This window comes from Haliotis rubra, unplaced genomic scaffold, assembly GCF_003918875.1.
Source record: "Haliotis rubra isolate DU_JTF1 unplaced genomic scaffold, ASM391887v1 Scf947, whole genome shotgun sequence".
Lineage (NCBI taxonomy): Eukaryota > Metazoa > Mollusca > Gastropoda > Lepetellida > Haliotidae > Haliotis > Haliotis rubra.
Genome location: NW_025767687.1, coordinates 74,850 through 337,340, shown reverse-complemented (window position 1 = coordinate 337,340; position 262,491 = coordinate 74,850). Strand labels below are relative to the sequence as shown.

At 40.5% G+C, this 262,491-nt stretch overlaps 9 protein-coding genes and 2 long non-coding RNA genes across 11 annotated transcripts; 7 read left to right on the top strand and 4 right to left on the bottom strand.

The window, feature by feature from the left end:
- Positions 1-4,320: 4,320 nt before the first annotated feature.
- Positions 4,321-9,753, top strand: LOC124264829 (high affinity copper uptake protein 1-like). Its single transcript, XM_046699613.1, has 4 exons — positions 4,321-4,418; positions 6,569-6,635; positions 7,209-7,383; positions 8,438-9,753. Exons 1-4 carry the CDS (start codon positions 4,374-4,376, stop codon positions 8,637-8,639), a joined length of 489 nt encoding a protein of 162 aa, XP_046555569.1. The 5' UTR covers positions 4,321-4,373; the 3' UTR covers positions 8,640-9,753.
- A 15,372-nt stretch (positions 9,754-25,125) lies between these two features.
- On the top strand, positions 25,126-38,068 carry LOC124264844. The gene is made up of 7 exons (XM_046699625.1): positions 25,126-25,229; positions 26,975-27,012; positions 33,535-33,572; positions 34,849-34,956; positions 35,925-36,048; positions 36,275-36,440; positions 37,734-38,068. Exons 1-7 carry the CDS (start codon positions 25,166-25,168, stop codon positions 37,832-37,834), a joined length of 639 nt encoding a protein of 212 aa, XP_046555581.1. The 5' UTR covers positions 25,126-25,165; the 3' UTR covers positions 37,835-38,068.
- Positions 38,069-40,441: 2,373 nt separating this feature from the next.
- On the bottom strand, positions 40,442-51,295 carry LOC124264837 (MOXD1 homolog 1-like; the record flags this gene model as incomplete). Its single annotated transcript, XM_046699621.1, is given in 12 exon segments — positions 40,442-40,868; positions 41,294-41,579; positions 42,163-42,259; positions 44,024-44,266; positions 44,590-44,596; positions 45,062-45,112; positions 45,115-45,219; positions 47,682-47,728; positions 48,708-48,887; positions 50,080-50,178; positions 50,737-50,866; positions 51,215-51,295. Coding segments are annotated over 12 exon segments (1,623 nt in total), but the record flags the coding sequence as incomplete, so codon positions are not given.
- A 4,309-nt stretch (positions 51,296-55,604) lies between these two features.
- On the top strand, positions 55,605-71,665 carry LOC124264836 (mucin-5AC-like). Its single transcript, XM_046699620.1, has 11 exons — positions 55,605-55,629; positions 58,134-58,190; positions 60,902-61,099; positions 62,885-63,079; positions 63,594-63,785; positions 65,196-65,339; positions 65,768-66,361; positions 67,438-67,590; positions 69,658-69,704; positions 70,048-70,087; positions 71,598-71,665. The coding sequence occupies exons 1-10, from the start codon at positions 55,614-55,616 to the stop codon at positions 70,078-70,080; spliced, it is 1,629 nt and encodes a 542-aa protein (XP_046555576.1). The 5' UTR covers positions 55,605-55,613; the 3' UTR covers positions 70,081-70,087; positions 71,598-71,665.
- A 5,327-nt stretch (positions 71,666-76,992) lies between these two features.
- LOC124264835 (sec1 family domain-containing protein 2-like) lies at positions 76,993-93,668 on the bottom strand. Its single transcript, XM_046699619.1, has 15 exons — positions 93,495-93,668; positions 91,992-92,228; positions 89,480-89,632; positions 89,171-89,248; positions 86,446-86,577; positions 85,642-85,814; positions 84,765-84,861; positions 84,011-84,066; positions 82,767-82,982; positions 82,139-82,229; positions 80,535-80,598; positions 79,655-79,757; positions 78,610-78,765; positions 77,532-77,664; positions 76,993-77,151 (listed from the first exon to the last, which is right to left on the bottom strand). Exons 1-15 carry the CDS (start codon positions 93,666-93,668, stop codon positions 77,059-77,061), a joined length of 1,956 nt encoding a protein of 651 aa, XP_046555575.1. The 3' UTR covers positions 76,993-77,058.
- An 8,594-nt stretch (positions 93,669-102,262) lies between these two features.
- Positions 102,263-105,166, top strand: LOC124264831. The gene is made up of 2 exons (XM_046699615.1): positions 102,263-102,360; positions 104,060-105,166. Exon 2 carries the CDS (start codon positions 104,060-104,062, stop codon positions 105,161-105,163), a length of 1,104 nt encoding a protein of 367 aa, XP_046555571.1. The 5' UTR covers positions 102,263-102,360; the 3' UTR covers positions 105,164-105,166.
- A 3,986-nt stretch (positions 105,167-109,152) lies between these two features.
- Positions 109,153-124,410, bottom strand: LOC124264840 (putative methyltransferase C9orf114). Its single transcript, XM_046699624.1, is given in 12 exon segments — positions 109,153-111,413; positions 111,914-112,061; positions 112,665-112,866; positions 113,845-113,914; positions 117,313-117,336; positions 117,339-117,445; positions 118,798-118,937; positions 120,301-120,371; positions 120,946-121,034; positions 122,865-123,008; positions 123,806-123,836; positions 124,326-124,410. Coding segments are annotated over 12 exon segments (1,164 nt in total). The 5' UTR covers positions 124,389-124,410; the 3' UTR covers positions 109,153-111,338.
- A 12,020-nt stretch (positions 124,411-136,430) lies between these two features.
- On the top strand, positions 136,431-150,302 carry LOC124264834 (mucin-5AC-like). Its single transcript, XM_046699618.1, has 7 exons — positions 136,431-136,716; positions 137,809-138,045; positions 140,639-140,836; positions 143,016-143,669; positions 143,702-144,224; positions 149,353-149,448; positions 150,242-150,302. The coding sequence occupies exons 1-7, from the start codon at positions 136,431-136,433 to the stop codon at positions 150,300-150,302; spliced, it is 2,055 nt and encodes a 684-aa protein (XP_046555574.1).
- A 39,067-nt stretch (positions 150,303-189,369) lies between these two features.
- Positions 189,370-212,389, bottom strand: LOC124264841. Its single transcript, XR_006895269.1, has 4 exons — positions 212,379-212,389; positions 201,463-201,472; positions 200,848-200,854; positions 189,370-189,529 (listed from the first exon to the last, which is right to left on the bottom strand). It is a non-coding gene; the product is annotated as an uncharacterized LOC124264841 (long non-coding RNA).
- Positions 212,390-213,303: 914 nt separating this feature from the next.
- On the top strand, positions 213,304-214,306 carry LOC124264833 (putative uncharacterized protein DDB_G0283705; the record flags this gene model as incomplete). Its single annotated transcript, XM_046699617.1, has 3 exons — positions 213,304-213,371; positions 213,582-213,658; positions 214,290-214,306. Coding segments are annotated over 3 exons (162 nt in total), but the record flags the coding sequence as incomplete, so codon positions are not given.
- A 136-nt stretch (positions 214,307-214,442) lies between these two features.
- LOC124264842 lies at positions 214,443-220,060 on the top strand. Its single transcript, XR_006895270.1, has 3 exons — positions 214,443-214,453; positions 214,916-214,921; positions 219,980-220,060. It is a non-coding gene; the product is annotated as an uncharacterized LOC124264842 (long non-coding RNA).
- The last annotated feature ends 42,431 nt before the right edge of the window (positions 220,061-262,491 follow it).

The following is a 262,491-nucleotide window of genomic DNA, read 5'->3' as shown; positions in this document are numbered from 1 at the left end:
TTATTTAGTTCAATATAGATGTAACATCATGAATATATTTGGTGATATGTTTTGTGTGAAATTTGATCCCATATTGTCGAAAATGTCCCAAGCATTCATGATCCTATCTTATTCAGTTCAGTATAGATCTATCATCATGAATATATTTGGTGATATATTTTATGTGAAATCTGAGCTCAGATTGTCAAACATTTCCCACAACATCCATGATCCTAACAACAAGTTGTAGCGATGCACCAACACTTCATAAATCTTTTAAACCCACATGCTTGAAATTCTTTAGGGTTAAAGAGAAACTGTGTCAGGGGAATACATTGCGATACCAGTTGAAAGAAAGAATCTGTTGTACAGGGGCAGGTATAATCAGATACCTGTATGACTGGAGTGGAGGTCAGCCACACTGATAGTCTCAAAGGAGAAGGTTGTTTGTGTGGTGTAGACTGACCTGCCCTTCCTGGCTAATATTTTCGAGGTGTTCTGCCTTCATTAACACTGATAAGGTTATATGTGAAGGATCAAAACCCGACTCGAGGTTTTGTTTAAAAAAAATAAGCCAGCTGCGAGAGGGTAATTGCAGAGGGCCGACAGGCCAAAACCGAGGAGGAGGTTTTGATCAAACTTAACAACCGACCAAAGATAGACTTTTGATATAATTTTTATATTTGGTATTTACTGTTGAAATCAACTGGGATGCGACTAGCAGCCGATACCTTGTTTTGCACACGCAGTCACATGTTTTGCATGTGCTACCCGTGTCCTGCATGCGTTGCCTGCACTACCCGTCTTGTGAGGAACACATGGTTCATACTGACAATCTCATACTTCACAGCGATCCTTCAGTAGCCTAGTGGATAAAACCACCAAGCTAGAGAGCGAAGGGTTCTAGCGGGTTTGAAACCGGGGAATCAGCACAATATATTAGAAGTTTTCAATAATGTGATATTTCACGATCGTATTCATTCATAGCAAGACAAAGTTTATAATAATCAATCCTCAAAACAAGTAAAATAATTCCAAGTCAGTATCTTGAAATAGCCACTAGCCCGCTAGCCCGTGGCTAATAAAATTCCAGTCGGGAAAGTAAATCTCCAGTCCCTGGCCCAACTGGCTAGTGAATTTTCATGGAGTCGTTTTGTAAATATATCACTCCCTCAAACTTGTTAATTAAAAACACACTTTTAAATCATGAAAGATGATGGCCTGATAAAACTGTTCATCATATTAGCAGCTAATTGATGAAACCCATGTCCACATTCAAATTTCGGGCAAGCGAATTATTTTGTGGGCTAGCAACTTTCAGGCATAGCTAGCCCGACTGGCTAGCAAAATTTGGAAATTATTTCGCACACTGTTCCAAGTCAAGGGTTATTCTTCAGAAAATCCCCGAGCTGTAGGCAATTCTATAGAAAATCCCCAGAATTTTTATAGAATGTCCGCGAAACTGCCTGTAGAGGTTTACTTACTCAGGTAAAAAGGTGAACCTGGTGAGACAATAGAGTGATGTCACTGCAGGTTTATAAGCTTGGTTCTCTCTTGGTCAAGGGGACTTGGGGACTGGGGCCCTGTTTTTAGCAAGTATATGATCATAAATTACAACAGTCGTAGTGGTGTGATGTAATTGCTTTGTGGGATGAGACCCCAAAAAGTGAGTGAGTGAGTTAGTATGGTTTAACAATATCATGGCAGGCGGATTGTAACCATTGGGTTGCACACATTTAAAGTGCCAGTGTGGGGAATCGTACCTGGGTAGACATGATCAGTGACCACAAGGCTCACCATGATAACCCCTATGATCTCGTTACTAGTTGTAGTCGAAAATGTGAATACAGAATGCCATCGAGAAAATGGTCAAATGTAACATGTTTGCAGATTCTAGTACTTTTGGGGGACTGACTCTGGGATGCTATCTAAATATATATGTTGACCAGAAAAATACATGACAAAAATGTCAAGATAGGAAATTGCCTTCTACAAATATTACTGGTACATTGTGGCAAGTTGTTTTTAATATATTTTGGCTTAAGCTAAAAGTTTTGATTAAAATAATATCCAGTATTCACCTGTAACCATGCTTACTGGCGAGCTGATTATAAATCAATTCATCCATTCTCCATATAATTTCCTACTCTCGAATGCACACGATTTTCCAGTTGGCACAGTCCCTAATTGATCACAAGAATCATCACTGTTAATGACTGTAACCATTGGTGGGGAAACCACTATTGCGATAGCAATAGTCTATTGCAACCAACTATTGCAATTGGGTTTTTTCTCCTTAAATTGTCTGACATTTGAAGTCATTTCTACAAGCAACATGTTTCCTTTCCACAATCCCAGTTTCTTTGAGCTTCAAAAACCCAAAATGTCTCCACACTATGGATCTTCCAGCATTGTTATTCACAATTTCAAACTCAAATTTCAATTGCTGCCATGTTTGTTTAAGAAGGAACAGGGGTGGATAACTCTAAATCAAAGTGAACGAATCTGGTACTTCCTGTATTTTGCACTGCACATTTATCAACAGAGGTCAAATACTAAACTATCGATAGTCACACATACTATCGATGCATTGATAGTTTTTTGTTTCTACCATCGATTAATTGCTATTGGAGACTCAACAATTGCAATCCATCGATAGTTCGATGCATCGTTACAGCCCTAGTAACTAGGAATGTCACATTCAATACGTAAGTTTCATGAATCAATACATTATCCGCGATACCCATGTCACGATTCAATACGTATCACGATACCTATTTTCGCGGCATTATTGTGTAAATAGAGAATACAACACGAGGTCTCATTACATACAAATTATACGAAACGAGTGTCCTTCCTATGGTATCTGACTGAGTGAAAGCGAGGTCAGATACCATAGGAAGGTCACAAGTTTCGTAAAATTCGTATGTTATGAGACCGAGTGTGTCATTTTATTTATTACCCACGTCTTACATGCATTAAATTGATAAAATAGCGTTTTTGTTATTTTTATGGTTTCAAACCCGAAACCGGTTTCATAAAGAGGAGGTTAGCGGAAGAGTTTTGTACTGTAGTACAATATTTGCATGGCGTCACACTGTAATGGCGTCACTGCCTTGGTAACCGGCGTCCACGATGCATGTCAGTTGCCATCGCCTCATTACAGCCTCCTACAGTAAACTACTACGTAGCACCCGTTTCTTGGTTTGCAGTTGCTTCATTAGGCTAAGATCACTGATGGAAAACGTTATGTTTTTCGACAGATATAATGTCTCAGACTCACAATTAAACAGCGACGACAAAGCGTTAAGCAATGTTTACATTCCACAATGCATTTAAGTTGTAGAATGAATGTGAATTCGCGTGTTTGTTATGAATGAAAAATAGTTACGTCAGAATTTGACCTATTTGAGAGGTCAATCGGTTATCAATCAAATCGTTAGAATCTCAGGTCAAGTCGTTCACGACACAGGTCAGCAGCGATCACGACACTCATGTGACGTCACGAGATTAGTATACTGTAAAGCGTGCATGAAAAATAATCTTATTTTGGCGTGGTGCAATTTGTAAGCGGAATTGACAGTTTAGACTACATCGCGCGGTCAATTATTGGCGCAATCAGTAATTGCGGAACTGCCAGCTGTCTCTTTGGCGCCACTAATAGCAGTGAAAACAAACAGAGTGGCTTAACCTGTCAGGTGGCGTTTATTGCTTACTCACAGGAAATCCCTATCTGTGCGATATACTGAGTACACAGTAATCCGTTTACTCCACGGAAGAGATGAAAAACACATCAGTCTTATGTTCGAATTCTGGCGATCTGGCGAATTAACTTCTACTGTATATGAAGCTTCTTGTGATTTCAAACAAGCGGGTTGTTGTGAATGAGATGATTGAGTGTTAAGTGACTATTAAGCTTCATGATGTACTGGTAAATAAAATCTTAATGAATAAATAAAATACTGCTGTATTATTTCTTTCGAGTCGTTTCATGGTAATCTGTTTTGTATCAAACCATCTGTCATGTGACCAATTTCCATGGCGGCCACAACACACATTGCTGTTTTAAGCTAATTCGGTGATGGGATTTGGCTCATTATTTAATTATGTTTTGGGAAATCCATTACAGCGACAGTTAAGTATGATTCTTTATGCTACTATCAGTCGTCATTTTAAGATTCCGTAGATTTCTGTCTTCAAACTTGATGTGTTATGGTAACAACTCAGAGGCGTGGCTAGACTGAATGAATGACAGGTTTATTAAAGCGGTGTATAAATTAAACCTGCTAAAATGTTTTTCAGTATTGATACAGTTTTGAATGAAAATAAAATATCGTCTAAGAAATATAACCACAACCATATGACCACCATGAAACCAGGCATGATGGGCTGACATGATGAACATGAACGACACCGACTGCTCCATGCCAGGCATGATGGTAAGTCCTGATGGATCTTGACCGCCTCCGTGGTGTAGTGGTAAGAGCGTCCGCCCGGAGTGCGGAAGGTTGCGGGTTCGATCCCCGACTGCATCATACCAAAAGACGTTAAAATATGGTACTTGTTGGTCCCTGCCTGGCGCTCGGCATTAATGGGTGCATCAAGGACTGGCCGGCTCGGAGTCAGTATAATGTGTCTGAGTGGGGTATTCATGCTTCACTGCGGCATGGTATCTCAGTGGGCTAGCACTATAAAACCAGCTTCAGTCTGGTCTAGTACAAGCAGCTGCACATACACATACACACGCATGCACATCGTCATATGAGCGAAATATTCACAAGAACGACGTTAAACCCCATTTCACCTCACCTCACCTCACAGACACTTAGTATTTCTGTTGTTAACACTATATTCAGCAAATTCCAGCTTTATGATGTCAGTCTGTTAATGGAGTTTGGACCACACAATCTTGTGACTGACATGAGAATCAGTAATACAATTGTTTCGTGATAGGTATTCAGTAATATTTCAGCTTTATAACGGCAGGACCTGGGTTTGAGTCCACACATGGGTACAATGTGTCAAGCCCTTTTTGGTGTCCCCTGCCATGATATTGCTGGAATATTGCTAAAAGTGGCGTAAAATTAAACTCACTAACTCACTGCAGTCGACAAACTCTTATATACTCAACAACATCTTGACTCTCCACCCTGTTGCAAACAACCTAACCTTCCATCGGTTTTATCATCCATGTAACTAGCAAACAACAGCATCTGACAAAGTGAATATGTTTGTTTGTTGTTCAACCCTTCATTCAGCAATATTCCAACTATATGGCAGGGGTCTGTAAATAATCAAGTCTGGACCAAACAATCCAGTGACATCAAGTGTGAACCAAACAATCCAGTGACATCGTTCATGTCAGTCATGTCCACTGGATTGTTTGGTCCAGACTCAATTATTTTTTAAACCAACCATATAACAAACATCAGTTTGGCAGGATATGTGCTTTAAAACAAACTCAATTTGTTTCATATGTTCTATGAGTTTAAGATGTTTTATGAATATGCAAACATACTGCTGTCAACACAATTTAGATAACAGCTTGGTTGATTATCATGGCCAACAGCACTGAGTCATGTACTCGTTAGCTGCCTGTCATTTAGTTAGAGAATGCCTGGTATGCTTGTGGCGGTAGGCAAGGTATTCAGGATGAGGTGCAGGATACTACTGGCTGAACATGCACTTCAGGTAATATACACTGCAGTTTGACCATGGTTCGCCTTGGGTGAAGTATTGGTTTTGTGGGTCTACACTTGATCTTGGGACAGCGGTGGTTGGCTGTTCAGCGCCAGTTGCTGCAATGCCATTGCTGTAATACCAGAAAGGTATTTATAGGATCTGAAATAAAGTGTTGTGGACCCACTAATGGACCCCTTTGTCCTAATTTAATAAGTGATTCGGTATGGTTTTGTGTCACTTTTAGCAATATTCCATCAAAATGATGTAGTGGTCCACAAATGGGCTTCACAGATTGCATGCATGTGGGAATCGAACCTGGGTCTTAGGCGTGATGAGTGAATACTTTTACAACTAGGTTACCCCACTGCCTTCTGAATCTAATAAGCCAGGGTTACATTCATGGGAAATTAGGGTACCCACCAGACTACCTGGCTCTGTGGTAATATGGGCGGTGAGATAGCCCAGTGGCTAAAGCTTTTGCTCTTCTCGTCAAAGACCTGGGTTTCATTCCCCACATGGGTACAGCAGGAGCGGATCCAGAGGGAGGGTGCAACTCCCGCACACACACACACACCCTTCGCTTCTCCCCTGATAAATTTTCCCCAGAGTAGCATTTCCCCCTGGCTGTTGGGTTTCATGATTTATCTGGGCTGTTGGGTATCATGATTTATCTGGGCTGATGAGTTTCATGATTTATCTGGGCTGTTGGGTATCATGATTTATCTGGGCTGTTGGGTTTCATGATTTATCTGGGCTGATGAGTTTCATGATTTATCTGGGCTGATGAGTTTCATGATTTATCTGGGCTTTTGGGTTTCATGATTTATCTGGGTGGACAGTGTGAAAAGCCTGGTCCACAGGTTGGGATAGATAAAAGATATATATTTTTCTTTCTCTTCTATTTCAGATGTATTTCCACACAGGAACATGTGAATATGTGTTGTTTGAGAAGATTATTATAAGCAATGCTGGACGTAAGTATAACCAAGAGATATGAGGGAAAAGGGAAAGAAAAGAACATGGCCGAGTTGTCTGAAACACTACAGTGCTCATGCTGTTGATCACTGGATTGTCTGGTCCAGACTCGATTATTTACAGACCGCCGGTATATAGCTGGAATATTGCTGAGTGCGGCGTAAAACAACAAGCCAATCAACCAAGACTTGTGAGAATGTAACTCCCTGTTGTAATTGTTGCCCCAACTATCTGTGTATTGTGTGTAGTGTATCAGGACAGGTATGATATGTAAGGAATATCATAAACAAAGCAACACTATAAACACACCTGCTTCAGCCAAATATTGACCTTCAATTGTCTCTTCATGTCCGCATTGTCTGTCCGACACCACAGCATATCAATACATTAGGCTTTAACATGGTACAGGGAGTCAGTTGGTAATCCACTGTTAACATACAACACTTATAAACATTGTATTTACTCTCCCAGTTCTGTTTTGTGAGGGACAGTACAGGGAGTCAGTTGGGACTGCATTGTTAACATACAACACTGATACACATTGTATTTAATCTCCGATTCTGTTTTGTCAGAGATGGGCGGAGCTTGTGTTGTGATATTTTTCCTGGCCATGCTGTACGAGGGGCTGAAGTGTCTCCGAGAGTACCTCATCCAGAAAAACCATGTCGGGACCAAGTACTACAACACAACTCTCCCAGCTGGATCATCGAAAGAAAACATGGTCATGGAATCGAAGGAAACGGTCCAGTAAGTACCAACTGTAACTGTCTTATGGGTATCGATATAAACATGAAGTACCAACAGTGGAGGGAGATGTATGGGAGTTACCGTCACCACAGGAGGCCCTGGTGCACAGGACTCTCGGGAGATGTGAACTTTACTGACAGAAATTAACAGTAATATCCTGTTACCATGGTTATGACAATGGTAACAGAATATTGCTGTTAGTAACCATGGTAACAATAATGATGACAGTGTTATCCCTAACTATACAAAGACAAAGTAAATGGAAATGGTGATGTTTGGGAGCTATCCCCAGCAACCTCTGCTGGTCAGATGGTCAGAGATGCCCTCAAATGAATTGGTTTGTCGGGCTCACTGACTGGATGGATCACATGTCATCAGATCCCCAGCAACCTCTGATCATCAGATATGCCACCAAATGAATCGGTTGGTCGGGCTCACTGACTGGATGGATCACATGTCATCAGATCCCGAGCAACCTCTGCTGGTCAGATATGCCACCAAATGAATCGGTTGGTCGGGCTCACTGACTGGATGGATCACATGTCATCAGATCCCCAGCAACCTCTGATCATCAGATATGCCACCAAATGAATCGGTTGGTCAGGCTCACTGACTGGATAGATCACATGTCATCAGATCCCCAGCAACCTCTGCTGGTCAGATATGCCCTCAAATGAATCTGTTCATCGTGTTGACTGACTGGGTGGATCACATGTCATCAGATCCCCAGCAACCCCTGCTGGTCAGATATGCCCTCAAATGAATCTGTTCATCGTGTTGACTGACTGGGTGGATCACATGTCATCAGATCCCCGGCAACCTCTGATCGTCAGATATGCCACCAAATGAATCGTTTCGTCAGGCTCACTGACTCGATGGATCACATGATTCCCACAATAGCAATCACTGGATTGTTTGGTCCAGAATAATGTCCGGTAGCAGGAATGTAGCTCAAAGGTTCTTTTAGACAACAAACAAACAGAGAAACAAAACAAACAAACACACAAAGAACCTATCCCTATGAAAAATGAGTAATATCTCCTCTTTATTCCAGTGGGAAGATGCTGAGTGGCAGCCACTTCCTCCAGACGATCCTCCACATGGTGCAAGTGTTTGTAAGCTACTGTCTCATGCTTGTCTTCATGACGTACAACGTTTGGCTGGGGCTTGCCGTCATTCTTGGAGCGGGGGCTGGATATTTCTTCTTCGGCTGGAAAAGAGCAGTTGTTGTGGACATTAATGAACATTGTCATTAAAACTTAAACACCAAGTAGAGTATTCCAGAACTTAATTTTGTATATTTTGTCAAAAAACCCAAACTTATACATCTTTGTGATAAAATCGAAAGCTTGTATCAAAACTGAATACAAGAGAGTTGCAAGAGTTGTACACGTTGTACTAATGTGATTAGGTATTTTAAGTGTGTATCTTCCAAGGAACTGTCTATTTGGGCAACATTATATTGTAATGATGTTCAGATGTTTTTGGAAGGGTTTGCCTGGTTGGTTTGTAGTCAGATTCAGTTTCATATATTTTGTAAGTTTATAGAGATTTAATTTTGATAATTGTCTCACATAATGCTGTTAAATTCTGAACAAGAACACTACATTTTCTTAAATGGTACTTTAGTAGTAACAAGTGGGATAAAGGCATGAAACAATACTCCCGCAATGTTTGAATTGGAACAGTTGCAAAAAATGTATGTACAAAATCAAATTTTGATATTAAAACATCAGGGTTTTGTCTTTTTTCATAAAAAACAGGAGAACGACTCTAAATATTAAAACTTTAAGACCACACACACACACACATACACGCAATACAATCTATTTTTTGGACATTACACATTCAGTTGTTCTTTTAACATGAAGGTCCTTGACGAAAGTCTTCGAAGCAATGATGTCATTTATTGTATTGTATGTAATATATGTGAATGAACTAATGATCTGTCAACTCAAATGTGGCGTTTTATAACAAACAAGCAAACGTGTGACTTGTGTCTTTCAGGGGTTTCTACCAAACAGAACAGGATATGACATAACCCATAGATTAATGCAATTGACCCAGTTGTCAAAATTACATCCCTTGAAATTACCTAAATTTCATCTGTATGTGCATACACAATGCCATGTAGAAAGTGGTCAAATGTAACACATTATATTTGGGATTACACTTACAGAAACTTACGGGCGACGTTGGCCAAGTGCTTAAAGCGTTCGCTCGTAACACCGAAGACCCGGGTTTGATTCCCCACATGGGTACGAAGCCCATTTATGGTGTCCCCCGCCATGATATTGCTGGAATATTGCTTAAAGCGGCTTAAAACAATACTCACTCACGACAGAAGGTTACATCTGTGTGACTGTGGGTTTAAATCCCAGTTTCAGAGTATTAGGTTTCTTGGTTTATACCACCCACTGGTTTCACCCAGTTGGTAAAGGTGTGAGACCTGCGTTACTCTGTACCGGTTGACCCGGGTTCGATTCCCAACAGGGGCACAATGTGTGAAGCCCGTTTCTGGTTTCCCCCGCGGTGATATTGCTGGAAAGTGGCGTAAAACTAAACTCACTCACTCATCAATCTAAACACATACAGTTGCTGCCATAGCAACCGTTTTGTACCGGTTGTTCATAATAAGGACCAGTAATGATATTTATGGTATCTCAAATAGCACAATATATTCACCAACTGCTTTTGAATACTTTAAGAGTGTACATTGAAAATTTTGTTGTTGTGATAGAAATGTTAACCTATATATATATATGTATATAAATGCAAGGTTGTTTGAGCAATGTATGAATCTGCTGTAAGGGAACAACTGTTTGATTTTTATGGGCAAGATTCAAAAGGATACAGTTTCTTTCAATATTTATATTTATAAATATTATTCAAGCAACTATTTTAGTTTTAAAATTAATAGAGCATGACATTCAAAAAGAAATATGCTGATCTCAAATCAAATCCCTCTCCTACCACATCCCCTCGATAAAAATGAAATAGTTGGTCCCTGATGAAAATGAAATACAGGCAAATCCCGATGAGTCGAATGCCGGTGTGTCGAATATTATGCATAACTCGAAGTAGCTGTCGGTCCCGATCATTCCCTGTTATAGTTGTCATCATTTGAATACCGGTTACACGAATTCGTCTCATAAATACACACGATGACTCGAGAAGGAAATTTGGTCCCATGAGATTCAAACAACTGCAATCTTGTATACATAAGCCCAAGTCAGTCAATGAGAAGTTGATTGGTGTAGCAAACTGATCCAATTAACAAACCAGCGCGGCTCACACCTTTCCGCCATTGACGGTTGAGTTCAAAAGGCAGATTAGTGATTTTACGGAAATGACTGTCTGTGCTAATCAGACTGGAACTGATAAGGTGCCCCTATTAGTGATATGGAAATCATTAGATAAACAAATGCTTAGGCGGAGGAATTAGGACTGGATCATCTTTTTTCTACCCTCATGGACATACCTATGTCTCGAATACATCGATAAGTCGAATTTATTACTTGGTCCCCAGTGATTCGACTCATCGGGATTTGACTGTAGTTGGTCCCTGATGAAAATTAATACATTTTGACCATACATAATATTCAGAAACCATGGAAAGCAGGTTACTGACAACTCCCTACTGTGTGATGTGGCCTACAACAATGTGTTGAGTTTAACTCACAACTGACTGTTGTTTTCAGATAAATATGCCTGTCACAACTCCAAATACGATTCACCCAGCTGAAATGTCTTTTTTGCCTGTTTGAATTTGTATTTTTATTCAGCTATCATGTTATTTTTTCAGTCAGACAACATGAAAGAATTTGGACATTTTTCTGTTAGTTTCAATCTTAAACCAATCCGATTAAACAAATAAACAAACGTACCTCTGGGGAACAGGAAGTCAGTCATAAAATATTTCCCTTTTCTGTGATGTCATTCCCAAAGACATACATAAAATATATTTGGGGTTGAAGGAACTTTTCAGTGTTCTTACAATGGCCAGTCACACTGGTGGGAGCAGTAATACTGGAGGGTGCGCCACCTGCTGGGATGAAGCTTACCATGGGAGGTAACTCCAGCTATATATAGGGAGAGAACTCTAGACATTCAGTAATTGCAGATGAGAAGGTTTTAAATGAGTAACATCAGACTGACACTAATAAACATCATAATAAACATGATAATACATGTATAATAAAATACCTGTAACCAGAGAATATGTAACCTTAGTCAAGGTAAACCTGTCATAATAATCCTCAGTATAATCATAAATTTAGTTCAACATAATTCTTGGTGTAGTTAAACTTCTGTTCATTTTTTATGAATCACAGAACTAACATGAAAAGACAACGACAATTAAATAACTCCATGTATATATGTGTACACATTGTGCTAGGTGACTTCTTATTTAAGCTAGAGTAGTGATGTATAGGAGCGCACAACTTGCTTCAAAAGATTAACACTTGTAGTGTACATGTGTCAGTGTGTTTCCATAGCATATTATGAGCATTGATATATTTTGTAGGCCATAATATTACGTAGTTCTAGTAGATCGAAACTTTACAACCCAAGACATTATTTTCTGGAAAAGTATTAAAAGGAAAAACCTAAGGTTCAATTCATCATTCTCATTTAGTTCATTATATGGTACCATATTTCTTGTATCCCTTGTGGAGAAAGTGTTAAAATATTGCTTGGAAAACAGGGTTTGGGCGGTTGGGGTAGCCAAGTGGTTAAAGTGTTTGTTGTTACGACCCAGGATTAATCACGAGTACAATGTGTGAAGCCCTTTTCTTGTTTCCCCTACCATGATATTGCTTAAATATTGTAAAAAGCTGCATAAAACCATTTTCCTTCTAAATGAAATGTGATCACATGACAATCTGTTATGGCCAAAACCCAACTGCATAAATGCTCATGTCAATCACTGGATTGTCTGGTTCACATGCGATTATGTACAGACTGCTGTATAGCGTGAATAGTGCTTCCAGCTTTCATTCACAAATTCTGTAGGACTAAATTGTATAATCTCTATCAAGTCTCACTATATTGAATAATTTACAAAATAAGTGCATTATTCAATCTTGGTTGTTTATATATATATATTACAAATGAATAGAGACTAACAAGTTGAATAATAAAGGAAATATAATCGATTAAAACAGAAAATTTAGACCTTTTTAGAAACAGCAAGTTTTTTCTGCAGAATAGTGTTAGGTTTTATGCTTGAAGGGTGGTGGGGTAGCCTAGTGGATAAGGTGTATGTTTTCATGCAGCAGACCAGGGTTTGATTCCAAGTGCATAGAGATTGTATAAAAATTCCAGTGCAGCATATAACAATAGTCACACTCCTTCCTTTCTTTGTCAGAATCGGGCACAAATATTAATGCAAGTCACTATGAAGTCATGAATATATTTGCATAAAATTGTGTTCATAATATAGTCTTTCATGTTGATGTTTTTTTCTGATGTAACATTTATATTTTAACCAATTTCTGTTAATCGTGTGAATCAATTTTTCTTTGAAATGGCACATGGAGTCAACCAAAGGATATTGATTTTATGAAACAAAATAGTTTTGTGCATAAGGTAAATTTTTTATGTTTTGCATTAGATAAGTTTTAAGACATTTCTGTAAAGCGCACAGCCACGTTTTAGTTTTACGGTTTCATCAGTTCATGTGTACAGGGCTGTAGGGTAGCCAAGTGATTATTGCGTTCGCTGGTCACACTCAAGGCCTGGGTTGGAACCCATTCATTGCGGAAATATTGCCGAAAGGCTGTATAAATACCAACTTGATCACGCAGTAAATTCGGAATAAAGTCATCTTAAAATTTTGTTTCCAGTACAATCTAGAAAAGATACAGAGTTGGTGTAAATGATTTGCTAAAGTACAGAACTTGCTTGTGAAAAGAGCAAATTATTATCCACAAGAACATACCGGACAATTTTCGTTTATCTTTAGTTTAGCTGGTTTCTTTCAATTTCGCACATCATGTGGTCACCAAAAGGGTCCAAACTGTCCTTTATGGATCTGCTTTAGTGAAGACATCTTAAGATAGTTGAAATATTGTTTATGCATATGTGTCCATGTGAAAACTTCAGCTTCACATTTAATTTTTCTTGAGAAGAAAAGTATGAAAATATTTGTCAAATGTAGCAATGTATATACAATGTATTTTGTTTCTTTACAAAATTATAGGTAATGTTTTTCAAACTCTGGGGAGAATTCTGGACTTCTATGCTAAGATTACACAATGCCATTCTATGCTAAGCCTTCATCTTTATATTTTGTTGGTTTCTTGGCATTTTGTGAAAAATTATGTCAGAGGACATTCTGTCTACTTTTCAGATACTGGGTGGTGGAGTAGCCTAGAGGCTAGGCATTAGCTCACTCTGAAGCCCTTGTTTGATGTTTGACATGGGTACAATGTGTGAAGCCTTATCTTGCAGTTGCTGTAATATTGGGATAAGTGCCATGACCACTCTCACTCAGTGAGAAAAGAAGAAACGACAGGGAGAGTGAGCAAGTCTTTTGGACAATAAAATATGTTTAAGCCATCACTCAGTCAGTTTAAGGAATGCCATTGTTTCATGAAGGATAATGTCGACCTACAGACCATATTGATGTCATTTGGGAGGTTTTCTGCAGGTTCTAAAGATATTTTATGTTCGATGTAAAATAATTTGTTTATGGAAGTCATGACATAATATGTATTCATGTTGATAATTCATACAATGTGATTATGAGTGAATGGTAATCAAATCAAAGATATTTTCAATAAAAGAAATATTTATCTATTACTGTGCTTTTGTTTTACATTCTCAAACAGACAGTGAAACTGGTCCTCGACCAAACTGAATACACCAGTGAAGATCACCCATGCAAAGCGTTGTACGAGGCGACTAACGGGATAGGGTGGTCAGGCTCGCTGACTTGGTTGACAATCAGACATGTTATCGTATGCCAATTGCGTCGACCGATGCTCATGCTGTTGATCACAAGATTGTCTGGTCCAGACTTGATTATTTACTGACTGCTGTCATATAGCTGGAATATTGCAGAGTGCGATGGTAAACAACCAACAAAACTTTGATGGTGTGGACATATTTAATGTGAAGTACAGTTGGATGAACAATATTTTACCCAAAAAGATTTTTAAATAACAAAGTAGTCATTTCATAAAAAAATGTACTAATTCATGGCCAGCACAAACATGCACAAAAACATTTCAATGACACAACAAAGCTGGGCCCTGTTCCTCAAAGCGATCGTAACGCTACGGCAGTCACGTATGTCTATGATAAAGAATGTTCTTACACACCCGTGGGTGAGAAACCCATGTGAGAAAACTGGTATCACACATATGTGTGAGATCGATTTCTAATCCCGTGATTGGCTACTCCATGGTGATGACCTAAGGTCAGGTTATGACGGACTACTTTCCTGATTAAAAATCATTGATAAGTTACTTGGGCTTCAATCGAACAGAAACCTGTTACCCCTTTACACCTACCTGTTATTTTCACGATTGTAACATTAACAGGTATGTATACAATGAAACACAATTAGAATAAATATAACACGAATCTATTTTTTTTCTAATTCCTTTTATAAACACTTTAGATTTCCAGTCATGAATTCAAAATGGCTCGAACAATCAGTGATACCTGTGTAAACAATTATGTGAAAATCGCCGTTAGAAATTAAGACCGGGATTCCCTTCGAATATTCAAAATGTACAACATTGGTACTTTTACTGGAGAGATGCGACAAGTGTCATGTATCGTCTTGCAAAAATACCTGACACGATAACGTCAGTGCCTGTCCATTGTGAGATCGATTTGCCTCGTTGTTTCTTTGATGCATTGATGAAGATGACATTTTTCACTGATACAGTATGATGAAGACCCACTTCCAACTTCGAGCTAATATGTGATTCCAATGTTATCAAATTCCCTCAAATTCACCCATGACAATCAGAACAAAAACACACTTGTTGAAACAATGTATCAACGTGGAACGTTTTGCTAGGCTTCATGAGTGCAAATGGCGGCACACGTCCTTTCTATTCAATCGAACATGTACAGGAACGGTTGATCTACATATAAGTCATTGCTCAAGATATTCCTCCGACGCATGATAATGCAAAGTTTATGTCTTGATAACATACAGGATGTAATCAACTCACATTTCATACTGACAACTCCGTAAATTCCGTTACATTCCAAGTGGCAGTTTCTGGCTAGGGAAAACGAGAAGGCTGTGGCGAAGAAGAGAGAGTAGTCCCCCATTGATAGTGAACGTAACCTCAGCAATGTCATATTCAAGCACACGGGTTACACCTAATGACACACACTCAATAGTTTTGGCTCCGATTCGATGGGAGAACATTGAACGTAAACTGGTATACAAGTACAGATCCCAATGTGCAGAGATATCCGAAACAATCTTCTGATGACAACCACCAAGCGATAACGATGACGTCACACGCTCAAATATTTTTAGCTTGCAAGAATTAAAATCATTCACATTTGCACGGTAACATCATCGTTTTAGAGTGTTTAATTAATTTTCCTTGATGTTATCTTGTTTTCATGATCACTATTGCCTTTATATGATGCGAAGAGGTGGCAGAAACTTTTTTGTGGAGGGTCACCATGGGGATGAGTAGTGATTAGGAAGCCAAGTGACGTCACTCATTCATAAACGTTGTGATGTGTATTATTGCGCAGCTACGATGAGAAAATATGAAATTTGAATCTATTCGACCATAAAATGGTGCGATTTTATGGTGTGTAAGAAACAGATTACTGTACTCGGGTCTGTCAGATACCATTTATCTTACAACTCGTTGTTTCGAAACGTATTTAACTCGCTTTCGCTCGTTAAATACGTTTTGAAACAACTCGTAAGATAAATGGTATCTGACAGACACTCGTTTAGTAATCTCTATGGAGTTAACGGCTGTTGTAGTGATACGGGCCCTGGAAGGTAAAACATCATTTAAGTGAATAATTTCATCCAGTACCGTGGGCTAAACACCACATAGCAACAGGTTCAGACGCAGGGTCTGAGTAAATTTACAATCAGTTTTCTTGTTTGCAATGGTACAAATCGCTAAAAGACCAAAACATGGTCAAAGTGAGACAACTCTTACACACCTTGTATACGGTCGGTGACGTATCGCGAAAGATTTTCTTGCGAGCAAAAGGCAGTTTGTCATGGAACAGTCACTGAAAGAGACCGCGAGCAAATAGAGGCGACTACGCTCAACTTTGTGGCATTCAAAGACAAATCTCAACGTGTTACAAATCCTTAGAAATACGGTCAAAGAGAGACAACTCTTATTTTTTTGTTATCAAAGAGAAACGACTCTTACAGATTAAGCCCTCATTCGTTTGGCCTCTTATTGGTCCACGTCGCCCTAAAACTATAAAACCAACCAAAGCCCTCATTCGTGTCCAACTCGTGTTATTCCGGGACAAGCCGAATAGCGCCTGTGTCCCTCTGGAAGGATTTCATATTGGCGCATGAACATCAGAACAACTTTAAACAAGAACGATAACTCTATCCCTGTTTGATTCCAGTGTTTCTAATATCACCAAAGTACCATTGTATTGCTATTTTGTTTTAAACAATAGAACCTCTTTGTTACAACTAAAAGAAAGAGAAAACATATCTAATGTAATTATTACCAGCTGTTCATCTTATATTTCCAATTATGTTTCTAAATAGGTTGTAATAATCACAAATATTTATTGAATATACAAATAAAATCATCTTTTTTCAGCTACATTAAATCCCAAAGCAGATACTAAAAAATTACTTTAAAATATTTCTCAAACTGAACATACGTGTAACCATACTGTCATACCCCAAGTGGAATTTTAGATGAATTTGATGAAAAATATATGAATGACCCAAAAAAGGTCAGACTCAAATATTCCCAGATAAGTGAAATATATGCCCAATGTTAAAGTTTAACCCTTGTCCTGCTACCCTTTTTGTCTGCTTATACCTGTTACCCTGGGCCTAGGAAGCCCAGTCACACCCTAATTCTTTTACCCCCTAAGCATTCTTTGCACAAGGCCCTATGTACAACAGTTGCTAGTTCACAGAGAGAGGCCCTATGTACAGTAATTATTAGTTCACAGAGACTCAGAGAAGAAACAATGCAGACACTGCAACCAACAATTAGAGCTCAACTGTTTTATTGATAAATTATGTTTTCTATTTTTCTAAAAAAAATATCAATTTCTTATATCGTATTTATGAAATTTCTATTTGCAATATTGTTACCAATTTCAGGTTGTACCGTCGCAAAGAACATTCAAACATTTTCCATATGTCACGGACTGCTGCAAATGTATCCTTCTGTTTTCGGACTGATTTTGTTTCCTTGTTATCAAATCACAATAAATCCATTAGTTCCATTAGGTGATGTCCAGATTGCATTTGGGGCAGGGCATGTGGAAGGTGTTCGAGACAGAGTTTTTGCCTCGCATAGGAGGTCCATGTCTCGCCGCTGTACAGGAGAGTGCTGAGGACGCAGGCCTGATAGACACGCATCTTGACTGGTCGTGACAAATTCTGTGCAGGCATGAGCGAACCTGTCCATGAGTCTGTGCAGGGCGTCTTCAATGTGTGAGGAGATACAGAAGGGCTCTGAGCAAGACCCGTCGTACATATGCGCTCTTCATGTCCTTGTTGGAGGAAAGCACATGCTGCACAGCTGAGGAAAACAGCCGATCTTGTCCAGGAGACGGAAAATGCCCTTTCTGCTGACAAGGTCGAGAGCCTTTATTAGATTGATGAATTCCAGATACAGTGGCTTGTCCTGCTCTGTGCACTTCTCCTAAAGCTGGCGCAGAGAGAAAATACCGGCCTGAGCTGAAGCCGCACTGGGACTCTGGGTACACTTGAGCAGTCAGTGTCTTGAGCCTGGTGAGGAGGATGCGGCGAATACCTTCACGACTATGCCCAGGGGGGAGATCCCTCTGTCCTCCACTACTATGCCCAGGAGGGAGATCCCTCTGTCCTCGACTATGCCCAGGAGGGAGATCCCTCTGTAGCAGTCACTGCGGTCGCCTTTGTTCTTGCAGAGAGTCGCAACGGAGGCATCACGCACGTCTTGGGGGACTGCGCCTTCCCTCCAGCACAGGCAAAGCAGGTCGTACAGGGACTGCAGCATCGCTGACTTCCCAGCTCTGAGTAGTGTTTGACCAATCGCTTCATCTGTTGATCACGGTCGGTGATTGTCTCGCCTGTTACAGACTTCAGAGAAGTAGTTTTCTTCACTTCTGGTCCAACTGCCTTCTTGATCCAGTCGAACATATCACGAACATTTCTGCAGTCAGCTGAACGCTAGATGTCCTCGCACAGCTGCAGACAGTAGTCATTGGCACATCGTCATGCAACCCTCTGTGCGTTGGTCGGTGCAGTTCTTAATGCTGCGAGCGTTTTCTCACTGGGGGATTTCTTGTATGCCAGAAGAGCGTTACGTTACACATGCGTCAGACGAAATTGCACAGGACAAGACTCCAGGAAGACTGCCATCATAGACAGGACATAGCTTACAGGACTCAACGTGAGCATTGTGACCCTCTAAAGAACCAGGCTACCCTCTAGTGGCTCTCTCAGGGAAGGAAACTACACGTTGTTTCAGGAAAGGGAAAGAACCCAATGAACCACGAATACATGGAGTTGGCTTTGCAGTAGAGAATAGTCTTCTACATGTAGCTTCAGTGGAACCCCCAACAGGTGGCACAGAACGTATCCTGTCAATCCGCTTGGCTACTGTTGCAGGATTTGTCAATATCCTCAGTATCTGTGCTCCTACTCTTAGTAGTCCAGAAGACATCAAGGACCTGTTGGCAGGGTACGGAAATTGGAGCCGCTGTTCCATCTTGGCGACTTCAACGCACAGGTTGGATCTGATCACCAGTCGTGGCATCGGTCACCACGGCGTCGGAAAGATGGACGACAATGGACAGAAGTTTCTGGAGCTCTGCTCATACCACTGCCTTTGCGTCCAGTCCAAGCCCCAACACAAAGTGTCCTGGAAACACCCAAGGTCTCATCGCTGGCACTAACTGGATCTCGTGGTCACGAGACGCTCAACTCTGAACACTGTCCTGGAACCGAGAAGCTACCACAGCGCCGACTGCAACATTGATCACGTCCTCGTGTGCAGCAAAGCGATAATACAGCCATGCAAGCTGTACCGCTCCAAAGCAAAAGGTCATCCCCGCATTAACTTTGCAAGAACAGAAGAACCCGATCGCAGACAGGAATTTGTAGCTGCCATCAGAGAGACACTCCAAGACTTGCCAGAACAGGATTCCACAAGCCTTTGGCAAGAGGGAAAGGAAGAACAAGAACTGGTTTGATGCCAACCTTTCTGAAATGGAGCCGGTCATTAAAGCCAAGGCTAACGCTCTTCTGGCCACATGTGATAAGAATCCCTAATATGGCATAAATTTCATCAACATCTGTAACTTTCCATGCAGTTTCTGGCTTTCCTTTATCTCTAGCACTTTTCTTTCCTTCAGCGTTTGTAAATGTAACAATGCCGTTTACGATTTCCCCTGAAATATACAGCTGTAACACATCCACTTCAATTGTCACATGATCTACGTTGACAACTTTCTGCAGTGGCCCTTACAAAATGTTTGTCTGTGCAACACGTCCATGTGGTGGTGGATTTAAAGACTAGATGCTGCCATCTTTGCTTGTTAAAAAGGCTTCTTGATCCAAAGTTTTTTCATCAGACACAGAATCTTCACTGTCAGAAGACGTTGATTCAAGACCAGAATACACAGTAACTAATGGAACGACTGTCTATAGAAATTTGCATATGAGCATCATCCTCTTGTAGATGTGCTAAAAACAAGCAAAAGTACCGCTTTTCCTCGCCTGACGCTTCACAGTGACTGCCTTAGAGTATATGTTGTCATACCCACATGGACACGTTTATAGCTAAATTGATATGCGGATGGGGTATGATTGGGCCTTTGAGGCCCATGGTAACAGTTAGTGAATGTAGATTTCAAATTAATAATTTGTATTTATTTTTTATAAAGCTGAGGTTTGACACGTAAAAACAGGGATAGAGACGTTTTTGAGAAAAAAGCTCTGGAACCGTGTATGTTACCTGCTCTACTGGAGGGTTTACAGTAGCAGACACTCATTATACATTGTCACAGAATACATCAACAATTAAATGTACACATACACGCGATGCGTGTTAAGTATTATACACAAATGTTTAAAACAGTCTTCAATTGAATAATAGAAAAATTCAATTTAATAAATAAACTTGAAATTTAACGATCAAATACAGCATACAATAGTGAAAATGGTTAATTTCTCCGAAAGATACTATTACTTCAGCCAAAATCATCTGTATACATGCATCATAATAGCTCATCACTCTTGCGAATATATAATTACTTGTTTTTTTCCATCTATATTGCATTTTATTTTTCTGAGAGACTAATCATTAGCATAGTTCATATCCTGAACTGTATGCTCTCATTAATCTGTCTGTGGCGAAAACATTGAAGAACAAGCTACTAGACAGAATAAATTTGGTGGCTATATTTCACCTCTGCAAACTAACTGTTTCTAACTGGTTTAATCACTAACAATACGTGCAATTATAGAAAAAAATTTGCCTATCATTCATAATTAAGATGAATGTTCATTTTCCCATAAAAGTAGGCGGATGAGTGTTTTACGCCAGAGTAAGCCAAAGACAATGTACGTTTTGATGAACTCATGACTGTACTATTTGTTAAACATACCAGAGAGACGTGTGTCAACCAAGTCAGCGAGCCTGACCACCCGACCCCGTTAGTCCCCTCTCACAACAAGCATGGGTTGATGAAGACCAATTATAACCCGGATGTATACGGGTTTTGACGTTGTGACACTGCTGGGGTTTAAAGCAATTTTTAACAGAAGTAGCAAAGCAGAGAGTGAATATTCAGGATTGACATATTGTGGGTCACTTTGAACGGACATGATGTGATAAATGCCTATGACCTACATCACTTTAGGCTTTCGGTCGTACCCTTTCAAGGACTAAAGCCAAGCATACCAAACCCCTCATTCGGGAAATCAAGTGTAATTAAGGACAGAAATAGAAAAATTACAGGTTATATCACTGACAATTGACAGAACAAATGATTAAGAACGAGTCTAATTTCTTTACAACCACACTAATTTAGGGAAATCAAAGGTTATTACTGACAGCTATTAGAAGAATTACAAGTTTTATTACAGAAAATGGACAAGGAACGAATGATTAAGAACGATTATAATTTCTTTATCAACACCAAAATCATATTCAGCCAAGAGACGTATATCGTTCAATGAACACTAGTGAAAGGCGAATATCATGTGAGTTCTAACCAATGGCTGAATGCAAAAACTTGTTCAGTCGAAACAGAGAGTTCACATTAACATTCAGAGAGCTCACATTAACATATATAAGGACGTATGGACTATATATAACAACCTACCTTAGCAGCAGGAGCGTAGCAAGCACAGAGATTGGGAAGGTAGGTACTTGGGTCCTTAGCAGTAGGAGCGTAGCAAGCACAGAGACTGGGAAGGTAGGTACTTGGGTCCTTAGCAGTAGGAGAGTAGCAGAAAGCACAAGGATTGGACAGGTACATACCTTGGTTTGTACTTGGTTCGTTAACAGTGGGAACGTAGCAAGCACAAGGGTTGGACAGGTACATAGCTTGGTTTGTACTTGGTTCGTTAACAGTGGGAACGTAGCGAGCACAAGGGTTGGGCAGGTACATACCTTGGTTTGTACTTGGTTCGTTTACAGTGGGAGAGTAGCAGAAAGCACAAGGATTGGACAGGTACATAGCTTGGTTTGTACTTGGTTCGTTAACAGTGGGAGAGTAGCAGAAAGCACAAGGATTGGACAGGTACATAGCTTGGTTTGTACTTGGTTCGTTAACAGTGGGAGAGTAGCAGAAAGCACAAGGATTGGACAGGTACATAGCTTGGTTTGTACTTGGTTCGTTAACAGTGGGAGAGTAGCAGAAAGCACAAGGATTGGACAGGTACATAGCTTGGTTTGTACTTGGTTCGTTAACAGTGGGAGAGTAGCAGAAAGCACAAGGATTGGACAGGTACATAGCTTGGTTTGTACTTGGTTCGTTAACAGTGGGAGAGTAGCAGAAAGCACAAGGATTGGACAGGTACATAGCTTGGTTTGTACTTGGTTCGTTAACAGTGGGAACGTAGCAAGCACAAGGGTTGGACAGGTACATAGCTTGGTTTGTACTTGGTTCGTTAACAGTGGGAGAGTAGCAGAAAGCACAAGGATTGGACAGGTACATAGCTTGGTTTGTACTTGGTTCGTTTACAGTGGGAACGTAGCAAGCACAAGGGTTGTGCAGGTGTGTATTTGGTCCGTTAACAGTAGGACCGTAGAAAGCACAAGGATTGGGCAGGGTCGTAACTGGTTCGTTAGCAGTAGGACCGTAGAAAGCACAAGGATTGGGCAGGGTTGTACCTGGTTCGTTAGCAGTAGGACCGTAGAAAGCACAAGGATTGGGCATGGTTGTACCTGGTTCGTTAGCAGGAGGACCGTAGAAAGCACAAGGATTGGGAAGGGTTGTAACTGGTTCGTTAGGAGTAGGAGCGTAGAAAGCACAAGGATTGGGAAGGGCAGTAAGTGGTTCGTTAGCAGGAGGACAGTAGAAAGCACACGTATTAGGCAGGGTTGTAACTGGTTCGTTAGGAGTATGACCGTAGAAAGCACGAGGATTGGGCAGGGTTGTAACTGGTTCGTTAGCAGGAGGACCGTACAAAGTTCAAAGATTGGGCAGGTGTATATTTGGTTCGTTAGCAGTGGCGCCGTATCAGCAAGGACAAGGATTGGGTAGGTATGTACTTGGTTCGTTAGCAGTAGGACCGTACAAAGTTCAAAGATTGGGCAGGTGTATATTTGGTTCGTTAGCAGTGGCGCCGTATCAGCAAGGACAAGGATTGGGCAGGTATGTACTTGGTTCGTTAGCAGTAGGACCGTAGAAAGCACAAGGATTGAGCAGGGTTGTACCTGGTTCGTTAGCAGTGGGAGCGTAGAAAGCACGAGGATTCGGCAGGTAGGTACTTGGTTCGTTACGAGTAGGACCGTAGAAAGCACAGAGATTGGACAGGTATGTACTTGGTTCGTTATTAGTAGGAGCGTAGAAAGCACAATGATCGGGCACGTATGTACTTGGTTGACTAACAGTAGGACTGTAGAAAGTTCAAAGATTGAGCAGGTGTGTATTTGGTTGGAGAGTTCAAAGCACACGGATTGGGCAGGTATGTACTTGGTTCGTTAGCAGTGGGAACGTAGCAGCAAGCACAAGGATCGGGCAGGTATGTACTACTACTACTACTACTACTACTACTACTACTACTACTACTACTACAGTTACATCTCACCAGATTGCCTGGAAAGAGATATAAAGAAGTCCAAAACTTATGCTACCGTCTTCGCCATGCCCGTGGCTTTGACTCCGAAGTCCATCCATAGTACGACCTTGAACATGTCCAGGGCGCCATGGAAAATGATGCTGTCAAACTTATGTGCAATAGGCCTATATACAGCCTCAGAAGATTTCTAGCCAACAAACCTGATCTTATCCTTTTTCATAAAGCCAATGAATTTATTTATATCATTGAATTTTCTGTCCCTTTTCACGGCAACGTGACTGGCAAGATTCAGGAAAAGCATGCTAAATATGTTGACATCGCCTTTGAAATGTCTCACTTGCATCCACAGTACACTGTCGTCAGACTCCCCATTGTTCTCGGTGCCCCTGGTTTGGTACCTCCTGATCTCTTGGCGCAGATCAGGAGAGTGCCCGGGTTCTCCACCGGGAGCACAGCCCTTCTGACACTTTGGGTAATGCAGAAGTCCCATTCGCTGTCTGGGCTGCGAGTAGAGGGGGCAAGGGCCCTGAGCTGATTATTGGCCTTACCAGCCTGACTGTGCCAGGGTCACCCGGACCCTCTCTGCTGCATTTTTCATCTTAGTCTGTGAAACATAATGATAATAATAATGGCCCTGAACCCCACACCGCACATAACTCTAAGCGCAAACAAAAACGAGATGAACAATTGTCAGTGATTATTAGACAAATGGGTCTTAGGTCACATTTAAAAGTAGTCAAGGAAGGGTCACATCTAAGGTGAAGGGGAAGAGAGTTCCATAGAACAGCAGGAGAATGTTTGAAGGATCTGGCACCAACTGTCTTCAACTTGTAGGAATTTATCAGCTGAACGAAGGTTTCTGGAAGGTTGATACACTACAGTAAGAGTTAGAAGATATGGAAGGCAGATCTTAGAGGCTGATTGGTAGGCAAGACATATGACTTCAAATTGTATTCTTTCATGGACTTGTAGCCAATGAAGTGATTTCAGTACAATAATAAAACAGCATTTCAACATGCAATGTGCAAGTTATGTATTTTTATTATGAATGCAAAATTTATTAATTTCTTTGAGAATACCTAGGATAACGAGTGAAAAGAAACATCACGTGATTCAAATGAAATAAATAAACACAGCGTGTCATTTACAGCGAAAAGATTTTGTCTTGGGAACTGTCAACACCTCAGGGTCTTGTAACGCTAAGAACTAGCATTATGCTCATATTGTCCATGGCGGGGTATAAGCACTATAGCCCCACGGTTAACACTTCGTGTATGTCGTTGTGTTGCAATAGTTGTGTATATCTGCATTTCAGTTACAGACACAATGCTGGTTAGCCTGTTCTCCACCGTCGTCCTGATTTGCCTTCCTGTCATCACATACGGAAACAGTGAGTGTTTTCACTCCTCTAACTGTCTGATACTTCCTATTATGTTGTTTGCTGTTGTTGTTTAACGAAGCACTTAGCAATATTCATGCTGTAATCGAGTCTGGACCAGACAATACGGTGAACAACAGCATGAGAATAGATCTATGTAACTGTGATGCGATGACGTGTCAGCCAAGTCAGCGAGCCTGACACCCGGTCGCCCTTTACGACAAGCATGGGTTACTGAAGACCAATTCTAACCCAGATCTTCATGGGTCAGTTCCATACATTAGATCATTGTCTTGAGTGAGTGAGTGAGTTGTACCAAAGTGATGATGAAATCAACCATCATCAAAAATTCTCCAAGTGACCAAGAATCTGCATCTAAATCATGTGACCAATAAAATTATGATGTGTCACAGCACAAGAGGAATAAAATCTAAGGAGTGTATATCTTTGCTAAAACTGCAATATACATTGTGTGAACAAGACCACCAAATGTAGGCAACTTGTCAATGAAAGTTGATCCACCTGTCCTCTTCAATTTTATGTCAGGGAGTTAATTTTTGGATAATATTTGCCTTGAGACAGTTGACAATAGTCTTTTCCTTTGCACAATATGTTTTTCCTTGTTTCTCAAAAACAAAATTTATTGCGCGAACACAATGCCCTAGGAATGACAATATGGCATTTGGCACATTCGGCAAAGGTACAAAAATCGTTATACTTTGGACATTAAACCTAATATCGTGTTTACCTTTTATGCATTCTTAGCCAGTCACTCTGAGAAAACGAAAAATGATAGGACAAAAATACTTTGACGTGGTGTCATTTGCGTTTGTAACAATAATCATGACCCGTGATGATCCGGGTTAGAATTGGTCTTCAGCAACTCGTGCTTGTGAAAGGCGACTAACGGAATCAGGGTCCCGTTCCTCAAAGCTATCGAAGAGCTACGATGATCGTAACTCCCAAACTTTAACATAGACTTACGACTGTCGTAGCGCTACGATCGCTTTGAGGAACGGGGCCCATGGCCTAGATTTTCGAAGCTCTCTTAGCGCTAAGATAGTCGTAAGTGGAATACATTAACATTAACTTACGACTATCTTAGCGCTAAGAGAGCTTCGAAAATCTAGGCCCTGGTGGCCAGGCTCACTGCTAGGGTTGATGCATGCCATTGTATCCCATTTCCGTAGATCGATGGGGGCTCGCAGATACGTATGTGGATACGCTGGTTACGATATGCAACGTATCTCGATACGCCAAAATTCCAAAATAAAGGCCAAACACTGAAACACAAAAGCTTACGCAAACACGAATGTAAAATATCTTAAACCTATCCCAAACAAAAAGTTTCTGGTGTCCCCCGCTATGATATTGCTGCAATATTGCTTAAAGCGGCGTAAAACCCAACTCACTCACTCTTACTTTAACGGGATAATAAACTGACGCACAAAAGAAAGAACACGCCTGGCTAGCTATTCTATTATAGCCCTACGAACGTCGTAAGCCAATTCTTAACACATTGCCTGCGATCAAAGTTAAGAATTCTTAGACGAACGTTTCGAAAATAAGGGCCCAAGTGTTTGGCTTTTTTCGCAATACGTACTCAAAGTTTGGGAATTGAAGTCACAAAACCCTTTTCAAACTATTTACGTTGTATGAGGAAACTATTTCCAAAACTCCAGATGTGTAGTTTCTTTTGTACGTCAGTTTATTATCCCTTGTAAGACCAACGCTTCTATTGACGAATTTCGTTCCAGGATCTTCACAAGCGGGTGCCGCGGGTACTGATGGAGAGGTGAGTGAAAACGTGTTTACACCTGAATGCTATTCCGATCAAAGTAATGTCTTTTTGTGAGCACCAGTAAAGGTTTAAAATGTCATTGATGGCATGATCTGCTGGATTGGACCTTATCATATGGCAAAGGTGAAGATCCGGGTTTGAATCGGTCTTCAGCAAGGCTGTGTATTGGCAAATAAATTGTATTGCGATATATTGCGAATCAGGTACCCGTATTGCGATATATTGTGAACGTAAGTGGTTGACAGTGAGTGGCACTAAGTGTGTACATCAATCCTATCTTCTACACTATAAGTTCCTTAACATATATGTTATGGTTCTGACAACAGCAATCTCAATATTAGGTTCCAGTCATGGATTCTAGTTTCTTTTTTAAAGAATTTATTTAGGAGATAAACCTAGTGTGTTTGAAAATCAGAGACATGCTTTACTGAATTGATGGCGACTAAATTTCAATTGGAACCGAACGCGTAGCGTGAGGTTTCAATTGAAATTTAATCGCCATCAATTCAGTAAAGCATGTCTGTGTTTGAAAATCAGAGACATGCTTTACTGAAATATTTAGTCGCCATCAATTCAGTAAAGCATGTCTCTGATTTTCAAACAAACTAGGGTTATCTCCATTCTACCATGACCCATTTAAAATCGAACTTCCTCGCTCTGCGGAAGACACTGCGTAATCCGGCATGGGACGAGAGGCGAATTGAACTCGTCTGTGAAGGGAGCGGTAGATGCTGTTCGTATTTTTTTAACATTACAACATAACAATATTCTGTCCAAAGAAATCAAACTACTGTTTATTCAATGCAATTAGGTAATACCCGAGCAATACCAACTCCACACGACTAAAACCAGCCTATTGTTTTGTGTGCCGTGAAACTGTACCCCCCTGGCCACACTATAATGGAATCGTCTGACCTACTTATTTTCTTGGCAGTAGACAGTTACGTAACAGTTTGAAATGGCGGACGAGCCAGTGTTGTTTACATTTTGCGAAAGGTTGAAATTTGAAGTGACAGTGGACAAATACTTGACTGACTGTTGAATCTGAACCCTGCAGAATCGAAGAATAGATCCTTTCTTGATCAACCTACGACCTGTAACTCATCAAAGACTGTTGATTTTTATGACCGGCCGATCATGATTTCACGTACCGCCTCCACCCTGGCATGCGACAAAAAGTGACAGTACTGCTGCTAAGCCCCGCCCACTTCGTTTTGACGTTAGGGGGACAACCACTGGCAAGTCACAATGGCGTCACTGCCTGCGAAACGTTACGTGATTGCGAACGTTGTTGATGAATTCTGCTTGTGATACTTTGGTATCCGCCGTTTGTGAATGTTATTTAAAGAGGCAAGTTATACGTATGTGATTTTTGATATATTTTAGCTGGCAGATTACAACTGGCGAGTGAAAATGAGTTACATGCCCGATGAAAAAGCGTCTCGACTAGCTGCTGAGACTGTAGGAAGCGTAATTTCTTTCGAATCAATTAATCTATCTGGCAATTCACCTCCGTCACAGATATTAGCAGGGGAAGGATAACTGAATTTTGTTGTTTGGGTTTATAATTTTTTAAAACTCGTGAACACAACCACATGTTCATGTTGCAGATCTTTCGGTATCTATAAATGGATTATCAACACTGCGCGTGGCGCTGTTCAAATTTAGTTCAATAATCTGAAGGCATGGGTTTCTATCTTTTAATGAATTAAGAGAATGGTAAATAAAAAGCAGAAAATATTTCCCGTCTACTACTTCATGCACCTTATTTGTCTGTACAATTAATGTAAACAAATCAATCACAGCATAACCTATTTGATCTAATTTGGAAATCTGGAAAAGGTAATTGGGCTTGTAAACAATATGTTTCCATGGAGGTATCTGGACATACCCAGAAGCAAATATTCAACAGCTGATCTGCAGCAACTCTCAGTAAAGTTTCTCTCTTCAAAATCTGTACACCATGATAAAATGACACTGAATATAAGGAAATCATTTTTTTAATCATCATTTCCATTTAATTTTTCTATATGTACTTTGTTGTGGAATCCTAACTTACATACAAACTTCCACAATACTTGACTTCATGAACTGCCAGCGTTTATGTGCAGGTATGTCACAGCACCAGAACACAAACAAGATCCAAGATACAGTCTGCACCTGTACACTAGCTGACCCATCTTCCAGAAATAGGAAACATGTGATGCAAAATTTTGGAACAGAGAATCCACAGTTATCCGAACAATTAACTAGCATTGAAATAGAATGGTACACAAAATACAAATGTAGATCTATTGTTTTCATCAGAGATGTTTAACTGCTAACTACTAGTGTAAATAAGGTTGCAAAGAATATATCCTATGTTCAAAGCCTTCTGTCAATACAATTACATATTGACATTATTTGCTTCTTAATTAAACAATGATAATCTTTGATTTATTAGATCCGAGATTATATCCCTAGAGGACATAACACTGATTTTGATCTATTTCCTTTTCTGAGATACTTACTGGTGTCATAAAAATTATAGTAAAGTTGATTCAAAATTTGGTAAAAGTCATAACAAAGGTTTAGGAAAACAGACATGAAAATGTCCTGAAGCGTTCACCTCCTACAAACCAGTGTGCAATTTAATATGAAGCTCATTTTGCAAATAATCATCGACAAACCTTGAACAATTTGTCCAAATCCACCATCTTAATAAACACTAGCTTTGGCTCAGTCTTCAAATATTAGTAACCTCCTAAAAAACTTATGATTTATCAGAAGAATTACATCAAATATGGGTTATATATATGTTTCAATCTTTATTCCGTTACATGAAAAGCCACCTGAGATTTTTGTAAATTATTCTGTTCCAGGACTGGATAATGACTGACCAGGGTTTGATCAAAACGTAGCCTTTGCTTTTTCAAATTTTCTGGATGTTGAAATAACTTTAATGAGTTATGATACTAGCAATCACTTTCAGAATTATCTTATTAGTAAATGTAGTATTTAAAAAAAACATCTAAAAGCAGGAGCCAAGTAAATACTAAGTGATTGTCCTGCCATGATATGTATGGTGTTTGTTTGCCTAGTTCTGCCTTAAAATCTAAAAAAATCTGATATGTCAATCAATTAAATAATTATTGATTATTGATTATTGATTAGATTATTATTAATTTTATTACCCGTCCACGTTTACAAAAAAAGCAAGATTCTTAAAACATACCTTGATATCATTTCCAGTGAATTAATCAAAATTACAGTTGTAATATTACTCCTAAAATGTACCATTATATGTGAATAATTTATGTGGCAACAAAACTTCAAATACTGCAGTAATGTACTCATAATTAAGATATACACTTTATTTCACTCCGTCCAATACTCCAGAAAGTCACTATTCTTCTCACATAGTTTTCGTATTCAATCAACATGGAGGAAGGTAATTCAGTTCAAAGTCCCATGCAACTCTTTATAAAAATCTGAAATATTTAAAGCATGGTTTATAGGCACTCATATGAGCTAATTTTGATACTTGGATATTGCATGATAGGCAACTGCTGACACTGACAATATTTCCGTTTGAATAAAAAAATATTACTCCTCGAATATTTTGCTCTGTTAACAAAGATACTGTAGGCCTTCAGATTGTGCTCATGAAACTTAAAACATCCTAAAATGTGTGACAAATTTAAGAATATCTAAGAGCGAAGGGGACAATATCCGCCACATGGTTCTTTCCATGTAACAAGTTTTGCTATTTCGGTTTGACCCTAACCGAAATAAAGATTTGTTTACATTGTGTTGTCGGCTTTCTCGCCTGTCTCATTTGAGGTTTATGGCGTAGAACCAACTCAATGCCTAGTAGTGACTAAAAAACGTTAAGTAAAACAATTTTGTAGTTACAAAGAATTGTCCGTGTTTATAACACTTGCAAAGTCTTAAAGCTGCTATTTGTTGTCATCAATTGGTAATGATTTTTGCACATGTGCAAAAAGTGTGAAATTCGTGCAAATTCTCATCAGCAGGCAGACGTAGGTTTCCTGAACGATGGTGCAGACATTTAACTGATCGTTAGGCCTATTGCGTTTCTTGATCCGCCTCCATTTTTGTTGTCTTGACCGTAATGGTTTTGTTAAGGTACACATCAAATCGCAGCAATATGTAATAAATATAGCGAGTGTAAGTGGCATAATTCGAAGCACATCGCTTCGGAGGCATCGTTTGACCCCGGAAATAAGTCTGACAAATCCACACTGCACGCCCGGCCTGCTGATTGGCCAAAATTGACGCATGCGCCAGTTTTGATTGACAGATTGGATCGGTCTATTGTACATGCGACTATAGCTTGTGATTCCTTGGAACTTTGTTTTCATCGTTTGGGACTGGGCTGTGTCCAAGCGTTTTTCAAAGTAGATGAACATAACAGTGACAACCTTGCGGGGAAACTGGCAGAGAGCAGAATTATTTTGTGAACGATGCAACGGGATATGATGGAGTATGACTATGAGTGGCATAAATGTGGTGTTTCGCCAGACCGTTAGATCTATCTTGCAAATTTCCCATTCTAAACGGAATTAAATATACCATTTACCAGGTAGGTAAATGTTTACTAATGTTTTGCTGCATATTTTGTATAAATAGGGATGTATTTTTACAAGGCTTTCTGATTTATATGTTAGATATTGTTTTGTTTATGTTTGGGGCTGTGTATTGTAATTGAGTTTGAATATTTTTATAATAGAAGGTAATATGATAGTGAGGTTCCCTCATAATTTTTTGGGGGAAATCATATAACTGTATTTTTCGAGTTTAAATAAATGTTTTATCAGCATTTCCATCACGTCTGTTGTGTTGATATTAGTCATGTTGGTGGTCAAGCTGAAGTAGTGCGGCAGTGTTCTATACGTGCGCAGTGAAGCGCAATGAAATCAAACGCATTTTTAATCCACAAATTTCCAATTGCCTGTGTGGAAAATTCGAAAGTCAGCGTCAAAATCCATGGAGTTGTTGTTATGATCCGCCATCATTGTGGTCAAACGGAAGTAGTTCTCACAATAAGATTTGTTAATGCGCGGTGAAGCGGCCTTACAATCAGATGAGCGTCAATCCACAATTGATGCCTTCTGATTTTTCTGAACAACCAATCAGAATCTAGTATTTTCTTGATTCATGGTAGAATGTATTACAGTATACCGTTTTGTTATTGAATAACGAAGGAAAATATTTGTTGTGAATGACAGTAAGTGTAGATTTTAATTCAAACCATAAGATAATAACAAAAACTTCATATACGTTCTTTACCCAATATACCGGTTCTTAGAAAAAAATATTGCTATACCTATCGTTTGAAAGCGTATGGCGATATACCGGTAAACCGGTAATACCGCGCAGTCCTAGTATTCAGCAACCCATGCTGTCGTATCTCAGTTGCGTTGATCAATCACTGGATTGTCTGGTCCAGATTAGATCATTTACAGACCGCCGCCACATAGCTGGAAAATTGCTGAATGTGGCGTTTGGAGTGAGTGAGTTTAGTTTTACGCCGCACTCAGCAATATTCCAGCTATATGGTGGCGGTCTGTAAATAATCGAGTCTGGACCAGACAATCCAGTGATCAACAGCATGAGCATCGACCTGCGCAATTGGGAACCGATGACATGTGTCAACCAAGTCAGCGAAACTGACCACCCGATCCAGTCTTACGACAAGCATAGTCGCCTTTTATGGCAAGCACATGGGTTGCTGAAGACCTATTCTATCCCGGATCTTCACGGGTCTGTGGCGTTTGGAAACACGAAAAAGAAAGACAATCACGGACAGCCAAATAATCCTAGAAGTTATCAAGTGTTCTCACCATGAGCCTCATTCCCTATCTCATCTATATTCAAAATAATATTATTGTAATTTTGACAATAATGAATAGAAAATTGTTGCAATAAATATATATTTGTAAGCTATGTACCAGTAAGTGGGACAGACCCAAACAAGCTTATTTTGTGTTCACTGCTATTACTTTATATTCTACACATTTATAAATACGTCTCTGTACATTTTTTGTATAAGTATCTGCACAGTTCTAAATTGATCCATTAATTTTGCAGTAAACGACATCTTATATATTCATAATAACATGTATTCTATTAGCCATGTCATCTGTATCTATTGACCACCACATGTATTGCGTCGTCATAGCATTGTGACGTCACGGCCAGAGTTAACAGTTACTGTTCAGTTTTACCTGCTGATGGGGCCAGAACAAGCCCTGAAACGTTGTACTCAAGAATAAAAAGAAGATGTAACCCAGAAAAAATCTCTATGTTAAGCTTATTTTGGATAATCCTGTCCCCCCGTGTCGTAGAATATTTTAATTTCAAAACACCCTCCCATGTCCCATGCGTTGCACTTAGATTTCCATAACTATTCGAATTTACCCATTCATGTTTTATGATAGGAATAAGAGGACGAATATCATGTCAAGTTCGTTAACGAGCCTGCTTATTTTTTTCTTTTCCATTTGTTTTCAGGCCCAAACCGAACATGGTGGTCGCACATCTGAAAATCAGTACGTATGATGTGACAAAGGACATATACTATTCCCAAAAAGAAACGCATAACCCAGAAATCTGTTGCGAAAATGTTGTATTTTTAAACATGTATAACTCGTCCACAAATAGAGTTTAGTACATGAATTTTTATATCGGTTTAGAAGAAGATAATCTCCATTCTTTCAATGGCGATGTTCCGTGTCGCAGCGTCAAGACGTGGCGTAGTGATTTGACCTTGAAACGTCTTCATAACGAATGTCGATTTCCGAAAGTAATCTGGAGTTTTATAGCCAGACAGTGCATGCTCTTTGCTGCACAATTTCAACTGGAAGATGCTTTCTGTTGCGTTGTGGCGATGCCTTTTTAATCCTTGTAAGAAATCTCATCAAAATCAACATTATCAGGTAAAGTCGATTTTTAACTTGTACAATTCTGTAAAATCATGTTATCAATACTTTTGTTACATATTTTCACGATTGTTTAAACACAATAGGCAATTAATAGATTTTAAAAAATACAAAATGCCAATGCGATTCTGTTTTGGGATAGTATATTACGATTAGGTGGATACTAAAATTTCAGTTTAGAATATGCTATCGAAGCATCAGTATTTTGTACACTGAACGTGTTGTCAGAACGACTGACTACTGACAACCATTATCTGAATGAACACACACATATATATATATCTATATGTTAATTCTATAGCGCCAATATACAGCTCCTCAAAGGCGCTTTGATTTTCCCTCGATCATTACATGTCAATCCCAAACGGCACATGGTATCATCAATCTCAGCTCCCTGGGAATTATACAGCCATTTAGGCCAACCAAGTTAATGTGGCGTTCCCATCATTACGAGGTACCCATTCACAGCTGGTTTTACTGCACACTGCTGTACCCGCATCTACGTGTTTGCACGTATTCATGTGGCCACCATCTGGTCATATACCAACGGATTCGTGGGTTCTTTTAAGTGACAACACACATAAAGTTGACTCCAAGGTTTTTACATCCGGTCACAGGTGGGCTCGATCCCGACACCTTACGATCGCTGGATGACTAGCCTGGCGCCTTAGCCAGCTCGCCCTCGATGCCCCCCACAAATATATACTAGGTTTAATTTGATTGTTTATTGTTTAACTCCGCACTCAGCAATGCTCCATGTAAAAATGGATTTTCCTGGTGTTGAGGTATTATATTGAAAAAACAAAAATATATTTTAATGTTACACAACAAATATTTACCATTAACTAAATGAAATATGTATCGTAATGTGCACATCGCATTTCAGGTCTGTACAATTGCTAGTGGAACGGCTGGGTCTGCAGCCCCACCCTGAGGGCGGATTCTTCTCAGAGAACTGGCGCAGCGAGAGAAATGTCACGGTGTCCGAACCAGAGTAAGTGAGTGAGGGAGTTTGTTTGCTGTTTGTTGTTAACGTCGCGCTCTATAATCCAGCTTTACGCGGGGGTTACATCCGAGGTCTCAAGGGATGGCTGCCAAGGGAGCTAACTATCATGTCCTACCTACGATCAAAGCCATTCATCACCACTCACCCCTTTCCGTAATGGTCTAGAAGCCCTGTTAAGGCGCAACATGTCATTTATGGTAATATTTTAACCGATAACGTTATGGTTTAATTCAATAACTCTGGTTTGGATTGGCCGATTTTCATCAAAATAGCAGTTTTGGAATGCTCAGATCATGATTAAAAATTGTGCACAACAATGTATCATTTGTCGCCTCACCAACGACTACGTCGACGATGAAAAATCGACGTCCGGCTTCTGAATGTGTGTAAGTGATAGAGCGGGTCTCCAAACGGGAACATTGGCCGCTCGGTCCCGAGTTGCGTTCTGTCACCTGATTACCATTTTATGTACCATTTCGGCTATTATTTGCCAACCATAATAAAACATGGCTGCCGCCTTCTTCAATTCTACCGCTGACTTTTGTCTTCAGTCTCTTGTACACCATTTTGAACTACCATCCGAGAGCTTCCCCAACTCGTCTGCCACCGTTTATACCAACTTCTGTGCGTGTATGGAATAGCTGATAGTGAATATATGTAACTTGACAATTCCCTCTGTGAGGTACGACTTATGTAATGATCAGTTGATATTTGCGACATACAATGTGTTGTCTATAATAGCATTTGGAATGATCTAATACTATTCATTCATTAACCATTCTGACAGGTATTCCTTAACCATTCTCACAGGTTCACAAATTTGTTGGACCCGTAAAAATCATCATCATCATCATCATCGTCGTCGTCATCATCATCATCATCGTCATCGTAAATATTTCCTCGAATTAGTACTCGTGCAAGAATGGTTTCATCTTGTTTACCTGCTCCGCCTTCAGTTTCAGAGTGGTCCGGTCAGCGAGGACTAATATATACTACCTCCTTGAGGAGCATGACTTCAGTGCCTGGCATAGGCTGAAGGAAGAAGAGATCTTCTACTGGCATGCAGGAGGGAAAGCTCAGGTGAACATGACGATAAAATTCAATTTTTGAATTTAATCAAATATGTATATGTTAGCATCTGCTCATCTGACAGTGTTTGAGGGCTCGCGTTCTCTTATTCCAGAAAATAACCGGAAACCAAATACCACATGACAAAAATGATTTTGTTGTTGAAAACTATTTCATCATTGGTCTTCTAATCTCGGATATTCAATTCTATAGGCAGCTGAACTATGTTCTGTTGTAGGTCCATACCATCGACAAGAGCGGTACTCTGACCACGGTCTACCTGTGTGATGTCTTTCAAGATGATGACTGTGTATATGAAGCAATAATGCCAGACTCAACCTGGATGGCTGTCGAGCCAGTAAAAGGGTCCGGATTTGTACTTATCGGAGATGCTGCTTTTCCAGGTAAACCAGTTTGTTGGATGTCTGTCGCCACATTCCACAGTATTGCAGGTATACGTTGTGGCCTGTAAATATCGTTTGTGGACTAGATAGTACACTGATTTACCATGCAGATCGACCTGTGCAATTGTGATTTGATGACATGTGTCAACCAAGTCAGCGAGCCTGACCACCCGATCCCATTAGTCGCCTCTTACGACAAGCATGGGTTGCTGAAGATCAGTTCTAACACGGATCTCCCTGTGCACACAAAAACGAATATACTAATAAAGCCTAATTGTTATATTTACGGATTGATGGTAACAAAATGTTCCGAATGTGGACAATCGGCTAGGTATAAATAAATTTTTGGAAAAGTAGTTTTGAATAAGGGTTATTTCCACCTCTCCTAAATCAGTCATCCGTCCCTCGGTCGTGCATCCTTTGTTCCTAATTAGTCATCATCAGTTAGTCCTCTTTATCAGTCACAATCACCATTTTCATCAATCATCAATTGTTGATGCAGTGCCTTGTCTTTCAGGCTTGATTATTGCAATGCTCTCTGTGTAAATGTTACAAATCTTCTAAATCAGTCATCCGTCCTTCGGTCGTGCATCCTTTGTTCCTAATTAGTCATCATCAGTTAGTCCTCTTTATCAGTCACAATCACCATTTTCATCAATCATCAGTTGTTGATGCAGTGCCTTGTCTTTCAGACTTGAGTATTGCAATGCTCTCTATGTAACTGTTACAAAAATAGCCATAGCCAAGTCACAGAGAATTCAGAACTAGCTTGATGCATCGCAAATATTCCTAGAACTGAACACATCACTCCTTCCCTTGAAACCATGCACTCATCGTCTGGCTTCCCATCTCTCGAATTATCTTCAAGATCTGTATTATCATCCACGACTGCCTCAAGAATGGTCACTATCCTTCATACCTTAAGGACTTGATCTCCCTGTATTCCCCTAAACGTGCACTTCAATCTGCCAGTGGGGCACTACTTCATCAGCCTCTGTCTACTTCTACGATGTCTGACCCTGCCTTCACAGTTTGCAGTCCCCAGTTAAGGAACTTTGTGACATCTGAACTAAGAAACATCAAATCCAAAGACCTTTTCAAGTCTCTCCTTCAAACCCACCTCATACACTCAGCATTCCACTAGACTTTCAGGATTGTGTGAATATATGTGCATGAATTTGGTTTTACCTTTGTCATAGCGCCATTGAGCACCTGTCAATGGATACTAGGCTCTTTACAAATCAATTGTTATTGTTATCATTATTATTAATCACCATCTTATATTTTTTCTAGGGTTTGACTTCAGGGACTGGGAACTGGGCCGAGCGAGTGACTTGATACGGGACTTCCCTGCACATCGTAATATCATCAAGCGGCTTACCAGGCAGGAATAAGACCACCCATAGATTATGTCTGAAACTAATTAAAAAGTAAAACCTGGTAATTGATTGGTTGATATTTAAGAGATAGACAAGACCAACGCCTTCACAATTTCATAATAAAGTCCAATGCTACATTTGGTGATACAGTTTAGACGTAATGCTACGGCTGGTAACATACTGCTACATTTGGTGACACAGTTTGTTACTTAATGCTACATCTCGTAATAAAATTTAGTCCAAATGCTACATTTGGTGAAGCAGTTTAAATTTAATGCTACATCTTTTAAAACGTTTAGACCAAATGCTTCACCTGCTGACACAGTTTAGTCCAAATGCTTCATCTGGTGACACAGTTTAGTCCAAATGCTACATCTGTTGACACAGTTTAGTCCAAATGCTACATCTGTTGACACAGTTTAGTCCAAATGCTTCATCTGGTGACACAGCTTAGTCCAAATGCTTCATCTGGTGACACAGTTGAGTCCAAATGCTGCATCTGGTGACACAGCTTAGTCCAATTGCTACATCTGGTGACACAGCTTAGTCCAAATGCTGCATCTGGTGACACAGTTTAGTCCAAATGCTACATCTGTTGACACAGTTTAGTCCAAATGCTACATCTGTTGACACAGTTTAGTCCAAATGCTACATCTGTTGACACAGTTTAGTCCAAATGCTTCATCTGGTGACACAGTTTAGTCCAAATGCTTCATCTGGTGACACAGTTTAGTCCAAATGCTTCAAATGCTGCATCTGGTGACACAGTTTAGTCCAAATGCTGCATCTGGTGACACAGTTTAGTCCAAATGCTGCATCTGTTGACACAGTTTAGTCCAAATGCTACATCTGGTGATGCTACAGTTTAGTCATCTGACGACACAGTTTAGTCCAAATGCTGCATCTGGTGACACAGTTTAGTCCAAATGTTGCATCTGCTGACACAGTTTAGTCCAAATACTGCATCTGGTGACACAGTTTAGTCGAAATGCTACATCTGGTGACACAGTTTAGTCCAAATGCTGCATCGTGTGACACAGTTTAGTCCAAATGCTGCATCTGGTGACACAGTTTAGTCCAAATGCTTCATCTGTTGACACAGTTTAGTCCAAATGCTGCATCTGGTGACACAGTTTAGTCCAAATGCTGCATCTGGTGACACAGTTTAGTCCAAATGCTACATCTGGTGACACAGTTTAGTCCAAATGCTGCATCTGGTGACACAGTGTAGTCCAAATGCTGCATCTGGTGACACAGTTTAGTCCAAATGCTTCATCTGTTGACACAGTTTAGTCCAAATGCTTCATCTGTTGACACAGTACTGTCGACGTCCTCGGAAATATAAACCTTAACACGTCTCGCTTAATCTTTAGAAACATCAAAACATGCGTATTCTTAACCACGGAACTGTAACCACGCGTCTGTTTTTTGCTTTGTCAAGTTTGTGTTTGAAATCTCATATGCATGATTTATCTACACTGGCCCGAATGGCGAAACCTCAAGAGAGTATCGTTTCAGGTAAAAAGCCCCTTTAGAAGTTAAAACTGTAAAAGTTATTAAAAATCCTGAAAAATTCACTTGACACGTCAAAAAGGCCTCATTATACCATAGCCACCAACACACGCACACAACATACACAGGCAGATTGGCAGGCACCATGTGTCATCTGCAGTTTGTACTTCCGGTTTGGGTAGAACAGGGAAGTGTCACCTGCCCTTGGTTAACAGACCTAGGAACATTCGTCACCCCTTTCCATAACCTCCGAGAAGAGTCGCTATTCGGCTTGTCCCGGAATAACAGGAGTGGGTCACGGGATGAGTGAGTGAGTGAGTGAGTGAGTGAGTGAGTGAGTGACTTTAATTTTACGCCGCACGCAGTAATATTACAGCTATATGGCGGCGGTCTATAAATAATCGAGTCTGGACCAGACAACCCAGGAATCAACAGCATGAACATCGATCTATACAAATGGGAACCGATGACATGTGCCAACCCAGCTGCAGTCAGAGAGCCTGACCACCAGATCCCATTAGTCACCTCTTACGACAAGCATGGGTTACTGAAGATCAATTCTAGCCCGGACTTCACGGGTGGGTCACGAATGACCTAGGGACACCACACGCCATTACTCCCACTAACATATTCTCTCGAGTCACAGGAATAATAATATTGTACATTTTTTACGCTTAATCTTGACTTGATTAGTGGCGGTCCGATTAATTGAAATAATCGAAGATTGGTCGTAGTGACTAAACGACCAAGCAATCGATCATAATTTCTCATAATAGAACACAAACAATTTTCGAACACTTGTTTTCATTAACAATATTTTCCACATGGTTGGTTTTGTCTGTTACATTTTGTAAGCACTACAAGCTCGTTTCAAGTCACGATTGAATTTATCTTAAAGGCTCCAAGAAATTTATGTTCCAAACATACTAGTCATCCTTTACAGATGTGAAATTTTGCCAAAAAGCCCCAGAACTACATGTTTTTTTCCTTATTTATATGTGCATTAACAAATTTCATAAATGACGCTAATCAATTAATTTCGATGATTGATCGGTTGTAAAGAACCAATCATCAATTATGAGATTTTAACCAATTCCCAACACTATACGTGATGGAATAATTTTTTTATATAGGAATTTCGAACTTCGAATATCGCAAACTGCTCTAAGAGTTCCTTAAAGTTTGTTGTTTCCAAAGTTGACTGTAGTATATTCATTGTCAACAAGGCTTCTGTTCACTGTTATGCAAAACAGTTCCAAACTAACAAAACGAGAGTAATATATGATTCCGTGAGCCGAAGTCCACTAGATGACGTCATATCCTGCATGCCCACGTGGCGTTCGGACAATCGGGGACAATCACAGGAACGGAGCGCAGTCACAAACCTCATGCCCCTCGCACTGCCGTCTTCAGTAAACTCCTGCAACATTTTGTCACCTAGGTCTCCTTGCAAACATGGATGCTTCCTTACTTCCGTGACAACATCCGGGCACTCTGGTAGACATTCGCCATGTTTGAAGTCACAGTGTTTCAGTATCTGTGGACAAAACGAGATAGGGAGTGAATAGGTTAACACTCAGTTTTGAATGGTATTTACTTTATTTCAAATGTTCCTGAGAGGCGTGTTGAAACAAGTGATCAACATCATGAGCATCGATCTTGGCAATTGGGATACGATGACATGTGTCAACCAAGTCAGCGAACCTGACCACCCAATCTCGTTAGTCGCCTCTTAGGACAAACATGCGTTACTGAAGATCAATTCTATCCCGGATCTTTACGAGTCTTCACGGGATAGCAGAGACACTGCAATATCACTACGCCACTGGTCCCCGAGGAAATGAGAAAAGCCCACACGTTTTCTGAGAGCCCGGTTTCAATTTGTGGATGAAATACAAAAAAAAGTATAATTATTTTTTATAAATATACGTCTGTACATAAGCGGTCATAAGCATAAATAACCTTGTGGAAAATCTTCTGTGTTGCTGGATGTGTTAGATTCTTGAAACTTTGAACATGACAGCCACGGTAAAATCCGTCGTCGTCCACCATGCAAGAGTTGTAGTCGCCCCAGCCGTCGCAGTAGATGTTAGAGACGGCAGATTTTGGATAGAACATTAGCAAGGAGTAACACATTTCGTCATTCGTCCCCTCGCCCCAAACCGTCGTGACCCGACGGGAGACGGTGCGATACACGCAGGTGGTCTTGAAGACGTCCCCCGGTCGAACCTCCAGAGGAGGATCAAAACTACAACAGACACAAAATTATTGAATAGTTATATACCTAGACGCCATAGTATTCTGTCCATCCAATCTTATGCTTGTCTACATTCATCACTTGCACAGAGGAAAATGTTTCGACATGTTGTTAGAATTTGAGGGGCAGCGCTTTCGGGACTGTCGCCATCTCATGCGTGACCCACTCGTGTTATTCCGGGACAAGGTGTTAAGTAACCCATGCTGGTCGTAAGAGGCGACTGACGGGATGGGGTAGTCAGACTCGCTGACGTGGTAGACACATGTCATCGTACCCCAATTGTGTAGATCGATGTTCGGGATGTCAATCACTGGATTGTCTGGTCCAGATTCGATTATTTACAGACCGCCACCATATTGCTGGAATATTGCTGAGTGTGGCGTTAAGCAACAACGAAAGAAAGATGATCTGCGCTGAACCTGTGGACTGTGAATGTTTAAGGCAGGCGCATTGTCTCGTTTGGCGAACTCTCGTTATGACGCCTAAAATTGTCATTTTGATGCAAGTCTTTCTTTTCAAAAAAGTAGTATTTATCACTGTTTTGTTCACGGTTTCCTACAGATCATGGACTCACGTGTTAATTACGGGGTTGTCGTAGGTGTAGTAGGCTTCATTTGTCAGGTACTGTAATCTCTTCCCCTCCCGCAGGTGTTCAACGCTCTCAGAGATTCCTGAAATTTGTTATATTGTTATAGGATATTTATATAGCGCACATATCCAGGCAACTAGTGCATGATCAAGGCGCTGGTATTTTTTCCCTCGATCATTGGATGTCAATCTCAACGGCCCATCGCATTATCAATCTCAACTCCCCTGGGGAGTATACAACTCTTGCAGCCACTAGGCGCACCGAGTTATTGTGGCTTTCTCATCCTAACGAGGTACCCATTCACAGCTGGGTGGACTGGGACACATAGTCACAGTACTTTGTCCATGTTCACTGCACGTTGCTGTACCCGCAACTAGGTGTTTGCACGTATTCATGAGGCCACCATCTGGTCATATACCAACGGATTCGTGGTACTTTTAAGTGCACAGGGTTGTGTACTGTACACTAGGGGTTGTGACAACACTGAAAGAGTCTGCACACAAAGTTGACTACGAGGTTTTTACACCTGGTCACAGGTGGGCTCGATATCCCGACACCTCGACCTCGCTGGATCACTAGCCTGGCGCCTTAGCCAGCTCGCCCACCGGGTGAGTATAGAGTCATGCCCTGACGATGCAAGATGTGAGTATAGAGTCAATTATGACCTGACAGTGGACCATGTGAGTTTAGAGTCAATTATGACCTGATATAATTGGAAACAACAGGCGCATCGTTACATATTTCCTGAGGGACGGCGTGGTAGCCTTGTGGGTAACAGTCTCCTTCGGCTAGTGCCTTTCAGGGCTAAATGAAAGACTCACTGAAGGTGTGTCCTTCTACAAGAACATGCGTCTGTCGTTTCCATGACTACATTACAGGACTGGCTTTGAACTCAGTAGACATCTTCCTATTTCATAATAAAAAATAGGGCTTCGGGGTAGCCGCCCCACACATGGGTAAATATGTGGAGCCCATTCCTGGGGCCGGATTCACAAAATTTCTTAGAATTTTCTTAAGCCTTAAGAATTCTTAAGTCTGGTAAGAATTCTTAGTTTCCAAGAAACTTAAGCATAGAAACTAAGAAAATTCTTAGAAGTTTAGTGAATCCGGTCCCTGGTGTCCACGCGGTAATATTACTGGAATATTGCTAAAAGGGGCGTAAAACGTAACTCACTCACTCACTTACTATAACGGCCTTGCGTGACACTCGCATATTGTCGGCAAATTTCATCAAAGTACATGTCATAGTTGCTTGCGAAAATATAGTACCTAAATGCAAGATAATATGTTGTATTTGATAATGCTGATCAACGTAGGGAATTGAACCCGGAATTTGGAGTGCCGATGGAACGCTTTAACCACTATGCTACCCAACCGCCCCTCAGGATAAACAAACCTAATGATGCGCACGTAGTGATGTGGACAGTTGTTACCAACAGTGTCCCAGGGATAGGGATAGAGAGAATGTGTCTACAAAACTCCTCGCCACCACAATTATACGCCTATTTAACAAATATTTCACCAAAAATAGGCTTTACCCACATGGGAAATCGAACACGGGCGAGCGAACGTTTTAACCAGGACACTACCCAACATGATTGGGTTTAAACCTTTGAAACCATGTTGGAAGTCGAACCGGCGTAACAAGCTAACACTTCACTAACTAAGCTAACCGCAAAACCTAAGGGATGGTGGGATAGCCTTGTGGTTAAAGCGTTCGCTCATCAGGATGAAAACCCCGGTTCGATTCCCGTCATGGATACAATGTGTGTGTATCCCCGTCGTGGAATATTGCTAAAGCGGAGTAAAACTAAACTCACTCACTCACTCACTCATTGATACATACCCATGTAATGCATATGGTTGAGAGAGTTAGTGATGTATATAGGCCTGGAAAAACGGCGTTTTGTACACTCAGACGGGCAAGTTGACTGAACAACTATTTTCGACTGCCCTGGTGGTAACATCAGACGTTCCTGACCCGTCCACAGAATTCCTGCATCGTATTGGCGTAGTCGTGGTGTGTAGAAGATCTTTAACCCCGACGCGTCATGGTAGTCGTCGCGCATCTCGGGTTGTTCCAGTGCAGCTAAAACATATGAAGGTGATAATGTTAGATAATAAAAAAGTACAAGATATTAGTGAGTGAGAGTGAGTTTAGTTTTACGCCGCAGTCAGCAATATGGCGACGGTCTGTAAATAATCGAGTTTGGACCAGACAATCCAGTGATCAACATCATGAGCATCGATCTACGCAATTGGGATGCGATGACATGTGTCAAGCAAGTCAGCGAGCCTTACCACCCGATCCTGTACAGAATATTAGATACATCACGTTGTATTTAACGTCGGCTATTTTGTGCAACAACACAACACTGCCACTTAGAAAAATGTAAGCGCTATTATTCCGACTAACAGACTGGAGAGAAAAACACAGGCAGGTGACATGATATAGGTGAAACCTGAAGTTCTCAGTATTTTGGTGACGAGTGTCTGTGAGATAGTAGTAAAAATGTAAAATAATTCACTCGTATTGGCTGATTGCACCTTCGACACCTAACGGGTTCGAGATGGATACAGTTAGAATAATATCATCGATATTCGTATGGACGCATCAGGGTAAATGTCGCATTGATCATACATGGATACCTTGAATAAACATATGATTATCACCATAAAATTTCTAAAACGATCGAAGAGTATGTAAATATACATTCGTATCGACCTTGGTCGGTGGGGTAGCCGAGTGGTTAAAGCGTTCGTTCGTCACGTCGAAGACTCGGTTTCGATTCCCCATATGGGTACAGTGTGTGAAGCCCATTTCTGGTGTCCCTTTCGTGATATTGTTGGGATATTGCTAACAGCGGCTTAAAACCCAACTCACCTCCAGTAGCACCTTCTTGTAGCCGGAAGTACCGAGCCTGAAACCAGCCTCTCCTTGTACAGGCACTGACCAGCCAGGCCCACTGTCCACAAAACCAATGACGTCATTGTAACCCCGCTCCGCCATATAGCATTGGCGAGGATGGTGGATCTTAGGCACTGAGTTGAAATGACAAATACTTTATTTTTGTTAAAAAAAAAAAAGAACACACATAAACGAATTCCTGTAAAATATCTTATCTGGTTCAGACAATCCCATATCATAAGCAACGTCCCACATCCTCGGGGTACAAGGGGTTATTTTATTGAAATATAAAACGTCAATGCTAGAGAATGCTAGACACGACAAATCCCAATGCTCGTAAAAGCGATAAAGAATTACTGAAAATAATTGACACCAGATGTTAGCGATAGAAACGTTTGACAGTGACGACAGCGTAACAAGGATCAAGAAGAATACATACTATCACAGTAGACTACGTTTATAACGAATACGGTTATAACGAACTGACGGATATAACAAACTGACTTCTGGTCCCGGCCACTTGCCTTACATTTCAGTCGATATGCGTATAACGAGCTAAATTTACGATCCCATTGAGTTCGTTACATATGGAAGCGCTGAAGGGACCTGATGAAAAAAAATTTATCTTGAGCGCACAAGTTAGTATCTTGAGCGCTCAACTTCGTGTTTAACACCTAAAGGCATTAATGGAACGCACGTTTCCTTGACTGGTGGCTAAAATGTACAAACTTATATCCTTTTTGGAAGATTTCAAACGATGCAAAGTCGGTGTTTATGATGAGACTATGCAAAAGTATGCAAATGTATCATGAATATTGATAATGTTTATGTAAATGTTCATCGTCTATATTCTTGTCAATACTATTCTTTGTAACTGATTTTACTACTTTTTTGCTTTATTACATAAAGCAGGCCCAGGTATGTGTAATGTAATGATAAGAATTAAAACATAAACATGAGTAGGAGTTTATTGCAGGGATGAATAGTGGTTTTACTGCCTTCTAATATTGGTACAAAGTATTATGAACACTATAGCGTAAAGCTTGGATACGGCTTTATTATGTACATGTATATATAGTATTACATGACCATGAAACATGTAAAACTCATGTCTGATGTACTGAGTTTAATTCTGTACAATAGGTGTCGTGCCGGGAAGGCTTAAATTTATTTTTCAGATGTCCCGGGAAGGCTAAAATGTATATTTCGGATTTCCTGGGAGAGCTAATTTCCAAGGGAGTAGGGGAGTACCGCCAAAGCTAAAGATACGGAGCCGGAAAGCATAATCCATGTCGGGAGTAGAGAGATTTCTTTCCAAAACATTGTTATAGTAGAGTGTTTATCTTCTTCGCTTGTTTAGAACTTGAAGATGAAAGTAATTACAGGGGAATCACCATAAACAGTTGCTTTTCAAAACTCTTTACTTCGGTATTAACAGCGAGACTTGTCTCATGGTGTGAAATATACAACATCATCTCTGATGCTCACTATGCTTTCAAATCTGGTGGGCATCAGAGGTAGACTATGTAAATTTATCGTGTCTAATATGACACTGTGAAATCATGTGTTAAACACAATGGTGAGTTATCTGGCTTCTGTCTATGCTCCCTGGGTATTAAACAAGGGGGGTGTAATGTTACCGATTCTTTTCTCCCTATATCTTGAAGATATTGAAGTAGCACTACAGAAAAGTATCGACGCGGGATTGCTGCTTGACTATATTAACCATTTTATACTACTATTTACGGACGATATGGTGCGCATATCCGAATCACCTGGAGGTTTACAGCTATCACTTTATACGCTTTCCAATTATTGCACAGACTGAAGCCTTAACGTTAATGTAGACAAAAGAAAAAAAAGAAGGTTTTTCGTAAAGGAGGGAAGATTCGACCGGAGGAAATATAGTGTTGTCTTACACAGGCTCCTTTACACCAGCTTATAGAACTTTAGCAGACAAAGGTCGTAGAGCTATGAATGCTTTTCAGTTGTTAAAACTTTTCATTGAAAACCTTGTGTAACTATTCGACACTTTTGTTACCTCTACTATGATGTATGGTGAAGTATGGGGGTATTGTGAAATGTTCTGAATTTGGAATAATTCACAATTTCGTAGGCGTATTTTGCAGATCAGTGCCAAATCATCTACAGTTGCTGTATACGGCGAACTTGGGAGGTACCCTTTATATATAAAAAGGTATATCCGTGTGTTACGTTATTGGTTTAAGTTATTACACAGTGAAGCGTCACGATTTTAGTCTTCCCGGCCACGAACCGTACAATATCATATAACACTTCCTATTTATTTGATCCATTAGTATGTGCACGTATAGCACATATACCGACTTTATTTCTTACTAAAATACCATGTTCCCCGTTTTACTTCCTCCGTTTCAATCCCTTATGTATACGTATGTGTGTTGTAGTTTAATTAACATGTTTTAACAACAGAGGAAGTTGAAGAATAAACACGTCGATGAAGACGGTGTCTTGAGCGAAATTCAACGCCATCCGTGTCCAACACTATTAGCAACGAACGTACACTATCCTGTTTCACGATTAAACCGCATTGGATACATTTTTTTATGCATCCAACGAAAACCATGTCTTTGTCCAGATCGTCGAAGTTGTCCGCAATAAAGTCTGTAACATCAACGGGGGCTCGGTATATTACCCTCGTGGTAAAAGCATCCGCTCGTCACGCCGTCAACATATTCGAACCCCATGGGTACAACATGAAGTCCATTTCTGGTGTCCCCTCAAGATATTGCTGGAACTTGTGCGCTCAACATACCAACTTGGCGTAAAACATACCAACTTTATGCGCTCAATATATTAACTCATTCACTAACATACATCACGCCAATCATGGTATCTGGTTCGAAAGAGGGACATGCAACTCAGAATGCGCTTCAAGTGGCGTACTATACTATACCATGATTTTACAAGAAGATGTGTTATCTTTGTTTTGGAACCAAAGACTGAAATAATGAGTCAGCTCGCGTTTTCCGCTCCTGTGCTTCCTCATGAACTGCCTATGGACTTGTGCGCTCAACATATTAACTTGTGCGCTCAACATTTTAACTTATGCGCTCAATATATTAACTTGTGCACTCAACATACTAACTCGTGCGCTCAAACATACTAACTTGTGCGCTCAAGATGTTAACTTGTGCGCTCAAACATACTAACTTGTGCTCTCAACATACTTACTAGTGCGCTCAACATACTAACTTGTGCGCTCAACATACTAACTCGTGCGCTCAACATACTAACTTGTGCGCTCAAGATGTTAACTTGTGCGCTCAACATACTAACTCGTGCGCTCAACATACTAACTTGTGCGCTCAACATACTAACTTGTGCGCTCAATATATTAACTTGTGCACTCAACATACTAACTCGTGCGCTCAAGATCAATTTTATTTCATCAGGTCCCTTCAGTGCTTCCGTAGTTATAACCGTAGTGTACATACATTTTGTTTTATTTGTATATTTTACAACAGATAAACAGACAAGCGCAGTTCCTCTCTCCCACACTGACATACATTCCGGGCATATCCCGACGCGGCAAGGTCACAACGATTAACTGTTATGTGACATTTACTGTCAGGCCACCTACCCTCATCCCTACAGCCCATCAGTCGGATGTGGTGCATCACATGGATGTTGTCGATTACAGGCTCAGTCGCTATGAGATGATAATCTCGGTCAGCCGGTAGGTCAAAGGTCTGGCAGAAATAGTTCGTCTCCGTACTGGGAACCTTCATTCGAGGGAATCTTAATGTTCTCATTTGAACTTCTGCAATCGATCAAATTTGAAAATACAGCAAAACATGCTTAATCAGAATGATTAATATACAGGGCAAAAGATTTTTCATTTTCATAAAAATATCTTTTCATTCAAGTTCAAAATCTCTCTTGTTTTATTATGGAAATATAATTGCCCAAATGAAAACAGTGGGAAAAGTGTCACTATAATCTCCTCTGTACGAGCATGACTGTACCTTTAAACATTTCTTTATGAGCGAGTGAGTGAGTGAATTCAGTTTTATGCCACACTCAGCAATATTCCAGCTATATGGCGGCGGTCTGTAAATAATCGAGTCTGGACTAGACAATCCAGTGATCAACATCATGAGCATCGATCTACGCAAATGGGATGCAATGACATGTGTCAACCAAGTCAGCGAGCCTGACCACCCGATCCTGTTAGTCGCCTCTAACGACAATCATGGGTTACTAAAGATCAATATTCTAACCCGGATCTTCACGGTTTCTATGTTTATGAATCACTGTCAAGCACAATTGACACCAGGTGTTCCTGAGAAAGTGAATGTGGCGTCCGTCACAAACTCATAGAAAACAAGACTACTATTCACCTGAACAAATCTCAAAATAGAAAATTGCATAAAACATCAAATTTCGCTAACTTTGGAAATATCCTTATATCTAAATTTATATATATACTGTAATATTTACTATAAAACATTTTAAAAGTTTTACCGGCTTTGAACTTTGTAGTCCTGATCAGACGGGTTTGCGGCAGGAGTGGTATGACCTCGTAAACTGGCGGGCATTAACACATTTCCGTACTAGTAAAATCCAGTTAATATCCCTAAGGACCGCCACTACAGGGTTAAAGTACTGACTGACTGAGTTTGGTTTTACGCCGCTTTTAGCAATATTCCAGCATCATCACGGCGGGGACACCAGAAATCGATGTACCCATGTGGGGATTCGAACCCGGATCTTCGGCGTGACGAGCCAACGCTTTAACCATTAGGCTACCCCACCGCCCCCCCAGGGTTAAAGTACATGCGACAGTAATTTTAATCCGATATTACAATGTCTCTCGGAAAAAAGCACAATTGAGGAAGAAGAAAATATGATTAATGAGGTCAAGTTTAGTTAGAGGTGCTTTTACTTTCGTGTGAATGCGTGTGCGTGCGTGCGTGCGTGTATGTGAATGCGGTTCACTATTTTCTATTCACCTGGCTCTGAAGTTGCACTGCAGTTGAATTCCTCAGTCTCACACGACACCCAGCCATTGTCTGCACTACATTCTTGGCCTCCCCAAGGATCGCATATTCCTGGGCGAAAACTAACCTTTGTTCATGTCGTGACAATGCGGTTTCGGATCATGAGAGTAATTTCGGTGAATAACAAGTTACTTTCCTCGAGTGTAAACAAAAGCCCTTAATTGTTTACTCATTTTATTATCATTTCTCATCACAGACTTTTCTAAGGGATGATATGACATATACACAGCTCTGAAATTTCCTTTATATGTTTAAGCAACAGTCGCGTCTGGAATTAGATCAGTAAAATGTGTCTTGCTAATCTTTGTTTTGCTTTGACTCACTGACATGTCAACAGACATGTTTAATTTCAACATATAAAATATTTTTTTCCAAAAGCACCTACATTCTTTGAACAAAAATAATCACGTGTATGGATACATCTGATTTTTGTTATTCCATCATTTGCGAGTTACAACTGAAGTTGATCAATAAAATATGCAAAGAGTTCGTAATGATTAGTAAGGGGTGTTCGAAAATTACATTTGTCAATATCCTATCTATGATCCATACAAAGTATCATTTTCCCCACGTTTCATAAATATTACGAAAAAACTTGCAGAAGACAACCTGGGTGTGTTATCCCGGAAGTGACGTCGGGTATGTCTCCTTCCTTCCACACACATCCGGGATCTCCGAGTTCCTCGCCGTTTGTCCTTCCGTCATCATCGGAATCCATCTCACAGAAGGTTCGAGTCCACTGACAGGAAGAAGGTAGACGTTTAATGGTCACACTCTAATTATCTCGTACAAAATTCATATAGATGTCGGTTAACTTAAATAACGATACACTCGTATATACTCTCAAAATAGCGTTCTCGTTGATGACAATGAAGGGTACGTGGGTGAAAGGTCTTTTTCCATGCGATGGAAAATGAAAAAGAATAAACAACTTACGCTTTGAGCGGCAGCTAAAATGTCTAATCTAAACTGACAAAAGCGATACAGTTGTTAATAAACGCAAAAATGGCGTTTTCTTTAATGACAATGCAGAGCAAGCAAGTTGAAAGTCTGGCTCCAGGCGGTGAAAAATGAAATTGCAACTTACTCTCTGACCGGCAGCAAAAAAGTCCAAACCAAACTGATTTCTCTGCCCCGTTCCCTTGGGATTCCTGTGTCCCACCCCTGGCCACGTGTGGTGGAGTTTACAGGGATGGGGTACCTGGTCAGCATTTGGCAGCCTCTTCATGAACATCTGATAGGCCAGCGTCAAGCTGGCGTTCATTACCACCAGCATCAGAAACCTGAAGTGAGGGAGTAAGTGAATGGGGGTTTACGCCGCTTTTAGCAATATTCCAGCAGTATCACTGTGGGGGACATCAGAAATGGGCTTCTCCCATTTTACTCATGTGGGGAATCGAACCCGGGTCTTCGGCGTGACGAGCGAACGCTTTCACCACTAGGCTACCCCACCGCCCTAGGAACCTGAAGAGTATGTTGCAGATCATTTGCATTGTTTGTTTCTTTTTGCGTTTAACGTCGCAATATTCCAGCTATATGGAGGCGGTGTGGACAAGGCAGTCCAGTGATCAACAGCATGAGCATCGATCAACGCAGATGGAATGCGATGACATGTGTCAGCCAAGTCAGCGAGCCTGACCATCCGATCCTGTATGTGCCCTCTTAAGACAAGTATGGGTTGCTGAAGATAAATTCTAACTCTGATTTAATTAATAACGTAATTAAACCCTCATAAATTTTAAGATTCTGTTGTGCAACAGATTAATGGAGCTTCTAATAACATTATTAGCCCAGCGGATAAGTGATCAAATTGTGCACTCTGTGTTACAAGCATGAAATTTGGCATAATTGTGGCTTATACCCTTCTTATTAAATAAAGATCGAGAGGCCTTGCAGAATTTATATATTTTTCATAATTTGAAAATGGACCGAGTCTGCGAGGCTTTTGGTATTGAATTTGCAAAGAAATGATTAAAACATGTTAGATCACGGGGTGATCTCATACTTATTTTACTGATGCAGTCTATATGGCGGCCATTTTGAAAAATGGCCGGCAATTTTGAAAAATGGCCGGCAATTTTCCAATTTTCGGGTAATCATGATATATATTGACTTCCGTAGACCTAACAGTTAAAGATAAGAAAGCATGTATAGATGAAAAATGATCAGCTATGAATTTCCTACAATTTGATATATGACTTATGAGAATTGGAGAATTTTAAAAGAAGTTATGATGAAAATAGTAGAAAAAATGATTTATTTTTTCCAATTCCCCAAATAAATAAAAAATTTATGAAAAGTATAAAAAAATCTGCGAGGCCTCTCGATCTTTATTTAATAAGAAGGGTATAAGCTACAATCATGCCAAATTTCATGCTTGTAACACAAAGTGCACAATTCAGTAAAAAAACTACACTTATCCGCTGGGCTATATTATTTTTTCTACAGTAAACTAAATTTCGATTCAGAATCTGAAGAAACTTACGCGAATGTTAAAGAGAGGTGTACGACAAGGATGTCTTTTGCGACCACGAAAAAAGTAAACATGAATAAATTCCAGAAAAACCTGTTAGTATATTTATGAATGTGACCAAAATTATCTTTATACTCTCATGTAACGTGAGCGATTCAGTGGCCTGGGGTATGTGTGTGGTTAAAGCACTCGCTCGTCACGCCGAAGACCCGGGTTCGATTCCACACATTGACAAAATGTGTGAAGCCCACTTTGGGTGCCCCCTGCAGTTCGATCCCCTACATGGGTACAATGTGTGAAGCCAACAATTAGTGTCGTCCACCGTGATATTGCTGGAATATACTTCTTAGAAATATTCTGTGGCGATAAATCGTTTTCGTTTGCCATTTCAATTTTATTACTCTACCTTTCCACTATGCTTAGAGAAAAACAACAGGAAGTAACAGTACCTTAAGTGAGCCATCATGCATGAATTCCTGTCAGAAGACGGCTGCTGTGAAACCTATACTAGCAGACCACCTGGCAGTGGGGCAGTGCATCTGGTAGGGGACAGGAGGATGTTAGCGACCTAGTTATGGTTGATTTTGAGAATGGTGGCTGACCTTTAGAGACAAGTGGGGTTCCACAGCTGACGATGATACACCGCAATTACTGTCTACTGACTCGCTAAATGTTTTCAGAACAGAACAGAACAGAACATAATTTTATTCTCGTATATCATACAGAATGATATAGAGAACATACAATCGTTTATAATACAACAACAAGTGGAAATATTGGTTTAGAAATGACTATGAACAGTTTTAGCAAACAGTGATAGTTTCAATAGGAGTGGGGTATAATCTGATTTCATAAATGAGATGGATTTGTCCATACGTGGATTATTTCAAAAATGAGAGGGAAGTGGCTTCTTACGTTCAACGTGTTTTCAACGAGGCCATTTTGTATCATTCGAGACCAGCTCGTGTTATTCCGGGACAAGCCGAATACGTCTTGGAGCTTACGGAAAGAGGCGAGTGGTGACGATTGATTTTGTATCATTGGCGGTGATATCAACTGCTCATTCGCCACTACTCGCCTCTTTCCGTAACCTCGCTATTAGACTCGTCCCCTCCATTCGTCACTACTCGCCTCTTTCCGTAACCACGCTATTCGGCTTGTCACGGAATAACACGAGTTGGTCACGAATGATCCACTGCTATGCCTTATACTATCGGGAGGGCAGGTCGTACACTTTTCGCGAACACCTGGTGTTATCATTGATTTTCAGCGATCCATCCAGAGCCAATTTTACCGCCTTTTGTTCTCAATGTAATGGTTTCAGATAGTCAAGACTGGTTGTTATCTGTCATTGGTGTTCACAGGGGCAAAATAAAGTATATATAAACTGAGGTACAAAAGAAAGTACACACCCGGTGCTTTTGGATTACTTTACAAAAAGCGACGTAAATGTTTTGAAAAGAGTTTTTACAGTGATATATAGGTCACAGACTTTCCTAATATGTTGCCAAAACACCACAGATATCGTGCCCAATTGCGAAGTTGCCAGTCAAATCACAACTCTTTTCAAATAATCCCAAAACACCAGGTGTGTACTTTCTTTTGTTCGTCAGTTTATATAGATTTTGTTCTCTATGTAACTGAAAATTGAAAGAAATGTTAAATTCAAATTAACCATCACATATACATGTTCATGTATTTCAACAACGTCAATAACATCGCACAAAACTTGAACACAGCGAAAACAATGACGGGGCGGTGGGATAGCCTAGTGGTTAAAGCGTTGGCTCGTCACACCGAGGACCCGGGTTCGATTCCCCACATGGGTACATTGTGTGAAGCCCATTTCTGGTGTCCCCCCGCCGTGATGTTGCTGGAATATTGATAAAAGAGGCGTAAAACCAAACTCACTCACTCACTCACTCACTTGAGGCCAGAATTGAGTGTCCCATGTTCTTTTGATTGTGTGTAAGGCCTATTTCATGACAAATCTAGGGCAGTAGGTACAACGTTCCTGAACTTGTAAGGATTTTAAAAAATCACTTATTCAAGATAACAGTATGGACATACCCAGAAAAATTATTGTTGGAGTGAGTGAGTTTTACGCTGCTTTTGGTACTATTCCAGCAATATCGATGCAGGGGACACCAGAAGTGGGCTTCACACATTTTGTCAATGTGTGGAATCGAACCAGGGTCTTCGGCGTGACGAGCGAGTGCTTTAACCACTAATACCCCACCGCCCTGACTGTTGGGCAGTTTAAGTCATTCCTCCACGTCATTCAGTCTCATCATGCTTATGTCTGTATATTAAACTGATGAGGCTATTTCATGACTTTTCATTTCTATATATTTCAGCAGCACAAGATTCAGCCCGTGAAGACCCGGGTTAGAATTGATCTTCAGTAACCCATGCTTGTCGTAAGGGGCGACTAACGGGATCTGGTGGCCAGGCCCTGACTTGGTTGACACATGTCACCGGTTCCCAATTGCGCAAATCGATGCTCATGATGTCAATCACTGGGCTGTCTGGTCCGCTTATTTACAGACAACCGCCATATAGCTGGGAATTTGCTGAGTATGGCATTAAATAACAAACGATCAAAGCACAAGAGTGATACAGAGGTTACCCACGTGATGTCCACAAACTGTCTTCACCATGGGTACAACAATGAGTGAGTGAGTGAGTGAGTATGGTGTTACGCCGTTTTTAGCAATATTCCAGCAATATCACGGCGGGGGACACCACAAATAGGCTTCACACATTGTGCCCATGTGGGGAATCGAACCCGGGTCTTCGGCGTGACGAGCGAACGCTTTAACCACTAGGCTACCCCACCGCCCGGTACAACAATGACCTACCACTGACCTTTGCAGTAATAGTGTTAACATGCGTCGGTAGTCCATTTCTCCGTAACATGGCATATTGTTCAACTGATTGAGTGTGAATCAAACCCGATTGGTCATTGTGTGACCCATGACCTTTGTGATGACCTTCACCTTATCACCTCACCATGGGTGCTCTCACAGGTAAGTCATGTGTTTTGCCTTAATCGTAGACTATAATGTTGGTTACCTTTCAGGTATAAATTCATGATCAATATGGTGTATCTGTTGAAACACGTTGTTTAATTAGTCAGTATCTTACAGGGAGTCTACTAGTTAGTGGTTACATGAATTCGTTTCGTTCATTCTTTGTACGTGTGGCCATGTTTATCATATGTTAAGGAAAAAACAAATAAAATCGGAAAACGTGCAAAATATTATGTATATGTGTCTGACATGATCTGTTATATAAACATATGAACATATATTTCTCGACGACAGGTGTATTGCATTTCTAAATTTGGAATTCTAGCTCATGTTAATAGGTCGCCTGATAAAGCCATAGACCTTATCTATCCCAATTCCACAGGTAAATGAATGATACACTGGGAAACGTTGGTTCTTAGAGGAAATATACTTTAGATTCAACTGTGTCTCAACTTATGAAATGTAACTATTTGAGCTAACGTTGTGTCATTGATAGAACAGTTGTTCCTACATGCAATGGACGAGGAAGACAATTACTAAAGCTCACTGTTTTCGAGAAATTTGTAAAAATATGGTTTAATTTAATTTAAAGCAAGGATTAAGTGTAACGTTTTAGAATAAGATACATATTCCACTATAACATAGTATGTATTTACAGTAAAACATCGGAAAATATTTATTCCAAAATTTCGCAATCATTCGTTACTGAATGAAAGTTGCTTTAGGTCGTGGTACTTTTACAATTGCATGAATCAGACAAGTGGTTGTCATTTGTATGACAATTATAATGATAATAATTAGACTATTTATAACGTGCCTTTCCGGGCTTAATATCCTGCTCAAAGCGCACAAAGGATGCTCACAGCGCACAATTTGATTATCATTGCCCCGGATAACCCAAGCTGTGAGGCACTGGCCGGTTAATAGTCACATGACTTATCCCACCGGGTACCCATTTTCTGCTGGGTGAACAGAGGCAATTTTTAACAAACTCATTTGCCTAAGGTGAGACTTCGTGTATCACATGTGCTTCGTTGTGACAACTGCACATTCTCTAACATATTTCACGTTGTGACTACACGATCCATTGAATATGAAGTTCCCCAGGTAGTGGATGGAGATAGGTAGTTGTAGATACGTATTCTATTAACTCTATCGTCTCTACTTCGCCGGTTTGTGTGCACTAAAGTCCGTTTGAGGCCGATGAACTGCTCATTAGCACAAAATCCTTCATCGTGCTACCATGCTATTCCAAATGGGAACGTATCTTAGACAGATATTTCACAGACAAAGAATGGATGATTTACAACATTATCCAAAACAAATGTATTTTACCAACAAAGTCTTTTCTTTATAAAATAAAATACATTGAATCACCACTTTGCTCCTTTTGCCAAAACGATCTAGAAACTGCTGACCACCTCTTTTGGAAATGTGAGCATGTAAAGGAAATATGGAACGAAGTAACAAAATGTCTTCATGCTGTCCAACTATCAGTAAATTTTACGTTTGAAAAGGTTTTGTTTGGAAGTAAAGGTGAAAATAATAATCCTATAAATGTAATCATCCTTCTAGTCAAACAAAGTATATTCAAATGTGCTACTGGAAACTATTTGCCTAATATCAATTTTATTAAAAAAAGAACCTATTAAGTATTATGACGCTACCAAATATCTCCATTTATCAAATGGCTCTGAACAAATGTTTTTTCAATCTGGCCAAACGTTACACTTGTTGTTAGGATAGATGTATATTAATCTAAAATATTGTGTACATGTCTTTACATATTATGTACCTCAGTTGATTCACCATGTACTGTTTGCTGCCTACCTGTATGATCCTATAATGTATGACTGTAAAAAATATTGAAAATTAAAACAAAAAAAATAAAAAAATAGTACAAAATCTAATAATTGGTTATTTGCAACAAAACCAAAATTTGCAGTCCAGTCACATGAAATCGACAGACCAACTCTGATGATTTGTCTCATAATTTTGGACACCCGAATAACAAAAGATGTTTACAAACGATCATTATTTTGTTGCCACTTGCTGGAAGAACAGCCAGGTGGACGAGTTGCACGTGTGAAATTATAATTTCACTACACACGCTTGTTGATTACCTGGTTGTAATGTGGTTTTGTTGCAATTATTAGATTTTGTGTTAGTGACCAATTCATCGGTCTCAACAGAAATCAAACGGACTGTACGTTCCCCAATCACCTGTGACAACTTACTGCAGATTTAAGGGGTATTTGAGTTTTTAACCAATATGGTCTGGTTCCATGGAGAATGAAACCCGTGAGTACAGATTATGCATGAATTACGAGCGAAAATAACTCTGCATGAAACAACGGACACGGTATCGTTAGTCGCCTATTAACACAAGCATGGGTTGCTGCAGACCAATTCTAACCCGGAAGACTAGCATGGGTTATTGAAGACAAATTCCAGCTTGGATCTTCAAGAGTTTTTACATGATAGGATTTTATCTATTTTAGGTTCCTCTTATTTCATATTATTGTCGCTTCATCTGTGCATCCGGGTGGCCAATACTGGTGAGTGTATATTAGACGTCATGTTGTTTGTGTTTTGTGTGTTTTAGTTTAACGACCCACGGGGCAATATTTGAGCTATTTAAAGGCGGTTTGTAAATAATCGAGTTTGGACCAGACAATCAAGTGATCAACATATCGATTCGATGTAAGCAACATGGATTCAGTGATATCATAGCTACTTGTCACTAACACAGGTGACTCAATAGTTCGCTCGTCACGCCGAAGACCCGGGTTCAATTCCCCACATGGGTACAATGTGTGAAGTCCATTTCTGGTGTCCCCTGCCGTGACATTGCTGGGATATTGCAAAAAGCGTCGTAAAACCATACTCACTCACTCGTACCACGAAGAAGTAGAAAGGTGCTCACAATATCAACCACTGGTGTGTCTGTACCACACTCAGTTATTATCTTCTGGAATAATGCTGAATATCGAACACACACGGATATATTGTAGCTGTTTGAACACCTCTTCCAAGCGTTGCAGTGAATGGTCTCATTGAACCAGTGTGCGAAATAGCCACTGGCGCGCTGGCCCGTGGCTAGTAAAGATCCAGTCGGGCCATAAATCCCAACAGTCACTGACCGACTGACTAGTGAATTTTCATGGGGTCATTTGTTTTTTTAATGGTATTTTACCTTTTTGTAATCTTTGCTTAGTTTTCACATTCCTATTTCGGGCTAGTAAATTCTTTTATGGGCTAGTAATTTTCAGGCATAGCTAGCCCGACTGGAGAGCAAAATTTGGAAACTATTTCGCACACTGCATTAAACACATTATTCTGCTTGACCTATAATCGTGGGTGTGTGTGTACACGAACGTCCAGTTTACACGAATCCTGTAACTCGACAAATGTAACGAACTCATCATGACGCGTTCACAAGGCAAGATAAACTATTTTCGATGAATTATTTGTGTGTGACAATTAGATTATCTTGTGTAGTGCGTAGAGTGAGTGCAGATACCTAGTTCTCCAAACAGTACTGACGACTGAGTGAGTGAGTGAGTTTAGTTTTTAGCAATATTCCAGCAATATCTCGGCGGGGGACACCTGAAATGGGCTTCACACATTGTACCCATGTAGGGAATCGAACCCGGGCCTTCGTTGTGACGAGAGAACGCTACCCCACCGCCCCAGTACTGATAATGATGATGATGATGATGATGATAATGATGATGATGATGATGATGATGATGATGATGATACTTACAACATTAATAGCTTTATGTTTCATATATGTTGAGCTTTTCCATGCTGGATATCACGCTTTAACATGAGCTTTATTACCCCGGTTAACGGAGTCTCAGCTGTGACGTATACCACCTAACCCAGTCACAGTGCCATCTCATCCTGGCGGTCACCCTTTCGTTGCTGTCAATGCTGATCATTGTATCCCCAGCTACACGTGAAGACTCCCCCAGCTTCGACTGTGCTACGCTTGAACGCACCAGGCAGATCTGTTCCAAGCACCTTCACAGTGACGCAACTAAAACCTTCTGTCCAAAATATTGTGGACTCTGCTCAGATGGTTCGAAGTCAAGCCGTTATTTTCATGTCGGCAAGAATAGTATGGTCTCTGTCAGTGACAAGCTGGATCTCGGGTCATGAATGCCAGAACTGGATCTCTGGTCACCTCATGTGTGTCTGAGTTGGATCTCCGCTCGGTTCATGAATGTCAGAACTGGATCTCCGCTCACCTCGTGTGTGTCTGAGCTGGATCTCCGCTCACCTCATGTGTGTCTGAGCTGGATCTCCGCTCACCTCATGTGTGTCTGAGCTGGATCTCCGCTCACCTCATGTGTGTCTGAGCTGGATCTTCGCTCACCTCGTGTGTGTCTGAGCTGGATCTTCGCTCTCCTTATGTGTATCCGAGCAGGATCTTCGCTCACCTCGTGTGTGTCTGAGCTGGATCTTCGCTCACCTTATGTGTATCCGAGCAGGATCTTCGCTCACCTCGTGTGTGTCTGAGCTGGATCTTCGCTGGGCTGGATCTCCGCTCATGTGTGTCTTGAGCTGGATCTTCGATCACGTCATGTGTGTTTAAGCTGGATCTCCGTCACCTCGTGTGTGTCTGAGTTGGATCTCTGCTCACCTCATTTGTGTCTGAGCTGGATCTCCGCTGGGCTCATGTGTGTCTGAGCTGGATTTTCGATAGGCTCATGATTGTCAGAGCTGGATCTCCGCTCACGATCATGTGTGTCTAAGCAGTATATACGCCAGGCTATTTGTGTCTGTGGTGATAATCGTTTGCCTCACGTACGTGAGAGCCCCGCTAACCCTATGCCAGTCTGAGCTTGATCTCCCCTCGTCGTTTCGCTTGTTGTATCGAGCTTGTATGCATCTTGTGTGTCTGATGTTTCACTGTTCATGTGTCTTAATGTTCATGTATTGATGTTGTCTTCCCAAGACAGAGTTTCCTCCAGTAAGTGAGTGAGTGAGTACGGTTTTACGCCGATTTTAGCAATATTACAGCTACATCACGGAGAGAGACTCCAGAAATTTGCTTCACAAATCGTCCTTACATGGGGAATCGAACCAGTGTTTTAACTACTAGGCTCCAGTACTGCAATATATGTGATATACGTATGCAAAGAGACGTTCCCTGAGCCCATAATCCGTTAATCTCGGGGTTATTATAGGCTGATATTTGTAAACTGTTACAAATCAGGAACTACCAAACATTCATCATCAATACCATCGACATTTCCAGCAACGGCATCATCCCCGTCAGCTGCAACATCGGTATGGACGACGAGGACGATTGCTGTTCCCTACGACGGTCCATGTATAGACGATCCCGCTATGGACTGTGCTGATATGAACCGGACTGCCCACATATGCACGGCGTTCCCCAACAGTGACCAGACAAGGAAGTACTGCCCCAGATATTGCGGACTCTGTGGAAACGGTTGGCATCATGATAATAATCACAGAGTCACAGAACTTTATTTCATACATTTATTAATTGAGTATTTATTTGACGCCAATCAATCTTGCATACGCATTCTGGAGCCGATCAACAAAGCGTTCGTAGCGCTACACATTCGTAAGCCTGTGATAACTATAGGGTTACGATCGTTCGTAATTACGAATGATTTGTGGATCGGGACCTAGGACATCATACGCAGCAAATGACAATGTCAACGTCGTCACAGATGCCATTCATGTAGAACAGGTTGGTATCTTGATCACATGATTACGTTAAAGGTCACATGCAACCCAAAAATCAAACATAATTAAAACACAATTATCACTTATTCATGACATATAATATACATTGCTGGTTATGAAAAAAACATATAAACAAAATTATAAGCGTACAATCGCAAATCAAAAGTGCAATATTGTGTACTTGGGTTTACTTCCCAAGAAACGAAGCAGCCGGGATACCGAACCCAGTCAGAGCGGGTGGGTGTGCACTCAAGTGTAACGGCTGGTTCATTTGCAGACGCTCTCACGGCTCATTGTGTGTGTATATATAGAGATGTTGGGTTTTGTAAATACATGCTCATTTTTTGTGTATAACATTTTGCAATCAACAGACATCATAACATGTCATGTGTTCAAGTATCACACCTGCCTGTCTGTGTAATTACATAATGTGACAGAGACCGAACTCGGGCCATAAATCAATGCGTTTTGTTTATGGTGTATAGCCTGATTGGTGTTAAGTTCAAATTGCATGTGGTCAGTGATCGCAGTTGTGTATTGAATTTTGTCATTAGCAGACAGGCAGGCAGACACAGATGTCAATAAAACAAGACATTGAGTTTTGTCTGTGACAACGACATATCTATATCACAGTTAGAAATTCTGTCAACGCTAAATAATGACATTGCTTTTAAGTATCGAACTGAGAAAGTGACTCGGTAAGAAGAACGTGTGGTGAAATAGACAAATGAAATTATATAAACAGTTTATTTACTGTCATAACATATAAAAAGCTCTCGCCTGTGAGATATCAACAAAACATTAGAAAAATAGCTCACACCAAAGCCTTCACCGAGTATTCACCGGACAGCCCGCTTCCAAGTTGCGCGAACCTATTTCACTGCGCACATGCTATGAGCGCAGCCCAGCTGTTGAAACCGGTTTCCCCCCGAAAAGTCGGGGGAAAATTAGTGAATCGTTTTGAACTCCGATTTCGCGCTGGTTTTTTCATCGCGTTATTTTTCAACTTTATAAGTTGAATTTGCATTTTTTCATTATTTGTTTCGGTAAATCCATACCGAAAGGTATCAGAATCTGCAAAGTTGTGTTTTACGTTGCATGTGACCTTTAACATATTACAAAAAGGAATTATTTCATTAAATAACTTGACATCTTGCATACGCATTCTGGGTGTCGGTCCCGTTCCACAACGCAATCGTAGCGCGTGTGTAGTGCAGAGTACAATAGTTCGTAACTAAGAATGCTTTGAGGATGGAACCAAGGATAGTGTACGCAGCACACTTAGAAGGGAACCAAAGTCACTAACGTCATTCATGCGTTACTATGTTTCATAAATTAATCATCTCTTTTTGTAACTTGACACTATCCATCTTGCATACCCATTCCGTCGGTCCCGTTCCACAGAGCATTCTTAGCGCCACGACATTCGTAAGCGTGTGTACTGCAGAGTACGACAGTTCGTAACTACGAACGCTTTGGGGATGGGACCAATGACATTGTACGCTGCATGTTTACAAACCAGGGAACCAAACTCCGACGTCTTCAGCAACGTCATCAGGCATGCATGTTACGGGTGCCCCATACAACGGTCCATGTAAAGACGATCCTACTTTCGACTGTGCTGACATTGACCGAACCGCGAAAATTTGTACTGTCTTCCGCGATAGTGCTGACACCAAGAGATACTGTCCGAGGTTCTGTGGACTATGTGGGACAGGTAATGAAGTTAACTGAAGAGATAGGCTTTAAGATTTATTCAGAATTTTCAAAATAGTTTAATATTTAATTTGAATGCCTGTATATTTTAGTGAGGGAGTGAGTATGGTTTTACGCCACTTTTAGCAATATTCCAGCAATATCGCGGACACCAGAAATGGGCTTCACACATTGTTCCCATGAGGGGAATCGAACCAGATGTCCAGCGTGACGAACGAACGCTTTAACCACTAGGCTACCCCAACCGCACCTAAACACAATTGTGAGAACCATCAACTAGATACATCTTTGGGAAGCCAATGTTATGCCTTCAGCATTGGGGCTATGGGATCCTATCTGCTTGTTCTTGTGCTAATAAAGATTGCAGAACTTTGCACCTTCTGCAATTTCGTGATAAGATGTCTGGGAAGACCATACAAAACATCATTGCTGTAGTCCAGAAATAAGTAACATAAGCTTCTGATTTAAATGATCAGTAAAAATGGCGGCCTAACCACTTTTCATTTACACCACAGCTCAGACAACATCCTCGCCATCATCAGTCAGCGGCTCGGCGACGACATCTCCCTCCTTTACTGGACCTTGTGTGGATGCCCCGGAAGCTGACTGCGCCGACCTTGACCACACTGCCCAGATCTGCACCCTCTACCGGGACAGCCAGAACACCAGGGACCTCTGTCCCAGATATTGTCACCTTTGCACTCCTGGTACAGTCTGAGTAGTAGCGGACGGGTGACTATGGAATCCTAGAAGGGACATTGTCGCTATGTCGCATTGTCGCGTTGTCAAAAACAAGTAAAGTGAGGCAAAATAAACCAAAACGCGACACGCGACATCGCGACAAGGCGACATTTCGCCCATTTGTCGCATTGTCGCGTGTCGCGTGTCGCCTTTTGTTTAATTTTGCTTGTATTTGAGAGGGTCCCTTCCAGGATTCCATAGGTGACAGTACTTTAGCGTTTTGTTTGTTGTTTAACGCCGCACTCAGCAATATTCCAGCAATATGGCGGCGGCCTGTAAATCATCGAGTCTGGACCAGACAATCCAGTCATCAACAGCATGAGCATCGATTTACACCATCGGGATACGATGACATGTGTCATCCAAGCCAGCGAGCCTGACAACCCGATCCCGTTAGTCGCCTCTTACGACAAGCATGGGTTACTGAAGATCAATTCTAACCCGGATTTTCACGGGTAGTACTTTAGCGGGATATTTCGGTACAAAAAGGGCAACCGGTCCTTTTGTTCTCTCGAGGGTCCCTTTGTATTCCGATAAGTTACTGTCACTTGTCATGTATCTGTCTTAGAGCACCGCAATGTTCTCGAATTAAGTGAACAGCACATTAATAACTGTTTGTTGTTTTACGCCGCACGTACCTCAATCAACTACTCTCATACTATGCTCAGGAATTACAACGATCACTTCGTAGTGTAATCCACAGTATACCAAGACTCATTCTAGCAAGGGCTATGAAGTACCAGACCCGTTAAGGTCCGGGTTAGAATATTGGCCTTCAGTAACCCATGCTCGGGATCGGGTGATCAGCCTCACGGACTTGGTTGACACATGTCATCGGTTCCCAATTGCGCAGATCGATGCTCATGCTGTTGATCACTGGATTGTCTGGTCCAGATTATTTACAGACCGCCGCCAACACACTATGAAGTACCAGTGGATTATATCATCGTGATTGTTCAAGGTGGATCACAATACATTTCGCACGAACGACTTACAAACATTTGTAAATCTTCCTGTGAAAACAATATTTCAAATTTTAACGAACGTGTATTTTATGTAATGAGTGTAAACAAAATGAAAACAAAATGAAAAACACACAGCAAATATCCTTTTCCAAATCTGTCAACTAGCTCTCCAACCTATAAATGCTTTCAGTTCTATTGTTGATTTTCGGGGCAGTGGGGTAGCCTAGTCACGCCGAAGACCCGAGTTCGATTCCTTACATGGGAATAATGTGTGAAGCCCATTTGTGGTGACCCCCACGGTGATATTGCTGAAATATTGCTAAAAGCGGCGTAAAGTCAACTCACTTTATTGTTGATATCAAAGCAAGAACACGCCACCAAAACGCGAACACCTGTGTTCATGTGTTTTAGACCCAACACTGGCATCAACGTGCCGCGACGCTGACGGAGCCAACTGCGCCGACCTGGACCACACCGCCCACATATGTACCACTTTCAGGGACAGCCAGAACACAAGGGAATTGTGTCCTAAATACTGTGGATTGTGCTCTGATGGTATTTGGTCTACATGTAGATTTACAGTGGCGGATCCAGAGAGAGAGAGTCACAGAGAGAGGATTTCGCCCCCCCCCCCACCCCTTTTGAAAATGACTAAAGACCACATTGAAGTTAATGTTTTGCAATGGCAGTTCCAAGATCAAGACCCCACCCCACCCAACCCTTGAAAATTTCTGGATCCGCCTATCCGAATATTGATCTTCAGTAACCCATGCTTGTCGTAAGAGGCGACTAACGGGATCGGGTGGTCAGGCTCGCTGACTTGGTTTGACACATGTCATCGGATCCCAGTTGCGCAGATTGATGCTCATGCTGTTGTTCACTGGATTTTCTGGCCCAGACTCGATTATTTACAGACCGCCGCCAAATAGCTGGAATATTGCTGGGTGCGGCGTAAAACTAAACTCACTCACTCACTACTACAGGCGCTTCTACGGATAAGGCGTCTACTCTTCCGGGAGGATCTACATCAAGGCATCAATCACCAACTACAGCAAGATATGAGACACCTACTGCAGCAGGTCACAGCGACGCCACCACGACAACACCAATACATCCGGGTTCTACTTCCACTATGCCGAAAAAGACAACCGCCCCAAGGCATCCAGATTCTACCTCGACCAAGCCTACAGACACATCCACAACGAGACATCCAGATTCTACCTCCGCCAAGCCTACAGTCAAAACCACACCAGTCCAACACACAGACAGGACAACGTCAATAAAACCCACGACGTCAATAAAACCCACGACGTCAATAAAACCCACAACGTCAATAAAACCAACAACGTCAATAAAACCCACGACGTCAAGAAATCCCACCACATCAACAAAGCATCCAAAAACAACTGCTATCCCTCACAAAACTTCACACGCTGCCACGGCAGTTCCCGTGTCCATGACAACCCCAAGTCTGGACCAAATTTTTGCGATGAGCTTCTACAGAAATGACGTCAACCATGATGGAATTTTGACGCTGTTGGACTTTGAAAAGCTGTGGATTGAACAAGATGTGAACGGTGAGAAAGTAGCATTCTAAATGATTGTAAATGATACAATTAAGTATATTGAGATACGTTAGTGAATGAGTATGGCCTTAACATGATTCACCCGTGTTTTCTCATCAGTGCATGGGTACCCGGTAGGATGAGATGTTAACGTGACTTTAACGATCTAGCACTTCACAGGCAACTTGGGTTTTATACTCCCCAGTGAGCTGAATAATCTAGAGCATGCTGAGCGGAGAAATAGACTCGCCGCATGCATGCCTTATTATGATTATTATCATTATTATTATTAACAACATTACCATTATTAGTGGTGGTGGTTTTCCATCAATATAACAGCAACTGAAAAAAGAAACAAGCTCTGTAAACTTTGAAACTATGTAGGAATTTGAACTCGGCCTTCAGCATGACGAGTGAACGCTCTACCACTAGCCTATTTCATTCCCGTTAAACAGTTTCTGGCGGGGCGGTGGGGTAGTCTGGTGGTTAAAGCGTTCGCTCGTCACGCCGAAGACCCAGGTTCGATTCCTCACATGGGTATACACCCGTGAAGGTCCGGGTTAGAATGAACCTTCAGTAACCCATGCTTGTCGTAGGAGGTGACTAACGGGATCGGGTGGTCAGGCTCGCTGGCTTGGTTGACACATGTCATCGGTTCCCAATTGCGCAGATCGATGTTCATGCTGTTGATCAGTGGATTGTCTGGTCCAGACTCGATTATTTCAGACCACCGCAATATAGCTGGAATATTGCTGAGTGCGGCGTAAAACTAAACTCACTCGCTCTCTCACCCACATGGGTACAATGTGAGAAGCCCATTTCTGGTGTCCGCCCTGTGATAATGCTGGAATATTGCTTAAAGCGGCGTCAAACTAAACTCACTCACTCACTCACTCACTCATACGAACGACACATGGGCACAATGTGTGAAGCCCATTTCTGGTGTCCCCCGCCGTGATGTTGCTGGAATATTGCTAAAAGCGTAAAACTCAGTCAGTCAGTCAGTCAGTCATACGAACGATGGTCAGCATCTTCAGCCGTCTATCATCAAGCTGTTTGACGTGCACAACTAACTGCGTTATCTTCAGGGGATCAGCGGGTTACCATCACAGAGTACGCGGCTGTGACGCATTTATCCAAGTTCATCACCACGGAACTGTTCCAGTTCATTGATCATGACCACAACGGAGCCATCACACTACAAGAGGTGCCACGGCTGTTCATGGAATACGATTCCAACTGTGAGTAGAACAGTGTTGAATTCCTTGTCAACCGTTTTGGTGATGTATCTGGAAAAAGCATCTAGCACCCATCAAAAGTTTAAACTCACCTGAAGCACTCACACTACATGTTATGTATATTTTTATATGGTTACATCGAAGATGAATTTCTCCACTGATTTGGTGGAAACAACTGCAAATCTTTAGCAGATGAATTGCACGAGGATCATGCATCAAATTGCTGAAAAGCATGTGCAAATATCGTGCATGTGAACAGCTGTGTTTTGTGTAAAGTTTTGTTAAGACTTCCCAGTTTTCACTCATGGATACCTGCTCATGTTGGAATATTTGGAAATGAAAAAGCTGATCAGTTGGCAAAAGCTGCCTTAGATTTTGATGTCTCAGGACAGGATGAGACAACAGTGCCCTCTCCTGCAGAATTATGCACCGTCAGTAAGATCCATGTTCAAACGAAATGGCAACAGAGATGGACCTCATCCTTAAAACGCCGCCGTCTCTATGGCATCGAGCCTTATGTAGCTAAAGCAAAATTATCCAGAATCAATCGTAGAGAAGAGGTTCTTTTAACCAGACTTCGTCTTGGGCATTGTGGTCTTGGTGCGTATCTAAACATTATTAATAATGATATTCCTGCATATTGCACAGTGTGTAACCGGCTAGATGATGTGGCTCATCATTTACTGCATTGCAAAAAACATCTAACTCAACGTAAGGCGATGGTGGAATCTTTGACAGCGCTTAATATTGACATCTCATTGACTGGACTGTTGTGTTCAAGTAATATCACTCGCAATGATGTTCAGAATGTCATTCTTGCTTATATTAAATCGTGTGGCAGCTTAACTACTTTATACAAAATTAGAAACTTAGCAAACCTTTATGATGGGCAAGGTGTAAATGGGTCCAGTTGCCCCGAACACCTATTAAACTTTCAATTATCTATCTATCTATCTACCCAGTTTTCACTGAGTTTCATCATTTATTGAACTCGTGACAAGAATCTTTTCAACGCTACGAATTTTTTTTACAATACATCTGTTCATGTGTAAACAGTACCTTTAGACAGTATGGAATATTTTGCAAAATCTAGTTTAGAACAGTTGCCTGAAGTAAGTGGCTACGTTTATACTAGTGAGTCTAAACCTTTGATGGGTAGTATACAATGGTTATTTCTAATCGTCATCAATAAACTGACGTACCAAAGAAAGTACACACAAACGTTTAGGGGATTATTTTCCACATATTTTAACAGTGTTCCTTTTTAATCGTTTTGGCTGTGGTGAGCTTTGAGCGTTTGCATGGTGACCGAAGCGTTGATCCCCCTCGTAGGGTCATCCCAAAAGCATTAAGGTGATAAAACCAGGAATGCTCTGTTCAGAGTCAGTATTCTGTATCTGATTGGGTTATTCATGATAAACTGTGGCATGGTATCTAAATGACCAAGCACAGAAAAAAACACTGACAAGAGCTCGCGCACCTACGTACGCACGCGCGCGCACACACACATGAATCCACAACGCGATAATCGTTGACATGGAGTTTACCCCTTTTCAAATCACCTATCAAAACTGTTATTAAGTATCTAGTCCTCCAAGGTGTTTAAGGGTAGATGGGGTAGCCTAGTGGTTAAAGCGTTGGCTCGTCACGCCGGAGACCCGGGTTCGATTCCCCACATGGGTACAATGTGTGAAGCCCATTTCTGGTGTCCCTCGCCGTGATAATGCTGGAATATAGCTGAAAGCGGCGTAAAACCATATTCACTCACTCACTCACTTTAAGGGTAGGTGGGGTATCCTAGTGGCTAAAGCGTTGACTCGTCACGCCGGAAACCCGGGTTCGATTCCCAACATAGGCGCAATGTGTGAAGCCCATTTCTGGTGTCCCCCGCCGTGATATTGCTGGAATATTGCTGAAAGCGGCGTAAAACTAAACTCACTCACTCCAAGATGCTAGTAGTTTGAGGCTAGCTAATTAATGTTTAAGTAGACGCGTTCAGTGAATCGCGTCGACATCAACATCATTGTCCATTTAAATATTATCGCTTTATTATAACAATGCATGTTTCAGCCGATGGTGTCATAAACGAGGGGGAATTTATAGCTGAATTCCGTAGGGTAAGTACCTCCCCAACTCCCACGCCGTCGTAATGTACTGATCGTGATCGTAAACTGGTTGGGTTCGCGATATTTAGGAGCGAGTCGTCATTTACAAGAAATCAGTACTACGTGAAATATTTTACAAATATTGTACAGTTGAATGTGTATGCCTCGGTTATAAACAACGTTGAGCTGTATAAATGAGCTATAAAATTACAAATGTGCGTTCTCCACTACGAGTAAAAATAAGCCCAAATATCAGTGTTCCATAAGCAAATACCACTGTATCCATGGTAATTCATGTACATCTGATGTTGTGCGTCGAAAGCGCGTGGACTTACCTTCAATGTTAATCTTTCAGATTTACAACTTTGTGAAGGACCATGCAAAATAGCCACAACGTAAGTACTATTCACAGTCTCTTCGACTAAGATTCCCCCAGCAGCCCATGCTTGTCGTAAGAGGCGACTAACGTGACCGGGTGGTCAGGCTCGCTGACTTGGTTGACCACATGTCATCGTATCCCAATTGCGTGGACTGATGCTCATGCTGTTGATCACTGGCTTGTCTGGTCCAGACTCGATTATTTACAGACCGCAGCAATACAGCTGGAATATTGCTGAGTGCGTCGTAAAACTAAACTCACTCACTCTCTTGATAACCACTGTATCCAATCTGTCAACAACAACATTTAATCAATCCCATACCTAATACCAACCTTCCATTTATCACAGTACCTCATGTAATCAGCTTTCAAATACTTCTTTACTTGACCCAAACGCTAATCCTCTACATCCCTTAGAGGTATATCTGTAATATCGCTGACTGTGGTGAAGAATGTTTCACCACACCCATGTTGCTGACAAATGAAATATCATGATCACTGGGAAAAATGTCTTCGAACTCAAGCCGAAGTCCAATGACTTAGAGCCCTTGGTCATCAGTGCCTAATCAGTACAAGAATGGTCTCCCTTGGCACCGAAGTTGATACATAATTATGCTGATACATAATTATGCTCATGACATATAGTCATAATCAAAGACAATGAACTCTGGCTTTAGCAGAGACTTTTAAATGTTTGGATATTCTGGTCGGGCTGTCTTTTCTTTTAACCATGTGTGGTTAAGGCCGATACATTTGCAAGAGTGTCAGTATTCTAGCAGTATCTCAAGTGCCTGTATTTACCAGAAGTGTTTGAGCGAGTGAGTGTGTGAGTGAGTATGGTTTTACGCCGCTTTTAGCAATATTCCAGCAATATCACGGCGGGGGACACCAGAAATGGGCTTCACACATTGTACCCATGTAGGGAATCGAACCTGGTTCTTCGTTGTGACGAGCGAACGCTTTAACCTCTAGGCTACCCCACCGCCCCACAGAAGTATTTGAAATTATGTGTAGAAACAGACTCAGTCCTTTTCACAACCATTTCCTTTAAAAGCTTTTAAACGGGTTTTTTTTATGATGTTACTTTTTTTTCTTGTAGTATGGATCGAGGAGATAGTTGGGGAGGTAACAATATCGAAGAAACTGACAATGATGAAACAAAGACGTGTGTTTTACAAAGACTAAAATCAATTTTTTTTAAGCAACGGCCCATCAACGCCCATCCAGTTTAACGCAACAACTCTTTGTGAATTTATTCCATAAAATGATCTTGACCTTTGTCTGATCTTGACCATTGTCTGATCTTGACCTTTGTCTGATCTTGACCTTTGTCTGATCTTGACCTTTGTCTGATCTTGACCTTTGTCTGATCTTTACAAAAGGAGTCGCAGCGTCATTTGAAAAAAAAGGCAATGGAAAGATACGCTCTGATAAAAATATTTCTGGCTAAATTTCGCGAACTTCGTAATTTTGTTTATTCATTGTACGTCATACTCATATATGAATGATTTGATTTTATTCTTTAGGTGCATGCAATCTCCAGAAAGAAGACAATTCTACAAACAATTTCAAATAAAATGTGTTTTGTAGATCACAGTGTTTTGGTGTTCATAATGAGAGATACAGCATTAACCATAGTACTAACTCAGTGCTTCCGACATCGCAGTAGGTTAACGATTGGGAGGTGGCAGTAGACCAAGAAAAACGAAAGAAAATTATTATTGTTGTCACAAAAAAATAATAAAAAATCCACAATTGACATTCTGTAGGTCAATCCACAATCTGGCTGTAAATCCAGTGAGTGAGTTTAGTTTTACGCCGCACCCAGTAATATTTTAGCTATATGGCGGCGGTCTGTAAATAATCGAGGCTGGATCTGACAATACAGTGATCATCGATTTACGCAATTGGGATACAATGACATGTGTCAACCAAGCCTGACCACCAATCCAGTTAGTCGCCTTTTACAAGCACGTGTTACTGAAGATCAATTCTCACCCGGATCTTCCCGGGTAGTACTTCAGCGTGATATTTAGGTATAGTATCTTCTCAGCTCGCTGATAAATCCAGAATCACGCAACAACGACAGTATGTCCATTAATCAGTAAATAGAAAATCCAGCACATAACATTGAAGGATTCAGTGTCTATTATTCTACCAGCAAGTGTCTGGCAGATAATCCTCAATCCAGTGTGGCAATCAAACTTTCACCTATGAAGATTTCGGTTAGAATTGGTCTTCAGCAACCCATGCTTGTCCTAAGAGGTGACTAACGGGAACGCGTGGTCAGGCTCGTTGCCTTGGTTGACACGTCATCGTATCCCAATTGTGTAGATCGATTCTCAAGCTGTTGATCACTGGATTGTCTGGTCCACACTCGATTATTTACAGACTACTGCCATAAACTTGACTACTGTAAAAATTTACTGACCGGTGCATCAAAGACCCAGATAGCCAAGCTGCAGAGAGTGCAGGACGTCGCCGCCCGTATCGTGACTCGCTCTGGAAAATATGAACACATTACTCCTATACTGTACACTCTCCACTGGCTTCCAGTCGAGTTCAGGATCCAGTTTAAACTCTCATGCCTTGTTTTCCGCTGTCTCACTGGAACTGCACCTTCTTATCTATCCAATCTTCTATCCGTGTACACGCCTCCCCGATCTCTCCGTTCACAGGAAAAGAACTTGCATGTTGTTCCCAAAGTAAAGACAGTGATGTATGGAAAGAGGTCCTTTGTCCATGCAGGATCTATAGCCTGGAACAGTCTCCCGCAGAGCCTCAGAGACTGTTGTGACTTTAATTCTTTTAGATCCAATCTAAAAACACACATGTTCAAGATAGCCTTTGAACTGTAGCTCTGTACCATTAATCTCATCTTTATCTTGTGCGTTTTGAGCATGCTTTAGCATGGATATATGCTCGTAACAAATATGCTATTAAATAGCTGGAATATTGCTGAGTGCAGCACTGGACATTCAATATAGGAGTGTATACCAAAAACGCAAAAGTGTGTCCTACCACCATATTTGTTTTATTTTTATACATTCATCCAGAATATTCGAAAGAGTAGGCAAATGCAGATGAGGATTGAATGTCAGCTCTTGAAAAGAAGCTCTTGCATGTCCTGTCAGACTATGGAGATGATATTAGTTTTATCCTAATGGGAGATTTCAATGCCCGAACTGCAGATGAAACAGATTGCATAATAAATGACGACACGCACTATTTGCCGCTTAACGATGATTATAGAGAAGATTCATTTGATATACCAAGAAACTCATTTGATACACAAATCAACACCTATGGTAGAAGTGTTCTAAACTTGTGTAAAGTGTTCAACCTCCACATAGTAAATGGGAGGACATTGGGAGATGAACATTGGTAGCTTTACATTCATATCGCGGGCAGGAGCCAGTGTGGTGGACTACGTGTTAGTATCAAGTACTATATTTCCTAAAATCAGTGACATGACTGTGATTCCAAGATCAGAATCTGACCATATGCCTATAGCATGTACATTTAATGACGTCATAAGAAAAGATACTGCACCAGCGTCTGGAACAGAAATGCCACTCTACACGATGCCCAGATACAGATGCAGCAATACGGACGCAGAACAATTATCTGGCGTTGTTGCAAACGACAAGATAAATGTACTGATATCTGAATTTCTGGAATATTTAAACTTGGATATAAATCGTGCAGTTAGCAAATTATCAGACGTCGTGGAAGCAACAGGAAAACGAGTATTACCCCGTAATTCAAACTCTAGTCAAGCTCCTAAACAACCTGCCTGGTTTGATATTGAGTGCCAACAACTTTAAACGGCGAAATACAGGTGTCTCCACAAGTTCAGGAACTTTAATTGTGATAAAAACAGAAATTATTATATTGGTGCAAAGCATGCCTTCAAAGAATGTTGTAAACTTAAGAAACTTAGATACAACAGAAAAATTGCAGATGACATCACCGTTGCGGCAGCGCGTGGGGATTGTAAGAATTCTGGAGTAAAGTAAAACAGGCATTCCGAACAAACATTGATTCATGTATTTCCGCAGCTGACTGGCAAGCCTACTTTACTGATTTGTTAAATCCTGAAATAGAAGTAACTGCCTCAGAGTTTGACCAACAAGTAAAACACTTCCTTGAACATCACTCGTGTAAGGACTGCGATGGGTTAGCGCACCAAGATATTTATTTATTTAAACAGTGAAATTTCTGAAGAAGAAATTAGGAGAAATCTATATCTGATCTTAAATTAAATAAATCACCAGGCACTGACGGGATACCCCCAGAACTGTACAAACTATCATGTAATATTTTTATTCCATATGTGAAGATGCTATTCAACAAGATTTTGGACAATGGTCTGTTTCCTACAAACTGGAATATCGGCGTTATTATACCACTGTTTAAATCTGGATCCAAGAAAGAACCATCTAATTATAGAGAAATATCAATTCTAAACTCAATGGGAAAACTCTTTATTTCAATTATATAGAAAAGATTAAGGACGTGGGTTGAGTTAAACGAAATATTATCCGAAGGTCAAGCTGGATTCAGCCCACAACATTCAACTACCCACCATATCTTCACTCTTCAGGCTTTGTGTTCGAAATAATGTGCAAACCCAAAGGCCGTTTTCATTGACTTTAAAAAGGAATTTGACTTTGTGGACAGAGATAAACTGCTATATATTCTGATTCAACGCGGCTGTCACGGAAAGATAACTATGTTGCTTAAAAGTATGTACGCATCGGTGAAAGCCAGTGTAAGAGTGAATAATGACTCAAGAACTGAAACTTCTCGTGGAGTGAGACAAGGATGTATTCTCAGCCCCCTCCTCTTATTTCTCTTTATTAATGAATTTGCAACAGAGCTCTAACAATCAGGCAACAATGGAATTTTTGTTACTTAAGATATACAAGATCTATTGCTGCTTATGTTTGCTGATGACATCGTCCTTTTTGCTACCAGTGTAATAGGTCTTCAGCGCCAGCTTAATATCCTGGAATAATTCTGTATCAAATGGGGACTACAGCTGAATCTTAACAAAACAAATATCATAGTGTTTCGTAACAGAGGAATTCTGAGACATTCTGAAAAATGGACTTTTGTAAAAATCCTCTTAAGGTGGTTACATACTACAAATATCTCGGCATAATATTTTCATCTAGGCTCGTGTGGACAAAAGCCTGTGAAGCACTTGCTCAACAAGCAAGTAAAGCCTGCCTCTCTGTTTTCAGACTTTTTAACAAGTATCAAGAACTAACCTATTCAAGTGCAAGAACTATATTTGATCGAAAGTGGCACCTATACTACTATACGGTTCGAAAATATGGGGACATAAATATTCTGATGTAATCGAGAGGGTCCTTACTATGTATTTCAAACGATTTCTGAAAATTGGAAAATGTGCTTCAAACAAAGCCACACTTGGAGAGCTTGGTCGTCACCCCATCTGCGTATTAACACAGATTCGAGTAATCAAGTTTTGGTTCAAGATACTCAGTAAGAATGAACAACGTTATCCCTGCAGTGCTACAGAATGCTAAAAACATTTGATGACATGGGCAGAACAAACTGGGCATCCAATGTTAGAAGCTTACTATTCAGAAACGGGTATTCTCATGTCTGGTTAAACCAGGGAGTTGCTAACGTTCAGCTATTCATGTATACTTTTGAACAACGATTGAAGGATATTGCCTACCAAACTTGGCACAACGAAATCAGCAGCTCCACTTTTTTCAGCCATTATTCAGTTTAAACATGAACTTTGCCTGGAGTCCTACATAACAGAACTGAAATATAAACATCTGATCCGTGCACTTATAAAGTTTCGTATTTCGAATAACAACTTTAAAGTGAACATGTACAGACTTAATGAGGATGGCCCACGTACGAACTACTTGTGTTCATTCTGTGATGCCGCGGAAACAGAAACTGAGAATCACGTATTCTTCCGATGTGTCAAATATCAGTGGTACAGAGACAGTTACTTCAAACAATTACAAAATGTCTACAAAGGCCCACTCACTCTGCCGTCAATTTTGCAATCCAAAAATCCCCAAGTTATATACTGCACAGCACTATTTTTACATTATGTTTTTAAAGTAAGATCCCAATACAAATTATGACCACTGTTTCACGAAACTGCCAAAGTTTGGGACTGTATTATAGGCCATGGGGCCGATATTACGAATAAACTTCTGTCTGTCTGTCTGTACACCAAAATGTAGATTGTTAAAGTTGCTCCAGACAAAAAATATAAATAGACCAGACAATCCAGTGATTGATAGTGGAATATCAGCAACTACATGATGTCAGGGCATGTTGACACCCAATTAAAAAAGTTCAATCCCTGGGCCTAGATTTTCGAAGCTCTCTTAGCACTAAGATAGTCGTAAGTGCCATCTTAGTGCTAAGAGAGCGTTCGGAAATCTAGTCCCTGGTCCATACATTCACTTCTCACTGGTTCCTTGCTGCCAATTCAAACCGAGAATCCTTAGGGATTTACATCTACAGATCACTTTTGGATGATGTGCTACATACTCTGTAATCCAGCTCAGGTTTAGCAATTAAGACAACACTAAAATTTGCAATTATATTTGATCAACAATATACTTTCTTTCATGCCTTTTCCATTTCAAAAGCACCTAAATTGCTTCAGTATGTTTTGTCTCAGCATACAATGCTGAAATATGTGTTGTCTCAGCATACAGCCATTTTTTAATGGAAAATAAAAAACATTCTGCCTTATGTGAATGAGTGAGTGAGTTGGGTTTTATGTTGCTTTGAGCGACGGTCGTGCCTGATAAACACGACAACACCAGTTAATGGACAACTAACACCTGCATCCTTGCAAACGCATATAGCCGTGTTAAGGCATGTAATGAAAACACACACATAAAATATGTGCACATGAAAACAGGTTTTATTGCCTCATTTCCCTCTATACATAAAAAAAACAGATCATCAACAAGACTACATAACAGCATCTGGGTCCACGTTGTTCTGGCAGAAAATAGACTGGAGAACATCAGTTCCTCGCAACAGTTTTGTGCTTCCAATGACAACCTGTGAACACATGAAATGTTGCAAGTCACTTAATTGCTCTGTGGTAAAAGTATTGACATGCCTGTAAGTCAAGCTTCTGTCCTATTATTACTGGTACAAGTATTGACATGCCTGTAAGTCAAGCTTCTGCCCTATTATTACTGGTACAAGTATTGACATGCCTGTAAGTCAAGCTTCTGCCCTATTATTACAGGTACAAGTATTGACATACCTGTAAGTCAAGCTTCTGCCCTATTATTACAGGTACAAGTATTGACATGCCTGTAAGTCAAGCTTCTGCCCTATTATTACTGGTACAAGTATTGACATGCCTGTAAGTCAAGCTTCTGCCCTATATTCTGCCCAGTTGAAAGAACTAGTCAGGTAATAAGTTTACATACCTGTTTATCAAGCTTCATCTTGTCCACCACATCTCTGACCTGCTTGACCTCTGTCGCGGTCACGCCACCCACTACAAACACCAGCAGCAAAGGGTGGTCACTGGGGCCGGGCTTGCTCACGTTCATAAACAATCTGAAAATGTAACAGAAAAATACTGGTGTGCACAGAGTTTATCCAACTACCTATGTAAACCATCCTTCAATAAACGGCCTCCGTGGTGTAGTGGTTAGAGCGTCCACCCGGAGAGCGGAAGGTCGCAGGTTCGATCCCCAACCGCGTCATACCAAAAGACGTTAAAATATGGTACTTGTTGGTCCCTGCCTGGCGCTCGGCATTAATGGGTACACAAGGACTGATCGTCTCGGAGTCAGTATAATGTGTCTGAGAGGGGTATTCATGCTTCACTGCGGCATGGTATCTCAGTGGGCTAGCACTATAACACCAGCTAAAGTCTGGGCTAGTACAAGCAGCCGCACATACACATACACACGCATGCACGTCGTCATATGAGCGAAATATTCTCAAGCACGACGTTAAACCCAATTTCACCTCACCATCCTTCAATAAAAATAGACGTCAACTTCAGCTCCATCAGTTTGATACAGAATGGGTACAGTGTTTGTTGAGAGAGAGGAAGGTCGGTTGTTAGACTCCCAGCTGTGTCATACCAGTAAGTAAGTTTAGTTTTATGCCGCTTTAGGCAATATTCCAACAATATCACGGCCGGGGACACCAGAAATGGGCTTCATACATTGTACCCAAGTGAGGAATCGAATCCGGGTGTTCGGGGTGTCGAGCGAACGCTTTAACCACTTGGCTACCCCACCGCCCCTTGTCATACCAAGACCTATTGAAAGATAGTAGTTGTGTTTCCATCGCCGATGGACATTTTGCATCGAGTCAATATACTGTGTGCTTGTGTAAGAACCGTGTTTAAGATCAGAAATATGTTTCTGGTTTAACTTTCATGTGTGTTTCCTACCCTTGATTAAAACCGGCTTTTCCGCACTAGCACAAGCAAAGACCAAAATAACCTCACACAGAAAAATATGTTCAAAGATTGGAACCACCAGTTACCCAAATCCTGATTTCAAGAAGTCTTTGAGTCCACTCGATTTAAATTCTAGATCCACAAGCTCGGGCTTGTCGGGGCTGAAGATCTGTTCCACTATTGTCTTCAGCAGAGGCTTCATGCTGGCTGGACTGATGGCTGTAGATGGCTCCAGGATGGACCTGAGGAAACAGGAGAGTGTGTATAAATTCTGAACTGGCAAACGTACAGACAGGAATAGACACACACACAGTATATGTGTAGTGCCAACACCTCCGCTATTGTTACAAAATTTGCCGATGAATGAAGTTCAATAGATATCAATTAGTGTCACGGACATTAGTGCTCATTTGTCAATTAATTTATGAGAGATGTCTGAATTGTTGTTATATTCTGTATTGTTATGATGATTGCCAACCTGAAGACAATAAAGATGACAAGAGATTTACGTTTTCTGTCTTTTATTAAGTTCTAAAAAGTAGACATGGTCAGACTGAAATGCATCATTATAACAATGCGAGTAGAGTACAGTCGCATATTTCGCATTAATAAAATACTTGCATTAATTTCATGATTTACAGTATACACACATACAGACAGAAATGGAAGTGGACAGTAGTACAAGACAACACACAGGAACTGTCCTATGAAAGCACAGAGGCCTATTTTGGTGGGTCGTTTAATGATGCACTCAGCAATATTCCAGCTATGTGTCAACTGTAAATAATCGAGTCTGGACCAGACAATCCTGTACTGACATCATCAGTAGTGATCTAAGCAACTGGCATACAATGACATGTGTCAACCAAGTCAGCGAGCCTGACCACCCGATCCCGTTAGTCGCCTCTAATGACAAGCATGGGTTACTGAAGATCAATTCTAACCCGGACCTTCACGGGTGGTAGACTGAGAGAGATACAGACAGGTAGGTGGACACATAAATAGGTAGGTAGGTAAGTATAGACACAAAACAGTCACAGGTAGGCAGACAGACAGACAGACAGGCAGGCAGGCAGGTAGTTAGAAACACGGATGCAGGTAGACAGATGCAGACAGACAGGCACAACCTACTGGAAGTTCTTGAGGTCGTCCCGAGCAGTCCCCACAGCCTCCAGTTTGCTCCACACATCCTCCAGCAGGTCCCTCACAATACTGCCACTAACAGCATCCCCCACTGCAATAGAGTGAGTGAGTGAGTTGAATTTTTCGCTGCACTCAGCAATATTCCAGCTATATGGCGGTGGTCTGTAAATAATTGAGTCTGGACCAGACAACCCAGTGATCAACAGCATGAGCATCGATCTGCCCAATTGGGAACCGATGATATGTGACCACCAAGTCAGTGAGCCTGACCCCCCGATCCTGTTAGTCGCCTCTTACGACAAGCATGGGTTACTGAAGATCAATATTCAAACAGAATAACTGGATAATGTTCCCACGTGATGGAGGATGACAAGAAGCTACACTGTTCACATAACAACTTGGATCGATTCTACAAAGTTGTCTACCACTATCAAGAATCTAGGTTAAACATGTAAGATTTAGGACTATCTTAGCACTAGGATCACTTAGTGTGACACGATCATTGTTTCAATTATACAAATCATTAAAAACACAAACCTTCCCCAATACACATCAGCAATGATCTAAATATGTTGATATATTGATAAAATAAGTACATAAATGTGGTCCCTTTGAATAATAATGAAACAAATTAAATTTTCCTGATCCAGTTAATAATATTTCAAGCAAATATTGGTAATTATCAGTATGTTAATTCCTTGAACATTTTTTACATTTTTTCAGCTGAAAGTGGCAACTGAGCCACTCAACTATGACAGTTCCCATAGGTCTATCTGATGTATGTACATAGAATATCAAGGGTGATTATAAATGGAAGGTCACACAACAATATGGTGAGTTATTACGAAAGTAACTTCAGCAAACTCACCAATAGAATGTATCACCGGGGGTAAGTCGGACTTCTCAGCTAAAATAGCCTCCACAAGCTGGTCCTGAACAAAGATCAAATAAAATCAGGTGAGGAAAACAGGGTATAATGCAGGGCTCCAGATAATGTTTCGACATCAACAGTACGTACTCCTTATTTTTTCAATACAGGAGTACTGGAAAACCTTAAGCCTACATTTAGAGTACTGAATGGAATTTAATGGAGTATCAGTAATCTTGTGTTTCGTTTTATATATGCACCACAACATCGCTACTCTTGTGTAAACAGGTCAATAAACAATAAAACAATAATTTTCAGATAAATATGTCTGTAAATGATTCTAAGCCCGTACACCATTGCTGTGGTGCGTATCTGCTACGTTTTCTAAATTATTTCCTACCGTATCGTGCATATTTGTTATCCGTACATACGCCACGCCGATACGGCCCTTATCTGGAGCCCTGTAATATCATGTTAATACTTATGGCACTAACAAAACTAACAAAGTTGTGTGAAAGTGAGTTTGAGTGTTGAGGTACAGATCGTTGTTTTGTGAATTCCCTACTGGGACTATTCAACGAAGTAGCTTTGAATGAATGCGGTTTTGTAGAATCCAAACACAGTGTCTGTCTGTTCATTGTTTAACAACCAAAAGAATATTCCAGCTCCATGACAGCAGTATAAAAATAATCTCAACCAGACAATCCAATCATTGACATTACTAGCGTAGCGGCCATAAAATTTCCGAGTCCCGTGCTGGGATTCGAACCATGGACCTTCCGATGTCGGGCGCGTGGTCCACATGACCAAAGAGGTTAACCCCATCAGCAAGCTGACAAGGTAAGGATGTCATCTGTGGGATGACTCTACGCCCTGCTACATACTCCCCCGTCAACAGAAGGCATGTCCCGAGCCGCATAGCAGAGTACTTTATTTTGCTCAAATTTAATAAGAATAAACATGTGCCTTATAGTAAATGTCCAACAACCCTGTAACTACATATTTTGATGACTAAAGAGTTTAATTTGATAAGCGTACATGAAATTTCAAAGTTTAGTATTTTTCTGAAAATAAAACCTCCAACATGGTGATGTGTAGTATCAAATAAGTGTACAGCCCTAATCCTGTACAGCATGGGATCAGGGGAGTGGGGAGGGGGACATTTTCACAATGTGCCTGAAATATTAAACATTGAAATTGAATGAAACCCTAACCCACGCGCAGGCTTGTTTCTATGGAAATTCCCCTCCTCTGGCCACCTGACTGATACAGTGGGAAATTCAAATATGGATTTGACAAAAAGAGAAATATATATTTTCAAAATGTATGTTTTGTAGGCTGTCTGCATCCATACATTTTACCGTCAGCCTTCATAACATACTTCTTTACACTATGACTTAATGTCCTCATGAACCGGTAAGTCAGTTTTGTGATATTTCATGGAATGTACTTGAATACTGCATTGCTTTGCATTTAAAGACAGCTTTTACAAGGCAAGGAGGCCACACCCCATCTGTGTATAGGTTTGAACCCCGGCCTTTAAGTGTGTAATTGTTTTTGAATCAGGCATTTAAAAAATCGGAAGCAGCAAGAACTTCACCAACCTGCACTTCCAGTTCCTCGTCCCCACAGTCTCCTCCTGACAGCGAGTACAGGAACGTCAGCACCATCAACACATCGTCCAGACTATGGGACCTACACACAGACAGATGGTGGTGGTGGTGGTGGAATTGGGTTTAACGTCGTGCTTGAGAATATTTCGCTCATATGACGACGTGCATGCGTGTGTGTGTGTGTGTGTGTGGCTGCCTGTACTAGCCCAGACTGAAGCTGGTTTTATAGTGCTACCCTACTGAGATACCATGCCGCAGTGAAGCATGAATACCCCACTCAGACACATTATACTGACTCCGAGCCGACCAGTCCTTGTTGTACAATTTAATGCCAGGCAGGGACCAACAAGTACCATATTTTAACAGCTTTTTGGTATGACGCGGTCGGGGATCGAACCCGCGACCTTCCGCACTCAGGGCAGACGCTCTAACCACTACACCACGGTGGCGGTACACACAGACAGATGGAAGAAAGATGTCATCAAGTGCTGTGTTCTGATTTACTACAAATTCAGAGTTGAAGACAATTATTTTACAGAGACGAACAATATTGGCACATTCTCAAACATTTCTCACGATTTCATCATTTTGTTACTGTGACCATACTGGATGGACTAACCTCTGATTGGCTGGAAGCTGTAGTTGACCTTTGAGCAAGGTCAGTATGTGGGACAGACCACCGGCAGAGCTGTCATCTCCAACAAGTTGGACAAGATTCTTTTCTGTGCTTAATAGGTTGTCATGGCGACTAGTATCCTGATGTTTCAAAGCCTGTGATGTTGCCATGGCAACCTGGAGAGTATCTAGATGAGACTCAATGGCAGCATAGTTGCCTCTGACAAATAGAAACATCATAATATGTCACAACTTTTGCATTCGTTTTGGAACTAAACGATTTTTTTTCGTGTAAACATTTGCTTATGTGAAGGACTTGTACATCTCGACCTGCAATATTGCTGTGGACTGAAACTGAAAGTAGACACACCAGTTTGCTGAACATAGCTATCAGCAATATTCCACCCTTATGATACTGGTCTGTAAATGATCGAGTCTGGACCAGACAATCCAGTGATGGACATCGTGAGAATCAGTCTACACAAATGAGATCGATGCATCAAATATGTACAAAACCTGAACACAAATCCATTTAGTTACATCTTCTGAGAAACAAGCAATAATTCCAATGACCTTCCTCTTCTGATAACAATGATGAATGTTACATTCTGAATCACACTTTGCCTGCTTCATTCACACTTCTTAGAAGCTGACAACTGACAAAGCAGACATAATTTACGGAAAACAACTTTTCTATTTTTACAGTTATGGAGATGGTTAAAAAACAAAGCGCCTTTAAGCAGCTGAGCTGGATATCGGCGCTATACAAATGTTAGTATGTATATAATAATGTATGTATGTAATAATGTATGTAATAATGTATGTATGTATGTACGTACATATGTACATATGTATGTATGTATATGTATGTATGTATGTATGTATGTATGTATGTATGTATGTATGTATGTATGTATGTATGTATGTATGTATGTATGTAGGTAGGTAGGTAGGTAGGTAGGTAGGTAGGTAGGTAGGTAGGTAGGTTTAGTATAGATCCTTAAACAGGTGTAAAACACTGACTGACTGACTGAGTTTGGTTTTAGGCCGCTTTTAGCAATATTCAAGCAGCATCATGGCAGGGGACACCAGAAATGGGCTTCACACATTGTACCCATGTGGGGATTCGAACCCGGGTCTTCGGCGTGACGAGCCAACGCTTTAACCATTAGGCTACCCCACCGCCCCAGGTGTAAAACAAGGCCTACTGGAAGAGGTAGAGCGTATAAGAGAAATATCTTTGCCTACTTGAATAAACTGAGCGTGGTGTCTATCTGTTCTGCAGTCACGACGTCCTGGTTTGCCTGCCAAGTTGACGGGAAGCTTCTCACTGGTAGCAGCTTCAACTAGCCGTCGATTTACAGCCATTAAACATTCCTGATAATCAAATTGAGAAGATGAAGCATAATAAACTATACCATTTTACAGACAAATGTGGAGATATGCCATAGCTACTTGTAATTTCTTATTGAGAGAACTTTGATAACCTGCACAGCTCCATCTAAGGTCTCAATCTCTCAATCAGTTGACCATCAGGGCATGGATACAGAGTCATCTCCCCTTACAAGTTCCACTCCACTAAAACTGAATCAGTTACACAGCCAGAACATGCATAGAAAACATGGGATGAGCAGTGAAGCACCCAGCAATTAGGACTGGATAGAAATGTGATAGACTGTGATGTATTTTTTAATCGAAATCTGCACAGTAATTAAATATGACAATTTTTTGGGTCAGTATTTTGATCACCATTGTTTCTTGCTGAATGTGTCAACAGATACTTTCAAACAGGTGACACTTTGTGTGGAATTGGAGTTGGTGTGATTTGCTTCCTGTAATCAAAAATGGAGCTGGCTGAGCTAACCAAATCTGGTGGTTGTATTTCAGCCTTAAGGCTAGGTTGTGCATGCATGAACATTTGATTGGCAGAAGAAATACAATATAACATTACAATTGAATAACTACAAAGGAAAAACATTGGTTGAGTGTAGTTTATAGTCACCTTGTGTTTACCAAACACCAGATTCTGCAAATGTATAGGTTGTGAAGAGAAGCTGCCCGACGCTAGGCTTCCTGGGACAATGACGTTTTTAGCATCCCTACAACAAATGATACAAGAAATCAGTGATCAGTTGGAGATCTGGGTTATGGTGGGGAGGTTGTACGCAACCAAAGTCTTAATCTATCACCTGGAATCTTCAAAGGCATAAGACGACACTATTTTTATGGTTTTCAGTACGGGACCGTTCATAATTTATGGCTTTTGGTGTGTGTGTGTGTGAGAGAGAGAGAGATTTAAGGGGGTGTGTGTGTGTGTTTGTCACCCATTTTTTTCTGGGGAGGTGGGGGGTCATCAATTTTGTACATAAAAATATTTAAACATTATGCTTAAAAAATATTGAAAGATGGGGGGTCATTGATTTTGTACATGACATGCAAGGGGGGGGGGAAAGAGACTTACTTTGTACATAAATTTTAGGGGGGGTCATTCACATTGTACATGCTTCTCCATTAAAATCATCGTCATCCCCCCTGGCCATAAATTATGAACGGTCCCTAAGCTGCAACATTTATTTATTCTATGATACTGGCCATTGATAAAGTTGCTTTTCAACAAGAAAAAGGACACAGTTAGGATCAGATGAATATTCTTAAGGGACAGCAAAGTATTATTAACTTCAATAAATAGGAAATTTGAAAAACTTTCTAAAACTTTACTGCTCATAACCTTGCTCATGTTGAAATGAGTTTGTTCATACTAAGTTCAAGGGGAATTTTCTTGATGCCACAATTAACTCATAATGCCCTGTGGCACACTTCAACCCCTGAAAAGCTAAATCAGTCTGCGATCAGATGCATTCAACAAATTGTGTCCTCACTTTACAATGGAGCAGAGAGGGGTCATGTCGACCATGACATCAGCATTGTGACGAGGCAGTGATGGCAGGACGCTGGTGATCTTGTCCAGTAGAGTGTCCAGCTGGTGGCCAGCAGGGGATGCAAGGTCTAGGGTCCGGTCAATCAGGATGACTGAAGCTCTGTTGGAGACATTCTGAAACAGGGCAAACATGAGCACTCTTCTGAAACAAAATCAGTCATGCACCACTGGTATTCTTCTCCAAGCAAAAATGTACTGGGAAGTATCTTGTTGGGATACCGGACTTGGGCTCCCTCTCATACACATTATAGGAGTGAGTGAGTGAGTCTGGTTTTAGGCCAGTTTTAGCACTATTCCTGAAATATCACAGTGGGGACACCCACAATGGGGTTCACACATAGTACACATTAGATAATCAATCCTATACCGGGACGGGGGAAAGCTACGCAGATTACAAAGAGAATCTCACACAAACTTTGTTCGATATCAAACATGCAAGCCAATAAAACTTCACAAATGGAGAATTGACACATCCAGGTTTGGTTTTTATATTCTGAGGGGAAAATATATGAGAGCACAAGTGTTCCTTTATTTTTTTCCCAGGATTCTTCACAAGCTTTGTATCTCACAACTTGTAAAGAAACCTGGAAAAAAATAAAGGAACACTTGTGCTTTCATGCGATCCCTTATTTTCTTTCCCTCAGTATATTACAATATACCATTTCTTAGACACCAAGTATAACTTCTCTCTTAAGCCTTAACAGTAAGAATATTTTTGAAGTCCAATACAGACAAGTGACCTCACCTTCCTTCTAATCTTGGCAGGTGGGTAGTTTTCAATCTCTGTGGCTAGTAGTCGACTTGTGTGACCCATGCTGTACAGGTCTTCCCTTACCCCGAGGTCACTCAGCAAGGCATGGAAGCAGCAAGCAAGCCTCTGTAACCATGGTAACAGTGTGAGTGAGTGAGTGAGTAAATGTAAAATATTTCTGCTTTATCTCATTCTCTTCCCACAGAGGTTACTTGTCATATGGTACTATGAACCTCTGTTCTAATACGGCCCTTTCATGGTGCAAATGTTCAGGATTCTTGATTTAGTTGTGCAATCAGCGACGTTGTTTCAAAATTGATCATTCGCATGGCCTCGGTAATTTCTGCATGCTTCGGGAAAACTAGAACCTCTTCCCCTGCGCGATGCGTAAACGTTTCTTCTAGACACAACTCAGTCATGTAATGATGGATCAATGGGGCCTCCATCGCCCTCGTTGACAACGGACAAGCTAGCCATTAAATGTATCGTGTGTCACATAAACACAAGTCCCCGTCAGAGGAGGGATATTTGTGGCCCCACATTTCCTTGTGTTAGTCAATTTGGATCTAAGTCGATGTAACACGTGTTCTGATTTGATAGAAAGAAGGGAGATAATTTGTGTTGCGATTTTTTGCCGCTATGGGATTTTACAAGAACCGGGAAATATGGTCGTATTAGAACAGAGGTATGTGGGAAGATATGACAAGTAACCTATGTGGGAAGAGAATGGCTTTATCTTTGCAGTGAATCTGCAAAAGTCGAGACTCTCTCAACATCTAATCCTCTTACATTGCTATCACAACAAGAAAACAACACTGGGGCACTATTCTTCCCTGAACACCTACTGAGGGTTTGAGTTAGTGAGTGAGTAAGCAGAGCTCCACATAAGGGCCGTATCGGCATATGTACGGATACAAAATATGTACAATACCATAGGAAATAATTTAGAAAACGTAGCACATATGCATCACGGCAATGCTGTACAGTCTTAGAATCATTTACAGAAGTATTTATCTTAAAAGTTATTGTTTTATTGTTTATTGACCTGTTTACACAAGAGTAGCAATGTTGTGGTGCATATATGAAAGGAAACTGATTACTGATACTCCATTAAATTCCACTCAGTACTCTAAATGTACTCTTAAGGTTTTCCATTTCCAGTACTTCTATATTGATCAAATATGGAGTATGGACTCCTGATGTTGAAAAATTATCTGGAGCCCTGGAGTATGGTTTTACGCCGCTTTTAGCAATATTCCAGCAATATCATGGCGGGGGACACCAGAAATGGGCTTCACAAATTGTACCCATGTAGGGAATTGAACCTGGGCCTTCGGCGCGACAAGCAAACGTTTTAACCACTAGACTCCCCACCGCCCAGTGAGGGTTTTTTGAGTTAAGGCCCATAATGAATTCACCCATCTCCAGAAACACATTTGGTGTGGTACCATTACTGACAGGTTTTATAGTTGTGCCAATGTCCATCAGATGCTTGCTGATTGTATCAGACTCAAAATGAGGTGAAATGTTAGATTTTTGCACTCATATAGCAATCGTGACTTGTATGTGGCTGCTTGTCCTTGTATGGACTAATGCCTTAATTCATATCTTTAAACAGACACATATATCGCTGTAGTGAGTTCATGCAATATTTGTGTGAACTTGTACGCCAGTATTATCCAACCAGAACTCTCAGATCCCAGTCCCAAATTCTGTGCACAGTGCCTAGATACAGACTAAAACAATTTTGATTCAGATCATTTGCCCACCAATCAGCTGTTCTATGGAATTCACTGCCTGAAGATCTCAAAACAGTTTTTATTTAAGAAGTACTTTGTCTAGACTCTCACCCAAATAACTTTACTTGTAGCGCCATGAGCATACCAGCTGGCGTGGAGCTTGGCGCGTTACAAATTCACTCATTATTATTATTATCATTAAAATACCCAACAGACCAGGGAAATAAAAATATATCAAATACATAAAGAGTACAATATCCAATGAGAATGATAACTTCTGACAACTCAAAGGCTCAAACAAGTACCTGGAAACCTTTGTCTGATGTATTATAGAGAAAACCAACTTAAATATAATGGAAATGATTTCATAAAAAATCACTCATCCTATACTGACAGTACAACATTTGTCCTATACTAACAGTACAACTTGATAGCAATCGATGTCTTTTTTCATTACGCAAGCGATTTTTATACATATATCCCGTACGCATTTGTTTTAAACTTTATGAGTATCTAACATTTTAAATGCGTAATTGGTACGCAACAATTATTTTTCAATGCGTAATTGGAAATTTTATATGCGTATTTTACCCGGATACGCAGCTTATCTGGGCCTCTGATTATTGCACTCATATAGCAATCGTGACTTCTGTGTGGCTGCTTGTCCTAGTATGGACTTATGCCTTAATTCATATCTTTAAACAGACGCATATATTGCTGTGAGTCCATGCAATATTTTACACACTTGGAGGAGCACATGAACAGATACAAATTAGAATTGACCTCAAATAGCTTTTCATGCAGAATTATTTAAAACGAAAACAATGTTGACTGAGGTGTAAAAAATACCCAACAGACAAAGGAAATAAAAATATATCAAATACATAAAGAGTACAATATCCAATGAGAATGATAACTTCTGACAACTCAAAGGCTCAAACAAGTACCTGGAAACCTTGTCTGATGTATTATAGAGTTACCTTGAAAGTAACCTGTAATGCTTTGGGAAGATACTGACACTCAATCTCAGACAGGGAGGTAAACGATGCCTTGTCTCCCTAGAAAACACAGGATGTTAACATTTAAATTTACAATAAACCATAAAACATGGCAATTACATCATTTCTACAATGAGTGAGTGTGATTAGTTTGACAAGAATTGGCAATTTATCAGGAATTTTTCCTTGATGATCTAGAGCAGGTTGACATTGATCTGGATTGTTTGAAGTCAGTTTCATGAACAATACAATCGAGCCTAATGGATTTTGCTATGTGACATCTTAACCAACCTTGACCTTGTGAGCAGTGTTGTACTGTAGCTGTACATGTTGTACGTCCGTCTCAAGTAACGGGAACACTTGAGAGAAAGCTGGCGTGACGAACAGTCCAGGACATATGTCGGCAGTGAACAGAGGGATGTGAAATATTTCTGCAGTGTAATTCTGCAAAGTACAATGTAATCTTATTCATTAACAAATCACAGGGGCATGGAAAAGCATGGTCATTGTCCCACTTGCTACATTTGATGGCCAGACAAACAAACAAATCTGCTTCAGTTGCCAATATACAATCATAAAATTTAAACCCTCAGTCAATTTTGATAAATTGATCTCATCAAGTACTAAACATCTCAACTGACAACAGATTATTACTTCCTTGTTCTGATTCAGATCATGCACCAAGGCAGAACCTGTGAAGATCCGGGTTAGAACTTGTCTTCAGCTACTCATGCTTGTCGTAAGAGTTGACTAACAAGATCGGGTGGGTAGGTTTACACGTCATCGTATCCCAATAGCGTAGAATGATGATCATGCTGGTGATCACTGGATTGTCTGGTTCAGACTCGATTATTTACAGACTGTCGCCATATAGCTGGAATATTGCTGAGTGCGGCGTTAAACAACAACCAAACTCTAGGGCAGGTATTCTGATTGACTCATCTGAGTTGCATGTTGCTAGTTGTTGAAATGGTAAGAATTCATGAACTTTAAAAGGCCAACGTGATACAAACACTGATTCGTTAATGTCAAAAAGGTACTCATGGGCAATAATGTATGAAATGTGATAAAAAAGACAGGTTTGGGTAAAGCATCTGGCAAAGTACGCTTGTTTCCAGATCTGTTCAGCACTGGTTCAGTAGGGAACACAAAACAAAAGCTACTGACAGTTCATGACAAGGCAAAACAGACATGAGTTACTGTCCTTGACTGTCAACACTGCATCATAGTGGTGTTCCGATTAATTGAAATAATCGAAGATTGGTCGCAGTGACCGAACGACCAAGCAATCGATCACATTTTCTCATAATCGAACACAAACGATTTTGGAACTGCTGTTTTAGTCTTTGAAACACTTGACGATGGAACATATCTTCGAAGTTGTCGGGGCCTGCAAACTTGTTTAATTCTTAGAAAACTCACTTCACTAACTGAAAAGTCATGACTGAATATTTCTTGAAGACTCCAGGAAGTTTATGGTCATGATATATTAGTCATTACTTTAAAGTAGCAAGTTGCATCATCTTATACCTATCTGCAATAACAACCTGGATAGGAAAATCTGAAAAATGATGCTAACCAATGTTTTTCGATGATTGTTCGTTGGTAATGAAGCAATCATCAATTGTGAGATTTCAACCAATTCCCAACACTACTGCATCATGATGTACATATTCACAGAAGCAGTTCTTTCTGCTGAGTTGCAAGAAGGGGATATATTTCCATACTACAGAAGTCTAATACAAAATAGTTTTAGGTTTGCAGTACTCTGCACAGCACCTTACATAAAGTTACAACGAGTGAGTGAGTTTAGTGTTACGCCGCTTTTAGCAATATTCCAGCAATATCATGGTGGGGGACACAAGAAATGGGCATCACACATTGTACCATGTGGGGAATTGAAACCTGGTTTTCGGCGTGATGAGGGAACGCTTTAATCACTAGGCTACTCCACAGCACCTTACAAGGGGACTGTACTCTACACAGCACCTTACAAGGGGACTGTACTCTACACAGCACCTTACAAGGGGACTGTACTCTACACAGCACCTTACAAGGGGACTGTACTCTACACAGCACCTTACAAGGGACTGTACTCTACACAGCACCTTACAAGGGGACTGTACTCTACACAGCACCTTACAAGGGGACTGTACTCTACACAGCACCTTACAAGGGGACTGTACTCTACACAGCACCTTACAAGGGGACTGTACTCTACACAGCACCTTACAAGGGGACTGTACTCTACACAGCACTGTACTCTACACAGCACCTTACAGGGGACTGTACTCTACACAGCACCTTACAGGGGACTGTACTCTACACAGCACCTTACAAGGGGACTGTACTCTACACAGCATCTTACAAGGGGACTGTACTCTACACAGCAATGTACAAGGGGACTGTACTCTCACACACAGCACTAAGCAGGTATGTTACTACAAGGGGACTGTACTCTACACAGCACCTTACAAGGGGACTGTACTCTACACAGCACCTTACAAGGGGACTGTACTCTACACAGCACCTTACAAGGGGACTGTACTCTACACAGCATCTTACAAGGGGACTGTACTCTACACAGCACCTTACAAGGGGACTGTACTCTACACAGCACCTTACAAGGGGACTGTACTCTACACAGCACCTTACAAGGGGACTGTACTCTACACAGCATCTTGGAAGGTAATATTCTCCACAAAAATGTGAAGGGGACGTAACTCTGGAAGTCAAGGTCTACACTTTGCAATTAGTTCCTTGTATGAAAGCTTCAGTAAATAGCTACAGTCTCAGTACTCACCATGTTTCCCATCCACTGAAGCAGAAGATCTTCTATTTCATCAAAGTCATGTTTGTCATCAACCTCTGCACTTCCTGTGCGGTCAAAAGCAAGCACATTGCTGCTAACAGTGGAGATGACAACAACATACTGAAAGTTGCTTTGTTCAACAACATCCTTCAACACGTCCCGAGTCACAGAGTCTCGCAACATGGAGCTGACAATGAACACTGCCTTTTTCTGATTAGGATCTGCCTTCTGAAACACAATGGGGCTAATGTGTCAACAACTATGCGCTTTCCAATATACTTGCTATATTAGATGTGGTCTTTGTTGTCACCAAATTATAAACTAAATAAAACATGGTCCCTATAATCAAATGCAAAATCAAATACCTCAAGGACTATTTCAGATACTGCCAGTACTTAGTTTTAACTTTTCAGGGGTTCAAAATTTGTTTAAAAAGCCACTTGCCACAGGGCAAGTGACTTTAACAAAGTAACTTGTCCTGACTAATTTCCACTTGCCCAGTGCATTTGTTATGCATAATCATGATGTAATTATGAAAGACTTCAACATGGTTTATGTTCAGTTTTTACCTGATGATGGGGCCTAACAAGCCCTCAGAAACCCTTGAATGACCAAAAAGAAGATGTAACCCAGAAAATCTCTCCTCTAGCCCTGATTTTATGACATAGATCATGTCTTATTCATGTTCAATGTATGGAAGTTAATGCTTACTGGACAGTATTTATTGTAAAATAGAAAGATAACTCTCTCATTGCAAAATTTAATAGCTACATTTTGAAACAGACTATTTTCAGTTTGAAACCATTGGAAAATCAACGGACTATAGAGACACATTTAAATGCTATACAACCCTGACTATTCATCAACGAGGGTCTAACATGCATTCATTTCAAGTGGCTCTTGGCAGATAGTATGTTCATTCTAGGTAAACAGGGAATCAACTCTATAGAGACATATTTTGCTATACAAAACCATGTTTCAAATAAGTTGTTTTCAACATCATATATTTTTTAAATATAGGAGTACTGGAAAAACTTAAAGAGTACATTTAGAGTACTGAATGGAATTTAATGGAGTATCAATGATCTTGTGTTCCGTTTCATATATGCACCACAACATTGCTACTCTTGTGTAAACAGGTGAAAAACAATACTTTTTCAGATAAATATGTCTGTAAATGACTCTAAGATCGTACACCATTGCTGTGGTGCGTATGTGCTACGTTTTCTAAATCATTTCCTACCGTATCGTGCATATTTTTTATCCGTTACATACCGATATGGCCCTTATCTGGAGCCCTGCCATATATCAACCCTGCAAATAGCCAAATCTGGATCTAACAATGAACACAACCAATGATCCACACCACACTGTCTTACGGCCAGAAAAGAATTCTGAGATCCTATTTTACTGAAAATTTTAAATAATGCCCAAGGAGTTCTAAATTAAACTGCACAACAACATGAATACTCCTAGACTTGACACACATATTACCTCAAAAGAAGAGAACTCGCGCACATCCACAGCCCCGGCCTCCAGGAGTCGAGCCATTCCGCCCTGCCAGTGTAGCAGCTCGGCACATGGGTCATCAACATACACCACTGCTCTGTTCACCTTCAACACTACATCTTCCCATAATGCCTTTGAGCACTGCCACGTTGTCTTCATCTTTATGGCTTGTTCAATCACTCATACCTAAAACATAGATGTAATCATGATATGTTTGGCGATTTGTAAATAGTCAAGACTGTACCAGACAATCCAGTGATTAGTTTCAACCATGAACACTAGTCTATGCAATTGGGATATGATAAGACAGAAGACATGCATCAACCACATCTGTTCGCCCAGTCTCGTCAGTCACTTCTTACTAGTGTTGGGAATTGGTTAAAATTTCATAATTGATGATTGGTTTATTACAACCGATCAATCATCGAAAATAATTGGTTAGCATCATTAATGAAATTTGTTAATGCACATAAAAATAAGGAAAAAACATGTAGTTCTTTTGGGTTTTTGGGCAAAATTTCACATCTTTAAAGGATGACTAGTATGTCAGGAACATAAATTTCTTGGAGTCTTTAAGAAAAATTCAATCATGACTTGAAACAAACTTGTGGTGCTTATTAAATGTAACAGACAAAACCAACCTTGTGAAAAATATTGTTTATGAAAACAAGTGTTCCAGAATGGTTTGTGTTTGATTATGAGAAAACGTGATCGATTGCTTGGTCGTTTAGTCACTGCGACCAATCTTCGATTATTTCAATAAATCGGACCGCCACTACTTCTTACAACAAGCATGGGTTGCTTCAGTCCATTTCTGACCTGTATCCACTTGCACGAAGCATCTTAGGTAACTAGGACATATATAGTAGAGTTACCAAAACAATAACAGGAAGGGGAAAAAGTGTGAGGCAATGTCGTACATAAAGTGTCATACCAAACTACCACAAACAACAAGTTAGCCAAGTTAATAAACAAAACACATAAATGGGTAAAGAAAAGATCATGGAAAATGATAAACAGTTAGTTCTATTCTAATCATCGAAATTCACAGAAAGATCAAGATGAGCAGATGTTGGCATTATTGTATGAGCTGATAAGGTTGAAGATGTCGTTGTCATGCAATGTACTAAAAAACTCAATCGCAGCAACAATGTCTGAGGCATTGTTTTTTGTCAAGTTTTTCTCTTCACTACAAACTGATTGAGTAAAGCTTAGTAGTAGGTGAACACCTGGTGTCATCACGGATTGTCACACTGACGATAGATACAACTTATAGTATAGCTTACATAGACTAAATCCAACTAGATATTCCAAATGTTTAAATCCAAATGACAAGAATTTGAAGAACCTGTTCAAACTTCAATCTGTCAATATTCAAAACGCGGATTGAATAATCTTTCCGGTCATTCAGTTTTACAGTAATGCCTGTACTACAAAAATACAATGTGAAACATTCCTTCTACTGGCACGGGAGACCTTCAAAATTGAAAACACAAATATATCGTCTGCTTATAACGGTTAATACGTTGATCAAAACATACCGAAACTCTGCACTTTACACATCTACAGTGGGGTATTGAAAGTAGAGTTATCTGCCCCTATCTGTGCACACTCGGAAAACATCGGTCTCTCTCGGTAACCTCCGGCATGTCATTTGTTAAGGGCGGATCGAACAAACACCTTGACATCACGCTGGTGCTAAAAACTAATGCCAGGTTTTCCAGAGATCATTTATTATTATTGAAGGTCGTACGTCTGTGTGAATATATGGGAGTTACGATAACCTAGAGATCAATACCATACGAGTGTCAGAAATGTACCATCCCATATTTCTGTAAGAAATGGATATAAGTTTACATGACACCCGTGGAATATTGTATCAAACAGATATTTATGCCACCAATTCGGGCTATCTAATAGCACTACATGTCTCATATGAATGTGATATTAATTGACCTAGCAAAAATAAGGAACGAAACAAGGGAAATATTTTCTATTTCTACTGAGTTATATTTCATATTATTACCCACGTGGTACTTCGAAAAGGGGTTTCATAACAAACATCTTCGAGGGTTTTGATTGGCTAATACGTGAACTTTGACATTACCAGTATTACTTTTATCACTCATTCCATTCATGATTTTCACACCTTCTGAGAGCATGTAAAACGAGAACACTATGAAATTAAATAAAATTTATTTTTTAGTGTGATTACAAGCATAGGTTTTCAATCTTTTAATAACTCGAGTTTCGGTATCCTATAAATCTGTGAAAAAAAAAAAATTACAATAACGAAAAATCACCTGTCCTAAAGGTTGAATTTGTTACTAAAATATAAAACATAAACTATTTGTGCATACTCTGACTAATGACTAAAACGACTGTCGATCATCCCGTTTGTCGCCTCTTAGACCAATCTTTGGAGTTCATTGTGAGATTAATACTTATTGCGTTTCGGAAACTTTGAAGATATATGTAGCGACATTATGACTTGAACAAAATATGATGGCTTCATAACACAGAAATTACACTTTTGTTTCTGGCAATTACAGATTAAGGTCTACATAGGTAGGCATTATGAAAGACTGTCGTAATGCATGACGTCAGATTAAAGAAAATAATTAATCGTTTGGTTATATGAAGGTCTTGGACATTGACCGCTTTCGGGAATCCCATGAGCACGTGCTGACAAACCCTGAAACGTATTCAAGGCAAATCTGTGTCGAACCAACGTCCATACTTGTTTGTCAAGTTTTTCTCTTCACTCCAAACTGATTGAGTAAAGCTTAGTAGTAAGTGAACACCTGGTGTCATCACGGATTGTCAGTGATCAATTTCAAGTATTTTCACGGCTATTTTCCTTTAACGCTCATTGAAATATCTTTCGCGATTGGTTATTTTCCGGTGGTTCCGTTTAATTAATCAACTGTAGCTGGGACAGTGGGCTAGCCTAGTGGTTAAGGCGTCCGCTCCCCACGCAGAAGACCCGGGTTCGATTCCCCACATGGGCACAATGTGTGAAGCCCATTTCTGGTGTCCCCCGCGGTTGTATTGCTAGAATATTGCTAAAAGTGTTGAGATAAATTCGGGCTTAATGTCTTGTTAAAGATGACTACTTACATAGTGATGTGCATGCAGCTGTGTCTTGCTGCTTCCACTAACCTTGACCCTATACCTGTGTCATACAGCATGAGATACGATATGACAGTTTTACATCAAAACACTGGACACAGTATCGACTCTCAGCTAGCTTGTCAGTCCTCGCGTTATCCCCATAATGACGTGACCGCCTCCGTGGTGTAGTGGTTAGAGCGTCCGCCCGGAGAGTGGAAGGTCGCGGGTTCGATCCCCGACCGCGTCATACCAAAAAGACGTTAAAATATGGTACTTGTTGGTCCCTGCCTGGCGCTCGGCATTAATGGGTACAACAAGGACTGGTCGGCTCGGAGTCAGTATAATGTGTTTGAGTGGGGTATTCATGCTTCACTGCGGCATGGTATCTCAGTTGGCTAGCACTATAAAACCAGCTTAAGTCTGGACTAGTACAAGCAGCCGCACCTACACATACACACGCATGCACGTCGTCATATGAGCGAAATATTCTCAAGCACGACGTTAAACCAAATTTCACCTCACCTCACCCATAATGACGTACGCCAGGCACGGAAGTCCCCATCAATAAACGTTACGGGTCCTTGCTGGTAATACGAGAGTCCTGTAAACTATTGTAATGGTTGAACAACTACTGTACTTTTTGTGCCAACATTACAGTTTTACGATAGTCATGAAATCAGTAACCTCAAATTTCTGTCAGAAGATGTAGGGACAGTTCATTTACCATCCAGGGGTGTCGGGTGGTTTGAAGATTATATGTTAAGATAATTACGTCAGAATGTGTGTGTTTAGTTTTACGCCGCGCTCAGCAATATTCCAGCTATATGGCGGCGGTCTGTAAATAATCGAGTCTGGACCAGACAATCCAGTGATCGACAGCATGAGCAACGATCTGCGCAAATGGGAACCGAGAGTCAACCAAGTCAGCGAGTCTGACCACCCGATCCCGTTAGTCGCCTCTTACGACAAGCATAGTCGCCTTTTGTGGCAGGCATGGGTTGCTGAAGACCTATTCTACCCTGTGTGTGTGTGTGTGTGTGTGTGTGTGTGCATCCATTCTCCCCATTTGTTTGGCGGGGGAGGGTGTGTGGGGTGGTGCAGGGGTGCGTACCCCCCTTTTGTCCTGAAAGTTTATTAAATGACCCGTGAAAACGGGTGAAAATGAAGTGTGCGCCCCCTTTCTCAAGAGTGCACACACACACTTAAAGAAAAAGAAAAGAAAAAAAAAGCTGTATCCGTCCCTGCACATATGGGATACGACGACATGCGTCAACCAAGACGGAAAGCCTGGCCCTCCTATCCCGTTAGTTGGGACAAGCATGGGTTGCTGTTGCCCAATTCTAATCCGGAACTTCAGGGACATGACACACACACATTGGATCTGTCGAAATACCAATAAACACTTCACTGTCATCTTGACACAGGAACAGTTACCTGTATACAAAATAACTAATTTTTTTTCGGTCTGACACATGTATCCCTTAGTCTCATAATCCAAGAAATGTAACTCCCACAAGTTCCTGTGATTCTTGGTACAACATCAGTTCGACACACCGTCAATACACAATACACAGGCATAGATACATTATTGATTCCTTTATTTAGCTTTCTATTACTATTCAACATAATCGTATGATACATGGGTAACAGTGTCCTGCCAAAAGTTAGACGTCCCAATAGTTAGACGCGTTAAAACAACAAAGGTTATGGTTGGTTGCACTAAGGTTCTCTACACTGTTACCTATGGATAGTCAATTTCTTTATTGCAATGAATGCGACGTTTCGGTATAGGTACTGACACCGTATCAAACAAGTAGTGACTTGCTTGTAGGTTGTAATCACAGTCTGATTTGTCTGACAATTGGGATGTATGACTTTTGGGAGTAACCTGGGTAACCAACACACTTTTAAGTCTTTAGTTAAATGAACTGATCAATGAAATATTGGTACACAATTTGAGGTATCCTCGGAAAACCTTATGTCTTTTCCTAATCTCTTTCTAGGAAGAAAAGAAGGTTTTCATCAGTACAACCAGAAATTATTGAGAATTTAAAGATTGTAAATTCTTTTATTTTTTTTCACTCATTACTCACGTATTAAATGTTAATATTAGCAGAACATAACTCCAGATTCAAAGACAGGTGAACAGTTAGTATTTTGTCAAGTCACCATGGGCAGCAATGCAGGCTTCAATGCGGCGGGGCATACTACTGATCACAGAAGTTAGAAAGTCGTGGTCCATGCTGTCCCAATATCGGACCACCTCGTCTTTCATTTCAGCAATATTTGTCAGATTTTTCTTATTGACACTTTCCTTCATAAGTCCCCAAACATTTTCTGTTGGATTTAGGTCAGGGCTATAGCTTGGCCAATCTAATAATGTCATATTTCGGGTCCGAAACCAGGCCTGTGAATGCTTTGAACGATGTTTTGGGTCGTTGTCCTGCTGGAAAATCCAAAAATTTCCATAGAACACGTGAGCAGATGGAAGTAAATGTCCCTCGAGAATATCTGTGTACCGCTCACTGTACATATTCCCTTCAAATACACAGAGGGGCGTTGCCCCTAACACAGATATGCCACCCCACACGTTAAATTTCGGACTGTACTTTGGGCGCTGATACAAAGGTTTTTCAGTTTGTTTGGTCCAGAATTTCAGTGTATTAGCAGGCCTACCATACAAACGGTGAACAAATCATCAAAACTGAACTCATATACACCAAAACAGAACCAAAATCACCAAAACTGCAACAATATCCTCTAAAACCGAAACAATACATCTGTAATGGAAGACTAATCGTTTGAAATGGAAACAAAACTCGCGTATCTAGATCAGCTACAAGAGTGCGCGAGAACGGTCGCCGAGCGTACAAAACGGCATTCATAGCATCCCAACACGGCAGTCATAGCATCCCGAAACGGCATACAAATCGTCAAAGATGGCGGCGAGGGGAGATGAAACGGCTTTGGTACATAAGCATGTAACCGTGCACCTAATACCCTGACAATTGGTTCACTGTCCCAAGCACTGAAGATGATAGCAAGACAATCACTTGGTTGTCTTTTTTGTATGACAAAGCCCGGCTGAGTGTTGGTGGTTGTTCTTGGGAGCTTCGCGGTATGAGCCATGGTATGGCTTTTGTGATAAGGTAAAAATGCACCCCTAAACCATTTGAGAATTACATCAGATTCCGTATGTAGATTTGCAGTTTGGCCCATGAGTCATAACGGTTAGGTATGGAGACAGAAAGTCTCGAGAGAATGGCGTTTATGGTGGCTGATTAGGGCCATCGCTTTCTCGCCTTAAAATTCGGAGGCGAGAAAGCGAGAAAGCGATATCACAAGACGAGAAAGCGATAACACGAGACAAGAAAGCGATAGCACGAGACGAGAAAGCGATAGCGCGAGACGAGAAAGCGATAACGCGAGACGAGAAAGCGATAACACGAGACGAGAAAGCGATAGCACGAGACGAGAAAGCGATACCATTACGCGATAAAGCGAGAAAGCGATATACCAAGGCGAGAAAGCGATAGAGCAAGAAAGCGAGAAAGCGATAGAGCAAGAAAGCGATAGAGCGAGAAAGGGATATACCAAGGCGAGAAAGCGATAGAGCGAGAAAGCGATAGCACGAGACGAGAAAGCGATAGCACGAGATGAGAAAGCGATAGCGCGAGACGAGAAAGCGATAACGCGAGACCTCCGAATTTTAAGGCGAGAAAGCGATGGCCCTAATCAGCCACCATAGTTTAGCCGTAGACTATGGAAAGTAGAAGCAGAACACATTCGTCGGAAAGACATAACATTCAGCTTACATGAAAACATAACAAATCAACGAAAACCGGGGAGTCACCGAATGGTGCTGTCCGATATTCATTGAATCACGAGACACAATATTCATCCTAATACGAAAGACGTGAGTGCAGGGTCGAAATCAAAACGATGAGTTGAAGCATGTGACCACAAAATCAGGCTAGGTTTTAAAGACATGTTTGGCACTAGGAGCTCTGTGTGCGGGTTGTGTGCTCAATACGTTGGAAGCTAACCAACGCCACTCCGTTCCCCCCGCGTGGTACATGGAGGCCTAATCTTGTATTGAAGTTGCAGTTAGAGATATGGACTGAGACAGAGTAAATCTATGTGAGTATAGAACCTGGGGTTGCGTTTATCTGTGAATGTCTGTGTGCCAGTACATGAATGAAATGTGCTTAGTTAGGAGTCAAGGTCGCCCGACCCCTAACTCCGAGACTTAGCATCCTGCAACGGACCAAGCGAGTGGAACGCCAGAGCTAAGATCTCCCCTGACAATGTGGAACGGCCATAATTAGTAGGTAACTGTACATGTTGTAGGGTTTATTAACGCCACAACGCCAGCTACGACACTTTCAGTAGGCATCCAGTCCACACTGGGCAGTGCAAGCTGACACGCCTGAAACAGCGTCAATCTCACTCACTCACCCCTTCACCGACCCACCCACCCACTCACTCACTCGCAACAAGATCTCAAGACAACGGCCATTGAGTCTTGACGAACACTTTAATTACCCACCACTCATCAGAAATATCCTACGGTATAAAGTGACATGTAACTCTTTATTTAAATAACATCGCAGGGAATAAACCCAAAACAGCGTGATCTTGAAACTAGTAAACATTAAATGTGCCAGGAAATGATTTAGCCCAAATCTACGTTCTCTGTGACAACGTCGTCAAAATGTCAAATATGGACGACCCTTTGCATGTTCTCCAAGTGGTCTCGTAAGCTCAGTACATTGACCAGATAACAGCCGAATATTTCGTATCGTAAATAATCTATGTTATACGAATAGTAGCAATACTTTGGCGAACACAATACCTTTTTTTTTTTTCAAATGCAATATTTACAACACCTCAATTCTGGCAAATAATCACTTCACGATCAAATGTTGTGTGAAAAACTCCGAAGTTCGCTGCATATACATTCCATTGGCGGATCCAGGTGTGTGTGTGTGTGTGTGTGTGTGTGTGTGTGTGTGTGTGTGTGTGTGTGTGTGTGTGTGTGTGTGTGTGTGTGTGTGTGTGTGTGTGTGTGTGTGTGTTTTTCAGGAAAATGACTTAAGACCACATTGAAGATTATTTTGCGTTGCAGTGTGTGTGTGTGTTCAGGGGGTTCGAACCACCTGAACACCCCCCTTTTTTTCAGAATTCAAGGATCGGCCCAGAAATTACCTTAAGCTTCAGTAACCCATGCTTGTTGTAAGAGGCGACTAACGTTATCGGGTGGTCAGGCTCACTGACTTGGTTGACACATGTCATCGGTTCCCAGTTGCGCAGATCGATGCTCACGCTGTTGATCACTGGGTTGTCTTGTCCAGAATCGATTATTTACAAACCGCCGCCATATAGCTGGAATATTGCTGAGTGCGGCGTAAAATTAAACTCACTCACTAGCTATTCCAAATCAAGATGTACTGCAGGAAACTCCCTACGCCGCACGCTCAATCAGCGAGCCTTTCTTTGTTGTGTGGAGATGGAAACAGAAGTTAGGAAATCCCAACAGCATCCACACGTTGGGCAGACACTCGTTTCACTTTGACATTTACTCCAACAACAGTTACGCCCCTTCTATTTATACATAAATGACAACGCATTAGATTTTGGGCTCTTCCTTCGAAGCCTACTGAGGTTTTATCGCCATCTTCGAAGGACTTTCGATTGAACGCTGTTACTTTGTGGACGCTGTTTGTGATTTTTAAAGGTTGGTCTCTTGAACCGTTGTGTGATTACTACCTAAATATCTCCCAGCAAGCGCCAGGGAAATATCGGCTGCATCCAGTCTGAGGTCTACCCACCTTTGTCACACGTTCTAACGAAACTCATGATCAGGAATGAGGACAATTTTTCAACTTCTTTATTCTGTATAGGCGACGTTTCGACCACAGGATATCCTAACCTAGGGTCTAGGATAGGTGTCCCCTATTCCTTATTCTCACTGCGGGTCAGAAAATCGATAAACTAAGCCCTGGTTTACTATCCAGCCCCTACTTGGTTTACTATCCAACCCCCGTACTATATAACATGTTATATAGTAGGAGGGCTGGATAGTAAACCAGGGCTTAGTTTATCGATTTTCTGACCCGCAGTGGGGGCCTGTGGTTTCGACATAGGTTCTAATGTCGTTGTCAACCCATGATGACAGTGTTAACGTGTAATACAACCTGTATTTAAATACAAAACGTGTCGTTTACAATAACAAATTAGCTATGTATGACCACTGGCCTGTACATCCATCTAACCAGTCCAGACGGCACCTGTATCAGCGGGTTGTATATCGTTATACTGACTTGCTCAGCTTGGCTACCGACTTGTACAGTGAAAGTCTTTTACTTGGAGATATAGACCAACACTCTTGGAATATACTCGTGAATCTCCTTAAAACTATAATGTAAACCATTTGAGAATATTTAGTTTCATTTTAATACGATGTGGTTTTACCGCGAAAATGAAAGTAGAAATGAGGTTGACCTTTCGGCCTGCGCAGCTGATCACAAAGAAGTACGCTTGATTCTTTTTTTGTTGGCATGTAGATGATACATTGTTCTCGGAGATGATACTTACATCTTCGTAGGTGATAACCACAATGATACTTTCATCCATACAATATAATTTCATTTACGCATATGATATTATAATCTACGTGGAAGAAATATCTTCAACACTTTACTCTGGTTATCTGGCCGATTAAGTAACAATAACTATTGTTCACATTTATATAATCTCTGGCTTAATTAGTAATGCACAATTTGTTTTACTCCAAATTCGACATGATCTGGGTACAATCTGAACATCAAATAAAGCAACTCTACAAGAGTGTCAGATTTTGTAAAGTTCATTTTTGTTTCAACGCTTATGATTTGATAATTTGAACTGATTTCGAAAGTTGTAGAAATAAGGAAAAAGTAAGAACAATCGACCAACAGTGGCTGCTTTGTATTTAAATATGTGTTATATATATATATTGATATGTGTTTAGATAGAGTATATTCAACGTGTGTATAAATTAAACTACACCCATCCAGGTTTGCATCTTCACAAGACAATGTAACGAGTGTTGTATGTTTGGGATTACACTTGTTAAGTGTGTAGATTCTAGTGCTTTTTGGGTCCCATCCGGTTTTCGAACCCACACAGTCAAGTGAGAGGCCAAATCACCAGTACACAGAGCCATTGATCTACTCCCTCAGCTACCGCGGTTTCCCCCATAAGCGCCGTCCCAAATGTAATTCACTTTCTTAAAGGCATGTCTGTTCTCAAGACAATGTCGCAACCTGAGACGTAGATTTAAGTGACCTCTGGTGTCCCCCACCGTGATTATTGCTTGAATATTGCTAAAAGCGGCGTAAAACCAAACTGACTCACTCACCCACTGTAAGTGACCTCGTGATTTGATGTTTCAGATGGCGACAAACATTGCCTTACCAGCAGCAAACACATCCCACTGTCAGGTGTGCGAACAGCGACCGAAACACGTGCTAGCCACGTGCAGGTGTCACGACTGTGACATGGCCATGTGTGTGGACTGTGAGTTCACGCATTCTGTGACGTGTACGTCTCATGACGCCAGGAACATCGTCCACATCCCCGAGGAAGGGTCGAGCGTTGACCTTGAGATGTCCGGAATGGAGGTGGATGACAACGTTCCACGTGACGGTGATATACCCAGATTTTCCCTCCTAAAAGAGTTTTCCTCTGCTGTTGATCAGGGTGATGAGGGTGACGAGGTGCCTCCAGAGATCAGGTCGGTGTTGATACTGAAATCAGGTGTCATATTGGCCGCGGATTGGGCCAATTGCTGTCTGAAGGCTTTCAGCCAAAAAGGAACTTTTCTAGGGGATCATTACTTCGATAAAATCGGCACAGACGCTGGTCGGATACACGGAATTTGCCGTAAGGACGACGACACGGTCCTTGTCACGCTGCCGTCTTTGAGAAAGATCGCCACGATCACTGTGAAGTTACAGGAACGTAAAGTGAAGTTTTCGACAGTAATGCATCCGACCAACAGGAGATATTTCGGCATCGCGCATCTATCGGAGATCAAACAAATCCTGGCCGGGACAACAGATACCGTGGACATTTTAGGCTACAATAATTGCTGTTACATTACATCATTAGGAAACAGGTTTGAGAACCCTTATAACATGGCGACCGAGTCCCCAAGCTCAGTGGTAGTGTCCGACACGCGACGGAACTGTTTGTTCCGTATACATGCAGACCAACAACAGGTAGAGGTAGAGAGAATACCTGTGGCTGATCCGACACTTCGGCTCAGAGGGGTCACTGTGGATGGCAATGGAAATGTATTTTTCTGCGGACTGAAGAACGAAGGAATCGGATGGGTGAACAGCCTTGATGTGAGCATGGGCGGCGTGATGCCTGACGGGTCAAGTCTCGGGGATGGTGTGGGGATCTCCTTCCAGAAGACTGTCCACGGCCGACGGTTGGCTGTGTCGGTCAGCACGGGCAGCGTGATGGTCTACAGGGTCACCTATGAGGCTTAAAGAAAGAATAAACACCTAAACACTGCCATGTACTCATTAAAAATAGATGTTCATTTGAACCCTTGTCCTTGTCCAAGAATATTCTTTAAATCAGACTCAAAATGGCATGGAAGTGTGAAAAAAACAAAGATATTATTTGGCATTCTTTCTTTACCAATAGGTTTCTAAATATCATGTTTTAATTTGTGTGCTTCAAACAGGCCGAGATATTTATTTATTAAAAATAATTTAATGAGGAGATGATATACCAAGACATTCCGGTTGATGTATTTATCCATTGTAGATTCACAGGATGTGAACATTGGAAGAAACTGTGATAGTCTAGTTGGTTTACTTAAACACTTGCTACGTTGTTACATGCGAATGAATCAGTGGTTAGTTTATGACAATACATTTTAAACATTGTTGAATTTGTTAATATGTACATTTCTTGTAAATATTTCTGTGTAAAATAGAACATCTCTCATCTCTATAGGTCATTGTTACCTCTTCTGAAGTTGATCAAGAGTGAAACTCAAAGCATTTATTTCTGAAATCTGACACTTTGTGAAACACTGGATGCTGAGGTGACAGTGATGGACAAAATCAGGACTTGGGGGAGGTGTTTTGAACGCCCACATTGTTTTGGCAGTTGCAGGTTGGTTTTGTCTACTCATCGATGTTATTTTTCTTTTGTATTTTCGTGAAGTCAAATTTCTGTTATTGTTCTAGAGGTTATTTTTTTTTGTCTCCAAAAAACTTTGTATCTTCCAGTTTGATAGCGAACAGTTCCTGGACTGTGTATTCGAGGTTATAAACATAAATGTGTTTGTCCTAGTTTGTTTCTGATCACATTAAAAGTTTGTCTGTTTACAGGCTATCCCCTTCCACAAGTCCGCCTGTGGGGTGTACCCCTTATAGATGTATGCCTTATGTAACACTGGGAACTATTGTTTATGTGAGATGTTTGACCCACATTGCTTATCTGTAGGTTGAATGTGATGTTACCGACTTCACCAGCTGTGTATTTCTGTCTGACAATGGTTTGTGTCCAAGTGGTCAGCTGTCAGACTGTCCTGGAGATCTGTATATTTTCATGTATGATGATTTTCTTGTATTATCAGTCACAAGTCAGTCACGTTTTGTTAATTTGTCATTTCATTCCTTTGTTTTTAGAAATAGCTTAGTTTATCATAATGCACAAACGTTGCCAATGTTTTACAAAAAAAAACTCTTTGTATTCTTTGAATATGTATTTTATCAAGATTTTCGCCTGAAGAGGCACTTGTTTGGTTCTTATTTCATCATGTCCAACAGAGACAAAAGTGTTTTCTGAGGAAGTAAAATTTTCTTTTCTGAACTAATGAAATAATGATGTTTCCAAACAGTTAAGCTGAGAGTGTTAATATCGATACTTTTTGAAGGCTCTAGAAACCGGAAGGCATCCACAAATTCCATTCGTAACTACTCGTGTCATTCCGGCAAGCCTCTCGTTGCCATGTTTACGACTGGGCCCTGTCTAAGCGCAAACGGGCGTGGAGAGGAAAATAGTCTAGCACTATTACCAAGGAAAGATAACTCTGAATTTCAAAACATGGCTCCTTGAATATCCTATATCCCGTGGGCAAAACAGCAATACAGTCATTCCCTTTGTAAGTATGTTTCAGTGTTTTAACTTTCTGGTCCTTTAGCTCAAAGTTTATGTTTAAATTGTGCTTTGCATAGTTTAGCGAAGTTTCAAACTTCGACGGTACCGCCATTTTCATGCTTCGAAATGCGTTTTACTACGCGCGATTTGATTGGTTTGCCACGATTCTTGGCAAAAATGGCGTACGATAGGGGTACGAGTCTTCTTGTAGGTCACGGAAAGAGGCGAGTAGTTACGAATGCCACAAATTCAAAATTCTGACACGACTTTGTGTACATGTATTTTTCAACAATTTTGAGGTATAAAGGTGTGTTCTTCAAGAAATGCAGATGATGCTAAAATGCCCTTAAGTGGAGGTGAATCCAAACGTCTGTTACCCTACTATAAAGTGAACACGGTATGTATACAGTTTGTTTTGTACATATTGTATATGTTGGTTCTGGGTCGCCACCAGATGGCTCCAGATGTCAAGGTCAGTGCAAGATAATAAAACATGATTGTACCAACTGTCAGGGAGTGTGTTGTGCTTTCTTTACTGCCCTCCATCTTGAGGTGAGCTTATCATGCAAGACTTTTCACTTCCATCTTTTAGTTCTGAGAAACAAAGAATCATCTTCACCCATCTGGGGTTTGATCAGTGTCCTGGCAAATCAAAGGGATGTATTCATAGCTAATTGTTTTTCGTCACTATGAGTCTAATCTTGAAAATTTGATATCGGGATGTAGTGCATAAACCCCCTATTGTAGTAAGCTTCAAACCTATGTCCATACATCTCAGTGTCAGGCTTGCAATTCTACACAATGTGGTCCCTCGTTCGACGGAATTGGATTTCTTGTCAACATGCCGTGCTACAGTTTCTCTTCAGTTTTGTAAATAAAGTGTTCATAGCGTCACATTCAACATTACTATATTTTAGTGATTTAAAAGTTTACAAACACTTTGTTCATTTTCCTTGAATTGCATATCTAAGTGATCATTTCTACATTTCAAACGATTAGTCTTCCATTACAGATGTATTGTTTCGGTTTTAGAGGATATTGTTGCAGTTTTGGTAATTTTTGTTCTGTTTTGGTGTATATGAGTTCAGTTTTGATGATATGGTCACCGTTTGTATGGTAGGCCTGATTAGGAAACGGCCATACAGAACTTTCAACTCAGAAAATCACATTGTCCCAGTTAAAATGTCTATGCTGTAAGCACCAGTTCAACCTTTGCTCCTTTTGTTAAGGTTTCATGATCGGTGATGGAATTCCTGGACTTTTCTGCCAACGAGTTGCATGCAGCTCAGTTCCAATTGTCTCCTTATAGACAGCCACAGTTCCTCTATCAATCATATCCAGCCTTAAGTTTTCTAAACTCCTTCGTTTGTTTTTAGAAACAAGAATACCAAGCCGCCTCATGTCACCGACAATCAATTTTCTGGGCCTACCTGCGCCTCCCTGGTGCTTAATGCCATATCCATTTGCAAAATTTTTCAAAACACGATAAACAGTGGACAAAGGGATGCCTGTTCTACTTGAAATCACTTTAGCTGATCTGATGTCCTTGTTATAATACTCTAAATCAACTTCCTCTTCTCTAAATCACCCATACTGAGGATCACTGAAAATGGCCTCTGCTAGCAAGTAAACAAAGGGGGATAACTCTTCACAAACTAATGAAAAAGGATTAATGGAGTTGTCTCTCTTGCATGAAACTAAGCACTCTAGTCAAGGTTGTTTATACTAGAAATCCAATTAAACATATTCCTAAAATTCTCAATAATTTCTGGTCATACTATATATGCTGTTTTCACTATTTGTGAAATCTCTCGTAGTGAGTGAATAATGCACACTGTGACAGTTACAAATTTGTAATTATTTGAGTTTGTTTGATGTGTAAGTCAGCAATATTACAGCTACATGGTGGCTGTCTGTAAATGATCGAGCCTGGACCAGACAATCTGGTGATCAACATCATGAGCATCAATTTACGCAATTGGGATATGCTGACATGTGTCAACCAAGTCAGCAGCCTGACCACTAGACATTTATACACTGGACATTCTACAGGTGACCAGGTATAATGAAAGTTAAAGTAAAACAACATTACAGATAACACATTTGGAGACCTGTTTCCAAAACATTTTTAGGTTACTGAAAGTGAATTACAAGATCATTAATGACCCTTCCTTTTCCAAAAGCCTCGAACAGTTGTCACCATGGCTACTGATGGGTCTCCGGAGAACCAACAAACAAAACAATAGGCAGGAGGTGTTATCAATACAGGAGCACGGGTATCGTGTCCTTGGTGGATTGTTTGAGCAGCAACCAGGACCCTGTACACAATACTTTAAAACAAAAAAACAACAAAACAAATGTGTTAAGAAACTAGAGCAAAACCCCACATTTCATTATTTCATTTATATATTTCTAGGGTCAGATCATTCATCAGATACAGTATTTGAAATTGATGTGGTTTGTTGCAAAAGTCCACTACATTATCATGATAACATTAGGGCTTTAGGATGCTACATGTACAATGCAACAATCGGGTAACACTAAAACAGGTAATATCTGATAAACATGCTGGCTCAGCAAATTTGCTCTTGAAAATGCTCTGGTTAACAGTTTTAAATTTTATCAATTCTCTGACTTGCTGAACTGACCAAATCCATCATAAAAACACAACTGATAAAACTTAAAACTGAACAAAATGCAAGTGTTATTTCTCATATAATAAGTTTAATCTTTGACCTCTGAAACACCTAAACAGTAACAACCTTTTTTTCCTTGTATGAAGTGACTAATCCACACAAGGTCATAAAATTCTTCAAGTAAGGTGTTAAAAAACATTTTGAGCTACAAATCAAAATTGTCATTAAAGACTCTGTAAATCTACAATAAAGACATGCATGGCAGTAAAGAACTACACTCGAGCACCGTTGTGCACAGTTGTGTCAAACTCTGATAACTCGATATCCCTGTTGTCTTGATAGAACATCTCGGTCCGGTAAAATCCTTCATAATTTATCATTATTCTAGCTCTTTTAACTCAATACGGGTGTCTTGATATTTCGGATATCTGAGAAGCACTTTGTTTTCATTTATAGGGATATGTGACGATATGCCCTGGTCGGATGTCTCTAAGTTTGGATAACTCGATATTTTTTCTTGGTCCCATGAATATCAAGACACCAGTGCTCGACTGTAATTGAAAACTACTTGTTAAAAACTGAGGCACTATTTTGATTTTGGTTGACAATGGTGACATAATCAAAGCTGATGAAATATCAGCAGTGTGAGTGTCGTACAGTTTATCGCCACTTTTAGCAATATTCCAGCAATATCAAAACAGGGACACAGCTGCTTCCCACATTGTACCCATGTTGGGAATTGGTATGGCAAGTAAATGCTTTTACCACTAGGCTACCCAACTGCCCTACAGATCAGTATGTATCATATACATATAACAGTTGCTCCACTAATAACTACTGGAAATATTTCTACTCACCAATTAATCAGTCTACAGACAAATTAGCTGTACAAAACAAATGGACATGATGCAAAAACACATTATAATTATGTAATGGTCTACAATATATGTAGTTCAGCCAGCTAAACGTGTTCCTACTAAGGTATACAGTGCCCCACGTTGGTGTATACCTTGGTTGGAACACGACGTTTAGCTGGCTGAACTACAATATATGATGATATTTCTTTAATGTACACAATAAAATGATGAATTTCTTGGCAGTTATGTACAACTTTACAGTTTATCGAATCAAGACCCTTATGAATGGCTGTTGCAATTAAAAAGATGCACTTATATTTGATCAAGGGAGGGGTTGATTGAAAAAATGACACTGAGAGCAAAATTACTTTTGCTAAAAATAAATCTAAACATGGAATAACCATTTGTTATACATTATTTGGAAGGGGTGGGGTCATAACAAAATGTTACCAAAATTAGAGGGGGCAAAATATGATATAGTCCTATCTTCAAACCACCCTGACACCCCTGGATGGTAAATGAACTGTCCCTACATCTTCTGACAGAAATTTGAGGCTACTGATTTCATGACTATCGTAAAACTGTAATGTTGGTACAAAAAGTACAGTAGTTTTTCAACCATGAATTCTTCAGACCTTGTCTTTCATCATAAAAGCGTTGAAATCCAGTGTTGCAGCCTCATCCATTGATCCTTCATATTCACTCCGGATATAGATCCTCGACCCTTTCACAAACATTGGTTTGGCTCAGAAGTGACGTCACAATCTCTCTTACCACAAATTTAAACAGGCTTTAGCTCTCTCATGGGAGTAATCCAACTTGAGGACACTTCTAGTGCTGTCTTTTGGCTATGCTTTAAAATGTACAAAAAGTACTGAATGATAGAGTGAGTGAGTTTAGTTTTACGCCGCTTTTAGCAATATTCATGCATTGTCGGGTTCACCATAAACGGGGTTCTCACATTGTACAGTACTACCCATAAGTAGTGCATGAATGGATGGTGTTGTCAATGACTAAACAATGATGATGATGATTAATGTGACACTTCATCATTGTCATGAAAGTTTCCCTCTCATATCTGCCTCGACGAACTTGGGACGAAGACTGGACATCGTGATGAGGACCGCTTCCTGCAAACAAAACAAGATGTTGCACATTTGCATAAATTGTAGACAGAGTAAACATGAAAAAATAAATTCAATCCGGATGAATTGTTTTCTTGTATTTCTGTGATGATGTCGATGAATGTGTAGCATAAGGTTGTTCTTGTGGTATTCCTGACACTCAGAAACTGACTGTTCCTCTCTTTGCACTCCTTCCTCGTAATAAATAGTGAACTGTGTCAAAATTTTAATGATAGTTTTTTAAATGTTTTATTTTTTGGACATAAATTCTGCAAAAAACTCACAGAGTTGGTTTGATGTTTTGATTATGATCAGTGTATCAATGGGTATTATATGTTTATTAGTTTTCGAATTAGATTGCAATTCATCGACCCTCTCTTGTGCCAAACGGACTATAACATGGGACTGCTGAACTAACAACTATATCCCGAACCTATAATCTATCTATGCCTGTATAAATCTGTGCGATCAGCACATAATAGACATTATCAGGTCAAGGGCCTGACCTCTGTCCGAATGGTGCGGCTTCCTTGGTCAGGGCAGGTGTTGAGGTAGTGTTGGAAGAGGAAGCTTGGGTCGTCCACGTTCAGCCCTTCGTCAGCATCCAGACTCGCCTCTAGACCATGGACTCCACCAAACACCACCAGAGCATGGCTGTAACAAACACACACAGGCTTATGCACAGCAGAATCAATAGCATCTCAAGTGTACTCCCTGGGTGTTCGTTCCCTGATGATGACAAGAAGCTGAGGTAACAATACTTTAATTACTTCATTTTTCGCCAATTTGTTTAAAAATGTGGTACTTTTATGTGTTTTATTTCATATAAAAAGTTGATGGGTATCTATCTGCACCAAGAACATGAATCCATAAATCACATTCCTTACAAAGGTATTTCTGAACAACATATGAAGTGGGCTGTTTTGGAAGGATGATGGGGGTGATGAAAATATGATAATTATTACATTTTTGCCTGAAGAATATCTCATTACTTTCAGTGTTTTCCTGCACATCAGGGCCCCTATTCTAAAATCAGCTCCCCATTCTGAAAAGGGATAATTCGTGCTTTTAAGCCAATGTTAATGTATGGCAGTTCTGGTTACCTTAACAGTAAGATTGCTTTACGGAATGAGGCCCAGTTGTAAGATCAAGTGAATAAGTGAGTGAAAGCAAACTAATCAAAAGTACTTTCATTCCGGAGCAGTCCACCCGCATTCCCAAAAAAACATTTCACAGATGTCCTCAACTGTTACTCACGAAAACTTGTCAAGTGTGAAATCGTCGACGTCGCCCCCTCTCTCTGATGTGCCGATGGTGACATCGTAGCCCTGTTTGTAGGGGCACTCGGTGAAGACTGCGCCGAGACTGGCGGCCAGACGGACGCTGTAGCCCCAGTACAGGCCGGCCTCGGTCCGTGGACTACTGGGGGACACCACGGTTCCCCTCACGTGTTTCCTGTCTGGAGATAAAAGATGAGTGAGTGAGTTTTACACCTCTTTTGTCAATATTCCAGCAATATCATGGCAGGGGACATCAGAAGTGGGCTTCCAACAAAGTACCTCTGTGCGTATCGAACTCGGGTCTTTGGCGTGATGAGCGAACGCTTTAAAACTAGGCTACCCCACCACCCGATTGAATGGATGGTGGGTGGGTTTGTGTGAGTGTGTATATGTTTTTTTTTGTTTGGGTGAGCATATAAAGTGAGTGAGTGAGTGAGTGTGTAGCCTGGGTCATGCCTTCCCCTCAGTGTAACAGTCTGGAGGACAAAAGATAGTGAATAAGGCGTGTTTGTTCAAATGGATGTTGAGTGCAGAGGCCCAGATAAGCTGCGTATCCGGGTAAAATAGGCATATAAAATTTCAAATTACGCATTGAAAAATAATTGTTGCTTACCAATTACGCATTTAAAATGTTAGATACGCAAACAGTTTAAAACAAATGCGTACCGAATATATTTCTAAAAATCGCTTGCATAATGAAAAAGACATCGATTGCTATCAAGTTGTACTGTTAGTATAGGACTGTTGTTGTACTGTCAGTATAGGATGAGTGATTTTTCATGAAATCATTTCCAATATATTTAAGTTGGTTTTGATTAGGTATGACATAAGGCAGAACATACCTGCTTAGTAAACTTACTCAATGACATAATACTTAGGTGAGTAAAATGACTGAAATACGCACATATTTGGAAGCAGTGGGTAACGGAAAATGAAATACCCACTCAACATTTATAATACCCACTCCAAAAAAATACAGTGGGTACAGTACCCACATGAGCTAAATCTTATCTGGAGCTCTGGAGTGGACTTCTGTGCCACTTATGTACTTCTTCTAAAGAACGACAAAGGCGAGTGATCATAGCGGAGAGTGTCCGAGTGAGTAAAGCTGCCCCAATATGCAACAACAGACTGGAGAGGAACAGAATCAGGCCTACCTTCTTCTTGTGGTGCCAACTTGACCGTGACTCGGACTCCAGGCTTCAGCTGTCTATCAATCTGCACCTCCTGAAAACATCACAGAACATATTATAACATACAAACTAAAACTAATTATTGCATCACACTACACGGAGTAGACAATATTTTGCTATGGGTTGCAGCAAACAGAACAATGCATGTCTTAGTGAGCGAGTGAGTTTGTTTTTATGCCGCTTATAGCAATATTCCAATAACATCACGGTGGGGGACACCAAAAATGGGCTTCACACATTGCACCAATGTGGGGAATTGAACCCAGGCCTTCAGCATGACAAGCCAACACTTTTAACCACTGGGCTACCCCACTGCCCCTTCCATGCCTTAAGGGCTGAATTCAACATTTGGAGCAGCTTCCTTGGTATTCAGTGACATCAGACAAATTGTCTGAATGGTTTTGCCCCAACAGCTGTTCCCCTGATAGCAGTCAGACGTTGACCCAACGTTGGCAATGGTTTTGCCAACATTGCCAACGTTGGGCCAACGTCCGAATGCTATGTGGGTCAATGTCCTCAGTTCCCTGACCATTCTACTAGGCATTACAGGAGGCATTAAATTTAAAGCTATTATAATTTCGTTATATACCTCTGATTTTTCCACACAGTCTGTTTATCTCCTAAACAAAACTTGGATGGTGTGGATATATTTAATGTAAAGTACAGTTTGATCAACAATATTTTACCCCCAAAGAGTTTTAAATAACAAAGTAGTCATTTCATAAAACAATGCACTAATTCATGTACAGCACAAACATGCACAAAAACATTTCAATCACATAACAAAGCTGGGGCCCGTTCCTCAAAGCGATCGTAACGCTACGGCAGTCAGGTACGTCTATGTTTAACAATGGGAGTTAATGGCTGTTGTTGTGCTACGGGCCCTGGAAGGTAAAACATCATTTAAGTGAATAATTTCATCCAGTACCGTGGGCTAAACACCACATAGCAACAGGTTCAGATGCAGGGTCTGAGTAAATTTACAATCAGTTTTCTTGTTTGCAATGGTCAATCTCTAAAAGACAAAAACATTGTCAAAGGGAGACAACTCTTACACACTTGATATAGACCACTGCATTAAACACCACATATGCGAATAAGCCTGCTTATACGGTCGGTGACATACTGCGAAAGATTTTCTTGCGAGCAAAAGGCAATTTGTCTTGGTACAATCACTGAAAGAGACTGCGAGCGAATAGAGGCGACTTGTGGCATTCAAAGACTAATCTCAACGTGTTACAAATCCTTAGAAATACGGTCAAAGGAGACAACTCTTATTTTTGGTTATCAAAAAGAGACAACTCTTACAGATTAAGCCCGAATTCCATTCGTGACAAGCCGAAAAGCGACTCGTGCCCCTCTGGGAGGATTTCATATTGGCGCATGAACATCAGAACTACTTTTAACAAGAACGATAACTCTATCCCTGTTTGATTCCAAAGTTTCTGAATATCACCGAAGCACATGTACATTGTATTGCTAGGTTGTTGTTTTGGTTTTTTTTTTACTATTTATTTTAAAGAATTAAACCTCTTGGATACAAATAAAAGAAGGAGAAAAACATATTTCTAATGCAATTATGTTAATTTTCTAAACAGGGTTTAATAATCACAAATGGGAATTGTTTTATTGAATATACAAATAAAATAATATTTTTCAGCTACATTAAATCCCAGAGCAAATACTCAAAAATGACTTTAAAATATTTCTCAAACTGAACATTCTTGTAACCTTGCTGTCACACACCTGGTGGAATTTTAAATGAATTCGCTGAAAAAAATATGAATTACCAAAAAACACAGTCAGACTAAAATATTCCCAGTGCTGTTAAATATAAGCCCAATGTTAAAGATTAAGGTTGATTAGTTACATACAAATACGTTATTATTATTGTTGTGAAACTGGTAGCGATTATAATTACATTTCCTAAAAGTGTTCGAAGCGCACATACAATCTCCATAACAAGCATGCAAGATCGTCAGAAATACGCTCAGTTGGACCGATGAGGGCTGTTATGTCAACAAACGCACATGCGGCTATTTGAATCTCTCACTGTCAAACGCATGATTCTTATTAAAAACTTCATAATAGGCAGCAAAATCCTGTTAGCTACGATCTTTGTACTTTCAATATGATGATATAAAATTTTCTTGATTTTTTAAACAATAACATAATGCCATAAACGATTTAAGGAGTCGGGAATATTTTTATCAAAGCACCGCAACTATTACGCGAGTTGATTGGTTTGTCATATTTTCGCACATAACAAGCATCGATAGGGGGACGAGTCTTCTTGGAGGTTATGGAAAGGGGTGAGTCGTCACGAATGTACAGGAGGAGGCCTCAGAGCATTAGGCTGTCAGTGCCAAAAACAAAAACTAACGTAAAAATTCTTCAAAGTAATATCATGTTTTGTTTGTTTGTTCTTTAACGCCGCAATCAGCAACATTTCCAGCTACATGGTGCCAATCTGCATATAATATGGTCGCGGGTTGTGAAAAATAGAGTCTTGACCAGCCAGTCCAGTGATCAACATCATGAGCATCGATCTACACAATTGGGATAACGATGACATGCATTAAACCCAGTCAGTGAGCCTCACCACCTGCCTCAGTAGTATTTGGCCTGGAGCTGGGAAAGATATTATTCATTTGAAAAGCACCTTTTGTATATAATCTTCAGCACTGAAGAAAAGGACAGCAATTTGACAGCTTCAATTAGGAATGGTTCGCGCTATCTGTGTTTGCCCAGTAAATTATGAAAACTGGGACAGACACCAGAACACAGTGACATGCAACAGAAAAAGTGTTGAAAGATCCTCTGCACTGATTCACATCGTCCAAACACCCCTCAACCTTCACAATATAATTCACTTCCTCATGCTGGCTGAATTATGTCCAAGTACCAGTGAAGATCCGGATCTGAATTGGTCTACAGCAACCCATGCTTGTCATATAAGGCGACTAAAGGGATCTGGTGGTCAGACTCACATGGTTGTCATTGCATCCCAGTTGTGTCGATCGATGCTCATGCTGTTAATCACTGGATTGTTTGGTCCAGTTATTTACAGGCCGCAGCCATATTGCTCAGTGCGACAATAAAAAAACTTACTTTAAAGTATAATAATCACGACACTAAAATGGCAGACTTCTTCAGAAGATGTCTGCCAATCAGAACACAGAACATGATTACCTGACCCGTGAAGGTCCAGGTTAGAATGAGCCTTCAGTAACCCATGCTTGTTGTAAGAGGCGACTAACGGGTGGTCAGGCTCGCCGACTTGGTTGACACTTGGTTCCCAATTGCGCAGATCGATGCTCTTGCTGTTGATCACTGGATTGTCTGGTGCAGACTCGATTATATACAGACCGCCGCCATATAGCTGGAATATTGCTGAGTGCGGCGTAAAACTAAACTCACTCACATGATTACCTTGTAGAGCCCCACATTGACGAACGCGACCCCCTCCCTTCTCGGATTGGTTTGTTGAGGACCACACCTTCCCGGTATGTGCTGACGTCATCAATACGCAAATGGTGATAACAGTCCAGGGGATTCAGCAGTCCTGAAGAGTAATAAAACATATATCACTTACGATTGACCTTGCTCAAACACCTAATACCTTGTTTAGATTAATGATAAGTCCTGGCGAATCAAAGTGTTTTTGTTTTTGTTTATTGAACTACTCATCACTACAATGTCAAGTTTTGGCGTTCTTAACTCTACCTTAATGTATGAAAGTTACGATTGTGTTAGTCTATAATGTAAAAGTTATGATCAGCTCAGCACTTTGTTTGTCTAAGTTAAAGAATGGGACTTACAATTATCTTAGCTGGCTGGCTGAGTATGGTTTTCGCCGTTTTTAGCAATATTCCAGCAACATCATGCGTGCGGGGACACCAGAAATCGGCTTCACAAGTTGTATCCATGTGGGGAATCGAACCCGGTCTTTCTTAGCACTAAGGTGACTTAGCACTTAACAGCTTTAACCACTAGGCTACCCACCACTCCTACAATTATCTCAGCACTAAGACTGTCTTAGAGTTAAAATTGTCTTAGCACTCACATCAGAGTGTGGAAACGTAGAAGGCCCCTAAAGTTTCAACCACAAGTAAGTGAGTGAGTGGGTGAGTGAGTGTCTTTTTACGCCGCTTTTAGCAATATTCCAGCAATATCATGCAGGGGTGGAAATAACTTTAAAATTGCTAGTGTACTCCGGTACAGTGGCACATGTGAAATCACTTGCCCTGATCATTATTCCGCTATACCGGCCGATTTTTTGGTGATTTTTTTATATAAGCAACATAATTAACATTGGAATGCCAACCGGACACCGGTACAGCGTGATATACAAATGTGCTTACCCGATAGAAAAAACACTGGACTCGGACGTCAGGCAATGGGTTATTTCCACCCCTGTTATGGCAAGGGACACCAGAAAATCGGCTTCACACATTGTACCCATGTGGGTACAATCAAACCTGGGTCTGTGGTGGCCTGTGGTCCTGTGCACAGAGCTCAGGTCACAAATCAGTTGCAACGTCGAGCTCGGACAGTTCTTGGATTGGAGACCGTGTATGGCAGCTTGACTCCTGAGAGTTTCTAGGACTTCAGTCCTGCCCCACAAGAAGCACATGTGATACATGTGGTCTCACCTTAGGCAAGTGAGTTTGTTCGAAATTGCCACTGTTCACCCAGCAGAAAATGGGTACCCGGTTGGATAAAGTCATGTGACTACAACCTTCTAGCGCCTAACAGGCAGCTTGGGTTATCCGGGGTAATAAGAATCAGATTCTGATTAAGCGCCGCAAGCAAACACTTGGTGTTTGGAGACTGTGCACTATAGAAGATTATTGGGCCACTTGGCTACCCGACCGCCCCCACAAGGTATATGACAGCACCAACGTGTCAACTCACCAGCATACTGCAGGTCCTTGTGCTGGGGGAAGAAAGACTTGCGCAGGTACTGGGGACACTCTAGGTACTGCAGGATGCGGGCCATCTGGACATTGGCCTGGCCTTTCTTCCCTATCCCTGCAAAGTCGCCTTCGGTCGTCCTTGAACACACAAACACAACATGGATGTAATGTAGTGAAAGGAATGAAAGATAATAATGGCAAATTTTGGGACCTTCCATAATTTATGGGGGGTGATGATGATTTTTTAGGAGAAGCATGCCCCCCCTATGCATGTCATGTACAAAATCAATGCCACCCCCTCCTCCCATGTTTTTAGGCCACACCAATTTTATTTCTTGCTTAACGGATCCACCGGGTCGTATTTTTTCAAGGATAAGAAAAAAAAATATTAATAATTTTCCCCGCTCAAAAAGTAAAATCCTCATGTTTTTATTGGCCAAAAATGTAAACTTGCCCAAAAAAAATTGTTAATTGGTTTTTGCCCCATATAAACTTCATAAATTGCCCAAAATAAAACACTTTTAGCATTTAAAAGGAAAGTTATTTGGACTAGCGATTTTTATTTTATATTTTTTCCCCTCCTGCCTTTAGGTTTTCTGAGGACAAACATCCGTAAAACAAGAAAGTAAATTGGTCTGGCCTTATGTACAAAATTGCAGGAACCCCACCCCACACACACACACACACATACATATGTACAAAATTTGGGACCCCCACTACATCCCAAGAACAAATCATCATCACCCCACCAGACATTAATTATGAGCGATCCCTTACATAATAGGAGCACCAAGTCAAACATGAAAACCCCTCTAACACAATATAGGGCCTGTAAGTCTCCCGAGGTGCTACTTTTGGTACTAAGCTGGTTCCCGGCTCCCTTTGCGTGCACTAACTTGTGAAATGCACGACAGGCCCAGCTTGACTTCTGGTACCAAATTTCCTGTATATTCAAGAACCCGTTCTAGTTCCAGAGTGCATGACCGGCAAATATGACTTTACAAGGGCCGGACTCCAGAGTGTACAACCAGTGCTTCAGCTGTCACAGCAGTTGACTGACTGACTGACTGAGTTTGGTTCCACGCTTGGCTTCTAGCAATATTCCAGCAATATCCTGCGGTGGTGGACACCAGAAATGGGCTTCACTCATTGTACCCATGTGGAGATTCGAACCCAGGGTCTTGACTGGCAAATAGCGCTTTAACCACTAGACTACCGCGCCACCGCCCCCATAGCAGTTGACAGTTGTAATAGTTGGTTAATTTGGGGATGGTTAGATCAGAAATTTGTTTTCCTGAAAGGCTTATCAGTTCCTTACTGTCAACTGACAACCATGAGACCATTCAAAGCGGTATGAAACGTTGTTTGCCACCATAAATACTAAGGTCTAGCGAAGTGCCGTGACCTACTTACGAACCCTACAGTGACTCGAGCCATCCTGTCCTAGTTTAACCCCTTTACTGCCAAAGCAGGGCAACAACAAATTCCAAAAGATACTCACGAAGATGTGGATCCAGTTTCATCAAAAATGATGATTTCATCGGTTTTAAACACCACAGCCGCACGTGCAATCTGAAACAAATAACACTCAAAAAACTGTTCAGGATTCCAACACTGCATTCATACACTGTAAACAAAAGCCACCTGTTTTTATCATTATCATAACTGAACTCTGATTATAGGATTATGACACATCTAAGGGACATAACTCTGCATAGCAACTTCAATTACAGAGCAGAAGAAGATAAGCATGGATTTCGATACAGTTACAGAATACCAGATACCTACCAGCCATAGTCTTTAGTGTCACATGCACTTCTATCATAGGAAAGAACGAGCCATAAAATTTGAAAAATAAGGGAGCACCACAATAAAAAATAACCATAAAAATTGCACTATTTGGGAGGACTTCCGGTCAGTAAGACTAACCAGTGATTTTGAAAATGAAAGGTAAGCTATCACAAATAAAATATATATGTGTCTTTGAAAAAACGAAGCTACGGAATTCTGGGAGTTGGGGGGAATGAGCGTGGGAAAGTTGCCTAACGCTTACCTAACCCTAACCCTAACTATATTCGTTAAACTAACCCTAAAGATGTTAGTAACGGGTATCCAAGGGCTAAAGAAGTAAGTACACTAAGCTCACCTGTCCAGCCAGATAGGTTCTGAGTTCTGGAGACTGGGCATTGTCCAAGATTGACCCAGGCAGAGCAATCGACACAGTGTACTTTCTTCCTATAGAAAAAAAAGGACTTAAGACAAAAAGCAAAACAGCTGTCATTTTCATCAGATAACATTCATTTAGTTGTCATCATCAATGTCTTGGCTTGTTTGTCTTTCCACACTATCGTTTGTATTGCTTGTTGGTTGTTTAACGCAGTACTCCAACTACATGGCATGGTCTGTAAATAATTCAGTGTTCACGAATGGTGTTTCAAAGTAACAGGACATTGGGTCCTGTAAGCTTCAGATGTCTGTCTGACCCATTGAAAATTCACAGGACCCAAAGAATAAAATTAAACACACATTTCAGATTTAACATTTCTTATAATTGGCATTGAAATTATTAACAAACATAAGATTTATAAACAGCAAACAAGTATCACATGTCACATATAACAACTTCAGTCAAAGTCATTGTGAAATATACAGTCTGAGTCAGACACTGGGGCTGGTGGGTTGTAGACTTCTATCAGACCTTTGGCGAATCTGTCGGATTTGTCAGAGGGTCAGACGCTATTCGTGAACACTGATAATTGAGTCTGGACACCACAAAATCTTGTTCCCCATTACTGTGTTGTCATGACTGGCATGGACGTCACCTCCATATAAAATTTACATTAGTCATAACAACATTTACACGATCTGGAACATAATTAAGTGAAAATGGGACGTGCTGCCCCGGAAACATTTTTCTAGACTCTAGATAAATCTGTGAGCTGACTCTCTGTTACTTGAGGGTGATCAACTGAATTTGAAAAGGAGTGAGTGAGTGAGTTTAGTTTTATGCCGCACTCAGCAATATTCCAGCTATATGGAGGCAGTCTGTAAAAAATCGGGACCAGACAATCCAGTGATCAACAACATGAGCATCGATCAACTAAATTGCGATACAATGACATGTCTCAACCACGTCAGCGAGCCTGCCCACCCAATCCCGTCACTTATGACAAGCATGGGTTACTGAAGATAAAGTTTGACCCGGATTTTCATTGGTCGAATTTGGAACAGAATGCTGAATCAGTAGTTATGACTTAAAATTGCAGTTACTATCATTTCAAGACCGCCTCCGTGGTGTAGTGGTTAGAGCATCCGCCCGGAGAGCGGAAGGTTGCGGGTTCGATCTCCGACCGCTTCATACCAAAAGACGTTAAAATATGGTACTTGTTGGTCCCTGCCTGGCGCTCGGCATTAATGGGTACAACAAGGACTGGTCGGCTAGGAGTCAGTATACTGTGTCTGAGTGGGGTATTCATGCTTAACTGCGGCATGGTATCTCAGTGGGCTAGCACTATAAAACCAGCTTAAGTCTGGGCTAGTACAAGCAGCCGCACATACACATACACACGCATGCACGTCGTTATATGAGCGAAATATTCTCAAGCATGACGTTAAACCCAATTTCACCTCACCTACTATCATTTCAAATTACCTATGAACAATGAATGAGTATTTTTATATTACTATTTGCTTCGACAGCATTGTCAGTATCAAATCACCGGTTTCAGTCAGAGGTGGATATTGAGATTTGAAACCTCTAATAAACCAATCTAAATCCAGCATTTTCTAGTGTAATGGTACCATTAACAAACACATGGGGGATAACGATATTTACGCTTTTACTTCACCCAAAAGACAAACTGATTGTTTCTAATGGGATAGTGCCAACTTGCATACCTGGACCTTGTCCACACTACTTTGCAGGGGCGGTGGGGTAGCCTAGTGGGATAAAGTGTTCACTTGTCACCGAAGGCCCAGGTTCAATTCCCCACATGGGTACAATGTGAGAAGCCCATTTCAGGTGTTCCTCGCCATGATGTTGCTGGAATATTGCTAAAATCCTACCTAGCCGATCATATATTTTCTGTTCCTCGACTTCCTGTTTGAGACGCATTTCCTCTGCTTCTTCTTTCTTCCGTTCTTTGTTCTTCTCCTTCTCCATCATATTTAGTAACTTCTGTTCCCTCCACTTCTTCTTCCTTGCCTTCTCTGCAACATCATCAACAACAGGTGAGGTGTAATGAAGTTTAACGTAATATATTACTCAATATATTATAGTGATGTGTCAGTGCATGTATGCATCTGCCCACCTATCTTGTTTTTTTTAGCTTGTGTCTTCATGTGGTCGTGTCTTGCACTTAGTTGCACTTAACTGCTATGACAAAAAGAACATTGATCAAATGATATGTTTATTCAATCACAATTATTTAGTTTGAGAACTGTACTTCCACCAAAACCTGTTTCAGACCTGTAGTTTCAAATTTCTATTGGTCCCTTTTAGAGCTGTGACGATGTATCATAGTATCGATATTCGTGATACTTTATCTGATGATAAATATATCGATACTTTTTTTCGTATCGTGATATGTATCGTTGACCTTAAAGTTGTTAATTTTCACCAGAAATTGACAGTTATGTCAAAATTTACACTGGTACATGCTATTAAAATATGCTTTTTTAAGAAAATAACTAAAGACTGCATATCGTGATATGCATCGAAATCGTATCGCATCGTTCCAAGCTATCGCGATACATATGGTATCGCGAAATTTCTGTATCTTCACACCTCTAGTCCCTTTGGCATGCAGTAAGTTTGAATGTTGATTTAATGTCACAATAAGCTGCATTTTCTTTTAATCTGGACCTGAAGATGAATGAATAACATTTAATCTGTGTGCTGCAGGTTCAGAAGTCTGTGGGTCCTGATGTTATCTGGCATTTTGGGTCATTTCAAACACTGACTTGAATCATCTTGAATCAACTAAGTGCTTGCACATCATACTTACTTTCCTCTTTCCATTTTTTCCATTCTTGAGGCTGCAAAACAAATATTCAGTCACATTATTACCTCATCATGCATATTACGTTTACTGTCTGGAAACATTTGTTGATTTGGGGTAAGGTAGGTTTGCTAACCAGTTTGTAAGTTAGCATAGAGAGACGTGATGTGGTCAAGCACCCTAAATCATAATCATTATGTTTAAAATACATGTTAACCACGATTGTTAAGTCATTTGATTTGCATGGTATCGTATCCCGAGGGCGTGGATTGTGTCTCATAACAGCTTGTCCGGTCAAGATTCCATTGTTAACATACCGACTTAAATGCCTGTAATATTCGAGTTTGGCCTAAAACAACAAACAGATTGATCTAAAGTCTAAAGACCATGAATGGCAAGTTGTTGATCGAAAACTGAACGAAATGACTGATTCGAAAGTATCAAACAAAAATGTACAACCAGACTAGGATTTAAGATTCTTATATGACTGATGAAAAAGGAATCAAACGATTTATATTCTTCATACCGTTTTTTGCTTCTGTGATTTTTCAACGGACATATCATGCCCTTTAGCTGATGAATCGGCCATGCTGTTTACAAAGGGACGTAACTCTTTGTGCTTCGACAATCGGACCGAACTTTTGTGCTTTTGCATATCTCGGGAACAGAACTATAATCTCGATGATTAAAAATATGATTGTAACGGGAGATAGATAAAAACTTTAGAATGATTCAAATAGAAGATCACTTTTCATTTTTATTAAAATCTTTTGGTAAAAATAAACACTTTTACGAGAAATGCAGCTGAGTATGGTTTTGCGCTGCTTTCAGCAATATTCCAGAAATATCACGGCGGGGGACACGTTCCCGAGGCCGTTGACACGTGTTATTTTTTTAAAAGATAACGAATTTGTCCTATTGTGAATGCTTGTTATCTTTCAGAATCCTACAACATGGGACCGCCTCCGTGGTTGTAGTGGTTAGAGCGTCCGCCCGGTTCGATCCCCGCCCGCGCCCCACCTAAAAATATGGTACTTGTTGGTCCCTGCCTTAATGGGTACAAGAAGGACTGGTCGGCTGGTATAATGTGTCTGAGTGGGGTATTTATGCTAAACTGCGTCATGGTATCTCAGTGAGCTAGCACTATAAAACCAGCTTAAGACTTGGGTAGTACAAGCAGCCATACATACACACGCATGCACGGCGTCATATGAACGAAATATGTACATCTCACCTCACCTCACCTCCTACAACATGGATCCCTAATAATATAACCTTAAACGTCTCTACTCATGTTTGAACATAATATTCTGTTGGGCTTCGTTAATCTACAGGGATGATATCAATGTCGTGACTTGAGGATCACCGTTGTAATCAGATACAAATATCGAATATACTTGATCACTTTCTCAGATAACATTATCATGACGTCATTTGGAGTATTCATATGAGACTTGACGTAGACTCAATGAAATCAACACCGACATTGTATGTTTTCTTGTTTTGTTTTTCAAATTTTAATTCAGTACACCAGACGTTACATGTTCGTACAGCAGTATATAGAACAATATGTTGTATATGATTACGTGTTCGTACAGTAGCATACAAGTTCCTACAGTTCCTGCAGGGTAATTATACTGGTGGATAGAGTGTAGTGTTTATTTTAATAAAGAACATGCTCACACATTAGTATATAAAGCAACACTGTATATGGTTACCTGTTTGCACAGTAGCCTACAAGTTCATACGGTTTATACCGGGTAGTTATACTAATGAACAGAGTGTAATGTTTGCTTTAATAAAGAACGTGTTCATACAATGGCATATAAGTTCATACAATTCTTACAAGGCAGCTATGCACTTCATACAAGGTAGCTGTACTGATGGACAGAGTGTAGTGTTTGCTTTAATAAAGAACGTGTTCATGCTATGGCACATAAGTTCATACAATTCTTACAAGGCAGCTATGCACTTCATACAAGGTAGCTGTACTGATGGACAGGGTGTAGTGTTTGCTTAAACAAAAAGCAAACTGACATAGGTTGATAGCAAGTTATAGTTCCAGTATTATTACAATTGTGCATATACGTATTCCTGTTAAAAACCTTTTCCAATACAGAGGGAGAAAGTATTCACGAGCAATACAGATTCAGGTGTCAGGTAGTGATGTATCAACTTTTAGGAGAATTGATACCGTTGTGCCATTACGAGGTACATTCATGATACTGTATAGATACAAAGAGAAGGATTTAGTCACACTGCAAAAAATATCACACATGACAAGTAATGGTAATAGATAATCAATAGCTTCAAAAGTTAACGAAGTCAGATTTTATCCAATTTAATTTTCTATCTTCACATAGTGTTACATTAGAGTCTGCCTTGGTTCCTAGCCATATTGCTTTGGTCTTCTCAATATTCACCTTAAGTCCAGAAATTTGGTGAAAAGTGTCCAGTGTCCAGTCTTCAAGCTATTCTCAGATCCATCAAGGAATAGTTCTGTATCGTCAGCGTATTGATCTAATTTAGGTTCTTTATTAGTTACTTCTATTCCTTTTATGTGGACATTATTTCTGATCATAATTCCAAGTACCTCTGCAACAAAAAGAAAGAGATATGGGGACACTGGATCGCCCTGACAACATCCCCGGTCGTTTTGAAAAAAGAGGACAGGTGACCATTTTGAATTACACATGAGTTAGCGTTGTTAGTGAGGATTCTAATCCATTTTATAATTTTTGGCCAAAAACCGAATTTCTTTAACACTTTGAATATAAATTGTTTTGAAACAGTATCAAATGCTTTTCAAAATCTATTAAAATTAACAGGCCCGGTCTATCCTCTTTTTGCAACTCATATATTATGTCATACAGGTTTCTAATATTATCAGTAATACATCGCCCAGGTATGAATCCTGTTTGATTTCCATCAATGAGATTCTGGAGTGTTTTTTAATCTGTTGGTGATACACGTACTTAAGATCTTGTAAAGAGTGTTTAATAGCGAGATGGGGCGCCAATGTTTAGGTATTTTCTATCTTTATTACTTTTGGTAAGCAAGTAGTAACACCTCTGTTTACAGTATCTGATAGCTTTTCTTCCACAAACGCTTCTGAAATAAACCTAAAAATCCATTTTCCTTTGTCTTTCACAAAAGATTTACAGAACTCCACTGGAAATCCATCAGTTCCTGAACTCATTATTTTTCATGCTTTTTACGGCAGTTGCTGTTTCTTTGAGTTTAATTGGTTCTTCCAGTCTATCAAATAAATCATCTTTCATTTCTGGAGTATCTATTGTTTCCAGTATGTTTTCCGGGCGGTGGGGTAGCCTAATGGTTAAAGCGTTGGCTCGTCACGCCGAAGTCCCGGGTTCGAATCCCCACATGGGCACAATGTGTGAAGCCCATTTCTGGTGTCCCCCGCCGTGATGTTGCTGGAATATTGCTAAAAGCGGCGTAAAACCAAACTCAGTCAGTCAGTCAGTATGTTTTCAGCCATCTCGTGGTCGGTTTCGGATTGCTCTGCATATAGTGTCTCATAAAAAAGTTAGTTCATTTCTTATTTCTTTTCCATCAGTTATTATACATTTATTACTCTTTATCACTTTATTGATTAGTTTATTTGTATAGTCTCTGTTGTCCAAATTGCAAAAATAATTTGAAGGTTTTTCTCCTTCTTCATACCACCTAAGTCGTGTTCTTATAAGTTGTCCCCTAGTTTCTTCTTCTTTCATATTTTCAAATTCTCTTTTAAGTCTAGAGAGGTCTCCAAGTGTCTTTTCATTTATATTTTGATAGTCTTTTCTAATGTCATCTTCAATTACAGTTATTTTGTTTTCTAGGTTCTGGAGTTTGTTACATTTCTCTTTTTTTTATAAATGATGAAAAAGATATACAGTAGCCTCGTATTTCCATAAGCAATGTCTCTAGGAATAAACCGTCAGAGATTTAAACTTAATATCCAAGTCAACAATATCTTCAATGATATCGTCGATTTGATCATCATCTGCGTATTCAATTTTTGTTTCGTGTAAGATCTTCTGAACATTAGACACAAATTCCTTATGGTATCACAGCGAGGCATTAAATTTCCAGTATCCTTTTCCTCTTTCTTTACTAAGGTTATTTGAGAGTGATAGTGTGATGGCGGAGAGGTCAGATTTATATCCAGGGATAATATTAGACTCCAAGGTCAAATTAAAAAGATTTTCTGATACTAAGAAAAAATCAAGACGAGCCTGTTGTCTAGGGTTTTTCCGCCACCATGTATATTTTCTTGTATTACCATTCATTTGCCGCCAAGCATCAATTAGGTCATATTTTTCTATTTTTTTCTAAGATATACTTCCGTGCTTTGGGGTTATTGATTTCTTACAGTTTTTCAGGTTCAGGTTAGGATCAAGTATAAGGTTCCAGTCTCCACATTCAATATTTTTCCAAAAACATTTTTTGCAGCCTCTTATAACCCCTGTGCAACAACCTTACATAAAATTTAGACACTGTTGATGTCATGATATAATGCAAACTGGATCATGGACATAGAAAAAACCATTAGTTTGATGATGTATATACTACGCACTATGAAATATCTTTACACACTGTTGGTACCATGATATAATACAAACTGAGTCGTGACAAGGGAGAAAATACTTCTTGACTACACCATTAGTTTGATGATGTATATACTACGCAGTATGAAATACCTTTACACACTGTTGGTACCATGATATAATACAAACAGAGTAATGAAATAAGGGAGATAATACGTCTTGACTACACCATTAGTTTGGTGATGTATATACTACGCAGTATGAAACAACCTTTACACACTGCCAGTACCATGATATAATACAAACTGAATCGTGAACCAAGAAAGACACTGGCAGTACTTTTTTACTGTACCATTAGTTTGGTGATGTAGGTGTTCTATTACGCATTTGCTCTCTATTAAGGCCATGACATAATACAGAGTAAATCATAAAACCAAGGTGATAGAGCTTACACTAAAAGTTTCAGCTACACTTACACTCCATTTGTACCATGATACAAACCACGAGACCCCGAGTTGTAGAGCTTATTAGCTACGCGTTTAGTATAGTGAAGTACATTCACAGTGTGGGTTATCATGAGTCAACGACCTTGCGCTCTATAACCAAGAGAGAGAGGTTTCTTAGATACAAAATTGTCTTTACGAAAAGATATAAGAGGATATATCATGGACTGGCTTGTGTAACACGGTACATCAAGTTAATATTAAACAATATGAGGCAACTTTACACTCTACTGGTACGCTGATATAACCCATGTTAAATCACGAAACAAAGTAATAAAACGACAGGATTCTTTACGAATGTATGGAACGTTTTAGTTGCCATCAACTGAACATCTGACTAGTGTAGCACGTTGCCTTTGGTGTGTATTAAACAGTATGGGCCGACTTTTGCATGAGTGTTATCGTGGTATAATACTAACAAAATAATACACTCGAGAGAATATAATCTCTTATCCACGGCGTTAGCTTTAAGGCGTATAGGGGCGGTGGGATAGTCTAGTGGTTAAAGCGTTGGCTCGTCATGCCGAAGACCTGGGTTCGAATCCCCACATGGGCACAATGGGTGAAGCCCATTTCTGGTGTCCCCCCGCCGTGATATTGCTGGAATATTGCTAAAAGCGGCGTAAAACTAAACTCAGTCAGTCAGTTTAAGACGTATATCTAAAACTGTGGGGTCATGGATTAACAGAACATCTGGCTTGTGTCATACAATAAACTGCTACACTTTTTTATCCATAGTATAGCAAAGAGCCAATACATATTGGATAAGTAGTAGTATACATTATCATGATTACAGCCTAAAAAGTGTTAAAAATTTACCGACTGGTCAAGGCTTACACAGTTAGGCATTATTTTCATGATTTACAAGAGTAGAAAGAGTGGATAGAAAGCGCTTCCATGAATTTAATCCGTGGTGAATGTTCACGTTTGAATCCGCAGTATAAACACAAGTACTTCTTGTATGTTTTACTGTTCGTGTTTCCAGTTTCATCCTGGTCACGCGTTAGTCACACTTCCTAATTTCACGACGACATTGTATGTTGCAAAGGTTCACGTCTATCCCATTCGCTTAAAGAGCATCAATTCGCTTTGAAGAGTCGTGCCCCTAACAAAAACAAGTATCCCATTATCCCAGCATCCAAGGTTATCCCTGGTTATGTGTTTTCCCGGATCTTCACGAGTCGCAACTAACGGGATCGGAAGGTCAGGTTCGTTGACTTGGTTGACACGTGTCATTGTATCCCAGCTGCGTAGATCAATGTTCATGCTGTTGATCACTGGATTGTCTGGTCCAGACTTGATTATTTACAGACAGCCGCCATTTTAACTAGCGTCCAAAAGAAACGCCATCAAAATAAAAATAAATTATCATAAATTGTCAAAATAATTGCCAATCTGCTCAAAAACGGCTGAAAACACATCCCTCGAACACAACCTGTCTATTCCCAGTGAACAAGTGCACGAGATTTTGATGATTGGTGAGTTAAATGAATTCGCACAGAAAAAATGGAAATTGTGCTTAAAGTTATCCGTTTGACAGAAGGTATAAACCCTGACTAGATGTGGAAATCATGTGACACGATTGAAAGCAGCCAATATACCTCGATTGACCAAAGAACAGAGGGAAAAAGCGCAAATACAGAGGAGCAACACAGGAGCACGTGGCCAGAATCATGGGATGTCCACCATGCAGACTTGTCACACGTCACAGACAGACTGGCAGTACTGCTGACAGATCCAGGAATGGCAGACCCAAGCTCACGACCCGGAAGGAAGATCGATATTTACGGGTGCTTCATCTGAGAAACCGTTACCTCACTGTGACGTCATCAAGCGCCAATAGCCTTTGACGACTCCGTCAGCATGGTATTCGTGCCTATCGACCTTTCAAGGGCATGACGTTAACGCTCCGAAACCGACGTGCCAGATTGAGGTGGGCCAGGACCGTAATGCAGTGGCAGCAGCGAAACTTGCGAAGAGTGCTCTTCAGTGACGAGAGCAGGTTCCAGCTCTTCAAATCTGATGGTCGTGTTCGAATCTACCGACGTCGGGACGAACGGACGGCACCTGCTTGCATCCAAGAAGTGGAGCATTACGGCGGTGAAAGCGTTATGGTCTGGAGCGGAATTTGTGGGGACCAGAAGACAGATCTCGTCATCATCAACGGTAATCTCACCGCACGTCGTTACATCGACGAGATTTTACGGCCTGTGGTGCTGCCTTACCTGCAACGTCACCTAAGGACTCTGTTTCAACAGGACAACGCCACACCTCACACAGCTCGGATCACTAGTGATCATGAGTTCTTCAACACTAACAACGTCAACCTGCTACAGTGGCCAGCGAGATCACCCGATCTGTCTCCAATCGAACACCTGGGGCAACGTATTCGGAAACGTCAACAGCTGCCATTGACTAGGGACACTTTGGCAGTTGCCCTGCAAGAGGAATGGGGCCGAATCCCTAATGATGACGTCAGAAGGCTCACATACTCAGTTCGACGCCGCATTAGAGCCTGCATCACTGCTAGGGGTGCCCACACACGATACTGAATCATCTGTGTTGTTCAGGACAGTTTGAGACCTTAAAGACGAATCAGCGTTGGCGATCGAATACTGGACACTGCACCCCTGTGTCATCCATGTGCCTGCAGAACACGAACTGTTTCGTTTTTCTAACTGAAAAGTTTCACGAACTGTTGCTGACTGATTGTGTTTTACAATACAACTCTTCTTGTTACTATAATTTGCTTTTGTTGTGTTTTAGTGAAGAAAACTGTTTGGTGGCGTTTCATTTGGACGCTAGTGCGTGCAGCGTTAAACAACAAACAAACAAACAAACAAACAAACAAACAAACAAACAAACAAACCACAAAATGCCTGTGTCATTTCAGTCTTCGCCCCACTGTCTACATTTCATTTCTGAATTTCTGTTCGCTTTGGCAACATCAGAACAAGGTACCTGGCAAGCAAGTTCAGCTTAAACCTCATATATATCGGTGACCTGTTACCGTTGAATATGAATCCAAATTCCTTTCCACTGATTTATCAAACTTTACTTAAAAGACAGAAGACTTGTTCGTGTGCTTTGAATCTGTGCATAAATATTCAAAGTGACGAAATATATCAAAAGGCAAGAGGGATGACTTCAACTGACTCTTCATGGCGAACAATATTCCAACAGTTTCAGTCTTTGGTGCAATCGATGTTTTATATAGACCGTCATATGACACTTACTCAGGAGTTGTTTGATTATATCACAACACTTATGGCCTCGGTTTTATTATAGACATGTCCAAATCAGGGACGTACCCAGGAAAGAAATGAAGAGTAGGCACAACTGGACGTGTGGGTGCGCGTAGCACACAAGACCTTCTAGGAGGGCTTGTGGGCATGTCCTCTCAAGGAAATTTTCTAAAAATGGTTGCTCTAGACAACATTTCCTGCTATATTTTCCGGAAAAAGAGTATTTCAAACTTTTCATAAAAATATATTTTCATAGGGAAGTTACTGAAATTGAACTGATAAATTTAGTATTCTAACAAATATTTTATAACATATTTAAGCAATGACAAAACAGTTCTTTCAGGAAAAGTCATTATTCTATTTGGCCATTACTGTTATGTACCTGCTGATTTACTTTTTATCAAAATAAACAACAACTTTCCATGCATTTTCTTGAGGGTAGTTGTGGGGTTAACAGAAGTCAATATACAGGTTATATGCATATAGAAAGATATGTTGACTGGTGCTAGTTATATCTGATGAAGCCAATTGGTGCATGTAGTGTTGTTAATACATATCGAATGCTAGAATGCTACCTCCTGATTACTTTATATATAAGCATGAATTGAACAATTGACAATTATGTAGAAGAAAGAGAAAATAAAGTCTGTATTCTGAGGAATAAACTCTATAGCTGTCAGCTCGTTATGTACAGTCTTAAATGAAATCCATGTGCCTCGTCTTTTGAGCAGCAATAACTCTTAATGCCTTTGTAACATTAAAACATATGTATGATATAAGAGGAACAATGTTGGATTACAATTATGTTATACACATCTTGCCTATATCCTGGAAACAAACTATTAGAAATAACAGGATGATACCTATCAACAATATGAACATTACCATTTGTAACAAAAGCCTCATTACAGTCTCAAAAGGATCAAGACTTTTCTATGAAAGACATATCGGATGACAGTAAACTTAGATATGTTCGAAATGGGAAAAAAACCTTTTTAATTGTGACTTTGAATGGCATAAGATATTCAGTATTTATAGATATGGTTTAAAATATGTTAAACTTCTTGATTTTCAGTTTAAATTCTTACCTGGAGTAATATATTCCAAAATGGAGCTTTTGAAAATGAAACTAATAGATTCTGTCATAGAAAAAGTATGCAGTTTTTGTAATGACCTACAGGAAACAATCTGTCATGTATACTGGAATTGAAAGGAAACTAAGACATTTTGGAATGAGCTTGAGATCTGGATCAATAAATACCTCAACAAAGAAATCAAAATATCAAAATATCTGGTTTGGTTTGGTACTTCACAAGCCAACAAAATATTAAACCATATAATTTTCTCTGCAAAGAGACATATTATATTTGTAATATATATATAAAAAACACTTCCCAAATTAATTAACTATCTGAAAACCTTACAATTCATCTTTCTTGCAGAAAAAATATTTCCCAAAGAAAAAAATAACGTGGAAAATTTTGAAAAATGGTTTCCTTTCATCCAATATCTATATCATTGACTACACGTGTATTTTCAACCACCCTATAGAAGTTGGTATGTGTCACCGTATTGTACTTGTATATTGCTTCTGTTACAGAGGCGGCAGAGTAGCCTAGTGGTTGAGTGGTAGACCCGGGTTCTATTCCCCACATTGGTACTGTGTGTGGACCTGTCTTTGGTGCTCCCTCTCCATGATATTGCTGGAGTGTTCCTCAAAAGCGGCGTTAAACCATGTTCACTCACTCACTCACTCACTTCTGTTACAATAATATGTTTGCATCTATGTAACTATAGGAATGAATAAAAAAACAAATGAAAAAAAAACAAAATAAAAACTCAGGTCAACTCTTATGAGCTTTACATGCTTGAAGAAACATACGGTCCTCTTGTTCCAGAGATAATATCTATAGCAAGCATAGCATGTCAGGTACGATTTGACCAACCTCCTCTAAACGTCTTGCGTAAATTCGTGCAACAATTTGGTTGGTATATGATTACATATCATACAGCTGTCATGGACACCAGTCTCCAGGTGAGATGTTAGTGCTGATATAAAGTGTTGAGGATTATCCCGGAACATGTCAGCAGTGATAGAATCTGTTTTGGCCTCGATTACGTTTGTATTCCGTTTGGGTGAGTGAGTGTCACACTTTTGCAGCTATTCGAGACGTGAAATGTCTTGTTTTGCAAGATGTTAAATACAACAAATGAAGTTCTTCACCCGTGAAGATCCGGGTTAAAATTGATCTTCCTTAATATGTCATCATACCAAATTGCGTAGATCGATGCTCATGATGTTAATCACTGGATTGTCTGCTCCAAACTCGATTATTTACAGTCAGCCGCCATATAGCTGGAATATAGCTGAGTGGGGCGTAAAGCTAAACTCACTCACTTATGAATATCTTCAAGGCATTTAGAGTGAGTGAGTGAGTGAGCGAACAGAAATTCAGAAATGAAATGTAGCCAGGTGGGGCGAAAGCTGAAATGACACAGGCATTTTGTGGTTTGTTTGTTTGTTGTTTCAGCTATATGGCGGCGGTCTGTAAATAATCGAGTCTGGACCAGACAATCCAGTGATCAACAACATGAGCATCGATCTGCGCAATTGGGAACCGATGACATGTGTCAACCAAGTCAGCGAGCCTGACCACCTCGCCTCTTACGACAAGCATAGTCGCCTTTTGTGGCAAGCATGGGTTGCTGAAGACCTATTCTACCCCGGATCTTCACGGGTCCAAGGCATTTAGAAGTTGGACAAACATGAATAAGCAATATAAGTTGTTATCCATAACGTGTCATGTATTCAATACACACGATGTTAGAATCACGGTCAAATATCACATTCAAGAGTAAATATGTTAGTGAGTTGGGTTTTACGCCGCTTTTAGCAATATTTCAGCAATATCACGGCGGGGGACGCCAGAAATGGGCTCCACATTTGGGAAATCGAACCCGGGTCTTCGGCGTGACAAGCGAACGCTCTAACAGCTAGGCTACCCCACCGCCCCTGATTTTCAGTAACCCATGTATGTCGTGAGAGGCGACTAACGGGATTGGGTGGTCAGGTCCCCAGTACCACACCGACCTAAGAGCACTTTAAAATATCACAAACATTTCACCACAGACAGTGGAGTCACGTTTTACTGACACGTAGTGTCATTTATCTTTTCGTTAATCAAACCTGACACTATCACTGTTAATTCGATTCTCGCTGTGGGACCGAATATCCTATGTTAGATGTAACGTCAGATTAAAAAGGCCATGGGTAGCCTAGTGGTTAAAGTGTTCGTTGGTCACACTCAAGGCCCGGGTTCGATTCCACACATGGGTACAATGTGTGAAGCCCATTTCTGGTGTCCCCCGCCGTGATATTGCTGGAATATTGCTAAAAGCGGCATAAAACTGGAAACTCAGTCTTTATCTGATCCTTGGGGGTTATTGGTTTGGCTAAACTTTTAAAATATCAGTGTCTAAAACTATAATCCCTTGCTACAGACTAATTGGTGTCAAGCACATTTTTCTGCAGCTTTGTACAGGTTGCGCCCTCAATCCAGGTCCATACCCGCTCCATCACCTTCGATAGCGATCCCTTTCTTGTCAGGTTGAGTTACATCTGCATCTGCAGTGGTTAAAGCGTTCGCTCATCACGCCGAAAGCCCTGGTTCGATTCCCCACTTGGGTAAAGTGTCTGAATCCCATTTCTGTTGTCCCCCTCCCGTGATATTATTGGAATATTGACAAAAGCGGCGGTAACCCCAACTCACTCACTCACTCACTCCGTAGTAATAGCATGAGTGACTGATCCCCAGGGAGTTGAGATTGATAATACATTGTGCCGTTTGAGACTGACATCCAATGATCGAGGGAAAAACAAAGCGCCTTTGAGCAGGTGATCTGGATATTGGCGCTATATAAATATAATTAAATATAAAAGATATATAATTATTACCGATAAAACAACCATACGCCACTACAACTCCCTCATTCACTTAAATTCCTAACCGGTGTAATCGTTGGTCATGATGCTATTAAACCATCAATTATATTATATAATACTTCACCCATGAGTGTGAAGTCCATTTCTGGTGTTCCGAACCGGAAGTGATGTTATTGGAACCCATTTCAAATGTTAATGTGAAACGAAGGCTAAAATCATACAGGCATCTTATGAAGCTCATGAGCAAACAGACAGACATGAGTTGACAGACAAGAACGAAGAAACATTATCAGTGAGAATCTTGAACCTTCAACAGACATCGTGAGATACTTGTTGTCGTGTATGGCGCACCTTTGACTTGTCCACAGTTAACTGAAACTCACTGAGAGAATGACCCATGAAATGACGGTGTTGATTTCCATCATTCTACATGTCAAGTGCAAGTCTGGCTTTCTTCCGACTTTATCAGGAAGCCTGTTTAAGCCTCCTGTGACTAATACTGCTTCCGTTGGTAGCCCTGTACAGGTTGCGCCTCCCAACCCAGCTCCTGCACCCACTCCAGCACCTATCGTAAACCCTTTCCTCTCCGGTGGATTTCCATCTGCACCTGCGCCTGTGCCTGCACCGGCACCTGCACCTTCATCGAGTCCTCTGTCGGCAGCACTTTCTCCAACAGGTAGGGATAATGATATTATGTTATGAATCATATTATAAAGTCGTTTTGTTGGAATCTGAAAACGCAGGGAAAAATTGATGTTGTTCAGGTATCGCTTTGTCAATTTATTTACTCATAAAAAGTTCCAAAATTCAAGATTGTAAAGATGTAAAGACGTAGGTATTACTGATAAAAGCATCTTTCTTATTAAACTTTTGGGCAGTGGTCCTAAAGATGCTGAGATTTCTGAAGATTTCTGAGACTATAACATGCTGTGTACGGCACAAGATCCTGTTCACATTCCTAAACCTAATTCAGAACAGATTTATTTACAAACAACATCATACAGCTGTAATACTGCTGAAACAAATATCTACTCATGATATAGTCACAATTGTACACGCTCTGCCTTTGTCAGCTGAGCGCCTTTGAGCTGAGCGCCTTTGGCAGCGCCATTGAGCAGCTGAGCTGAGCTGGATATTGGTGTTATACAAATATCATATAACAATAACAATATTTCTTATAAATGTGGAAAGGGTTTGTCGCTCCTATTTACAATCAACCTTCTGAGAGTAGAAAGATGAAACTGATTTGAATCCTATCGAGGGAACATTTACAAAGTTGGACGGATGGAGTGATGGTGTCTTTATTGGTTTTCTTTTTTCTTTTCGTGAACACCTGGTATAATTAATAATGACTCTTAAACACTTGCTCAGATAGGAATTATGAAAACGTTTTCTTCCCTCTACTTGTCATGAATAATAACTTAAATAACACGTTAATATTACGTTTATGGATCTATCGTGTTTGAAGGATGATTGAAAGTCTGAAAGAGAATAAAACTCACAGATTCAACTCACCTGGTCGAAAGTGCAAATTCCGCAATGTTGGGTTGAAGACTGGAAGCCAAATACTAATGCTGTAACATTTCAATGGCTAATCAGCAAAATTTAACATGTTTCATTTAGTTTCTATTTAGATATGGGTGTGTGTTTAGCGCAGAGATAATATGATGCTATCATTTTTAATGTACTTATGATCAATAAGTTATTATTTGATACTTCAATCTGGAATCAGGAAACAATTATGCTTAAGGAGTTCTTCTTATTTCAGGCATAGCTCCATCACCAGCACCGGCTCCATCAGGAGATGCACCACCGGAAGGATTTTTTAATCCCACCAAAACCGACAAGACGCCATACAGCCAAATTAGTACGAATCACGTCATGAACATGAACTTTGGTATCAATATGGATGTGTCGTTCATCAAACGGGTTGAAAACAAGGATGACAAGTACTGTCAAACACACTGTCTGGACGACTTGCAGAACTGTGCAGTCGCTGTCCATTGTGACTGGAGTGCTCCCACAACTACTGCAGCTCCGTGCACTGGCAATATATTCCAATGTGGAACTTTCAGCATCAATCGTGGAGGCAGTACCACTAACAATGGAGTCTGTTTGTTCTTCGAAAAGAAAACAGGTTCCGAAGACACCGATCCAGGAGTAACATCAGAGTCAAATTGCAAAGAAGTAATTTACCGTAAGTTTTTGTATGAATTGACTTCAATTCAATTCGTTATATTTATCTGAAATCAAAGTTAGGATTATCAGTCAAACTTTCCTCATCTCAAGAGATATTATCCAAATCTTACTGACACCGATCCAGGAATAACATCAGAATCAAATTGCAAACAAGAAATTTACTGTAAGTGTTGTTTTGTGACTTAGTTTATGGCATGCATATGTTAAAGGTCACATGAAACATAAAACACAACTTTGCAGATTCTGATACCTTTCGATATGGACTTACCGAAACATATAATGAAAAATGCAAATTCAACTTATAAAGTTGAAAAATAACGCGATGAAAAAAACCGCGCGAATTCGGAGTTCAAACGATTCACTAATTTTCCCCAGACTTTTCGGGGGAAAACTGGTTTCAACAGCTGGGCTGCGCTCATAGCACGTGCGCAGTGAAATAGGTTCACGCAGCTTGGAAGTGGGTTGTCCAGTGAATACTCGGTGAAGGCTTTGGTGTAAGCTATTTTTCTAATGTTTTGTTGATATTTCACAGGCGCGAGCTTTCTATATGTTATGACAGTAGATTAACTGTTTATATAATTTCATTTGTCTATTTCACCAGACGTTCTTCTTACCGAGTCACTTTCTCAGTTCGATACTTAAAAGCAATGTCATTATTTAGCGTTGACAGATTTCAAACTGTGATATAGATATGTCGTTATCACAGACAAAACTCAATGTCTGTTTTATTGACACCTATGTGTCTGCCTGCCTGTCTGCTAATGACCATATTCAATACACAACTGCGATCACTGACCACATGCAATTTGAACTTAACACCAATCAGTCTATACACCATAAACAAAATGCATTGATTTATGGCCCGAGTTCGGTCTCTGTCACATTATGTAATTACACAGACAGGCAGGTGTGATACTTGTACACATGACATGTTATGATGTCTGTTGATTGCAAAATGTTATACACAAAAAATGAGCATGTATTTACAAAACCCAGCATCTCTATATATACACACACAATGAGCCGTGAGGGCATCTGCAAATGAACCAGCCGTTACACTTGAGTGCACACCCACCCGCTTTGACTGGGTTCGGTATCCCGGCTGCTTCGTTTCTTGGGAAGTAAACCCAAGTACACAATATTGCACTTTTGATTTGGGATTGTACACTTATAATTTTGTTTATATGTTTTTTCATAACCAGCAATGTATATTATATGTCATGAATAAGTGATAATTGTGTTTTAATTATGTTTGATTTTTTGGTTGCATGTGACCTTTAAGTCAGTGCTCCTTACTACAGGTGAGCTGAAGCCTTGCATCATATTCCGATATCAGGAATGTGCGTCTTATACATATTTCACAAAAACTCATATCAAATGTGAGCCCATTATTCTCTGCAGAACTCAGAACTACTCCAGCTTTTAAACACGATGAATGACAATCATGGGAAAAATTATTTCAAATCGTGTAAATCCAGCAGTGATATCATGTAGGTAGCAGAAGTGTGGGTGAGTGAGTTTAGTTTTACGTCGCACTCAGCAATATTCCAGTTATTTGGCGGCGGTCTGCAAATAATCGAATCCTGTAAATATCACTTCTGATCCTTCCAGCCTGATGAAGGTGAACTTTGGCTTGCATTGTCTTCTTACGATGCCATCGTACTTTGTTCAGATCATTGTTATTGATAGGATTTCTTTTACAATCTAAAATAATCGCATATAAAGATTTGCCTGTATATGAGTGATGTTATTAAGTAGGCCAGTTTTCAAAAACCAATGCTGTTGATGAAGTTCACATGATATATGGCTTTTGACTTAGATAGGAGGACTTCAGAAACGAATGAACGACACAGTCGTGAACATGACGTAAATGCTGCGCACGACATCCACAATATTGGACTAGAAATTCTTCATGCGAATACACGCGTAATGTTCGTAAATCATCACTTGGAGATTAGGGAGAGGGTTAGTTTAGTTGCTATACGTTTGCTCGTCACTTCGTAGATTTTTTTTTCGAGTCCCCTTTGGGGGAAGATTTATGAAAACTTTTCAGATGTCAAACCTGAAAACGACGAGCACGTGGCAACTTTTTTGTACAGCTGCATTTTTCAAAATTGTACAAAATGTTGATCCTTTTTCGAAATTGGATTTTTTCAGAGGAAAGCGAAGCTTGTGTCTGTTGAAAATATAATTTAATAATGATTCAATAATTCAATATTTTAGCCTGTCACACATTGATTGACTGGTGAGTGTTACGCTACTGTACTGTGGTGCTGTACAGTTTATTTTCGGAATCGCTTTTGTCACATAGTTATCAGTACTATGAGAAAATGAACAAAATGTATGTTGTGTTTTTCGTTGTTAAACTTTCCAGCATGTTGCTTTTTCGTATCTTACAGACCCGACATGCAGGGACTGGACTGTTGGCGTCCCCGACCACTGGGTTCCAACCGGCAGACCAACCTTCCAGACAGGGGCAGCAGTGTCCCGTAGCTTCTTGTGTGAAGAAGGCTACCAGAGGAGCGGCGTGTTGAAAGTGACCTGTGACTCCTCGGGGGTGAAGACTGCACAATTGGGGGCAAGTTGTACAAAACCTGGTAGGTTGAAGTATAAGGGTTTTATATTATTCTGTCGGGCACGGTGAGTCAGATTATAAAGTTACCAGCGGCAAGAAAATCATAAATTATCCTAAATCTATTTTTTATCAGAGTGCGCTAAACAAAATGTACCCTATACAAGAAACGCAAAAGTGGATTTCAGATGTATTTTGTATTATATCAATAATCAACAAAACCTAATAAATTGTTCAAAGTTTACACGTACATTCCATTTTGGTGGCCGTACTTTATTCTACCTGCACAAAACCCTCGCGATGCATGCAGGCATGAGGAATTCAAATTTGGTATTCATTCTATATGAATGTCAGCAAATATCTGTCAGATACTTTCAAATACATTATCTGTGCACAAGATATGCTATACAACCTGTGATTATCTTGTGTGCTCAAGATAACAGCTTATTTGTACGCACTTTCCAGATCGAAAAACGAAAGTCTCCAGCACTGGAAAAACTGTTAGTTTTACGGGTTTTGTTAGTTTTGTGGCTTTTGCTGCGTGGTTATTAAGGATAGTTTCTCACATGCTTTTAAAGATAAAATAAGTAAGATGACGCATTGTGTCTGAATTGAAGACAACGCTCTTCCGTTGTGGATGGACATAGAACAGGTATGAGTAAGTGAGTGAGTATAGTTTTACCCCGCTTTTAGCAAATATTCCAGCAATATCACGGCGGGGGACACACATTACACATTGTACCGATGTGGAGAATCTAACCCGGGTCTTAAGCGTGCCGAGCCAAGGCTTTAACCACTAGGCTACCCCAACGCCCTAAGAACAGGTATGCCGGTACATATATCAAGAAAGAACCGTATTCCTTGTACTGATACATACTCAGGTTAAACAGATACTCAATGTAATGGTTACACGAAGTCAAAGAAATTTGACTCTTATATTTTCTGTGATGAAAAGACATCTCCGGCTCTGTAAATGTTATATGATCGTAGTTATATTAAGGCATACATATCGTCGACTGAAATCCAGAGTGTTCAATGTCCACTTTTGGTGAAAATTGAGTTAGGAAGCTCAGGGCAAGTTTTCCTATATTCTATCCCTAAGCAACAATTCCCCGTGATATATAGCCTAGAAAGTGGTTTTACATTGTTTTATCTCTATAAAATAACACAAATTGTTAGTTCTAGAGTATTCTAAGTGGTTATTGGACCAATCAGCAAATCCAGTTTGATCACGTGACATGGAGATGGCACAATCTGGAAGTTCTTATCATCATAATAGACATACAAATGGAACATTGGAACATTGCCCTTATTTTTGATATATTTAATGTGATTTGTAAGCTATGAAACTAAAACAAGTTAAAACAAGCGTACGGGAGAAATAATCGTACAATAATCGTACAATAATGATCCAGCTGCATTTCTGATACATAGAACACTCTGGTTCTCAACAAAATTACAAATCTATTTGGCCGAGTGTTCTATCTCCAAGCGTTTTCTTATTTAAATCAAGAGCTTTAACATATTTTTGGTTATTTTCCAAGTCTTTTTGATATATCAGATATATGTGCACAATTCCAAAGAATTTGAGCCAATAGTTTTGAAAATATTGTTGTTTTAAACTTCAAGTTCGACTTTCTCGAAAATGGGTATTTAGGACCTAGTACACTCTGGTTTTCAGACAACTATATATGTCCATTGGTCACGTGAGCACTTACCAACAATGTTCGCATCCCGGAACGGCGATTGTAAAATTGGCTTTTGTTCATATGAACAATGGCTTACTTAGAATAAAAAACTTCGTACTGTTGGATTGTTCCAAAATGCTTTTTGGAGAACATTCACAATACTTAAAGGGCACACAATATATTGTTTTTGTGCGCTCAAGATACACATTTTGTAAACTTTCTGCACAAAACCTTCATGTATCTGAGAAAGAATTTCATTTGCATGGGGATGTCGATGAATTTGTGATTGCGTTTCATCGTATGGTTGGGTACATATTATTATAACAACCGCGTTGTGTAGACGCATTCTACAACAGTGGAATCGTTCACATACTGACTAGCACACAAATAAGTGTCTGTTCCTCAAACCAAATATTGTGTCGCTGCAGTAGCTCGGGATTTATAAATAATCTTTTACAAATTGAAACCTTCTCTTTTGTCAAGAAATGAAGTTAAACACAAACATTGTCATTGCAGAAGAATCCACTAACACAGGAGGAGGACTACCCACCATTGATATTCCTGTTTTGCCGCAAGTCAACTCATTTCTAAACAGACCTTTACCTGTAACGACAAGAAAACCTGATACAACTAGTCTCACTACATCGAGCACCACAACAACATCGCCTACTACCAGTTCCACAACATCGAGTACAACTACAACATCGCCCACGACGAGCACCACTACATCCAGCACAACTACAACATCGCCTACAACGAGCGCCACGACCTCAAGTACCACAACATCACCTACTACCAGTTCCACAACATCGAGTACAACCACAACATCGCCCACGACGAGCTCTACTACATCCAGCACAACTACAGCATCGCCTAGTACGAGCTCCACTACATCTAGCACAACCACAACATCCCCTACGACGAGCTCCACGACCTCAAGCACCACAAAAACATCGCCTACTACCAGTTCCACAACATCGAGTACAACCACAACATCGCCTACGACGAGCTCCACTACATCCAGCACAACTACAACATCGCCTACAACGAGCGCCACGACCTCAAGTACCACAACATCACCGCCTACTACCAGTTCCACAACATCGAGTACAACCACAACATCCCCCACGACGAGCTCCACAACATCGAGCACAACTACAACATCGCCTAGTACGAGCTCCACTACATCTAGCACAACCACAACATCGTCTACGACGAGCTCCACGACCTCAAGTACCACAACAACATCGCCTACTACCAGTTCCACAACATCGAGTACAACTACAACATCGCCCACGACGAGCTCCACTACATCCAGCACAACTACAACATCGCCTACAACAAGCGCCACGACCTCAAGTACCACAACAACATCTCCTACTACGAGCTCCACTACATCCAGCACAACCACAACATCGCCCACGACGAGCTCCACAACATCCAGCACAACTACAACAACATCCCCTACGACGAGCTCCACTACATCGAGCACCACAACAACATCCCCTACGACGAGCTCGACTACATCCAGCACAACCACAACATCCCCTACGACGAGCTCCACAACATCGAGCACAACTACAACAACATCCCCTACGACGACCTCCACTACATCCAGCACCACAACAACATCCCCTACGACGAGCTCCACTACATCCAGCACAACTACAACATCTCCTACGACATCGACAACTTCAACAACGAGCAAAACAAGTACAACAACGAGTACAACAACTGCTGCTCCAGACTATTTCTATTTTATGGCTTGTCAAGATTTTACTATAAATGCTGTTACTAAAGAAGAAGACTGGAAAAGACATTATATCGATGACCACTACTGTCGTTACTATGCTGAGCATATGTACAATACATACTATCCCCACGTTTATTGCTATACATCCAACTGGAACTCAAATAGTTGGTTCCTTAAGAATGATTACATATTTCTATATATCTTTGACGAGGACCGTAAAGGTAAACAATGTCAAGACCTTTGCCCTATGCTAGTGGATTGGATGAACGATTATGGTATGGGAAGCTTGCTTACAATTGACACCAGTGTGACATGTTATTACTACGGCGCGTATCTCAATTGGGTTGATAATTATTACTACTGGTTGGACTACATACATTACGGGTGACAACATGCACAGTAACTTATACAATCTGACGTTACATGCAGTATTTGGATCAGTCTCTATCAATTTAGATATACAATATTTTTCAATACGTTATGTCTTAAGATTGTTGCATGCTTTAAATATAATGACAGGTGTAAATAAGGGGTTTAGAGGTCATAAAATAAGGGAATGCAATTTCTGGTGGTTTTCTGAAGTACTTTTGGTACATACAGAATTCTATGGTTGTTAAGAGTAGGACATGTAAAGACATTTCCTTAAATTCTGATAAACAAGCAAACTAAGGAAGACAGTTTTTATGGATGTCAATTTCTTTATCATGAAGAACACAACGTTTCGGAGTACATCCTTATTTCTTCATCAGGTGAATGAATGGTATGACGCAGAGAGCATACTATTTGATATGTACATTTAAGAACAACAAAAGTAATAATACTTCAGAGATTCAGGTTAAATTAAACAATGGAAGCCAACGGTTAACTGGCGTTGATATGTGAATGCAAAGTAGAAATGCAACTGTTGGCTTCAATTGTTGTCCTATGACTTTTGTTGTTCTTACATTTCTCTGCCTGATACCATTCATTCACCTGATGAAGGAGTAAGGATATATTACGAAACGTTGTGTTCCTCATAATAGAGAACTCTAAACGCCATTCAAAGTCCTAACAAGCAAACTGTTCACAAACTGAAAAAAATGGAATTATTAAAACGATCTCAGTGTTTTCCATGCTCAAACATATCAAGACTTGCTCGAATACTAGGATTGGAAATAGGTCGTTTTTCAAGCCTTTTATTCGGGTACATTTTAAACATTGCATGAAGGACAAAATAAACAGTTAGGTTTTTCAGTGAATGTAACTATCTCCGCTATACATACAGGTTATTAGATACACAAAGCATGTTGTAGTTGTAGTATTTTAAGAGTGCCCTTAATAATACACTCTAGAGTTACTACTGCTTTGACGACCAAAAATACAAATGCAGCAAAATGTTTCGTGGACCATTTTGAAGTACATTCGTAAGAAGGACTTGAGAAACAAATGACAAGACGAATCTCCCTCCTGGTATAGCTGGTGAGCTTCACTTTTAAGCTTAAGACACTGGTTAGCCTGTTGAAACACCACAGATGTTGGAAGAATTTGAATTTTGTACGACGAATAGAATCTCACGTTCGCATCATCCAGGAGGGTATCAAGCCTTGTTGATGAATAAGTGACATGTGCAACTTTGACCAATTTGTCTTGATACATGTATTCTCGCAAGATACACGGGGAAATTGGGAACTATATCCTTGAATATATACATTCTGCTGATGTGCTTTATAAAAATGGAAAAAACCCATTCATATACATACACGCATATCCGAGTGAACGTAGAAGATACATTTTTACCCAAACTCCAAATATATTTTTCTTCAAAGATCAAATGTATTATCTCTTTTCGTTTATAGGCATTGGGTTTCAAAAACTTTAGCACCACTGTATCAGGTATCACAACTGTTGATTGCTATGATTCTGATGCGTTTACATAAATTATTTTTGTAATAGAAAATAAATATCTAGGTTTTTTTGGGTGATTTCAATAGAGGTTATTTTGGTGCATTGGAAATATTACAGCTTATCGACGCAACATTTGAATGTTCAGTGGAATCAAGGTGTTTTACAGTCTTTGAGAATCCATGGGGGTCAATTGGTAATGTAACAGTATAAAAGTGTTCCTTTCTGGGTCTATTTCCTGATATTTTGGTACTGTAACATATTTGTAACTTAACATGTATATTTAAAGACATAACTGAAATTTAATCACAGTAAACAGTTTCTTCAAAGTGTGTACTGGAGATATTGATTGTTTTACACTATTTGATATCTGTGAAATGGAAAATAAAATTACCAGTTTGCAGCCGTTTTATGTTTTTCGTAATAAGTCAATGAGTGAGCAAGTTTAGTTTTGCGCCGCTTTAGCAATATTCCAGCAATAGCACGGCAAGGGACGACAGAAATGGGCTTCACCCACTGTACCCATGTTGGGAATCGAACCCGGGTCTTCTGACCGAAGAGCGAACGCTTTAACCACTTGACTACCTCACCCCCCTTTACTTAATGACTTTTTCCTTGGCCGATGACTGAGCGTTTGTTGGCCATAAAAAGTAGTGTTATTGTCTGTACAGTTGAAATTATATAACATGCATATGTCTCAAAGATCAAGAAATTGAGGATTGAATTCTTTGCAATCAATCCAGATGAAGACGTGGCTTGAAGGCCGATGTTCATTACCTTATAAAACAACTAGTAAATAGTTGTTATCATGATATGGATACTATATATTTGTAAAACCTAACTCTTGAATGAGATTAGATTACGTTGAAAGTGGAGTTCAAGTAATTGCCCATTTACAAGTGTCGTCATTTCACAGAAATATTGTCATTTTTTAACATTAGTTATAACCCAATATATGGTAGCAACTGGTTGTCGATCTGGACAAGAACTGGCAATACCCTTGTGCATTGAGTGTTTGTTGACCATAGAAACAGTGTGCAAGATTAGCTGGATACATATATACTCATGGAAACAAATACGGGAACACATGAAAGTAAAAGTGTTCCTTTATTTATTTCCAGAACTTCACCCACAGTGCAATGCATACCTTGTGAAGAAACCGGAAAAAGAATAAAGTAACACTTGTACCTTCATGTGTTCCCTTATTCGTTTCCATGAGTATGTATAATTGGTATTTGATGAAATATATATGATCACTCAAAGTGGAATGTCAATCGCATTGCATCAAAGTTGGTGACCTTAACAAAAGGTCATTCTCTTTAGAGGTCAAATTATGTAACACGTCTGAAAGATCACGAAAACTAAGGTCTTTGCAATCAGTTCAGACAAACTCTAAATCTCTAAGTCGAGACGTAACTTGCAGGCATGAAGTGATTATCAAGTTATTATCCTTTTTCAAGTGTCGTCATTTCACAAACACTTTGACGTTGTATTTTCAGTGTGTGAGTGAGTTTAGTTTTACGCCACACTCTGCAATATTCCAGCAATATGGAGGCGGTCTGTAACTAATCGAGTTTGGACCAGACAATCCAGTGATCAACAGCATGAGCATCGATCTGCGCAATTGGGAACCGATGACATGTGTGAACCAAGTCAGCGAGCCTGACCACCCGATCCCGTTAGTCGCCTCTTACGACAAGCATGGGTTACTGAAAATCAATATTCTAACCCGGACCTTCACGGGTATACAATACAAAGAGTGGTGAGAATTGGTTGTCGATCAATACTAGACCTGGCTAACCTTGGCTTGCGAATTTCCTCACAACCGTTCAAGGTGCCATGCTACAGGACATACTGCATCATGGTTTCAGTGACCTAACACACTATAATATCATCTACTATTAGTGAGGGGGTGATCGGCTTCCGCATAAAGTCAGACGTTTCGGTTGAACAAGATCATTTCTAGTGAGTTTAGTTTTTCGCCGCACTCAGCAATATTCCAGTTCTATGGCGGCAATCGGTACATAATCGAATCTGAACCAGACAATCCAGGGATCAACAGTATGAGCATCGATCTACGCAATTGGGATGCGATGACATGTGTCAACCAAGTCAGCGAGAATGACCCCGATCCCGTTAGTCGACTCTTACGACAAGCATGGGTTACTGAAGATCAATTCTACCCCGGATCGTCACGAGGCTCATCTAGTATGAACTGAAATGCACGTCCCGATATAAATGATTACGTTTTAATGCTGATTTCAGTTCACTTCCAAACAAGCAGAGGATATTGTGTTTTTGGTTAATAGTTGTCCTAACCAAGATTTATGATTGTATAAGGATTTAGAAAACAAACAAGCCAAAAGACAAAAGACATGGTTGGGGTACAATTCGAAACATGTGAAGCCCATTTCTGGTGTCCCACGCCGTGATATTGCTGGAATATTGCTAAAAGCGGCGTAAAACTGAACTCAGTCACTCACTCCAACTGTAATACATTGTACATGTGATGTCCAGCGAGGGGCAGATTTGTGCTGTATATAGACAGGATACTGGAGTGTGCTACAACCCTCTAGACATCTCCAGTGATGCCGATTCCAGTGCAGAAAGATCTCGTAGTGTTTTCTTATTTATATAAAGGGAACTAACTCTTGTCTCGCATCTCACATTACATCTTAAGCCACAAGACAACAATCATTTCGTGTGACAAAGCATATTTTGTTCAGCCATAGTGATATCTTTGTACTGATTTTTTACCATAGTAAATTTTAGAGTATTGCAATCTTGTCTTACATCTATGAGTTTTTTAATGTGAGTTTTAGATGACTGTATGGAAGGTATTGGTCCCCAGTTGGAGTGTTTATTACACATGATCGTGCACATGCCTGGTGCATTTGTTGATCCAATAGCAAGATAGTCTGTCACCAATTGTAATGCAAAGAATATTATATGTTCAATATTGATGCCATATATGGCCACAGTATGACCTGTGGTTACCTATAAAAGTAAGATCGTAGTTAGGTAGCAGAAGACGTCAGGCTTTCGTGATGGTGCAAGTACTATTTGCCTTCGTTGTCCTTCTGGCCTGCACTCCAAGCCAGTCTGGCTTTCTTCCGACTTTACCAGGAAGCCTGTTTATGCCTCCTGTGACTAATACTGCTTCCGTTGGTAGCCCTGTACAGGTTGCGCCTCTTAATCCGGCTCCTGCACCCACTCCAGCACCTGTCGTAAACCCTTTCCTCTCCGGTGGATTTCCATCTGCACCGGCACCTGCACCTTCATCGAGTCCTCTGTCGGCAGCACTTTCTCCCACAGGTAGGGATAATGATATCATGTCATGAATTATATTATAAAGTCGTTTTGTTGGAATCTGAAAACGCAGGGAAAAATTTATGTTGTTCAGTTATCGCTTTGTCAATTCATTTACTCATAAAAAGTTCCAACACATGTTTTAAAGTGCTTCTACAAAGTTTCAAGATTGTAAAGATGTAAAGACGTAGGCCTTACTGATAAAAGCATCTTTCTTATTAAACTTTTGGGCAGTGGTCCTAAAGATGCTGTGCAGATCCTTGATCGTGACTGCAAACCTGCTCATAATTCTTGCTTTGTCAGCATCTGTCCAGTGATCATATGTTTCACAAAAGTTGTTCATGCCTTCATATGATTGAAGTTCATTTTATATTAGTTTGTCCGTATTTTCACAATTTAAGAATGATATATATCCCTCCATTTTACAACATCAATCATTGTGAATATAAATTAAATATCTATCAACGTACATTTATCATGGGTTCAACAATAGAAAATCTGTTTTAAACATTATGTGACTGTACACACTTGTATTGTACTATAGGCCGGTGACCTCTTCAGTACCCTGAATAAAAGAAATTGAATTGAACTGATTGAAGTTCTTTTCAACGTGCTAGATGTAATTCCCGCACTTGTTGTGTGCTGTTCATGATTTAGATATTTAGATATTGGTGTGTGTCTAGCGCAGAGATAATATGATGCTATCATTTTTAATGTACTTCTGATCAATAAGTTATTATTTGATACTTCAATCTGGAATCAGGAAACAATTATGCTTAAGGAGTTTTTCTTGTTTCAGGCATAGCTCCAGCACCAGCACCGGCTCCATCAGGAAATGCACCACCGGGAGGATTTTTTAATCCCACCAAAACCGATAAGTCGCCATACGGCCAAATTAGTACGAATCACGTCATGAACATGAACTTTGGCATCAATATGGATGTGTCGTTCATCAAACGGGTTGAAAACAAGGATGACAAGTACTGTCAAACACACTGTCTGAACGACTTGCAGAACTGTGCAGTCGCTGTCCATTGTGACTGGAGTGCTCCCACAACTACCGCGGCTCCGTGCACGGGCGGGTTTTTTGAGTGTGGTGGAACTTTCAGTCTCAGTCGTGGAGGCAGTACCACTAACAATGGAGTCTGTTTGTTCTTCGAAAAGAAAACTGGTTTAGAAGACACCGATCCAGGAATGACATCAGAGTCAAATTGCAAAGAAGTAATTTACCGTAAGTTTGGTATACGTTCACTTCCTCATTATATTTATCTGAAATCAATGTAAGGATTATCAATCAAACTTTCCTCATCTCAAGAGATAGTATCCAAATCTTACTGACACCGATCCAGGAATAACATCAGAATCAAATTGCAAAACAAGAAATTTACTGTAAGTATTGTTTTGTGACTTAGTTTATGGCATGCATATGTTAAGTCAGTGCTCCTTACTACAGGCGAGCTGAAGCCTTGTATCATATTTCGATATCAGGAATGTGCGTCTTATACATATTTCACAAAGACTCATATCAAATGTGAGCCCATTATTCTCTGCAGAACTCAGAACTACTCCAGCTTTTTAAACACGATGAATGACAATCATGGGAAAAATTATTTCAAATCGTGTAAATCCAGCAGTGATATCATGTAGGTAGCAGAAGTGTGGGTGAGTGAGTTAGTTTTACGTCGCACTCAGCAATATTCCAGCTATTTGGCGGCGGTCTGCAAATAATCGAATCCTGTAAATATCACTTCTGATCCTTCAAGCCTGATGACAGTGAACTTTGGCTTGCATTGTCTTCTTACGATGCCATCGTACTTTGTTCAGATCATTGTTATTGATAGGATTTCTTTTACAATCTAAAATAATGGCATATAAAGATGTGCCTGTATATGAGTGATGCTATTAAGTAGGCCAGTTTTCAAAAACCAATGCTGTTGATGAAGTTCACATGGTATATGGCTTTTGACTTAGATAGGAGGACTTCAGAAACGAATGAACGACACAGTCGTGAACATGACGTAAATGCTGCGCACGACATCCACAATATTGGACTAGAAATTCTTCATGCGAATACACGCGTAATGTTCGTAAATCATCACTTGGAGATTAGGGAGAGGGTTAGTTTAGTTGCTATACGTTCGCTCGTCACTTCGTAGATTTGTTTCGAGTCCCCTTTGGGGGAAGATTTATGAAAACTTTTCAGATGTCAAACCTGAAAACGACGGGCACGTGGCAACTTTTTTGTACAGCTGCATTTTTCAAAATTGTACAAAATGTTGATCCTTTTTCGAAATTGGATTTTTTCAAAGGAAAGCGAAGCTTGTGTCTGTTGAAAATATGATTTAATAATGATTCAATAATTCAATATTTTAGCCTGTCACACATTGATTGACTGGTGAGTGTTACGCTACTGTACTGTGGTGCTGTACAGTTTATTTTCGGAATCGCTTTTGTCACATAGTTATCAGTACTATGAGAAAATGAACAAAATGTATGTTGTGTTTTTTGTTGTTAAACTTTCCAGCATGTTGCTTTTTCGTATCTTACAGACCCGACATGCAGGGACTGGACTGTTGGCGTCCCCGACCACTGGGTTCCAACCGGCAGACCAACCTTCCAGACAGGGGCAGCAGTGTCCCGTAGCTTCTTGTGTGAAGAAGGCTACCAGAGGAGCGGCGTGTTGAAGGTGACCTGTGATCACTCAGGGGTGAAGACTGCACAATCGGGAGCTAGTTGTACAAAACCTGGTAGGTTGAAGTATAAGGCTTTTATATTATTCTGTCGGGCACGGTGAGTCAGATTATAAAGTTACCAGCGGCAAGAAAATCATAAATTATCCTAAATCTATTTTTATCAGAGTGCGCTAAACAAAATGTACCCTATACAAGAAACGCAAAAGTGGATTTCAGATGTATTTTGTATTATATCAATAATAAACAAAACCTAATAAATTGTTCAAAGTTTACACGTACATTCCATTTTGGTGGCCGTACTTTATTCTACCTGCACAAAACACTCGCGATGCATGCAGGCATGAGAAATTCAAATTTGGTATTCATTTTATATGAATGTCAGCAAATATCTGTCAGATACTTTCAAATACATTATCTGTGCACGAGATATGCTATACAACCTGTGATTATCTTGTGTGCTCAAGATAACAGCTTATTTGTACGCACTTTCCAGATCGAAAAAACGAAAGTCTCCAGCACTGAAAAAACTGTTAGTTTTACGGGTTTTGTTAGTTTTGTGGCTTTTGCTGCGTGGTTATTAAGGATAGTTTCTAACATGCTTTTTAAAGATAAAATAAATAAGATGACGCTCTTCCGTTGTGGATGGACATAGAACAGGTATGTACAGGTGAGTGAGTATAGTTTTACCCCGCTTTTAGCAAATATTCCAGCAATATCCCGGCGGGGGACACACATTACACATTGTACCGATGTGGGGAATCAAACCCGGGTCTTAAGTGTGCCGGGCCAACGCTTTAACCACTAGGCTACCCCATCGCCCCAGAACAGGTATGCCGGTACATATATCAAGAAAGAAACATATTCCTTGTACTGATACATACACAGGTTAAACAGATACTCAATGTAATGGTTACACGGAGTCAAAGAAATTTGACTCTTATATTTTCTGTGATGAAAAGACATCTCCGGCTCTGTAAATGTTATATGATCGTAGTTATATTAAGGCATACATATCGTCGACTGAAATCCAGAGTGTTCAATGTCCACTTTTGGTGAAAATTGAGTTAGGAAGCTCAGGGCAAGTTTTCCTATATTCTATCCCCATGCAACAATTCACCGTGATAAATAGCCTAGAAAGTGGTTTTACATTGTTTTATCTCTATAATATAACACAAATTGTTAGTTCTAGAGCATTCTAAGTGGTTACTGGACCAATCAGCAAATCCAGTTTGATCACGTGACATGGAGATGGCACAATCTGGAAGTTCTTATCATCATTATAGACATACAAATGGAAGATTGGAACATTGCCCTTATTTAGATATATTTAATGTGATTTGTAAGCTATGAAACTAAAACAAGTTAAAACAAGCGTACGGGAGAAATAATCGTACAATAATGATCCAGCTGCATTTCTGATACATAGAACACTCTGGTTCTCAACAAAATTACAAATCTATTTGGCCGAGTGTTCTATCTCCAAGCGTTTTCTAATTTATTTCAAGAGCTTTATCATAGTTTTGGTTATTTTCCAAGTCTTTTTGTTATATCAGAAACACAATTCCAAAGAATTTGAGAGAATAGTTTTGAAAATATTGTTGTTTTAAACTTCAAGATCGATTTTCTCGAAAATGGGTATTTAGGACCTAGAACACTTTCGTTTTCAGACAACTTTTTATGCCCATTGGTCACGTGAGCACTTCCCAACAATGTTGGCATCCCGGAACAGTGATTGTAAAATTGGCTTTTGTTCTTATGAATAATGGCTAACTTAGATTAAAAATCTTCGTACTGTTGGATTGTTCCAAAATGCTTTTTGGAGAACATTCACCATACTTAAAGGGCACACAATACATGTATATTGTTTTTTGTGCGCTCAAGATACACATTTTGTAAACTTTCTGTACAAAACCTTTATGTATCGGAGAAAGAATTTCATTTGAATGGGGATGTTGATGAATTTGTGATTGCGTTTCATCGTATGCTTGGGTACATATTATTATAACAACCGCGTTGTATAGACGCATTCTACTACTGGACAACAGTTGAATCGTTCACATACTGACTAGCACACAAATAAGTGTCGGTTCCTCAAACCAAATATTGTGTCGCTGCAGTAGCTCGGGAAATAAATACTTTTTTACAAATTCAAACCTTCTCTTTTGGCAAAAAAATTGAGGTGAAACACAAACATTGTCATTGCAGGAGAATCCACTAACACAGGAGGAGGACTACCCACCATTGATATTCCTGTTTTGCCGCAAGTCAACTCATTTCTAAACAGACCTTCACTTGTAACGACAAGAAAACCTGATACAACTAGTCTCACTACATCGAGCACCACAACAACATCGCCTACGACGAGCTCCACGACCCCAAGCACCACGACAACATCGCCTACTACCAGTTCCACTACATCCAGCACAACTACAACATCGCCCACGACGAGCTCCACTACATCCAGCACAACCACAACATCGCCTACAACGAGCGCCACGACCTCAAGAACCACAACAACATCGCCTACTACCAGTTCCACAACATCGAGTACAACCACAACATCGCCCACGACGAGCTCCACTACATCCAGCACAACTACAACATCGCCTACGACGAGCTCTACTACATCCAGCACAACTACAACATCGCCTACTACTAGCTCGACTACATCCAGCACAACCACAACATCGCCTACCACGAGCTCCACTACATCTAGCACAACCACAACATCGCCTACGACGAGCTCCACGACCTCAAGTACCACAACAACATCGCCTACTACCAGTTCCACAACATCGAGTACAACCACAACATCGCTCAAGCATCCCCTACGACGAGGCTCTACTACATCCAGCACAACTACAACATCGCCTACTACGAGCTCTACTACATCCAGCACAACCACAACATCGCCTACCACGAGGCTCCACTACATCCAGCACAACTACAACATCGCCTACGACGAGCGCCACGACCTCAAGTACCACAACAACATCGCCTACTACCAGTTCCACAACATCGAAGTACAACCACAACATCGCCCACGACGACGAGCTCCACTACATCCAGAACAACTACAACATCGCCTACAACAGCGCTACGACCTCAAAGTACCACAACAACATCGCCTCTACCAGTTACATCCAGCACAACCACAACATCGCCTACGACGAGCTCTACTACATCCAGCACAACCACGACATCCCTACCACGAGCTCCACTACATCCAGCACAACTACAACATCGCCTACGACGAGGCGCCACGACCTCAAGTACCACAACAACATCGCCTACTACCAGTTCCACAACATCGAGTACAACCACAACATCGCCCACGACGAGCTCCACTACATCCAGAACAACTACAACATCGCCTACGACGAGCGCCACGACCTCAAGTACCACAACAACATCGCCTACTACCAGTTCCACAACATCGAGTACAACCACAACATCGCCCACGACGAGCTCTACTACATCCAGCACAACTACAACATCGCCTACGACGAGCTCCACTACATCCAGCACAACTACAACATCGCCTACAACGAGCGCCACGACCTCAAGTACCACAACAACATCGCCTACTACCAGTTCCACAACATCGAGTACAACCACAACATCGCCCACGACGAGCTCCACTACATCCAGCACAACTACAACATCCCTACGACGAGCTCTACTACATCCAGCACAACCACAACATCCCCTACCACGAGCTCCACTACATCTAGCACAACTACAACATCGCCCACGACGAGCTCGACTACATCCAGCACAACCACAACATCCCCTACGACGAGCTCCACAACATCGAGCACAACTACAACAACATCCCCTACGACGAGCTCCACAACATCGAGCACCACAACAACATCCCCTACGACGAGCTCTACTACATCCAGCACAACTACAACATCTCCTACTACATCGACAACTTCAACAACGAGCACAACGAGTACAACCACGAGTACAACAACTGCTGCTCCAGACTATTTCTATTTTATGGCTTGTCGAGATTTTACTATAAATGCTGTTACTAAAGAAGAAGACTGGAAAAGACACTCTATCGATGACCACTACTGTCGTTACTATGCTGAGCATATGTACAATACATATTATCCCTACATTTATTGCTATACATCCAACTGGAACTCAAATCGTTGGTTCACTAGTAGTGATTACATGTATGCGTATGTCTATGACGAGGACCGTAAAGGTAAACAATGTCAAGACCTTTGCCCTATGCTTGTAGATTGGATGAACAATTATGGTATAGGAAGCTTTCTTTCAATTGACACGAGTGTGACATGTTATTACTACGGCGCGTATCTCAATTGGGTTGATAATTATTACTACTGGTTGGACTACATACATTACGGGTGACAACATGCACAGTAACTTATACAATCTGACGTTACATGCAGTATTTGGATCAGTTTCTATCAATTTGGATATACAATATTTTTCAATACGTTATGTCTTAAGATTGTTGCATGCTTTAAATATAATGACAGGTGTAAATAAGGGATTTAGAGGTAATAAAAGAAGGGAATGCAATTTCTGGAGGTTTTCTGAAGTACTTTTTGGTACATACAGAATTCTATGGTTGTTAAGAGTAGGACATGTAAAGACATTTCCTTAAATTCTGATAAACAAGCAAATTAAGGAAGACAGTTTTTTATGGATGTCAATTTCTTTATCATGAAGAACACAACGTTTCGGAGTATATCCTTATTTCTTCATCAGGTGAATGAATGGTATGACGCAGAGAGCATACTATGATATATGTACATTTAAGAACAACAAAAGTAATAAGACTTCAGAGATTCAGGTTAAATTAAACAATGGAAGCCAACAGTTAACTGGCGTTGATATGTGAATGCAAAGTAGAAATGGAACTGTTGGCTTGAATTGCTTAATTTAACCTGAATCTCTGAAGTCTTATTAGTATTTTAAGAGTGCCCTTAATAATACACTCACGAGTTACTACTGCTTTGACCACCCAAAAATACAAATGCAGCAAAATGCTTCGTGGACCATTTTGAAGTACATTCGTAAGAAGGACTTGAGAAACAAATGACAAGACGAATCTCCCTCCTGGTATAGCTGGTGAGCTTCACTTTTAAGCTTAAGACACTGGTTAGCCTGTTGAAACACCACAGATGTTGGAAGAATTTGAATTTTGTACGACGAATAGAATCTCACGTTCGTATCATCCAGGAGGGTATCAAGCCTTGCTGATGAAAGTTATGAGTAACTGACATGTGCAACTTTGACCAATTTGTCTTGATACATGTATTCTCGCAAGATACACAGAGAAATGGGAACTATATCCTTGCATATATACATTCTGCTGATGTGCTTTATAAAATGGAAAAAAAACCTTCATATACATACAAGCATATCCGAGTGAATGTAGAAGATACATTTTTACCCAAACTCCAAATATATTTTTCTTCAAAGGTCAAATGTATTATCTCTTTTCGTTTATAGGCATTGGGTTTCAGAAACTTTAGCACCACTGTATCAGGTATCACAACTGTTGATTGCTATCATTCTGATGCGTTTACATAAATTACTTTTGTAATAGAAAATATATATCTAGGTTTTTTTGGGTGATTTCAATAGAGGTTATTTGGTACTTTGGAAATATTACAGATTATCGACGCAACATTTGAATGTTCAGTGGAATCAAGGTGTTTTACGGTCTTTGAGAATCCATGGGGTCAATTGGTAAAGTAACAGTATAAAAGTGTTCCTTTCTGGGTCTATTTCCTGATATTTTGGTACTGTAACATATTTGTAACTTAACATGTATATTTAAAGACATAACTGAAATTTAATCACAGTAAACATTTTCTTCAAAGTGTCTACTGGAGATATTGATTGTTTTACACTATTTGATATCTGTGAAATGGAAAATAAAATTACCAGTTTGCAGCCATTTTATGTTTTTTGTAATAAGTCAATGAGTGAGCAAGTTTAGTTTTGCGCCGCTTTAGCAATATTCCAGCAATATCACGGCAAAGGACACCAGAAATGGGATTTACCCACTGTACCCATGTGGGGAATCGAACCCGGGTCTTCTGACTGAAGAGCGAACGCTTTAACCACTTGACTACCTCACCCCCCTTTACTTAATGACTTTTTCCTTGGCCGATGACTGAGCGTTTGTTGGCCATAAAAAGTAGTGTTATTGTCTGTACAGTTGAAATTATATAACATGCATATGTCTCAAAGATTCGTTTCCATGAGTATATATATATATGTGATGTAATATGAAATATATCATCACTAAAGTGGAATGTCAATCGCATCGCATCAAAGTTTGGTGACCTTAACCAACGGTCATTGTCTTTAGAGGTCAAATTATGTAACACGTCTGAAAGATCACGAAAACTAAGGTCTTTGCAATCTGTTCAGACAAACTCTAAATCTCTAAGTCGAGACGTAACTTGCAGGCGTGAAGTGATTATCAAGTTATTATATTTTTTCAAGTGTCGTCATTTCACAAACAAATCAACGTTGTATTTTCAAAATTACTTACAATACAAAGTGTGTGAGTGAGTTTAGTTTTACGCCACAATCTGCAATATCCCAGCGATCTGGCAGCGGTCTGTAACTAATCGAGTTTGGACCAGACAATCCAGTGATCAACAGTATGAGCATCGATCTTCTCAATTGGGAACCGATGACATGTGTGAACCAAGTCAGCGATCCTGACGACAGTCCCGTTAGTCGCCTCTTACGACAAGCATGGGTTACTGAAGATCAATTCTACCCCGGATCGTCACGAGGCTCATCTAGTATGAACTGAAATGCACGTCCCTATACAAATGCTTACGTTTTAAGGCTAATTTCAGTTCACTTCCAAACAAGCAGAAGATATTGTGTTTTTGGTTAATATTTGTCCTAACCAAGATTTATGATTGTATAAGGATTTAGAAAACAAACAAGCCAAAAGACAAAAGACATGGTTGGGGTACAATTCGAAACATGTGAAGCCCATTTCTGGTGTCCCTCGCCGTGATATTGCTGGAATATTGCTAAAAGCGGCGTAAAACTGAACTCAGTCACTCACTCCAACTGTAATACATTGTACATGTGATGTCCAGCGAGGGGCAGATTTGTGCTGTATATAGACAGGATACTGGAGTTTGCTACAACCCTCTAGACATCTCCGGGGCGGCAGGGTAGCCTAGTGGTTAAAGCGTCCGCTCGTCACGCTGAAGACCCGGGTTCAATTCCCCACATGGATACAATGCGTGAAGCCCATTTCTGGTGCCCCCGCGGTGATATTGCTGAAATATTGCTAAAAGCAGCGTAAAACTAAACTCACTCACTCTAGACATCTCTAGTGATGCTGATTACAGAGCAGAAAGATCTGGTAGTGTTTTCTTATTTATATAAGGGGAACTAACTCTTGTCTCGCATCTTCACATTACATCTTAAGCCACAAGACAACAATCATTTCGTGTGACCACTCTCTACCCTGGGATTTTCTGCCTAGACCTACTCTCTGAAGCTGGATTACTGTTATAGGTGAATATTATCATCATTGTCTTTATTGCTATAACAACTTGTATTACCTTTGCATTTGTACTGCCATGCTATTTTGTTCAGCTATAGTGATATCTTTGTACTGATTTTTTACCACAGTAAATTTTAGAGTATTGCGATCTTGTCTTACATCTATGAGTTTTTTTAATGTGAGTTTTAGATGACTGTATGGAAGGTATTGGTCCCCAGTGGAAGTGTTTATTACACATGATCGTGCACATGCCTGGTGCATTTGTTGATCCAATAGCAAGATAGTCTGTCACCAACTGTAATGCAAAGAATATTATATGATCAATATTGATGCCATATATGGTCACGGTATGACATGTGGTTACCTATAAAAGTAAGATCGTAGTTAGGTAGCAGAAGACGTCAGGCTTTCGTGATGGTGCAAGCACTATTTGCGTTCGTTGTCCTTCTGGCCTGCACTCCAAGCCAGTCTGGCTTTCTTCCGTCTTTATCAGGAAGCCTGTTTATGCCTCCTGTGACTAATACTGCTTCCGTTGGTAGCCCTGTACAGGTTGCGCCTCCCAACCCAGCTCCTGCACCCGCTCCAGCACCTATCGTAAACCCTTTCCTCTCCGGTGGATTTCCATCTGCACCGGCACCTGCACCTTCATCGAGTCCTCTGTCGGCAGCACTTTCTCCCACAGGTAGGGATAATGATATCATGTCATGAATTATATTATAAAGTCGTTTTGTTGGAATCTGAAAACGCAGGGAAAAATTTATGTTGTTCAGTTATCGCTTTGTCAATTCATTTACTCATAAAAAGTTCCAACACATGTTTTAAAGTGCTTCTACAAAGTTTCAAGATTGTAAAGATGTAAAGACGTAGGCATTACTGATAAAAGCATCTTTCTTATTAAACTTTTGGGCAGTGGTCCTAAAGATGCTGTGCAGATCCTTGATCGTGACTGCAAACCTGCTCATAATTCTTGCTTTGTCAGCATCTGTCCAGTGATCATATGTTTCACAAAAGTTGTTCATGCCTTCATATGATTGAAGTTCATTTTATATTAGTTTGTCCGTATTTTCACAATTTAAGAATGATATATATCCCTCCATTTTACAACATCAATCATTGTGAATATAAATTAAATATCTATCAACGTACATTTATCATGGGTTCAACAATAGAAAATCTGTTTTAAACATTATGTGACTGTACACACTTGTATTGTACTATAGGCCGGTGACCTCTTCAGTACCCTGAATAAAAGAAATTGAATTGAACTGATTGAAGTTCTTTTCAACGTGCTAGATGTAATTCCCGCACTTGTTGTGTGCTGTTCATGATTTAGATATTTAGATATTGGTGTGTGTCTAGCGCAGAGATAATATGATGCTATCATTTTTAATGTACTTCTGATCAATAAGTTATTATTTGATACTTCAATCTGGAATCAGGAAACAATTATGCTTAAGGAGTTTTTCTTGTTTCAGGCATAGCTCCAGCACCAGCACCGGCTCCATCAGGAAATGCACCACCGGGAGGATTTTTTAATCCCACCAAAACCGATAAGTCGCCATACGGCCAAATTAGTACGAATCACGTCATGAACATGAACTTTGGCATCAATATGGATGTGTCGTTCATCAAACGGGTTGAAAACAAGGATGACAAGTACTGTCAAACACACTGTCTGAACGACTTGCAGAACTGTGCAGTCGCTGTCCATTGTGACTGGAGTGCTCCCACAACTACCGCGGCTCCGTGCACGGGCGGGTTTTTTGAGTGTGGTGGAACTTTCAGTCTCAGTCGTGGAGGCAGTACCACTAACAATGGAGTCTGTTTGTTCTTCGAAAAGAAAACTGGTTTAGAAGACACCGATCCAGGAATAACATCAGAATCAAATTGCAAAGAAGTAATTTACCGTAAGTTTGGTATACGTTCACTTCCTCATTATATTTATCTGAAATCAATGTAAGGATTATCAATCAAACTTTCCTCATCTCAAGAGATAGTATCCAAATCTTACTGACACCGATCCAGGAATAACATCAGAATCAAATTGCAAAACAAGAAATTTACTGTAAGTATTGTTTTGTGACTTAGTTTATGGCATGCATATGTTAAGTCAGTGCTCCTTACTACAGGCGAGCTGAAGCCTTGTATCATATTTCGATATCAGGAATGTGCGTCTTATACATATTTCACAAAGACTCATATCAAATGTGAGCCCATTATTCTCTGCAGAACTCAGAACTACTCCAGCTTTTAAACACGATGAATGACAATCATGGGAAAAATTATTTCAAATCGTGTAAATCCAGCAGTGATATCATGTAGGTAGCAGAAGTGTGGGTGAGTGAGTTAGTTTTACGTCGCACTCAGCAATATTCCAGCTATTTGGCGGCGGTCTGCAAATAATCGAATCCTGTAAATATCACTTCTGATCCTTCAAGCCTGATGACAGTGAACTTTGGCTTGCATTGTCTTCTTACGATGCCATCGTACTTTGTTCAGATCATTGTTATTGATAGGATTTCTTTTACAATCTAAAATAATGGCATATAAAGATGTGCCTGTATATGAGTGATGCTATTAAGTAGGCCAGTTTTCAAAACCAATGCTGTTGATGAAGTTCACATGGTATATGGCTTTTGACTTAGATAGGAGGACCTCAGAAACGAATGAACGACACAGTCGTGAACATGACGTAAATGCTGCGCACGACATCCACAATATTGGACTAGAAATTCTTCATGCGAATACACGCGTAATGTTCGTAAATCATCACTTGGAGATTAGGGAGAGGGTTAGTTTAGTTGCTATACGTTCGCTCGTCACTTCGTAGATTTGTTTCGAGTCCCCTTTGGGGGGAAGATTTATGAAAACTTTTCAGATGTCAAACCTGAAAACGACGAGCACGTGGCAACTTTTTTGTACAGCTGCATTTTTCAAAATTGTACAAAATGTTGATCCTTTTTCGAAATTGGATTTTTTCAAAGGAAAGCGAAGCTTGTGTCTGTTGAAAATATAATTTAATAATGATTCAATAATTCAATATTTTAGCCTGTCACACATTGATTGACTGGTGAGTGTTACGCTACTGTACTGTGGTGCTGTACAGTTTATTTTCGGAATCGCTTTTGTCACATAGTTATCAGTACTATGAGAAAATGAACAAAATGTATGTTGTGTTTTTTTGTTGTTAAACTTTCCAGCATGTTGCTTTTTCGTATCTTACAGACCCGACATGCAGGGACTGGACTGTTGGCGTCCCCGACCACTGGGTTCCAACCGGCAGACCAACCTTCCAGACAGGGGCAGCAGTGTCCCGTAGCTTCTTGTGTGAAGAAGGCTACCAGAGGAGCGGCGTGTTGAAGGTGACCTGTGATCACTCAGGGGTGAAGACTGCACAATCGGGAGCTAGTTGTACAAAACCTGGTAGGTTGAAGTATAAGGCTTTTATATTATTCTGTCGGGCACGGTGAGTCAGATTATAAAGTTACCAGCGGCAAGAAAATCATAAATTATCCTAAATCTATTTTTATCAGAGTGCGCTAAACAAAATGTACCCTATACAAGAAACGCAAAAGTGGATTTCAGATGTATTTTGTATTATATCAATAATCAACAAAACCTAATAAATTGATCAAAGTTTACACGTACATTCCATGTTGGTGGCCGTACTTTATTCTACCTGCACAAAACACTCGCGATGCATGCAGGCATGAGAAATTCAAATTTGGTATTCATTTTATATGAATGTCAGCAAATATCTGTCAGATACTTTCAAATACATTATCTGTGCACGAGATATGCTATACAACCTGTGATTATCTTGTGTGCTCAAGATAACAGCTTATTTGTACGCACTTTCCAGATCGAAAAACGAAAGTCTCCAGCACTGGAAAAACTGTTAGTTTTACAGATTTTGTTAGTTTTGTGGCTTTTGCTGCGTGGTTATTAAGGATAGTTTCTAACATGCTTTTTAAAGATAAAATAAATAAGATGACGCTCTTCCGTTGTGGATGGACATAGAACAGGTATGTGTAGGTGAGTGAGTATAGTTTTACCCCGCTTTTAGCAAATATTCCAGCAATATCCCGGCGGGGGACACACATTACACATTGTACCGATGTGGGGAATCAAACCCGGGTCTTAAGCGTGCCGAGCCAACGCTTTAACCACTAGGCTACCCCATCGCCCCAGAACAGGTATGCCGGTACATATATCAAGAAAGAAACATATTCCTTGTACTGATACATACGCAGGTTAAACAGATACTCAATGTAATGGTTACACGGAGTCAAAGAAATTTGACTCTTATATTTTCTGTGATGAAAAGACATCTCCGGCTCTGTAAATGTTATATGATCGTAGTTATATTAAGGCATACATATCGTCGACTGAAATCCAGAGTGTTCAATGTCCACTTTTGGTGAAAATTGAGTTAGGAAGCTCAGGGCAAGTTTTCCTATATTCTATCCCCATGCAACAATTCACCGTGATAAATAGCCTAGAAAGTGGTTTTACATTGTTTTATCTCTATAATATAACACAAATTGTTAGTTCTAGAGCATTCTAAGTGGTTATTGGACCAATCAGCAAATCCAGTTTGATCACGTGACATGGAGATGGCACAATCTGGAAGTTTTTATAGACATACAAATGGAAGATTGGAACATTGCCCTTATTTAGATATATTTAATGTGATTTGTAAGCTATGAAACTAAAACAAGTTAAAACAAGCGTACGGGAGAAATAATCGTACAATAATGATCCAGCTGCATTTCTGATACATAGAACACTCTGGTTCTCAACAAAATTACAAATCTATTTGGCCGAGTGTTCTATCTCCAAGCGTTTTCTTATTTATTTCAAGAGCTTTATCATAGTTTTGGTTATTTTCCAAGTCTTTTTGTTATATCAGAAACACAATTCCAAAGAATTTGAGAGAATAGTTTTGAAAATATTGTTGTTTTAAACTTCAAGATCGATTTTCTTGAAAATGGGTATTTAAGAAACCTAGAACACTTTCGTTTTCAGACAACTTTTTATGCCCATTGGTCACGTGAGCACTTCCCAACAATGTTGGCATCCCGGAACAGTGATTGTAAAATTGGCTTTTGTTCTTATGAATAATGGCTAACTTAGATTAAAAATCTTCGTACTGTTGGATTGTTCCAAAATGCTTTTTGGAGAACATTCACCATACTTAAAGGGCACACAATACATGTATATTGTTTTTGTGCGCTCAAGATACACATTTTGTAAACTTTCTGTACAAAACCTTTATGTATCGGAGAAAGAATTTCATTTGAATGGGGATGTTGATGAATTTGTGATTGCGTTTCATCGTATGCTTGGGTACATATTGTTATAACAACCGCGTTGTATAGACGCATTCTACTACTGGACAACAGTTGAATCGTTCACATACTGACTAGCACACAAATAAGTGTCGGTTCCTCAAACCAAATATTGTGTCGCTGCAGTAGCTCGGGAAATAAATACTTTTTTACAAATTCAAACCTTCTCTTCTGGCAAAAAATTGAGGTGAAACACAAACATTGTCATTGCAGGAGAATCCACTAACACAGGAGGAGGACCATTGATATTCCTGTTTTGCCGCAAGTCAACTCATTTCTAAACAGACCTTCACTTGTAACGACAAGAAAACCTGATACAACAGTCTCACTACATCGAGCACAACAACAACATCGCCTACGACGAGCTCCACGACCCCAAGCACAACGACAACATTGCCTACTACCAGTTCCACTACATCCAGCACAACCACAACATCGCCCACGACGAGCTCCACTACATCCAGCAGCACAACCACAACATCGCCTACGACAGGCTCCACGACCTCAAAGAACCACGACAACATCGCCTACTACCAGTTCCACAACATCGAGTACAACCACAACATCGCCCACGACGAGGCTCCACTACATCCAGCACAACTACAACATCGCCTACGACGGCTCTACTACATCCAGCACAACTACAAGCATCGCCTACTACGAGGCTCTACTACATCCAGCACAACCACAACATCCCTACCACGAGGCTCCACTACATCTAGCACAACTACAACATCGCCTACGACGAGCGTCACGACCTCAAGTACCACAACAACATCGCCTACTACCAGTTCCACAACATCGAGTACAACCACAACATCGCCCACGACGAGCTCCACTACATCCAGAACAACTACAACATCGCCTACAACGAGCGCCACGACCTCAAGTACCACAACAACATCGCCTACTACCAGTTCCACAACATCGAGTACAACCACAACATCGTCCACGACGAGCTCCACTACATCCAGCACAACTACGACATCCCCTACGACGAGCTCTACTACATCCAGCACAACTACAACATCGCCTACGACGAGCTCTACTACATCCAGCACAACCACAACATCGCCTACGACGAGCGCCACGACCTCAAGTACCACAACAACATCGCCTACTACCAGTTCCACAACATCGAGTACAACCACAACATCGCCCACGACGAGCTCCACTACATCCAGCACAACTACAACATCGCCTACAAGGAGCTCCACGACCTCAAGTACCACAACAACATCGCCTACTACCAGTTCCACAACATCGAGTACAACCACAACATCGCCCACGACGAGCTCCACTACATCCAGCACAACTACAACATCCCCTACGACGAGCTCTACTACATCCAGCACAACCACAACATCCCCTACCACGAGCTCCACTACATCTAGCACAACTACAACATCGCCCACGACGAGCTCGACTACATCCAGCACAACCACAACATCCCCTACGACGAGCTCCACAACATCGAGCACAACTACAACAACATCCCCTACGACGAGCTCCACAACATCGAGCACCACAACAACATCCCCTACGACGAGCTCTACTACATCTAGCACTACTACAACATCTCCTACTACATCGACAACTTCAACAACGAGCACAACGAGTACAACCACGAGTACAACAACCGCTGCTCCAGACTATTTCTATTTTATGGCTTGTCGAGATTTCACTATAAATGCTGTTACTAAAGAAGAAGACTGGAAAAGACACTATATCGATGACCACTACTGTCGTTACTATGCTGAGCATATGTACAATACATATTATCCCTACATTTATTGCTATACATCCAACTGGAACTCAAATCGTTGGTTCACTAGTAGTGATTACATGTATGCGTATGTCTATGACGAGGACCGTAAAGGTAAACAATGTCAAGACCTTTGCCCTATGCTTGTAGATTGGATGAACAATTATGGTATAGGAAGCTTTCTTTCAATTGACACCAGTGTGACATGTTATTACTACGGCGCGTATCTCAATTGGGTTGATGATTATTACTACTGGTTGGACTACATACATTACGGGTGACAACATGCACATTAACTTATACAATCTGACGTTACATGCAGTATTTGGATCAGTTTCTATCAATTTGGATATACAATATTTTGCAATACGTTATGTCTTAAGATTGTTGCATGCTTTAAATATAATGACAGGTGTAAATAAGGGGTTTAGAGGTCATAAAAGAAGGGAATGCAATTTCTGGTGGTTTTCTGAAGTACTTTTTGGTACATACAGAATTCTATGGTTGTTAAGAGTAGGACATGTAAAGACATTTCCTTAAATTCTGATAAACAAGCAAACTTAGGAAGACAGTTTTTATGGATGTCAATTTCTTTATCATGAAGAACACAATGTTTCGGAGAACAACAAAAGTAATAAGACTTCAGAGATTCAGGTTAAATTAAACAATGGAAGCCAACAGTTAACTGGCGTTGATATGTGAATGCAAAGTAGAAATGGAACTGTTGGCTTTAATGGCTTATTTTAACCTGAATCTCTGAAGTCTTATTAGTATTTTAAGAGTGCCCTTAATAATACACTCACGAGTTACTACTGCTTTGACCACCCAAAAATACAAATGCAGCAAAATGTTTCGAAGTACATTCGTAAGAAGGACTTGAGAAACAAATGACAAGACGAATCTCCCTCCTGGTATAGCTGGTGAGCTTCACTTTTAAGCTTAAGACACTGGTTAGCCCGTTGAAACACCACAGATGTTGGAAGAATTTGAATTTTGTACGACGAATAGAATCTCACGTTCGTATCACCCAGGAGGGTATCAAGCCTTGCTGATGAAAGTTATGAGTAACTGACATGTGCAACTTTGACCAATTTGTCTTGATACATGTATTCTCGCAAGATACACGGGGAAATGGATGGGAACTATATCCTTGAATATATACATTCTGCTGATGTGCTTTATAAAATGGAAAAAAAACCTTCATATACATACAAGCATATCCGAGTGAATGTAGAAGATACATTTTTACCCAAACTCCAAATATATTTTTCTTGAAAGGTCAAATGTATTATCTCTTTTCGTTTATAGGCATTGGGTTTCAGAAACTTTAGCACCACTGTATCAGGTATCACAACTGTTGATTGCTATCATTCTGATGCGTTTACATAAATTACTTTTGTAATAGAAAATATATATCTAGGTTTTTTTGGGTGATTTCAATAGAGGTTATTTTGGTACTTTGGAAATATTACAGCTTATCGACGCAACATTTGAATGTTCAGTGGAATCAAGGTGTTTTACGGTCTTTGAGAATCCATGGGGGTCAATTGGTAATGTAACAGTATAAAAGTGTTCCTTTCTGGGGCTGTTTCCTGATATTTTGGTACTGTAACATATTTGTAACTTAACATGTATATTTAAAGACATAACTGAAATTTAATCACAGTAAACAGTTTCTTCAAAGTGTCTACTGGAGATATTGATTGTTTTACACTATTTGATATCTGTGAAATGGAAAATAAAATTACCAGTTTGCAGCCGTTTTATGTTTTTCGTAATAAGTGAATGAGTGAGCAAGTTTAGTTTTGCGCCGCTTTAGCAATATTCCAGCAATATCACGGCAAGGGACACCAGAAATGGGATTTACCCACTGTACCCATGTGGGGAATCGAACCCGGGTCTTCTGACTGAAGAGCGAACGCTTTAACCACTTGACTACCTCACCCCCCTTTACTTAATGACTTTTTCCTTGGCCGATGACTGAGCGTTTGTTGGCCATAAAAAGTAGTGTTATTGTCTGTACAGTTGAAATTATATAACATGCATATGTCTCAAAGATTCGTTTCCATGAGTATATATAATTGGTATTTGATGAAATATATGATCACTAAAGTGGAATGTCAATCGCATCGCATCAAAGTTTGGTGACCTTATCCCAAGGTCATTGTCTTTAGAGGTCAAATTATGTAACACGTCTGAAAGATCACGAAAACTAAGGTCTTTGCAATCTGTTCAGACAAACTCTAAATCTCTAAGTCGAGACGTAACTTGCAGGCGTGAAGTGATTATCAAGTTATTATATTTTTTCAAGTGTCGTCACTTCACAAACAAATCGACGTTGTATTTTCAAAATTACTTACAATACAAAGTGTGTGAGTGAGTTTAGTTTTACGCCACAATCTGCGATATTCCAGCGATATGGCAGCGGTCTGTAACTAATCGAGTTTGGACCAGACAATCCAGTGATCAACAGCATGAGCATCGATCTTCTCAATTGGGAACCGTTGACATGTGTCAACCAAGTCAGCGAGCCTGCCGACAGTCCCGTTAGTCGCCTCTTACGACAAGCATGGGTTACTGAAGATCAATTCTACCCCGGATCGTCACGAGGCTTATCTAGTATGAACTGAAATGCACGTCCCTATACAAATGCTTACGTTTTAAGGCTAATTTCAGTTCACTTCCAAACAAGCAGAAGATATTGTGTTTTTGGTTAATATTTGTCCTAACCAAGATTTATGATTGTATAAGGATTTAGAAAACAAACAAGCCAAAAGACAAAAGACATGGTTGGGGTACAATTCGAAACATGTGAAGCCCATTTCTGGTGTCCCACGCCGTGATATTGCTGGAATATTGCTAAAAGCGGCGTAAAACTGAACTCAGTCACTCACTCCAACTGTAATACATTGTACATGTAGTCCAGCGAGGGGCAGATTTGTGCTGTATATAGACAGGATACTGGAGTTTGCTACAACCCTCTAGACATCTCCGGGGCGGCAGGGTAGCCTAGTGGTTAAAGCGTCCGCTCGTCACGCTGAAGACCCGGGTTCAATTCCCCACATGGATACAATGCGTGAAGCCCATTTCTGGTGCCCCCGCGGTGATATTGCTGAAATATTGCTAAAAGCAGCGTAAAACTAAACGCAGTCACTCACTCCAACTGTAATACATTGTACATGTGATGTCCAGCGAGGGGCAGATTGGTGCTGTATCTAGACAGGATGATGCTACTAGACATCCAGTGATGCCGATTGCAGTGCAGAAAGATCTCGTAGTGTTTTCCTATTTATATAAGGGGAACTAACTCTTGTCTCTCATCTCACATTACATCTTAAGGCACAAGAAAACAATCATTTTGTGTGATCACTCTGTACCCTGGGATATTCTGCCTAGACCTACTCTCTGAAGCTGGATTACTGTTATAGGTGAATATTATCATCATTGTCTTTACTGCTATAACCACTTATACTATATTACCTTTGAATTTGTACTGACACACTATTTTGTACAGACATAGTGATACCTTTGTTATGATTTGTGACCATAGTTGATTTTAGTGTATTGCTTTCTTGTCTTAGCATCTCTGACTTTTAGATAACTGTATAGCCATGGAAGGTATTGGTCCCCAGTGGAAGTGTTTATTACACATGTTCGGGCACATGCCTGGTGCCTTTGTTGATCCAATAGCAAGATAGTCTGTCACCAGTTGTAATGCAAAGAACATGATATGTTCAATATTGATGCCATATATGGCCACGATATGACCTGTGGTTACCTATAAAAGTAGGATCGTAGTTAGGTAGCAGAAGACGTCAGGCTTTCGTGATGGTGCAAGTACTATTTGTCTTCGTTGTCCTTCTGGCCTGCACTCCAAGCCAGTCTGGCTTTCTTCCGACTTTATCAGGAAGCCTGTTTATGCCTCCTGTGACTAATACTGCTTCCGTTGGTAGCCCTGTACAGGTTGCGCCTCCCAACCCAGCTCCTGCACCCGCTCCAACACCTTCTATCGTAAATCCTTTCCTCTCCGGTGGATTTCCATCTGCACCGGCACCTGCACCTTCATCGGGTTCTCTGTCGCCGGCACTTTCTCCAACAGGTAGGGATAATGATATCATGTCATGAATTATATTATAAAGTCGTTTTGTTGGAATTTAAAAACGCAGGGGAAAATTGATGTTGTTCAGGTATCGCTTTGTCAATTTATTTACTCATAAAAAGTTACAAAACATGTTTTAAAGTGCTTCTACAAAGTTTCAAGATTGTAAAGATGTAAAGACGTAGGTATTACTGATAAAAGCATCTTTCTTATTAAACTTTTGGGCAGTGGTCCTAAAGATGCTGAGATTTCTGAAGATACAAATATCATATAACAAGAACAATATTTCTTATAAATGTGAAAAGGGATTGTCGCTTCTATTTACAATTAACCTTCTGAGAGTGGAAAGATGAAACTTAATTTATTCCTATCGAGGGAACATTCACAAAGTTGGACGGATTGATGGTGTTTTTATTGGTTTCATTTCTTCGTTTAGTGAACACCTGGTATGATTAGTACTTGATAATGACTCTTAAGCACTTGCTCAGATAGGAATTATGAAAACGTTTTCTTCCCTCCACTTGTCATGATTAACAACTTAAATAACACGTTATTATTGAACGTCACTATACTTACGTTTATGTATCTATCGTGTTTGAAAGATGATTGAAAGTGTGAAAGAGAATAAAACTCACAGATTCAGCTCACCTGGTCGAAAGTGCAAATTCCGCAATGTTGGGTTGAAGACTGGAAACCAAATACTAATGCTGCAACATTTCAATGGCTAATCAGCAAAATTAAACATGTTTCATTTAGTTTCTCTTTACATATGGTTGTGGGTCTAGCGCAGAGATAATATGATGCTATCATTTTTAATGTACTTATGATCAATTAGTTATTATTTGATACTTCAATCTGGAATCAGGAAACAATTATGCTTAAGGAGTTTTTCTTGTTTCAGGCATAGCTCCAGCACCAGCACCGGCTCCATCAGGAAATGCACCACCGGGAGGATTTTTTAATCCCACCAAAACGGACAAGTCGCCATACGGCCAAATTAGTACGAATCACGTCATGAACATGAACTTTGGCATCAATATGGATGTGTCGTTCATCAAACGGGTTGAAAACAAGGATGACAAGTACTGTCAAACACACTGTCTGAACGACTTGCAGAACTGTGCAGTCGCTGTTCATTGTGACTGGAGTGCTCCCACAACTACCGCGGCTCCGTGCACTGGCAACATATTCCAGTGTGGAAGTTTCAGCATCAATCGTGGAGGCAGTACCACTAACAATGGAGTCTGTTTGTTCTTCAAAAAGAAAACAGGTTCCGAAGACACCGATCCAGGAGTAACATCAGAATCAAATTGCAAAGAAGTAATTTACCGTAAGTTTTTGTATAGATTCACTTCTTAAATTAATGTGAGGATTTTCAGTCAAACTTTCCTCATTTCAAGAGTTAGTATCAACGTCTTACGGATACACTGGATACTGTCCAGACACAGTCGACTTTGTCCAAGGATGCTTCTTTATCAAATGAATGTATACCGGCCACAACGCATTCTAAATTTGCAAACTATAACAACAATGAAACGTGTCCATTTAAACTTTAAGAGGTTCATATTGAAATCATTATAGAACAGCAGGAACGTATGTTAAATGTCCATACCCTTGAGAACAGCAGTGTATCACTGACGCATAGAGTCTATCAAATGAGCATTGACGGCTTATGGAATGGCTTGCAATATTCTCTACAAGTCTTCTGGTCGCATCCCGTAATGACGTTAGCGGTTTCTGACTGTGGGGTAGATTCCAAAGTCCTGGAATGATCTGAGCAGCGGTCACTGCAGTCTGGGACCTGTTCTGGAGGTGGCTCCCTCGTATCCATTTGTCCAATTTGGACAAACTGCACGAAGGCGATCGGCAACTGTTTTGATAACGTCTCAGCAGTGCCCAAATAGAATTTCAGTGACAGTGGGAAATAGCAGCAAAGATTGAGCATCTGAGCTTCCCAAACCGACAGCATGTATTCTATACACATGTACTCCACGTATATGATTTCAATTATTTTCAAGTAACTAAGTACGTTTGTTCAACTTACAGTACATTCCCGTTAGATCTTTCAATGTCCATTTCTTTCTTTCTATATCATCTTTTCGTTCAATACTAAGAAAGACTGGTTCACAAATTTATCTGTCCTCAAACATTTTTCATTAAAACGATGCTTATGAAACACTACATGTGGCATATATGCAATACACGTGGCTGCCCATGGCCTAATTCACTGTCACACATTGTTTGACTGGTGAGTGTTACACTACTGTACTGTGGTGCTGTACAGTTTATTTTCGGAATCGCTTTTGTCACATCAGCTATCAGTACTATAGTTTGGCATGAAATGCCTTATAAATCGGTTTGCTACGTTTGCTCTCTTTTTTTAAAAAAAATCAACACATCTCTAATTAAATGTTTAGCATCATCTGAATCAGCTTTCATGATGACAGCTAGAAGTAGTCAGTGTGAATGATCCAAACGGTCTATCACTGTGCAGTGCACAGGTAACTATCATGAACTGCACGTGCATTTACCTTTATGACCCAACACTGCCGCTGTTACAGGTCATTGGCTCCCTCCCTCTGCAAGTAGTCTGCGTTCTGCTGTTTATTTTGTTGACAGTTACATAGACAGATTCTTTAATACAAATGCATAAAATCGGTGATTTACAATGTGATTAGGTTGTCTGACAAAACATCCACTTGCACAGTTTGAGATCGATTGGATCATTGGATGAAGAGATATTTACAAAAAAACGGGTCCACATGCATTTCATGCCAAACTATATGTATTTTGTTTTTTGTTGTTAAAATTTACAGCGTGGTGCTATTTCGTATCTGACAGACCCGACATGCAGGGAATAACATCATAATCAAATTGAAAAGAAGTAATTTATTGTAAGTTTGGTATACGTTCACTTCCTCATTATATTTATCTGAAATCAATGTAAGGATTATCAATCAAACTTTCCTCATCTCAAGAGATAGTATCCAAAACTTACTGACACCGATCCAGGAATAACATCAGAATCAAATTGCAAAGAAGAAATTTACTGTAAGTATTGTTTTGTGACAAGGCATGCATATGTTAAGTCAGTGCTCCTTACTACAGGCAAGCTGAAGCCTTGTATCAAATTCCGATATCAGGAATGTGCGTCTTATACATATTTCACAAAGACTCATATCAAATGTGAGCCCATTATTCTCTGCAGAACTCAGGACTTCTCCAGCTTTTAAACACGATGAATGACAATCATGGGAAAAATTATTTCAAATCGTGTAAATCCAGTGTGGGTGAGTGAGTTTAGTTTTACGTCACACTCAGCAACATTCCAGCTATTTGACGGCTGTCTGCAAATAATCGAATCCTGTAAATATCACTTCTGATCCTTCCAGCCTGATGAAAGTGAACTTTGGCTTGCATTGTCTTCTTACGATGCCATCGTACTTTGTTCAGATCATTGTTATTGATAGGATTTCTTATACAATCTAAAATAATCGCACATAAAGATGTGCCTGTATATGGGTGAGTTTTCGAAAACCAATGCTGTTGATGAAGTTCACATGATATATGGCTTTTGACTTAGATAGGAGGACTTCAGAAACGAATGAACGACACAGTCGTGAACATGACGTAAATGCTACGCACGACATCCACAATATTGGACTAGAAATTCATCATGCGAATACACGCGTAATGTTCGTAAATCATCACTTGGAGATTAAGGAGAGGGTTAGTTTAGTTGCTATACGTTCGCTCGTCACTTCGTAGATTTGTTTCGAGTCCCCTTTGGGGGAAGATTTATGAAAACTTTTCAGATGTCAAACCTGAAAACGACGAGCACGTGGCAACTTTTTTGTACAGCTGCATTTTGCAAAATTGTACAAAATATTGATCCTTTTTCGAAATTGGATTTTTTCAAAGGAAAGCGAAGCTTGTGTCTGTTGAAAATATAATTTAATAATGATTCAATAATTCAATATTTTAGCCTGTCACACATTGATTGACTGGTGAGTGTTATGTTACTGTACTGTGGTGCTGTATAGTTTATTTTCGGAATCGCTTTTGTCACATAGCTATCAGTACTATGAGAAAATGAACAAAATGTATGCTGTGTTTTTCGTTGTTAAACTTTCCAGCATGTTGCTATTTCGTATCTTACAGACCCGACATGCAGGGACTGGACTGTTGGCGTCCCCGACCACTGGGTTCCAACCGGCAGACCAACCTTCCAGACAGGGGCAGCAGTGTCCCGTAGCTTCTTGTGTGAAGAAGGCTACCAGAGGAGCGGCGTGTTGAAAGTGACCTGTGATCACTCAGGGGTGAAGACTGCACAATCGGGAGCTAGTTGTACAATACCTGGTAAGTGGAGAAATAGCATGTTCTTTTTGTTGTGTATGTCATGGGGATGTATGTTCTTTCGATCGTCAAAGAGGAAAAACTATAATGAATCTAGATTTGTATGAGAGTAAGCTAAAACGGTTTGTCATACTGGCAAGATCACAAATAGAATGATCCTAACAACGGACAGGGTAGCATGGTCGGAATCCCAACTAAAATAATAATAATAATTGAATTAAACACGGTTTTGGGGGTTTTATTATTTATTTTAATTTTTAATTTATTATATCTATTTGTTTGTTCCCATAATTGAATACAAGAATATAAAGTCAAGCCAGAAATGTACAAATGCATGATCAAAGTTCATTGGGTTCACCAAAAGTGTTATATCAACTGATAGCATAAAGAAATCCAGTAAAGTTATTCGACTTCGATTAAATATTAAGTCAGAAATTAAATATTGAGAATAAAGGAAACCATTTGTGTGAAAATTTATCAAACTATTGTTCCTTACGGATATGAATTTTTCAACCTTGTAAATGTCTTTCAAAATGTTTAAGAAATTATTAACTTTTGGGATTATTTTCTTCAAAGTGCAAGTATATATATTTTTCAGCAGAAAACATTATATAATTTAGCAATGGCTTATTATTATACAATGCCATTTAGAAAGTGGTCAAATGTAACATATGTTATATGTGGGATAGTAAAGTACAAATTCTAGTACTGTTTTGAGTTGAGCCCCATCCGAGATTCGAACCCACACCCTCAGAGTCAGGCACCTAATCGCCAACACACAAAGTCAGCCTCCTAACCCGTTCAGCCACCGCGACTTCTACATACCCTCCGATAAACAAAAACACATGTGAACCCCATAGCCTCTGTAAACGTTGTGAGAATGATCCAAGACATGGCAATTGCCTCTTGCAGCAGATTCTAAGAATAAAGATGTTATTACCTCTATTGCTCGTTTTCTGAAAAATGGGTTTAATTATATATGTAAAACGTGATAAGTAAGTAAACTTTGAAAATATGTAACTGTACTATGGGTCGTTTGCCCTAAAATGCTAAATAAACTGTCTGTCTGTCTGTCTGTCTGTCTGTCTGTGTATAGTACTACAGTGGGGTCGCGTTCATCAGATCAGTGCCGTTTTCAACAACAATGTTCAGATAGTGAAACGTTGGGTTTGCTGAAACAAGTCCAGTATACCACAATGCAGTTGCGTTACTTCCCATTCACTTGACTGACAGAGACAAAAGAACGTATACATGTATCAACTAACTTTATTACACATAACAACTTTGATATTTAAATAATAAAACATCAAAATTGGATGTAGCCAAATTAAAACACATATTGTTCCGACGTACACCAAATTGATACTTCATCCACTTGATAGCTTCCATATTTTGTTGATTTGGTCCACAGAACAAAAAACATACTAAGTTCTAGACATGCCCACCTAAACTTACCTTGTCCCTGGCGCTTACTTGACTTGGACTTGAAAAAAAGTCCACCCTGCACTATATGTCGATTATGACATCAATATACCCGCTTCAATTCGACCCAAGATCTTCCCAAAAGTGGAAGACCAAGTGTGATTATTCCTGCTCAGGACAGATTTATCTGGGTGTTTCACCTACGTCACCGATTTGCTACAGCAACGGACACTGCAGGACAGGCTCCTGGTCTTCGAAGAATTTCCCACCAAACCATCAGAAATCGTCTGAGAGACGTGGGAATTCGATGGGGGTGGGCTGTTGCAACACGACAAGCTCGACCAACCACAGCTCGTGTAACAGGAGCTTATCTCGCCAATGCAAACCTCAATATTTTTCCCTGGCCTTCCAAATCGCCTGATCTGAACCCGATCGAGCATTTTTTGGGACGAACTTGATCGACTCGTCCGTAAACGTCACCATCGTCCTCAGACACTTGCAGAACTTCCCAACGCTTTGCAAGAGTAATGGCGAAGAATCTCCAAGCAAACATCCGACGACTTGTGCATTCCCTTCCAAGTCGGTATCGGGCAGTGAGGGCTGCAACGGGTGGTGTCACCAGGTACTGACCTGAACGCCCCATTGTGTCCACACACGTGCAGTGAGTGAACTGAATTAATGCTGACAATGACAACAACATATATTATGTTCATTTCGTCATCTATGTTCAAGCTTCATCGACTTATCTACACTTAAATACGTTTAATACATTTCCTTATTGTTGGTCTATGTGTTTCTTTGTTTGAAGAGAGTATGTTTTGGGTAGTTTGAAAATGGGTTGGCTCCGACCTTAAGAAAATGTGGACAGTGGAGAAAATGTGGTCATTTCCTGTCATAACATCAGGCCCGCACCCATACTAAATATGGTCTTTAAGATCTTGTGTAATAGAGACCATAAGACCATAATCTGCCTCGCATATGTGTTAATCTATATCAGCTAGTGATCCAATTGAAAACTTCCAAGCTTCTCTTGTGACTGAAATCTGTCATTGCCCAGATAGGTGCTCAATCAATCCAATAAAAACACAAACATTGTCATTGCAGGAGAATCCACTAACACAGGAGGAGGACTACCCACCATTGATATTCCTGTTTTGCCGCAAGTCAACACTTTTCTAAACAGACCTTCTCTTGTAACGACAAGAAAACCTGATGCAACTAGTCTCACTACATCAAGCACAACCACAACATCGCCTACGACAAGCTCCACTACATCCAGCACAACAACAACATCCCCCACGACGAGCTCCATTACATCTGGCAAAACCACAACATCGCCTACGACGAGCTCCACTACATCTAGCACAACTACAACATCTCCCACTATGAGCTCAACAACGTCGAGCACAACCACAACATCCCCTACTACGAGCTCTACTACGTCAAGCACAACCACAACATCGCCCACGACGAGCTCTACTACATCCAGCACAACAACAACATCCCCGACGACGAGCTCGACTACATCCAGCACAACCACAACATCGCCTACGACGAGCTCCACTACATCTAGCACAACTACAACATCTCCCACTACGAGCTCAACAACGTCGAGCACAACTACAACATCGCCTACAACGAGCTTTACTACATCGAGCACAACTACAACATCGCCTACGACGAGCTCCACTACGTCCAGCACAACCACAACATCGCCTACGACGAGCTTTACTACATCGAGCACAACTACAACATCGCCTACGACGAGCTCAACAACATCCAGCACAACTACAACATCGCCTACGACGAGCTCAACAACATCCAGCACAACTACAACATCGCCCACTACAAGCTCCACTACATCCAGCACAACCACAACATCGCCTACGACGAGCTCTACTACATCGAGCACAACTGCAACATCGCCTACGACGAGCTCAACAACATCCAGCACAACTACAACATCGCCTACGACGAGCTCCACTACATCCAGCACAACCACAACATCGCCGACTACGAGCTCCACTACATCTGGCAAAACCACAACATCGCCTACGACGAGCTCCACTACATCTAGCACAACTACAACATCTCCCACTATGAGCTCAACAACGTCGAGCACAACCACAACATCCCCTACTACGAGCTCTACTACGTCAAGCACAACCACAACATCGCCCACGACGAGCTCTACTACATCCAGCACAACAACAACATCCCCGACGACGAGCTTTACTACATCCAGCACAACCACAACATCGCCTACGACGAGCTCCACTACATCTAGCACAACTACAACATCTCCCACTACGAGCTCAACAACGTCGAGCACAACTACAACATCGCCTACAACGAGCTTTACTACATCGAGCACAACTACAACATCGCCTACGACGAGCTCCACTACGTCCAGCACAACCACAACATCGCCTACGACGAGCTTTACTACATCGAGCACAACTACAACATCGCCTACGACGAGCTCAACAACATCCAGCACAACTACAACATCGACTACGACGAGCTCAACAACATCCAGCACAACTACAACATCGCCCACTACAAGCTCCACTACATCCAGCACAACCACAACATCGCCTACGACGAGCTCTACTACATCGAGCACAACTGCAACATCGCCTACGACGAGCTCAACAACATCCAGCACAACTACAACATCGCCTACGACGAGCTCCACTACATCCAGCACAACCACAACATCGCCCACTACGAGCTCCACTACATCTAGCACAACCACAACATCCCCTACGACGAGCTCCACTACATCTAGCACAACCACAACATCGACGACAACAACAACGAGTACAACAACCAGTGCTCCTGACTATTTTTACTTTATGGCTTGTCAAGATTTTACAATAAATGCTGTTACTAAAGAAGAAGACTGGAAAAGACACTATATTGATGACCACTACTGTTATTACTACCCAGACAATTTCTATGACACCTATTATCCCTATGTTTATTGTTATACATCCAACTGGAACTCAAATAGTAGGTTCACTAGTTATGATTACATGTATGAGTATGTCTATGACGAGGACCGAAAAGGCAAACAGTGTCAAGACCTTTGCCCTATGCTGGTAGATTGGATGAACGATTATGGTATAGGACGCTTGCTTTCAATTGATACGACAGTGACATGTTATTACCTTGGCGCAAATCTATATTGGCCTAACAATTATTACTACTGGTTGGATTACATAAATTCCGGGTGAAAAAAATGCACAGTAACTTACACAATCTGACGTTACATGCAGTTTCTGGATCAATTTGTATCACTTTGTATACACAATAGTTTTCAATACGTTATGTCTAAAGATTCCTGCATGCTTTAAATATAATGACAGGTTTAAAATAAAGGTTTTAGGGGTCATACAAAAGTGAATGCAATTTATGGTGGTTTTCTTTTTTGGTATATATAACATTCTCAGGTTGTTAAGAGTAGGACATGTAAAGACATTTCCTTAAATTCTGATAAACTAGCAAACAAAGGAAGAGAGTGTTTGTGGATGTTAACTTCTTTATCATGAGGAACACAACGTTTCGGAGTATATCCTTATTTCTTCATCAGGTGAATGAATGGCATTTGGCAGAGAGAATATTATTATATATGTACATGTAAGAACAATAAAAGTAATAAGACAACAAGACAGGTTAAACAATGGAATCCAACAGTTAACTGGCGTTGATGTGTGATTGGCAATGGACAAATAGAACTGTTGTCGTATTACTTTTGTTGTTGTTACATGTACATATATATGCTCCCTGCCTCATACCATTCATTCACCTGGTGGAGTAAGGATATATTCCAAAACGCTGTGTTCCTCATGATAGAGAAGTTGACATCCATAAACAACTTTCTTCCTGATTTGTATCACTTCTAAACGCTATTCAAAGTCCTAACAAGCAAACTGTTCACAAACTGAAACAATGGCATTATTAAAACGATCTCAGTGTTTTCCACGCTCAAACATATCAAGGCTTGCTCGAATACTAGGGTTGGGAAATAGGTCGTTTTCCAAGCCTTTTATTCGGGTACATTTTAAGCATCGCATGAAGGACAAAATAAACAGTTAAGATTTTCAGTGAATGTAACTATCTCCGCTATACATATAGGTTATTATCTCTAGATACACAAAAAAAATTCAAAAGAGGTGGTGAAGGCATACTGGGTGGTCCTATTTGAACATGCAAGAAGCCTTGTAAAGCAACATGAACGAAACTTTCCTCTTTTGGAGAAAGTTGTAGTATTTTAAGAGTGCACTTGATAATACACTTACGAGTTACTACTGCATTGACGACCCAAAAATACAAATGCAGCAAAATACTTCGTGGACCAGTTTGAAGTACATTCGTAAAAAGGACTTGAGAAACAAATGACAAGACTAATCTCCCTCCTGGTATAGCTGGTGAGCTTCACTTTTAAGCTTAAGACACTGGTTAGCCTGTTGAAACACTACAGACGTTGAAAGAGTTTTAGTTTTGAAAGACGTATAGAATTTCACGTACGTATCATCCAGGAGGGTATCAAGCCTTGTTGATGAATAAGTGACATGTGCAACGTTGATCAATTTGTCTTGATACATGTATTCTCGGAAGATACACGGGGAAATGGGGACTATATCCTTGAATACAATGTATATACATTCTGCTGATGTGCTTTATAAAATGGAAAAGACTTCATATCCATACACGCATATCCGAGTGAATGTAGAAGATACAATTTTACCCAAACTCCAAATATATTTTTCTTCAAAGGTCAAATGTATTATCTCTTTTCGTTTATAGGCATTGGGTTTCAGAAACTTCATTGGGTATCACAACTGTTGATTGCTATCATTCTGGTGCGTTTATATAAATTATTGTAATGGAAAATAATATCTATACATGGTTAGGTTTTGCTGGGTGATTTCAAAAGAGGTTATTTTGGTGCATTGGAAATATTACGGATTATCGACGCAACATTTGAATGTTCAGTGGAATCAAGGTGTTTTGCAGTCTTTGAGAACCCATGGGGGTCAATTGGTAATGTAACATTCCATCTTCTAACAGTATAAAAGTGTTCATCTCTGGGCCTATTTCCTGATATTTTGGTATAGTAACATATTTGTAGCTTAACATGTATATTTAAAAACATACCTGAAAAATAATTATAGTAAACATTTTCTTCAAAGTGTCTACTGGAGATATTGATTGTTTTACACCTGATTGTTTGATATCTGTGAAATGTAAAATAAAATAACCTGTTTGCAGCCGTTTTATGTTTTTCGTAATAAGTGAGTGAGTTTAGTTTTACGCCGCTTTTAGCAATATTTCATCAATATCAGTGGGGTCACCAGAAATCGGCTTCGCACATTGTACCCATTTGGGGAATCGAAACTGGGTATTCTGAGTGACAAGCGAGCGCTATAACCACTAAATTACCCCACCCACCTTTACTTAATGTTTCTTTGGCTGGTGACTGAGCGTTTCTGTTGGCCATAAGAAGTAGTGTTATTGTCTGTACGGTTGATATTATTTAACACTTCTCAAAGATCAAGAAATTGAGGATTAAATTCTTTGCAATCGGTTCAGATGAAGACGTGGATTGCAGGCCAAAGTTCATTCCCTCATAAAACAACCAGTTAATAGTTGTTATCATGATACGGATACGATATTTTTGTAAAACCTAGCTCTCGAATGAGATTACATTATGTTGAAGGTGTAGTTCAAGTAATTGCCCATTTACAAGTGTCGTCAGTTCACAGAAATATCGTCATTTGTTAACATTACTTATAACAGAAAATCGTCATATGAGCGACATATTCTCAAGTACGACGTAAAACCCAATTTCACCTCATATAACACAATAAATGGTAGCAATTGGTTGTCGATCTGGGCCTCGTTCCTCAAAGCGACCGTACCGCTACGACACTCGTAAGTCTATGTTAAAGTATGGGAGTTACGATCATCTTAGTGATACGATCACTTTGAGGAACGGGGCCCTGGACAAGAACTGGCAATACTTTGGTACTTGTGCATTGAGTGTTTGTTGACCATAAAAACAGTGTGCAAGATAAGCTGGATACATACATACACACACACACGCACGCACGCACATATGCATACATACATACATACATACATACATACATACATACATACATACATACATACATACATACATACACATGAATATATACATACATACATACATACATACATACATACATACATACATACATACAGACAGACATACAGACATACATACATACATACATACATACGTACATACATACATACATACATACATACATACAGTAGTATACCAGGGCCCCCCAAGGGACCAATTTAAACAATTGAGCCCTTGGGAAGGCCCTAATTCGTTACCACCATTGTGTATACTACTACTGAGTTGCATGTAAAATTTGACGAAAATCGGTCGAAAAGTTTCTAAAATATTGACTTTTAAGTGAGCCTGGGTTTGGTCGGAAAAAGGTAAAATAAGTCTTTATTAATCTAATGAAGTCAACGAGAGTTTTTCTATAGCGTAACCATCTGTCAAGATGCTTGCAAAATTTCACGAAAATCGGTAGAATAGTTTAGGAAATAATGACTTTTTACTGAGGCGAGAGGTGTTTTTATCTGAATGAAACACAGCTATAGGTAGTTCCCCCGAGCTGCCTTGCTACCATCTCGTTAGGACGTACTTGTCGCGATTTGAGAGCTGTCTAATGAAATGCAGGTCTCGGCAGTCGTCGCCTCGCTACCGTCTCGGTTTGCTCTGAGCGAGCGCTGTGGATGAGTATAAGTGTGCGCGTGTCTCGTGCGTGATATACGGTCGGCTGACTAGCGAGGCGACAGCTGTTTTTATCTGAATGAAAACGCAGCTCTCGGCAGTCCTCTCGAGGGGTTGCTGTGGATGGACGAGTGTGTGCGTGTGTGTGTGTGTGTGTGCGCGTGCGCGCGCGCGCGTGTGTGTGTGTGTCTCGACTTGGTGTAGGGATGGCTGACTGTCTGGCTACATTATGCAGAAAATAAACATGCAAGATTGATAAAAATCATGATGAGAAACTATCATCACACGGTGGGCAATGTGTATAGTTTGGCATGAAATGCATGTGGACCCAGTTTTTTTGTAAATATCTCTTCATCCAATGATCCAATCGATCTCAAACTGTGCAAGTGGATGTTTTGTCAGACAACCTAATCACATTGTAAATCACCGATTTTATGCATTTGTATTAAAGAATCTGTCTATGTAACTGTCAACAAAATAAACAGCAGAACGTAGACTGCTTGCAGAGGGAGGGAGCTGGCTATGTTATGTTGATGTCTGTGAAACAGTTTATTGCGAAATTTCTTCTATGATTTGTTTGGTTGTCGTAATGAAGGCTTATCGGGCCTGTTGCTTTCCTTGTTCTATGAAAAAAAAATTCTTGTCTTCGCAAATGACGGCGTTTTTACGAGACTTGGTCCGAATCTCTTGTTTCATTCTGTGATATTTTGCGATTTCTGATAGCACCAAACGAGCTCTTCTTTGGACATTTTAGAATCGGTGAGCGCGGTGGAAATATGATCGTCTATCGTGTTTAACTTCGCTTCTGCTAGAATTCTAATTTCGTCGTGTTTCAATGCTTTACGTTGCAGTCTGCGAGACACGTACTTATAGGGTCAATCCCATCAACCCTACCACTCCGGCTGTTCTTTCGATGCCTAGCACCACGGGTGCAGCCACGATGGTGGATAATAACCCAATACCTGCTACGCCTAATCCCATGCTGACTGAAACAAGAGCGCTGTCAACACCGTCCACGGAATTCACGTCCCTGTGATATTTTTTCTGTAATGCCGACCGCGTATCGCGTTCACGTTCTAGTTGTTGTTTGATCTCACATATCTGTCACAAACGAAACCGTCTACGGTTTCCAGTGTTTTTGCTACTTCATCCACGACCGGGTACAGTCCCATTCTATATATATACTCTTTTTTATAAAATAGTATTTAATTGGTCCTCCGTCAATCGTCGGTGAATATACTTTAAGCTAATAAAGAAAAAATGTTCTGATGAAAAAATGGCCTCGAATGTAATGGTGTATCCATCCTGAATAACCAAAATAATTCGATTAATGAATGCTCCCTGAGGTGTACACGGCAGACCTAACAGCTCTGATCAATCTGTCTGTTAATATCAATCTCCAAGTCATTTATTATCACAAATAAAAGGATATTGTGACGGAAGCTTCTGTGTTTAATGTGAGTGCAAAATATGGTTGACTTAATGCTATACCGAGCCAGAATCGGGTGTTTTTCTCACCCACCCGGAACACGGCAAATCAGCCACGTAGGCAGGTACTCGGGATTCACAACATTGCGTGATGATATGCCCCATCGCATTATCGTGTTCTCTGTGCTCTTCACACTGCATCTATATCTTGCTTTACTCTTGATATGCAACAAAGATGCATTTACAAATGCCATGATGCACTTGGAAGATTTCTTGCCGCATGAAAACAAACGTGTTTACAATTACGACACTCGTTACAGTGTGCTCACTGAAGCGAGACAAGCTGGGTGCACGGCTACTGACCTCATGCACCAGGGTTTTCACTCACATACTACGATCATGCAAATGAAGATCATTCATTCCAATGACGTTGAACTAAATCCTGGTCCTATCACTATGAAAGACCTGAACAGTCTTAAATCCTCAATACTTGCTAAGGTTAGAGACTTTCGATCACCATTGATGAGAGAAATAGATGGTGTTAAGGATCAGTTAACAGACATACATAGGAAGTGCTCTTCACTATAGAAAACTGTTGACAGTAATTGTAAGGATATGGTTGCTATAAAACATGACCAGGAGATAATGTACAGCGATATTGATGCCCTGCGAGAACATGTTGATAAGCTTAAATATGGCCTAGTCGAACAATCAAAATCACTAGAACGGCTCAAAATGTTCAGCCGTAGGGACAACGTGCTATTCTATGGTGTCACAGAACAAGTAGAAAGCCCCCACGAAGAATGCAGAAATACCGTATTATCTCTTCTCAATAACAATGTACCAGACAAGGCGTGGTTAGAGCTCACCGTATAGGTCAGAAGAGCTCAGCAACTGCTGACAAACCCAGACCTATTATTGCTAAATTTGCGTGCACTGAAGATAAGATTCATGTGCTCGGCAAATGTCAATTCATTAAAAGAAACAATATTGGTATATCAAATGACCTTACACAAAATCAGAGATCAACTATCGCTGATAAGCGCAGTCGTGGTTTGATTGCCTTCTACAAAAATGGTAGACTGATCACAAGACCGATAAATGAGAATGAAACCACAAGCACCAGAACCATTGTCCCGGTCCGCAGAAAGACGGCTGCAAGGCCAAGGTCACGGGCTACCCGACAAGAGTCTGCACCCTCACGTGATAGCAGTCGAGAGGATGAAGCACAGGCTCCACCTACTGGGACTCCTGATGAATAGGGGCGATTAGGTTTCAAATAATGTTTCTGTATGAGACGTTTAGTGACAGCATCATTGCTGTCCCTGAATTGTCTGACTACACACAATACATAGTGAGAGCAATGAAAACGGCCAGGCATGGGAGATTGTCGGGAGGAGTATTTGCTTTCATACATAACAGCGTATCCCAGTTCTGCACTTTACTGAAGTTGGATATCGATAATCCAATTGCCTTTTGTATTTCTAAACAGATATTGCAAGTAAAAAAGATGTTATTTTGATAGGTCTCTACATACCACCAGAGGGGTCGAGTTACTACACATCGTGTGGGAAACCAACACGTATAGAACTACTTGATCAGTGGTTCTCAGAAAACCTGGATATTCTTTCTGACTGTCATATAGTTATCGCCGGTGATCTGAACTCCAGGGTTGGGACAGGCAATGAACCACAACCGAACTTTCTGGGAGATGTGTTCCCTGACGAAGAATAAGTGCCTCTTGACAACAGACAATTTTGTTGATAACTCAATCAATAGATTTGGTAGAATGCTAATGGAAATGTGTTATACGTACAAGTTGTATATTTTAAATGGTCGTGTGCAAGGAGATAAAACTGACGAGTTTACGTTCATATCTAGCCAGGGTTCTTCGGTAAATGATTATTGTATTGCCAATATTGATGCCTTTGAACTGATTGAATCGTTTCATGTAGAGGCCCGGTAGAATCAGAGCATATGCCATTAACGGCAAAACTTAAACTTTATGAGCAAAGCCACCAGCTAGAAAATAATGATAATACTGACAGAAACTGCTCTGACAGAGTTGTATGGAACCATACTAAGTCAGACGTGTACACCGACAGCATAAACAGCTTGCTGACACCTTTGTTGAAGCAACAAGATTAGTTGATACAGCTGTTGACCACGCTCCAGACGTGTTTGTACAAACAGTGCAGCGGACTGTATGAAAAACGTAACAAAAGTGTACTCCAAATGGTTTTTGATAAATATGATAGTAAAAATACCCTCACTCGCAAAGCCTTGCGTCGATTCCAAAGAAATAAATCTGAGGAAAACCGACGTAATTATTGCAAACAGAGGAACTTTTATAATGGTATCTGTAAGCGCACAAAGCTCTCGTATGAGCGCAACAAAGCTGATGCATTAAAGCAAGCAACCAGTAACCCAAAGACGTTTTGGCGTATCCTCAGAGGTATATCTCCTTTGCACCGACCTTGTCCGAATATCAGTAATGGTGCATGGTTTAACCACTTTAGTAGCCTGTTTGCAACTTATGATGCACCAATGATGGACCACTTTGGCTCTACAGAAGAACTAGACTTAGATGAAGTTGATTCACTTATCCTAGAATCACATATTACTTCGTCAGAAATTAGTGATGCTATAAAACATATAGATAATGGTAAGGCAGCTGGCACAGATATAATACGAATTGAAATGATCAAAACCACTTCTTCATATTTCATGCCTTTTCTTGATACACCTTTCAATAAAATATAGGATTCGGGAAAATTTCCTACAAGCTGGACAAAGTCTATCGTTGTCCCAATACACAAAAGAGGTGAAAAAAATAACCCCGACAACTACAGGGGCATATCGTTGTTAAGCGTCTTGAGCAAAATCTATGCTGGTGTGCTCAATAATAGACTGAAAATCTGGACAGATCTAACAGATAAAGTTCCAAAAACACAGGCAGGCTTCCGATCTGGTTTTTCAACCACAGATCACATATTCACGCTAAATTCTATTGTCGAGAAATGCTTTATGAAAACACGAAAAAAGCTTTATGTCGCCTTCATAGATTTCAGAAAGGCGTTTGATTATGTGAAAAGAAATAAACTTTGGTTTTGCCTAAAACAGAACGGGTTAGGGGGGAAAATGCTGTCAGCACTCAAAGCAATTTACATATGTGTACAAGCTTGCGTAAAATGCTCTTCTTCAGATATTACCGATCTATTCCATTGCCTTTGAATGGAGTGCGCCAAGGATGCATCCTAAGCCCGTTGTTTTCGACTCATTATTCATCAGTGAACTGTAAACTCTTTAAATGAATGTGGTAGACACGGCGTGCAATTATTCCCTGATTTATATGAACTATTCCCTACTTCTTTTTGCAGATGAAGTCATCCTCGTATCTGAATCAATTGTCGGCCTTCAAAACCAGTGAAATATTCTTGAAACGTTTTCAGACAATTGGGGTTAACTGTTATCTTGATAAAACACAAATTATTGTGTTCAGAAAAAGGGTAATTCTTTCGAATAAGGAAAAAGTGGTTTTATAAAGGAAACCAAATCGCCACTGTAAATAGTTACAAGTATTTAGGTGACTGGTTTTCAAGTAACTTTTAAAAATGACTAAATGCATTTCAGACTTGGCGCGCTCAGTAAAAGAGCATTGATGGAGATCATTGTCAAACTAAATAAGATTGGAATGATTGACCCGAAAATATATTTTAAAATCTTTGATTGTCAGGTGATGCCGATATTATTATATGACTGTGAGATTTGGGGAGTCAAGCAATATGAATTATTGGAAAAGGTACATCTTCTAGCCTGCAAACGATTTTTAAGGGTAGGAAAACAAACTCCTAATACTATTGTATATAGCGAATGTGGTCGCTATCCAATATATATAAATGCTTACTTACGGCTTTTACGTTATTGGCTAAAATTGCTCAAAATGAGCGAGTGTAGATTACCCAAGAAAGTATACTACATGTTAAGATATTTTGATGACACTGGAAAAAAGAGTTTGGTATCGTTCATAAAAAATATTTTGTTTTCTCATGGCTTTTGATATATCTGGATTAACCAATCTGTTGGTGATGAACTTTCTTTTGTACACTTGTTTAAAACATCATTGATAAATGGATTTTCTCAAAGTTTTCACAGCTCTAGATATGTGATGTATAGAGAATATAAATTCATATTTGAACCAGAAAGATACCTGTATATTATATTAGAAAAAAAGGTGCGCTCTACTTACACCAAATTCGGATGCAATGTCTTGCCAGTACGTTATAATAAAGGTAAGTGGCCATCAATCAAACCTGGTTTACAGTGAGTCCCATTTGCAACACCTCTGTAGAGGATGAGTATCATTTCACACTTATATGCCACTTGTACAATGAATTGAGAATAACTTTTCTTCCGGAACACTTTTGGAAATTCCCTTCTATCCATAAATTTAAAAGGCTGATATGTACAACTCAGACGTGTACAGTATTACATTTACCATGCATATATAAAAAGAAATAGGTATTTAGAAACACTTTAGACTTCATCTGTATGCTCTTGTTAACTATGTATAGTTATATCTTGTATATGGGCCCTTGGTCTCGTTACAAATAAACTCCTTTTGACTTTTGACTTGACTTGAATAACCTTGACTCTATCGAGGTTTGTGGTGGGGACTGTTCCTGGTTGTACGTAAATACGACAGCGTTGATTTTCATGGCGTTTATACCAGCGTATGTATAATGCATCCAGAAGTTGCACCTTTTGTGCGGGGATATCTCTAAGAAAAACTTCGATAATAAGGGTAGAACCCTGTATCGTACGTCCCCACGAGTCTGGGGCTTTGAGAAAAATTTTAAAATACATTCATTGTTTTCCGTATTCCGGACGGGTGACTAGCATGTTAACCGTTTGATCTGGTAATGGTGTTGCCTAAAATCCATTTTCCTCGATCAGAATAAAACTGTCCAGTAGAATCCCTTTGTTTTTTAGTTCGAGGACATTACGATCCTCATCCGTGATGAGATAGGGGTAGGTCAGGACCAGGTTAGTAATCAAGTTTAACTGAGATTTGATGATGACTTCTCGTCGTTTGTACACCTTGTCTTGTAAGCGCATGGCGTACAAGGTGTTTTCCTCTCCGGGTTCATCAACTTCCCGCGTGTCTCCGAGATCAGCTAGCTCGGCACATGCCATTTTACCAAGGCAAGCTGGGAGCCAGGCTGGAATATGAACTCACGTTCAACGACTACGGCAAAGTTATCTTAACGCCGGATGACACCGAGGCCAGCAACGTCGTCGAAAACATCTCGCTGGAGTTCGACATGGTCACGAGCACGGAACTGGCTCGGCAGATTCACACCCAGTACTCGGAAAAGCTGTCCATCCTGTACGACCACTTGCTGAGATACCGGACGATCGTCAAAGGACAAGAGCGACAGGTTGGGGAACATCAACCTGAACGTGCCGGCTCGATCGCTGAAAGGCATCTTGAACATTCCCATGGTGGAATACGAGCCGTTTCGAAGAGAAAGCGAACTCACTTGGAATCCTGACATCACGAAAGTGGAAGTGACGGTCGAGGGCGTTCTCAACCAGCTGTTCAGTCAAGGCATGCGAGCTTACCAGTAGGGGGACGAGATAATAAATCTACCGGCCATCAAGCGACACTAGCCGGAAGTCAACGACGTTGTCAAAGAGCTGGGTTTGCCCACGGACGATGACAACTACACGGCAGATCCCGACCAAACAAGAACGAGAACGACTGAAGAAACAGCTCGCCGAAACGAAACATGCCAAACTCCTGTTGAAAACCGACCAACCTGCTAGCAAAATTCTAGCAAAACTCTATCAAACTTCTAGCATAACTTAAGCAAATGTTTGAAACACTGGTCGTGTGCAACTTGACTTTGATCTCGCTGTGTTTCTCATATTTTATTAGACTTAAACATTGCTTGTTACATTATAAGATGGAGTGCGACGAACTTCTCACAAACAAATGTTGGATGATGACAATAATAATAATAATAAAAACGACGAGCGAGAGAAACTGGTGGCACTGGCGGTCAGCAGCAAATCCAAACAATACTTGGGTGGGGGTGACCACACTCCCGATAAAATTCACAAAATGACAGCCAAAGAAATCGACAAGCTGTACGTGAGATACGAAGTCAGACTTGGCGCAGAAATGACAAAAACCATAGGATCTGTCATAACGCAAGTCTAGCCGGCTTAGCGCGTACTTCCTTACCATTCCTTACCTGTGGAAAGATCCGTTCATCGACCACGCTTTGAGCGCTGTCAGCTGCCTGCTATACCACAGATAAGGCATGTTTTTATCTCCGGTGACTACGGAGATCATCACGGCAAAGCATTGTCGATTTAAAGATGAAAAAAATAATAATGATAAAAATATACAACATGGATGTGCACCAGGAGGAAACGACAACGCCTACGGAGGAGGAAGCAACGACGACACCGATACGACTAGTCACCAAGAATGCTAAAAAAATTGCCGCCGGTAGAAAAGGTGGTTTAACCAAGCACCACAAAAATAATAATACTCTATGGATTGTTGCAGCAACAGGATTAAGAGTCGTCATCGTCATTATGCTGCTATATAATAATAACAAGCAACAACCACCCAACAGCAGACGACGCAATTAGAAATAAATCAGCATGTTATGTTATAAAAAAATATATATATATCTAATATATACACTAACGATAAATATTTTGAAGTAATATTATAATATTTTAAAAACGTCGACAATATCGCTCCATCGTCCCCGGACAAAAGTTTCGCCCACAAAACGCAAGAGCATGAATCTTGCGGGTTCAATTATGTGGTCTTGACATGCGACGGACAAACGAACACTCCCATGGTCTACCGAGGTCGCGATGCGGCCGAAACGTTTCTCATGTTCTTACAACACGAAGAGAGAAAAATCAGGAGTTGTCAGATCCTGCTCTCATGCGCATGATGTCGAAGGATAAACTCACTCACAAGAATTGCCACGTATGCGAAGAACCGCTGAACGGGGATTCCGTGAGGGATCACTGCCACATCACCAGCAAGTACAGAGTGCAACTTGAAGCTCAAAATCGATCCCAAAACCATCAAAATCCCGGATAAGATTCTCACCTGATCATGCAGGCCATCATGAAGGTCGTCGGCAACATAACATGCATCCCCAACAACATGGAAAAATACATCTCCTTCTCGTTAGACGGTCTGAGATTTATCGGTAGCGAACGCCAACGACCCGGACGATTTCAACATCACCAATCAATACACAGACGCCGAGACTCGACCCCTGCTGCTGAGGAAGGGCGTCTACCCCTACGATTGGTCCAAGTTCGACGAGACGCAATTACCTCCCATCAACCAATTTTACAGCAACTTGACCGACTCGGCCATCACCCCGGCTGATTACGTGCACGCGATTAACGTATGGGACAAACTGGGCTGCAAGAATTTGGGCGATTACCACGACCTGTACTTGAAAACGGACATGCTGCTGCTGGCTGACGTGTTCGAGATATTCAGAAAAACGTGCTCGAACAGTACGGCCTGGACCCCACGAGGTATTTCTGACCTCCTGGTCTCTCTTGGGACGCCTTGTTGAAAAAGACCAGAGTTAAATTGGAATTGTTAACAGATTACAACATGCACTTGTTCGTGGAAAAAGGCTTGCGAGGCGGGATTTCCATGGCCTCCAAACGATGCGCCAAAGCCAACAACAAGTTCGAATGGGTCTCCTCACCCGAGATAATTGATGTGAATAGCATCGCGCAGGATTCGAACAAAGGCTACTTGCTCAATGTGGACTATCCCGCAGAACTACACGAAACACACAACAGCTATCCGCTAGCTCCCGAATGATTGACGGTGAACCTGGACTTGATGTCCGAATGTCAACGAAACTTGCTGGGAGACAATAAGCCGGCTGACGTTGAGAAACTCGTGCCGAACTTGATGAACAAGTCAAAATACGTCGTTCACTATCGCAATCTGCAGCTGTACTTGTCGCTGGGAATGAAACTCACAAAAATACACAGGGCGCTCGGGGTTCGATCAAAGTTCGTGGATGGAGCCTTACATCCAAATGAACACGGACTTGTGAAAGCTGGCCACCAGCGATTTCAAGAAACACTGGTACAAACTCATAAACAAATCGGTGTTGGGCAAGACGATGGAGAATTTGAAAAAACGTGTTAACGTGAATTTAGTCAGATCCAGCTAGGAAGAAAAACTCAGGTAACTTAAAGCCAGCCCAGCGTTCAACCTAAGAAAGATATTCGACGACGACTTGGCAGTGCTGCACATGAACAAAAGCCACATCAAATTCAACCGGCCCGTTTACGTGGGGATGAGCATCCTCGACTTATCCAAACACTTGATGTACGATTTCTGCTACAACGAGCTGAAAAAGCAGTACGGCGATGCGTGCGAAGTGCTGTACACGGACACATGGAAATTCACATCGAGGAAGTGTACGAGGACATAAAGAAACACATGCACCTGTACGAGACCAGCGACTACCCTAAAGATCACCCTATGCACTGCCAAGTCAACAAAAAAGTGCTCGGCAAGATGAAGGACGAATGCGTGGGCACGCCGATCACCGGGTACGTCGGCTTGAGACCCAAGATGTATTCCATCAAGAAAGCAGACGACGACGAAATCAGAATGGCGAAAGGCGTGAAAAAACACGTGGTGAAAAAACACATCAAGCACGCCAGATTCAAGGAAGCCCTGTTCAAGACTCAAACGTTCAAACACCAGACAATACAATTACGCCCTGACAGTCATCGACGTCACCAGTCGCTACAAGGCAGCCGAACCGTTGACAACGAAAGATTCGAACGAAGTCGCCAAAGGCATATACAAACACAGTCGCTTGACATGGCAAGTCGATCCCAGATGCGAGTTCATTGGAGCCGAGTCGCAGCTGCTGGCCAAGCACAAAGTCCAAGTGAGACGAGTACAGCGGGAGCTCACCGTAGCAAAGCCATCGTTGAGAGATTCAATCGCACCCTAGCCGAACACCTGTTCTCACACCAATACTCGCAGGAATTAATGAATCCCAGAAACGGAATCACGGAATGGTTGGTACGCTTACCGCGAGTGGTGGATGCCATCAACAACGAAGTCACAATACTCGTGGGTAAGAGACCCGTCGAAGCCATCAAATGTCAGTGTTAGATACTTGTACGAGCCTGGCGAATACTAGGGAAACAGCAGAAAACGCGCCATCGATCCGATATGGTCCATGAAAACGTACAACGTCGACCTGGTTGACATCAAAGATGGTGAACCTAACTTGTACTACTTGAAAGACGGCCACCGAGAGCATTCGTCAGAGAGGAGATGATAATCGTACCTCATGACACAGTCCCTTTTCTATCGCCCACTGTATGATAATTGGCATAATTGTGTGTGTGTGTGTGTGCGTGCGTGCGTGCGTGCGTGCGTGTGTGTGTGTGTGTGAATCAAAGGCCTTGATATTTCCCGGCCGACCCCATGCTCACTTAAAAGTCAATATTTCAGAAACTATTCTACCCATTTTCGTCAAATTTTACATGCAACTCAGTAGTAGTATACACAATGGTGGTACGGGATTAGGACCTCCAAAGGGCTAAATGTTTTAAATTGAGCGCTTGGGGGACCTGGAATGACATGGCAAATGGCTAGCTACAAATGAAGTGTCAATAAACACACCTATTGTTAAGTACATCTGGAAACCCGAAAAGGAAGGCGAATTTGTTTCAAATATTTTGAACTTGTCAAGCGAGTTGGAGAATGCAACAGAAGTAATGTGTTCTGATTGTGAGCTTGGTATACAAAAATTTAGTGATGTAACAGTCAAGACAGCGGAGTGCATGAAGCGGACCGTTACATCCACCCAACGAAACCCAGATTGGTTTAATTATACATGTCAAGCACTTAACATCAGCGATGTAATTACCTTAAAGGTCACATGCAACCAAAAAATCAAACATAATTAAAACACAATTATCACTTATTCATGATATATAATATACATTGCTGGTTATGAAAAAACATATAAACAAAATTATGAGCGTACAATCGCAAATCAAAAGTGCAATATTGTGTACTTGGGTTTACTTCCCAAGAAACGAAGCAGCCGGGATACCGAACCCAGTCAGAGCGGGTGGGTGTGCACTCAAGTGTAACGGCTGGTTCATTTGCAGATTCCCTCACGGCTCATTGTGTGTGTATATATAGAAATGTTGGGTTTTGTAAATACATGCTCATTTGTTGTGTATAACATTTTGCAATCAACAGTCATCATAACATGTCATGTGTTCAAGTATCACACCTGCCTGTCTGTGTAATTACATAATGTGACAGAGACCGAACTCGGGCCATAAATCAATGCGTTTTGTTTATGGTGTATAGCCTGATTGGTGTTAAGTTCAAATTGCATGTGGTGAGTGATCGCAGTTGTGTATTGAATATTGCCTTTAGCAGACAGGCAGGCAGACACACAGGTGTCAATAAAACAGACATTGAGTTTTGTCTGTGACAACGACATATCTATATCACAGTTAGAAATTCTGTCAACGCTAAATGAATGACATTGTTTTTAAGTATCAACTTGAGAAAGTGACTCGGTAAGAAGAACGTGTGGTGAATTAGACAAATGAAATTATATAAACAGTGTATTTACTGTCATAACATATAAAGAGCTCGCGCCTGTGAGATATCAACAAAACATTAGGAAAATAGCTCAAAGCCTTCACCGAGTATTCACCAGACAGCCCGCTTCCAAGTTGCGCGAACCTATTTCACTGCGCACGTGCTATGAGCGCAGCCCAGCTGTTGAAACCCGTTTTCCCCCGAAAAGTCTGGGGAAAATTAGTGAATCGTTTGAACTCCGATTACGCGCGGTTTTTTTCATCGCGTTATTTTTCAACTTTATAAGTTGAATTTGCATTTTTGATGATTTGTTTCGGTAAGTCCACACCGAAAGGTATTAGAATCTGCAAAGTTGTGTTTTACGTTGCATGTTACCTTTAATACATTTAGAAAGCATAAGGACACGCCATCTCGAGATATATATATATATATATGTCGTCAAGAAATATCTACAAAACTGCGTGTAGAGATGTGAAACGTAAATTTGAAAACCAAAATATGAGTGAGCTCTAAGACTCAATAACTAATCCCCAATTTTTTGGGCGAAAGCTAAAGTACATCTCATGTTCACGTAAAATTTAAAATAACATTACAGTAAATGGCACGACAACTTTAAGAATCTCTTTGATTGGGACTCCAGTGTGACTTCTTGTTACTCCGTAGAAGATGGTAACAGCATAATTATTTGTACCTGAAAACCAGGCACATGACATAACTAACGATATATTCAGTGCAATAATTGTGCCAATACATAAAAAAGGCGATATAAACAATCCGGAATATTATCGCGCCATTTCCCTTTTAAGTATATTTGGTAAAATTTATACAAACATTTTGAATAACCGCTTGGTATTCTGGTCAGACAGTTTGGATATGATAAATGAAGAACAAGCAGGTTTTAGAGCATGCTATACTACCACAGACAATATATTTGTTCTTCAATCAGTAAATTGTAAATATGTTTCCAAGAAAGGTGGCAAACTGTATGCATGTTTTGTAGATTTTCCCAAAGCATTTGATTCAGTACAGAGGCAAAGATTATGGTATGTCTTTAATAAACACGGTTTCCATTCAAAAATGGATAAAACATTTAAAAGTATTTATGAAAATGTTAAATCCTGTGTTCACACAAATAACAATGTTCTTACAAATGTATTTGACGTCCTGATGGTGTTAGGCAAGGTTGTGTCCTAAGCCCTTTCCTATTTTCATTTTTTTATCAACGAACTAGTGTCTGAGATTAACCGTTCATGTTCCACTGGTGTCCAATTATATCCAGATCTTATTGAAACATTTATTTTGATGTTTGCCGATGATGTGGTGTTTTTCTCAGAGTCAGCAATTGGTCTGCAGAGTCAAATTAATGCTTTAGAAACCTACTGTAATAAATGGGCCTTAAATGTCAACCTTGATAAAACTAAAATTATGATTTTTAAAAAAGGATCTAAGCTGCCAAATTCAGAAGAAAGGATATATAAATCAACTACGCTTGAAGTTGTTACATCCTACCAGTATCTTGGCATATCATATAATAGAACTCTAAATTGGTCCCTCTCTGCCGAAAACATTTCAATTAAGGCAAAGAAAGCTTAAGTGTCTATTACGAAATGCCTTTCTAGCTTTAAAGACTTGTCACATGATATTTACTTCAAAATTTCGTCTGTAAGATACAGCCTATATTATTATATGGGTCATAATTATTGGGCTTTCACAAGCATGATTGTTTGGAAAGGGTATTACTTTATGCATGTCAACGATTCCTTGGTTTGCGAATGTCTACACTAAATACAATTATCCTTGGAGAAACTGGTAGGTATCCTATCCATGTGTACACCATTAAACGCTGTATTGCTTACTGGGTAAATCTCCTCTCCATGCCCTCTTCCCGCTACCCATCTAAATCTTACAAAATGTTACGTAATCTAGATTTAAACGCAAGCGCCGACCGTAATAGATTTAATTGGTCTTCACATGTGAAATGTTCTGCAGGGATGGTGTAGAAGTTGGAAACTTGACATACATATTGGAAAAACTAAAGTGATTCACTTTCGCATGCCATCAAGAGAGAGGAGAGAATTCAAGTTTACTTGTGGAGACAGTGGGGTTGAGTATACCGACTGATATCGATATCTTGGTAAATGGTTGAATGAACAGCTGGATATGGGGAAAACTTTGAGAGAACTGTGCAAGTCTGCAAGCAGAGCACCTTCTTCCCTGTTAAACAGAGCTGGAGGGATGTCCTTTGATGTATATTATAAGTTGTTCACTGGTCACGAGTGGGGCATGGGTTGATGTACATAAACAAACATCGAGGGTACATCAACCCATGGGCCCCGATGGACCAATGGACAACGTATTTATCTTGCCGAACACCTTAACGTTAATTTTGAATTGATTAAAGCACGGGTACAAACCTTTTTGTAGCCATCGCTAGCTGTTAAGAAAAACAGATTTAGAGTTATCTCCCTTCCATCGATTTGCATTCGCGAAACATCGGTAATTTCCGTACATCATACGTGATTCAATGTTATTCGAGATAAAGAATTACTACCACGAAGTACCAAATGAGTTGCCATTGACAGCGGGGTACATTTAAATGTTACCCCCTTGTAAGCGGGGTACATTGAAAATAATAGAAGAGCGCTCATCCAATCAGAAATCGACATGTATGTGTGAGGTAAGATAAACAAAGTTATACAGAGCCAGTAGAGCCAGTGCTATTTTATGGAGCCGGAATCTGGGGAATCAACACGTACAGAGAGGTGCAGACAGTACAGAACAGAGCCTGCAAGTACTTCCTGGGAACTGGACAAAACGCCTCCAACATAGCGACACCTGGCGATATGGGCTGGACATCCTGCACAGTGACACAGCGCACGGAGGTTTGCAGACTCCTAACAAGACTTAACAAGATGAAAAGCGATAGAAACGTCCGTATAATACATGAGTGGGGAAAAACACAGTCGAGATCTTGGGAAAAAAGAGTGTTCAAGTTGTTGGAAAACCATGGTGCTACAGATATAATCGACACAGATATGCCAAGTAAGAGAAAAATAGATGCATTTAAAGATTCTTTTATTCAATGCGATATCAACGACTGGACGCGTGAATTATGGAACGACCACAACAAACCAAAGGGGAACAAGCTCCGAACCTATAGAACATTCAAGACTGAACCTAAAACAAGTTGTTACGTTCGGACAGTCAAATATCGGGATCAACGCCGTATCCTATCTAAGTTCAGATGTGGTAACCTCCCCTCAGCAATTGAGACAGCTTTTACCCTTCTACAAATGTTTAAAGAAGGACGCTTTATGTATTATTTAATCTTTTCTTAAATGTTTTATAACATGCATTTTATGTTCTATACCTTATATATATATGTTATGGTACTACTATGTTTTAAAACTGGTCTGTGTGTCTCATAAGCCAATTTGGCCATATACTGGGATCTTAATGGAGGCAGGGAGGCAGGGAGTTGGAAATAAACATCAATTCTTAAATTTACTTGCAAGAAGAAGCAAAGATTTCTTTATACAGCAGTGGCATGCAAAACTCCAAAATAGTCCCTGTACCTTTACTTATTCCCTGTTTCAAGAACATTTCATGTGTGAACCATATGTACGCTATATATCAATATTAAGAAAGTAAGAATAGCCTTATCACAGTTTCGTTTCATTTATTATGATTTAAGTTGTTATCATGGAAAATTGTTATCAATAGGAAATCTACTGTGTGCAGGTACTGTAAATTGAATGCCCTATAGGATGAATACCATGTTCAGGAAATTTGTGATTATCATAGAAACATTAGAAGCAAATATATACCCAATTATTTTACGAAACAACCGTCAAAACATAAATTTATCCAACTATTGTCAACTTCTAAACGTATATTTATTCAAAAAATACTGCTTTGTTTATCTATCATGCTTTTTTGAAGAGAAATCCACTCTGCTTTGAACTTTCTATATACCTGTACTATGGGGCTGTGGCCTTCAGTTCTGAATAACGATTGATTGATTGCTTTTCAAGTCAAGACGTAACTTGCAGGCGTGAAGTGATTATTAAGTTATTACCTATTTTCAAGTGTCGTCATTTCACAAACACATCGACGTTCTATTTTCAACATTACTTACAACACAAAGAGTGGTAACAATTGGTTGTCGATCAATACTAGACCTGGGTAACCTTGGCTTGTCAGTATCCTCACAACCGTTCTATGTGCCATGTTACAGGACAAAATGTATCATGGTGTCCGAGAGCTAAAACCATAATACCATCTAGTATGAATGAGAGGTGATCGGCTTCCACAAAAAGTCATACGTTTCGGTTGAACAAGATCATTTCTAGTAAGTTTAGTTTTTCGCCGAACTCAGCAATATTCCAGCTACATGGCGGAGATCTGTAAATAATCGAATCTGAACCAGACAATCCAGGGATCAACAGTATGAGCATCGATCTACGCAATTGGGATGCGATGACATGTTCAACCAAGTCAGCGAGCCTGACCACCCGAAACCGCCAGTCGCCTTTTACGACAAGCACTGAAGATCAATTTTAACCCGGATCTTCACGGGGCTCATCTAGTATGAACTGAAATGCACGTCCCTATATAAATGATTATAAATGAAATTTTAAGGCTGATTTCAGTTCACTTCCAAACAAGTAGAGGATATTGTGTTTTGGGTTAATATTTGTCCTTAGCACAGATTTATGACTGTATAAGGATTTAGAAACAAAAAAAGAGACATGATTGGGGTACAAGTCGAAGCATGTAAAGCTCATTTCTGGTGTCCCACGCCGTGATATTGCTGGAATATTGCTAAAAGCGGCGTAAAGCTGAACTCAGTCACTCACTCCAACTGTAATACATTGTACATGTGATGTCCAGCGAGGGGCAGATTTGTGCTGTATCTAGACAGGATACTGGAGTGTGCTACAACCCTCTAGACATCTCCGGGGCGGTGGGGTAGCCTAGTGGTTAAAGCGTCCGCTCGTCACGCTGAAGACCCGGGTTCAATTCCCCACATGGATACAATGCTTGAAGCCCATATCTGCTGCCCCCGCGGTGATATTGCTGGAATATTGCTAAAAGCAGCGTAAAAATAAACTCACTCACTCTAGACATCTCTATTAATATTGATTACAGTGTAGAAAGATCTGGTAGTGTTTTCTTATTTATCTAAGGGGAACTAACTCTTGTCTCGCATCTCACATTACATCTTAAGCCACCAGAAGACCATCATTTTGTGTGATCACTCTCTACCCTGGGATATCCTGCCTAGACCTACTCTCTGAAGCTGGATTACTGTTATAGGTGCATTTGAATTTGTACTTCCATGCTACTTTGTTCGGCCAAAGTGATAGCTTTGTTATGATTTGTGACCATTGTTACTTTTAGAGTATTGCCTTCTTGTCTTACCATTCTGTGATTTTCAAATGACTTTTAGATGATTTAAACATATTTATTTCCAATGAAAGCAACTGGATTGGTAAACAAGCATAAGCTTATATGAATACCGCTCCGGGATACAATGGAAGTAACAGTAAACATGTTATGATGAATGTTATATAAATGTTGCAAAAACGAGAAATTACGCCAATCGTTTTTAAACAGTACAAGACATATTAAACAAATTATTGTTAAATTTATAAACAAGTGCACTGAAATTAAAAGTTCGTTGTTTACTATTGTGGAGCAGTTTGTGTTTCCAAACAAAATTGATTTTAGGTCAAATCCATTGACGTATATCTTTGTAAAGAGTCCATGAAAAGAAATAAAGAGCAGAGTCTTCATAGTTATGGCCACAAGAGCAAGATGTTGTTGGAGATATAAATCTTTCATATTTGTGCGCATTAAGGTCGCTACATTCAAATCGGAGACGAGAATATATTATTTGACTTTTAGATAACTGTATAGCCATGGAAGGTATTGGTCCCCAGTGGAAGTGTTTATTACACATGTTCGTGCACATGCCTGGTGCTTCTGTTGATCCAGTAGCAAGATAGTCTGTCACGAATTATAATGCAAAGAACATGATATGTTCAATATTGATGCCATATATGGCCACGATATGACCTGTGGTTACCTATAAAAGTAGGATCGTAGTTAGGTAGCAGAAGACGTCAGGCTTTCGAGATGGTGCAAGCTCTATTTGCCTTCGTTGTCCTTCTGGCCTGCACTCCAAGCCAGTCTGGCTTTCTTCCGACTTTATCAGGAAGCCTGTTTATGCCTCCTGTGACTAATACTGCTTCCGTTGGTAGCCCTGTACAGGTTGCCCCTCCCAACCCAGCTCCTGCACCCGCTCCAGCACCTATCGTAAACCCTTTCCTCTCCGGTGGATTTCCATCTGCACCGGCACCTGCACCTTCATCGAGTCCTCTGTCGCCGGCACTTTCTCCAACAGGTAGGGATAATGATATCTTGACATGAATTATATTATAAAGTCGTTTTGTTGGAATCTGAAAACGCAGAGGAAAATTGATGTTGTTCAGGTATCGCTTTGTCGATTCATTTACTCATAAAAAGTTCCAACACATGTTTTAAAGTGTTTCTACAAAGTTTCAAGATTGTAAAGATGTAAAGACGTAGGTATTACTGATAAAAGCATCTTTCTTATCAAACTTTTGGGCAGTGGTTCTGAATATGCTGTGCAGATCCTTGATCGTGACTACAAACCTGCTCATAATTTTTGCTTTGTCAGCATCTGCCAAGTGATCATAATAATAATAATGTTAAAATTTGTATAGCGCCTGAATCCAAGGTTTGCTCTAAGGCGCTTGGTCGAAAGCTCTGTGGAAAAGAACTGTTTTTAGTTCTTTTTTGAATGGAATTATGTCTGACAAGTTTTTCAAGTTTTCAGGTAGTTGGTTCCATAACAGAGGACCTGCTTTGGCGAAAGCTCTATCGCCATAACTCGCTCTGCGGGTAGAGGGCACTACTGCTTGTTTTAAAGAGGCTGATCTCAGGGTTCATGATGGCTGATACCATGACACTAGTTCAGTCAGGTATTCTGGAGCTTGGTTGTGAAGGGCCTTGTGCACAAACACCAACACCTTGAAGACAATTCTTTGTCTGATTGGCAGCCAATGCAGTGTACGTAATGTTGGCGTTATGTGTTCATATTTGCCTGCACCAGTGCTGCTGCATTTTGAACTCTGGTGAGTTTGTTGAGAGTTTGCTGCGATATGCCAAACATCAGGGAGTTGCAATAGTCCAATCGTGAGATGACCAGTGCTTGGACTAATGACTGGATAGCTGATCTGTCAATGAAGTGCTTGATTTGGCTGATGTTTCTCAGATGGAAAAAGGCGGATTTACAGACAGTGTCTGCATGCCGATCCATACTCAGGGAGGAGTCAAAGATAACTCCGAGGTTTCGAGCTTGATCACTTGGTGATATTGTGCTGTCTCCTATCTTTAAGGTTGGGAAATCCATTTTCCCTGATAGAGACCTTGGTCTCAGGATCAAAAGTTCTGTCTTGTCATTGTTCAACTTCAGATAGTTGGTAGACATCCAACATCTTATGTCGTCGATAGCTTTACTCATTAATGCAAATGTCGACTCAGCAGATGATATTTGCAGAGGCTTGAAGCCTAGGTACAACTGTGTGTCGTCTGCATAAAGGTGAAACGATAGGTTATGCCGTCTTGCAATGTCCCCTACAGGCAGTGTATATACAGTAAACAAGACAGGTCCCAGGACCGAGCCTTGGGGAACTCCGTATCTAAGTTTATGCCTTTGTGATTTACATCCATCTATTGTCACTGACTGGTAGCGGCCAGAAAGAAAGGATTCACACCAGTCCAAGGCTGTGCTGCTGATTCCAATCCTTGATTCCAGTAATAGAAGCAGTATGGAATGATCAATAGTGTCAAACGCAGCAGATTGATCTAATAAAACCAGTATTGCAGCACCCTGTGAATCCACAACACTTAGTAAGTCATTCTGAACTCGTAAAAGCGCCGATTCAGTGCTATGTCTGCGCTTGTAGGCAGATTGCATTGCTTCACCCAAGTTGTTATGTTCCATGTGATCGCTGAGCCTTGATGCGACAACTCTTTCGATGACCTTGGACAAGAATGGCAGATTGGATACTGGGCGGTAATGTTTTAGATTGTCTGGATCCAAGTTTGGCTTTTTCAGTAAAGGAGTGATGAGAGCGTGCTTCAATTCCGAAGGAAAGACACCCATTGACAGAGACTGATTCACAATCCGGGTAATAACTGGCACTACCTGAGCCATGCAGGTTTTCAGCAGCCAAGTGGGGAGTGGGTCCAAGGAACAGGATTTTGTGGGCGACTTAAGAATAACTTTGGATATTTCATCCTCACTTGTTAGGTTAAATGTTGTGAGAGGTTGTATCACAATCTGAGATTCATTGGCGCTGGAACCACTGTGAGGGGCATGTTTAACAGCAATTTCAAGTGAAGATCTGATGGTGATAATTTTATCATTAAAATATGCATTGAAACTCTCCGCCAGTTTTGCAGGTGAACCGTGTGAAGGCAGATGATTCTTCTTCTTCTTGAAAAGCAAGGTGTTGCAGACCCTGTACATGTCCTTCTGCGATTTTGCTTCACCAATGGCTTGTTTGAAATGAGATGTCTTTGCTTCACTTACGAGTTTATTGATGCAGTCACGTTGATATGAATGCAACTGCCGATGTATTGTCAGACCAGTCTTTCTCATTTGCCTCTCGAGCTTGCAGCGATGTTTTTTAGCGTCCCGAATCTCGTCAGAATACCAGGCAGTCTGATGTCGTACTGTCACAGTAACAATCTTAGATGGAGCATGTTTCTCATGAACATCACCGAGTTGTGTGTTAAATAGGTTCACACTGTCAGAGATATCAGCTGTGCAAGCATCAATGGTTGAAAATGCAGATTCAATATCCTGACGGAATGCCTTCATATCAATGTCCCTCCACTTTCTACACTTCACATTCATTTTGGGTTTTTCTGGTTTGGGAATATTCAGGGAGAATAGTATACCGAAATGATCAGAGGATACAGAGTGATCATACACAAACTTGTTCAGATGTAACTCATCCGACCTTGTAATGACTAAGTCCAGCATGTGACCATTTCTGTGAGTTGGAAACAGAAGGTGCTGAAGAAAGTTCTTTGACTGTAACACTGATTCAAACAGATAAGCATTTTTGTGATTTTTGTCATTGAGATGTATATTGAAGTCACCACTTGAGTGATTCAAAGAGTCTGATAAATCTTCAAACTCACACAAGAAAATGTCAATTTGCTTTGATGTAGGTGGTCTATACACCACCTCAAGATGCACTTGCTGATTGCACACATTCCGAGCAAGAGAGAGTAATTCGAAGGATGTAGGCTGCACAAGGTTAACTTGCTTGCAGTCTATTGTTTCACGAAGTATAACTCCACATCCGCCGCCACGTTTGTTGTGTCTGCACTTGTGAACAAGCTTGTAACCGGCTGGGACGATTTTGTTTTTTTGCAATATGATCAACATCCCCTTCACGAAACCAGGTTTCTGTGAGCGCTAGGATGTCCAAGTTATTGTCATTAATCAGATCGCAAATCTGTTGAGCTTTATCACAATGTTCATTTCTCGCTTTAGCAGATCGGGCATTGAGTAGGCCGAACCTTAGAGGCTGAGAATTATCTAATATTTGCTGATAGAGGGGAAAATTCAACTTCTGTTTTCTTCCTCTTGAACCCCGTTTTGTCCTCCTTGCACTACATATCCCATTACTTCTGAGATCCCTGTACACTTCCAGGGGAATTTTGTAAACGTTTGTGTTGTCTATTGCTTTACACTCCTCAGCTGAGTATGTAAGCAGAGTCATGATTGACCAACACAGTGACAAGCCAATCTGCATTGTCTCACACAAGCACCCACTCAGCACATAGAGCTTGCTGTCTGAGTACAGTCATTCAAGGTTATGTAATTAAACAATGGACAGGGAAGAAGGGGTGGCCCAAAAGTTCAAAATAACTTGTACATATTTCCATGGAATTGCAGCCATATATGCACTATGACGTCAAACAATTCACACAATTGTCTTCCTGAGATCTGTACCAACACTGATGTTAATTCTGAGATCTATCTGAGGTCCCTTTCTTCATGAAAACTTGAAAAAATGACAGAGCCTGTGAAAGGTGCAACCACCTGGCGCGACCTTGACCTTGTGTATTAATATGTATCATAAGTTGTTAATGCCTTCATATGATTGAAGTTCATTTTATTTTAGTTTGTCCGCATTTTCACAATTTAAGAATGTTATATATCCCTCCATTTTACCACATCGATCATTGTGAATATAAATTAAAGTTATTGTTGAAAGCAACAATTGTACAAATTGTTAAAAATCTATCATGGGTTCAACACTAGAAGATCTGTTTTAAACATTATGTGACTGTACACACTTGTATTGTACTATAGGCCGGTGACCTCTTCAGTACGCTGAATAAAAAAAAATGAATTGAACTGATTGAAGTTCTTTTCAACGCGGTAGATGTAATTCCCGCACTTGTTGTGTGCCGTTCATGATATGACCATGTCGCGTGTTGGCGCTGAAAATCCAAGCTTCACAACTTTATAGGCAGTTTATAGCAGGATCCTGTTCACATTCCAATTCGTAATTCAGACCAGATTTATTTACAAACAACATCATACAGCTGTAATACTGCTGAAACAAATATCTGCTCATGATATAGTCACAATTGTACACGCTCTGCTTTTGTCAGCTGAGTGCCTTTGAGCTGAACGCCTTTGGCAGCGCCTTTGAGCAGCTGAGCTGCGCTGGATATTGGCGCTATACAAATATCATATAACAATAACAATATTTCTTATAAATGTGGAAAGGGTTTGTCGCTCCTATTTACAATCAACCTGCTGAGAGTAGAAAGTTGAAACTGATTTGAATCCTATCGAGGGAACATTTACAAAGTTGGACGGATGGAGTGATGGTGTTTTTATTGGTTTCATATCTTCTTTTCATGAACATTTGGTATAATCAATACCTGATAATGACTCTTAAACACTTGCTCAAATAGGAAATATAAAAATGTTTTCTTCCCTCCACTTGTCATGAATATTAAGTTAAAGAGCACGTTATTATTGAACTTCATGATCACTATACTTACATTTGTGGATCTATCATGTTTGGAAATTATTTTTGGTGTAGGCGAGGGCTGGGTTGGGGCTTCGTGTTTGGTGCGTGGAAAATGCGTTTGTGTTCGCACTCGTAATTGAAACACAGAGACGAGCACGAAAATAAAACTCACAGATTCAACTCACCTGGTCGAAGGTGTAAATTCTGCAGTGTTGGGTTGACGACTGGAAACCAAATACTAATGCTGCAACATTTGAATGGTTAATCAGCATTATAACACATGCTTCATTTAGCTTCTATTTAGATATGGTTGTGTGTCTAGCGCAGAGATAATATGATGCTATCATTTTTAATGTACTTATTATTAATAAGTTATTATTGGATAACTCAATCTGGAATCTGGAAATAATTAGGAGATACACATTATGTGTTGGTCAATTTCCGGGTGTTATTGAGTATTTGAAGCAAGGGAATTCATTTGGAACCGACGGCGTCAGCCGGAGGTTTCAAATGATATATTCTCGTGCTTCAAATGAAATATTCCCGTGCTTCAAATACTCAATAACACCCGGAAATTGGCCAACACATAATGTTTATCGACATTGTAAACACAAAAGTAAACCATGGGTTTTACTGTCTGCACTAATTGACATCGAGAACAGGCACAGCAGTGAAGTGTCATAAGCTGTCTGTTTTAGCTGGTTCCCATACTAGCATCTGGAACTGCTCATTGTGACGTCATTCCGACTTTACGTCCCAATATGATTTGAATGACGTCACCACTGCTGACGACGCAACAATATAATTGTGTGCGATATTTGTACGTGCCAATATGCAGTGAATAGTCTTGCAATTTCCGGGAATCGAATACCATTCAATCATGTTTTTCAACCAATCAGATTAAAGAACACGGTGACTTTTGGTTTACAATTATGCTAAAGGAGTCTTTCTTGTTTCAGGCATAGCTCCAGCACCGGCTCCATCAGGAAATGCACCACCGGGAGGATTTTTTAATCCCACCAAAACCGACAAGACGCCATACGGCCAGATCAGTACGAATCACGTCATGAACATGAACTTCGGTATCAATATGGATGTGTCGTTCATCAAACGGGTTGAAAACAAGGATGACAAGTACTGTCAAACACACTGTCTGGACGACTTGCAGAACTGTGCAGTCGCTGTCCATTGTGACTGGAGTGCTCCCACAACTACTGCAGCTCCGTGTACTGGCAATATATTCCAATGTGGAACTTTCAGCATCAGTCTCGGAGGCAGTACCACTAACAATGGAGTCTGTTTGTTCTTCGAAAAGAAAACAGGTTCCGAAGACACCGATCCAGGAGTAACATCAGAGTCAAATTGCAAAGAAGTAATTTACCGTAAGTTTTTGTATACATTCACTTCTGAAATTAATGTGAGGATTTTCAGTCAAACTTTCCTCATTTCAAGAGTTAGTATCAACGTCTTACGGATACACTGGATACTGTCCAGACACAGTCGACTTTGTCCAAGGATAATTCTTTATCAAACTATGTATACCGGCCACAACACATTCTAAATTTGCAAACTATAACAACAATGAAACGTGTCCATGTAAACTTTAATAGGTTCATATTGAAATCATTATAGAACAGCAGGAACGTATGTTTAATGTGCATACCCTTTAGAACAGCAGTGTATCACTGACGCATAGAGTCTATCAAATGAGCATTGACGGCTTATGGAATGGCTTGCAATATTCTCTACAAGTCTTCTGGTCGCATCCCGTAATGACGTTAGCGGTTTCTGACTGTGGGGTAGATTCCAAAGTCCTGGAATGATCTGAGCAGCGGGTCACTGCAGTCTGGGACCTGTTCTGGAGGTGGATCATTTGTATCCATTTGTCCAATTTGGACGGACTGCACGAAGACGATCCGCAACTGTTTTGATAACGTCTCAGCAGTGCTCAAATAGAATTTTAGTGACAGTGGGAAATAGCAGCAAAGATTAAGCATCTGAGCTTCCTAAACCGACAGCATGTATTCTATACACATGTACTCCACGTATATGATTTCAATTTTTTTCAAGTAACTAAGTACTGTGTTTACGTTCGTTCAACTTACAGTACATTCCCATTAAATCTTTCAATGTCCCTTTCTTTCTTTCTATATCATCTTCTCGTTCAGTACTAAGAAAGACTGGTTCACAAGTTCATCTGTCCTGAAACAGTTTTCATAAAAAAATGCTTATGAAACACTAGATGTGGCATATATGCAATAAACGTGGCTGTCCATGACCTAATTCACTGTAGCCTGTCACACATTGTTTGTTGTTTTTTGTTGTTAAGCTTTCCAGCATGTTGCTATTTCGTATCTTACAGACCCGACATGCAGGGACTGGACTGTTGGCGTCCCCGACCACTGGGTTCCAACCGGCAGACCAACCTTCCAGACAGGGGCAGCAGTGTCCCGTAGCTTCTTGTGTGAAGAAGGCTACCAGAGGAGCGGTGTGTTGAAAGTGACCTGCGACTCCTCTGGGGTGAAGACTGCACAATCGGGGGCAAGCTGTACAAAACCTGGTAAGTGGAGGAATAGCACATCTTTTTGTTGTGTATGTCATGGGGATGGATGTTCTTTCAATCGTCAAAGAGGAAAAAATATAATGAATCTAGATTTGTATGAGAGTAAGCTAAAACGGTTTGTCATACTGGCAAGATCACAAATAGAATGATCCTAACAACGGACAGGGTAGCATGGTCGGAATCCCAACTAACATAATAATTATAATTGAATTAAACACGTTTTTTTTTTTTTTTATTATTTATATTTATTTTATTAACTCTATTTGTTTGTTCCCATAATTGAATACAAGAATATAAAGTCAAGCCAGAAATGTACAAATTCATGATCCAAGTTAATTGGGTTCACCAAAAGTGTTATATCAAGTGACAGCATAAAGAAATCCAGTAAAATTATTCGACTTTGATTAAAGATTAAGTCAGAAATTAAATATTGACAATAAAGGAAACCATTTGTCTGAAAATTTATCAAACTATTGTTCCTTCCGGATATGAATTTTTCAACCTTGTAAATGTCTTTCAAAATGTTTAAGAAATTATTAACTTTTGGCATTATTTTCTTCAAAGTGCAAGTATATATATATATATATGTATATATATATATGTATATATATATATATATATATATATATTTCAGCAGAAAACATTATATTATTTAGCAGTGGCATATTATTATACAATGCCATTTAGAAAGTGGTCAAATGTAACATATGTTATATTTGGGATTACACTTTCATAGTAAAGTACAAATTCTAGTACTGTTTTGAGTTGAGCCCCATCCGAGATTCGAACCCACACCGTCAGAGTCAGGCACCTAATCGCCAGCACTCAAAGTCAGCCTCCTAACCCGTTCAGCCACCGCGACTTCCACATACCCTCCGATAAACAAAAACACATGTGAACCCCAAAGCCTCTGCAAACGTTGTGAGAATGATCCAAGACATGGCAATTGCCTCTTGCTGCAGATTCTAAGAATAAAGATGTTATTACCTCTATTGCTGGTTTTCTGAAAAATGGGGTTATATATATATGTAAAACGTGATATGTAAGTAAACTTTGAAAATATGTAACTGTACTATGGGTCGTTTGGCCTAAATACTGAATAAACTGTCTGTCTGTCTGTCTGTCTGTCTGTGTATAGTACTACAGTGGGATCGCGTTCATCCGAACAGTGCCGTTTTTCATCAACAATGTTCGGATAGTGAAACGTTCGGTTTGCTGAAACAAGTCCAGTACACCACACTGCAGTTGCGTTACTACCCATTCACTTGACTGATAGAGACAAAAGAACGTATACATGTATCAACTAACTATATTACGCATAACAACTTGGATATTTAAATAATAAAACATCACAATTGGATGTAGCCAAATTAAAACACATATTGTTCCGACGTACACCAAATTGATACTACATCCACTTGATAGCTTCCATATTTTGTTGATTTGGTCCACAGAACCAAAAACATACTAAGTTCTAGACATGCCCACCTAAACTTACCTTGTCCCTGGCGCTTACTTGACTTCATTGAAAAACGTCCACATTGCACTCTATGTCGATTATGACATCGATATACCCGCTTCAATTCGACCCAAGATTGTCCCAAAGGTGGAAGACCAGGAGTGATTATTCCTGCTCAGGACAGATTTATCTGGGTGTTTCACCTACGTCACCGATTTGCTACAGCAACGGACACTGCAGGACAGGCTCCTGGTCTTCGAAGAATTTCCGACCAAACCATCAGAAATAGTCTGAGAGAAGTGGGAATTCGAGCATATTGACCAAAAGTTGGACCTGTCCTAACGCCACAACGACGTGTCAAATTGTGCAACAGGGTACAGGCATGGAACCGGTTTGGTTCACTGATGAATTGCGTTTCCCCCTGCAATGACGCGATGGGAGACAACGTGTCTATCGAAGTCAACACGAACGTTTTGCGCTGAACTGCGGTCGACATGTGGACAGATTTGGTTGAGAAAGCGTCATGGTTTGGGTAGCCATGTCCTACACGAGAACATCAGAGCTGGTGGGGCTTCAAGGCAATCTTAAAGCAAATCTCCACATCTACCAAATCCAGCGACCTCACCTCCTCCCACTTTTATTCGCCAGGGGGAGCTGTTTCAACACGACAAGCTCAACCAACCACAGCTCGTGTAAGAGGAGCTTATCTCGCCAATGCAAACCTCAATATATTTCCCTGGCCTTCCAAATCGCCTGATCTGAACCCGATCGAGCATCTTTGGGACGAACTTGATCGACGCGTACGTAAACGTCACCATCGTCCTCAGACACTTGCAGAACTTCCCAACGCTTTGCAGGAGTATTGGCGAAGAATTCTCCGAGCAAACATCAGACGACTTGTGCATTCCCTTCCAAGTCAGTATCGGGCTGTGAGGGCTGCAACGGGTGGTATCAGCAGGTACTGACCTGAACGCCCCCTTGTGTCCACACACGTGCAGTGAGTGAACTGAATTAATGCTGACAATGACAAGAACATATATTATGTTCATTTCGTCATCTGTGTTCACGCTTCATCGACTTATCTACACTTAAATACGTTTAATACTTTTCCTTATTTTTGGTCTATGTGTTTCTTTGTTTAAAGAGAGTATGTTTTGGGTAGTTAGAAAATGGGTTGGCTCCGACTTTCAGAAAATGTGGACAGTGGAGAAAATGTGGTCATTTCCTGTGATAACATCAGGCCCGCACCCATACTAAATATGGTCTTTAAGATCTTGTGTAATAGAGACCATAAGACCATAATCTGCCTCGCATATGTGTTAATCTATATCAGTTATTGATCCCGGCAACAATTGAAAACTTCCAAGCTTCTCTTGTGACTGAAATCTGTCATTGCCCAATCCAATTAAAACACAAACATTATCATTGCAGGAGAATCCACTAACACAGGAGGAGGACTACCCACCATTGATATTCCTGTTTTGCCGCAAGTCAACACCTTTCTATACAGACCCTCTCTTGTAACGACAAGAAAACCTGATACAACTAGTCTCACTACATCGAGCACAACCACAACATCGCCTACAACAAGCTCCACTACATCCAGCACAACAACAATATCCCCCACGACGAGCTCCACTACATCCAGCACAACCACAACATCGCCTACGACGAGCTCTACTACACCCAGCACAACTACAACATCCACTACCACGAGCTCTACTACATCCAGCACAACGACAACATCGCCTACCACGAGCTCCACTACGTCCAGCAAAACCACAGCATCGCCTACTACGAGCTCTACTACGTCCAGCACAACTACAACATCGCCTACGACGAGCTCTACTACATCCAGCACAACTACAACATCCCCTACCACGAGCTCTACTACATCCAGCATAACCACAACATCCCCCACGACGAGCTCCACTACATCAAGCACAACTACAACATCCCCCACGACGAGCTCCACTACGTCCAGCACAACCACAACATCGGCTACGACAAGCTCCACTACATCTAGCACAACTACAACATCTCCCACTACGAGCTCAACAACGTCGAGCACAACAACAACATCGCCTACGACGAGCTCTTCTACATCGAGCACAACCACAACATCCCCCACGACGAGCTCCACTACATCAAGCACAACTACAACATCGCCCACGACGAGCTCCACTACGTCGAGCACAACTACAACATCGCCTACGACGAGCTCTACTTCATCGAGCACAACTACAACATCGCCTACGACGAGCTCTACAACATCCAGCACAACCACTAAATCGCCTACGACAAGCTCCACTACATCCAGCACAACTACAACATCTCCCACTACGAGCTCAACAACGTCGAGCACAACAACAACATCGCCTACGACGAGCTCTACTACATCGAGCACAACCACAACATCCCCCACGACGAGCTCCACTACATCTAGCACAACTACAACATCCCCCACGACGAGCTCCACTACGTCCAGCACAACCACAACATCGGCTACGACAAGCTCCACTACATCTAGCACAACTACAACATCTCCCACTACGAGCTCAACAACGTCGAGCACAACAACAACATCGCCTACGACGAGCTCTACTACATCGAGCACAACCACAACATCCCCCACGACGAGCTCCACTACATCAAGCACAACTACAACATCGCCCACGACGAGCTCCACTACGTCGAGCACAACTACAACATCGCCTACGACGAGCTCTACTACATCGAGCACAACTACAACATCGCCTACGACGAGCTCTACAACATCCAGCACAACCACTAAATCGCCTACGACAAGCTCCACTACATCCAGCACAACAACAACATCCCCCACGACGAGCTCCACTACATCGAGCACAACTACAACATCGCCTACGACGAGCTCTACTACACCCAGCACAACTACAACATCGCCTACAACGAGCGCCACGACCTCAAGTACCACAACATCGACGACAACAACAACGAGTACAACAACCAGTGCTCCTGACTATTTCTATTTTATGGCTTGTCAAGATTTTACAATAAATGCTGTTACTAAAGAAGAAGACTGGAAAAGACACGTTATCGATGACCACTACTGTTATTACTATGCTGAGCATATGTACAATACATATTATCCCTATGTTTATTGTTATACATCCAACTGGAACTCAAATAGTAGATTCACTACATCTGATTCCATGTATGCGTATGTCTATGACGAGGACCGTAAAGGCAAACAGTGTCAAGACCTTTGCCCTATGCTGGTAGATTGGATGAACGATTATGGTGTAGGAAGCCTTCTTTCAATTGATACGACAGTGACATGTTATTACTATGGTGCATATATGTATTGGCCTGACAATTATAACTACTGGTTGGACTACATTAATTCCGGGTGAAAAAAATGCACAGTAACTAACACAATCTGACGTTACATGCAGTGTTGGATCAATTTATATCAGTTCGTATATACAATAGTTTTCAATACGTTATGTCTAAAGATTCCTACATGCTTTAAATATAATGACAGGTTTAAAATAAAGGTTTCAGGGGGCATAAAAGAAGAGAATGCAATTTCTAGTGGTTTTCTTAAGTACTTTTTTGGTATGTACAGAATTCTCAGGTTATTAAGAGTATGACATGTAAAGAAAAAGTTAATGTCATTCCTCTTTTATAAAACATACATACACTTTAAAACATACAAATCAATTTACCTCACATGTTTATGAAGAATCAATCCTCATTTATAAAGAATCAATCCACATTGTTAAATAATACGTGTGGCTCCAATAATACGTTCACGCTTCTGTGCTGCTTTGACGATATATCTAATAATATTGAACATCATTTATATATGTTTGTGATCAGTGGATGGGCCTGATAATGCACAATTATATCTGGTAGATTTGTCATTCAAAACGAAGTGTCAACAAGTTTTTCACGAAATGTATCGCTTAGGTGAGAAATAAAATTGCATGACAATGCTCTGCAGACCATTGTGACGTCATCGATTCAAAGGCATCAGAATCAAGTGACATAACTAATTATGTTTTGGTTTGATGCATTTTTACACTACAGATACTGCTTCGTCATAACTAATTATGTTTTGGTTTGATGCATTTTTACACTAAAGATACTGCTTCGTCATGTTCAAAAAGCTGAAGAAGTTTGAAGAATCAGTGTACATGTTGCATATAACCTCACTCTTGTATCCCCCAAGTCGAAAGATATCAAGACCAGTTGAAAGTAAAGAGAAATGGATAATTGTTGATGAATTTGCCTTGATGCATGTTATTTAGCGTGCGATTTCTCATGTACATGTATATCTTAATAGGAAACTAATCCTTGAACATATACATTCTGCTAATGTGTTTTATAGAATGGGAAATCGCAAGCTTATCCAAGTCACGGTAAAACATACACTTTTACGCAAACCCAAATCTTCAATTTCTTCATATGCCAGATGAAGAATCTCTTTAATCTGGGGGTATTGTGTTCCAGGGCCCCGTTCCTCAAAGCGATCGTATTGTGTCAAAGTCTATGAATGGGAGTTACGATTCTTAGCGCTACGATCACTTTGAGAAGAAAGTTTGCAACACATACTGAGAAAGAATCAAAGTTGAATTTCTTATTGGTTTGATGTTCATTGGGATACATATATTTTTGGGATTGAAATTGAATATCAATATATTGTTGGGTTTTACTGAGGGATTTCAATATAGGCTATTGTTTTTTACTGGAAATATTGACACAACATTTGAATGTTCAGTGGAATCAAGGTGTTTTTACCATCTTTTAAAAAATCATGTCAATGGGCAAATTAACATTCCGTCTTCTAACAGCATGAAATTGATCTATATTCTGACATCGTGGCATATTAACATATTTGTATTTTACAAAAGAGACAACTGAACGCTTAATTGTATTATACCGACGATAACTGAACCTTCAAATAAAATATAGAAATTGCATTTTGAAAGTTATCTTTTTGACATATTGATTGTTTCATATATTTGAAATAAAGAATAATTTCACACTTTTTTCTGCCATTTTATGTTTTGATTCATGGCCTCTTTAGGTTGATGTAATGTCACCTCCAGTTACAAATCAGTGGTTTCTGCTAGGATGGCACTTAGAATCGCGATGACACAGTGTGTTTTGGCCATCCTAAAACCCTGCTTGTGAGGTAAATTGGATACATTTGCTGTGAATTTGACGGAAAGTTCAATATATATGATCGCTTCGCTAAGGCAGGATTTTGCGTGACCTCTGGTATACAGTCATTGTCTCTCGAGGTCAAATTATGTCTGAGAGAACAGATTGATGTTTCATATCTGTTTGAGAGGAAATCTTTTGTCTTGTTTAGACGTTGGGTGTACATTGGCATCATTTCATGATCACTTTGTTTTTTACTTAGAAATGATCTGATCGATGTTCATGCTGTTGATCACTGGATTGTCAGGTCCAGACTCGATTATTTACAGACCACCCCCATATAGCTGGAATATTGCTGAGTGCAGCATAAAACTAAACTCACTCACTAGAAATGAGGTTCGGTGGGGTAGCCTAGTGGATAAAGCGTTGGCTCGTCACGCCGAAGAACCCGGGTTCGAATCCCCACATGGGTATAATGTTTTAAAGCTAATTTCTGGTGTACCCCGCCGTGGTGTTGCTGGAATATTGCTAAAAGCGGCATAAAACCAAACCCAGTCAGTCAGTCACTAGAAATGATCATGTTCAACAGAGACTTTTTCGGATGTGGATGAAAATACAAGACTTTTTTTTTGAGGTTTTATTTTTTAGTTTATATTTCAGTACATCAGGGTTCGTACAGCAGTATATAAAACAATATGTTGGATATGATTACGTGTTCGTACAGTAGTATACAAGTTCCTACGGTTCCTACAGGGTAATTATTCTGATGGACAGAGTGTAGTGTTTATTTTAATAAAGAACATGCTCATACAGTAGAATATAAAGCAAACACTGTATATGGTTACCTGTTTGCACAGTAGCATACAAGTTCATACGGTTCATAACGGGTAATTATACTAATGAACAGAGTGTAGTGTTTGCTTTAATAAAGAACGTGTTCATGCCATGGCATATACGTTCATACAATTCCTACAAGGCAGCTATGCACTTCATACAACGTAGCTGTACAGATGGACAGGGTGTAGTGTTTGCTTTAATAAAGAACGTGTTCATGCCATGGCATATACGTTCATACAATTCCTACAAGGCAGCTATGCACTTCATACAACGTAGCTGTACAGATGGACAGGGTGTAGTGTTTGCTTTAATAAAAAGCAAACTGACAAAGGTTGATAGCAAGTTATAGTTCCAGTATTATTACAATTGTGCATATACGTATTCCTGTTAAAAAGCTTTTCCAATACAGAGGGAGAAAGCATTCACGAGCAAAACCAATTCAGGTGTCAGGTAGTAATATATCAATTTCTAGGCGAATGGATACCGTTGTGCCATTACGAGGTACATTCATGTTACTGTATAGATACAAAGAGAAGGATTAGTCACATTGCCAAAAATATCACACATGACAAGTAATGGTACTAGATAATCAATAGTTTCAAAAGTTAAATTATTAATGGTTAACTGATGAATTTATAGTATTTTTCAAGTGCAAGAGAATATGATCAGATTGTAGCAAAAATCTCATAAGACAATCAGAGGCAGTTGGTGTACCAATGTTTATCAAAAGATCATGCAATAATACTATTACCCAGTACATGGTACAGAAATAACGTTATGGTAAATATCAAGTAGTATTACTAATAACATGATATTAGTGAAGACAGTAATTTGGGTATGTATCATAAGTTCAGTTAATGGAATGTGGTATATCCATACTTATCAAAAGTAGCCATTTCTTACTGAAAGTGTTGGCTATCAGATCATATTTGCAATGTATTTTTCCGGTTTCATTATGTCCTTAACTATATTTAGTTAATACTGTTATTGTGAAGTGATTTTGTAATACAAAGCATCTGGGTAGACCAAAAAAGACAACTTCATTTGGGAGTTCACTTCTGCTAGTGCATCTTCTGGTCATAAATTCTGCTACCTGCTTCCAGAAACTATTAACGTGTGTACATTCACAATACACATGATGAATATCTTCATTTTCCACTTCACAAAAAACAGTATATATTTTTGTCTATTAATTTCATTTTTAGGAGTTCTTTTCTTGTGTATATTACTCTTTGTAAAACTTTATATTGAAAATCACACAATTTACTGTCCTTGTACAGGTTCTCGTTTGCGTATATATAAGTTTTCAATTCATAGCAGTATTAAACTCATTGTTCCATTTTAGACAAGAATGAGGTGGATCAGCGTTTTTGTGAAGGTTGTCGTAGTATATTCTGCATCCTTTAGATTCAGAAAGCAAGTCCATTAGAGGATTAGATAAGCTTAGGTTATTGAGTAGTATGTTGTTATTTTTTATTTTCACTCTCCATTCTGCAGGAATATTATTGATTAAACTTTCAAAGACAATAAAGGTGCCTTTAAGGTCTTTTTGATTTTGATTATATAATTTTGATAAATGAAAGAAAGCCTTCGTTACCACATACATCCTTTATAGCTGTGATTCCTTGTTTAAACCAGCTTTTTATAAAACACTTTGGGTTTTTGTTCTGATGGTTAAGCCATAAAGGTTCATTAAGGATATTCTGGATATCGTACGGAGTGCTATGATTTTGCAAGTAATAAGTGTTTCCAAACTGAAAAAGTGTCTTTCCAGAAAGGATTGTCTGTTAGAAAATAATTCTCGATATTAGCACCTACCAAGAATAAAGCTGGGAACGGAAAGTTCAGAAGCCTTGTCTCTTTTTTCATATATCGTCGCAGAAATGATATTTTTAGTGCTGAGATAAAATTATTTATGTCTACCATCCCAAATAAAGTTGAACAGGATCTTATAGAGGTTGTTAACAAATTCTTTTGGTGGATTTGGTAAGGCTGAGAATATATGAACTAATGTAAATAGTATCAATGATTTTATTAAAGTAATATTACCTATTAAGGTCAACTTTTGTCTCCTCCAGTTTGCCAGTAGTTTATGTATTGTTTCTAGTCTTTTCCTAGTATTTATGACCCAGAGATTGTCCAACTGTGAATTTAAAGTAATTCCCAATACTTCGAAGTCAGATTTTATGCAATTTAATTTTCTATCTTCACATAGTGTTACATTAGAGCCTGCCTTGGATCCTAGCCATATTGCTTTGGTCTTCTCAATATTCACCTTAAGTCCAGAAATTGGTGAAAAGTGTCCAGTGTATCTAGAGCAGTCTTCAAGCTATTCTCAGATCCATCAAGGAAAAGTTCTGTATCGTCAGCATATTGATCTAATTTATGTTCATTATTATTTGTTTCTATTCCTTTGATGTGGACATTATTTCTGATCATAATTCCAAGTACCTCTGCAACAAAAAGAAAGAGATATGGGGACACTGGATCGCCCTGACAACATCCCCGTTTTGAAAAAAGAGGACATGTGGCCATTTTGAATTACACATGAGTTAGCTTTGTTAGTGAGGATTCTAATCCATTCTATAATGTTTGGCCAAAAACCGAATTTCTTCACACTTTGAAAATAAATTGCTTTGAAACAGTATCAAATGCTTTTTCAAAATCTATTACAATTAACAGGCCCGGTCTATCCTCTTTTTTCAACTCATATATAATGTCATACAGGTTTCTAATATTATCAGTAATACATCGCCCAGGTATGAATCCTGTTTGATTTCCATCAATGAGATTCTGGAGTGTGTTTTTTAATCTGTTGGTGATACACGTACTTAAGATCTTGTAAAGTGTGTTTAAAGGGCAAGTGTACACGAAAAAATCATTTTGTTTCTTACATGAATCAAAATTCAGTTTTAGAATTATTACTTATTCATTTTTGGATATATGCACTCATCTTTTTCAACTTTGAAGAAAATACGTGTGAAAATGGTGCGCCGTTATGCATTCGATTTTAACCTGTTAGATATGACGTACACGTACTTAAGATCTTAATCTGTGAAAGACATCCAGTACCAGTTTGTCATAAACAACATGGCCTCGGATTCGTCGGTGAAGAATTTTCACTGAATCAAGAAAAGAGTGTTTAATAGCGAGATGGGGTGCCAATGTTTTAGGTATTTTCTATCTTTATTGCCTTTTGGTAAGCAAGTAGTAACACCTCTGTTTACAGTATCCGATAGCTTTTCTTCCACAAACCCTTCTGAAATAAACCTAAAAATCCATTTTCCTATGTCCTTCCAAAACAAATTAAAGAACTCTACTGGAAATCCATCAATTCCTGGACTCATTATTTTTCATGCTTTTTACGACAGTTGCTGTTTCTTTAAGTGTAATTGGTTCTTCCAGTCTATCAAATAAATCATCTTTCATTTCTGGAGTATCTATTGTTTCCATTATGTTTTCAGTCATCTCGTGGTCGGTTTCGGATTGCTCTGCATATAGTGTCTCATTTCTTATTTCTTTTCCATCAGTTATTATACATTTATTACTATTTATCACTTTATTGATTAGTTTATTTGTATAGTCTCTGTTCTCCAAATTGCAAAAATAATTTGAAGGTTTTTCTCCTTCTTCATACCACCTAAGTCGTGTAAAACCAAACAGTCAGTCAGTCAGTCAGTCATTAGACATGATCATGTTCAACAGAAACGCCTGACGTTTTCGGATGTGGATGAAAATGCAAGACTTGATGACTCTGCAGTAAATGAATACTAGTGAAATTCAAAGTACTACATCACAGCCTGTGAGTTACACAAAACCTTGGAACAATTACAACAATGTGGTTTATCCCTGTAGTTTGGGACGGGCATATTTCAAATTACTATAGATTCATAGAGGCCACATGCCACAAATACAAGAAAGTGGGTCACCTATCTTTTTCCGACAAAGGTCAGTCAAAGAGGGATAATTCATTTCAGCCATCTGTATACAGTCTATTGATGATGACGGTGACTACATTACCAGTGAAGTAAGTGGTCGGCAGAATGAAGATGATAACTTCGTTATTGGTAATTGAATATCATTGACAAATATTTGAGAACATTTATGTCCACCAAGAACATGAGAAAAACAAATTGCTATGGATGTTCATACTGAGTGGAGTAGACCCTTTGAAGGTTGACCACAAGTCCCGTGAAATGCTTCTGAACTTCAATGCTGTACCAAAAGGCCAATGAAAACGGATTTTGGTTGGCAGAGAGCAATGCTAATCCTTAAGACTTAGCTGAACTGAACCCTTTAGAAACACACACACACGCACACACGCGCGCGCGAAACTGTTAGTTAACATTTCCCAAGTGCAGGACATTTTACGAATGTTTCGTTGGTTGGTATTAACGCCGCTCTCAGTATTTGTTCAGCTATATGGCGCCAAATTAATTGTATCTGGACCAGACAATCCAGTGATCACGAGCATTGATCTACACAATAGAGACTATTGTATCTGAAATCTGTACTTGCTCATCGAAATCTGTATTTGTTCATCCTTGAAATAATAGTAAAGAGGAACCGTGTCGGTTTCTTCTGAACAGATATTGGCAATAACTTTGAATTCTGGGTCTCCACCCTCTAACTTAACCAACAGCTGACCAGAGCTTTTTCCTGAACAGCCAACTTGTAATAATTTTGAATACTCTCCGCAGGAAATTTGGACAGGTGAAGAAAAGGATCCATGAAAGTCCCAGCTAAATCGTAACTGGAAATATTCTTAGACGAAATTTGCAAAACCTGGATCACCAAAAGACTTGTCCCTTATCCTACATGTTTAAGATGCCTTATTCTCTGTAAGCAAGTAAACAAGTCCACATCTTTAATAGAGAGTGTGTCTACAGCCTCTAAACAAGAATTTAGAACCCGACTTTGACATTTTTATACGAAATCCAGGAGAGCTTGAACTATCCTTTCCTTGTTTATTACATTCAGTAAGTGAATAAAAGTCTGCCAAAGTAGCAGGCTGGTGCAACTGATCCACTTTCTACTCATCAAAACAAGCCCTAATGTCTCCTGAGACACAAGCAAAACCAGCTACCTCAAAATCTACATTTATCTCATTTAAAGAACACCATCTATCAAACAAAGATTCCTTCTCCCAAGCAAACTCTGATTGGAACATCGTTATTTACTATCCTACATGTTTAAGATGCAACATTATCCTGTTTACACGTCAATATCAGTTAAAGTTATTGATTTTGAGCTTACAATGCAAATAACTAATGCTCGAATACCCATTGAAGCGTAAGTGAGTTTAGTTTTACGCCGCATTCAGCAATATTCAAGCTATATGGCGGCGGTCTGTAAATAATCGAGTCTGGACCAGACATTCCAGTGATCAACAGCATGAGCATCGATCTGCGCAATTGGGAACCGATGACATGTGTCCGGACCTTCACGGATCGAGGAGTTGAAGAACTATCTACTAATAGGACATGTATTGACAGTAGACCTGGGAGTTTATTCAATACAAAATGAAAATATCACTACTTTATCCATATCAGCTGACTCAAACTTCATTTCTCCTGACACACTTTATGCAACGGCTGTCTTATCTCTTACATGGCACTAATGTCAGATGACCTCTTCCTCTTGTACAGCAATAAGTGGAACCATCTCCCTTATCTGTATCCTCCATGATGTAACGTACTCTCAGCAATTTAAAACTTCTATGACAAAGTGAGTGAATGAGTTTAGTTTTACGCCGCACTCACAATATTTAAGCTATATGGCGGCGGTTTGTAAATAATCGAGTCGGGACTCGACAATCCAGTGATCAACAGCATGAGCAACGATCTGCACAATTGGGAATCGATGACATGTGTCCACCAAGTCAGCGAGCCTGACCACCCGATCCCGTTAGTCGCCTCTTACCACAAGCATGGGTTACTAAATGCTCATTCTAACCCGGACCTTCACAGGTCCTCAGACAAAGGGGCCGACGCCATCATACAATTAAAATACGTCCCCGCCAAACCTAACAAATGAAACACACGTTTCATGTCAAATCACACAAACTTTTAATGAAGAATAACATTTTCCCGAGTAACTTCACCACAAAAGATCACGTACAAGAAAATGGTCGTATAAATAAGATGGATCTGGTTGATCTCATATATTCCTCAAAAAGCACACCCACAAAGGGACAAGCACATATAATAATGTGTTTCAACATTTTCCATCACAAAATCTATAAATTCTACCTGAAATACTCGAATTTGATTGGGCTCAAGGACATTTGTCATGAAACCTGAAAACTAACTTTACAGTCGTTAACCTTGAGAGTTGGATCCACGAGATGTCGACAACAGAGGTCCAGCCTCGCGAGATCAAAATCCTCGAGACAGCAGAGGACATTCAGAACCGGAGAGATGAAGTTCTGTCCCGCTACGGCAACTTCAAGTTCAGCTGCAGGGACCGCCGGGAACGTCTTGAGGACTCCCGCCGCTACCAGTACTTCAAGAGAGATGCTGACGAACTCGAGAGTTGGATCCACGAGAAGCTGCAGACTGCCTCAGACGAGAGCTACAGGGAGCCTATTAACCTGCAGGTGAATACTGTCAGCTTCCCTCACATGTTTGGTTTACAAGGATTTATATGGACCCGCTCCTTTAGCCTTTATCCTGCTGAATTAATTTCAGCATAAGGCGTTGTTAAGAGGGTGGGTGATTTCAAACAGTCGGTGTGCCATTAAATAAGGGACAACTGAAAAAAGATCTGGCACATTAATACTGGATAGTATTAACATTATTATCCAAAAATTTCCTGATAATTTCAAACATACAGAGGTTAATGACAAGGCAAACATAAGTAATGTTAATTGTCCTGAATTTACCTGAGTTCCTTGATTGACAGAAGAATGCGTTTCATATAAGGAACCTGAATAAATCGTTAAAATAGCGAAAACCTGTTTCAATATTCTTATTTCCGATATCTCATAATTATCTTACTTTAAATTCGTATATTTGTATTGGCAAATATCAGCGCAACGACAAATTAAAACACATTTCTGAAAACAAATAATCGAAAACGTTCGTCGTAAACAAACCGTCTAATTTCTATTTCATCACATATCTTATTTAAATGACACTATTACGTTTATTCCAACGTGTCATGTCATGAAAATTGCCGAATAAAATACATGATTTATGAATATTCACGAGTTGTAATTTCAAGTGTTATGGTTCATTATTGTCGACACAAACCCACAGAAAACCAGTGTTGAGCCGTGTTACATGTACGAAAACAAACATGGTGCGCTTTCAAACTCAAAAATGACTTTAATTTTTTTCTCAAACTGAACATACGTGTAATCTTGCTGTCATACCCCATGTGGAATTTTAAATGAATTCGATGAAAACTATATGAATGACCAAAAAGGTCAGACTAAAATATTCCCAGAGATAAATAATAATAATATTAATAATAATGTATTTATAAAGCGCCTAATATCCACCATAGAGATGCTCAGTGGCGCTGTGACAATATTGGTGAAGGAAATAGTTCATATATATTTACAGAAAGGCAGCAGTGAATAGATCGGTCTTTAGCAGAGATTTAAAAGTTTCTTTCGATCACTGACTGACTGAGTTTAGTTTTACGCCGGTTTTAGCATTATTCCAGCAATATCACGGCGGGGGACACCAGAAATGGGCTTCACACATTTTGCCCATGTGGGGAATTGAACCTGGGTCTTTGGCGTGACGAGCCAACGCTTTAACCATTAAGCTACCCCGCCGCCCCTTCTTTCGATGAAATGTTCCTGATTTCCTTAGGAAGACAGTTCCACAGTTTAGGGCTGGCACAGGAGAAGGCTCGGTCAGACAGTTGGTTTGGAGATCTGTGTTGGGTTAGAAGAGAGCCAGTGGAGGATCGGAGACTGAGGTACATACAGAGAGATGAGATGTTTGAGATAGTCAGGAAAGTTATCATTGTAGAGGCAGTCATGAGTCAGAATGAGGATTTTGAAGGTAATTCTTGCAGGGATGGGGAGCCAGTGTAGAGACTGTAGTACTGGGGTGATATGGTCATGACGATGAGTGTGGGTGAATCTTGCAGAATTTTGGATTCTTTGAAGTTTCTGGAGTGATTTATTTGAGAGGTTGGCATATAGTGAATTACAGTAGTCGAGTTTGGAAGTGACAAGACAATGCATCAGAAGATGTGAAATATATGCCCAATGTTAAAGATTGAAGTTGATTAATTACATACAAATATAATATTATTGTTTCGAAACTCGTAGTGATTTATAATTACAGTTCCTCAAACTGTTGGAAGCGCACGTACAATCACCACAACAAGCCCACAAGATCGTCAGAAATACGCTCAGCTGGACCAGTGAGAGCCGTTATGTCAACAAACGCACGTTCGTGTATTTGAATCTCTCACCGTCAATCGCATGATTCTTATCAAAAACTTCACATTGGACAGAACAATTCTGTTAGCTACGTTCTTAGTATTTTCAATATGCCGATATACATTTTCATGATTTTTTAAACAAACACGGGCTGGCACACGAGATTGTACGTGCGCTTCCAACAATTTTAGGAAATGTAATTATAAATCGCTACGACTTTCAAAACAATAATATTATATCTGTATGTAACTAATCAACTTTAATCTTTAACATTTGGCATATATTTACATTGTCTGGGAATATTTTAGTCTGACCTTCCTGTGGTCATTCATATATTTTTCAGCAAATTCAGTTAAAAGTCCACTTGTGGTATGACACCAAGGTTACACGTATGTTCAGTTTGAGAAATTTTATAAAAGTCATTTTTTGAGTTTCTGCTTTGGGATTTAATGTAGCGGGTTTTTTTACAAATTTTATTTGCTTATTCAAGAAAACAAATCCCATTTGTTATTATTAAACCCTTTTCAGAAATATAATTGGAAATATAAGGTGAATATCTGGTAATAATTACGTCAGAATATGTCTTGAACAAATATGTTTTTTTCTTTCTTTTAGTTGTACCAAGGAGGTTTAATTCTTGAGAATAAAAAGCAAAAACAACAACAGCAATACAATGTATGAGTACTTCGGTGATATTAAGTACCATTGGAATCAAACAGGAATAGAGCTATCGTTCCTGTTTGAAGTAGTTCTGATGATCCTACGCCAATATGAAATCCTTTCAGAGGGGCACGAGTCGCTATTCGGCTTGTCCCGAATAACACGAGTTGGTCACGAATTGTCTCCCGCATTCGTCACCACTCGCCCCTTTCCGTAACCTTCGCTATTCGGCTTGTCCCGGAATAACACGAGGTGGTCAAGAATGAAACCTATCAAGTGTAGGATGATTTAGACAATGCATCTGTGACTCTGGAGCTTCTCCAAATATTATTCCTAAGAAGGACGTGTCTGACCTTTCTAGTATTACTACCACTGACCATCAACTGGTGATGTGGAACAAGACACCTCTGACTCCTGTAGGTTCTCACCAAGCTGTTGTACTGAATCTGAAGAACGGAAATCTCTACTCTGTCAACTTTGTTGTTGAGCAGGAAAACCTGATGCCAATGCTGGGTATAGACACTGCCATGGAGATGGACTTAATTGATATTAAGGAACACAATATGGATATTGTGTCAGCAGTATCACCTCAAGTACTTTCAGATGGATCACTCTGGGATGGAAATATTAGAACATTTGATGGCGAGTTGACGTTGAAGACTGATCCCAATGGCAAGCCCGTTATAATGCCAGCGAAACGTATTCCCTTTAGCATGAAGGGAACTGAACATGGAACTGAAACGTATGCAAAAACTTGGAGTCATAGCACCTGTGGATGAGCCAGCACTATTGGTTAACCAAATCGCAATCACACGGAAGCAATCAGGTGACATTCGCATATGCTTGGATCCTTAACAGCTCAACAGAGCTCCTCAGCATAAACACTTTCAGTTACCTGTGCTAAAAGATAATCTGCATGAGCTTATCACATCTCGAGTGTTCTCTAAAATTGATCTTGCTTCTGGATATTGGCATGTGAAATTAGATCATGAATCTAGCCTGTTGACAACATCCCAAACATGTTTTGGATGATTCTGATGGATGAGATTATCATTTGGACTTTCTGTCTCCTCTGAAATTTTCCAGAAGAAATGACTGGAAAACCTACAAGGTTTGTGACTATGTGTCCCAGTCCACCCAGCTGTGAATGGGTACCTCGTAAGGATGGGAACTCGGTGCGCCTAGTGGCTGCAAGAGCTGTATGATCCCCAGGGAGTTGAGATTGATAATACGACAAGCCGTTGATATTGACATCCAGTGATCGAGGGAAAAACAAAGCTGCTTTGAGCAGCTGAGCTGGACATCGGCGCTTTACAAATGTTAGTATGTATGTATGAAAGCTGCCATCATAACTGCCTTTATGCATTGTTGAAGCGATGTCAGAAACATAGAATATGTCTCAACTGAGACAAAATGCAGATTTGCCTCAACAAAATTACTTTCCTTGGACATCAAATCACTGACCCTGAAAATGTCAGAGCGATCGCAGAATTTCCAGAACCACAAAATGTCCATGAACTGCGACGCTTTCATGGAATGTGCAACTACGTTGCTCATTTGGTAAATTTCATGGAAAATCTGACAGAGAAAGCTTCATAACCTGACGAAGAAATATGTACCTGGATCTGGAGTGAAGCGCAACAGAATGCTTTCTCAAAAGTGAAGCCCATGATCACCAATGCACCAATCCCTGCTTATTATGACCAGAAAGAAGAACTGTGGTTGGAAAATGATGCAAGTGAAAATGGATTTGGTTCTGTCATGATCCAAAATGGCAAACCAATAGCTTATGCTAGCCGATCGGTATCTGAATCTGAAACTGGGTACGCACAAATCGAGAAAGACTGACTGACTGACTGACTTTGCTTTTACGCCGCTTTTAGCAATATTCCAGCAACATCACAGCGGGGGGACACCAGATATGGGCTTCACACATTGTACCAATGTGGGGATTCGAACCCGGGTCTTCGGCGCGACGAGCCAACACTTTAACCACCGGGCTACCCCACCGTCACGATCGAGAAAGAACTCCTGGCGACAGTGTATGGCCTTGAAAAGTTCCATTGTTATACATATGGACGTCCCGTGACTGTAGTGACTGACCACAAACCTCTTGTAGCCAGTTGCAAGTAACCTTTGTCAAAAGCTCCAACCCGATTACAATCACTTCTGTTGAGAGTGCGGAAGTATGACTATAAACTAGTGTACAAACCTGGAAAAAGCATTGCCATGGCTGATGCTTTGTCACGTGCACCGCTGAAAGAACCACCTACAACAGTGTGATAGTATGAACAATGTACATGTAGCCTACTGTCCTATCACATCTGATCAACTGGACCACATCCAATTTTCAACACAAAAGGATCAAACACTCTGGAAGCTGATGGATACGATCATGAAAGGTTGGCCGAACAACATATGTGAAGTACATCCCGCAGTAATGCCCTTCTTTCCATACCGTGATGAACTGACGGCGCAGGACAGTGTTATACTCTTAGGTGAAAGGGTAGTAAGTGTAGGATATAACATGACCCAGGGGCATTATTGAAAAGTAAGCGACCGAAGATAATAATACTTTAGATATAATTTCAATATTTGGTATTTACTGTTGAAATCAACTGGGATGAGACTGGCAACCGACGCCTCGCAATGCACGTGCTCCGCACGCGCTACCCGTGCCCTGCACGTGCGCTGCCCGCACTACCCGTCTTGGGAGGAACACACGGTTCATACCCACAAACAATCTCATTCTTCACAGCGAGCCTAATGGATAAAACCGCCGAGCTAGTAAGCGAAGGGTTACGGATTCGAAACCGGGTGTCGGCACTACATGTTGGAAATTGTCAATAATGCCATATTTTAAGATCGCATTCAGTGATGGCAAGACAAAGTTGTATCAATCTTCAAAACAAGTAATAATTCAAAGTCAAGGGCTATTCCTCAGAAAATCCAGGGGCAGAGGGACGTTATTAAGATAATGCCCGGGGCACAGGGACGTTATTAAGATAATTGCCCGGGACAGAGGGACATTATTTAGATAATTGCCCGATAAGCGAGATTGTATTGATTTGAGGGATATTACGAGAAAAAGTGTAATAGAGTGAACAATAGTAAGAACAATAGAGTGACGTCACTGTCGGTTTATAATTCCTGGTTCACTGCGGAAAGAAATGAAGGAAAACGTACACGCTTGTCATCTTGGAATCAGCTGTTGACTACTGAGGGCCAGGTCACTATTCTTGCCCAAAATGTCACAAGACATTATACAATAGAATCATGTGGTGTTTGTGCAGCGTACAGAACACGACAACCGCAAGAATCTCTGCACCATAGAAAAACACCTGAAAGACCCTTGGATACTGTGGGCTGTGATCTATTCTCTCTACAAGGTGGCAACTATATGGTGAAAATTTACTGTTACAGTTGACTAATACATCATCTCAGTCAGTCATCACCAAACTGAAGCATCACCTTTCAAGACACGGAATCTCAGATAAAGTCATTTCGGGTGGAGGTCCTCAGTTCTCATCAGGAAAATTCAAGTAATTTTCAGATAACTATGGATTTATACATGACATGTCAAGTTCTGGAAACAGTCAGTCTTATGGAGCAGCTGAAGCAGCTGTAAAAACCGCCACAAATCTCATGTGGAAATGTAAAGCAAGTAATGCAGACACATATATAGGATTTCTCAGCCTGAAAACTACCCCGACAGAAGGGACACAGGCCCAAGTGAGAGATTGTTTGGAAGAAGGACAAGAACACTACTACCAACAGTGAAATCCAGATTGAGTGTTCATAACAACCAAACGTCACTGATAGACAAACGCCAATCTGATACCATTAAAACTGGGTGAAAAGGAGTGGAAATCGGCAACAGTTCAAAAACAACTTGGAAGTCGAACTGATCAAGTTCAAAGTGAAGATGGTACTCAATATCAGTGAAACACACAACAGATCAGACCGTGCAAGTCTCCAATAAGAAACAACTCTCCTGTAAAGCCAAGTGTGACTCCTGAAAATCACACCAAGAACAATTACAACAACTCTCTCACGCCAGTTCAATCTGAAAACTACCGAGACAGATCTGGGAGAATTGTCTGGGAGTCCAGTCAACAAAATGAATCTGTTAATGAACATTTTGCTCACTGGGCTGATATAACTTGTTTAGATCCTTAAATGAATTATTGCTAAAAGCGGCGTAAAACCAAACTCAGTCAGTCAGTCAGTTAAAAGAATATGTCAGGAAGCGAGTGGATTTAAGTTTATGATTTATATTTGGACTACGTGCTGGCTGTCACTTGCCCATCCGGTGTGCTACAATGAGTTATGAAGGAGTTGACTCCCTTGAAGCAGCCTCGGTGCATGGTGTTTTGTCGTGTTTGAGTTCCTGGCTAAACGAGCGTAATTAAGCACCCCTGTATTTTTGCAATGAAGGGTATTCAAAACGTCGTGACCACGATGACCCGTATGATCCTTTGACTCATAGAAAACGAGAAAAGGATTGGAATCCATGTTTGATTGTATGATGATAATTGCTCATTTTAAGAAAGCACCGATTTTCAGACAAAACCATGTCTGTACAAGTATGACCCTGGAATTTTTAATGTTGAATTTAATGGTGAATGTGAACATTCAAAATGTCAGTTTGCTTGTCTTACACGATTCAAGGTCAATACAGAGTGCAACCTCCATGTGATAGCATGACAGCCAGCATTCTGCTCCTCATACCCCCTGTCAGCCTCCTGATCCTCTGAAGGATCAGTCTACGCCATCCCCCGTGTAAAGCAGCTTCCAAAAGGTTCTGTACAGGAGGATCCCTTTGTTACACACGACGACCAATCATATTCTAGATTCAGTAACCCATGCTTGTCGTAAAAGGCGACTAACGGGATCAGGTGGTCAGGCTCGCTGACTTGGTTGTCATCGAATCATAATTGCTAGGATCGATGCTCATTATGTTGATCACTGGATTGTCTGGTCCAGACTCCACCAGATCCAGACCAGATCTCAAAAGCATATGTTAGGGATATTACTAGGAAGGAGAGAATTAAATTGCATATCATGTACGCAAACATTTACATTTACTTGAATGACCGGTTATATAGTCATGGACGTTTCAAAAGAATTAACATTTCATAGAATGCCATTTCTGGTGTCCCCCGTCGTGATATTGCTGGAATATTGCTAAATGCGACGTAAAACTCACTAAACACACTCAAAGAATGAATTAATTCAAAGCTGCCTTATGTGTGAAAAACAACCAGGGTCGGTAACTCTGATTTACTCCTTGCCGAAAACGGCCGCTAAAATCTGCCCTCGACAGCTCTCGACATTTCACCAGCTCTGCGATCATTTCTTATGGCAGGAATACGCCCTCAGTACAGCATCACCTGCGATTGTTGGGTACAATCACAATAGCCAAGTAAGCGGAAGTAGTAATAAGTGACAGACTCAACAGTATATGCCCATACTTTTCTGTTGTGTGCCTTGAAACGGGTTTGTCACTGTAACACGGAATAGTGTTGGAAACTGACAAGAATATTCAAGAATTTCGTGTTATTATACAGATATCCCAATCCATCGTTTGCACGTCTGGTCGAAGAAGAGCTCGACCTTATATACGAACAGCCGATATTGCAGAAACTTCTCGAACGATCAAGGCTTCCATATTTGTCAAAAACAACCAGGTTTCATAAGTCTAATCTATTCGCTCGTCTGGACATTTTACGAGCTCTTCAACCATTCGCTGTCAAGGATATTTACCAGACTAAATAATCTCATTTTCTACCATCACAATGTCTGGGATTTCTCCTATTTTTTTAACAATGTCAATAAAACATAGGTGTCCTTCCAGGCGTGCCTTGAACACTTCCACAATTACATCTACATGAGTGAAACTGTCTAAAACTGTTAAATGGCCATTGTGCACTAACCACGAACAAAGAGGACACGTTACAAAATGGTGAGGCGTGAGTCTAGATTGTGTTATGGACTTCAGCCAGCAAAACCCAAGCCTGTAGTTAATTAAATGGACAAAGCAAAACAGTGACACGAGCAATGAACCCCTGGAGGGCGAAGACCGCCTCCGTGGTGTAGTGGTTAGAGCGGAAGGTCGCGGGTTCGATCCCCGACCGCGTCATACCAAAAGACGTTAAAATATGGTACTTGTTGGTCCCTGCCTGGCGCTCGGCATTAATGGGTACAACAAGGACTGGTCGGCTCGGAGTCAGTATAATGTGTCTGAGTGGGGTATTCATGCTTCACTGCGGCATGGTATCTCAGTGGGCTAGCACTATAAAACCAGCTTACGTCTGGGCTAGTACAAGCAGCCGCACATACACAACACACGCATGCACGTCGTCATATGAGCGAAATATTCTCAAGCACGACGTTAAACCCAGTTTCACCTCACCTCACCCTGTAGGGCGACAGACGCAACTGGGTATTTGGGTCATGTTGGCCTACTTTCTCCTGGATTCCAGACGGGGAAGCTAAGTAGTATGCTGATCTCGTACAGATGTCGCAGAGAGACGTGATCTGAAACGTGATTTAGAATGTTAACAATAGTACATTGCTAGCGATTGTCCCACAAGACCAGTGTTTCAACAAGAACGGGTTTAATGTCGGCATGAAACGTATTGAATATTATTTCTGTGGAAAAAGATATTTTTGTATCAGATCATTTCGTAAAGACACGGTGCTTGTTTGATCTTGAACTTTGAAGTCGGGGCAGTGAGGGAGCCTTATGGTTAAAGCATCCGCTCGTTACGCTGAAAACCCGGGTTCGATTCAACCCATGGGTACAATGTGTGAAACCCATTTCTGGTGTCCCCCGCCGTGATATTACTGGACTATTGCTAAACCATACTCACTGGCTGAACTTTTAAGTCACCACGCAATGTAATGTGATGATGGTGGTGAATCAACTCGACGGTACTCACAGCTCTCCAGAGCTTCCTATCCCTTCAGTTAGAGTGAGTGAGTGAGTGAGTTTAGTTTTACGCCGTTTTAGAAATATTCCAGCAATATCACGGCGGTGGACACCAGAAATGGGCTTCACACACTGTATCCACATGGGGAATCGAACCCGGGTCTTCGGCGTGGCGAGCGGACGCTTTAACCACTAGGCTACCACACCGCACCTCCTTCAGTTAGAGGGAACAGAACGAGATGATGCAAGCCCTAGACATATATCACTTTGGTAAAACCCACAAATACAGGAATGGTGCCGACAAACCCACAAGATCTTATCTTTGCGCGAACACCAAGAGTTATTGTTAGATCGGCATTCTAGAAGTTGGTAGGTCGGTATTATTCTTGCTTATTGCTCTTGGCGACGATTCTTGCACTAATATCAAGCTAAAAGTGATTACAACCAAGTGATAAGAAGTATATTTTACTAGTACTTGGGGTGTGTGTGTGTGTCTGTCTGTGTCTGTGTGTGTGTGTGTGTGTGTGTGTGTGTGTGTGTGTGTGTGTGTGTGTGTGTGTGTGTGTGTGTGTTTTGAGTCAAATTCGAGCCCATACCCTCAGAGTCAGGCACCTAAATTTTAAGCCGCGATGTCTGAGTGGGATAGGCGGGTGACTTTGTGCTAAATCCTCCAAAAAGTGCTAGAATCTGTGCTTAGAATATGTTATGCCAAATATAACATATGATAGATTTGTTATTCGAGTACATTCTGTTGTTATTGTTATTCTGCTGTTTGTCATAACATACAGTGTATACTTCTCATCTCTAAGTGGGGCGGTGGGGTAGCCTAGTGGTTAAAGCGTTGGCTCGTCACGCCGAAGACCCGGGTTCGAATCCCCACATGGGTACAATGTGTGAAGCCCATTTCTGGTGTCCCCCGCCGTGATGTTGCTGGAATATTGCTAAAAGCGGCGTAAAACCAAACTCAGTCAGTCAGTCATCTCTAAGTTGAAGTCACTTTTAGCTGGATACGCGCAGCAGGCTCGACTCCGCTGGCACATGACGGCGAGAGAGTGAGTGAGTGAGTGAGTAGGGCTGGGACGGGTAGGAAAAGTGGAATCGAGTACCCGCATGTACTTACCCGAATCGGAATCGAGTACCCGGAAATGCAAGGAACACAACGCTTCTGTCAACTTTCTGAATATTCAATCACGAGTTGACATATATTATTGTAGAAAACTCGAAAGGATGGCAATAAGACATATCTTAGGCTATTTAATTTACGTATGTTAAACCAATATAAAGAGCAACACCATTACTTACATTGCTCGTTAAAACACAGAACTTTTCGTTCCCGCTGTTACTGTAACTTTCACTACTCACTGCTAATGCGCAGATAACTTACAGTCGTTAATAATAACCTTCATATCATTAATCGGACAACACCAATGATGTAAATGAGAGTCATTACAGAGTTCCCTCCCTTTCCGGGTACTCGATTCCAAGAAATAGGACTCGATTCCAGCTGTACCCGTCCCAGACCTATGAATGAGTATGTTTTTTACGCCGCTTTTAGTCATGAGATAATAGATATATTTTCAAGTATTGACGAGTTGTATTGTCGGATTTATCCAAATCGGTCAGTGATTGACTGAGAGTAATAACATAGTTTACATGGTAATTGACAAACATTACTGTCTTAGTTTCTGAATAACTATGGGCACGAAGTCACGCACGATGCCACGTGGTGAAGTCACAAACGTATTGTGGTCACGTACTGGCGTAAAAAATGTATATGTTTAACGCTGTACTATAGGAGCGACGTATGTCTGAACGCATATGAGCTGAATAATGAGCTGTATTTGGATCTTTCTATCAGAGGAATAAATGCTTTGTATTGAAGCGCGGAATTCATATTAGGTGAAGTTGTTCTTATTTGTCTATTACGTAATTGTAATGTTAACATTCTGTGTCAAGCAACACATTTTGTTAACATTGTTAACATGGTAGGTAAATACTGTAAACCTTATATAAACTCATTAAGCGACTGTGTTGTTGTAAACCCGTGAAGATCCGGGTTAGAATTGATCTTCAGTAACCCATCCCATTCTTGTAAGAGGCGACTAACCTCATCGGGTGGCCTCATTGGTTGACACATGCCATCGCATCCCAACTGCGTAGATCGATGCTCATGCTATTGATCACTGGATAGTCTGGTCCAGACTCGATAATTTACAGACCGCCGCCATATAGCTGGAATATTTGAGTGTGGCGTTAGAAAACAAACAAACTCTCCAGCTGTTATTGTGTTGACGGACCCAGGCTCGCTGACATGGTTGACACGTGCCATCGTATCCCAGCTGGGTAGGCTGATGCTCATGATGTTGATCACTGGATTGTCTGGTCCAGACTCGATTATTAACAGCCCGCCACCATATAGCTGGAATATTGCGGCATTAACCTAAACTCACTCACTGTTGTTGTAACTTTATGTTAAGTGACAATTCTCCACCCACCCTCTCTCTCTCTCTTTCACAGAGAGAGAGAGAGAGAGAGAGAGAGAGAGAGAGAGAGAGAGAGAGAGAGAGAGAGAGAGAGAGAGAGAGAGAGAGAGAGAGAGAGAGAGAGAGAGAGAGAGAGAGAGAGAGAGAGAGAGATATAGGAGCCGGAGCCCGGTGATTCGCTCGTCACGCCGAAGACCCATGTGATGCATTGGTACAATCATGTGCCTATTTCTGTGTCCCCCGCCGTGTTATTGCTGGAATATTGCTAAAACCTAACTCACTCAATCTGAATATACGTGAGTGAGTGAGTTTAGTTTACATGGCGGCGGTCTGTAAATAATCGAGTCTGGACAAGACAATCCAGTGATCAACAGCATGAGCATCGATGACATGTGTCAACCAAGCCAGCTAGCCTGACCACCCGATCCCGTTAGTCGCCTCTTACAACAAGCATGGGTTACTGAAGATCAATATTCTAACCCGCATCTTCACGGGTCTCTATATATACGCGAACGTTTCTTTATGTGTCATGGTTTGGCGTTCACGTACCAACTGATGTATGAGCGGGCGAGACAGGTTGGTAGTGGGTCAATAGGTGTGTATATAACCGTATGTTCTTTCTGTGACAAACAGCTCAGGCGAACACGGTCTGCCAACAGTTTAAGGTAAGTCTTACACTACGCTATCCTTATTTCGTGTTCAGCGAACCCTTGTCAGCCCGCATGGAGAATGCCCAGATTAACAAATAGTCCTGATTATCAAGGTTTGGTAAGTATTTGTGTATTTCAATCATCCGAAATTGGCTTGGGTATGGTTATCAACATGAATCGCAGTGGGGTTTTTTCAAATCGTCATCGTGACCATGCTATCACAGTCACGGTGACATTAAACGTGCTACTGAGCGGTTTATCTATTTGTGTTGACAATCTATAACTGTCTGGGGACTAATTTGAAGTGATCGGTAGAATCTCACCTTGTATCGTAATTTTGTGTCAAACGTGTTTCACTCTATATCCACTTTCTCTTCATCTGGTTGGTTGGTTGGTTGGTTGTTTTACGCCGCACTCAGCAATATTCCAGCTATATGACGGTGGCCTGTAAATAATCGAGTCTGGACCAGACAATCCAGTGATGAACATCGATCCACGCATTTGGGGTACGATGACGTGTATCAACTAAGTCAGAGAGCCTGACCACCCGATCCCGTTAGTTGCCTCTTACAAGCATGGGTTGCTGAAGACCAATCCTAATGCGGTTCTTCACGTGTTTCTCTGCATCTATTGGAAGCGCTGATTGGATACAGTGCGCCCATAAACTTACAAAAGGAAATCGAATGCGGGATTCGATCACACCAACACAGGTTCCAGGAACGCCCAGGGGCACTACTCTAGACGGCACAGTGTTGAGGTTGTTGTTGGTTGTTGTTGTTGTTGTTGTTGTTCGCGGCGCTCAGTAGTATTCCACCTACACAGAAACGGGTCCACAAGGAGCTAGAGAACAGGATCCAGAGATTGAAAGACCAACTCCAGCAGAGAGCTAAGTCGCCGCTAGAATTTCTAGATTTGTCCATATTGTTGTAAATATTATTCTTATAGTGCTTTGTCATATTTGTCAGACCGCCTCCGTGGTGTAGTGGTTGGAGCGTCCGCCCGGAGAGCGGAAGTACGCGGGTTCGATCCCCGACCGCGTCATACCAAAAGACGTTAAAATATGGTACTTGTTGGTCGCTCGGCATTAATGGGTACAACAAGGACTGGTCGGCTCGGAGTCAGTATAATGTGTCTGAGTGGGGTATTCATGCTTCACTGCGGCATGGTATCTCAGTGGGCTAGCACTATAAAACCAGCTTAAGTCTGGGCTAGTACAAGCAGCCGCACATACACACAGCCATGACGTTAAACCCAATTTCACCTCACCTCACATCTTATTTGTCATACACAAGTGTGGGTCATTCCATTCTAAACGCTCAAGGTAATAAGAAGGAGATTAGATGTGCAATCATGTGTAAAGTTGTTTTTATACGGGTGTGTAACAAATGGAAATTCCGTATTCCCTGAGGCGCGCCCAATGGAAATACCGCATTTACAAGGGTCTTACAGTCCCGTACATCCTTTTAAAAAGACGCCGTGTGACGAATTTATTACCCTTACGATCTCATTTTTTCAGATTATCTTTTAAAAACAACATTCAATCTTCGGCAGAATAAGACGCCAAAAGTTCAACGCCATGATTTATTCGGAACGGTCATAAAGGGATGGCTTAGTTTGTGATTAAAATGATCGAATTTGAGGTTTTTGTTAAACAAGTGAAATACAGAATTTTTTTATTTTATTTTATATTTTCATTGACACAGACAAAAAATTTAATAAGAAAATATGACAACAATTTTAATAGTCTGTTTATACACACAATTGTATACACCTAGTCTAAAACTTCGAAGCCATCAACCGTTTGGCAGCCACATTCCATGTAAGGTCAAGGTCATCTGTATAACCAGTGTATTGTGTCACGTGCATCCTGGCAAATCCGCCTACATGGTTTGGTATGCTTTGGCTATTGACCAATCAGAATTCGGCCAATTTATCTAAGGGTAATAAAGTGTTATGAGTACTTTGGAATACTTTGTCATAAATTAGCCATAACCTGTATTGCTGTGAGTCCATGGGTATGGTTAAAATGAGGCGTTGAGGTACATCCTTTACAATATCACGACCAGTGACACAATGTGTTCCCATGTGAAGAAGCAAACACGGACGCCAGGCGTGACGAGTGAACGCATCAACAATTAGGCTAATCAAGCGTATGTCTGTATATCAACAATTACACATTCACACTAGACATGAGCAAGGGCCGCATTTGTATTGTCTGTGTTTCTCATCGCTCGACCGACCCTTCTAATTTTATTGCCCCCTCCTCCCCCAAAAAGGAGAAAAACAACTTCTTTTTTACATTCCAACGCCGCAGACTCGAACGGTCGTGTCATATACAATGTTTATCTTCTAATCAGTCGCTGACACAACTCTAAAATACAGGAGATATTGTAAAAAGAATTACATAAATGAGTATTAAGAACATTTTTAAGATAATTTTTTTTTTTAAAGTTTTTTTGTCTTCGACCGACCGACTCCCCTCCCACTTAGCTATATACACGCCAAAACATTTGACATATATTGTTACTCGTAGACATATTCATGAGTGAGTGAGTGAGTTGTGTTTTACGCCGCACTCAGCAATATTCCAGCTATATGGTGGCGGTCTGTAAATAATCGAGTCTGGACCAGACAATCCAGGGATCAACAGCATGAACATCGATCTACGCAATTGGGAACCTGCGAGCCTGACCACCCGTTAGTCGCCTCTCACGTCAAGCATGGGTTACTGAAGGTTCATTCTAAACCGGACCTTCACGGGTCGACATATTCATGAAGAGTATTTTGCCATTGCGGGGGATATTGATGACTTTGTCTGCTTATTACCAATACATAAATTTTACATGTGCATTTTCCGCGATTCTCAAAGCAAATTGGTCAGCTGACGTAATATGACATCACAAACACTATTACCATATTAGTAAGAAATCTACAATAACAGCACATTGGGAAATAGGGGATATGTTGTTTGCATGCGAAACTACGGGAACATACACGTTGTCTGGCAACGAAACAAAGTTGTTTATGTGATGAGATCATTTCCAAAGAAATCATGCTCAAAACACATTGTGACAGCCATGAAGCCCGTGCAAGGCCTGTCATTCCAGATTCACCATTGCCAGTCAGATTCGATTGTGAATGACGCACATTGTATTCTTATAACCAATCGCTCAAAAATATTAGATGAAAAAGACGATTTAGTCATTAAGGAAGGAACATTATTGATCATGCAAATACAACACGAAGAATATTTATGTTGCAAAGACAGGTTAAGATGGGAACACGTTCAAATATTTGATGCCAAGTTCTCAGTCTCTCATTAGCAGATTATGGGCCCAAAACAACAAACACATTTGCTCTGAACCCCCAACGACAACAATCTCAGTCTATGAAACTTAAAAGCGACCAAAAAGATATCCTGGTGCATATCCTTATTGGATACAGGGCTGTGTTTGTTTCTGATATTTTATTTCGTCATAATGCCCTATTATGTTGCAGGAGTTTTTATGGCTGTTTAACATTCAGCATGGAAATCAATATGGACACACATTGACAGTTGCGTGTACAAATTCACATGAGATATTGATCAGGACGTATCAAAATACACGGATGTTAGCAAGTACGATTCATATTGTTACATTTGGCCTCCGAGATCTGAGGTTACCTTCAATCTGAAAGCGTGTTTCTGAAATACATCTGTTGCAGAAAAGCAGAAAATGTCTATTATGAAATTGGCCATGTACACCCTCGTTGCCTGTCTAACGGTGTCGGGATTCGTAATTGTGTCCGGAAATCCTGACAGTTGCTATGTGAGCAGTTTGATGGAGACAGGCTACAGACTGAAGAACGTCAGTTACAACTTTGAAGTTAAATCCAGTGTTTTCAGTTGTGCTGCCACCTGCGTCATGACACCCATTTGTACTTCATTTGATTTCGATCAAAGAAGAAAAATGTGTTTCCTTAATTTTAAAGATTCGTCAAATGCTGCCCACAAGCCAGAACCTGGGTTTCTACACAGTGACATCAGCAACTGGTCGAAGGTAGTGTATGCATACATTATTGTTTTCGGTAACATCCTTCTGTTCACTGTTGCTGTTAGTTCGCAAACACCCGGTGTCCTAATCTGAATTTCTGCACAGTGACATCAGCAACTGGTCGAAGGTAGTGTATCCATACATTATTGTTTTCGGTAACATCCTTCTGTTCAATGTTGCTGTTAGTTCGCAAACACCCGGTGTCCTAATCTGGATTTCTGCACAGTGACACCAGCAACTGGTCGAAGGTAGTGTATCCATAAGTTATTGTTTTCGGTAACCCCTCTGTTCAGTGTTGCGGTTAGTTCGCAAACACCCGGTGTCTCATCTAGATTTCTGCACAGTGACATCAGCAACAGGTCGAAGATAGTGTATGTATACATTACTGTTGTCGGTAACATCCTTCTGTTCAGTGTTACGGCGGTGGGGTAGCCTAATGGTTAAAGCTTCCACCCGTCACCCCGAAGACCCGGGCTCGATTCCCCCACATGGGTGAAGAACATTTCTGGTGATCCCAGCTGTGATATTACTGGAATATTTCTAAACTCGTCGTAAAGCCATACTCACTCACTCATTACTGTTGCTCTTAGTTCGCGAACACCCAGCTTTCTCATTTCATATGTCTTCCTACATTTTGTCTATTACGTCCACTGGAATTTGATTCAATTCTTACCTTTCGTCTCAATCACAAAGAGAAGAAGTTGTCAGCCATATAATTTTCATTATTGTATTTCGCAAATTCTAAAATGACGCTTAAAGAAGAGAATGGGTGTCGTCTTGCGTGGACGGAAAGTATTGATACATGGTGACAAGGTTCCAGTTAAAAGTTCGGTAACGCGTAGACATAGTTAGTATTAAATACCTGTCTTTAAAGGACAGTAAAACAGTGAGGCAGGTATCACACTTTAGGTATAAAACGAACCAAATGAATATTAAAACAAATCCTTTTTATCAGATTATTTATTATGAATGAAACTAATCTATAAACCGCTAGCAACCAAAGCTAGATCACCTTATTGGTGAATCACAGTGTTTCTCCATCCGTATCGATTCCCAGTAGGATTTAAATCTTCAGTGTGGTCACCACTGGCTGTGTGTAATGCTGACCAATTAAAAAACAACACAACAGGGAATTAAAAAATAGTTTCAGCCACTCTGGCTCAGAAGTTGTTTGATCAAGGTTACAACATTCAAGGCCGCAGTAAATCTTTTAAGAAGTTTTATGGTCGACATGTGGAGGAAGTTTCCAGATTTGATGCATCAGTGGCAAAAATGATGTCTGCAATTCCCTATTTTGAGTGAGTGAGTGAATGAGTTAAGATTTTAAGTCACATCGGCAATATTTCAGCCATATCGTGACTAAAGCAAGTTCTAAATATATCAACAATTGAAGTGAAATTATAAAATTCTGCCAACGAAGGACAGTAAAATAACTAGAGCATCACAGATATAGATATAAAACTAGTAACAAAATCTAAATCATTTCAACTATACAAGACGATACAATATAAAAAACAGGCTAATGATCGCCAACAACTGAAGGTAGATCACCATACTAGGGACCATGGGGACTTACAGTACATTTGCTTCCTGCATGGACCCTAGCTGGATTTACACCATCCCTTCAGCCGTTAACAATTTAGCAAATCTAGCCATACATTAAAAGAACAGGTATTCTACGATTAAAAAACGGAAATGTGAAATTTACTATGAATGTTTTGGGACTCCTATTTTGACATATACCATACGTTCCCACGTTCCCGAATTATTTCAGTTGAACAAATGATTAGATTTAGCATATGTCCATTACAGGTGCCTCCGGTGGGCCAGGATACGCTCACCTTTTCGCGAACACCTGGTATCATCACTATTTCATAGTGATTCATAAACACAAGCCCTGTCATCGTATCGCATGGTGGCAATCACTGGATTGTCTGGTCCAGACTCGATTTGTTTACAAACAACATCATACAGCTGTAACACAGATATCTGCTCATGATATAACCACAACTGTACAATCGACTCTGCTTTTGGCAGAGATTTCTTATGGATGTGGAAAGGGTTTTGTTGCTTCGATGGCCTAACAGGCAGTTACATGCATGTAGATAGAAATACATATTTATTCAGTATAAAGGCTACACTATGAATGCAAGATATGCACATACAAGGTGCTTAAGTTCGCAACACCAACATATGTATACTATATATTTAGAGCATATACGTTGAAAATATGTACGAAAACATTTACAGTAGACAGCCTCCGTGGTGTAGTGGTTTGAGCGTCTGACCGGAGGCGGAAGATCGCGTGTTTGATCCCCGGCCGCGTCATACCAAAAGACGTTAAAATATAGTACTTGTTGGTCCCTGCCTGGCGCTCGGTATTAATGGGTACAGCAAGGACTGGTCGGCTCGGAGTCAGTATAATGTGTCTGAGTGGGGTATTCATATAAAACCAGCTTAAGTCTGGGCTAGAACAAGCAGCCACACATGCACACGCATACAGGTCGTCATATGAGCGAAATATTCTCAAGAACGATGTTAAACCCAATTTCACCTCACCATGTTTACAGTAATGAGCAGCGTAACATGAAAGCTTCTTTGAAAAGTTTGCATAAAGAGCTATAAATTTAGGGTTGGCATTTTGAAGAAGATTTATTAGACAATCGTCATTAACATATTGAATATTTATGATGTATTTTAGTCGAAACCTATTATATTATATATTCTAGCGTAAAATGCATCTCATCTTCTACCATATTCTTAAAAAATGGACACAATTTCTGATTTTCCAGTATTTTCTATCAGTATTCATCGTGATTTTTTATTAACCTAACCTTAAAAGTGATACATATCTTCCTAAATATTTATTATGTAAAACTACATGCAAACAATATGAGCCGTTTTGAGGTGTGTATTATGTATTCATGAACCTGTATATTTTTAAGATTAAAGTAGAATAACCTCCTCACTGATGGAAAACAAAATGTGTCATTACAGTATTGACAGCTACTCTTCACAAGAAGTAGGGGATAATCGCATACAACTTCCTATTCTCGCTTTTTCCCCCGAAATGCCGTGCGCTTGTCTAGATAATAGCAGGTGCCCTCCGTTAGTCCTTTGTTTGTGCCCAGAACTAATATCCACTTCAAGGGACACTAGGAAACATCTTAAAATTTGCAAAATTGCATGAGATATTTGGTTCTAATAGTTGGATAATTCTTAACAAACTGGGAGCACAGTATAACCGGTAGTGAAGCATTCATTCACTCAGAGAGACGAAAAGGTACTCCTATATGAAGATAATGCCCGTGAAGGTCCGGGTTAGAATTGGTATTCAGCACCCAATGCTTGTCGTAAGAGGCGACTAACGGGATTGGGTGATTAGGCTCGCTGACTTGGTTGACACATGTATCGTATCCCAGTTGCGTAGATCGATGCTCATGTTGTTGATCACTGGATTGTGTGGTCCAGACACGAATATTTACATACCGCAGCCATATAGCTGGAATATTGCGGCGTTAAACAAACAAACACACAAAACACCAAGGGTAATCACTTTGATCGACTATAACGATAAACATAGGCTGTTAGAGACCTATATTTTCAACCGGATCAATATGGGACCATCACTTGTTCGTTAAGAATGATGTGTAAACTATTTAGCGACCTTTCTGTATTACACAATGAAGTGTCCTACCTTCTGACCACATCCTTCAGTAAACACATATGTTGACAAATATTTATTTCCCCGATGCCGCCATAGATTTTTCTGGTGTTTTTGTATACGATAAACACATTGCAACATATATGAAAGAATAAATAGTTCTGAAATGTTTTGACGTCTTCCACTGCTCCTTCCATTCTTCACCCAGCAGAAAATGGGTACCCGGTAGAAAAGATCACACGACTATTAGCCCAATAACGCCTCACTGGCATCACTGGGTAATAATGTCCATCATGTTGTCCCTGCCGCGTGGAGTTAAGCACTGTATAAGTGGACAATTATTATCATTATCATTATTATTATTATCTTCCTCTTCCTCAGTTGCAGATCTTTCTGAAAATCCTGTGTATATTTTGTTTCATTCTATTTATGATGAAATATCTGACATTCCTTTAGAAAAACAGAGGCCAATCAAACAAACAAGTGGCTCTTTTCCCAAAAATGAAATTAATTTATTTACACTTTCTGTGGACTCTTCATTACATGAAGTTAATTGCTGTGTCTATGCTGCCGCTCGAAGCTTGGAGGAACTTCACACGGTTTCCAAAGAAAGGTCATTTATAGTCCTAGAGCCAGACCTTGAAAATATTGATTTGACTACCAAATTGAGGGGCAAACAGTCGCTATGAATTTCATATAGCTTAAGGTATGTACTTTATGAAATCACGTGATGGACACCTCCCATGCCCAGCTAAATAGGTTTTTGGCGGCCATTTTTAAAGATGGCGGTACAGATGGAAAATACATTTCCTGGATAGAGCTGTGCCTTAAAATAAGATCATCAGGGAATCCCATGTCTAAACGACAAAAGGTAATTTGGAGAAAACTAAAATTACAGTATAAGACAACAAAAGAAAATATACCTCTCCAAATTGTCGATTCCCTTAAGTCAAAAATAAGGTTTGGCCTGAAAGAAAGAAAAAATGGGAAAAGAAAAATAAATTCATCAAACAAAATATACTTTTTAGAAATAATGAGAAACACTTCTTCAGGCAACGGAAAACAAACGGTGATGGTGAGCATGATAAGCGTCCTCCTATGGATGCCAATGAGAGGTTCTGGAAACAGTTATGGTCTTTACCCGGCGATTCTAACCTCGAGGCACCATGGGTCCGTGATTATGACCATGCAATGCATGAGAAAGTAACTAGGTCGTTTGTCTGCTACATCTCACCAGATTGCCTGAAAAGATTGATCAAAAAGTACAAATCTAATACAGCTCCAGGGCCTGATGGCATTCGAAACCGTTACTGGAAACTATTTCCAAACACCATTACTTCACTGTTTCAGTTCTCTTGTGGACACAGGTGATGTTCCTCCATGGTTCTGCAAAAGTCGCACAATACTCCTTCCTAAGAAAAGAGACTTGACTGATCCCCAAAACACATCACATGTTTGAATACACGATACAAATTATTCACAGGGTGTTTGACAAACCTCGTGTCATCATACTGCTCTGCTAATGATATGATTTACAGAGAGCAGATGGAACCCAGAAAGGGATGTTGGGGGTGCAAGGATCAACTTCTTGTACAGAAAATGATTTTGGAAGAGCCGAAAACATACCACCACAACCTCTCCATGTGCTGGATTGACTGCAAAATAGCATACGACTCTGTCCCTCACGAATGGATTCTGAAGTCTCTTTGTTGTATTGACCTCCCGGAGCGACTACTTGATTTACTCAAGTCGTAAATGAGTTGCTGGTCGACTCAACTTGAGATGTACTCGCAAGGGCAGGTGCAGACTTCGGGATCTATTCCAATCAAAAGGGGAAATTTCCAGGGGGACTCCTTCAGTCCTTTGCTGTTTTGTTTGTCTCTAAATCCTTAGAGCTTTCTGCACAACAGAGAGAAGGGTTACCATCCCGGACCTCCTCAGCACATATCCCCAACACCGCTTAATCATCTCCTTTACATCGACATCGAGCTCCTTGCCAAAGGAGATACCAATTTGAAAGCACAGGTTCCCCTTGTCGAGTCCTTTTCTTATGATTTTGGCATGACATTTGGACTCGACAAATGTAATACTCTTCATTTCAAACGTGGCAAGGTAGTTAATGGTGGATCGGTAAAGTTACAGGGGGAAGGAGCATCTTGTGGAAGATCAGGCAGGAATGCAAGTTCGAGACAAGCTCCAGAGTGCCCAAATTCAAGACAAACTTCGGGCCGAGTATAAATTTTGCTTAAAGAAAATCTGGAGTTCAGAGCTAAATGCTCCACACAAGGTCAAAGCCACCAATACTTTTGCTGTGCCAGTCCTATTCCTTTGGAGTAGTTGATTGGACAAAACAAGACAGCCAGAGTCTTGACCGCCTGACCAGAAGGACCATGTCCGATAACAGAGCTCACCACCCTCGTTCCTCTCTTAATCGTTTATATATGCCAATCAATTCTGGAGGTCGGGGTCTGATTAGTGTGGAGGCTCTTCATGATAGAATTTTATTGTGTACTTTTGCACATATTTATTTTATCGGATGATCCTCTGGTGATGCATGTCAAGACTCATAATGAAAGCAAGCTATTTTAAGCGTGCCAAGGTTGTTGGACAGAATATGAATTTGAGGCTGATTTTGTTGATGGGTCATGTACTGCTGGGGGGTACAGCGATGGGAGTAAACCAGGTGACGTTATTCACCAAGTCTGCTCAGTGTCGGTCGTTTGTGAAGAAGCTTTCTGAGAAGCCATTGCATCATGTGTACATGCAGTGCGTGGAACAGAATAGCAATCTCACCGACTACTTTGCCTGCATGAAGTCGGCTGGTCTTAAATGTGAAACTGAGGGCTTTCTTTTTGCTGCCAAGGACCAGTCACTTTCCACTCGTAATCGCCAAAATGTGATTCTTAAAGATAATATTAACATGAAATGCCGACTGTGTAATGAATTTACAGAGACTGTCCAACACCTTGTCAGTGGATGCCCTTCCTCGGCACAAACACAATATCTGAAACGACATGATGGCATCGCTCGCTGATTTTACTACCGTCTTCGCCATTCCTGTGGATTTGACTCCGAGGTCCATCAATGGTACGACCTTGAACATGTCCAGGGCGTCATGGAAAATGATGCTTTCAAACTTCCGTGGAATAGGCCCATATACAGCCTTAGAAAAATTCCAGCCAACAAACCTGATCTTGTCCTTTTTGATAAAGCCAATGAATTGATTTATATCATTGAATTTTCTGTCCCTTTTGACAACAACGTGATTGGCAAGATTCAGGAAAAGCATGATAAGTATGCGGACCTCGCCTTTGAAATGCCTCGCTTGCATCCCAAATATACTGTCGTCAGGCTCCCCATTGATCTCGGTGCCCTTGGTTTGGTACCTCCTGATCTCTTGGCGCAGATCAGGAGAGTGTCCGGGTTCTCCACCGAGAGGACAGCCCTTCTGACCCTCTGGGTAATGCACAAGGCTGCAGTGTTGAGGAGCCTTCATATTCTCCAGAAAGTTCTTGGTGGGTTCGACTAGGCAGTGTTTCCTGGGAGAAGTCCCATTCGCTGTCTGGGTTGCGTGTAGAGGGGTTGAGGGCCCTGAGCTGATGATGAGCCTTACCAGCCTGACTATGCCATGATCACCCGAACCCTTTGTGCTGCATTTTCATCTTTAATCTGTAAAACATAATAATATAATTTTCTGTCCCTTTTGACAGCAATGTGACTGGCAAGATTCAGGAAAAGCATGATAAATATGCGGACCTTGCCTTTGAAATGCCTCGCTTGCAACCCAAGTACACTGTCGACAGGCTCCCCATTGTTCTCGGTGCCCTTGGTTTGGTACCTCCTGATCTCTTGGCGCAGATCAGGAGAGTGTCCGGGTTCTCCACCGAGAGCACAGCCCTTCTTACACTCTGGGTAATGCAGAAGGCTGCAGTGTTGGGGAGCCTTCATTTTCTCCGGAAAGTTCTTAGTGGGTTCGACTAAGCGGTGTTTCCTGGGAGAAGTCCCATTCGCAGTCTTGGTTGCGTGTAGAGGGGGCGAGGGCACTGACCTGGTGATGAGCCTTACCAGCCTGACTATGCCAGGATCACCCGAACCCTCTCTGCTGCATACTATTCTTTAATCTGTAATACATAATAATCCTAACCCCCATATCATTATGTCACTTGTGCCTTATGAAATGCAATTTGTTTTGAGATGATACTTATAGAACACTTCTCAATACGGAACACTCACTACTTGTTCTTAACGATGTGATTCATCATCATTTGTTGTTGATATACACTTCCTACCAAAAGTTTATACTCACTTGTGTAAATATAGCCAATTACTTCAGGCAACTGTTCCAAACTACATTTTGCAAAATATTCCATACTGTTAAAAGGTATGGACACATGAACTGATGTATTGTAAAACAAATTCGTAACGTTTAAATAATTATTGTCATGGGTTCAGTAATTGATAAAAATCAATGAAAATTGGCGAATTCTTAACAAATCTTTACACCAAAAGGCAGCTGTTCACATGCACGATATTTGCACATGCTTTTCAGCAATTTGATGCATGATCCTCGTGCAATTCGTCTGCATAAGGTTTGCAGTTGGTTCCCTCAAGTTAGTGGAGAAATTAATCTTCGATGTAATCATATATATCCATACATAACATATAGTGAGTGTTTTAAGTGAGTCTAAACTTTTGATTGGTAGTATTTATGGCATACATTCTGACACTCTGTATGATTAATAATAGCTGCCGTGAAATGCAGTAAAAGGTTTGACACTTAAATGGTGACTAACGGGATAGAGTGGTCAGGCTCGCTAACAGAATTGCACCTTCAGGTTCTGGGGGAATTCGAAATCCCCGTCATCATATCTGCCAATTTATACTTTTCAGAATATATCCGGATTATGTTCAACGAAATCTTGCCCTTCGACAGACATATGCACCACCTACAGAAACAGACAGACAGCGTGTAGTGAGTATGATGTAACTTTTCATCTTCAATCTTTTTCAATATTTTGTCATATCATGCACATGTGGAAAACACGCTCCAGATGCATGGAATTGTCCAGTGAAAATTGATTTAACATTAGAGAGACATCAATGTAAGAGACACTATACATAAATCAACTCAAATAGATCATGTGGATTTGATTGAGTGAGTTAAAAGCCACATCGGCAATATTTCAGCCATATCGTGACTTAAAAACTTATAAATTGATCATAGATGGAGTTAAATTACAAAAACCTGTCAGGACAGTAAACTAACTAGATTATCACAGATAGAAACGTAAAACCAGCACTTAAATCTAAAACATTTTAACTATAGAGGACAACACACTATAAAACCAGGATGTAGATCACCAACAACTGAAGGTTGATCACCACAGTAGGGACCATGGGGACTTACAGTACCTTTGCTACCTGCATGGACCCTAGTTGGATTTACACCATCCCTTAAGCTGGCGATTGTAGGAAACAATTAGCCGAAATTTAAAAAAACAAAAATACTACGTTTAAAAATCTGGTAAGCTTAAATGTAACAGTTACTTTAAAAGTTTTGGGAGTTACGTACCCTCTCAGGAGGACATTTATGGATTTGAATACCCCAGGTACCTTTCAACTCTTAAAACACTTAACCATTACAGAACCTCTGCTTGTCAGGGATGTTGGAAACGACATCAGAACAACGTATGCATTTCTTCGCCTGCGTATAGCATGGGGGGACGCCCGGGACTATTGTCAGCAACACGGAGGACATCTGGCCATAATCAAGAATGCCATCCAGAATAACTTCCTTGAAGAAGTTTCTTTGGCTTTCGGTAAGAACACTACAGACAAATATGAGAAACGTGAGCCATATCAGGACCTGGCTCAGAATGACCCGTAGGAATTCTGGCTCGAAACCAATCTCCAGCAACATATATGATATGGGACAAATGATCAGGTGGTTTGACTCAATGATTTGGTTCATAGGAAATGGTTGGCACCTAGTGTGTTGTGTTGTTGTTTGTTTTTTAAAGGCACAATGTCACACATTTTCTAAAACATTTTGGCCTATATTATATATATTGGGGCTTATGCACTCGCTTTAGCTTCCTATTGATGTAATAAAAGACTTAGTATCCATTACGACTAGCCTGAAATCAGTAATTGAAACTACGAGGCGAACAGCTTCCAAACACTTGCCATATATGGAGTTGAAACAATTGCATCGAAAACGGTCGCACGCGGTGTTGTCGGTGTTTGCCGAACTGGTTCCAATCACAAGTTGCGGGTATGTTTTTGCACCAGACATTCACTTTGTCATGGACTGAGTTCTGTCTCCGAAGGAGTTACAGGATATTCGTAAAGAGCGCTCCAAAGGATATAACTCTATGGGGTTTGCTTGAAATAATGTGCGGCCTGGACAGTCGATTCAAACTATTTAATTTAATATTGTAATCTAAATACGTATTTTAAAAATAAATAAATTATATGGTAGCTTCCCTGAGGACTGATGGTTAGTGCTATTGAGAGAAATGCATTGGTTATTTATAGAGAAGTGTGGTGTGAAATAGTGCATTTAACGCCTCACTCAGCAATGTTCCATCTGTAGATAATCGAGTCTGGACAATATAATCTAGTCAGCAACATCATGAGCATCAATCTGTTGGGATGCGATGACATGTGTCAACCAAGTCAGCGAGCCTGACCACCCGATTCCGTTAGTCGCCTCTTTCGACAAGCATGGGTCGCTGAAGACCAATTCTTAACCCGGATCTTCACGGGTCTTCACTTCTTCCGACAAGAATTAGTTCCGAAGACGGGTACCGTGTGTGTCGAGGCTCCTGATATTAGTCACTGAATTCAATATCTTGTGTATAAACATACAGGATGAAATACAAAGTCTGTTTGGTTGGTTGGTTGGTTGGATGGTGTCTTTGGTTGGTTGCATAGTTAGTTGCTTGGTTGCTTGCTTCCTTGATTGCTTTAAAGAGGCACTCAGCAATACTCCAGTTGTATAACGGCGGTCTGTAAATACTCGAGTCTGGATCAGACAATTGGCATGATCAATTACCTACGCAAGCCCGTCCACCAACCTGAGAGACCGATCACGTTATTCACCTCTTACAACAAGGACACATAGCTTACATGAACGTTCACGGGTCCTACAAGTTCAAAGGATTTCGAACATTTCTCATACATTTTTTCATTCCATTCCATGGTAATTACTTACTGAATACTTCAAATATTCTATACCTGTACAATTTCGTACTGAATAAAACCTTGAAGATCCCGATTCTACAGCAAACTCAGCTTGTCGTAAGAGGCAAAGAATGGGAACGGGTGGTCAGGCTCGCTGATTTGGCCGACACATGACATCATAGCCCAATTGCGTAGATCGATGCTCATGATGTTGATCACTGGGTCATAGAACAACATAATCATACTAAATACTGAATTAGTATACTGGTTGATTAAGACCAATTTGAACAGTGTTTCGACGAATTGGTGTGTGCAGAACCTGAGCCGATCAACACTATTTAATATAGTGACTAGGAAAGGATGTGTGTTTGTTATTTAACCCAGTCAGCCACCGTGGCTACAAGTATGAGTTCGGTTGCTAACTTTGGCCATTAGGTGCTGACTCTGGTAGTGTGGGTTCGAATCCTGGATGGGACTCAACCTAACAAAAGTGCTAGAATCTGTACTTCACTGAGAAAGTGAAGTCACAAATATTACATGTCTTATATTTGACCACTTTCAAAATGACATTGTGTATTCGTTGAAAAGGTAATTTTGATGTGAATTCATTTCTTACCCAATTCTGCGTTCAGTATGATTTCAACACAAAAATCAAAGACAGGTTATCTTGTACAAACTGTACAAAATCATTGTGCTAAAACATTCAACTTCAACAGGTATCTGTATATGAGCTTGGCTTATCAAAAGGTCAATAATATTTAACCTTAACCTAATAACGATAATGTCTACTTATAAAGCGCCTGTTTCCACGCACTAGTCTTGTGCATGCTCAAGGAGCTAACTCATTATTGCCCCGGATCATCCAAGCCGGGGTAAACAGAAATATGACTTATCCAACTTGGTACCCATTCAATGCTGGGTGACCAAAGACAATTTCACTTGCCTCGGATGAGAACACACATGTCACGTGTGCTTCTTGAAGTCCTAGAAACTCTCAGGAGTCACCCATCCAAGGAATCTCTGTGACCAACGTTGCGCAAATCCTTTGTGACCTGGGCTCTGTGTACAAGATTTACACCACTTATAAGGCGTGTCTGCAGCAATGCTCCTCCTTCTCCTCTCCTCTTCCTCCTCCTCCTCTTCCCCTCCTCCTCTTCTTCCTCCTCCTCCTCTTCCTCCTCCATCTTCTCCTTCTCTTCCTCCTCCTTCTCTTCCTATTCATCTCCTCCTTCTCTTCCTCCTTCCCCCATCTCTTCCTCTTCCTCCTTCTCCTCGTCTTCTTCCTCCTCTCCTCATCCCATTCCTCTTCTTCCTCCTCCAATTTCTCTTTTCGCCCCCATCTCCTTCTCCTCTTCCCCATACGTGCTATGGACAGGAGACCTGCATACATCACTTTTTTAGAGCGATAAAGAGTGAGTGAGTGAGTTTAGTTTTACGCCTCACTCAGCAATATTCCAGCTATATGGCGGCGGTCTGTAAATAATCCAGTCTGGACCAGACAATCCAGTGATCAACATCATGAGCGTCGAGCTGCGCAACTTGGAACCGATGACATGTGTCAACCAAGTCAGTGAGCCTGACCACCCGATCCCGTTAGTCGCCTCTTACGACAAGCATAGTCGCCTTTTGTGGCAAGCATGGGTTGTTGAAGACCTATTCTACCCCGGATCTTCACGCGTCAGAGCGATAAAGAAAGATACAGCATAAACAGTATTTTCTACGACGGCTTTTAAATGATCGATAGCTCCTTAAATGTTGTCGAATCTTCCTTGAATGTTTACAATGGAATTGCTTGTTTCTAAGTCCTAAACCCATCGATTGCTCAACTTTCATACAACGTCGTTTTAAACAAACACAGACTTTGTCATATCGACCTGTAAATAGAAGTAGCGATGTCATTGCTTCCGTTGTTACCACAGAAACATTCAACCATGATGGTGGGAAATTTACAGACGTCCAAATAAAGTTGAAAATAGTTTATGAGATCAAACTGAATATTACGATTTCTATAGCTGCACTAAAGCAACTCTTGATTATGATCGTTGCCCTTACCAAAATTGAGTTAGCAGGAACGACTGGCGCAATACCCGACGATGCCTATCAAGGAAACGCAATGTCTTTCGCTACTCCTATATAAAGATGAGGCCAGTAAAGATCTGGGTTAGTATTGGTCTGCGGCAACCCATGCTTGTAATAGGAGGCGACTAAAGGGATTGGGTGGTCAGGCTCGCTGACTTGGTTGACATATGCCATCGTATCCCAATTGCGTAGATCGATGCTCATGCTATTGGTCACTGGATCGTCTCGTCCAGATTCGATTATGTACAGACTGCCGTCATATAGCTGGAATATTGCTGAGTGCGGCATACTAGAATAGTCAACAAAACGACTCACAAGGTAGAGACCATATCCTATAAACCAAGTCAATAGATCAACCCACCGAATAATTGTTCCATGACATATGTTTCTGGTTTCGTCCCTTTAAAAAACAAACAAGCAAACGAAAAAATACAATGAAAATTATATCACTGCGTGTGACTTTAATGTCTGAAAAAAGCTTAGAGTAATACATGCATCAGACATGCATACTTAAATGCATGTAAATCAGCAAGTAGTTGTAAGTTAAAGTTATAGTAAGTTACGGCTCTGATCATTATTTATCAATAAGAATGCGACGTTAAATTTTGAACTTATTCTCTGTAATTGTAGATAATGATTAAAATGATGTTTCCCTCAGGACTTCCTTCGGCCAACCTCTTCATTGGTGGTTTCTATAACAACACAGAAGGCCGGTACCAGTGGTTGGATGGATCGCCGGTTGTCTACGCGTCCTGGGCGCCTGATGAACCGGATTACAAGGACGGGCGCTGCATGACTGTGTTACATCCATCCGAGTGGAAGGACAAACTATGCACCTCGGAACGTTTGTTCATATGTCAGTTTAATTCATTTACTTAATCAGCTTATAGTCATTACACACGCGCGCACACACGTTCACAAACAAACACACACACGTTAACAAACAAACACACACACACACGTTAACAAACAAATACACGCGCGCGCGCACGCACACACTGAACCAAACAAATGTGGTAAAAATTCCTTCCCTTAGCTAAAATCGTCAACGGCATAAAATTGAAATACGACTGATTTTTCCCCAAAATGATTAAGGGTGCACATAGTTAGACGAAAGGCCCAGTCCCGAAGAAACCTTGCTCAAGAATGCGTATGAATTTTCTTGTGATTTAGAATGTGTATTAACAGATGCGTATTTGACAACACTAAACACGACATGTCTTAAAACACAACACAATACACATGCTATAAAAAACTTGCAAAAGCTCAAATAACTTGATAGTTTCCACTCTTTTTTCTTAAAACCTGTAATGGTTCGTAACCATTTGTGCAAAAGTTTATGATTTCTTTATCACAGTTAACATTCTCCCAATTCCCAATAGCCTGGCATACACCCAACATCTTGCAAGACATATTTCTGCTATATTTAGATAATTTACGACGATATAAAGCCGTTAGAGTTTAATTTTTCGGTATTGCGTGAAATACGCAAATAAAAAGAAATTATTAACCGAGTGCGATTTCGTATCATTAATATCATTATATTAGGAATAAAAATAGTATTAATGGAGCCTTGGGCGAGCAAAATACTTAATGTTTATTCCTAGTATATGATATTCATAATACGGAAACACACGAGGTTAATAATCTCTTTATCATATTATGTCATTCTAAAGGATGCAAATCGTACTTGAATGTATATGAAGAGAATCGAGCATTCGCGTAAGAATACTTAGCGGTACACCAAGGTGAAGGTCGTTCATGACGGCTGCATATGGTTGTGACTAGTCGCTGATACAGTGCAGACATAACTCATGCTTAAAATAAGATCGTTCTGTCTAAAAAGAACAATAAAATCGGGTAGGGTTTTCTTGGCAGCGTTTCTATTTTCATTGCGGGTAATCACTTCATCAGTATCAGTTTCTGATACCTGACGGAATCGATTCGTCGTCTGTATTGTGATCGATAGATTGAAATACTTGTACCTTTCTTAGACGATCGCCTTTCACTCGTGCCTCATAATCCGTACCTAGAATGGGGGCAGCCATGTTTATTCACAAATTTGTCCTCGCAATGTAAACTCGCGACGACGTCATCAATAAAATGTTAAACGTTTTAGGATTCGCATGGCGCGTATGGAGTTTTGTGAAAGTAGTTCGTGGATTGGCGTAATTTGCATAGTTATCAGGTTTGGATACCAAGTTTATCAGCTTGCTTTATTGCACCGATAACACCCTCCATTAGATGATAAGGAGCTGTAACTGACGAAACTTGTACATATCCAAATACTTTCGTTAAAGGTGGCAGCAGTTTAAATGTAGAGGAACACATTTTATGGATTGACAACTTCCTTATTGCAATAGTTGCGACGTTTCGGTGTAGATGCTAACTCTTAAAGAAGGAATTTGAATGTATGTTTGTTTTGATTGCACGAACGCTTTTGTCAAAGTCTTCTGGAGTGGTTCCTTATGTCAGTTTTTGTATCTCCAGTCCGGACTGAACCAAGCGAAGCTCCCACATATGTTTGTTTGTTTCTTTGTAACCTACCTGCATGGACCCTAGTTGGATTTGCACCATCCCTTCAGCGAACCTACCAGAAAGAGGTTACAGTAATTGCAGGAGTGAGTGAGTCTGGTTTAACGCCGCTTTTAGCAATATTCCAGCAATATCACGTCGGGGAGCACCAGAAATGGGTTATACAGATTGTGCCCATGTAGGTAATCGAGCAAGGGTCTTCGGCGTGACGAGCGAACGCATTAACCACTAGACTACCCCACCGCCCCAGTAATTGCAGGAAGGTAACGGTAACTAAAGTTAGGTATATATACTCTCCCAAAAAAGAAACGCATCATGAAAATAGCAATTTCATGTAGCAATGAATTAAAACGTGATTCATTTTACAAAAGGTTTTGCTCTGTTTATGAGTCCTATGGTGTTTATGTTTTGAAACATAACAACAAAACGCACCATCCGTAAAATACCCGTATTTAACAGCATGATTTTCAATTTCGGCCTGTAGTGTCACAGAATACACAATTCACATGTAAGTTGGGGATCAGATAGTCTCATTGATGGGTATAAAAGGTTGATCGCTGTCTGTCGATTATTCACTGTATTTGGAATATTGTTGACGAACTCAAAATGCCACGTCTAAGTGAAGCCAACCGTCATATCGCCATTGGTTTGCTTGAAGCTGGCCAGTCTCAACGTGCAGTTGCCCGGCGCATGAATGTTCACCAAAGCACCATTTCACGGCTCTGGGAGAGATATCGCCGGCAGAATGCGGTTGCAGATGCCCCTCGTAGTGGGCGACCTCGAGCGACCACTGCGGCGCAGAATCGCTACATCCGGGTACATCACCTGCGTCATCGAACAGCTACGGCGACCAGAACCGCTCGACAAATACCCGGATGGAGGAGGCTTTCTGCACAGACCATCAGGAACAGGTTGAGAGAGGCTGGTTTACGTGCCAGAAGACCTTATTTTGGCCCTGTGCTTCGACAACAACATCGTCGACATCGAGTTTAATGGTGCACCAACGTTCAGGCCTGGAACCTACCGAATTGGCGTAGAATCTGGTTCAGTGATGAATCACGAGTTCTATTGGAACGACGCGATGGAAGAATGCGGGTGTACAGACGTCGACGTGAACGTTTCGCCGACGCTTGCGTTCCCTAGGTGGACAGATTCGGCCGGGACAGTGTTATGATGTGGGAAGCGATCACCTGCCGTAGGAGAAGTGATTTGGTGATGATCCAGGGCAACCTGACAGCCCAACGGTACTGTGACGAAATCCTACGCCCACACCTCCTTCCAACCAATGATCGCCAGAGAGAGTTGTTTCAACAGGACAATGCCAGGCCCCACACAGCACGTCACACTAGAGACTTCCTCCAGAACCACAACATCAATGTGCTCCCCTGGTCCTCAAAATCACCGGACTTAAACCCGATCGAACATCTGTGGGATGCCCTGGACAGACGGGTGCGACGCCGTAACCCCCAGCCCCAGACACTTCAGCAACTCGCACAGGCACTACAGGTAGAGTGGGCTGCGATTGGGCAACACGAGATTCTGAGACTTATTCGTTCGATGCCGAGGCGATGCCGTGCAGTTCTTGATGCCCACGGTGGTCACACGAGGTATTGACTTCAGCGCCACCACACGTCTCCTCGAGTTGGTGCCAAAGACGGGTAAGTCTGCATTCCAAGTGTGCAATTTCGCTATATTTAATTGATTCATAAAGCCTACAAGATGTTTCAAAATAGACATAAAAATACAGTTGAAATTCCTATATGCGTTTCTTTTTTGGGAGAGTATATATTATATAGAGACACACTGAATCATGATCATGGGAAATAATATACTTTGTGTATAGCGCGTCAAATATTTTAGATATCTGTATGATGTAAAATATATGTTTTCCCTCCATCCAGTTCGTCATCGTTGTTACAAATCACATATAGATTGTGGATGACTAAGATTCCGAATTATAAGGAAATGCTTACAAAGGGTCTCATATCAACCTTGATGCTGTTTTTCTGTTTTTTTTATTTTGAATCTGTCTTCAGCGAGTTCACAGGAGGAACATTTGCGTTGTGTCAAAATATATACTTGAAAGTAAAATATCTGTAGTACATTTTTGATACGCTTCTGCCCAAGCCCAGGGCTTTGCTTGCGACAACACACAAGCTCAAATTGATCAAGTTTGCTTCGTTTATTTGTTTGTTTGTTGTTTGACGCCGCGCTAAGCAATATTCCAGCGATATGGCTGCGGTCTGTAAATAGGAGACAATTCAGTGATCAACATCATGAGCATCGATATACAGAACAGGGATACGATGGCATGTGTCGGCCAGGTCAGCACTATACAACTGTTTCGAAAAGCCAATCCACGAACTATCATTAACCGGTAATGCCGTGGTGACAGAGTATATTACACATAAAGTAGACATTATACAATAAAATAGATAACCGGGAATCGGTCCGTGAGGGAAGTTTGGGTAAAACCAACAAACATCAAAGGGAAAACTGCAATTAGCAATTGTATTCTAAAATTCTAGGTTTACAAATCAATCAATATATTGATATAAATATCTACAAGGTATATTTTTGACACTACAAAATAGGAGCAGTGATTGCAGCAATGAATACAATGTTGTATTCACCTCCCAGCAACAGTAATTCAAGGTCTAGGCAGGGTGTATCTAGAGATTAAAGTGATCACAAAAAATGCTGGCCTTCTTGTGAGTTGACGGTTTCATGGTCTCGCCTCATCCCAGCCTCTGCTAGATCATCGAGTTTTTCAAGACCGAGCAAGACTGCATTGAAGCAACAATGCTTCAACATCAACGTGGTGGTGTTGTACGTCCCAGAAAGCGAAAGTATCGCAACTTGGAAGATGCCCTCGACCGAGAGAAACGCCACCTGAGAAAGGCCTCAAAACAGCAATCCATGTTTGCTGACGATGTATCTCATCTCATTTGTAGATCATTAATACAACTCTAAATGAATAATGTATGGTTTAATTATCATATGATGTGAATTATTGTATGAAAATAAAAATTCAACTCTGTGTGAATAATGTATTACAATGTGTGTTACAAAAGTGTAGCTATGTCTGCATTTCCCGTATGGTTTGAAAAATGAAATGAAAATAAGATTCAACTCTGCTTCAATTTTTACTGTTTTGCGTGATGGTGATAAACCATTTTTTGTTTGTTTATTGTTTATTGCACTCAACAATATTCCAGCTATATGAAGGCGGTCTGTAAATAATCGAGTCTGGACCAGACAATGCAGTGATCAACAGCATGACCATCGATCTATTGGGATACGATGATATGCATCAGCGAGCCTGACACCCGATCCTGTTAGTCGCCTCTTACGAAAAGCATGGGTTGTTGAAGACGAATTCTAGCCCGGATCTTCACGGGTCACCTTGTAACAGGTATGTTTAACATTTGGTGCATAAATCCAAGTCATCTGACAAAATGCTTTGTTTCATTGTGGTCAATCGAATTTGTCACTGTGAACAATGAAACGGGAAAAGTGAAAATAGTCTCAACATTTATTAAAATCTCCACAAAAGGCCCCATAATCTATCTGTATGATGGCAGTCTGTACGTTATCGAGTTTGGAATAGCCAATTCAATGTTTGACGTCATGAACATTGATCTAAGCCAATTATGATACAATGGCCAGCAATCATTCAAGTCAGCGAGTCTGACCGCCCGATCCCGTTAGTCACCTCATGGAAAGATGGGTTGTTGAAGACCAATTCCAACCCAGGTTATTGGAACGGGGCAGTGGGGTAGCCTAGTGGTTAAAGCGTTTGCTCGTCACGCTGAAACGCTGAAGTTCCGGGTTCGATTCCCCACATGGGTACAATGTATGAAGCCCATTTCTGATGTACCCCGCCGTGATATTGCTGGGATATTGCTAAAAGCGGCGTAAAACTACACTCACTCACTTATTTGACTGAGATAACAGATATGGCTCAAGTCACAATGAACCACTTGTCCCATACATCAAATTTTAATACGTGCATTCATTAACTATTACATGAATGTGCGATGAATTACGATGTGTAGAACATCAGCACCAGCCCTGTTCCACAACACCTCGTTACAAGACAACTCAAACGTAATGAGTGACCAACTCAGTTTATTTCTGTAAAATACAACATTTATGAAATAACATTAATTATGTAAATTCACGAAAATAATATTATGTTGATCTACGTTGGGGCGGGGCTAGGTGGGCCTAGTGGTTAAGGCGTTTATTCCCCAGGACTGCTACTAACGACGTAAATGCATACCCCTTTAAGATACAAATGTTTTGCTCAATCAATAAACTAACCCTGTTCTACAATGTGCACAATTACATCCTGGTACTGACCATCATTTAACAATATGCATCCTACATAATGACATGGTGTGTTTGATTAGCAAACAAATACAACATACAACAAATCTAATACACTCACTTTCTTTCCAGAAATTAGGTATTTAAATAGTTTATATAAATAAAATCAACAGCTACTAATCAGCATGAAGTACGTGGAAGCTTTTGGGTGGTTATTTCGACCCGCGAACATGGAGCTTGAACGTTGATATCAGGTACCAGTCAAGGCACAAAGAAAGTTCTGAATGGTAATAGAAGCACTAAATGTTCTAAACGAGCAGTCTGGACGCTTTAACTTTACATTATAATCTAAACCAACGATCTGTGTTGTATAGGGGAGACCACCACCACCACCCACTAGAGGGGAGACCACCCAACACCCCCAACACCCTCTACAACAGATCTGAAGGGTCATGAGGATCTAAACAAACAATCTGTGTTGTAGAGGGGAGACCACCACCACCACCCACTACCCAACACCCTCTACAACAGATCTGCAGGGTCTTGAGGATCTAAACCAACGATCTGTGTTGTAGAGGGGAGACCACCACCACCACCACCCACTCCCCCAACACCCTCTACAACAGATCTGAAGGGTCTTGAGGATCTAAACCAACGATCTGTGTTGTAGAGGGGAGACCACCACCACCACCCACTACCCAACACCCTCTACAACAGATCTGAAGGGTCTTGAGGATCTAAACCAACGATCTGTGTTGTAGAGGGGAGACCACCACCACCACCCACTACCCAACACCCTCTACAACAGATCTGAAGGGTCTTGAGGATCTAAACCAACGATCTGTGTTGTAGAGGGGAGACCACCACCACCACCACCCACTATCCCCACTGTGTTGTAGAGGGGGAGACCCACCACCCACCCTCTACAACAGATCTGAAGGGTCTTGAGGATCTAAACCAACGATCTGTGTTGTAGAGGGGAGACCACCACCACCACCACCACCACCCACTACCAACACCCTCTACAACAGATCTGAAGGGTCTTGAGGATCTAAACCAACGATCTGTGTTGTAGAGGGGAGACCACCACCACCACCCACTACCCAACACCCTCTACAACAGATCTGAAGGGTCTTGAGGATCTAAACCAACGATCTGTGTTGTAGAGGGGAGACCACCACCACCACCCACTACCCAACACCCTCTACAACAGATCTGAAGGGTCTTGAGGATCTAAACCAACGATCTGTGTTGTAGAGGGGAGACCACCACCACCACCCACTACCCAACACCCCCCAACACCCTCTACAACAGATCTGAAGGGTCTTGAGGATCTAAACCAACGATCTGTGTTGTAGAGGGGAGACCACCACCACCACCCACTACCCAACAACCCCCAACACCCTCTACAACAGATCTGAAGGGTCTTGAGGATCTAAACCAACGATCTGTGGGGAGACCACCACCACCAGAGGGGAGACCACCACCACCACCCACCACCCACCCACACCCCAACACCCTCTACAACAGATCTGAAGGGTCTTGAGGATCTAAACCAACGATCTGTGTTGTAGAGGGGAGACCACCACCACCACCCACTACCCAACACCCCCCAACACCCTCTACAACAGATCTGAAGGGTCTTGAGGATCTAAACCAACGATCTGTGTTGTAGAGGGGAGACCACCACCACCACCCACTACCCAACACCCTCTACAACAGATCTGAAGGGTCTTGAGGATCTAAACCAACGATCTGTGTTGTAGAGGGGAGACCACCACCACCACCCACTACCCAACACCCTCTACAACAGATCTGAAAGGTCCTAAGGATCTAAACAAACGATCTGAAGGGTATTACTGTAAGCTCCAGTGGATCTAAACCAACGATCTGAAGGGTATTACTGTAAGCTCCAGAGGATCTAAACCAACGATCTGAAGGGTATTACTGTAAGCTCCAGAGGTTCTAAACCAACGATCTGTAGGGTATTACTGTTAGTTCCAGAGGATCTAAGCGAACGATCTGTAGGGTATTACTGTAAGCTCAAGAGGATCTAAACCAACAATCTGAAGGGTATTACTGTAAGCTCCAGAGGATCTAAACCAACAATCTGAAGGGTATTACTGTAAGCTCCAGAGGATCTAAACCAACGATCTGTAGGGTTTTACTGTAAGCTCCAGATGATCTAAACCAACGATCTGAAGGGTATTACTGTTAGCTCTAGAGAATCTAAACCAACGATCTGAAGGGTATTACTGTAAGCCCCAGAGGATCTAAACCAACGATCTGTAGGGTATTACTGTAAACTCCAGAGGATCTAAAGCAACGATCTGTAGGGTATTACTGTTAGCTCCAGGGGATCCAAACCAACGATCTGTAGGGTATTACTGTAAACTCCAGTGGATCTAAACCAAGGATCTGTAGGGTATTACTGTAAGCTCCAGAGGATCTAAACCAACGATCTGAAGGGTATTACTGTAAGCTCCAGAGGATCTAAACCAACGATCTGAAGGGTATTACTGTAAGCTCAGAGGATCTAAACCAACGATCTGAAGGGTATTACTGTAAGCTCCATGGGATCTAAACCAACGATCTGAAGGGTATTACTGTAAGCTCCAGAGGATCTAAACCAACGATCTGAAGGGTATTACTGTAAGCTCCAGAGGATCTAAACCAACGATCTGTAGGGTATTACTGTAAGCTCCAGAGGATCTAAACCAACAATCTGAAGGGTATTACTGTTAGCTCCAGTGGATCTAAACCAACGATCTGAAGGGTATTACTGTAAGCTCCAGTGGATCTAAACCAACGATCTGAAGGGTATTACTGTTAGCTCCAGAGGATCTAAACCAACGATCTGAAGG

Excerpts from the sequence above, each read along its gene's own strand:
- LOC124264844 (XM_046699625.1), top strand. The coding sequence starts at position 25,166 with ATGCTGGTTAGCCTGTTCTCCACCGTCGTCCTGATTTGCCTTCCTGTC. Across the intron at positions 33,573-34,848 it reads GGTCGCACATCTGAAAATCA|GTCTGTACAATTGCTAGTGG; the intron begins GTACGTATGATG and ends ATCGCATTTCAG. Across the intron at positions 36,049-36,274 it reads ATGCAGGAGGGAAAGCTCAG|GTCCATACCATCGACAAGAG; the intron begins GTGAACATGACG and ends GTTCTGTTGTAG.
- LOC124264831 (XM_046699615.1), top strand. The coding sequence starts at position 104,060 with ATGGCGACAAACATTGCCTTACCAGCAGCAAACACATCCCACTGTCAG.
- LOC124264835 (XM_046699619.1), bottom strand. The coding sequence starts at position 93,668 with ATGAAGACAACGTGGCAGTGCTCAAAGGCATTATGGGAAGATGTAGTG. Across the intron at positions 84,862-85,641 it reads CCTCTCTGCTCCATTGTAAA|GGATGCTAAAAACGTCATTG; the intron begins GTGAGGACACAA and ends CATTTGTTGTAG. Across the intron at positions 77,665-78,609 it reads TTCTTGAAATCAGGATTTGG|ATTGTTTATGAACGTGAGCA; the intron begins GTAACTGGTGGT and ends TTACATTTTCAG.
- LOC124264834 (XM_046699618.1), top strand. The coding sequence starts at position 136,431 with ATGACCCATGAAATGACGGTGTTGATTTCCATCATTCTACATGTCAAG. Across the intron at positions 143,670-143,701 it reads CACAACTACAACATCGCCTA|ACATCGTCTACGACGAGCTC; the intron begins GTACGAGCTCCA and ends AGCACAACCACA. Across the intron at positions 144,225-149,352 it reads CAAAACAAGTACAACAACGA|CACCTGTCGTAAACCCTTTC; the intron begins GTACAACAACTG and ends CACCCACTCCAG.
- LOC124264829 (XM_046699613.1), top strand. The coding sequence starts at position 4,374 with ATGATGAACATGAACGACACCGACTGCTCCATGCCAGGCATGATG. Across the intron at positions 4,419-6,568 it reads GCTCCATGCCAGGCATGATG|ATGTATTTCCACACAGGAAC; the intron begins GTAAGTCCTGAT and ends CTTCTATTTCAG. Across the intron at positions 6,636-7,208 it reads TATTATAAGCAATGCTGGAC|AGATGGGCGGAGCTTGTGTT; the intron begins GTAAGTATAACC and ends CTGTTTTGTCAG.
- LOC124264836 (XM_046699620.1), top strand. Across the intron at positions 58,191-60,901 it reads CATCCGGGTGGCCAATACTG|CAACGGCATCATCCCCGTCA; the intron begins GTGAGTGTATAT and ends CGACATTTCCAG. Across the intron at positions 63,786-65,195 it reads TTGTCACCTTTGCACTCCTG|ACCCAACACTGGCATCAACG; the intron begins GTACAGTCTGAG and ends CATGTGTTTTAG.